The sequence below is a fragment of the Ranitomeya variabilis genome, chromosome 2, assembly GCF_051348905.1.
Source record: "Ranitomeya variabilis isolate aRanVar5 chromosome 2, aRanVar5.hap1, whole genome shotgun sequence".
Classification (NCBI taxonomy): Eukaryota; Metazoa; Chordata; class Amphibia; order Anura; family Dendrobatidae; genus Ranitomeya; species Ranitomeya variabilis.
The window spans coordinates 877,193,404-877,481,761 of NC_135233.1; the positions used below are offsets into that span (position 1 = coordinate 877,193,404).

General features: G+C 43.7%; 1 protein-coding gene and 1 long non-coding RNA gene across 2 annotated transcripts; both read right to left on the bottom strand.

Annotated features, from left to right (window-relative positions):
* Positions 1–523: 523 nt before the first annotated feature.
* On the bottom strand, positions 524–2,921 carry LOC143809995 (uncharacterized). Its single transcript, XR_013222581.1, has 2 exons — positions 1,618–2,921; positions 524–1,557 (listed from the first exon to the last, which is right to left on the bottom strand). It is a non-coding gene; the product is annotated as an uncharacterized LOC143809995 (long non-coding RNA).
* A 1,999-nt stretch (positions 2,922–4,920) lies between these two features.
* LOC143803988 (putative cation-transporting ATPase 13A4) lies at positions 4,921–224,299 on the bottom strand. The gene is made up of 29 exons (XM_077281738.1): positions 223,982–224,299; positions 214,589–214,723; positions 200,602–200,672; positions 200,317–200,397; positions 199,383–199,452; positions 192,532–192,666; positions 187,739–187,811; positions 149,798–149,929; positions 145,093–145,263; positions 132,501–132,658; positions 130,838–131,026; positions 117,073–117,134; positions 116,253–116,403; positions 113,062–113,148; positions 110,000–110,156; positions 105,043–105,160; positions 104,791–104,915; positions 104,316–104,479; positions 50,293–50,397; positions 43,972–44,051; positions 35,907–35,949; positions 33,803–33,912; positions 27,490–27,586; positions 26,567–26,639; positions 25,512–25,686; positions 12,374–12,546; positions 9,924–10,012; positions 8,884–8,964; positions 4,921–5,702 (listed from the first exon to the last, which is right to left on the bottom strand). Exons 1-29 carry the CDS (start codon positions 224,297–224,299, stop codon positions 5,454–5,456), a joined length of 3,672 nt encoding a protein of 1,223 aa, XP_077137853.1. The 3' UTR covers positions 4,921–5,453.
* Between the last annotated feature and the right edge of the window lie 64,059 nt (positions 224,300–288,358).

Consider the following 288,358-nt stretch of genomic DNA (forward strand, 5'->3'; position numbering starts at 1 on the left):
TGGTGGGCGTGTCATTTCCATGTAGCTGAAGAGTGGGCCTTTACAACCTACTTTACTTGTGGACCCCCCTTGGCAACACAGTCCGACACTGCATATTAGATCACATGCAAATGAGACTCTAAGTTCCAAACTGCATTTCCTTTCTATAGGATTTCAGTGGCTTTTATAGATCTTTGGGGCAAGGTCAGGCAGACCGCTCCAGAAGGAGGTAGAAAGATGCACTTGCGGATCTGCGCTCTTACTGTCCTCTTTACTGTCTCTCATTTGCTGTAGAAGAAACCACAAAAGACACTGCGTTTTCCAGTAGTAAATAACCTCTCCCACACAGGTCTTTGGCACATAGTGTATGAGAGGAAGAAACACTAACAGTGAACTATTAGTTATATTTTTATTTATGGGACCATTTTTTCAGCCTAAAGCCTTAAAGATATTGTTCCCTTTCACAGGCATAGTATGCTGATACATACAGATATACAGTATCTTTATATACCAGTACATTAGATCTAGAAAAAAAACTGAAATATAAAATGTAGATTTTATTCAGTTATTAAGCATAACAGTTTAAAAGTACCTAGTATAAACATATTTTCAATATTTTTATTAAATAAATATCACAACAGTAAATGAAATATTAAATAATACAGTAAACAGGTTGCGCTAACACCCCACCTCCTAATCTTATCATTTTTTTCTGAAAAACAGTTCAAATCAGTTATCAGCAAATCAAGATGGACTGACAGCTGAATGAAAATTGTCTATCCGGTTACAGTTTCTAATAGAACCTTTGGAGAGGGGATGAGGAGGAAGAGATACTGACACAGGTGAAGAAACAGATCACTGTTGCAGCTTCCAGCAATTGATTTATCTCACTCTAGTGCTGGATTCACAACTACACTGCTCAGTACTGTTATATAATATCTTCCATGCTGCTGCATCTGTAGTAACCCAGTAGAGTGTGTCCTTCCCTTTAAGTAATCATGTATTGTGAGTAGCTTCTGTACACTACAGCTAACTCTCAAACTGCCCCTCTACATTATCCCCTGCATTTGTTAGCTGTCATTTTCCATTTCTAGTCACATCCATTTTAGATGCAATGCATTTCTCATTTGCTGTGTTCTGGTGTCATCTATGGTGAAAGTGTACAATGACTCATGGCCAGCTCCTAGTCACATGGTCAATAGGAGGAGCTGTTTTCCAGGCAAGTAAATGTTCTTTAGTCTGAGGGATGCTGTCAGGCAGAGCAGAATACACGTGGAGGCTGTTTTCACTACAAGATCTCCTGCAGGCCTAAGAGCCTGGGTTCCCTCTCTAAAACCTCTATAGACATCATTCTAAGGTCTTTCTGACTAGATTCACCTCAGTTTTTTACATTCACCTATAAGTGACATCATTCTAAAGTCTTTCTGACTGGAATCACCTCAGTTTTTTACATTCACCTATAAGTGACATCTTTCTAAAGTCTTTCTGACTGGAATTACCTCAGTATTTACATTCACCTATTAGTGACATCATTCTAAAGTCTTTCTGACTGGAATCACCTCAGTTTTTTACATTCACCTATAAGTGACATCTTTCTAAAGTCTTTCTGACTGGAATTACCTCAGTATTTACATTCACCTATAAGTGACATCATTCTAAAGGCTTTCTGACTGGAATCACCTCAGTTTTTTACATTCACCTATAAGTGACATCTTTCTAAAGTCTTTCTGACTGGAATTACCTCAGTATTTACATTCACCTATAAGTACTTGTGCACGTGCCATGACACACTGTGGAGTTAACCCCAAGTACAGGTCTGTAACCTCTAATTGTTGTGTCTACCTCCTTCTGTAAGCTACTAAAATACACTGTTGAGTGCTCTTAAAGCTCCAGACCCAAATCACATCTCAGCATCTAAATGTGAACTGTAATTGCCATGGACTTTCCATGAGAGACTGTTCCTTATTTGTTCCAAGTTATAATTCCGGTTCCTGCTGAAGTAAAAGCAACAGTTATACCTAAGACCGGTGTGTGTCATAATTCCTTCGGCTGCGGACACCGTGTGGGGGTGGACAGCAGGGAACGTTCAGCCTGGTTATTACATATCTGCCTGTGTGCTACACAAAGAAAAGAGCAGAAATATCTATCTCGGTGCGTACAGTGTATGTGAGACATCACAGTGTCTAGTTTCAACCCACTAGCTCATAGACAACTGAAAATTACAGATGGAGCATGAACATGAAGAGGGGAAGACTGATGAAAAATACTGGATATTAGTCATATCATGGCCCAAAATAAATCTGTCAGTAAATAACCTTTGGTCAAACTTGTGCAGAACCTGTGTTCATGTTTTACTATTAAAATCAGTTGGTTCAATTTTAAGAAACACTTCTTGCATGCAAAGGAGGTAAATAGTTTCCCCCCATTCATGTATCTCTGCCTCTGGCTTCCTTAATTTAAACCACTGTCTTTACATAAGCCTGCACTGTCTCCATTGAAAAATCCCACAAGCCCAAATAGTCTGGCACAAAAACACCTGTATGCTGCTTACAGTTCCTTCTGCGCATGCGCCATTTGATCCACAGCTTCTCCTGAATGTGTAGCAGAGTGTCCTTGGATCTAAGGAGCTGGGGAGCGCTCGGGCTATCAACAAATATGCAAGGTCTTAATGGAGGCAGGACTGGCTGTTGTCAAGGCAGTACTGTCAATCAAGGAATACGGGCAGTAAACAATTTCTTGAACATGAACCAGTAGATTTTAATAGATTTTAATGATGACACAATATAAGCTTAGCTTCACAAGCGAGAGGAACTCAATGACTTTACAAAATTACATCGATAATTTCAGTGACATTACAAAAGTTGAAAAATGAGGTATAAAAATACAAAACAGGGAAAATAATAAATTGTGTAACATGTAATCCCATAAAACTATAAATTTTAATGCAGAACTATTTTTAAAAGAACACCAGATCCCAGTGCAACAAAATAGTAATAGATCTACTCTGTACCAATAACCTGACAATTTCCCTATGCTTAGCTGCTATCCCTACCTATCAGTGGGGGTTGGCACCCTAATAGAAACGATTTTTTGGCGCCCCCACTCAGCGGCGGCTATCCCCAACTCGCCCTGTTAAATACCTATAAAACTATAGGTGGGAAAACGATAAGCAGCAAAAAGAGATGAAAAGAAAGTACTTAATAAAAAGGCTATAGTACAGAAAATAATTCCCCCATCATAAAGTGCTAGTATATATAGCTTATAATACAATAATGTATATCAAGCAGAGATCCTATATTATTATGGTGGCTATAATGGCCACTACATATATAGACAACACCTGTATTAAATAGGACTCAAAAATAACAGGATACGAGGGGGAATAGTAAAGCCATACGATAGCAGGATAAATGGCCAAATTAATCAAATTAATGATGATATACCCATCATGAACCACATATTGACTCAAAGCGATGTCTCCTACAAATTGACAGCTGTTCTGTACATATGTCGGAGTGAAAAAGGTTTGCAGATAAAGGAGCCATGGGCAGATGAAGACAGCAGAGGGCTCAAAGGCAAGAACAGTACATCACTGTATATATGCCCCTTATTCTCTTACAGCTTATGACATAGTGCCGCTTTAAATTTTTCTAAACCTTCAGTAATGTAGGCTATAAGATTAATTGGTTGAGTCCCTTCAGAAAAAATTGAGCAAACAGTACAAAGCTACAGTACTATCAATGAGACAGTTAATCCCTCTATCTAATGGAATCCTGGGCAGCTGTACAGCTCTCACATATGATTTGTCTGCTCCTTACATAATCACATTATTTCATCTGAGTTTGCTAACAATTGTCAAAGACACATAACACTATATCATACCATAATCAGGCCCTCATTCATTTTTGTGCGTTTTTTAGTACCACTTTACAGTATCTGCTCTTTTCTTCCAACCTTCACATTTGTGTTTATTTGTGTTTATTCCTTAATAGTTAAATACTATAAAATGTTGTTTATTTAATGTCATAAGAAAAATGTGCAAACTTGTCTGCTGGTAAGAGGAACCCTCATCTTTGTCAGTCCTACTAAACATTTATAAAGAAATTGACAGCTAAGTGTTAGGCCGGTTTCACACGTCAGTGGCTCCGGTACATGTGGTGTCAGTTTCTTCACGTACCGGAGACACTGACTCACGTAGATACATTAAAATCAATGTGCCTCTGCACATGTCAGCGTGTTTTCACGGACCGTGTGTCTGTTTGAAAAACACGGAGACATGTCAGTGTTTGTGGGAGCGCACGGATCACACGGACCCATTAAAGTCAATGGGTCCGTGTAAAACACGTACCGCACATGGATGCTGTCCGTGTGCCATCTGTGTGCCGTGCTGGAGACAGCGCTACAGTAAGCACTGTCCCCCCAGCTTGTGGTGCTGAAGCCGCCATTCATCCCTTCTCTCCAGCAGCGTAAGCTGGGGAGAAGGAATGAAAAATCATTGGGTTTTTTTTTTGTAGTTAAAATAAACTTCTCGGCAACCTCCCCCCTCCCACCCCCTGTGGCCCAGCCGCTGTTATTAAAATACTCACCCGGCTCCCTCGACGCTTCCTCTCCACGCCGCAGTTTGTCCTGTATGAGCGGTCACGTGGTGCCGCTCATTACAGTGATGAATATGCGGCTCCACCTACCATAGGGGTGGAGCCGCATATTCATCACTGTAATGAGCGGCACCACGTGACCGCTCATACAGGACAAGCTGCGGCGCTGAGAGGAAGCAGCGAGGGAGCCGGGTGAGTATTTTAATAACAGCGGCCGGGGGCACAGGGGGTGGGGTTGGGGGAGGTTGCTGGGAAGTTTATTTTAACTACAAAAAAAAACAAAACAATGATTTTTCATTCCTTCTCCCCAGCGAACGCTGCTTGAGAGAAGAAATGAATTCCGGCTTCATCACCAGATGCAGGGGACAGCGCTTATCTCTAGTGCTGTCTCCTACACGGTCCGTGTGGTACCCAGTCAGCACACGGGCGGCACACGGCTGCCGCACATGTGCCACACTGATGTGCCACATGAGCTCACGGACACACGGACACTGATAACTCCGGTACCGATTTTTCCGGTACCAGAATTATCTGGACGTGTGGGACAGGCCTTACCAATTGCCGATGTGTTCTTTTATTGTCTTACACTGTCCAATCAGAGCTAACAATATCAAACTTTGTGGAGACACGCCCTTTTGACAAGGGGAAAGGTAAATCCTAGTTGTCAATGAATCCATTAATTTCTAAAAGGAAATATATAAGAAGAATGGCACAAACCAGTGTTCGAAAAAAAAGATGCTTCAAACTGGTATTTGGTAAAACAGTCATATCGGGAGAGCCGACAAGTCTTTTTTTTAACCCTCTTTGTATATGTGCAAACAGTTCCAATTGCAGACAGATTTTTGGCATTGCTTCCACTCTGTGCAGTGTAGGCATTGATTATGGTCGGCGCTCAGTTCCATTGTAAAGAGTTTTCTCCGTTTCGCCAACAAACATTGGGTTATCATATACACATTTCTTTACGTCATTTCCAAGTTCTGATTGGTTAGAGTAGTAAGTTTGGCTTATTGGGGGCCACTTTGGGTCATCACACAGAGCTCTTTCTAATACTCTATATTGACTCCTTGATTGGTAGTTAAAACATGATTTTATCATTAGCCACAGTCTTCGGTTTTCAATCAATCCTTCCTGTAAGATAGTGGGATATATTATTGTTACCACTTGACTTGCATCCATAGATTGTCTCTATATGTGCACAGATATGTAAAAATACATTTATCCCTGTGTATGTTTGACAAGGCTACAACTATCTGAATACAGATTTATCCAATTTCTAGTCCCCTTTTAAGGAAGTAGCAATCCAACTTCAGTTTGCTTCCCCTAGTGGTAACATTGTGGTGCATATACTTTACAACTGTGTGCGCTGTATAAAGGGAACAATCTTTGTATCATAGATAGATGAGAACCATGTCACAAATAGTATTACATTTTTCTATTTGGCTCAGGTTATACATTTTAAAAAAATATAATGAAAATGACAATTTCCCTATTGCCTGCTATCAATTTAAGGTGCAATTTCCATTATTTTATGTTTTCTATGGACATTGTTCATTTTAATGGAATTTTAATAAATATTTTATTTATTGGATGAAAGTGCTACTCTCCCTCTCCTTCTCCCATGTGTTACTTCACCGGCTGGATCTTGCACCCACTTGTCACAAGGTTCCCAGCTGTCCGCACAACCAGAAAATGTAGTGAGCTCCCTCTTGCTCCTACAATTTTATTTTGCTTAAATGCATATATTTGACCCAAAAAATATTTTTTCAAAACGATTTTTGACTTCTATGGCTTCTAATTATCACAACAACATACATAGTAAACTGTGGGATGTAATGACACTATTTATATCAGAGTTCTGACAAAGGGTCTGTAACCCTTACATTCCTTCTCCTAAACTACCTTGGAAGATAATATGTCCACATCAAATCTCCATTTTGATGCGGTTATACATCATTTTAAAATATAGTTCCAGAGAAGAAAGATAAAGACTACAAATGTTTGCATCAAATTGAGCTCATTTTTGGATTTAATTATAAACTCATTCTGCAATATGCTATGCACTGAGGTACGCAGAGGCTGCAGAAGCCAAATGGTCCAAAACTTTTAATGAACCCCAATTGCCAAAAATATGAATATTTAAGTAAAATAAATGTCCCACAAGGAATCCATATCATTTATGCACAGGTTTCTGTATTCATTATAGCAATAAAATAAACCAATCTCAAATGTGGACATGTATCCTTTAGGAACTATTATTTATTTTTAATAACAGGTTATGCTATGATAGCATATGAAGATTTATTTTGTATTTTTATTTTGTTTTATCTTTATTTTTTTCTCCAAGGGTGCACACAAGTATTTTGTGAACAGTTTATTCATCTAAATATTCTATCTGGCATATTAATTGTGTGTCACAGGAACATGTAAACTGTGCTTTTTCATTCCACTATAATTATTGAATTGCTTTCATACAGCAAAAGAACAGTGGATGCTAAAGGAAGACAATAAAATAGCCCATTGCTCACATTTGAGCAGTAGAAAGTATAAAGAAGCTTTGTTGAAATGCAGTAAAGGAATATAAACCTAAGCAAGGACTTACCATTGCTACTAATTAGTGATGAGCGAGTATAGTCGGCACTCGACATTTCCCGAGCATGCTCGGGTGTCCTCCGAGTATTTGTAAGTACTCGGAGATTTAGTTTTCAGCGCCGCAGCTGAATGATTAAGGCTACGTTCACATTTGCGTTGTGTGCCGCAGTGTCGGCGCCTCAATGCACAACACAAACAAAAACGCAGCAAAACGCATGCACAACGCTGCGTTTTGCGCCGCATGCATCCTTTTTTTCATTGATTTTGGACGCAGCAAAAATGCAACTTGCTGCGTCCTCTGCGCCATGACGTGTGCGCCGCAGAGACGCATGCGTCGCAAAACGCAAGTGCGACGCATGTCCATGCGCCCCCATGTTAAATATAGGGGCGCATGACGCATGCGGCGACGCTGCAGCGCCCAACGCTGCGGCGCCGACCGCAAATGTGAACGTAGCCTTACATCTGTTAGCCAGCTTGATTACATGTGGTGATTCCCTATTAACCAGGCAACCCCCACATGTACTTATGCTGGCTAACAGATGTAAATCAATCAGCTGCGGTGCTGAAAACTAAATCTTCGAGTACGTACAAATACTTGAAGGACACCCGAGAGTGCTCGGGAAATGTCGAGTGCCGAGTATATTCGCTCATCACTACTACTAATCAAAAACATCTCATCTCCAGAATACTGGAAAACTAATGTCAGCACAAATTACTACAAAATACAGTGGTGTACCCAGGCTCGGACTGGCCCTCAGGAGAACAGGATAATCCTTCAGTGGGCCCCTGTGCAGGAATGGACCGCCATCCTCTTATATGAGCAGTACTTGGTACTATATTCTTGAATCACTATGTACAGACATAGGCGGCATCGTATTCATTTAACAATCTACCCAGTTTATTGTTAGATACATTTGTGATTGAGGATAATGTCACATTTGCATGTAGCTGAAAAATGGGGCCCTGGAGTTGGTTACTGGTGGGCCCTTGGCATCCCAGTCCGACACTGGACATACCACGAATAGCAGCTGACCACGCTGCTGCTATTGGGCCTGTGAGCCTGGGGTGCCCGGTGCCAGCATCCTGAATACAGATACAGCTGAAAACAATAATGGAGGAGGGACTACAGAGACCAGTGCAAAGGGGGAATGAGAAGAAGTGATTATTTATTTATTTTTTAAATCAATGAGCACTATGTGGGGCCATCATACTATGTGAATGATTATTTATCGGGTCATCATACTATGTTAAGGACTATTTATGAGGCCATCATACTATGGGGAGGGCTATTCATGTGGAGGACAATTTATGGGGACATCATACTATGATGAGGGCTATTTATGGGGCCATCACACTATGTGAAGGGCTACTTGAGGGCCATCATACTATGTGGAGGAGTATCTGTGGGGTCATCAGACTATGTGGAGAGCAGTTGAGTTATGGGGCCATCATAATATGTAGAGGACTCTTTATGGGGCCATTATACTATGTGAATGGCTATGGGGGCAAGTATACTGTGTGGGGATTGTTGGTATGTGGGAACACTAAGTGGGCTTCAATAGGGGGTCCAATTAAGACTTTTGCTATAGGGCCCCATGATTTCTATGTACGTCCCTGCTAAAACATGTCCATTTAAAACCCACAGTAATAATAGCAATAAAATAACATATATAATTACATAGTTGCACTGTGTTAAAATAAATAAAATAAGAAATATTACCTCAACTAGATATGAAACCACAAAAAGAGCAGCCACCATTATTATTGTATTCCACCTCCAGTAATATGGTGTGCAGACAAGCTGAGTAGGAAAATAAACAAAATGAACAAGACTGATATTATATGTTTTATTTTTCTAGCAACTAACGCAATTGTCACTTATGTCATTTACCGGCCTAATTAGGGTCCAACAATAGGATTATAGAGCAGTAAAGAACAAAATAATATTTAGTTAGTAGAAGTTGGATAGACAACACAAAGCAGAATAGCATCTGTACAGTAACATAAGTTGTTCTGAACTTATTGATATATATATATATATATATATATATATATATATATATATATCATACATAAGCATATGTATACAGTATATGTATATACTTGAAAATATGCCAGAGATAGCTACAGATCTATGGAACATAATTCATTTATCAAAAAATGGATACCATGGGCAGGTTAAGCCACTCTATTTACCAGATCCCAGAGCTTGCCCTGGCCTTCACACTTAAGCCCCTGTCTAAGGAGCTAGACTTACACAGGGGCCCCAGGGTTGAGGTCACAGAGCCAGCTGCTGGTTGATGATGCACGCTGGCAGAAAGAACAGTCTGGTAGCCAAGTAAGCACCAGGACATACATGTAGGGACAAAATCATAAGGCAGGAGAAAAGTCAGTAAACAATGCAAGCTCAGAATCAGGAATATCCATTGGAAATACAAGTAAAGCACACAGGCATTCTTCAAATTAAAATTGTCAATGGAGAGCAAAATTTCAGGAGCTCAAATCAGCCTATTCAACATAGCAGAGAACAAATACAGGCTGGGAGTTCAAGAGTTAGCTTCTGTCAGAGTGGAACTACAATTCCTAGAAGACACAGAACTAAAGTTGTTGCCTCATGTTGCCCACAATGTGAGCACAGTGCCGCCCGGTGACAGAAGAAGAGACAGGAAGTGCAGGCACCCAATACCAATGTCACACCAGTGTTTAAAATTCCCAACATTTAGAAGGTAGTGCACAGTCAAATTTAAAAGTGGTTCTCACCTGCATATTATGATACACGGATTCAATATTTGCAAAATAGACAAATAAATAGGCAGTGACTTGTGCAAACATTATTATGGCAAACACATCTACAAATAAAAAATGGAAACATAAGACGTTGAAATAATAGAATGGAGATTAGCAGTTTAGATTTCACTCTAGAATTACTGTGGTATTGTTGATCTGTAAAATAAAAAGATATAATGTACCTCCTGCTTAGAATATTGTAACCAAAAATCAATAGATATAAAAAGAATTACATGGGAGCCGTTACTCAATATGTAAAAATAGCAAATAAAATAAAAAACCTACAATACAGTACTATACTGTAAATACCATTATGGATCAACTAAATAACTCCTAATAGCTCCAATCATAAAGTAATATGTTATCAGCCATTTCTAAATTTAAATAAACCTACTACTATAACATTAATTTTGAAGGTAATACATCTTGGATGCCAGGTGAACATAAATTTCTCTTTCAGTTGGAGAGGTTGATGGGCTCTTGTACACATGCATGTGTTTCCCCAAAAGTAAGACCTACATCGAAAATAGGCCTTACTGTGATTTTATAGGATATTTGGAGTATGTTTGAAATATAAGCCCTGTTCAAAAAATAACCAAAGAAGAAGGAAAAATAACCCCTAGCTACAGTCATGGCAGGCATAAGAGGGGTACAAACAGGAAAATTACCAAAGGTCCTCACTCTCTTAGGAGGGCCCAGCATTTCTATTCCGAGGTTAAAACTACTTAACTGCAGGAGTCTAGAGGAATTGTAGTGGAGACAGGCTGGCAATAGGGGCCAGTGTTAGGTGGGGAATTTGGAAATTGCCCAAGGTCTTCACTCTTTTAATGGCCCTCAGGTTAAGACTACTTAAAGATCTTTGGTGACATCATGGTCATATGTCTAGAGTCTAGAGGATCTCAACAGGAGACAGGCTGGTATGTATATGCAGTGTGTGTATAAACATTCGTATGTGCAGTGTGTGTGTGAGTATATGTAACACTCCAGGAAGCCGGTTGTTACAGTGGTATTGCCTTCCTTATGGGGAGGGTGATGCCATGCTTGGAAGTGACAAGGATCCCTTTTACATACAACACTGTTCTGATTCTAGTCCATAAGGGGGAGCTCTAGAACCGGATTCAGGGGAGCTTCCCTACATATATTCTGGCTGGGGGAGGAGTTAGTTAGTCTTTGAGAGGAGTCTGTGAGAGGAGTCTGTTAGAGGAGTCTGTCATAGAGGAGTGAGGAGTGGAGAGTCTGTGAGGAGAGCTGGAGCTGTGCAGACACGAGGTTCTGCAGCTCCTGGCAAGAGAGAGAGAGACAGAGCAGTCTGTAGCAGACTGTGAGGGGAGAAGGAGCAAATGAAAAGAGAGAGAGAAACTGGAGTGGAGCTGTGAGTGGCTCACTCCAGGATAAAGCACAGAAACCAGAGGCTGGAATTCCGAGGTTGTGGGGGTAACTGTATTCCCCACAGCAGGAACCAGTGGGCAGGAGATTTCAGGTCGCCTGTCCACCATTACATCCGAAGGTACAGCAACAAATAGAGCCCGGAGTCGCCGCAACCAGGGACACCTGTAAAAAGGCTTGAGTTGCCTGCCATATTGATATTGTCCTATTAATAGGACAGAGAGAAAGTGAGGACCTTGTGTGAAGCCTTAGGCAGCAAGAGACTACAACGCAGCGCAGTAAGGAAGGCCTCCAACCCCACCTGGCGTGAGGGATTCCGAATCGCTTCCAGACTGGCTGGACCTCACCATCACCTGTGATCCATACCCTAGACTGTGGCTACATACAACTAGTAAAAGATAAAGAGACTGCAACCTTGTGTCCTCCAATTCTTTCCGGCATTACACCGTCTGTGATCTTTACCCACTACACCGGGAGCCCTGGGGATCAAGCTTCACCTGTGGGAAGCCATACCATCCCTGCTGCAGTACCATCATCCCTAGTGGACCCCTTTAAGCAGCGTCGATCATCCCTGACCGAATACCACAGGTGGCGTCAAGAACATTCAGACTGGGTCTTTGCCACCGTGACCACCCCTTTAATGACCAACGGACTAGGCCTGAGTACCCCAGGGTCCATGCGGGCACTCCATATATACATGTGTATGTGCAGTGTTTGTGTGTATTTACATGTGTATGTGCTGTGTGGGTATATAAATGTGTATGTGTAGTGTTTTTTTGTATATATACATGTGTACGTACAGTGTGTGTGATGACTTGATTATACTGTTTGGAATAAATATAGATTTTTTTGGTTCAAGAATAAATGTGTATGTTGATCATGGAAAAAAATAAGATTCCCTGAAAATAAACCCTAACCCATCTTTCAGAGCAAAAGTAATTTAAGACCCTCTCAATTATGGGAAAACGCAGTATGACAATGAATTATCCAGTGCACAAATATTACACAATAATTGCTTTGTCACATTTTATACTTACAGTTAGTGTAGATTGGCTTTCTGAAAGGTTTTCCTTTACAAAATACGAATTCTACAATAATGAGATTCATCCCACTTATGAACCACATAGTGGTGGTTAAAAAATTTTGATTAACCAAGATAGCCTCATCTACAGTATTGTTCAGTGCACTGTGATTCGAACTAAGACATCCACTGCAAAAGAGAATGGATCTCAAAATAGGTAAAACAAACTATAAAAATACTACAGTGCAAATGTTTTAGGCAACATTTGCGTTGCGTCGGGCGCAGCCGCGGCGACGCATGCGTCATGCGCCCTTATATTTAACATGGGGGCGCATGGACATGCGTTGTCTCGTGTTTTGTGACGCATGCATCATTTTTGGCGCAACGGTCAGGGCGCAGAGAACGCTGCCTGTAGCTATTTTTTTGCATTAAAAAAATGAACGCATGCATCACAAAACGCTGCATTATGCATGCGTTATGCATGCGTTGTGCGTGCGTTGTGCGTTGCTTCGCCGACGCAGCACACAACAACGCAAATGTGAACATAGCCTTAGACAGGTGTGAAAGAAATGCTACATAGTAAAAACTCTTAAAAAATAAAAGTTTGAATACTATGTTTTCATTAACTAACAAAATGCAAAGTGAATTAACAAAACAGAAATCTAAATCAAATCAATATCTGGTGCAACCGCCCTTTCCCTTCAAAACAGCATCAAAGCATAAATTCTTCTAGGTTTACTTTCACTAAATTGTTGAAGAAACTCAGCAGAGAGGTTGTTCTAGATATCTTGGCGAACTAACCACAGATCTTTTGTCAACTGAGGCTTGAAATAAAACATAACCTTTAATTGACTAGTCTTTAAATGATTTCTCCAGACACAACATAGAAAAAAGTGACACAAATTACAATAAACATATACAAAAAGTGCTAGTCAACCAGTGCTCATTAAAAAATGGTTTGCTCTCACCCAAATGAAGAATGTTGTTCATAGCAGGTTCACATGAAACAGAAGCAATGAATGTATGTATATGGGTGATTTTTTTTCCTCTTTTATGCCCCTGCATTGCTCCTGTCCTCACAAGGACAGTCCCCAAGTGTCAGCTGCTACAGGTTACCCACCATCGATGTAAACAGATTAATCTCCCTACGCGTTTCCTCCCCAATGAAGGGGATTCATCAGGGAAGCAGAAATAGAAAATTACTAGTGGAAAGAGTGTGTACATGGACCCAGAAGTGGCAGGAGACCAGTGTCTCAGGTATGACCGTTTATGTCACAACCCATTGGAGGTAAATGGTAAAAGTCAGCCCTATAACTGAGCTCCTTTAAATAGACAAAGAGGCTGCCGCTATACATCCCACAATGAGTTGGTGGTGACCCTCCTCAACTTTGCTTTGAAAAATAACTTTATTTCTATTGATGGTAAAATCCTCCAGGGCTTCATTTCAACCCTGAACATCAACAATACAGGGTTAAAATTGACCTTTGAAATTGAGGAAAACAGACTCCAATTTTTGGACGTTATGATCACAAAGTCGAGGAGGGGGGATAGTTTGGAAACTACCATCTATCATAAACCAACTTCCACCAACTCGTTAAGATGGGAGAGTCATCACCCTTATTCACAGAAAAAAGGCATACCAAAAGGACAGTACCTAAGGTTAAGATGCAACTGTTCGAATGGGAGGGACTTCAAGGACAAAGCAGATGACCTGAGACAGATTCCTCTCAAGAGATTACCCTGAGAGGTTGCTGAGGGAGGCTTTTCATCATGCGAGTAGACAGGTGAGGGGAACGTTACTTACAGCACGTGAAAACACCCCAGCGACGGACAAACGGATAAGACTAATTTGCGCTTTTGATAAGGAGGCAACTTTTGTGAAACAAATCCTCAAGAAACATTGGGATATTTTGAGGATGGGTAATGACATCAGGGATCTTGCGGGTGATGTATCGCAAATTACCTACAGGAGATGCAAAACATTGGAAGACCGGATGGTACATAGCCATTTCAGTTCTCCCCAAAAGGAATCCTGGTTGCCCAAAAAACCTGGGGGATGTTTTAAATGTGGTGCCTGTGTGGCATGTGACTCCATTTGGGTGGCAAAAGAATTTCACAATGAAAACACAGGTGAAGCTTTCAAAATTAAGGACTTTAGTAGCTGTAAGACCAAGGGAGTCATATACATAGACATGTGAGTGTGGTATGAATTAAAAAGGGAAAACTATCAGAAGGAGGGTGGGGGAGCATTTGGGGATATTCGGAACAAGAGGGACACACCACTCGCCAAACATATTAATGGATCCCATGGGGGTGATGTGAGGTTGTTACGGATTATGGGTATCGACAAAGTTAAACCACCGATTAAGGGAGGGGATTTTGATATAATGATTTTGCAGAAGGATGCAAGGTGGATATTTCAGCTGGACACCTGCTACCCTCGGGGTCTGAATGAACAGTTAAACTACAGATGCTTCTTGTGAGATTAAACGTTTTACACTTGTATCAGAGTTACAATTGGACACGCTCCTCCCCCATCTTGATTAATATGCTCCACCCCTCTGTTCTTTTTCCCAGTTATACTCTTTTTCGGTCCAGACCAAGTCTATTTTTTCATCATTATGTAATGTAGAATGTCATGAGTAATTTCCCACTTGGGCCCTTTTAGCCACAATGTAAATGTAGACAATCGTGATAGGTTCCTATTTCCCACTTGATTAACCTTATTCGTGTCCATAATAATTTTGTTACTAAATATGGACAATCGTGTCAAGATCAACCTCTAATTTTATTCTTCTTATTTTTGCTACCATGCAAATAATTATGTGTGAAATGTCTCTTTAGGCCCCGTCTCACTAAGCGATTTACCAACGATCACGACCAGCGATACGACCTGGCCGTGATCGTTGGTAAGTCGCTGTGTGGTCGCTGGGGAGCTGTCACACAGACCGCTCTCCCCAGCGACCAACGATCAGGGGAACGACTTCGGCATCGTTGAAACTGTCTTCAACGATGCCGAAGTCCCCCTGCAGCACCCGGGTAACCAGGGTAAACATCGGGTTACTAAGCGCAGGGCCGCGCTTAGTAACCCGATGTTTACCCTGGTTACCAAAAAAAACAAACACTACATACTCGCCTTTCGGTGTCCAGGTCCCTTGCCATCTGCTTCCTGCTCTGACTGAGCCGCCGTACAGTGAGAGCAGGGCGCAGCGGTGACGTCACTGCTGTGCTCTCACTTCTCACTGTACGGCCGGGAGTCAGTGAGAGCAGGAAGCAGACGCCAAGGGACCTGGACACCGAAAGGCGAGTATGTACTGTTTGTTTTTTTTGGTAACCAGGGTAAACATCGGGTTACTAAGCGCGGCCCTGCGCTTAGTAACCCGATGTTTACCCTGGTTACCAGTGAAGACATCGCTGGATCGGTGTCACACACACCGATTCAGCGATGTCAGCGGGGCCTCAACGACCAAAAAAAGGTCCAGGCCATTCTGACACGACCAGCGATCTCGCAGCAGGGGCCTGAGCGCTGGTACGTGTCACACATAGCGAGATCGCTATGGAGGTCGCTGTTGCGTCACAAAACTTGTGACTCAGCAGCGATCTCGCTAGCGATCTCGCTATGTGAGACGGGGCCTTTAATGGTTCTGTTTCTGATACTTGCCTCAGGGGGTCTCCTGTGAAAACAGATTAATTATGGGTCTATAATGACTTAATGTACATCATGGAGAATATGGCTACTAACCACTCTCCTTTATTTAATCCTGTGTATTTTAGACTCCAAATCCCCATTATGGGATAGCCACTTCAGTTAGTTCACAGGGAATTTAAATAATTGAACTCTGGACCTTTTATACCCAGCTATTGATATTGGAAGACTTTGCTGCAGTTAGATAGGCGTGCTACTTCTCCATTTATTATCTTCCTCTTTAAATGGGAAGAGAAGAGAGGAAAAGGAATGGAAAATGAAAAAAAAAACTATTATATGCACTTGGTAACCTTACGTAGCATAAATATATATGGATCCACTGACCCTGGGTGACATGTGGGAGTCTCTCCAGAATTGACTGCAGCATTGTCGACTAAGATGAATAAGGGAACCACCATATTGATGGATGGGAACACCCCTGATGCAGAGCTGCATATACGTCACCGAAGCAGTCCAATGACTGCGAATAAGTGGACAAACTTACATTACTATGGCGATGTGAGCATCACGTGGAGACCACAACTGGATGTGATGTAGTCTAGATGGTGCGGACGCTTCCAGGTGGCCTGCGCTCCACACGGTGAACCGCATGATGCCACACTTCGTATCCATCGGACAAGCTTGTGACACCGCATCCAGAGCTCCTAGCAATCATGGAGTCATCCGGTGTCTCCACAGGAGACTGGAGAATGAGAGGTGACGTCACACGCCGAGGAGAAGCGAGGCTTTGCGTGCCTCTATTTAAAGGAGCTCAGTTATAGGGCTCACTTGTACCATTTACCTCCAATGGGTTGTGATCACACGAACGGTCATACCTGAGACACTGGTCTCCTGCCACTGCAGGATCCATGTACGCACTCTTTTCCCACTACTACTGTTATATTTCTGCTCCCCTAATGAATTCCCCCTATATATACACTCATTGCTCCTGTTTCATGTGAACCTGCTACAAACAAAATTCATCTGGGTGAGACCAAACCATTTTTTAATGAGCACTGGTTGAGCACTAGCACTTTATGTATGTTTACTGTAATTTGTGTCACTTTTTTCTATGTTGTGTCTGGAGTAATCATTTTAAGACTAATCAATTAAAGGTTATGTTTTATTTCTAAGGGAGACGCTCCTAGCTGTACTCCTTCTAGTCCTGAGGGTACTTTAATAGTGAAGTATAAAATAAGCACACTATAGCTTTTTTGATTTTTCAATTGAGGCTTGAGAAAATCCTTCTGTAATAAATACAGACTTTATGATTTTGAGATCAGAGCTCTGTGAGGGTCATATCATCACTTTCAGAATTCCTTGTTCTTATTTACGCTAAAGATTGTTCTTAATGACACCTGCCTAAAATTTTTCCCCCTTAAAGTTTAGAAATATATTATCTTATTGTAATGTGCATGCTGTAGATTCAGACTGAAAGCAGTAAAACCACAAAGAAGACCAATAATTACCTTTGTTATGGCAGATCAGTTCATCAGGGTTTCCAGCTTCAGAAAATGCAAATTAACTGCACTACAGATTGAAGCCATCATAAATGATGCACAGACATCAAGTAGCAAACACTTATCAACATCAACTGTCCAGAGGAGACTGCGAGAAGAAGGCTTTTATCAGTAGCGTAGCTACTGGGGGGCAGAGGGGGCCGTCGCCCCGGGCCCTGTCACATGAAGGGGCCCACTGGGAGCCTGGGCGAGGCCACTTCTGTGACGAGGCAGAACACAGCATAGGAGCAAAGCAGTATATCTGCTCCCGTCTGACGGAGACTCTGCAAGCTGGCTAGCACAGTGGCCGGCTGCAGAGTCTCCCTCCTGCAGTGAATGGTATTGCCTGTCTGACCTGATGATGAAGCTTAAGCTTTTCCCGGGCTGCAGTTCTGAATCTTGACACTGTGCAGTGTGCACGCTGGGTCCTAGTGCCATTTCGCTGACACTTAGACACTTCCTGGTCCTGCCTGCAAACTTCATCAGTAAGTGGGGATGAAACTTATTACGCTTACTGAATTCAGGTATGTCTCTGTCAGGTGAATGTGAGACCATTGGGGTATTGTGGGGGCTGAAAGTGGGTGAGGGGGGACAGGGTACTGGGGGGTGAATGTGGACCATGGGGGTATTGTGGGGGAGGGGAGACAGGGCACTGGGGGGTGAATGTGAAGCCATGGGTGTATTGTGGGGGAGGGGAGACAGGGCACTGGGGGTGAATGTGAGACCATGGAGCTATTGTGGGGGAGGGGAGACAGGGCACTGGGGGTGAATGTGAGTCCATGGAGGTATTGTGGGGAGGGAGGGGAGACAGGGCACTGGGGGGGTGAATGTGAGACCATGGGGGTATTGTGGGGGAGGGGAGACAGGGCACTAGGGGTGAATGTGAGGCCATGGGGATATTGTGGTGGAGGGGAGACAGGGCACTGGGGGTGAATGTGAGGCCATGGGGGTATTGTGGGGGAGGGGAGACAGGGCACGGGGGGGTGAATGTGAGGCCATGGGGGTATTGTGGGGGAGGGGAGACAGGGCACTGGGGGTGAATGTGAGGCCATGGGGGTATTGTGGGGGAGGGGAGACAGGGCACGGGGGGGGTGAATGTGAGGCCATGGGGGTATCGTGGGGGAGGGGAGACAGGGCACTGGGGGGTGAATGTGAGACCATGGGGGTGTTGTGGGTGAGGTGTGGACAGGGCACTGAGGGGGTGGATGTGAGATGATGGGGGTGTTTTGGGGCCTAAAATGGGGGAGGGGACAGGGCTCTGGGGGCTGAATATTATGTTTTGTTATGTTATTTTATTATATGTACTCCATCACATGTAATATTTGCTGTCTGGGGAGGCTGGAGGGGGGGGGGGGCAGGGGGCTTTTGATACTTACCACCTTGGTCTTTTATGAGTATTAGTATAAAAATCCCCATACAGTAACCAAGAGCTGCATCCTATTTAGGCTGTGTGCACACGTAGCAGATTTTTCGTGTTTTTTCGCTATAAAAACGCTATAAAACCGCGAAAAAAACGATCACATTGAGCATCCTATTTAATAGAATGTAATCCACATTTTTTGTGCACATGATGTGTTGTTTTCCTGAGCGGAATTGCATTCCAGAAAAAAACGCAGCATGTTCATTAAATTTGCGGAATCGCGGGGATTCTGCACACCTAGGAATGCATTGATCTGCTTACGTCCCGCATGGGGCTATGCCCACCATGCGGGAAGTAAGCAGATCATGTGTGTTTGGTACCCAGGGTGGAGGAGAGGAGACTCTCCTCCATGGACTGGGCACCATATAATTGTTAGAAAAAAAATTAAAATAAAAAATAGTGATATACTCACCTTCTGATGGCCTCGGAGTCTTCCGGCCTCTCAGCGGTGCACGGGGCCTCTTCCGTTCCTATAGATGCTATGTGTGAATGACCTGTAATGACGTCGCGGTCACGTGACCACGATGACGTCGCGGTCAGGTTACCGCGACTTCATCGAAGGTCCTGCACACAAAGCATCTATAGGAACGGAAGCCACTGAGGAGATCGGGGGCCATCAGAAGGTGAGAATAACCATTTTTTAAATTTTTTTTAATTATTTTTAACATTATATCTTTTTACTATGGATGCTGCATAGGCACCATCAATAGTAAAAAGTTGGTCACACTTTGTCAAACACTATGTTTGACAAGTGTGACCAACCTGTCAATTAGTTTTCCAAGCGATGCTACAGATCGCTTGGAAAGCGCTAGCATTCTGCAAGTTAATTATGCTTGCAAAACGCTAGTGTTTAGCATGAATATGCATGCCAATTCCGCATGCGATATACCTGCGGCAAAAGTTGCAGAATTTCCGCAGAAATTTCCGTGGCAATTCTGCAACGTGTGCACTTAGCCTTACAGCACCACTCCAGTATTTTTTTTTTATTTCACTGCTGGAGCGGAGCTGAAAATCCAGGTCCCTTGCCCCCTGTCTAATACTCACCTTCCGGTGTTTTCATCGGTTTTCACCTCGGCTCCGTTTCCTGCGGTTTGTGACCTGTCCGCGGCTCCAGTGTTTCATGGAGCGGTGCAGAGGTCACTAATCATGTAAGTCTATGGGAGCCTCGTTCTGGCCTGTTCCTCGCTCTCATAGTCTTATATTGAGCACTTGTAACATAGCTTCTAACTTCTGGCCAGTCAGAAGCTGCGCTCACAAGTTTGAGCCGTGGCACTGCAGCAGTGCCACAAAATAGTGAATACGCCGGAGGATGAGTAAATGACCGGGGGCTGGGGACTTGCGCTTAAAGCACCATTCCAGCGGTAGAAAAAAAATCTCTGCTAGAGACGTGCTTTAATAATTTAATAATAAGCTATTTTTCACTATAAAGTTGATAAAGGCTTGGAATAAATTTCTGCAGTCACTTTATATGACTTCAGACTGCCAAATCATGATCGGGAGCTGCGGGCCCATCGTATTGTATAGAGGAGCTGCGGGCCAATCATACTGTGTATAAGGGAGCTGCAGGCCAATCATACTGTGTATAAGGGAGCTGCAGGCCAATCATACTGTGTATAAGGGAGCTACAGGCCAATCATACTGTGTAAAAGGGAGCTGTGGGCCAATCATACTGTGTATAAGGGAGCTGCGGGCCAATCATACTGTGTATAAGGGAGCTGTGGGCCCATCATACTGTGTATAAGGGAGCTGTGGGCCCATCATATTGTGTATAAGGGAGCTGTGGGCCCATCATACTGTGTATAAGAGAGCTGTGGGCCCATCATACTGTGTATAAGAGAGCTGCGGGCCAATCATACTGTGTATAAGGGAGCTGTGGGCCAATCATACTGTGTATATGGGAGCTGCGGGCCAACTATACTGTGTATAAGGGAGCTGTGGGCCCATCATAATGTGTGTAAGGGAGCTGCGGGCCCATCATACTGTGTATAAGAGAGCTGTGGGCCCATCATACTGTGTATAAGGGAGCTGTGGGCCCATCGATTTGTGTATAAGGGAGCTGTGGGCCAATCATACTGTGTATAAGAGAGCTGCGGGCCAATCATACTGTGTATAAGAGAGCAGCAGGCCAATCATACTGTGTATAAGGGAGCTGCGGGCCCATCATATTGTGTATAAGGGAGCTGTGGACCCATCATACTGTGTATAAGGGAGCTGTGGGCCAATCATATTGTGTATAAGGGAGCTGTGGGCCCATCATACTGTGTATAAGGGAGCTGCGGGCCAATCATACTGTGTATAAGGGAGGTGCAGGACAATCATACTGTGTATATGGGAGCTGCTGGCCAATCATATTGTGTATAAGGGAGCTGTGGGTCCAACATACTTTGTATAGGGAACTGTGAAGGCTATAATTTGTGCATATGGGAGCTATTGGCCCATTACACTGTATATGGGGGGGCTCTGGGGGTCATTATACTTTCTATAGTGGAGATCCGTCAGCATTATACTGTGTAAAGGGGAGCATTGGGCTTATACTTTCAATAGGGGAGCAGTGGGAACATCATACTATGTAAAGGGGAGCAGTAGGAACGTACGGTATATAGGGGAGTTGTAGAATCATCATAATGTGTATAGGGGAGCTGTGGGGGCCTTATACTGTGTATATGGAAGCTTTGAGCTCACCATACTGTGTATAATGGAGCAGTACATGGGGGAACTTAGGGGACATTATTAAATGTTAAGTGGGCACTTAAGCATTATTGTTATAGGGGCACTCAGAGTATTGTGACCATCAAAGTTGCATATGGGGTATTATTACTTTCTAGGTCAGTGATGGCGAACCTATGACACGCGTGTCAGTGCTGACACACGTAGTCATTTTCAGTGACACGCCGGCCGCCGGCCGCCGGCCGCGGCCCCATAGAAATTGCATCTTTACATTGCATGGCATCCGATCCGATTTTTTATCGGATCGGATGCCATGCAGGAGGTCTGTGGGTCCAAACAACAGAGCTCCGGCACAGAGCGTCTAGGCCTGGGACTTCCGGTAGGCCCGGCGCAGCTCCCGGAAGTCCCAGGCCTCCGCGCAGGTCGGATGCCATGCAGGAGGTCTGTGGGCCCAAACAACAGAGCTCCGGTGCAGAGCGTCTAGGCCTGGGACTTCCGGTAGGCCAGGCGCAGCTCCCGGAAGTCCCAGGCCTCTGCGTCGGAGCTGTGTTGTTTGGGCGGCATTGCGCTGCTCCCTGCTCCCTGCTTCGCCGGCCGGAAAGATCGGACCTACCGGTCCCATGCCTAGAGTCCGCTCTGCGCCCTAGCTCTGTTGGGTGGCATTGCGCTGCTCCCTGCTTCGCCGGCCGGAAAGATCGGACCTACCAGTCCCATGCCTAGAGTCCGCTCTGCGCCCTAGCTCTGTTGGGTGGCATTGCGCTGCTCCCTGCTGAAGTCCCAGGCTGCACTTCTGAGGCCTGAGGAGATCGCTGTCTGGAGGCCCTGTGATTGCTGTCTGCAGGCCCTGTGATTGCTGTCTGGAGGCCCTGTGATTGCTGTCTGCAGGCCCTGTGATTGCTGTCTGGAGGCCCTGTGATCGCTGTCTGGAGGCCCTGTGATTGCTGTCTGCAGGCCCTGTGATTGCTGTCTGGAGGCCCTGTGATTGCTGTCTGCAGGCCCTGTGATTGCTGTCTGGAGGCCCTGTGATCGCTGTCTGGAGGCCCTGTGATTGCTGTCTGCAGGCCCTGTGATTGCTGTCTGGAGGCCCTTTGATTGCTGTCTGGAGGCCCTGTGATTGCTGTCTGCAGGCCCTGTGATTGCTGTCTGCAGGCCCTGTGACAACTACAGCAACCATCATCCAGTGAACTGTGGGGTGTCATTGGCCATTACTAAGAAAAGTGAGGGGGAGGCTGGAAGAGGCCTGTGCTATGGGTGCCATTTCCCGCCATTAGGAACGCCATCTTGCAGCATAGTACCACCACCACCATTACTGTTTGTGGTGCATCCTTATTAACCCCTATTTCTGCTAATTGCCTGCAGGGCTAACTATAAATCTTCTCTCATGGAGAAGCCACAAAATAAAAAACCAAAGTTAAGTAAAGCGAGTGGTAGTAGTAGCAGTAGCCGACCCTTTCAAGAGACATGGACTGAGATGTATGGCATTATAGAAAAAAATGGCAGATCATTTTGCGTTCTATGTAGTGAAACGGTAGTAAGCAGAACGTGGAATGTAAATAGACATTTTGAAACTAATCATTCCCAGCTCTTGAAAAAAAGTGAGGATGAAAGGAAGGAATACATTTCCAGGCAGCTACACCTTCATAAGAGCCAATCTAATTCCATCCTTAAATTTGTAAAAAGCTCTACAAATGTAACATCTGCAAGTCTGAGCATTGCTCACTCCATAGCTCAGCATGGAAAAGCACTCAGTGAGGGAGAATTTATTAAAGATACTCTCTTAAGATGTGCACCAGTTCTATTTCATGATATGCAGAATAAAGATGCAATTATTAAGAGAATATCTGAGTTACCACCGCAACAGCTGGAGTGCCACAGGTTCGCCATCGCAAGAATTCCCCCTCCCCCTCTCTTATCTTAGTTCACGGCACCCCACACAAGTTAAATAATAGCAAGACCAACAAAAGAAACCAACTGACAGATGAACAAAGAAGTCACTAAGCAGGTAAGTTAAATAATTATAATTATACATATTTGTTATTTAAACTATACATGTCGCAAAATTATGGTTTTTTATCAAGGTGACACACCACCCAAGTTATGCTCGGTTTTTTGGCGAATTTTGACACACCAAGCTCAAAAGGTTGCCCATCACTGTTCTAGGTCAATAATGTGGAGGGCACTTGCAAAGGGCATTAATATTTTGTAAGAGGCAATTTTACTCTCTAGAGAGCACAAAGGAGTCATTATTACTATGTAAGGGGCACACAGTGGTGTCATTAATATGTGGGGCAGTAAGAGGAGCAGTTATTGTACCACACAGCAGGTGCAGTAATAGGGACACATACGGCAGCAGCGGCTCAGTATTGGGATATCAGCAGGATGAGGAGTTTGTGCAGATTGGGGAAAGATGGGGACAGGGCTGGAAATGTGAGGAGTCAGATGTGTTGTTGTTGTTGTATTCTCTGTAGCCGAGTCCTGGCTGGAGAAGTCGTCATGTCATTGTGGGCCAGATGGAAAAGATGGGAAAGTGAATGACTCCACCAGAGAAAACGTCAGCTGTAAGTCACCATCTATGACTGTAGTGTAATCTCTTATATGGTCTGCAGAACTGGTATCTACCACTATATTGTCACAATATGGCAGTAAAATCAATGTTCGTTTTTGTACATAGATTTATTTTCAATAACAGTGCAGTCATATTCTGAGGTTCCACTATATTCACAATTAGAGTGTGCAACCGTAGTTGTAATCGGGGTTAGCTGGTTAGGGGCCCACTCAGGTGTTTCGCCCCCCTAAGTTGAAACCCTAGCTACGCCTCTGGATTTTATGGTCAAATTGCTGCAAAGAAACCACTAGCGAGGACCACAAAAAAGAAGAGACAGGCCACACCAAGACTAGACATTAGATAACTGGAAATTTGTACTGTGGTCTGATGAGTCAAAATTTGAGATTTTTGATACCAACTGCTTTGTCTTTGTGAGATGTAGAAAAGGTGAGCAGATGGTTTCTACATCTATGGGGCCCACTGTGAAGCCTTCAGTCTGTATCTACAATGTGCACATTTCAATTAAGAACACAAAAAACCACTGGATGAGCAGGTGTGTCCAAACTTTTGACAAGTGAAGTAAATAATTTTATTAACAATGTATGCTATGTAGCTTCACTGCACACTCCAAAATGATGCAACTAAAAGAATCTTTATTTTATAATTCCAAAGGGTTTTTGAAAATTAATTCAGTACTGTTCGATGTTTCGACTCTCCTGAATCTTTGTCACGGTGTTGCATTTTTGGAATTGAAGAAACTTGGGGTTGAATGTGGCTGCTCTGATGTGAAGAGAGAGACGCTGTGCAGTGTTCGGAGACTCAAAACATCTTATCTAGTCACCTACGTAACTGAATTATTTTTCATTCACCCTGTGGTATTACGAAATAAAGATCCTTTTATTTGCACAATTTTGGGAGTGTGCAGTGAAGTTACTTATATGTGTCATGGGACCCATTCTGATCAGCTTGCACCCCCATCCCATTGACACAGAATGCACCCCAAATTATTCTTACTTGCTAGCAATATAATTATAGACTGTGTATAGTAGTCTAAATCTTGTTTCATATTTTTTTGTCTTTTTTAAAAGGTATTAGACAATCTCAGCTTACAGGGGTTATGTTTCATGTTCCATTGATTTACAGGGTAGCCACCTACCCGCAACTAAATTCCTACTGGAGAACATTACAATTGCATAATTGTTAGTGAAAGATTAAATTTTTCTACAAATTTAATGTTCAGCTTGTTCTGGTGTCATTTTAATTTAGCATATAATAAATGTTAACACAACCAGTGTCATCCTATATCTCCATGTATAGATAGAGGTAATATAAATTTACCTGAAAACATCATAATCATCATAAAACGGCTGCGTCTGAACCACTGTGAAAGCAATTGTTTGCACAATCAAACTAAAGATGGTGTGCAGAACAATTGACAATAGCAAAGGTGGAGAAATGAGCTGTCCAGAAGGCCGATAAGGAGCCAATTTCAGAGCTGGGCCAGTAAAACTCACTGAAAAAGAATATTATCCAATAAGTAAATGACAGCACAATTTAATTAGTAACACACAAATTTCAATCAACATTCTACTGTGATGTGGCGTAGAAGTAATCGACCTACTTTTGAGGCATACAGAAAATTCAAAATATTACAAATAAAGATGAAATAATTGATTAAAAAAACGGAATTAGCATCAGTTTCAAAAGCATTTCTTAATTTTTTTGAATCCAGTGGCAGATAGTCGCCCTTTTGTTAGATTAGTTGTAGGGTTAGGAATGTTTAAAAATATATATATACCTCTTTCTGGCCTTCACCTGTCCTACTGTGCAGCTCCCTCTGGTTCTAGTCACTCTTCGGGACGCTTCTGCAGCTACGGCCCTGATTAGGCCTCAGCTCTTTGACTTGGCATCATGCAACATCAAATTGTCACGAAGCCTGGTTAGTGCCAGAGCCCATAAAGCCCTAATGAGTGACTGGATCAAAATGCTGTGCATAGCGTCAAGTGAAGTCCAAGAAGAGGTATTGTGCTAATATTGTTTTAACCCTATGTCTATTATGCTTCATGGTCTGAGTGACCTCAGATCATAATAAATGTTTGTTTTCACATCCAATCTAATTTAGGCAGATTTGCTCATTACTAATATCAGAAATTATTATTAAAAAAGCTCACTTTTATCCACAGAAATTAAGATACCTAGATATACAATCAAGATATAAAATTTATGTAAAAAAGATGACTGTAGAACATATGTTTATAGCTACTATACATTATTTTATTAAAGTGGATAAGAAACGTTTGAACACAGCTTTAGCATAAAGTATAATGAAAATTAAATTATAATAATTCATGGACATACACTCATTTTTCATACATTTCCTTAAGCCTACTTACTTGTTAAAGTGACGGCAATGGTTATAGCCAGATCTTGCATGAGATAATGACGGACTCCAAGAACCTTTTGTTTCTACATAAAAAGAAAAAGTAAAAGGTATAAACTTTTCATGCAAAACTAGAACAAAAAAAAAAATCCAAAATGTGGAGGCAATATTATTATGCAACCTGTTATATCATTATGCAGAACTCTGCAATGTAAGTTACACATCTACAATATTAGTTTTTAGGTGTAATATACCCAGTGTGTATGCCCTATTGTTGAAGCTCTCATATAAGGGCCTAGGGTTGCTTTCTGATACTTTTCTAGTTAGAAAAGTAGCAGAAATGTTAAAGACTTATTCACTATATTGAAAATGAAAACTTGTCCACTGTATATGCTCCGATCATTCTTTTTTATTAATAGGACTGTTGGGAAAGGCCAAACTCTAGTTAGCTCTCCAACAATCCCACAGAGAATAAATGTAGCATTGACATGGTAGGCTTATAAAAAGAAGAAAGAAAAAAAACCTCCTACTTATATTTCCTCATTTCTCTACCTCCTGTCTCCTCACTTCCTCTTCCAATTAGTGATGTTTTACGACCACTGCAGCCAATCAGCTGTCACTGATTGGCTGCAGGTATGACATTTTGTTCGAAGTGGTAAAATTGTGCCAAGCATAATTGTCTTTTATAAAACAATTTTTTGTAGCTTCTACTAAATTCCATAACAAAGATGCAACACATGCTTGTAAATACCAGAAAAGTAGAAACCGTAATAGTAAAGTAGTAGTAATGATGATATCACCACTACTAACAATATGAAATCACTAGCAGATGTTACAATAACACTAGGCATTTAAAGGCAAACTTGAAAAGGCTTATATTAAGCTACAACCAATAAAGATGGCATCAATTTAACATATTATAATATATGATCGTACCCAAAACAGAATCAGCAAACATATGAATTCAATGATAGCATACATCGCTATATACTTGAACACGCAGAATGATGTTACAAGGCAGTTTCTTCCTTCTCTGAAAAGGAAAATAAATAAATACCTAATTAAATAGAAATAAGTGACATCATTTATTAATTTTTATTTACCAATTAATAAATTGCTATACTTTTATCTTGAAGGTAATAAACATGTTTATCTTGAAGATAACTAGTGGTGTTTTACCAGAATGAAAAGCGTATTGTAGATAATAGTTGCTAATTTGTATATTACTAGAAATAGGCCCGATGCTATTGCATCGGGAGTGCGGTGAAATGAACATCCCCCTGGTGCTCAGCCAATGAGCGGTGTGGGATTCAACTCCCCCACCCCGCCGGCTGAGCCTATGAGCGGTGCCAAGCGGCTTTGGCGGGGGATTTGGATCCCGCACGGCTCATTGGCTCAGCCGGCGGCAGCTCAGCCAATGAGCTTTGCCGCGTGGCTTTGAGTGGCGCGGGATTCAAATCCCCTGCCAAAGCCGCGCGGAACCGCCTATTGACTGAGCTGCCACAGGCCGAGCTAATGAGCGGTGCGGGATTCAAATCCCCTGCCAGCTGAGCCAATGAGCGGCGCCGCATGGGATTTAAATCTCCTGTCAATGCCGCGCGGCCAGGGGCGGCTCAGCCAATGAGCGGTGCTGCATGGCTTTGGCGGGGGATTTGAATCCAACACCAAAGCCACGTGGCACCACTCATTTGCCGAGCCGCCCGCCAGTATTTTAATATTCTTAATTTCACCATACTTACGAACACGCCTAATTCCTGCGACGCCCTCGATCGCCTGCAAAATATTAAAAATAAACCAACCATATACTCCCTTTCCACCATAATCCAATTAATAACAAATGTCCCAAGATGATATTCCCTATAGAACAGTGACATCTGGTGATGTCACCGCTCTGTAGGGCCTCCCAGAGATGAACAGACAGGAGACGATGGCTCCTGCAGTGCATCACTGCAGAGGTTACCTGAGTTCAGGCTCTCACTTTATGGCAAAGCTTTGTAGGTATTTTCCCACACAGCAGTGCCTCAAGTGAGAGTATGAACTATACTCACAGCAGCGGAGGAATACAGTGCGGAAGGATACCTTCCGTCATTATATCGCCGGAGCCCCTGGAGAGTGGTTGCATCATCTGATGCAGCTGCTCTCCATGGGAGATCGTCGTGAAACACACTCGTATTAATTGGATTTCTGCAGATCAGGGAGTATATTGTTTGTTTATTATTTTAATATTTTTTACAGATGATCAATGGCTTTGGGATCAAGGTTATTGGTGAGTATGTACTGTATGTTGTATGTACTGTATGTGTTGTGTATATTTACTGTATGTTGTATGTACTGTATGTTGCTGGACTGTATGTACTGTATGTTGTATGTACTGTATGTTGTATGTACTGTATGCTGTATGTACTGTATGTACTGTATGTTGTATGTACTGTATGTACTGTATGTTGTATGTACTGTGTGTTATATGTACCATATGTACTGTATGTTATATGTACCATACATTCCCTGACAGAAGTTATGTCGCTTATCCATGTTATGTAAATAAAAGCTTATAACCTGATGTTAAATTCATCCATTGGTTGTATAAATTATTCTTTTGAAGGCAGAAACCCTCCGAAATGTGGTTTAGGTTAAGAAAATAAATTGGCATGAATGCAGAAATATTGATAAGTTAATGGACACAGAATGGTCAGATTTTTGCAAGACAAAAGTTTTGTCGCCCACAGAAAGTAATGTGATATTCAAACAAATAATTAACTTAAAGTACAAATATGTGTTGCATAACATTCGGGAATGAAGTTGTGGTGCTGTTAGAGTCATATTTAATATTTTGCGTGACTTCCATGACCTTGAAGGTCTACATCCATGCGGTTCAACAATGATTCATAAAATGTATTAATGAAGTCATCAGAAATAGCAAAGAATGCAGTCTTACATTCCTCCCAGAGTTCATCCAGATTCTTTGATTTTGTCTTCCAAGCTTCCTCTTTCATCCTACTCCAAACATGCTCAATGATGTTCATGTCTGGTGACTGGACTGGCCAGTCCTTGAGCACCTTGATCGTTTTTTCCCTGGATGAACTTTGTTGTAGAGATGGATGTATGAGATGGAGCACCATCTTGCTGCAGAATTTGACCCCTTTTATGATTTGGAATATAAGAGGTAGCTAATATTTCTTGATATTTTAGGCTATTGATATTGCCTTCCACTTTGCAAATGTTTTGCACCCCTATACTGAATGTAACGCCAGACCATGATCTTTCCACCACCAAATGTAACAATTTTCTGGGTGTATTTTGGATCCATACGGGCTCCAGTAGGTCTCCTGTAGTATTTGGGCGGCTGTGGTGTAATTCTACTGAAGAATCATCAGAGAAATCCTCCTTCTGCCACCTTTCCAGCGTCCATCTGTTTAGCAGACTGTGATACTTTGCAAATGCCTCACGGTTTTTTATTTGCCTTTTGTTTAGTGCTGGCTTCTCGGCATTGATTCGACTATGGAGGCCATTTCGAGACAGAATTCTACAAACTGTTCTAGTTGACACAGGGACTTGAGGTCACCAGGCTTGTTGGAGCTCTGCTGCAGTGGAAGAGGGGCTTGCTTTGGATTTTCTTACCAACAAATGTTCCTCTTGAGCAGTTGTCTTGCGGGGTCTGCTGGATCTGGTTTGTCAAACACATCTCTGGTCTCTTCAAATATTTTTTTAATTCTTTGTACTTGACGCTGAGACACATTAAAGGTGCCAGCCACCTCTGCAGTGGATCTGGTTTTCAGCCTCTTGATAATCCAGGCTTTGGTTGCAGGATGGATTCTTGGCATGTTGTCAGAGCTCAAGTTGCAGTTGAACTGAAGGTATGGTGTCCTGGGGTTTGTTTTATACACACACACTAATTAACCGATCATTTACTGAGCACAGGTAAGGATGTAAACTAGGATTGGGTGCATTATATGACCAGGCGACAAAAGTTTTGTCTTGCCAAAATCTGACCATTCTGTGTCAATTAGCTGATCAATATTTCTGCATTGATGCCAATTTGTTTTCTTAACCCAAACCACATTTCAGAGGGTTTCAGCTTTCAAAAGAATTATTTATACAACCAATGGATGAATTTAACGTCAGGTTATAAGCTTTTTTTTACATATCATGGATAAGGAACATAACTTCTGTCAGGGAGTGTATGTACTGTATGTTATATGTACTGTATGTTGTAGGTAATGTCTGTTGTATGTACTGTATGTTGTATGTACTGTATGTTTTATCGCAGAAATACAATCTGTACTAAGATGGATGCTATATGTTGATGACGTGTGGTTTGTGTGGGAGGGCTCAGTGGATAGTCTCCAAGCGTTGATGACTAAATTAAACAAGAATAATTTGAATATCTTCTTAACATACAAATCTGGGATGGAACTGGAATTCCTAGATCTCAAAATCAGTGTGTCTACCAATGGTATAATCAGCACCAATCTATACAGAAAACCTACAGCTACTAATTCTTTATTACATGCTACCTCTTCTCACCCTCCAGCAACCATTAAAGGAATACTGATAGGCCAATTCCTAAGAGCCAGGTGAATCTGACTTTGAAGAACAGACAGCCGACCTCACAAAAAGACCGTGGATACAGCAAGTGTAGCATAAAAAATGGATATAGGAGGGTCAAAAAAACTTCTAGGGAGCATCTCCTCTACCATATACAGCTACCAATAAAAGTAGAGAAAATGAACAGATTAGATATATTTCCACCTATAACAATCAATGGGATGAAATAAAACTAATCTTTAAAAAGCATTGGAATATCCTCCTGACTGATCCTACATTACAGAAAATTCTTCCTTCTTTTCCCTCCATGGTGGCAAGAAGGAACCGTAATCTACGCAATTTATTAGTACACAGCCACTATGATCCAATTCCAAAACTGGGACATAAAACTCTACAACATGGCTTTTTCCCATGTGGGATCTGCAAAGTGTGCATAAATATGAGAAAAACATATTATTTTAACAATTTTGATGGATCAAGAAATTTTAATATCAGAAAACATCTCACTTGTTCCTCACAGGGTGTCATGTACCATGCCACATGTCCTAGTAATTTAATATACAATGGTCTAACTACTCAGGAAGTTAAAATCCATGTAAGTGAACACTTTCGTGACATTGAAAAAGCCAAAACCATCAATGATCATTCACTTCTGAAAACTCTACCACACCATTTCAAAGTCCACCATGATTGTAATCCTAAAGGCCTTCTTTTTAAAGCAATTGACCAAATTGATCTTGGCATGCGTGGAGGAGACCTGGGTAAATCATTAGCGCAACTTGAAAGCAAATGGATATACCATCTTAACACAATTAATCCACGTGGCCTCAATGAAAGTTTTGGCTTCAATTCCTTTTTGTAACTGCATTTCCTTTTGGACCAGGTTTTTTTTAGATGTTTTTAACTTGTTTTTTGTGTGTTTTTATGTATCTTTTATCCTTCATCCCTCTTCTTTACCTCCTTCAAAGTATACACACTTTTACCATCATATATTTTGCTCTTAGGTTAAATGCAGTCTCTGGTGCCACACGCAAGTTATGATTGATGTTCCATTTATGACATCCCCTCTGATTTCCTGGAACCTTTGGACCTTATTGATGATTGATTCACTGAATACCGGAAAAAACTCTAGCACCTAACCGGGTGCTACCTTCAAGCCACAACTGATGTCCCAAGGACAATGTTCCTGTTCTGCCTTCTGGACCTTCTTGACTTCATGGATGAGTGACATACTAAACATTGTTAAGTGTGTTTCCCAGAGACCCTGTTTCCTTCCTCTGGATTTCAAGAAATTTCCCCTTCCCCTTTAATTAATCATGTTGTTCACCCTTATAACAGCTATGCCCAGATCACGTTATGTCAATTGTCTAATGAATCTGGATTTTAGATCCTCCCTTGGGCACTGTTGTCCTCTGCTCACCGTTCCCTCATCTCCCCTTCCCCCTGCCTCACAAATAATCACCTTACACATTCACTCCTTATTTTCCTCCACCCTATCCATTCCATCCATTTATTCCCTGCATTACCACTTTGTCTTTACTTACATTCCCGCACCCTCGAATCCACTCCTTTTTGTCCTATTCTTGCCCTCAATTTCATCCCTGATGTATCTTATCCAGGGTCTCATACATTTCTTCGTATATATATTTTTTAAATTTATATTATTAATTCATATTTCACCTTATATTATTTATTCATTTATGGATTTTTGTCTCTTCCCCATCACTTCCTCCTTTCCATTCATCTTGCACGAAATCCCCCGCCCCACCGGCTGAGCCAATGAGTGGTGCCATGCGGGATTTGAATCCCTGCCAAGCCTCAGCCAATGAGCAGAGCTGCGTGGCTTTGGCGGGGGATTTGAATCCTGCGCCGCTCATTGGCTTAGGCCAGGGGCGTTCAGCCAATGAGCTGTGCCGCACGGCTTGGCAGGGGATTCAAATTCCACGCGGCATTGCTCATTGACTTGGGGGATTTGAATCACGCACCGCTCATTGGCTGAGTGCCAGGGGTGCTCAGCCAATGAGCGGTGCTGCACAGCTTGGTGGGGGGATATGAATCCCGGCCGCCATATCGGAATACCCATAACTTGGGTGTTCCAATATGGCGGTTAGTGTAGTTCCGATGTGAGCAGCCGGGAGATGAGCAGCTGGCGGCTGAGTCGCCACTGACCTCCTTGCGCCAGAAGATGAGCCGCGGTTACCGTCACTGATAGATGTGCGGTTTTTGTCACAGGATGGTGTTAGTGACACAATCGCCGGAAGCTGTGACAGAGCCGATTGGTAATTATATATTAGATATATGATCTACTAGTACTTTTGTTCTGTGATACCCCTCTGTCAATCTTGCAACTCAGAATAACATGAATGCTATGAGTATGCTCTTTAAAAAAAAAAAAGGGAAAAAACCCGTCATGGTGAGAAAAAAAAATAATTGCATTGTGGTTCAATTAAAATGAGTAAAGTTTGCACACAGTAAAGGTAAGGTAAAAAAAATAATATCTAATATCTATAAGACTAGAAAACATATGAACTGGCTAACCTAAAACTGTATTTTGTGTTTAGTTTGTTAAAGTGAATGCCTATTGTTTAAATTTTATTAATAGCTCAAAACAGTGGCTGCAAAAATAATACAGAAAATGTGGGACAATCCTTCTTAAATGGTACTTTCTATAGTTATTAGAGGCCTTCACTTTAGTAAAACTCACTTGATCAGTTTTGGCACACATTCAATATTGGGGATTTTCGAAGTAAATGGCGAGGCTACAGAGGCCTCAAGTTCTGATAAAGAGATTCCAGCATGAGCCACCTTTAAGGCCTGAAAAAATACAACAATGTTTAACTGAGAAAGTTGAATATTACAGAATATTTAGGCAGCGCCATATTCCTCTCTCATGCTGTTTGTGTCAGTTGGTATTGAGGGCATCTTAATTATTCTTAATCAGAAATTGTTCTACTGATACACCTAATTCTTTGTTGTAATCAATAAATGGCTCTATATTTATTACACCTCAATAAACAACCACACAATGTTCTGACAGCAAGAAATATCAGTTAATAATTCATTTACTTGAAAGAGTTGTCCAGACTTTCATGAAAGTGTTCAGTTACGCTATGTCCTCCAAGCGTGTGCTGGTGGTGAGACTGAGGAGTCACGTGATTGTAGGTATGAGATATGCCACATTCCAACTAGACTTGTACGGTAACACTCAATACAAATTAATTGAGCAAGGCTGTGCACGTCTAGTCTGAATGTGGCAGGGAGTACACATATGCCACACTTTCATGATAAATCTGTGCAACTCCTTTAAAGAATAACTATACTTTCAAGTAACTTTTCAAAATAAGCTGTCCCACATGTGTACATATAGAATAACACTATCTTTCGCAGTTATATAACTTGAATTTACCATTTTCCCTTCTGCAGGCTTTATTGCTAATATGCAATTGACTCTGAGCTGGTGGGAGGATACAAGCTGCTATGATGTCTCCCATACACAGAACAGCACAGAACAGCACAGAGGCAGTTCTGCATTCCTTACCTAGCACACAGACAGAACCAACAGCAGCATCATAACATCATTATAATACAGTCCTAAGTAATGTAGATGGTCAAGTAAAATACATGTAAGAAAGCTCTACATGACATTTCTTTGTCCTCCTGTCATAAATGTGCCACACCCTGCTGGGACCTGTGGTGCTTCTGGGATTAAAAGATCATGGCGATTAAATGCTCACAGGTCCCCTTTGGTACCTGAGCTGACATTCATGAGTTAAGTAGGTTTATGGTTTTTTGTGATATGGAAGGGGCTAAGAATTCCTTGTTTAACTCTGCTGGGTTTTCATTGGCTTCTGTGTCAGCAGCAGCTTATTAGGACTACTCCGCTTTCATTATTTAAAACCTCTCCTAGCTCCCTTCCATTTCCATTCCAGCTATAGCGTTTCTATCCCGTGCCTTACTTCTCTGGAATACGTGATCAAGGAAAAGCCGTTGTGTTCCTTTTGAAACTTGTGGAGTTCTATTTGTTTGGTTGTTTGTCTCTTTCCCGGTGTTGTCTTATAATAGTAGTAAGACTACTGTCTTGCTGTCCTTCACACTATCTGGGGCTAAGCCCAGTGTCAGCCAGGGCTTAGGCATGTGATGGTACACGGGGAGAAGAACCCATTTAGGGCGATTAGGTGAGTCTCTCACTATCGTCAGTGCTCGTCTTTTGCTGTTTCCCCACCTCTTTGCATCGCACAACGGGCATCTCTCAGTACCATTTATTATTTTATTTTTTGGGGAAAGAGGAGTTTAGAACTTTGCTGTGATACTGTTAGAGCAATGAGGCTAGAAGAAATTATCATGGTGAATTAGTCAAAAGAATTAAAAAATGGAATGAATGCCTTTTGTGAATAATAATAATAATAATAATAATGCAAATGCACTAAATTGCAGAGATGGGTTGATGATGGACAGATTTATTGTGTGATATTTGGAGTCTGGAAGGAATTTTTCCCTAAAATATGTCTTCAATCTTATTGAAGAAAGGAGGGGTTATCTTCCACTGAATCAACATTGCAATAGAATAGGTTGAATTATATGGACTTTTTTTCAGGTTTACAGACTATATTACTATGTTTGTTATTGTTAATGGTGATTTTATTCATTGCATAGGTGACTCACTGGTAATATGACCCATATTTATTGATCAATATTAGGACATTATCCATATTATTTATGAATCATTCGATTTAGAATTAAAAGTAAATGGAAGAACTTAAAGAAAATCTAAGCATAAGTTATAAGAAAGAATTCTAAACGTTACTCACCCCGCAGTCATTTGCTCCATCACCACACATTCCAGCATAATAACTAAGGAAAATACATTGGATATGAATTTATTTCATATTTGTGTAATGTACTGTAATTTTTTGCTAAGTTTCTTCCTTAAAATCTTAAACATATGAAGTAGGGGTCCCCAACTTAAAGCTTGGAACCACATGTGACAGGCAGGCTTATATTGTATGGCTTGTGGCTATGCGCCAGCTTGGTGCATTAGTACCAGGATTAGCAAAAAATTATGAGGAGCAGATCTACAGATGGTGACTTTTGTGAGTAGCTCTGCACAGAAAGGCAGTGTTATGACACAGCTGTCAGGTGTCCCGGGACCAGGGGCTCCTTCCCTTTCCCTAACACTGGGGGGCGCCTGTTATGGACCTGGTGGTTAGGTGCACCTGATGGTTAAACTAAAAGACAGGACAAGCTCTGGGAAGTGGGAACTCTGCTGACCGCAAATCCTAATCCTAACACACACTAGAAATAGCTGTGGAGCGTACCTAACTCTCCCTAGACACCTCTTCACAGCCTAAGAGCTAACTACCCCTAATGATAGGAAATTAAGCCTTACCTTGCCTCAGAGAAATTCCCCAAAGGTAAAGGCAGCCCCCCACATATATTAACTGTGAGTTAAGAGGAAAGTCACAAACACAGGGATGAAACAGGTTTCAGCAAAGGAGGCCAGACTTACTAGATAGACTGAGGATAGGAAAGGGATCTATGCAGTCAGCACAAAAAAACTACAAAAAGCCACGCAGAGTGTGCAAAAAGACCCCCGCACCGACTCACGGTGCGGAGGTGCCACTCTACAACCCAGAGCTTCCAGCTAGCAAGGCAATATCATGTTAGCAAGCTGGACTAGAACTTAGCAAGCACTAAGAAACATATTCAGTACACAAATGAACAACAAATGAACCAGCAGGGACTTAGCTTATGCTGGAGTAGACAGGTCATCAGAAAGATCCGAGAGAGATCTGAACCAGTACCGATACATTGACAGCTGGCATGGAGTAACGATCTGAGTGGAGTTAAATAGAGAAGCCAGCCTAGCCGCAAACGAGGGCAGCTGAGGACACAACCTCAGAACCAGCAGTTCCACTCACAGTCACCAGAGGGAGTCCACTAACAGAACTCGCCGAAGTACCATTCATGACCACAGGAGGGAGTTCGAGAACGGAATTCACAACAGGCGCCCTAGCTCACCCTATTCCCCAGGATACTTCTGAAGGTGCAGGTGCCAGAGCCTCCACCCTTGCATTATCTCCTGAGCCAGCCCTTCTTCTGTTCTCTCTCCCCACCCAGGGAAGAGGGGCACTACTGTGTACCATAGTACACCAGCTGTTATGACCCCAATGGCAGAGGGTCTCAGAAATAATTTCTAAGTCTGCAAACACAAAAAAACCAGCTCATAGGGCAGTGGTAACTGGGCTGACCATATATCTAATCCTAGCACCACAAATAACAGCAGCCGGGGAACGTTCCTACGTTGGTTCTAGACGTCTCGCGCCAGCCGGAGAACTAGCTAACCCTAGAAGGGAAAAGAAAGACCTTTCTTGCCTCCAGAGAATAGACCCCAAAAGTTGGATACAAGCCCCCAACAAATAATAATGGTGAGGTAAGAGGAAAAGACAAACATAAGAATGAGCTAGGTATTTAGCAAAGAGAGGCCCACTTGCTAATAGCAGAATATAGAAAGATAACTTATATGGTCAGCAAAAACTCTATCAAAAATATCCACACTGGAAATTCAAGAACCCCCGAACCGTCTAACGGCCCGGGAGGAGAACACCAGCCCCCTAGGGCTTCCAGCAAGATCAGGAATCACATTTAGTACAAGCTGGACAAAAATGAGAGCAAGCAAATAACCCAAAAAACAAGAAGCAGGACTTAGCTTAATTTTGCACGAACCAGGACCAGCAGATAGGAGCAAACAGAATGTGTCTGATTACAACGATGCCAGGCACTGGACTAAGGTTCCAGGAGGTTTATATAGCAACACCCCTGAACTAACGACCCAGCTGGGTGCAAACTGAGGGAAGAAAATCCCAGAGTCATATCACTAGTAACCACAAGAGGGAGCCAAAAAGTCTAATTCACAACAGTACCCCCCCTTAAGGAGGGGTCACCGAACCCTCACCAAGACCACCAGGGCGATCAGGATGAGCAGCGTGAAAGGCACGAACTAAATCGGCCACATGCACATCAGAGGCAACCACCCAGGAATTATCCTCCTGACCATAGCCCTTCCACTTGACCAAATACTGAAGCCTCCGTCTGGAGAGACGAGAATCCAAGATCTTCTCAACCACGTACTCCAACTCGCCCTCAACCAACACCGGAGCAGGAGGCTCAGCAGAAGGAACCACAGGCACAACGTAGCGTCGCAACAAAGACCTATGGAACACGTTGTGAATGGCAAACGAAACCGGAAGATCCAAGCGAAAGACACTGGATTAAGGATTTCCAATATCTTGTAAGGACCGATGAAGCGATGCATAAATTTAGGAGAGGAGACCTTCATAGGAACAAATCGAGAAGACAGCCACACCAAATCCCCAACACGAAGTCGGGGTCCCACACCGCGGCGGCGGTTGGCAAAACGCTGAGCCTTCTCCTGTGACAATTTTAAGTTGTCCACCACATGATTCCAGATCTGCTGCAACCTATCCACCACAGAATCCACCCCAGGACAGTCAGAAGGCTCCACATGTCCCGAGGAAAAACGAGGATGGAAACCAGAGTTGCAGAAAAATGGCGAAACCAAAGTAGCGGAACTAGCCCGATTATTAAGGGCAAACTCAGCCAACGGCAAGAAGGTCACCCAATCATCCTGATCTGCCGAAACAAAACACCTCAAGTAAGCCTCCAGAGTCTGATTAGTTCGCTCAGTTTGTCCATTAGTCTGAGGATGAAAGGCAGACGAGAACGACAAATCAATGCCCATCCTAGCACAAAAGGATCGCCAGAACCTGGAAACAAACTGGGATCCTCTGTCAGACACAATATTCTCAGGAATGCCGTGTAAACGAACCACATTCTGAAGGAACACAGGAACCAGATTGGAAGAGGAAGGCAGCTTAGGCAAAGGCACCAAATGGACCATTTTCGAAAAGCGATCACATACCACCCAGATGACAGACATACCCTGAGACACCGGGAGATCAGAAATGAAATCCATGGAAATGTGTGTCCAAGGCCTCTTCGGGACAGGCAAGGGCAAGAGCAACCCGCTGGCACGAGAACAGCAAGGCTTAGCTCGAGCACAAGTCCCACAGGACTGCACAAATGACCGCACATCCCGTGACAAGGAAGGCCACCAAAAGGACCTAGCCACCAGATCTCTGGTGCCAAAAATTCCCGGATGACCTGCCAACACCGAGGAATGAACCTCGGAAATGACTCTATTGGTCCACTTATCAGGAACAAACAGTCTGTCAGGTGGACAAGAGTCAGGTCTACCAGCCTGAAATCTCTGCAACACACGTCGCAAATCAGGAGAAATGGCTGACAAGATAACTCCCTCTTTAAGAATACCAACAGGTTCTGTGACTCCAGGAGAGTCAGGCACAAAGCTCCTTGAAAGAGCATCAGCCTTCACATTCTTTGAACCTGGTAAATACGAGACCACAAAGTCAAAACGGGAGAAAAACAATGACCAGCGGGCCTGTCTAGGATTCAGGCGTTTAGCAGACTCGAGATACATCAAATTTTTGTGATCAGTCAAGACCACCACACGATGCTTAGCAACCTCGAGCCAATGACGCCACTCCTCAAATGCCCACTTCATGGCCAGTAACTCCCGATTGCCAACATCATAATTCCGCTCAGCAGGCGAAAACTTCCTAGAGAAGAAAGCACATGGTCTCATTACCGAGCAACCAGGACCTCTCTGTGACAAAACAGCCCCTGCCCCAATCTCAGAAGCATCCACTTCGACCTGAAAGGGAAGTGAGACATCAGGCTGGCACAAAACAGGTGCCGAAGTAAACCGGCGCTTCAACTCCTGGAACGCCTCCACGGCTGCAGGAGCCCAGTTAGCAACATCAGAACCTTTCTTGGTCATATCCGTCAAAGGTTTAACAACGCTAGAAAAATTAGCGATAAAACGACGGTAGAAGTTAGCAAAACCCAAGAACTTCTGAAGACTCTTAACTGACGTGGGTTGAGTCCACTCATGAATAGCTCGGACCTTGACTGGGTCCATCTCCACAGCAGAAGGGGAAAAAATAAACCCCAAAAAGGGAACCTTCTGTACTCCAAAGAGACACTTTGAGCCTTTAACAAACAAAGCATTCTCACGCAAAACCTGAAACACCATCCTGACCTGCTCCACATGTGAGTCCCAATCTTCAGAGAAAACCAGAATATCATCCAGATAAACAATCATAAATTTATCCAGATACTTCCGGAAAATATCATGCATAAAGGACTGAAACACTGAGGGAGCATTAGAGAGCCCAAAAGGCATCACCAAGTACTCAAAATGACCTTCCGGCGTATTAAATGCAGTCTTCCATTCATCTCCTTGCTTAATGCGCACAAGGTTGTACGCACCACGAAGATCTATCTTGGTGAACCACTTGGCACCTTTAATCCGGGCAAACAAGTCCGACAACAGAGGCAAAGGATACTGAAATTTTACAGTGATTTTATTCAGAAGCCGATAGTCAATACAAGGTCTCAAAGATCCGTCCTTCTTGGCCACAAAAAAGAATCCTGCACCAAGAGGGGAAGAGGATGGACGGATATGCCCCTTTTCCAGAGACTCCTTGATATACGAACGCATTGCGGCATGCTCAGGTACAGACAGATTAAATAATCTACCCTTAGGAAATTTACTACCTGGGATCAAATCTATGGCGCAGTCACAGTCCCTATGAGGAGGCAGAGCACTGGATCTGGACTCGCTGAATACATCCTGATAATCAGACAAATACTCAGGAACTTCCGAAGGAGTAGAGGAAGCAATAGACACCGGCGGGGAATCAGCATGAATTCCCTGACAGCCCCAACTTGACACAGACATTGCCTTCCAATCCAAGACTGGATTGTGGATCTGTAACCATGGCAGACCCAAAACAACCAAATCATGCATTTTATGCAGAACAAGAAAACGAATCACCTCCCGATGTTCAGGAGTCATGCACATGGTCACCTGCGTCCAAAACTGCCGTTTATTTTCCGCCAATGGCGTAGCATCAATACCTCTAAGAGGAATAGGATTTACTAACGGTTCAAGAACAAAACCACAGCGCTTGGCAAATGACAGATCCATAAGACTCAGGGCAGCACCTGAATCCACAAACGCCATAACAGGGTAAGAAGACAAAGAGCAAATTAAAGTCACAGACAAAATAAATTTAGGTTGCAAATTACCAATGGCGACAGGACTAACAACCCTTGTTAGGCGTTTAGAGCATGCTGATATAACATGTGTAGAATCACCACAGTAAAAACACAACCCATTCTGACGTCTATGATTTTTCCGCTCATTTCTAGTCTGAATTCTATCACATTGCATTAAATCAGGTGTTTGTTCAGACAACACCACCAGAGGATTAGCGGTTTTGCGCTCCCGCAAACGCCGATCAATTTGAATAGCCAGCGCCAAAGAATCATTCAGACTTGTAGGAATGGGGAAACCCACCATCACATTCTTAATGGCTTCAGAAAGGCCATTTCTGAAATTTGCGGCCAGAGCACACTCATTCCACTGAGTAAGCACGGACCATTTCCGAAATTTTTGGCAATACACTTCAGCTTCATCCTGACCCTGAGAAATAGCCAGCAAGGCTTTTTCTGCCTGAATTTCAAGATTGGGTTCCTCGTAAAGCAATCCGAGCGCCAGAAAAAACGCATCAATATTTGCCAATGCCGGATCTCCTGGCGCTAGCAAGAAAGCCCAATCCTGAGGGTCGCCCCGTAAAAAAGAAATAACAATTTTAACTTGCTGAGCTGAATCTCCAGATGAACGGGGTCTCAGAGAAAGAAACAATTTACAATTATTCTTGAAATTCCTAAACCTAAATCGGTCTCCAGAAAACAATTCCGGAATAGGTATTTTAGGTTCAGACATAGGACTACTGGTAACAAAATCTTGTATGCCCTGCACACGAGCTGCAAGCTGGTCTACACTTGTAATCAAGGTCTGGACATTCATGTCTGCAGCAAGCACAAGCCACTCAAATGTAAAGGGGAGGAAGAGAGGAAAGAAAAAAAAAAAAACTCAGAATTTCCTTTCTTATTATCCCACTTCTGCAATGCATTAAACATTCAATGTTGGCCTGGCATACTGTTATGACCCCAATGGCAGAGGGTCTCAGAAATAATTTCTAAGTCTGCAAACACAAAAAACCAGCTCATAGGGCAGTGGTAACTGGGCTGACCATATATCTAATCCTAGCACCACAAATAACAGCAGCCGGGGAACGTTGGTTCTAGACGTCTCGCGCCAGCCGGAGAACTAGCTAACCCTAGAAGGGAAAAGAAAGACCTTTCTTGCCTCCAGAGAATAGACCCCAAAAGTTGGATACAAGCCCCCAACAAATAATAACGGTGAGGTAAGAGGAAAAGACAAACATAAGAATGAGCTAGGTATTTAGCAAAGAGAGGCCCACTTGCTAATAGCAGAATATAGAAAGATAACTTATATGGTCAGCAAAAACTCTATCAAAAATATCCACACTGGAAATTCAAGAACCCCCGAACCGTCTAACAGCCCGGGGGGAGAACACCAGCCCCCTAGAGCTTCCAGCAAGATCAGGAATCACATTTAGTACAAGCTGGACAAAAATGAGAGCAAGCAAATAACCCAAAAAACAAGAAGCAGGACTTAGCTTAATTTTGCACGAACCAGGACCAGCAGATAGGAGCAAACAGAATGTGTCTGATTACAACGATGCCAGGCACTGGACTAAGGTTCCAGGAGGTTTATATAGCAACACCCCTGAACTAAAGACCCAGCTGGGTGCAAACTGAGGGAAGAAAATCCCAGAGTCATATCACTAGTAACCACAAGAGGGAGCCAAAAAGTCTAATTCACAACACCAGCCCGACAAACAAGGCAACACAAACAAATGTTAATAGAAAACTCCAGGCGTAGAAAATATTCACTCGCATATAAAAGAGGAATGCATCGGTAAATGGAGGAAGGGGAATAAACCAAAATAGAAGGATAGGGAATTACCACAATTACAAGATAAGCAACAGTCACAGATAACTTCTCCAACACTCCTTCTCATATAAACACCTCTCCCTCCTGAAGCCATGCAGCAAATGCTACCACTGACAATGATTTGTATCAGAGCCCAGATTATAAAGGGGAAAGAAGTAGCTAACTGAGCTCAGCTGCAAGCTCAGAGATTTCCAACATGGCCGATTAACCCCTGTTCTGTCAGAAGGAGTAAAAGCCATTAAAATGAAGGAGAAGTGCATCTTCTCTGCGCAGGAGTAGGATTAATCAGTCGCTGCCGTCTTCTGGCTCCACACTGTTGCGGTAACCCCATGACAGACAGGACTGGATGCACATACAGTATAGTGAAGAGAGATCGATACTGCCAGTTGGCGGGCTAATTAAAGCTAGACGTAATGGTGTGTGGAATGTGCTTAATGCAAGAATGCCAAAAGGGAGCACAGTGCAAACCCCTGGTTGTAAGTATACTGCATACAAGTGAAGAGTAGAGACAAGGTTTTGGTGTGTTTCCTGTGGCGATTTTTTTGCTGTCATTATATTGAGACTGTAGGGCTCTTGGTCTCACAATGGCATAAGTGGGAGAAGGGGTCCTGCTTAATGTGACTTGCACTAACTAACTAACTGAATGTGGCTCGAGGTAAGAAATGCTGGGGACCACTGATATACACATGTTCATTTACGGTATTATGGTATATTGATGTCTTTCAGTAAAGACGTCTCAACCATGTAGTAATTGTTTCGCCATTTGAATGTGCAGCATTCATGTTCCCAGCAAAGTCATGCCTTTTCTGAATATGTTTTAAAAGGTAAATTGCTTAAACATACAACCTCACATTTATTTTGTTAATATTACTAAATAAGCTTACTCTATTTTTTGTAATTCTTCAATAAGACTGGATTTTTGTCCTGGACTCATTCTAGCAAAAATTGTGCCTTTGAGAAGGATCTGCAAAATAAATATATGTTATACATAATAAGTAAATCATTGATGTAGCGCAAAAAAGTTAGGCACATTTTATATTTAAGCATTGCAATCATCGGGAGGACATTTCTTGTGGATAGGCAAGAAATGCTATTTTCGGGACAACAGAATTAAACAGGTTGTCCACTACTATAACATTGATGACCTATCCTTGGGTTCCTTGGGTTTGGTCATCAATAGCTGACCCGGTTCCCCCTCCCCCCGGATCAAGTGCTCTAGGCACCGGTGCTTGCCAGAAGTGCTCTGTTACGGAGCAGCTTTGTCTACTGACATTGACCTTAGCTGGGTACTGCACATCTGCCCCCTGTTCAAATCAGACACAGACAGTTCTCTCTTTTTATTTTCCATGCTTAGTCTGGTACACACAGACACACAATGCAAAAATTGAGTCATCTTCTCCCCTTTTTATCCAGTTTCAGGTGTGATTTTCATATTCCCCACACCTGTTACTCTCCAAAGGTGAGTTTGAACGAGCATCACATGCTTGAAACAAAGTTGGTTACCTACAGTTCTGTAAAGATGCCAATAATTTTATCCAGCCAGTTTTGGGGATTTTGTATGAAATGATGTCCAATATGCCTTTTCTTCTCTGTTTTTGTGTTTTTCCAATACACACAAAGAAAATAAACATGTGTCCATCAAAACATTTGTAATTGCAATAGTTTTCTGGGAGAAATACTTTCATTTTTAGAACAATTTCAAGGGTACCAACACTTTTGGCAATAACTGCAGCTGTGTAGTTGATATCCCCCTTTTTCTCAATGATATCTATCATGATTCTGGTGTAATGTGATTTGATACGTGTCTTCTTTTTTTTCTTTTTGATAACTGTGACTCATCTATTTTAATTGATTTAATTAAAGGTTGCATTTTAACTTATCATATTTTGCTGGATATATAAGGATAGAAAAACATAAACCACAGTATAATGTTTTACTGCAGCACTTACGAACATAGAAAATGAGAGTGGTAGTCTCAATCTGTGAATAATAATACACAGATTCAAGTACAAGGGAGGTGCAGGACCCGTAGAGTCTGTATGACTGTGTTAATTGATTTATCTGTGAAATACTGCTTTTCAGCACCTTCATTCTTGATGAACTACAAAAATAGAGAAAAGTTAAAGAACTCTCAGGCCTAATATTCCTACTGAAGAAAAATGCTGAAAACAAGTATTGACTGGCACAGAAAGTATTATTCCTGACTTGTGAGGAAGACAAGACATAAGCTATATCATTTTTTGCATTTCTTTTGCACCTTTTTATTTGTAAAGTTTTTAAAGTTGGTTTTTTGTTTAATTTAGTTTTCTACTTATTAATTTTAAAGACAAGTTAAAAATCTTAACATTTCATAAATTTAAAAGTAAATGTCTAAGTCACAAAATGTGATCGTATAAAAGTCCAAAAGTCCAATATTTCACTCATAAACGCCTCCAAAATACAGTAGCATGCTGCAAACGCTTGCTTTTGGGACGTGAGTATGCCTGCCTAGCTTTCCTTGTCATATCCTTTTTGGTAAAGGACTGAGGGTATTCTTTTTTAAAATTGTAATCTTTAAAAAAAGGAACCATCTTAATTTTTACATATACACTGCTCAAAAAAATAAGGGTACACTTAAACAACAAAATATAACTTCAAGTACATCAAATTTCTGTGAAATCAAACTGCCCACTTAGGAAGCAACACTGTTTGACAATCAATTTCACATGCTGTTGTGCAAATGCAATAGACAACAGATGGAAATTATTGGCAATTATCAAGACACACTCAATAAAGGAGTGGTTCTGCAGGTGGGGACCACAGACCACATGTCAGTACCAATGCTTTCTGGCTGATGTTTTGGTCACTTTTGAATGTTGGTTGTGCTTTCACACTCGTGGTAGCATGAGACGGACTCTACAACCCACACAAGTGGCTCAGGTAGTGCAGCTCATCCAGGATGGCACATCATTGCGAGGAGAGGCAAGAAGGTTTGCTGTGTCTGTCAGCATAATGTCCAGAGGCTGGAGGCACTATCAGGAGACAGGCCAGTACACCAGGAGACGTGGAGGCAGCTGTAGGAGGGCAGCAAGCCAGCAGCAGGACCGCTACCTCAGCCTTTGTTCAAGGAGGAACAGGAGGAGCACTGCCAGAGCCCTGCAAAATGACCTACAACAGGCTACAAATGTGCATGTGTCTGCACAAACAGATAGAAACTGACTCCATGAGGATGGCCTGAGTGCCCGACATCCACAGATGGGGTTTGTGCTCACAGCCCAACATCATGCAGGATGCTTGGCATTTGCCACAGAACACCAGGATTGGCAAATTCACCACTGGCGCCCTGTGTTCTTCACAGACGAAAGCAGGTTCACACTGAGCACATGTAACAAATGTGACTGTTAGGATTCAAGTTCCCACCATTGCACGGGGGAATCTCGAACCATGTACGCTGCGGTCTCCCATTCTCCAGCCGCAGTGGAGCCTGCTCAGCGGAGACATCGGTCCCAGCATCTGGCTCAAGCTGATACTGTGTGCTTGGTTACTGCTGCCTTTCCAGGCTCTGCCTTTGTAGCCATTTCTGATCAGCAGCGAGCAGGCGTTTCAGGGTCTAAGTCCTGCTTTTCCCATACTGAGCCTGCCCACGGGACGACCTCCCATTGGAAATCGGGGGTCACACGCTCAGGTCCTGCAGCATTTCCTATTGGACCATTAGGAAGGTCCTTGAGAGCTACAGCTATAAAAGGTTTGCATGGCCGCACCGCTATGCGCTAGTATAAACTTGATAACGTGTGTGTAGATGAATGTCTGTCGATGGATGAAAGCTCCTTAATCATTCCCATTCCTAGTGATGATGACTGCTCGCGAATGATGGAAGCTACCTAGCGCCCGACAGTGCTACCTGCACACTTAGCACACGTTTCTGTGTCTATTCACAGTGCCCGCCTGTACAGCACCATGCGCAATCAGTGCGCTTTCCTGACAGATGGTCAGTGTAGGGTGGGAACTCCCGCTTGGACTCAGCATCTGACTCAGGGCATCTTCAGGCGTGGGCTCAAAAGCCATCGAGGGTCAGAGCGAGTCCAATCACCAGTTCAGTGGGCGTGATTCATACGGATCCCACTAGAGCCTTTCAGCTTCACCCTGTGACTGCTAACAGGGCGCAGCGTATTTACGGCAACTCTGTGAAGCAACAAAGTTCTCTTACTTTCACACCAGGTGAGGTCTAACCCACATGTGAGCAAGCATCCATCCACCATTACTCAGCTGCAGGTGTCATCTCTGCACGGTGGACCCCAGACTGCGAACGCACCTCATATTCTCTAATATTATTATTTGGTGCGTTCCACCAGTCCTAACAGTGGCAGAGTCTGGAGACGCCATGGAGAGCGATCTGCAACATCCTTCCGCAAGACCGGTTTGGCAGTGGGTCAGTAATGGTGTGGGATGGCATTTTGTTGAAGGGCCACACCCCTCCATATGCTCACGAGAGGTAGCCTGAATTCCATTAGGTACCGAGATGAGATTCTCAGACCACATGTGAGACCATATACTGGTGCGGTTGGCCCTGGGTTCATCCTAATGCAGGACAATGCCATACCTCATGTGGCTGGAGTGTATCAGCAGTTCCTGCAAGATGAAGGCATTGAAGCTATGGACTGGCCCTCCCATTCCCCAGACCTGAATCTGATTGAACACATCTGGGACATCATGTCTCGCACCATCCATTAATGTCACATTGCACCACAGACTGTCAAGGAGTTGGCGGTTGCTTTAGTCCAGGTCTGGGAGGAGATCCCTCAGGAGACCATCTGCCGCCACATCAGGAGCATGCCCAAGCATTGCAGAAAGGTCGTACAGGCACATGGAGGCAACACACACACAACTGAACATCATTTCCTTGTCTTGAAGCATTTCCATTGAAGTTGGATCAACCTATAATTTGATTTTCCACTTTGATTTTGAGTATCATTCCAAATCCAAACCTCCATGGGATATTCGTTTTGATTTACATTGATCATTTTTATGTTTTATTGTTCTCAACACATTCCACTATGTAATGAATAAAGACTGGCAAATGAAATATTTCATTCAGTGATATCTAGGATGTGGATTTTAGTGTTCCCTTTATTTTTTGAGCAGTGTATATTCTACTAGTCCAATTTTGCAAGTATATGCAGTTCAACAGTACTGGTTGACTTTTGCCGCATATTACGTACTGTTTTTGTATGTAACAATGTAGGATTTCTGGGTTAATTTTTTTCAAGAGAGATGAAAATCTAATATTAAACAACAATATATACAGGTCCTTCTCAAAAAATTAGCATATAGTGTTAAATTTCATTATTTACCATAATGTAATGATTACAATTAAACTTTCATATATTATAGATTCATTATCCACCAACTGAAATTTGTCAGGTCTTTTATTGTTTTAATACTGATGATTTTGGCATACAACTCCTGAAAACCCAAAAAACCTGTCTCAATAAATTAGCATATTTCACCCATCCAATCAAATAAAAGTGTTTTTTAATAACAAACAAAAAAACCATCAAATAATAATGTTCAGTTATGCACTCAATACTTGGTCGGGAATCCTTTGGCAGAAATGACTGCTTCAATGCGGCGTGGCATGGAGGCAATCAGCCTGTGACACTGCTGAGATGTTATGGAGGCCCAGGATGCTTCAATAGCGGCCTTAAGCTCATCCAGAGTGTTGGGTCTTGCGTCTCTCAACGTTCTCTTCACAATATCCCACAGATTCTCTATGGGGTTCAGGTCAGGAGAGTTGGCAGGCCAATTGAGTACAGTAATACCATGGTCAGTAAACCATTTACCAGTGGTTTTGGCACTGTGAGCAGGTGCCAGGTCGTGCTGGAAAATGAAATCTTCATCTCCATAAAGCATTTCAGCCGATGGAAGCATGAAGTGCTCCAAAATCTCCTGATAGCTAGCTGCATTGACCCTGCCCTTGATGAAACACAGTGGACCAACACCAGCAGCTGACATGGCACCCCACACCATCACTGACTGTGGGTACTTGACACTGGACTTCAGGAATTTTGGCATTTCCTTCTCCCCAGTCTTCCTCCAGACTCTGGCACCTTGATTTCCGAATGACATGCAAAATTTCCAGTGCTGCTTCTCTGTAGCCCAGGTCAGGCGCTTCTGCCGCTGTTTATGGTTCAAAAGTGGCTTTACCTGGGGAATGCGGCACCTGTAGCCCATTTCCTGCACACGCCTGTGCACGGTGGCTCTGGATGTTTCCACACCAGACTCAGTCCACTACTTCCTCAGGTTCCCCAAGGTCTGGAATCGGTCCTTCTCCACAATCTTCCTCAGGGTCCGGTCACCTCTTCTCGTTGTACAGCGTTTTCTGCCACATTGTTTCCTTCCAACAGACTTACCATTGAGGTGCCTTGATACAGCACTCTGGGAACAGCCTATTTGTTGAGAAATTTCTTTCTGGGTCTTACCCTCTTGCTTGAGGGTGTCAATGATGGCCTTCTTGACATCTGTCAGGTCGCTAGTCTTACCCATGATGGGGGTTTTGAGTAATGAACCAGGCAGGGAGTTTTTAAAAGCCTCAGGTATCTTTTGCATGTGTTTAGAGTTAATTAGTTGATTCAGTAGATTAGGGTAATAGGTCATTTAGAGAACCTTTTCTTGATATGCTAATTTATTGAGACAGGTTTTTTGGGTTATCAGGAGTTGTATGCCAAAATCATCAGTATTAAAACAATAAAAGACCTGACAAATTTCAGTTGGTGGATAATGAATCTATAATATATGAAAGTTTAATTGTAATCATTACATTATGGTAAATAATGAAATTTAACACTATATGCTAATTTTTTGAGAAGGACCTGTATATATATATATATATATATATATATATATATTGCTGGTGTTGTGAGTTGTGTCTGTAGGGGCAATGAAGGGCTAATCTCTTGATGGGAATCAGACAGCGGGGCGAGCAGCTCTGGCTATTTTCTATGAAGAGGCAACTTACAGCCAAATCAGGGATGATTCTGTGATGGACAAGACCTGGACACAAGATAAGGGAACTACCATTATACAGCTGTGAGTTATGTCCTCCTCTTGAATACATTTGTGGCTTTTACCTTAAAAAATGCATTAAAAAGCTGAATGTGTGAATACAACCTAAGCTATTATTTCTATATTGAGAACTGTGCAAGTGATGCAAATGTTGTTATACTCACTTTAGGAAGTAATTCATAGAAATGATTTACAATAACTTGATATGATTTTCCAGTCATAGCTAAATTAGAACTTGTTTTTGAGTCACAGATGCTGATACACGAGTCCTGGATATTGAAATAAAAAACAAATATTAATTATCAACTTGACAGGAAAATCTTTAAATTTTAATTTACTGACTTTGCTGAAGTCTTCCCCAAAAATTTGATTTGCAGCAGAGCAATTCACCTAGAATTGCAAGTATTCAATCACCTGGGGAAGATACGAATAACACTTAGGTCCTTTAGCCCCTGTGTCCAATCCCTTAGTAATGTCAAAGTGACTGCAACATACTTGTGTGCTTCACACAAAATTAGAATATCATCAAAAAGCTCATATTTCAGTTCCACAAATAGGGTGATCTATTTCAAGAGTTTATTTATGTTAATGTTGATTAATATGGCTTACATATTGAAAACACAAAAGTCATTATTTCAGTACATTAGAATACTTTATAACACCAGCTTGAAAAATTATTTTAAAATCTGAAATGTTGGCCTACTGAAATGTATGATCAGTATATGCACTCAATACTTGGTCGAGGCTTCTTTTACATCAAATACTGCATCAACCCAAATTGTTTAATGATCTTTTCTTAACAATCCTTTCAAGGGTGCAGATATCCTGGTTGCTTGTGCATCTTTTTCTACCACACTTTTTCCTTCTACACAACTTTCCATTAACCCCTTCATGACCCAGCCGATTTTGACCTTAATGACTTGGCAATTTTTTGCAATTCTGACCAGTGTCCCTTTATGAGGCAACTCAAGAACGCTTCAACGGATCGTAGTGATTCTGAGACTGACTGTTTTTTCGAGACATATTGAGCTTCATGATAGTGGTAAATATAGGTCGATAATTATTGCATTTATTTGTGAAAAAAAACAGAAATTGAGTGGAAATTTTGAAAATTTAGCAATGTTCACATTTTTAATTTTTATTCTGATAAACCAGAGAGTTATGTGACACAAAATAGTTAATAAATAACATTTCCCACATGTCTACTTTACATCAGCATAATTTTGGAAACAAATTTTTTTTTTGCCAGGAAGTTATAAGGGTTAAAAATTGACCAGCGATGTCTCATTTGAAGTCACATTTGAAGTCAGTTTGGGGGGTCTATGGGGATGAAAATACCCAAAAGTGACACCATTCTATAAACTGCACCCCTCAATGTGCTCAAAACCACATTACAGAAGTTTATTAACACTTCAGGTGATTCACAGCAGCAGAAGCAACATGGAAGGAAAAAATGAACCTTTAACTTTTTAGTCACAAAAATGAACTTTTAGCAACAATTTTTTTTATTTTCCCAAGTGTAAAAGGAGAAACTGGACCCCGAAAGTCGTTGTACAATTTGTCCTGAGTACCCTGATAACCCATATGTGGGGGGAAATCACTGTTTGGGTGGACGACAGGGCTCGGAAGGGAAGAAGCGCCATTTTACTTTTTGAATTTTGAAAAATTAGCTCCAATCCTTATCGGACACCATGTCGCGTTTGGAGAGCCCCTGTGTGCCTAAACATTGGAGCTCCCCCACAAGTGAACCCGTTTTGGAAACTAGACCCCCCCCAAAGAACTTGTCTAGATGCATAGTGAGCACTTTCAACCCCCAGGTTCTTCACAAATTGATCCGTAAAAATGAAAAAGTACTTTTTTTTTCACAAAAAAATTCTTTTAGCCTCAATTTTTTTATTTTCACATGGGCTACAGGATAAAATGGATCTTAAAATGTGTTGGGAAATTTCTCCTGAGTACACCGATACCTGACATGTGGGGTAAACCACTGTTTGGACACACGGCAAGGCTCGGAAGGGAAGGAGCGCCATTTGACTTTTTGAATGAGATATTAGCTCCAATCATTAGCGGACACCATGTCGGAGAGCCCCTGTGTGCCTAAACATTTGAACTCCCCCAAAATTTACACCATTTTTGAAACTAGAGCCCCCAAGAAACTTATCTGGATGTGTGGTAAGTAGGGTTGAGCGAAACGGGTCGATCATTTTCAAAAGTCGCCGACTTTTGGCTAAGTCGGCGTCTCATGAAACCCGATCCGACCCCTGTGCTTGTCGGCCATGCGGTACGCGACTTTCGCGCCAAAGTCGCGTTTCAATGACGCGAAAAGCGCCATTTCTCAGCCAATGAAGGTGAACGCAGAGTGTGGGCAGCGTGATGACATAGATCCTGGTCCCCACCATCTTAGAGAAGGGCATTGCAGTGATTGGCTTGCTGTCTGCGGCGTCACAGGGGCTATAAAGGGGCGTTCCCGCCGACCGCCATCTTACTGCTGCTGATCTGAGCTTAGGGAGAGGTTGCTGCTGCTTCGTCAGAAGCAGGGAGAGCGTTAGGCAGGGTCCACTAACCACCAAACCGCTTGTGCTGCAGCGATTTCCACTGTCCAACACCACCTTCGGTGTGCAGGGACTGTGGAAGCTATTTTTTTTTTTTTTTCCCCTCAGCGCTGTAGCTCATTGGGCTGCCCTAGAAGGCTCCGTGATAGCTGTATTGCTGTGTGTACGCCACTGTGGAAACCAACTGCTTTTTTCAAAGCACATATCCTCTTGTTCCTTCCTTTCTGCACAGCTATCTTTTTTGTTTGTCCACACTTTTTATTTAATTTGTGCATCAGTCCACTCCTATTGCTGCCTGCCATACCTGGCTTAGATTACTGCAGGGAGATAGTAATTGTAGGACAGTCCCTGTTTTTTTTTGTTTTTTTTGTGGGAGATTAAGATTGGCATTTCTGCTACAGTGCCATCCCTGTGTGTGCCATCTCTCACTGAGTGGGCCATAGAAAGCCTATTTATTTTTTCCGTGATTTGTGTTCTAAATTCTACCTCAACACAAAAACACTACATCAATCAGTGGGAGAAAAATATTGGCCTCAGTCAGGGCTTGTGTGCCACTGCTGTGTGTGCTATCTCTCATTCAGTGGGCTATAGAAAGCCTATTTTTTTTTTTTTTTTATATTATTTGGTTTCTAAAGTCTCCCTGAAAAAAAAAAAAAAACCTAAAAAAACAGTGGGAGAGTAATATTGCCCTTTCAGCTTGTGTGCCAGTCTTGACTCCTGGGTGTGCCACCTCTCTCTCTCATTCAGTGGGCCATAGAAAGGCTATTTTTTTTTTTTGTTTTTTTTTAATATTATTTGGTTTCTAAAGTCTCCCTGAAAAAAAAAAAAAAAACATAAAAAAACAGTGGGAGAGTAATATTGCCCTTTCAGCTTGTGTGCCAGTCTTGACTCCTGGGTGTGCCACCTCTCTCCCTCTCATTCAGTGGGCCATAGAAAGCCTATTTATTTTTTAAAAAAAATATTATTGGGTTTCTAAAGTCTCCCTTAAAAAACAAAAAATACATAAAAAAACAGTGGGAGAGTAATATTGCCCTTTCAGCTTGTGTGCCAGTCTTGACTCCTGGGTGTGCCACCTCTCTCCCTCTCATTCAGTGGGCCATAGAAAGCCTATTTATTTTTTTTTAAAAATATTATTGGGTTTCTAAAGTCTCCCTTAAAAAACAAAAAATACATAAAAAAACAGTGGGAGAGTAATATTGCCCTTTCAGCTTGTGTGCCAGTCTTGACTCCTGGGTGTGCCACCTCTCTCCCTCTCATTCAGTGGGCCATAGAAAGCCTATTTATTTATTTTTTTAAATATTATTGGGTTTCTAAAGTCTCCCTTAAAAAACAAAAAATACATAAAAAAACAGTGGGAGAGTAATATTGCCCTTTCAGCTTGTGTGCCAGTCTTGACTCCTGGGTGTGCCACCTCTCTCCCTCTCATTCAGTGGGCCATAGAAAGCCTATTTATTTTTTTTTTTAAATATTATTGGGTTTCTAAAGTCTCCCTTAAAAAACAAAAAATACATAAAAAAACAGTGGGAGAGTAATATTGCCCTTTCAGCTTGTGTGCCAGTCTTGACTCCTGGGTGTGCCACCTCTCTCTCTCATTCAGTGGGCCATAGAAAGGCTATTTTTTTTTTTGTTTTTTTTAATATTATTTGGTTTCTAAAGTCTCCCTGAAAAAAAAAAAAACATAAAAAAACAGTGGGAGAGTAATATTGCCCTTTCAGCTTGTGTGCCAGTCTTGACTCCTGGGTGTGCCACCTCTCTCCCTCTCATTCAGTGGGCCATAGAAAGCCTATTTTTTTTTTTTAAATATTATTGGGTTTCTAAAGTCTCCCTTAAAAAACAAAAAATACATAAAAAAACAGTGGGAGAGTAATATTGCCCTTTCAGCTTGTGTGCCAGTCTTGACTCCTGGGTGTGCCACCTCTCTCTCTCATTCAGTGGGCCATAGAAAGGCTATTTTTTTTTTGGTTTTTTTAATATTATTTGGTTTCTAAAGTCTCCCTGAAAAAAAAAAAAAAAACATAAAAAAACAGTGGGAGAGTAATATTGCCCTTTCAGCTTGTGTGCCAGTCTTGACTCCTGGGTGTGCCACCTCTCTCTCATTCAGTGGGCCATAGAAAGCATTTTTTTTTTTCCTTGATTTGTGTTCTAAAATCTACCTCAACACAAAAACACTACATCAATCAGTGGGAGAAAAATATTGGCCTCAGTCAGGGCTTGTGTGCCACTGCTGTGTGTGCTATCTCTCATTCAGTGGGCTATAGAAAGCCTATTTATTTATTTATTTTTTTTCTTATTATTTGGTTTCTAAAGTCTCCCTGAAAAAAAAAAAAAAAAGAAAACAGTGGGAGAGTAATATTGCCCTTTCAGCTTGTGTGCCAGTCTTGACTCCTGGGTGTGCCACCTCTCTCCCTCTCATTCAGTGGGCCATAGAAAGCCTATTTATTTTTTTTTAAAAATATTATTGGGTTTCTAAAGTCTCCCTTAAAAAACAAAAAATACATAAAAAAACAGTGGGAGAGTAATATTGCCCTTTCAGCTTGTGTGCCAGTCTTGACTCCTGGGTGTGCCACCTCTCTCCCTCTCATTCAGTGGGCCATAGAAAGCCTATTTATTTTTTTTTAAAAATATTATTGGGTTTCTAAAGTCTCCCTTAAAAAACAAAAAATACATAAAAAAACAGTGGGAGAGTAATATTGCCCTTTCAGCTTGTGTGCCAGTCTTGACTCCTGGGTGTGCCACCTCTCTCCCTCTCATTCAGTGGGCCATAGAAAGCCTATTTATTTTTTTTAAAAAATATTATTGGGTTTCTAAAGTCTCCCTTAAAAAACAAAAAATACATAAAAAAACAGTGGGAGAGTAATATTGCCCTTTCAGCTTGTGTGCCAGTCTTGACTCCTGGGTGTGCCACCTCTCTCTCTCATTCAGTGGGCCATAGAAAGGCTATTTTTTTTTTGGTTTTTTTAATATTATTTGGTTTCTAAAGTCTTCCTGAAATAAAAAAAAAACTTAAAAAAACAGTGGGAGAGTAATATTGCCCTTTCAGCTTGTGCGCCAGTCTTGACTCCTGGGTGTGCCACCTCTCTCTCTCTAATTGTGGGCCATAGAAAGCCTTTTTTTTTTTTTTTTTTTTATATTATTTGGTTTCTAAAGTCTCCCTGAGAAAAAAAAATAAATAAATTAGGTGGGAGATTAATATTGACATTAGTGCTTGAGTGACAGTCCTGCGTGTGTGTCATCTCTGTGATTTTGTGCCACAGAAAACAGAGTGTGTAACATTGTGCCTGATTTTCCTTGTGGTCTCACCAACCTGTTAAGGGATATTGAAATCATACTGAAGTTATAGCTCACCGTGTAAGTTGTTTGACAGCAACAAATAAAGTTACTTTGGTTAAGATTTTAAAACAATGAGGAAGTCTGGTGCAAGAGGTCGTCGTGGGCGTTCATTGTCAGCTGGTAATGATGGTAGTGGTAGTGGAGCATCAGGTGGTCGTGGGGATAAAAATATTCCACCTAAGTCTGGAGCTGTGGAGCCAGTTTCGTCGTCAGGCTACACAAGGCCTCGAACGCTCTCTTTTCTGGGAGTAGGAAAACCGCTTTTAAAGGCGGAGCAGCAACAGCAAGTTTTGGCTTACATTGCAGACTCAGCCTCTAGCTCTTTTGCCTCCTCTTCCGAAACTGGTAAATGTAAAAGCAGCGCGTCGCTTGTGGATGTTCACGGTCAGGGACAAGTCGCTTCCTTGTCCTCCTCAGCAAAAACTACAACAAGAGAGAAGGATGCAACAGGCGACACAACGGGTCACTCCATGGAGCTCTTTACACATACCGTCCCTGGCTTAGAAAGTGAAACATTTAACAGGCCATGCCCATTACAAGTATATTCTGACATGGAGTGCACTGATGCACAGCCACAGCCAGAGTACTATGCTGCTCCTTTGACTCAGACCACCACATTGCCCTCTCAGGGTACAGATCCACAATCAGACCCTGATGAGACTATGTTGCCCCGCCACGAACGCTATACCACCGACCGACACAGTGACACAGATGAAGTTGCACACGAGCTCGAAGAGGAGGTAATAGATGACCCAGTTATTGACCCCGATTGGCAGCCATTGGGGGAACAGGGTGCAGGCGGCAGTAGTTCAGAAGCGGAGGTGGAGGAGGGGCCGCAGCAGGCATCAACATCGCAACAGGTTCCATCTGCCGGGCCCGTATCTGGCCCAAAACGCGTGTCAAAGCCAAAACCTGTTGGAGGACAGCGTGGCCATCCGGTTAAAGCTCAGTCTGCAATCCCTGAAAAGGGATCCGAGTCTAGGAAGAGTGCAGTCTGGCATTTTTTTAAACAACATCCAACTGATCAGCGCAAAGTCATCTGTCAAAAATGTTCAACTAGCTTAAGCAGAGGTCAGAATCTGAAAAGTCTAAATACTAGTTGCATGCATAGACACTTAACCACCATGCATTTTCAAGCCTGGACTAACTACCAAACGTCCCTTAAGGTTGTAGCACCCTCGGCCAATGAAGCTAGTCAGCAACGCAACATCCCTTCCGTCACTGTAAGGCCACCATTTTCCGCACCACCGGCAGTATCTGTGCAGGTTTCTTTGCCAGCCAAAAGCAGTCAGGGTCAGGGAACCACCAGTTTTGTAGGAGGAAATATTGCATCTAGGGCACCGGCGGAAACAATACCGTCTCCAACCGTCTCTCAGTCTGCCATGTACACCGGCACACCCGAAAGTTCCACGATCTCCAGCTCTCCAGTCCAGCTCACCCTACATGAGACTCTGGTTAGAAAAAGGAAGTACTTATCCTCGCATCCGCGTACACAGGGTTTTAACGCCCACATAGCTAGACTAATCTCATTAGAGATGATGCCCTACCGGTTAGTTGAAAGCGAAGCTTTCAAAGCCCTGATGGAGTACGCTGAACCACGATACGAGCTACCCAGTCGACACTTTTTTTCCAGAAAAGCCATCCCAGCCCTGCACCAGCATGTTAAACAGCGCATCGTCCATGCACTCAGGCAATCTGTGAGTACAAAGGTGCACCTGACTACAGATGCATGGACCAGTAGGCATGGCCAGGGACGTTATGTGTCCATCACGGCACACTGGGTGAATGTGGTGGATGCAGGGTCCACAGGCGACATCAATTTAGGGACAGTTGTGCCTAGCCCACGGTCTAGGAAACAGTTGGCTGTAGGCGTTCGCACCCCCTCCTCCTCCTCCTCCTCGTCCTCCTGCAGAAGCTACAGCTCTTCCACAGAACGCAGTCTGCCAACCACTCCATCGGCAGATGACACTGTTGCACACCAGTTGTCCCATTATGGGCCAGCTACTGCCAAGCGTCAGCAGGCTGTATTGGCTATGAAGTGTTTGGGCGACAACAGACACACCGCGGAAGTTTTATCCGAGTTCTTGCAACAAGAAACGCAGTCGTGGCTGGGCACAGTAGATCTTGAGGCAGGCAAGGTAGTGAGTGATAACGGAAGGAATTTCATGGCTGCCATCTCCCTTTCCCAACTGAAACACATTCCTTGCCTGGCTCACACCTTAAACCTGGTGGTGCAGTGCTTATTGAAAACTTATCCTGGGTTCTCCGACCTGCTCCTCAAAGTGCGTGCACTTTGCTCACATATCCGACGTTCGCCTGTACACGCCAGCCGTATGCAGACCTATCAGCGGTCTTTGAACCTTCCCCAGCATCGCCTAATCATAGACGTTGCAACAAGGTGGAACTCAACACTGCACATGCTTCAGAGACTGTGCGAACAGAGGCGTGCTGTTATTTATTTGTGGGAGGATACACGGGCAGGCAGTAGGATGGCAGACATGGAGTTGTCAGGTGTGCAGTGGTCTAAGATACAAGACATGTGTCAAGTCCTTCAGTGTTTTGAGGAATGCACACGGCTGGTTAGTGCAGACAACGCCGTAATAAGCATGAGCATCCCCCTAATGCGTCTGCTGATGCAATGTTTGACGCACATAAAGGAGCAGGCGTCTGCACCAGAGGAAGAGGAAAGCCTTGATGACAGTCAGCCATTGTCTGGTCAGGGCAGTGTACAGGACGAGGTAGCGGGCGAAGAGGAGGTGGAGGACGAGGAGGATGATGGGGATGAGTATATTTTTAATGCCGAACCTTTCCCGGGGGCACAGGAAATTGGTTGCGTGTCACGGCCGGGTTCTGGTTTTTTGAGGGACACAAGTGACGTAGATTTGCCTGCAACTGCCCCTCAACCAATCACAACCGGAGATTTGACAACTGGAACTTTGGCCCACATGGCGGATTATGCCTTACGTATCCTAAAAAGGGACACACGCATTACGAAAATGATGAACGATGACGATTACTGGTTGGCCTGCCTCCTTGATCCACGCTATAAAGGCAAATTGCAAAATATTATGCCACATGAGAACTTGGAACTAATATTAGCAACCAAACAATCAACTCTTGTTGACCGTTTGCTTCAGGCATTCCCAGCACACAGCGCACGTGATTGTTCTCACACGAGCTCCAGGGGGCAGCAGACTAGGAGTGTTAGGGGTGCACACATCAGAAGTGGCGTTGGACAGAGGGGTTTTCTGACCAGGTTGTGGAGTGATTTTGCTATGACCGCAGACAGGACAGGTACTGCTGCATCAATTGAAAGTGACAGGAGACAACATTTGTCCAGTATGGTTACTAACTATTTTTCATCCCTTATCGATGTTCTCCCTCAACCGTCATTCCCATTTGATTACTGGGCCTCCAAATTAGACACCTGGCCAGAATTGGCAGAATATGCATTGCAGGAGCTTGCTTGCCCGGCAGCAAGTGTCCTATCAGAAAGAGTATTCAGTGCTGCAGGTTCAATATTAACCGAAAAAAGGACTCGTCTGGCTACCCAAAATGTTGACGATCTAACATTCATTAAAATGAACCACAACTGGATTTCGAAATCTTTTGCCCCACCTTGCCCGGCCGACACCTAGCTTTCCTATGAAAAGCTCTTGCCTGTGAATTACTTTTCTAATGTCTAATTTGCTGCAGCTGATTGTACAGCATACGACATGTTTACACCTCCCTAAATGGCCAAACTCCCCACACGGGGCCGTGGTATCGCGACTTGGCGCAAGCACCCGTGAGACTGCTGTTTGTCTGAAGAGGTGGGTGTGCTCGCTTTTGGTTGACGGCATTGCTACTGGGTCCCTCATAGTACAATGTAGTGTCTCTGGCGGTGGTGGTGCGCACCCAACGTCAGACACACCGTTGTAACATGAGGGGCCCTGGGGCGGTCCCGCCGGCCTCAAGAGAGTTCCCCCCTACCCCAGCTCAAAATGTGCTCTACCACGTGCAAAATTATGTCGCACAGCTCCACCAATCTTTAGTCTATTCGCTGACATCATTCAATGTCTGGCACTGACAATACAAATTTGTAGACATCTATGATGCAACTTAAAGTAGTCAGTGTCTGTGTCCTATATTGGCACCATTAAATAGTTACTGCCAAATTACTATGTCAGAAACTCAGTAGATGAGCCCACCCCTGTACCTAAGTATGCCACCTTTTTTTTTGTTTTGGTTGTTTTGCGAGACATTAATATCTATTTATATTTTGGGAGTACTGGGACAGACACTCCTTGCACTACTCCTCCACTCACCACCAAGCTGCCTGTGTATCCATGTAACCGCTGTAAAGCTGCCATGAGCCTATTGTTTGTTATTTTAGGCCTTTGATAGCCTGTCTACGGTCCCTACTTTAAATACTCCTCCACTCACCACCAAGCTGCCTGTGTTTCCAAGTAACCGCTGTAAAACTGCCATGAGCCTATTGTTTGTTATTTTAGGCCTTTGATAGCCTGTCTGCGGTCCCTACTTTAAATACTCCTCCACTCATCACCAGCTGCCTGCCCGTGTATCCATGTAACCGCTGTAAAACTGCCATGAGCCTATTGTTTGTTATTTTAGGCCTTTGATAGCCTGTCTGCGGTCCCTACTTTAAATACTCCTCCACTCACCACCAAGCTGCCTGCCCGTGTATCCATGTAACCGCTGTAAAACTGCCATAAGCCTATTGTTTGTTATTTTAGGCCTTTGATAGCCTGTCTGCGGTCCCTACTTTAAATACTCCTCCACTCATCACCAGCTGCCTGCCCGTGTATCCATGTAACCGCTGTAAAACTGCCATGAGCCTATTGTTTGTTATTTTAGGCATTTGATAGCCTGTCTGCGGTCCCTACTTTAAATACTCCTCCACTCACCACCAAGCTGCCTGTGTATCCATGTAACCGCTGTAAAACTGCCATGAGCCTATTGTTTGTTATTTTAGGCCTTTGATAGCCTGTCTGCGGTCCCTACTTTAAATACTCCTCCACTCACCACCAAGCTGCCTGCCCGTGTATCCATGTCCCCGCTGTAAAACTGCCATGAGCCTATTGTTTGTTATTTTAGGCCTTTGATAGCCTGTCTGCGGCCCCTACTTTAAATACTCCTCCACTCATCACCAGCTGGCTGCCCGTGTATCCATGTAACCGCTGTAAAACTGTTATGAGCCTATTGTTTGTTATTTTAGGCCTTTGATAGCCTGTCTGCGGTCCCTACTTTAAATACTCCTCCACTCACCACCAAGCTGCCTGTGTATCCATGTAACCGCTGTAAAGCTGCCATGAGCCTATTGTTTGTTATTTTAGGCCTTTGATAGCCTGTCTGCGGTCCCTACTTTAAATACTCCTCCACTCATCACCAGCTGCCTGCCCGTGTATCCATGTAACCGCTGTAAAACTGCCATGAGCCTATTGTTTGTTATTTTAGGCCTTTGATAGCCTGTCTGCGGTCCCTACTTTAAATACTCCTCCACTCATCACCAGCTGCCTGCCCGTGTATCCATGTAACCGCTGTAAAACTGCCATGAGCCTATTGTTTGTTATTTTAGGCCTTTGATAGCCTGTCTGCGGTCCCTACTTTAAATACTCCTCCACTCACCACCAAGCTGCCTGCCCGTGTATCCATGTAACCGCTGTAAAACTGCCATGAGCCTATTGTTTGTTATTTTAGGCCTTCGAAGCCTGTCTGCGGTCCCTCCTTACACTAGGCCTCCACTGACCAGACCACTGCTGCCCGTGTACCCCTGGAACCAATTATAAAGTGCCTACAGCCAGCCCATTTTTTTATGTTAGGCCTTTGAAGCCTGTCTGCGGTCCCTCCTTCCACTAGTCCTCCACTGACCAGACCACTGCTGCCCGTGTACCCCTGGAACCAATTATAAAGTGCCTACAGCCAGCCCATTTTTTTATGTTAGGCCTTTGAAGCCTGTCTGCGGTCCCTCCTTCCACTAGTCCTCCACTGACCAGACCACTGCTGCCCGTGTACCCCTGGAACCAATTATAAAGTGCCTACAGCCAGCCCATTTTTTTATGTTAGGCCTTTGAAGCCTGTCTGCGGTCCCTCCTTCCACTAGTCCTCCACTGACCAGACCACTGCTGCCCGTGTACCCCTGGAACCAATTATAAAGTGCCTACAGCCAGCCCATTTTTTTATGTTAGGCCTTTGAAGCCTGTCTGCGGTCCCTCCTTCCACTAGTCCTCCACTGACCAGACCACTGCTGCCCGTGTACCCCTGGAACCAATTATAAAGTGCCTACAGCCAGCCCATTTTTTTATGTTAGGCCTTTGAAGCCTGTCTACAGTCCCTCCTTCCACTAGTCCTCCACTGACCAGACCACTGCTGCCCGTGTACCCCTGGAACCAATTATAAAGTGCCTACAGCCAGCCCATTTTTTTATGTTAGGCCTTTGAAGCCTGTCTGCGGTCCCTCCTTCCACTAGTCCTCCACTGGCCAGACCACTGCTGCCCGTGTACCCCTGGAACCAATTATAAAGTGCCTACAGCCAGCCCATTTTCTTATGTTAGGCCTTTGAAGCCTGTCTGCGGTCCCTACTTTAAATACTCCTCCACTCACCACCAAGCTGCCTGCCCGTCTATCCATGTAACCGCTGTAAAACTGCCATGAGCCTATTGTTTGTTATGTTAGGCCTTTGATAGCCTGTCTGCGGTCCTTACTTTAAATACTCCTCCACTCACCACCTAGCTGCCTGTGTATCCATGTAACCGCTGTAAAACTGCAATGAGCCTATTGTTTGTTATTTTAGGCCTTTGATAGCCTGTCTGCGGCCCCTACTTGCAATACTCCTCCACTGACCACAATGCTGCCTGGAGTGCCTGCCTGTGTATCCATGTAACCGATGTAAAACTGCCATGACTGCCTACTGTTTGTTATTTTAGGCCTTTGATAGCCTGTCTGCGGCCCCTACTTGCAATACTCCTCCACTGACCACAATGCTGCCTGGAGTGCCTGCCTGTGTATCCATGTAACCGATGTAAAACTGCCATGACTGCCTACTGTTTGTTATTTTAGGCCTTTGATAGCCTGTCTGCGGCCCCTACTTGCAATACTCCTCCAATGACCACAATGCTGCCTGGAGTGCCTGCCTGTGTATCCATGTAACCGATGTAAAACTGCCATGACTGCCTACTGTTTGTTATTTTAGGCCTTTGATAGCCTGTCTGCGGCCCCTACTTGCAATACTCCTCCACTGACCACACCAATGCTGCCCGTGTACCCCTGGAACCTATTTAAAAGTTCATAGAGCCTAGTTATATATTTTATTTACTATTAATAAGGCCATGATGGACTACGCTGTACCACGCTACAAGCTAACCAGTCGACACTTCTTTTGCGAGAAAAGCCATCCTGTTGTGAATTTGGATTCGGGGCTCCCCCGGTGGCTACTGGTGGAATTGAACTGGTGTCTTCATCTTCTCTGTTCACCTGTTCCTATCAAGATGTGGGAGTCGCTATATAACCTTGCTTCTCTGTTAGTTGCTTGCCGGTCAACAATGTTATCAGAAGCCTCTCTGTGCTTGTTCCTGCTCCTAGACAACTACTAGATAAGTTGGACTCTTGTCCATGTTTGTTTTTGCATTTTGTTCCAGTTCACAGCTGTAGTTTCGTTACTGTGTCTGGAAAGCTCTTGTGAACAGGAATTGCCACTCTGGTGTTATGAGTTAATGCCAGAGTCTTAAAGTAATTCCTGGATGGTGTTTTGATAGGGTTTTCAGCTGACCATGAAAGTGTCCTTTCTGTCTTCTGCTATGTAGTAAGTGGACCTCAAATTTGCTAAACCTATTTTCATACTACGTTTGTTATTTCATCTTGATTCACCGCCAATACATGTGGGGGGCCTCTGTCTCCTTTCGGGGTATTTCTCTAGAGGTGAGCTAGGACTAATATTTTCCTCTGCTAGCTTTATTTAGTCCTCCGGCTGGTGCTGGGCATCTAGAATCAACGTAGGCATGCTACCCGGCCACTGCTAGTTGTGCGTTAGGTTTAGTTCATGGTCAGCTCAGTTCCCATCTTCCAAGAGCTAGTTCCTATATATGCTGATGCTATGTTCTCTTGCCATTGAGATCATGACAGTTTGACCGGCCCACTAAAGGGTTAAAATCCTTGGCTGAGAAAGGAGAGTAATAAGAAGTCTGCTGAGTTTTTTTTTTTTTTTTTTCTTTGAATGGCTCTGTGTCCACCTGTTTGTAATGGATCTTCAGAGTGTAACTGCAGGTTTGAATAATCTCGCCACGAAGGTACAAAATTTGCAAGACTTTGTTTGTCATGCACCTGTATCTGAGCCGAGAATTCCTTTACCGGAATTTTTCTCGGGGAATAGATCTGGGTTTCAGAATTTTCGAAATAATTGCAAATTATTTTTGTCCCTGAAATTTCGCTCTGCCGGAGACCCTGCACAGCAGGTCAGGATTGTGATTTCCTTGCTCCGGGGCGACCCTCAAGACTGGGCTTTTTCATTGACACCAGGGGATCCTGCGTTGCTCAATGTGGATGCGTTTTTTCTGGCCTTGGGGTTGCTTTATGACGAACCTCATTTGGAGCTTCAGGCAGAAAAAACTTTGATGTCCCTATCTCAGGGGCAAGATGAAGCGGAAATTTACTGCCAAAGATTCCGTAAATGGTCTGTGCTTACTCAGTGGAATGAGTGCGCCCTGGCGGCGACTTTCAGAGAGGGTCTCTCTGATGCCATTAAGGATGTTATGGTGGGGTTCCCTGTGCCTGCGGGTCTGAATGAGTCCATGACAATGGCTATTCAGATCGATAGGCGTTTGCGGGAGCGCAAACCAGTGCACCATCTGGCGGTGTCCACTGAGAAGTCGCCAGAGAGTATGCAGTGTGATAGAATTCTGTCCCGAAGCGAGCGGCAGAATTTTAGACGGAAAAATGGGTTGTGTTTCTATTGTGGTGATTCTACTCATGTTATATCAGCATGCTCTAAGCGCACTAAAAAGCTTGATAAATCTGTTTCCATTTGCACCTTACCGTCTAAGTTTATTCTATCTGTGACCCTGATTTGCTCTTTGTCATCTATTACCACGGACGCCTATGTCGACTCTGGCGCCGCTTTGAGTCTTATGGATTGGTCCTTTGCCAAACGCTGTGGGTATGATTTAGAGCCTTTGGAGACTCCTATTCCTCTGAAGGGGATTGACTCCACCCCATTGGCTAATAATAAACCACAATACTGGACACAAGTAACTATGCGTGTTAATCCGGATCACCAGGAGGTTATTCGCTTTCTGGTGCTGTATAGTCTACATGATGATTTGGTGCTAGGATTGCCTTGGCTGCAATCTCACAACCCAGTCCTCGACTGGAGAGCTATGTCTGTGTTGAGCTGGGGATGTAAGGGGGCTCATGGGGATGTACCTGTGGTTTCCATTTCATCATCTATTCCCTCTGAAATTCCTGAGTTCCTGTCTGACTATCGTGACGTCTTTGAAGAATCCAAGCTTGGTTCGTTACCTCCGCACCGAGAGTGCGATTGTGCCATAGATTTAATCCCGGGTAGTAAATACCCAAAGGGTCGTTTATTTAATCTGTCTGTGCCTGAACATGCTGCTATGCGAGAATATATAAAAGAGTCCTTGGAAAAGGGACATATTCGTCCATCGTCATCTCCCTTAGGAGCCGGTTTTTTCTTTGTGTCAAAAAAAGACGGCTCTTTGAGACCATGTATCGATTATCGGCTTTTGAATAAAATCACTGTTAAATATCAATACCCATTGCCGTTGCTGACTGATTTGTTTGCTCGCATAAAGGGGGCCAAGTGGTTCTCTAAGATTGACCTTCGTGGGGCGTATAATTTGGTGCGAATCAGGCAGGGGGATGAGTGGAAAACCGCATTTAATACGCCCGAGGGCCACTTTGAGTATTTAGTGATGCCTTTTGGTCTTTCAAATGCTCCGTCAGTTTTCCAGTCCTTTATGCATGATATTTTTCGCGATTATTTGGATAAATTTATGATTGTGTATCTGGATGATATTCTGATTTTTTCGGATGACTGGGACTCTCATGTCCAGCAAGTCAGGAGGGTTTTTCAGGTTTTGCGGTCTAATTCTTTGTGTGTGAAGGGTTCTAAGTGTGTTTTTGGGGTACAGAGGATTTCCTTTTTGGGATATATTTTTTCTCCCTCTTCCATTGAAATGGATCCTGTCAAGGTTCAAGCTATTTGTGATTGGACGCAGCCCTCTTCTCTTAAGAGTCTTCAGAAATTTTTGGGCTTTGCTAACTTTTATCGTCGATTTATTGCTGGTTTTTCGGATATTGCTAAACCATTGACCGATTTGACTAAGAAGGGTGCTGATGTTGCTGATTGGTCCCCTGATGCTGTGGAGGCCTTTCGGGAGCTTAAGCGCTGTTTTTCCTCTGCCCCTGTGTTGCGTCAGCCTGATGTTGCTCTACCTTTTCAGGTTGAGGTCGACGCTTCTGAGATCGGAGCTGGGGCAGTGTTGTCGCAGAAAAGTTCTGACTGCTCCGTGATGAGGCCTTGTGCCTTCTTTTCCCGTAAATTTTCGCCCGCTGAGCGGAATTATGATGTTGGGAATCGGGAGCTTTTGGCCATGAAGTGGGCTTTTGAGGAGTGGCGCCATTGGCTTGAGGGGGCCAGACATCAGGTGGTGGTATTGACTGACCACAAAAATTTGATTTATCTTGAGACCGCCAGGCGCCTGAATCCTAGACAGGCGCGCTGGTCATTATTTTTCTCTCGGTTTAATTTTGTGGTGTCATACCTACCGGGTTCTAAGAATGTTAAGGCGGATGCCCTTTCTAGGAGTTTTGAGCCTGACTCGCCTGGTAACTCTGAGCCCACAGGTATCCTTAAGGATGGAGTGGTATTGTCAGCCGTTTCTCCAGACCTGCGGCGGGCCTTGCAGGAGTTTCAGGCGGATAGACCGGATCGTTGCCCACCTGATAAACTGTTTGTTCCTGATGATTGGACCAGTAGAGTCATCTCTGAGGTTCATTCTTCTGCGTTGGCAGGTCATCCTGGCATTTTTGGTACCAGGGATTTGGTGGCAAGGTCCTTCTGGTGGCCTTCCCTGTCACGAGATGTGCGAGGCTTTGTGCAGTCTTGTGACGTTTGTGCTCGGGCCAAGCCTTGTTGTTCTCGGGCTAGTGGATTATTGTTGCCCTTGCCTATTCCTAAGAGGCCTTGGACGCACATCTCGATGGATTTTATTTCAGATCTGCCTGTTTCTCAGAAGATGTCTGTCATCTGGGTGGTGTGTGACCGTTTCTCTAAGATGGTCCATTTGGTTCCTCTGCCCAAGTTGCCTACTTCTTCCGAGTTGGTTCCTCTGTTTTTTCAAAATGTTGTTCGTTTGCATGGTATTCCTGAGAATATCATTTCTGACAGAGGGACCCAATTCGTGTCTAGATTTTGGCGGGCATTCTGTGCTAGGATGGGCATAGATTTATCTTTTTCGTCCGCTTTCCATCCTCAGACGAATGGCCAGACCGAGCGGACTAATCAGACCCTGGAGACATATCTGAGGTGTTTTGTGTCTGCTGACCAGGATGATTGGGTTGCTTTTTTGCCATTGGCGGAGTTCGCTCTCAATAATCGGGCCAGCTCTGCCACTTTGGTGTCCCCGTTTTTCTGTAATTCGGGGTTTCATCCTCGATTTTCCTCTGGTCAGGTGGAATCTTCGGATTGTCCTGGAGTGGATGCTGTGGTGGAGAGATTGCATCAGATCTGGGGGAAGGTGGTGGACAATTTGAGGTTGTCCCAGGAGAAGACTCAGCTTTTTGCCAACCGCCACCGTCGTGTTGGTCCTCGGCTTTGTGTTGGGGATTTGGTGTGGTTGTCTTCTCGTTTTGTCCCTATGAGGGTCTCTTCTCCTAAGTTTAAGCCTCGGTTCATCGGCCCGTATAAGATATTGGAGATTCTTAACCCTGTTTCCTTCCGTTTGGACCTCCCTGCATCCTTTTCTATTCATAACGTTTTTCATCGGTCATTATTGCGCAGGTATGAGGTACCGGTTGTGCCTTCCGTTGAGCCTCCTGCTCCGGTGTTGGTTGAGGGTGAGTTGGAGTACGTTGTGGAGAAAATCTTAGACTCCCGTGTTTCCAGACGGAGACTCCAGTATCTGGTCAAGTGGAAGGGATATGGCCAGGAGGATAATTCTTGGGTGAATGCATCTGATGTTCATGCCTCTGATCTGGTTTGTGCCTTTCATAGGGCCCATCCTGATCGCCCTGGTGGTTCTGGTGAGGGTTCGGTGCCCCCTCCTTGAGGGGGGGGGTACTGTTGTGAATTTGGATTCGGGGCTCCCCCGGTGGCTACTGGTGGAATTGAACTGGTGTCTTCATCTTCTCTGTTCACCTGTTCCTATCAAGATGTGGGAGTCGCTATATAACCTTGCTTCTCTGTTAGTTGCTTGCCGGTCAACAATGTTATCAGAAGCCTCTCTGTGCTTGTTCCTGCTCCTAGACAACTACTAGATAAGTTGGACTCTTGTCCATGTTTGTTTTTGCATTTTGTTCCAGTTCACAGCTGTAGTTTCGTTACTGTGTCTGGAAAGCTCTTGTGAACAGGAATTGCCACTCTGGTGTTATGAGTTAATGCCAGAGTCTTAAAGTAATTCCTGGATGGTGTTTTGATAGGGTTTTCAGCTGACCATGAAAGTGTCCTTTCTGTCTTCTGCTATGTAGTAAGTGGACCTCAAATTTGCTAAACCTATTTTCATACTACGTTTGTTATTTCATCTTGATTCACCGCCAATACATGTGGGGGGCCTCTGTCTCCTTTCGGGGTATTTCTCTAGAGGTGAGCTAGGACTAATATTTTCCTCTGCTAGCTTTATTTAGTCCTCCGGCTGGTGCTGGGCATCTAGAATCAACGTAGGCATGCTACCCGGCCACTGCTAGTTGTGCGTTAGGTTTAGTTCATGGTCAGCTCAGTTCCCATCTTCCAAGAGCTAGTTCCTATATATGCTGATGCTATGTTCTCTTGCCATTGAGATCATGACACCATCCCAACCCTCCACCAGCATGTAGAAGACCGCATTGTCCATGCACTCTGGCAATCTGTGAGTACAAAGGTGCACCTGACAACAGACGCATGGACCTGTAGGCATGGCCACGGAAGATTACGTGTCCATTACGGCGCAATGGGTTAATGTGGTGGATGCATGGTCCACAGGGGACAGCCTACTAAGTCTGTCTGCAGTCCCTAATTCAAATTGTCCTCCACTGTCTAAATCGGAGCTTCCACCTTCTGGCTTTCGGCCTATAGTATCAGAAATTAAACTGCATTTGGCCTTCAACTTTGGTTAGGGCCTACTAACGGCTTCTGCCCCTCCCTGGTGTTGCCCTCAACTAAATAAAGCTGAGCTTCAACCTTCTGCTCCAAATTACCATTTTAAAAAATGCAATAGGCTTTTCCGGCCTACTAAAGGTGTCTGTCTGTGTGCCCCTGCCTGGTGTTGTCCTCAACTAAATAAAGCTGAGCTTCAACCTTCTGCTCCAAATTACCATTTTAAAAAATGCAATAGGCTTTTCCGGCCTACTAAAGGTGTCTGTCTGTGTGCCCCTGCCTGGTGTTGTCCTCAACTAAATAAAGCTGAGCTTCAACCTTCCGGCTCTCATTAAGTGGTTTTTTTAAAAAAAAATGGTGGTTAGGGCCTACTAACGGCTTCTGCCCCTCCCTGGTGTTGCCCTCAACTAAATAAAGCTGAGCTTCAACCTTCTGCTCCAAATTACCATTTTAAAAAATGCAATCGGCTTTTCCGGCCTACTAAAGGTGTCTGTCTGTGTGCCCCTGCCTGGTGTTGTCCTCAACTAAATAAAGCTGAGCTTCAACCTTCCGGCTCTCATTAAGTGGTTTTAAAAAAAAAAAATGGTGGTTAGGGCCTACTAACGGCTTCTGCCCCTCCCTGGTGTTGCCCTCAACTAAATAAAGCTGAGCTTCAACCTTCTGCTCCAAATTACCATTTTAAAAAATGCAATAGGCTTTTCCGGCCTACTAAAGGTGTCTGTCTGTGTGCCCCTGCCTGGTGTTGTCCTCAACTAAATAAAGCTGAGCTTCAACCTTCCGGCTCTCATTAAGTGGTTTTTAAAAAAAAAAATGGTGGTTAGGGCCTACTAACGGCTTCTGCCCCTCCCTGGTGTTGCCCTCAACTAAATAAAGCTGAGCTTCAACCTTCTGCTCCAAATTACCATTTAAAAAAATGCAATAGGCTTTTCCGGCCTACTAAAGGTGTCTGTCTGTGTGCCCCTGCCTGGTGTTGTCCTCAACTAAATAAAGCTGAGCTTCAACCTTCCGGCTCTCATTAAGTGGTTTTTAAAAAAAAAATGGTGGTTAGGGCCTACTAACGGCTTCTGCCCCTCCCTGGTGTTGCCGTCAACTAAATAAAGCTGAGCTTCAACCTTCTGCTCCAAATTACCATTTTAAAAAATGCAATAGGCTTTTCCGGCCTACTAAAGGTGTCTGTCTGTGTGCCCCTGCCTGGTGTTGCCCTCAACTAAATAAAGCTGAGCTTCAACCTTCTGCTCCAAATTACCATTTTAAAAAATGCAATAGGCTTTTCCGGCCTACTAAAGGTGTCTGTCTGTGTGCCCCTGCCTGGTGTTGTCCTCAACTAAATAAAGCTGAGCTTCAACCTTCCGGCTCTCATTAAGTGGTTTTTTAAAAAAAAAATGGTGGTTAGGGCCTACTAACGGCTTCTGCCCCTCCCTGGTGTTGCCCTCAACTAAATAAAGCTGAGCTTCAACCTTCTGCTCCAAATTACCATTTTAAAAAATGCAATAGGCTTTTCCGGCCTACTAAAGGTGTCTGTCTGTGTGCCCCTGCCTGGTGTTGTCCTCAACTAAATAAAGCTGAGCTTCAACCTTCCGGCTCTCATTAAGTGGTTTTTTAAAAAAAAAATGGTGGTTAGGGCCTACTAATGGCTTCTGCCCCTCCCTGGTGTTGCCCTCAACTAAATAAAGCTGAGCTTCAACCTTCTGCTCCAAATTACCATTTTAAAAAATGCAATAGGCTTTTCCGGCCTACTAAAGGTGTCTGTCTGTGTGCCCCTGCCTGGTGTTGCCCTCAACTAAATAAAGCTGAGCTTCAACCTTCCGGCTCTCATTAAGTGGTTTTTTAAAAAAAAAATGGTGGTTAGGGCCTACTAACGGCTTCTGCCCCTCCCTGGTGTTGCCCTCAACTAAATAAAGCTGAGCTTCAACCTTCTGCTCCAAATTACCATTTTAAAAAATGCAATAGGCTTTTCCGGCCTACTAAAGGTGTCTGTCTGTGTGCCCCTGCCTGGTGTTGTCCTCAACTAAATAAAGCTGAGCTTCAACCTTCCGGCTCTCATTAAGTGGTTTTTTTAAAAAAAAATGGTGGTTAGGGCCTACTAACGGCTTCTGCCCCTCCCTGGTGTTGCCCTCAACTAAATAAAGCTGAGCTTCAACCTTCTGCTCCAAATTACCATTTTAAAAAATGCAATAGGCTTTTCCGGCCTACTAAAGGTGTCTGTCTGTGTGCCCCTGCCTGGTGTTGTCCTCAACTAAATAAAGCTGAGCTTCAACCTTCCGGCTCTCATTAAGTGGTTTTTTTAAAAAAAAATGGTGGTTAGGGCCTACTAACGGCTTCTGCCCCTCCCTGGTGTTGCCCTCAACTAAATAAAGCTGAGCTTCAACCTTCTGCTCCAAATTACCATTTTAAAAAATGCAATAGGCTTTTCCGGCCTACTAAAGGTGTCTGTCTGTGTGCCCCTGCCTGGTGTTGTCCTCAACTAAATAAAGCTGAGCTTCAACCTTCCGGCTCTCATTAAGTGGTTTTTAAAAAAAAAAATGGTGGTTAGGGCCTACTAACGGCTTCTGCCCCTCCCTGGTGTTGCCCTCAACTAAATAAAGCTGAGCTTCAACCTTCTGCTCCAAATTACCATTTTAAAAAATGCAATAGGCTTTTCCGGCCTACTAAAGGTGTCTGTCTGTGTGCCCCTGCCTGGTGTTGCCCTCAACTAAATAAAGCTGAGCTTCAACCTTCCGGCTCTCATTAAGTGGTTTTTACAAAAAAAAATGGTGGTTAGGGCCTACTAACGGCTTCTGCCCCTCCCTGGTGTTGCCCTCAACTAAATAAAGCTGAGCTTCAACCTTCTGCTCCAAATTACCATTTTAAAAAATGCAATAGGCTTTTCCGGCCTACTAAAGGTGTCTGTCTGTGTGCCCCTGCCTGGTGTTGTCCTCAACTAAATAAAGCTGAGCTTCAACCTTCCGGCTCTCATTAAGTGGTTTTTTTTAAAAAAAATGGTGGTTAGGGCCTACTAACGGCTTCTGCCCCTCCCTGGTGTTGCCCTCAACTAAATAAAGCTGAGCTTCAACCTTCTGCTCCAAATTACCATTTTAAAAAATGCAATAGGCTTTTCCGGCCTACTAAAGGTGTCTGTCTGTGTGCCCCTGCCTGGTGTTGTCCTCAACTAAATAAAGCTGAGCTTCAACCTTCCGGCTCTCATTAAGTGGTTTTTTTTAAAAAAAATGGTGGTTAGGGCCTACTAACGGCTTCTGCCCCTCCCTGGTGTTGCCCTCAACTAAATAAAGCTGAGCTTCAACCTTCTGCTCCAAATTACCATTTTAAAAAATGCAATAGGCTTTTCCGGCCTACTAAAGGTGTCTGTCTGTGTGCCCCTGCCTGGTGTTGCCCTCAACTAAATAAAGCTGAGCTTCAACCTTCTGCTCCAAATTACCATTTTAAAAAATGCAATAGGCTTTTCCGGCCTACTAAAGGTGTCTGTCTGTGTGCCCCTGCCTGGTGTTGTCCTCAACTAAATAAAGCTGAGCTTCAACCTTCCGGCTCTCATTAAGTGGTTTTTTTTAAAAAAAATGGTGGTTAGGGCCTACTAACGGCTTCTGCCCCTCCCTGGTGTTGCCCTCAACTAAATAAAGCTGAGCTTCAACCTTCTGCTCCAAATTACCATTTTAAAAAATGCAATAGGCTTTTCCGGCCTACTAAAGGTGTCTGTCTGTGTGCCCCTGCCTGGTGTTGTCCTCAACTAAATAAAGCTGAGCTTCAACCTTCCGGCTCTCATTAAGTGGTTTTTTAAAAAAAAAATGGTGGTTAGGGCCTACTAAGGGCTTCTGCCCCTCCCTGGTGTTGCCCTCAACTAAATAAAGCTGAGCTTCAACCTTCTGCTCCAAATTACCATTTTAAAAAATGCAATAGGCTTTTCCGGCCTACTAAAGGTGTCTGTCTGTGTGCCCCTGCCTGGTGTTGTCCTCAACTAAATAAAGCTGAGCTTCAACCTTCCGGCTCTCATTAAGTGTTTTTTTAAAAAAAAAATGGTGGTTAGGGCCTACTAACGGCTTCTGCCCCTCCCTGGTGTTGCCCTCAACTAAATAAAGCTGAGCTTCAACCTTCTGCTCCAAATTACCATTTTAAAAAATGCAATAGGCTTTTCCGGCCTACTAAAGGTGTCTGTCTGTGTGCCCCTGCCTGGTGTTGTCCTCAACTAAATAAAGCTGAGCTTCAACCTTCCGGCTCTCATTAAGTGGTTTTTAAAAAAAAAAAATGGTGGTTAGGGCCTACTAACGGCTTCTGCCTCTCCCTGGTGTTGCCCTCAACTAAATAAAGCTGAGCTTCAACCTTCTGCTCCAAATTACCATTTTAAAAAATGCAATAGGCTTTTCCGGCCTACTAAAGGTGTCTGTCTGTGTGCCCCTGCCTGGTGTTGCCCTCAACTAAATAAAGCTGAGCTTCAACCTTCCGGCTCTCATTAAGTGGTTTTTAAAAAAAAAAATGGTGGTTAGGGCCTACTAACGGCTTCTGCCCCTCCCTGGTGTTGCCCTCAACTAAATAAAGCTGAGCTTCAACCTTCTGCTCCAAATTACCATTTTAAAAAATGCAATAGGCTTTTCCGGCCTACTAAAGGTGTCTGTCTGTGTGCCCCTGCCTGGTGTTGTCCTCAACTAAATAAAGCTGAGCTTCAACCTTCCGGCTCTCATTAAGTGGTTTTTTAAAAAAAAAATGGTGGTTAGGGCCTACTAACGGCTTCTGCCCCTCCCTGGTGTTGCCCTCAACTAAATAAAGCTGAGCCTCAACCTTCTGCTCCAAATTACCATTTTAAAAAATGCAATAGGCTTTTCCGGCCTACTAAAGGTGTCTGTCTGTGTGCCCCTGCCTGGTGTTGCCCTCAACTAAATAAAGCTGAGCTTCAACCTTCTGCTCCAAATTACCATTTTAAAAAATGCAATAGGCTTTTCCGGCCTACTAAAGGTGTCTGTCTGTGTGCCCCTGCCTGGTGTTGTCCTCAACTAAATAAAGCTGAGCTTCAACCTTCCGGCTCTCATTAAGTGGTTTTTTAAAAAAAAAATGGTGGCTAGGGCCTACTAACGGCTTCTGCCCCTCCCTGGTGTTGCCCTCAACTAAATAAAGCTGAGCTTCAACCTTCTGCTCCAAATTACCATTTTAAAAAATGCAATAGGCTTTTCCGGCCTACTAAAGGTGTCTGTCTGTGTGCCCCTGCCTGGTGTTGCCCTCAACTAAATAAAGCTGAGCTTCAACCTTCCGGCTCTCATTAAGTGGTTTTTTAAAAAAAAAATGGTGGTTAGGGCCTACTAACGGCTTCTGCCCCTCCCTGGTGTTGCCCTCAACTAAATAAAGCTGAGCTTCAACCTTCTGCTCCAAATTACCATTTTAAAAAATGCAATAGGCTTTTCCGGCCTACTAAAGGTGTCTGTCTGTGTGCCCCTGCCTGGTGTTGTCCTCAACTAAATAAAGCTGAGCTTCAACCTTCCGGCTCTCATTAAGTGGTTTTTAAAAAAAAAAATGGTGGTTAGGGCCTACTAACGGCTTCTGCCCCTCCCTGGTGTTGCCCTCAACTAAATAAAGCTGAGCTTCAACCTTCTGCTCCAAATTACCATTTTAAAAAATGCAATAGGCTTTTCCGGCCTACTAAAGGTGTCTGTCTGTGTGCCCCTGCCTGGTGTTGCCCTCAACTAAATAAAGCTGAGCTTCAACCTTCCGGCTCTCATTAAGTGGTTTTTTAAAAAAAAAATGGTGGTTAGGGCCTACTAACGGCTTCTGCCCCTCCCTGGTGTTGCCCTCAACTAAATAAAGCTGAGCTTCAACCTTCTGCTCCAAATTACCATTTTAAAAAATGCAATAGGCTTTTCCGGCCTACTAAAGGTGTCTGTCTGTGTGCCCCTGCCTGGTGTTGTCCTCAACTAAATAAAGCTGAGCTTCAACCTTCCGGCTCTCATTAAGTGGTTTTTAAAAAAAAAAATGGTGGTTAGGGCCTACTAACGGCTTCTGCCCCTCCCTGGTGTTGCCCTCAACTAAATAAAGCTGAGCTTCAACCTTCTGCTCCAAATTACCATTTTAAAAAATGCAATAGGCTTTTCCGGCCTACTAAAGGTGTCTGTCTGTGTGCCCCTGCCTGGTGTTGTCCTCAACTAAATAAAGCTGAGCTTCAACCTTCCGGCTCTCATTAAGTGGTTTTTTTAAAAAAAAATGGTGGTTAGGGCCTACTAACGGCTTCTGCCCCTCCCTGGTGTTGCCCTCAACTAAATAAAGCTGAGCTTCAACCTTCTGCTCCAAATTACCATTTTAAAAAATGCAATAGGCTTTTCCGGCCTACTAAAGGTGTCTGTCTGTGTGCCCCTGCCTGGTGTTGTCCTCAACTAAATAAAGCTGAGCTTCAACCTTCCGGCTCTCATTAAGTGGTTTTTAAAAAAAAAAATGGTGGTTAGGGCCTACTAACGGCTTCTGCCCCTCCCTGGTGTTGCCCTCAACTAAATAAAGCTGAGCTTCAACCTTCTGCTCCAAATTACCATTTTAAAAAATGCAATAGGCTTTTCCGGCCTACTAAAGGTGTCTGTCTGTGTGCCCCTGCCTGGTGTTGCCCTCAACTAAATAAAGCTGAGCTTCAACCTTCCGGCTCTCATTAAGTGGTTTTTACAAAAAAAAATGGTGGTTAGGGCCTACTAACGGCTTCTGCCCCTCCCTGGTGTTGCCCTCAACTAAATAAAGCTGAGCTTCAACCTTCTGCTCCAAATTACCATTTTAAAAAATGCAATAGGCTTTTCCGGCCTACTAAAGGTGTCTGTCTGTGTGCCCCTGCCTGGTGTTGTCCTCAACTAAATAAAGCTGAGCTTCAACCTTCCGGCTCTCATTAAGTGGTTTTTAAAAAAAAAAATAGTGGTTAGGGCCTACTAACGGCTTCTGCCCCTCCCTGGTGTTGCCCTCAACTAAATAAAGCTGAGCTTCAACCTTCTGCTCCAAATTACCATTTTAAAAAATGCAATAGGCTTTTCCGGCCTACTAAAGGTGTCTGTCTGTGTGCCCCTGCCTGGTGTTGCCCTCAACTAAATAAAGCTGAGCTTCAACCTTCTGCTCCAAATTACCATTTTAAAAAATGCAATAGGCTTTTCCGGCCTACTAAAGGTGTCTGTCTGTGTGCCCCTGCCTGGTGTTGTCCTCAACTAAATAAAGCTGAGCTTCAACCTTCCGGCTCTCATTAAGTGGTTTTTTTTAAAAAAAATGGTGGTTAGGGCCTACTAACGGCTTCTGCCCCTCCCTGGTGTTGCCCTCAACTAAATAAAGCTGAGCTTCAACCTTCTGCTCCAAATTACCATTTTAAAAAATGCAATAGGCTTTTCCGGCCTACTAAAGGTGTCTGTCTGTGTGCCCCTGCCTGGTGTTGTCCTCAACTAAATAAAGCTGAGCTTCAACCTTCCGGCTCTCATTAAGTGGTTTTTAAAAAAAAAAATGGTGGTTAGGGCCTACTAAGGGCTTCTGCCCCTCCCTGGTGTTGCCCTCAACTAAATAAAGCTGAGCTTCAACCTTCTGCTCCAAATTACCATTTTAAAAAATGCAATAGGCTTTTACGGCCTACTAAAGGTGTCTGTCTGTGTGCCCCTGCCTGGTGTTGTCCTCAACTAAATAAAGCTGAGCTTCAACCTTCCGGCTCTCATTAAGTGGTTTTTTAAAAAAAAAATGGTGGTTAGGGCCTACTAACGGCTTCTGCCCCTCCCTGGTGTTGCCCTCAACTAAATAAAGCTGAGCTTCAACCTTCTGCTCCAAATTACCATTTTAAAAAATGCAATAGGCTTTTCCGGCCTACTAAAGGTGTCTGTCTGTGTGCCCCTGCCTGGTGTTGTCCTCAACTAAATAAAGCTGAGCTTCAACCTTCCAGCTCTCATTAAGTGGTTTTTAAAAAAAAAAATGGTGGTTAGGGCCTACTAACGGCTTCTGCCCCTCCCTGGTGTTGCCCTCAACTAAATAAAGCTGAGCTTCAACCTTCTGCTCCAAATTACCATTTTAAAAAATGCAATAGGCTTTTCCGGCCTACTAAAGGTGTCTGTCTGTGTGCCCCTGCCTGGTGTTGCCCTCAACTAAATAAAGCTGAGCTTCAACCTTCCGGCTCTCATTAAGTGGTTTTTAAAAAAAAAAATGGTGGTTAGGGCCTACTAACGGCTTCTGCCCCTCCCTGGTGTTGCCCTCAACTAAATAAAGCTGAGCTTCAACCTTCTGCTCCAAATTACCATTTTAAAAAATGCAATAGGCTTTTCCGGCCTACTAAAGGTGTCTGTCTGTGTGCCCCTGCCTGGTGTTGTCCTCAACTAAATAAAGCTGAGCTTCAACCTTCCGGCTCTCATTAAGTGGTTTTTTAAAAAAAAATGGTGGTTAGGGCCTACTAACGGCTTCTGCCCCTCCCTGGTGTTGCCCTCAACTAAATAAAGCTGAGCCTCAACCTTCTGCTCCAAATTACCATTTTAAAAAATGCAATAGGCTTTTCCGGCCTACTAAAGGTGTCTGTCTGTGTGCCCCTGCCTGGTGTTGCCCTCAACTAAATAAAGCTGAGCTTCAACCTTCTGCTCCAAATTACCATTTTAAAAAATGCAATAGGCTTTTCCGGCCTACTAAAGGTGTCTGTCTGTGTGCCCCTGCCTGGTGTTGTCCTCAACTAAATAAAGCTGAGCTTCAACCTTCCGGCTCTCATTAAGTGGTTTTTTAAAAAAAAAATGGTGGTTAGGGCCTACTAACGGCTTCTGCCCCTCCCTGGTGTTGCCCTCAACTAAATAAAGCTGAGCTTCAACCTTCTGCTCCAAATTACCATTTTAAAAAATGCAATAGGCTTTTCCGGCCTACTAAAGGTGTCTGTCTGTGTGCCCCTGCCTGGTGTTGTCCTCAACTAAATAAAGCTGAGCTTCAACCTTCCGGCTCTCATTAAGTGGTTTTTAAAAAGAAAAATGGTGGTTAGGGCCTACTAACGGCTTCTGCCCCTCCCTGGTGTTGCCCTCAACTAAATAAAGCTGAGCTTCAACCTTCTGCTCCAAATTACCATTTTAAAAAATGCAATAGGCTTTTCCGGCCTACTAAAGGTGTCTGTCTGTGTGCCCCTGCCTGGTGTTGTCCTCAACTAAATAAAGCTGAGCTTCAACCTTCCGGCTCTCATTAAGTGGTTTTAAAAAAAAAAATGGTGGTTAGGGCCTACTAACGGCTTCTGCCCCTCCCTGGTGTTGCCCTCAACTAAATAAAGCTGAGCTTCAACCTTCTGCTCCAAATTACCATTTTAAAAAATGCAATAGGCTTTTCCGGCCTACTAAAGGTGTCTGTCTGTGTGCCCCTGCCTGGTGTTGCCCTCAACTAAATAAAGCTGAGCTTCAACCTTCCGGCTCTCATTAAGTGGTTTTTAAAAAAAAAAATGGTGGTTAGGGCCTACTAACGGCTTCTGCCCCTCCCTGGTGTTGCCCTCAACTAAATAAAGCTGAGCTTCAACCTTCTGCTCCAAATTACCATTTTAAAAAATGCAATAGGCTTTTCCGGCCTACTAAAGGTGTCTGTCTGTGTGCCCCTGCCTGGTGTTGTCCTCAACTAAATAAAGCTGAGCTTCAACCTTCCGGCTCTCATTAAGTGGTTTTTAAAAAAAAAAATGGTGGTTAGGGCCTACTAACGGCTTCTGCCCCTCCCTGGTGTTGCCCTCAACTAAATAAAGCTGAGCTTCAACCTTCTGCTCCAAATTACCATTTTAAAAAATGCAATAGGCTTTTACGGCCTACTAAAGGTGTCTGTCTGTGTGCCCCTGCCTGGTGTTGTCCTCAACTAAATAAAGCTGAGCTTCAACCTTCCGGCTCTCATTAAGTGGTTTTTTAAAAAAAAAATGGTGGTTAGGGCCTACTAACGGCTTCTGCCCCTCCCTGGTGTTGCCCTCAACTAAATAAAGCTGAGCTTCAACCTTCTGCTCCAAATTACCATTTTAAAAAATGCAATAGGCTTTTCCGGCCTACTAAAGGTGTCTGTCTGTGTGCCCCTGCCTGGTGTTGTCCTCAACTAAATAAAGCTGAGCTTCAACCTTCCGGCTCTCATTAAGTGGTTTTTAAAAAAAAAAATGGTGGTTAGGGCCTACTAACGGCTTCTGCCCCTCCCTGGTGTTGCCCTCAACTAAATAAAGCTGAGCTTCAACCTTCTGCTCCAAATTACCATTTTAAAAAATGCAATAGGCTTTTCCGGCCTACTAAAGGTGTCTGTCTGTGTGCCCCTGCCTGGTGTTGTCCTCAACTAAATAAAGCTGAGCTTCAACCTTCCGGCTCTCATTAAGTGGTTTTTAAAAAAAAAAATGGTGGTTAGGGCCTACTAACGGCTTCTGCCCCTCCCTGGTGTTGCCCTCAACTAAATAAAGCTGAGCTTCAACCTTCTGCTCCAAATTACCATTTTAAAAAATGCAATAGGCTTTTCCGGCCTACTAAAGGTGTCTGTCTGTGTGCCCCTGCCTGGTGTTGTCCTCAACTAAATAAAGCTGAGCTTCAACCTTCCGGCTCTCATTAAGTGGTTTTTTTTAAAAAAAAATGGTGGTTAGGGCCTACTAACGGCTTCTGCCCCTCCCTGGTGTTGCCCTCAACTAAATAAAGCTGAGCTTCAACCTTCTGCTCCAAATTACCATTTTAAAAAATGCAATAGGCTTTTCCGGCCTACTAAAGGTGTCTGTCTGTGTGCCCCTGCCTGGTGTTGTCCTCAACTAAATAAAGCTGAGCTTCAACCTTCCGGCTCTCATTAAGTGGTTTTTTAAAAAAAAAATGGTGGTTAGGGCCTACTAACGGCTTCTGCCCCTCCCTGGTGTTGCCCTCAACTAAATAAAGCTGAGCTTCAACCTTCTGCTCCAAATTACCATTTTAAAAAATGCAATAGGCTTTTCCGGCCTACTAAAGGTGTCTGTCTGTGTGCCCCTGCCTGGTGTTGTCCTCAACTAAATAAAGCTGAGCTTCAACCTTCTGCTCCAAATTACCATTTTAAAAAATGCAATAGGCTTTTCCGGCCTACTAAAGGTGTCTGTCTGTGTGCCCCTGCCTGGTGTTGTCCTCAACTAAATAAAGCTGAGCTTCAACCTTCTGCTCCAAATTACCATTTTAAAAAATGCAATAGGCTTTTCCGGCCTACTAAAGGTGTCTGCCCCTCCCTGGTGTTGTCCTCAACTGAACAAAGCTGAGCTTCCACATTCTGGCTTTCGCCCTATACTATCAGATATTAAACTGCATTTGGCCTACTAGTGTGGTTAGGCCCTTGAAACAGTGTCTGCTGCTCTTGGGTTTGCTACTCCACTGAACAAAGCAATGCCGCCTGTTTAGTCCTGTTACCAATTTTGAACTGCATTTAGCCTACTTTATTCTTTGGCCCTATATCTGTTTCCTCCTCATCCTGCCCATTGCCCAGCCACTGCTAAATGAGTCTGCTGGTACATTGACCTAGACCACTACATTCCCCTTGTACTCTACACAGCCAGAATCTGACCCTGCTGAAAGTAAGGTTCCCCTTCCCGCATGTTATACCACCTTACACAAGGACAAAGAGGAAGGTGCAGATGAAAGTGCAGGTTCCTTCATCAGGTGGGGGGGCATACTCGTTGGCGACGTCACTGGCACAGGGCCCCTCAGAGTACGCAAAAGTGTCGCTGCTGGTGGGAGGCGCCCCCGCCATGCAAACACACCGCCGTACTTTGAGGGGCCCTGTGCCAGTGCCAATGCGAACGAGTGGGCCCCCCCCTGCTTGCTCAGGATCACAGCACTTGCAACGTTTCAATACTTACCTTTCCCTGCAACACCGCCGTGACGTAGTCCGCATTTCCTGGGCCCACGAAAAACTTGAGCCAGCCCTACTCCCCCCACAACTTTCCCCCAATTCCCTATGCCCAACTATTTTTATACAGTTAATTAAGATTGGCAAGCTTCAGAAACAAGAATGGATGTTTTTGGCATTAAAATGGGCACTGTAGGTGTTTTCCTGGCCTCCACTCACTGCCGACTATGCTTCCCCATTGACTTGCATTGGGTTTCGTGTTTCGGTCGATCCCCGACTTTTAGCGATAATCGGCCGACTGCACTCGACTCGACTCTGGACAAAATCGGGTTTCCCAAAACCCTACTCGATCTTAAAAAAATGAAAGTCGCTCAACCCTAGTGGTAAGCTGATATGACCTGGTGGTTAAGGAGCAACACTGATATGATCTGGTGGTTAAAAAGCAACATGGGACAAGCTCTGAGGAGGTGGTATCTTTACTGACCGCAGTCCCTAATCCTAACACCAACACTAGTAATAGCCGTGGGTTGTTCCTGTCACTCCCTAGACACCTCGTCACAGCCTGAGAACTAACTACTCCTAAAGATGGAAACAGAAAGCTATCTTGCCTCAGAGAAATTCCCAAAAGGAAAGATAGCCCCCCACAAATATTGACTGTGAGTGGAGAGGGAAATGACATACACAGAAATGAAAACAGATTTTAGCAAAGGAGGCCAACACTAATCTAGATAGACAGAATAGGAAAGGATACTGTGCGGTCAGTATAAAAAACTAAAAATCCACGCAGAGTTTACAAAAATAATCTCCACACCGACTCACGATGTGGAGGGATAAATCTGCTTCCCCAGAGCTTCCAGCTAGCCTGAATATATCATAATGACAAGAAGGACAAAAGAAACATAACATGAGCTGAGCAATAAAGTCCAAAGCAAATGGACAACCAAAAGAACTAGCAAGAACTTATCTTTTGCTGAAATGGACAGGCCATCAGAGAAATCCAAGGAGAGATCTGAATCCAACCCAGAACATTGACAGCTGGCATGAACTGAAGACCAGAGCCAGGTTAAATAGCAAGGCCAGGAGAGACGATCAGTGAAAGCAGCTGCTACAGCTAAACTCAAGGAGCAGCAGTTCCACTCGAAACCACCAGAGGGAGCCCAAGGGTAGAACTCACAAAAGTACCATTCACAACCACAGGAGGGATCCCAAAAACGGAATTCACAACAGTACCCCCCCTTGAGGAGGGGTCACCGAACCCTCACCAGAGCCCCCAGGCCGATCAGGACGAGCCAAGTGAAAAGCACGAACCAAATCGGCGGCATGGACATCGGAGGCAACAACCCAAGAATTATCCTCCTGGCCATAACCCTTCCACTTGACCAGATACTGAAGCTTCCGCCTCGAAAGACGAGAATCCAAAATCTTCTCCACCACATATTCCAACTCCCCCTCAACCAACACCGGAGCAGGAGGATCAACAGAGGGAACCATGGGCACCACATATCTCCGCACCAATGATCTATGGAAAACATTATGGATGGAAAAAGAAGCTGGAAGGGCCAAACGAAAAGACACCGGATTGATAATTTCAGAAATCTTATAAGGACCAATAAAGCAAGGCTTGAACTTAGGGGAAGAAACATTCATAGGAACATGACGAGAAGACAACCAGACCAAATCCCCCACACGAAGCCGGGGACCAACACACCGACGACGGTTAGCAAAACGTTGAGCCTTTTCCTGAGACAACGTTAAATTGTCCACCACTTGAGTCCAAATCTGCTGTAACCTGTCCACCACAGAATCCACACAAGGACAGTCAGAAGGCTCAACCTGCCCTGAAGAAAAACGAGGATGAAAACCAAAGTTACAAAAGAAAGGCGAAACCAAGGTAGCCGAACTAGCCCGATTATTAAGGGCAAACTCGGCCAACGGCAAGAAGGTCACCCAATCATCCTGATCAGCAGACACAAAGCATCTCAAATAGGTTTCCAAAGTCTGATTGGTTCGCTCCGTTTGGCCATTTGTCTGAGGATGAAATGCTGAAGAAAAAGACAAATCAATGCCAATTCTAGCACAAAAGGACCGCCAAAACCTAGAAACAAACTGGGAACCTCTGTCAGACACAATATTCTCCGGAATGCCATGCAAACGAACCACATGCTGAAAAAATAGTGGAACCAAATCAGAGGAGGAAGGCAACTTAGGCAAAGGTACCAAATGGACCATCTTAGAAAACCGGTCACAAACCACCCAGATGACAGACATCTTCTGAGAAACAGGAAGATCAGACATAAAATCCATGGAAATATGCGTCCAGGGCCTCTCAGGGACCGGCAAAGGCAAAAGCAACCCACTAGCACGGGAACAGCAAGGCTTAGCCCGGGCACAAGTCCCACAGGACTGCACAAAAGAATGCACATCGCGCGACAAGGAAGGCCACCAAAAGGACCTAGCAACCAACTCTCTGGTACCAAAAATCCCAGGATGACCAGCCAATACTGAACAATGAACCTCAGAAATTACCTTACTAGTCCATCTATCAGGAACAAACAGTTTCCCCACTGGACAGCAGTCAGGTTTATAAACCTGAAACTCCCGAAGCACCCGCCGTAAATCAAGAGAGATGGCAGAAAGAATCACCCCCTCCTTGAGAATACCAGCTGGCTCAAGGACTCCCGGAGAATCAGGCAAAAAACTCCTAGAAAGGGCATCAGCCTTCACATTCTTAGATCCCAGAAGATACAAGACCACAAAATCGAAACGGGAGATAAACAGAGACCATCGAGCTTGTCTAGGATTCAACCGCTTGGCAGACTCAAGGTAAATCAGATTCTTATGATCGGTCAAGACCACAATGCGATGCTTGGCTCCTTCAAGCCAATGTCACCACTCCTCGAATGCCCACTTCATAGCCAACAACTCCCGATTGCCGACATCATAATTACGCTCAGCAGGCGAAAACTTTCTGGAGAAGAAAGCACACGTCTTCATCAAAGAGCCATCAGAACTTCTCTGAGACAAAACGGCCCCTGCCCCAATCTCAGAAGCGTCAACCTCAACCTGAAAAGGGAGAGAAACATCTGGCTGACGCAACACAGGGGCAGAAGTAAAACGACGTTTAAGCTCCTGAAAGGCCTCAACAGCCGCAGAGGACCAATTCATCACATCAGCGCCTTTCTTCGTCAAATCGGTCAGAGGCTTTACCACACTGGAAAAATTAGCAATGAAGCGGCGATAAAAATTAGCAAAGCCCAAAAATTTCTGAAGGCTCTTCACAGATGTGGGTTGAGTCCAATCATGAATGGCCTGGACCTTAACAGGGTCCATTTCAATAGCCGAGGGAGAAAAAATGAACCCCAAAAAAGAAACCTTCTGAACTCCAAAGAGGCACTTAGACCCCTTCACAAACAACGCATTAGAACGAAGGATCTGAAATACCATCCTGACCTGCTTCACATGAGACTCCCAATCATCGGAAAAAAACAAAATATCATTCAAATATACAATCATGAATTTATCCAGATAATTCCGGAAGATATCATGCATAAAGGACTGAAACACAGATGGAGCATTAGAGAGCCCGAATGGCATCACAAGGTATTCAAAATGGCCTTCGGGCGTATTAAATGCTGTTTTCCATTCATCACCTGGTTTATTATGAACCAGATTATACGCCCCTCAAAGGTCGATCTTAGTAAACCAACTAGCCCCCTTAATCCGAGCAAACAAATCAGAAAGCAAAGGTAAAGGGTACTGGAATTTGACCGTGATCTTATTGAGAAGGCGATAATCTATACAGGGCCTCAAGGAGCCATCCTTCTTGGGAACAAAAAAGAACCCCGCTCCCAACGGTGACGAAGACGGGCGAATATGCCCCTTCTCCAAAGACTCCTTTACATAACTCCGCATAGCGGCATGCTCTGGCACAGATAGATTGAAAAGTCTGCCCTTAGGGAACTTACAGCCAGGAATCAAGTTAATAGCACAATCACAGTCCCTATGAGGAGGTAGGGAACTGGACTTGGGCTCATCAAATATATCCTGGAAATCCGACAAAAACTCAGGAACTTCAGGAGAGGAGGAAGAGGAAATTGACATCAAAGGAATATCACTATGTATCCCTTGACAACCCCAACTAGTCACAGACATAGATTTCCAATCCAGCACTGGATTATGTACCTGTAACCATGGAAAACCCAGCACAACAACATCATGCAAATTATGTAACACCAAAAAGCGAATATCTTCCTGATGTGCTGGAGCCATGTACATGGTCAACTGTGTCCAGTACTGAGGTTTATTCTTGGCCAATGGCGTAGCATCAATCCCCCTTAAGGGAATAGGGCTCTGCAAAGGCTCCAAGGAAAAACCACAGCGTTTGGCAAATTCTAAGTCCATTAAGTTCAGGGCAGCGCCTGAATCCACAAATGCCATAACAGAAAAGGACGACAATGAGCAAATCAGGGTAACAGACAAGAGAAATTTAGGCTGTACAGTACTAATGGTAACAGACCTAGCGACCCTCTTAGTACGCTTTGGGCAATCAGAAATAGCATGAGTAGAGTCACCACAGTAAAAACACAGCCCATTCTGACATCTGAATTCCTGCCGTTCTGCTCTAGTCAAAATCCTATCACATTGCATAGGCTCAGGACTCAGCCCAGAGGACACCGCCATATGGTGCACCACCTTGCGCTCGCGCAGGCGCCGATCAATCTGAATAGCCAAAGACATTGATTCATTCAGACCAGCAGGCGTGGGGAACCCCACCATAACATCTTTTAGGGCTTCAGAAAGACCCTTTCTGAAAATTGCTGCCAGGGCATACTCATTCCATTTTGTGAGCACAGACCACTTTCTAAATTTCTGGCAGTATACTTCTGCCGCTTCCTGACCCTGACACAGAGCCAGCAAGGTTTTTTCTGCCTGATCCACAGAATTAGGTTTGTCATACAGCAATCCGAGCGCTTGAAAAAATGCGTCTACATTGAGCAATACAGGATTCCCTGGCTCAAGGGAGAATGCCCAGTCCTGCAGGTCTCCACGTAGCAGAGAAATGACAATCTTCACCTGCTGAATGGGGTCACCAGAGGAACGGGGTCTCAGAGCAAAAAACAATCTGCAGTTATTTTTAAAGTTCAAAAATTTAGATCTATCCCCAGAAAACAAATCAGGAATAGGAATTCTAGGCTCTAGAACCGGAGTCTGAACAACATAATCTTGGATACTCTGTACCCTTGCAGCAAGTTGATCCACACGCGAGGACAGACCCTGAACCTCCATGTCAGCACCAGAATCCTGAACCACCCAGAGATTAAGGGGAAAAAAAAGACAAAACAGGCTGCAAAGAAAAAGAAAAAAATAGCTCAGAACTTTTTTTCCCTCTTTTGAGATGCATTCAACACATTGCGGGCCAGCTGTACTGTTATGACCTGGTGGTTAAGGAGCAACACTGATATGACCTGGTGGTTAAAAAGCAACATGGGACAAGCTCTGAGGAGATGGTATCTTTACTGACCGCAGTCCCTAATCCTAACACCAACACTAGTAATAGCCGTGGGATGTTCCTGTCACTCCCTAGACACCTCGTCACAGCCTGAGAACTAACTACCCCTAAAGATGGAAACAGAAAGCTATCTTGCCTCAGAGAAATTCCCAAAAGGAAAGATAGCCCCCCACAAATATTGACTGTAAGTGGAGAGGGAAATAACATACACAGAAATGAAAACAGATTTTAGCAAAGGAGGCCAACACTAATCTAGATAGACAGAATAGGAAAGGGTACTGTGCGGTCAGTATAAAAAACTAAAAATCCACGCAGAGTTTACAAAAATAATCTCCACACTGACTCACGATGAGGAGGGATAAATCTGCTTCCCCAGAGCTTCCAGCTAGCCTGAATATATCATAATGACAAGCTGGACAAAATAAACATAACATGAGCTGAGCAATAAAGTCCAAAGCAAATGGACAACCAAAAGAACTAGCAAGAACTTATCTTTTGCTGAAATGGACAGGCCATCAGAGAAATCCAAGGAGAGATCTGAATCCAACCCAGAACATTGACAGCTGGCATGAACTGAAGACCAGAGCCAGGTTAAATAGCAAGGCCAGGAGAGACGATCAGTGAAAGCAGCTGCTACAGCTAAACTCAAGGAGCAGCAGTTCCACTCGAAACCACCAGAGGGAGCCCAATGGTAGAACTCACAAAAGTACCATTCACAACCACAGGAGGGAGCCCAAAAACAGAATTCACAACAGTAAGCACTTTGAACCCCCAAGTGCTTCACAGAAGTTTATAACGCAGAGCCGTGAAAATAAAAAATCATTTTTCTTTCCTCAAAAATTATTTTTTAGCCCGCAATATTTTATTTTTACAAGGGTAACAGGACAAATTGGACCCCAAAAGTTGTTGTCCAGTTTGTCCTGAGTACGCTGATACTCAAAATGTGGGGGTAAACCACTGTTTGGGTACATGGCAGAGCTCGGAAGGGAAGTAGTGACGTTTTGAAGTGCAGACTTTGATGGAATGGTCTGCGGGTGTCATGTTACGTTTGCAGAGCACCTGATGTGCCTAAACAGTAGAAGCCCCCCACAAGTGACCCCATTTTGGAAACTAGACCCCCCAAGGAGCTTATCTAGATGTGAGTCGAGCACTTTGAACCCCCAAGTGCTTTACAGTAGTTTATAACGCAGAGCCGTGAAAATAAAAAATCATTTTTTTCCCACAAAAATAATTTTTTAGCCCCTCTTTAGCCAAATTAAAGATAACTGTAATCACAAACCTAACCCCAACACACCCCCTAACCACAACCCTAACACACACCTAACCCTAATCCTATCCCTAACCACAACCCTAACCCCAACACGCAACCAACCCTAATCCCAACCATAACCCTAACCACAAGCCTAACCCTAACCTCAACACACCCCTAACCCTAATCTTAACCCTAATTCCAACCCTAACTCTAATTCCAACCCTAACTCTAGTTCCAGCACTAACCCTAAGGCTATGTGCCCACATTGCGGATTCGTGTGCGGATTTTTCGGCACAATTTTTGAAAAATCAGCAGGTAAAATGCACTTTACTTGTGGATTTCCAGTGTTTTTTGTGCGATTTCACCTGCTGATTCCTATTGAGGAACAAGTGTAAAACGCTGCGGATTCCACACAAAGAATTGACATGCTGTGGAAAATACAATGCAGCGTTTCTGCACAGTATTTTCCACACCATGGGCACAGCGGATTTTGTTTCCATAGGTTTACATGGTACTGTAAACATGATGGAAAACTGCCACAAATTTGCAGCGGCCAATCCGCACCGTGTGCACATAGCCTAATTCTAACCCTAACCCTAATTGCAACCCTAAACCTAGCTCTAACCCTAACCCTAGCCTTAACCCTAAGCCTAGTTCTAACCCTAACCCTAGTGGAAAAATACAAAATATATTTTATTTATTTCATTATTTTCCCTACCTATGGGGGTGATAAGGGGGGGGCTTTATTTACTATTTTTTTATTTTGATCACTGTGATAGAACCTATCACAGTGATCAAAATGTACCTGGAATAAATATGCCGGCTGGCAGATTCGGCGGGCTCACTGTGCATGTGCCCACCATTTTGGAAGATGGCATCGCCCATCGCTGAAGATGGACGGACACCGGGAGGGACAGCGGGACTTGGAAAGTATGGGGGGTGGGATTGAACAGCAGGGGGGGGTGAAGGGGAGGCCAGGAGCAGGTGGAGGGGAGAGGATAGCAGCGGAGCACAGAACAGAGGGGAGGAAAGACTGACAGTGGCGGCAGATCACCTCTGTCAGTTGTTAGAGGGGGCAGATCGCGGTCTCCAGCCATGGCCTATGATATTACAGCATCGGCCATGGCTGGATTGTAATATTTCACCAAGTTTCATAGGTGAAATATTACAAATTGCTCTGATTGGCTGTTTCACCTTCAACAGCCAATCAGAGCGATCGTAGCCAAGTGGGGGCAAAGCCACCTGTTGTGAATTCTGTTTTTGGCTCCCTCTGGTGGCTACTGGTGGTACTGGCTTACTTTTGTCTTTTGTTTCCAGTGCACCTGTTCCCATCAGGGTTTGGGAGTTTCCTATTTAGTTTGGCTTCTCAGTCATTCTAGTGCCGGCAATCAATGTTATCAGAGCACCTCTGTTGCTTGCTACCTGCTCCAAGTCTGCAATTCAGCTAAGTTGGATCTTTTGTATTTTTGTGTTTGTTTTGTCCAGCACGCATTTATACTCTCTTGCTGCTGGAAACTCTAGTGATCTGAAATTACTACTCCGGTGTCATGAGTTGATATCGGAGTTAAAGTAATTTCAGGATGGCTGATTAGGGTTTTGAGGTGACCGCGAAGTCCTCTTTTGTATTTTCTGCTATCTAGTCAGAGGGCCTCTCTTTGCTGAACCTATATTCATACTGCGTACGTGTTTTCCTCTTACCTAACCGTTATTATATGTGGGGGGCTACTATCACTTTTGGGGTTTCCCTGGAGGCAAGTCAGGTCTGTGTATTCCTCTACTAGGGGTAGCTAGATCTCCGGCTGGTGCGAGACGTCTAGGGAAAAAAAACGTAGGTACGCCCCCCGGCTACTGTTATTTGTGTGTTAGGTTCAGCATCGCGGTCATCTGAGTTACCATCTTCCTAGAGCTAGTCCGTTTTTGCCTAAGTCCCTGCCATTGGGAATCATGACAGCCACCCCCCTGGGCTGAAGTACCACTCCCCCTGTCCCTGCAGGTTGGGTGAAATTTTAGTTAACCCTTTCACCCGATCTGCAGGAATGTTATCCTGCCATGACGCCACATAGGCATCACAGATCGGATTGGCACCGACTTTCATGATGCCTACGTGGCATCACAAGTCGTGAAGGGGTTTTAATTTGCTTGGATACACAATTCTGAACAGCCAGCTTCTTTTGCAATGACATTTTGGGACTTACTCTTCTTGTGAAGTGTGTCAATGACTGCCTTCTGGACATCTGTCAAGTCAGTAGACTTCCCCATGTTTGTGGAGCTTACTGAAACAGACTAAGGGACCTTTTTAAATGCTTAGAAAGCTTTTGCAGGTGTTTTTTGGTAATTATTCTTATTTACTGAGATAATGACTTTTGGGTTTTCATTGCCTGTAAGCCATAATCATCAACATTAACATAAATAAACACTTTCTGGTAAAAGGGGAAAAAAGGAAAAAAGCACACCGATCTAAATGTAAATGTATAATAAGGTTGTAGGTGAATATAGGTGGCACTCACCTTTTATAAATTTTGATATCTTGCATATAGGTCACTTAGGACCATTAGGTGTTCAAAGGTGGATTTTGTCTGTGGTCGGTATGCTGCAAATCCCTGGTAGCTAGTATGTCACTCAGACCAAGTAACCATAGGAGTGTTATCCAATAAACTTTATACCAGGCTATTTGAGCTCCCGTGGGTGTAGGATTGTCAATATACCTGAGGAAGACATTTATACAGTCGATACGCATTGTATGTACTTGTTCTTGAGAAATAATAAAACCCTTTTTTGGATAATAAGCCTTGGATCCTACACCCACGGGAGCGCAAATAGCCTGGTATAAAGTTTATTGGATCCTGCAGATTGTGAGCCCTCGCGGGCAGGGTCCTCCCTCCTTATGTACCCGTGTGCCTTGTTTTTTTTTGGTCATGTCTAATGTATTTGTCTATATTTGCCCCGTATTTCACATGTAAAGCGCCATGGAATAAATGGCGCTATAAAAATGAATAATAATAATAATAATAATAATAATAATAATAAATAAACACTTGAAATAGATAACTCTGTAATGACTCTATATAATATATGAAATTCACTTTTTGTATTGAAGAACTGACATAAATTAACTTTTTGATGATATTCTAATTTTGTGAGAAGCACCTGTATTTGCCTATGGGTAAACGGAGAGTAAGCATTCTTCACTGCTCTGCTATCACTAACACAACCTGCACAGCTCCACCTAAGGGTATGTGTCCATGTTCAGGTTTGCTTCAGGCTTTGGTCAGGATTTTATGCAGGTAAAATCCTGACCAAAAATGCACCTGAGGTCACTGGCAGGTCACCTGCGGTGTTCCTGCATGTTTTGCTCATTGTAGCAACATGCTGCATTCTGGAAAAATGCACCGCATGTGCGTTTTCGTGGGAAAAACGCATGCGTTTTTTAATGCATAGTGGAGTTGGGATTTCATTAAATCCCCTCAACTATGCTGTAACATCTGGACGCTGCGTTTTTGACGCTGCGGCTCAACGCTGCGTCAAAAACGCAGCGTTTCCTGAACGTGGACACATACCCTAAGTTGATGGCATAAGCCGCTCATAGCCGCTGAGCTCACCTATTAGCTGCAGCACTGTCAGCCTGATGTCAGTAGTGCAGATAATAACAGTCACGTTTAGATCACCCCAATTCAAAATAAAACAATTAAATTAAAAAAGCACATATATCAATATATAAAAATAATTATTCCATTCAGTAAATGGTGTAATGCAAACAAAAAATAAAAACGCCAGAGTTCAGTTTTTTTTGTCTCCACAATATTGTATTAAAATGCAATAATGGGCGATCAATACATCATATCTACACCAAAATGATATCAAAAACATCAGCTCAGCACGCAAAATGTATGCCCACACTCAGCCACAGATCCCAAAAAATGGATACACTACGGGTCTCAGAAAATGCTGCTTATTATTGCTCCACTTAAATTAAAAAAAAATTATATATATATATATATATATATATATATATATATATATACACATGTTTGCGATCTACAAACTCATAATGACCTGGAGAATCATAATGGCAAGTCTGTTTTAGAATTTGGTGAACATGGAGAAAAAAAAAACAGTTGTGGAATTGCACTTATTTAGCAATTTCACTTCAAAATTTGGATTTTTCTTCCCATGTTCCAATACATACAGTAAAATCAATGGTGCTGCTCAAAAGTACAATTCGTCCCGCAAAAATTACGGCCATATTAAAGGAAAGGTTATGGCTCTGGGAAGACGGAGAACAAAAACCAGAAATGGAAAAAAGGAAAACGGTTCGGGGGTGACATACCATAAAGTAGTGTGACCATAATGATTTTCCAATGAATTGAAAAATGCAGTGATTCAGCGGTTGATGAAATCTCTATGTAGAGCCTACTCAGGGATGGACCAACTAAGGCCGGAGTCACACTAGACCGTAATACGGCCGAGTGCAATGCGATAAAAAAATTGCATAGCACTCGGCTCAATGTTAATCTATGGGGCATCTCCTATTATCTGTTGTTTTCTCGGCCGTATTCAGGATCTGAGTGAAATCGCAGCATGCTGCGATTGTCAGCGTATCTCGACCGAGAATCGCCAATAAAAGTCTATGGGGATGAGAAAAAATTGGATTACAGACGGACCATCAGTGTGACTTGTGAGAAATACGCACCGCTGTTCTATAGAAAAGCCGGCAATTCAGCGCAGTGTACAGTAATATCACACTGACATGTTTGAATAGAACAAATCAAATTAACCCCTTAGTGACAGAGCCAATTTGGTACTTAATGACCGAGCCAATTTTTACAATTCTGACCACTGTCACTTTATGAGGTTATAACTCTGGAATGCTTTAACAGATCCTGCTGATTCTGGGAATGTTTTTTCGTGACATATTGTACTTCATGTTAGGCCGGCGTCACACTAGGCGTAAGACAATACGGTCCGTTTTTTACGGCCGTAATATGCAGAAAAGTCCCCAAAATAGTGGTCCGTATGTCATCCGTAGGCAGGGTGTGTCAGCGCATTTTGCGCATGGCATCCTCCGTATGTAATCCGTATGGCATCCGTACTGCGATATTTTCTCGCAGGCTGGCAAAACCGACATCTAATGGATTTATGTGCTCAAATGTTCGTTAAAAAATATATACAGTATATATATATATATATATATATATGTGTCATTGAGACACATATATATATATTCTGTATTTATATTTAATTCAGCGCGATATATGTGAAAAGTCGGTAATTCAATTGCCGGCTTTTCATTTCTCCTTCCCAAACCCGACAGGATATGAGACATGGTTTACATACAGTAAGCCATCTCATATCCCTTTTTTTTTGCATATTCCACACTACTAATGTTAGTATTGTGTATGTGCAAAATTTGGGTGCTGTAGCTGCTAAAATAAAGGGTTAAATGGTGGAAAAAATTGGCGTGGGCTCCCGCGCAATTTTCTCCGCCAGAGTGGTAAAGCCAGTGACTGAGGGCAGATATTAATAGCCTAGAGAGGGTCCATGGTTATTGGCCCCACCTGGCTACAAACATCTCCCCCCAGCCACCCCAGAAAAGGCACATCTGGAAAGATGCGCCTATTCTGGCACTTGGCCACTCTCTTCCCACTCCCGTGGGGATATGGGGTAATGAAGGGTTAATGTCACCTTGCTATTGTAAGGTGACATTAAGCCAGATTAATAATGGAGAGGCGTCATTTATGACACCTATCCATTATTAATCCAATTGTATGAAAGGGTTAAAAAAACACACACGTTATTCAAAAGTATTTTAATGAAATAAACACACAGGTTGTTTTAATATTTTATTGCTCTCTCAATCCACCTAAAGACCCTCGCTTGGCAAAATAAACCAACAATATACATACCTTCTGATGAACTGTCACGTCCCACGAAGTAAATCCATCTGAAGGGGTTAAATCAATTTACAGGCAGGAGCTGTGCTAAAGCACTCGCTCGTACCTGTAAACCCTGGGTGCTGAAAGGAAAGCTGGGTGATCTGTACTTACATTGAGTCACGGTGAGGCGCCCTCTGCTGGATGTTCTCATGAACTGCAGCCTTGGAAAAGTTCCCACGCTCGAGTTCATGTGAGTTCATCCTGCAGAGGGCGCATCACCGCAACTCAATGTAAGTACAGATCACCCAGCTTTCCTTTCAGCACCCGGGGTTTACAGGTACGAGGGAGTGCTTTAGCACAGCTCCTGCCTGTAAATTGATTTAACCCCTTCAGATGGATTTACTTCGTGGGACGTGACAGTTCATCAGAAGGTATGTATATTGTTGGTTTATTATTTTGCCAAGCGAGGGTCTTCAGGTGGATTGAGAGAGCAATAAAATATTAAAACAACCTGTGTGTTTATTTCATTAAAATAATTTTTAATAATGTGTGTGTGTTTTTTAACCCTTTCATACAATTGGATTAATAATGGATAGGTGGCATAATTGACGCGTCTCCATTATTAATGTGGCTTAATGTCACCTTACAATAGCAAGGTGACATTAACCCTTCATTACCCCATATCCCACCACTACACAGGAGTGGGAAGAGAGTGGCCAAGTGCCAGAATAGGCGCATCTTCCAGATGTGCCTTTTCTGGGGTGGCTGGAGGCAGATGTTTGTAGCCAGGGGGGGGAACAATAACCATGGACCCTCTCTAGGCTATTAATATCTGCCCTCAGTCACTGGCTTTACCACTCTGGCGGAGAAAATTGCACGGGAGCCCACTCCAATTTTTTCCGCCATTTAACCCTTTATTTTAGCAGCTACAGCACCCAAATTTTGCACATACACACTACTAACATTACTAGTGTGGAATATGCAAAAAAAAAAGGGGATATGAGATGGTTTACTTTATGTAAACCATGTCTCATATCATGTCGGGTTTGGGAAGGAGAAATGAAAAGCTGGCAATTGAATTACCGGCTTTTCACCAACACCGCTGCGTATTTCTCGCAAGTCACACTGCTGGTCCATGTGGAATCCGTATTTTTCTCGCCCCATAGACTTTCATTGGCTTTTTTTGCGCAATACGGTGACAAACGCAGCATGCTGCGATTTTCTACGGCCGTACAAGACCGTATATTACGGATGCGTAATATACGGCAGATAGAAGCTGGGCCATAGAGATTCATTGGGCCGTGTGTAATGCGAATTTTACGGACGTAGTTTATGCGCTCATACGTCCGTAAAACTCGCTAGTTTGACGGCGGCCTAAGTGGTAACATTTCTTCGATATTACTTGCGATTATTTATGAAAAAAACGGAAATATGGCAAAAAAAATTAAAATTTTGCAATTTTCAAATTTTGTATTTTTATGCCCTTAAATCAGAGAGATATGTCACAAAAAATAGTTAATAAATAACATTTTCCACATGTATACTTTACATCAGCACAATTTTGGAAACAATTTTTTTTTTGTTAGGGAGTTATAAGAGTTAAAAGTTGACCAGCAATTTCTCATTTTTACAACACCATTTTTTTTAGGGACCACATCACATTTGAAGTCATTTTGAGGCGTCTATATGATAGAAATTAACCAAGTTTGACACCATTCTAATAACTGCACCCTAAAGGTGCTCAAAACCACATTCAAGAAGTTTATTAACCCTTTACGTGCTTCACAGGAACTGAAACAATGTGGAAGGAAAAAATGAACATTTAACTTTTTTTGCAAACATTTTACTTCAGAACCATTTTTTTATTTTTACAAGTGTAAAAAGAGAAATTTAACCATAAGGGTAAGTTCACACAGGACTTTTTTGCTGCCTATTTTTGCTGCGCTTTTTTATGCTAATTTTCAGCTGCTTTTTACAGTACCAGCAAAGCCTATGAGATTTCAGAAATCTCATGCACACACGTTGGGCTTTTGTTTGATCAGTATTTTCCGCTTTGCTGCGTTTTTTGGACATAGGGCATGTCACTTCTTTCAGTGTTTTTGCTGCGTTTTTGCAGCATTTTTCACCCATTGACTTGAATGGGTGATAGAAAAAACGCTGCAAAAACGCAGCAAAAACGCATGTAGCATTATTTGCTGCGTTTTTTGTGCAGAAAAATCATGGCCAGCAGGAACTGATCTCACAGCCAAGAGCTTAGGGGTGTGGTTAGTGAGGTGTCCATAGTGACAGTGAGCTATTGTGTGAGGTGTCCTGATAGTGATGTATTGTGAGGGAGTTTCTGGTAGTGAGGTGTGAAGAGCCATTGTGAGCCATTGTGAGGTGTCCTGATTGTGATCTATTGTGAGGGAGTTTCTGGTAGTGAGGTGTGAAGAGCCATTGTGAGTCATTGTGATTTGTCCTGATTGTGATCTATTATGAGGGAGTTTCTGGTAGTGAGGTGTTAGCCATGTCTTGGTATAGAAGGATGAGCATTAATGTTTCCCAAAAATATTTTCCCCAAAAAAACCGCATGAAAAAACAAGCAGCTGAAAATTAGCCTAAAAAAACGCAGCAAAAAAGTCCTGTGTGAAGTTACCCTAAATTTTATTGTACAATTTCTCCTGAATACGCCGATACCCCATATGTGTGGGTATACCACTGTTTGGGCGCACTGCAGAGCTTGGAAGAGAAGGAGCGCCATTTGACTTTTTTAATGCAGAATTGGCTGGAATTGAGATCGGACGCCATGTCGCCTTTGGAGAGCCCCTGATATGCCTAAACAGTGGAAACCCCCCACAAGTGACACCATTTTGGAAACTAGACCCCTTAAGGAACTTAACTAGATGTGTGGTGTGCACTTTAAACCCCCAGGTGCTTCACAGAAGTTTATAACGTAGAGCCATGAAAATAAAAGAATCACATTTTTTCTACAAAAATGATCTTTTTGCCCGCAAGTTTTTATTTTCACAAGGGTAACAGGAGAAATTAGACCACAAAAGTTGTTTTGCAATTTCTCCTGAGTACGTCGATACCCCATATGTGGGGGTAAACCACTGTTTGGGCGCACTGCAGAGCTTGGAAGAGAAGGAGTGCTATTTGACTTTTTTAATGCAGAATTGGCTGGAATTGAGATCGGACGCCATGTCGCCTTTGGAGAGCCTCTGATATGCCTAAACAATGGAAACCCCCCACAAGTGACACCATTTTGGAAACTAGACCCCTTAAGGAACTTAACTAGATGTGTGGTGTGCACTTTAAACCCCCAGGTGCTTCACAGAAGTTTATAACGTAGAGAGCCATGAAAATAAAAGAATCACATTTTTTCTACAAAAATGATCTTTTTGCCCGCAAGTTTTTATTTTCACAAGGGTAACAGGAGAAGTTAGACCACAAAAGTTGTTTTGCAATTTCTCCTGAGTACGTCGATACCCCATATGTGGGGGTAAACCACTGTTTGGGCGCACTGCAGAGCTTGGAAGAGAAGGAGTGCCGTTTTACTTTTTCAATGTAGAATTGGCTGGAATTGAGATCGGATGCCATGTCGCGTTTGGAGAGCCCCTGATGTGCCTAAACAGTAGAAACCCCCCACAAGTGACACCATTTTGGAAACTAGACCCCTTAAGGAACTTATCTAGATGTAAAGCCCCAAGTGCTTCACAGAAATTTATAACGTAGAGCCGTGAAAATAAAAAATCCTTTTTTTTTTCCTCAAAAATGATTATTTAGCCTGCATTTTTTTATTTTCTCAAGGGTATCAGGAGACATTGGACCCCAAAATCTGTTGACCAGTTTGTCCTGAGTATGCTGATACCCCATATGTGGGGGGGCACTGTTTGGGCACCCATCGGGGCACAGAAGGGAAGGAGCGCTGCTTGGAATGCAGACTTTGATGGGATAGTCTGCGGGCGTCATGTTGTATTTGCAGAGCTCCTGATGTACCTAAACAGTAGAAACCCCCCACAAGTGACCCCATTTTGGAAACTAGACCCCCCAAAGAGCTTATCAAAATGTGTGGTGAGCACTAGGGTTGAGCGAAACCCTGTGTGGGGTCGGCCATGAGGTCGGCGATCTTCTGAATCTGGTATCGGAATTCCGATACCGAGTTCTGATATGTTTGCGATATCGGGAATCGGTATCGGAATCCATATTTAAGTGTAAAATAAAGAATCAAAATAAAAAATATTGATATACTCACCCTCGGACGCGCCCTGGTACTAACTGGCAGCCTTCCTTTCTAAGAATGAGCGCGTGAATCACCTGCGGTGACGTCGCGGCTTGTGATTGGTCGCGTGAGTGGTCACATGGGCGGTCGCGACCAATCACAAGCCGCGATGTCATCTAAGGTCCTTCACGCGCTCATTCTTAGGAAGGAAGGCTGCCGGAAAGAAGCAGGGCACGTCCGAGGGTGAGTATATACCTAATATATACCTCGGACCGCCTATGTGACCGCTCACGCGACCAATCACAAGCCGCGACGTCACCGCAGGTCATTCACGCGCTCATTCTTAGGAAGGAAGGCTGCCAGTTAGTACCAGGGCGCGTCCGAGGGTGAGTATATCAATATTTTTTATTTTGATTCTTTATTTTACACATTAATATGGATCCCAGGGCCTGAAGGAGAGTTTCCTCTCCTTCAGACCCTGGGAACCATAGTATCCCATTGCACTGCATTGGGTTTCGTGTTTCGGCAGACCCCGACCGCGACTTTTTTATAGGATCGGCCGATTTCACTCGACCCGACTTTTGAGAAAGTCGGGTTTCGTGAAACCCGACCCAATCCTATAAAAATAAAAGTCGCTCAACCCTAGTGAGCACTATGAACCCCCAACTGCTTCACAGAAGTTTATAATGTAGAGCCATGAAAATAAAAAAAAATCCTATTTTTTCCACAAAAATGATCTTTTCACCCCCAAATTTTTACTTTCACAAGGGTAACAGGAGAAATTAGACCACAAAAGTTGTTGCGCAATTCATGCGGAGTAGGCCAATACCCCATATGTGGGAGTAAACCATTGTTTGGGCGCATGGCAGAGCTCGGAAGGGAAGGAGCGCCGTTTTGGAATGCAGACTTTGATAGAATGGTCTGCGGGCGTTATGTTGCGTTTGCAGAGCCTCTGATGTACCTAAACAGTAGAAACCCCCACAAGTGACCCCATTTTGGAAACTAGACCCCCCCAAGGAACTTATCTAGATGTGTGGCAAGAACTTTGAATGCCCAAGTGCTTCACAGAAGTTTATAATGCCGAGTCGTGAAAATAAAAAATATTTTTTTTTCCACAAAAAAGATTTTTCAGCCCCCAAGTTTTTATTTTCACAAGAGTAACAAAAGAAATTGGACCCCAAAAGTTGTTGTCCAATTTGTCCTGAGTACACTGATACCACATGTGTGGGGGGAACCACTGTTTGGGTGCACGGCAGAGCTCGGATGGGAAGGAGCGCCGTTTTGGAATGCAGACTTTGATAGAATGATCTGCAGGCGTTATGTTGCGTTTGCAGAGCCCCCGATGTACCTAAACAGTAGAATCCCACCACAAGTGACCCCATTTTGGAAACTATACCCCCCAAGGAACTTATCTAGATGTGTTGTGAGAACTTTGAATGCCCAAGTGCTTCACAGAAGTTTATAATGCAGAGTCGTGAAAATAAAAAAAATGTTTCCATAAAAAAGATTTTTAGCCCCCGAATTTTTATTTTCACAAGGGTAACAAGAAAAATTGGACACCAAAAGTTGTTGTTCAATTTGTCCTGAGTACACTGATACCCCATGTGTGGGGGGGGACCACTGTTTGGGCACATGGCAGAGCTTGGAACGGAAGTAGCGCCATTTTGGAATGCAGACTTTGATAGAATGGTCTGGGGGCGTTATGTTGCGTTTACAGAGCCCCTGATGTACCAAAACAGTAGAAACTCCCCACAAGTGACCCAATTTTGGAAACTAGACCCCCCAAGGAACTTATCTAGATGCGTGGTGACACTGGTGAGAACTTTGCATTATAAACTTCTGTGAAGCACTTGGGCATTCAGAGTCAAAAAAATATTTTTTTTTCCACAAAAAAAGATTATTTAGCCCCAAAGTTTTTATTTTTACAAAGGTCACAGGAGAAATTGGACCCCAAAAGTTATTGTCCAATTTATCCCGAGTACGCCGATGCCCCATCATCATCACAACCCTAACCCCAAAACAGCTATAAACCTAATCAGAACCCTAAATCCAACACACCTCTAATCCTAATCTCAACACTAACCTCAAACCTAACCCTAATCCAAATACACCCCTAACCCTAATCCCAACTCTAACCTTAAGCCTAATCCCAAACCTAACCCTAATCCCAAATGTAATCCTAATGCCCACCCTAATCCAAACCCTAACCCTAATCCCAACTCTAACCCTAACTTTAGCTGCAACTCTAGTCCTAACTTTAGCCCCAACCCTAGCCCTAACTTTATCCCCAACCCTAACCCTAACTTTAGCCCCAACCCAAACCCTAGCCCTAACTTTAGCCCCAACCCTAACCCTAGCCCTAATTTTAGCCCCAACCCTAACCCTAGCCCTAACTTTAGCCCCAACCTTAACCCTAAATTTAGCCCCAACCCTAACCCTAAATTTAGCCCCAACCCTAACCCGAAATTTAGCCCCCAACCCTAACCATAACTTTAGCCCCAACCCTAACCCTAAATTTAGCCCCAACTCCTCTAGCTGCCGGCAGATCATGGCGGGCGCACTGCGCATGTGCCCGCCATTTTCTTACCGGAGGAAGAAGCCGGCGGTCAGGAGGGGACACAGGAGGACCCAGGGACACTGGTATGTATAACAGGGTCCCCGAATCCCCCTATTTCTCTGTCCTCTGATGTGCGATCACATCAGAGGACAGAGAATTACACATCGCTTTTTTTTTGCGGTCGCCGGTAAACAGTTAATTACCGGCGATCGCAAAACAGGAGTCGGTAAAAACCGACCCTGATCATGTTCTTTGGGGTCTCGGCTACCCCCGGCATCTGAGACCCCAAAGATCTCCCGGGTGCCGGCCGGCGGGCGCACTGCGCATGCGCCCGCAATTTTTTGGCCGGAACAAGATGGCGGCGCCCATTGGGAGCCACGAGGAGCACCGGGGGAGAAAGGTGAGTATCGGGGGCGATTGGGGACCCCATTTCTCTGTCCTCTGATGTGCAATCACATCGGAGGACAGAGAAATTAAATGGGAAATTGCATTTTGGTTTTTTTTGCGACCGCCGGTAAACGGTTAATTACCGGCGACCGCAACCCTGGGGTCGGTAAAAAAAACTCAATTCATGTTCTCTGGGGTCTCGGCTACCCCCGGTAACCGAGACCCCAGAGAAAATCTGACTCTAGGGGGGCGCTATTCACTGTTTCTACAGCTGTGGCTTAACTACCCTTAACTGCCTCCATTAAAAGGCATATCGTATACTATGCCCATAGTATATTTTTTAAAAATGTATCCGCCTTGGGGAAATGATTGTCAGCCCATACACTAAGTGTATGGGCATTACAAGTCTAGGAGACACACTCCTTTACATTGAGCCTAGTTTTTAATGAGGCCTTCAGCAATGTCTCCTCATTCTCCACAACTAGATCACCACGCTTAACGTGTTCTGTCCTGCCATAGGCAGTCCAGTTTTTGGCAAGGGTGTCTATGATGCCCATAGTATATTTTTTAAAAATGTATCCCCCTTGAGGAAATGTTTGTCAGCCCATGCACTGCATGTATGGGCATTACAAGTCTAGGAGACACACTCCTTTACATTGAGCCTAGTTTTTAATGAGGCCTTCCTCCACCTCTCATCATTTTCCACCACTAGATCACCAGGGTTCACGTGTTCCGTGCTGCTACAGACAGTAAATTTTTTGGCAAGGGTGTCTATGATCCCCATTAACCCCTTCATGACCTGGGGATTTTCCATTTTTCTGTGTTTGTTTTTCGCTCACCTCCTTCCCAGAGCCATAACTTTTTTATTTTTCTGTCAATTTGGCCATGTGAGGGCTTATTTTTTGTGGGACGAGTTGTACTTTTGAACGACATCATTGGTTTTACCATGTCATGTACTAGAAAAAAATTCCAAGTGCGGTGAAATTGCAAACAAAGTGCAGTCCCACACTGTTTTGTTGTTTGGCTTTTTTGCTAGGTTGACTAAATGCTAAAACTGACCTGCCATTATGATTCTCCAGGTCACTTCAAGTTCATAGACACCTAACATGACTAGGTTATTTTTTATCGAAGTGGTGAAAAGAAAATTCAAACTTTGCTAAAAAAAATAAAAAAAAAATAAAAAATTGCGCCATTTTCCGATACTCGTAGCGTGTCCATTTTTCATGATCTGGGGTCGGTTGAGGGCTTATTTTTTGCATGCTGAGCTGGCGTTTTTAACAATAGCATTTGGGTGCAGATACGTTCTTTTGATCGCCCGTTATTGCATTTTAATGCAATGTTGCGGTGACCAAAAAAACGTAATTCTGGTGTTTCGATTTTTTTCTCGCTACGCCATTTAGCGATCAGGTTAATGCTTTTTTTTATTGATAGATCGGGCGATTCTGAACCCGGCGATACCAAATATGTGTAGGTTTGATTACTTTTTATTGATTTATTTTTAATGGGGCGAAAGGGGGTTGATTTAAACTTTTATATTTTTTTAATTTTCTCACATTTTTTACTTTTTTTTTGTTACTTTTGCCATGCTTCAATAGCCTCTATGGGAGGCTAGAAGCTGGCACAACACGATCGGCTCTGCTACATAGCAGCGATCTGATGTTCGCTGCTATGTAGCAAAAATGCAGGTGTACTATGAGTGCCGACCACAGGGTGGCGCTCACAGCAGGCCTGCATCAGTAAACATAGAGGTCTCAAGGACCTCTATGGTTACTATTCAGAAGCATCGCCGACCTCCGATCATGTGACGGGGGTCAGCGATGCGCTCATTTCTGGCTGCCCGGCTGGAAGCACCGGTTAAATGCCGCTGTCTGCATTTGACAGCGGCATTTAACTAGTTAATAGCGGGGGGTGAATCATGATTTCACCCGCCGCTATTGCGGGCACATGTCAGCTGTTCAAAACAGCTGACATGTCCCGGCTTTGATGCGGGCTCACCGCGGTGCCCTGCATCAAAGCAGGGGATCTGACCTCGGACATACTATCCCTTCTGAGGTCAGAAAGGGGTTACATATTTTTTTAAAATGTACCCCCCATGGGGCAATATTTGTCAGCCTCTACACTTAGTATATGGGCATTACAAGTCTAGCAGACCCATTCCTTTAAATTGGATGCATATGACTTGGTAGCAGGGCAGACCTTGCAGTCAATACGTAAGAAAACAGTATGGCAGGACCAACTGAAGAATGTGAAGTGGCTTAAAAGGCTTATTAGGGTGCATATGACTTGATAGCAGGGCAGGCCTTGCATTCAATGCAACATTTTTTCAGGAAGCTCTCCTGTACCTCTCGTGAAAGGGGTATTGGGGTGCGTCGTAATTCTTGGCAGCCCAGCCATTCACTGCATAGGCAATAACAGCATAGGAGACCCACTGTTTAATAATGGCCCTTTGAGAATATTAATGCTGCCTCTAAAAGTAGGCTTTGTGACTTTAAGAGTCCCTTCTTCATAAATGAAACAAGATGTGTCTGCTTATGTGTCACACACCACATGGCCAGCTAGGGTTGTTACATGTTACAACATTTCCCAGTGAATGCATTTGTATTGGTTGAAAGCAATGTTAAAGTTGAAAAAAGCATCAAAAACGTTGCGTGTGAACATAGCCCAAGTGGTGGAGGAACGTTTTGGTCTGAGGTAAATTGTTTTGCCTTATATACAAGTCATTAGCCTGGAAAGGATGTACCTTAACATATTTCCCAGAAAAATCCATTTTGATTACGTTATTGTATGTTTGTTGGTGCACTTGTAAAAATGTTGTGAAACTCTGACAACATTGCTTACAGCTGTGACCAAGGAGTAACAAATGCTTCCGGGGGCGATCCCCATGATGTTCCTGTGTCATTTCAGCAGGGTTTGCATCATTTTCTGATGTTTTTAGACCTTAAACGGACCCCAGGAGTGAATCGGGGTAAAAAAATCTCGGGTTTCCCATAGACTTATATTGGGCTTGTTGCTCAGGTGAGTACCCGAGTATTCCAATTTGCTCGACCCGAACAACAAGCACCCGATCATTTTAGTGCTCGTTCATCACTAATAATTAACATAAAGATTAAAAGGAAATTTCTCAACATCTACACCACAGCTATGAGGCATACTGGTAAGACTGGTTTAGCCATTCTATTACCTGTATGCCCATAGTAATAGCTTAAAAGCATCCAGGGGGTGACAGATTCCCTTTAAGGCTATGTCATAAATGACTTATATACAAGTTGACCTTTAAATACTTAAAATCTTCAGATTAAGATGCTTTGGTAAACCCAAGGTCTCTATCCAAATTTGACAGACATTAGATTTTAAAGAAAACATCTTAGTATCTTTCAGAAGTAATGACTCCCAATTATAAATGTTGTCAGTTCTGTGAGAAGACTTTTGGACTTCATTGGTACACGAATAAGCGATAATGTAAAATACTGGACTATACCTGTGGAGCATTACTCTTGTCTTGGATCTTCTCACTGCTTCCCCAAGTAATTGATGCAGGATAACTTCCTTCTTGAGCATTGGCGTCTATGACAATCAACTCATTCCCTGGAGGAATCATGCCTGAAGCTTTCCCAATAGTACAAGCAGTCTGGAGGTTGTCACCTAAGAAAAACAACTGCAAGTAAATAGAATGTCCTGCCTGCTCCTTTCTCCATCTCTGCTGATGTGCTGTAATCATTTAGCCAAAAGAACATGGTTTGAATGCAATCCAGAGGACATAAACTGATCTTATTTTTTAATTCTATATTATTTGCTTCAGTAGATAACACATTGGACAAATGACAAATATTACATAATGAAATATTCAATGGCACCACACTGACACCTTCAAGCCAATCACATCAAATAATGATAATAATATTCTTATAATATATCTTATAACATAGATTTGTAGTAGTAAAATACAAATGTACCAGTTATCATGACAGTCCTTATTTTTGCTTCCGTAAGTTCCTGAAGCACCGGTTTTGTCTCAGGTTTTAATTTATTCTCCATTATAAGAAATCCAAGAAACACTAAATCAGACTCTACTTCTTCCCTAAGAATACAGAATAAGAATGAATGAGTAAATAAAATGGTATGGAATGTACTGATAATATGATAAGACGATGATCATTTGTGACAAACATAAAAAGCTTATAATTACTCGCATTGTATTACTTTACCTTTCTAAGCTTTCTATGATCTGGGCATTATTTGTAGCTAACGTCTTGTATGCCAGCGCAATCACTCGGAAACCTTGTGAAGTATAATGTTCAAGTTCTCTGTGGTAATTTAGTGGCACTGCACAACAAAAAATATACTTTTGGAGTTATTAACATAAAAAATGTTATGTCTGATTGATTTTCAAATATACTAATTTGCACTGTCACAGGCCCCATGTTATTTCTACACAATGATATCTGATCTTGATTGGCCTGCACAGTTCATGTTGAAGACAAATAAATAATGTATGCAATAATTTAATATTGTATTTATCTATACAGAATTGACAAAAGTAAGAATTTAGATTTTTTGAATTTACTAAACTTAAAGCTATCTACTATATAATTGTCTAAGGGTCACTTCCGTCTGTCTGTAACGGTTATTCGTTCGCTGATTGGTCTCGGCAGCTGCCTGTCATGGCTGCCGCGACCAATCAGCGACGCGCACAGTCCGGAAGAAAATGGCCGCTCCTTCCTCCCCGCAGTCAGTGCCCGCTCTGTACTCCCCTCCAGTCTGCCCTCACACAGGGTTAATGGCAGCGGTAACGGACCGCGTTATGCCGCGGTGTAATGCACTCCGTTGCCGCTGCTATTAACCCTGTGTGACCAACTTTTTACTATTCATGCTGCCTATGCGGCATGAATAGTAAAACGATCTAATGTTAAAAATAATTAAAAAAAATAAAAAATCGTTAGATACTCACAGTCCGTCGGCCCCCTGAACGACAACAGGAATTTCCCGCTCCTCCTAACGCTCCATGCTGCGATCTCGCGAGATGATGACGTAGCGGTCTCGCGAGACCGCTACGTCATCATCTCGCCAGACCGCAATGCACTCTTGGGACCGTAGCGCGCGAGGAGCATCGCTTGGATCCGGAGGCTCCGGAAGGTGAGTATATAACTATTTTTTATTTTATTTTTTATTTTTTTACAGGGATATGATGCCCGAATTGCTATATACTGCGTGGGCTGGGCAATATACTACATGGGCTGTGCTATATACGTGGCTGGGCAATATACTACATGGGCTGTGCTATATACGTGGCTGGGCAATATACTACATGGGCTGTGCTATATACGTGGCTGGGCAATATACTACATGGGCTGTGCTATATATGTGGCTGGGCAATATACTACATGGGCTGTGCTATATACGTGGCTAGGCAATATACTACATGGGCTGTGCTATATACTACATGGCTGGGCAATATACAACGTGGCCTGCGCAGTATACTACGTGGGCTGCGCAATGTACTACGTGGGCTGCGCAATGTACTACGTGCGCTGCGCAATGTACTACGTGGGTTGCACAATGTACTGCGTGGGCTGCGCAATGTACTACGTGGACTGCGCAATATACTGTGTGGGCTGCGCAATGTACTGCTTGGGCTGCGCAATGTACTGCGTGGGCTGCGCAATGTACTGCGTGGCCGGCGCAATATACTACGCATATATATTCTAGAATACCCGATACGTTAGAATCGGGCCACCATCTAGTATATGTAATAAAACTGGAAGAAAACAGGATTTATATTATATCTGGAACTTCTGGTGAGTTTACAAAGTGAGGTGTCGTGTGTTAACATAAGGAATATATTTATTTATTATGCTTACAGAGCACAATTGTATTACACAGGGCACAGTCATCACTGTGTCCATTTTGACTCACAATCTAAATTCTCTATTGGGTATGTCTTTGGAGTGTGCAAAGTAACCAAGAGGAAACCTATGCAAACATGGAGAGAACATGCTGATGTTAGCCATGGCAGACCCCAACAACACAAAGCCACAGTGCTCACTGAGCCACCATGTTGCCATATGTCTTATAATCTGCATTCTACACCAGTTTTAGCCTCTGCAGGCTTTGTCCTTAATTTTCAGTTCTCTCTAAGAGTGGGTGGAGACTAGCTAATATTTTGTATCCCATGTACAGTAAAACCAGTCATGAGAGATGGCAGCTCTCCTGTCTTTGTGTAGAACATGTTCAGGATTAGGAGAATGATAATTGTGTAGTTGTACTAAGCAGTGTAGCTATGAATTCAGCATTGAGGTGAGATAAAACAAAGCTGAAGCACTGTATCTTTGCCACTTTCTCACTCTGCTCCTGATTTTTTGACAACTTTATTTGAAGCCCTACTAATCTGCCCTAATCTAAGCTGAAATCTACAACAAAATATATTACATGTAAATCAGTTTGGGTTAGAGCTTAGATTCCAGGAGAGGTGAGAGGATAAAGAGCCATAACAGATCTATGCAACAGATAGGGCACAATATGGGATTGAGCAGCATGCTCTGTAGTGTATGTGCTTAACCTCTTAAAGACCAAAGGTATTTCCATTTTTGTGTTTCCTTTTGTCATTCCCAGAGCCATAGCTTTTTTACTTTTCCGTCAAAATGGCCATGTGATTGCTTGTTTTTTTGATGGACGAGTTTTACTTTTGAACGACATTATTTGTTTTACCATATCGTATACTGGAAAACGGGAAAACAATTTTTTACCATGTTCTCTAAATTCTACAACTGACCTGTCATTTTGATTCCCCAGGTCATTACTAGTTTGCAGATTCCAAACATGTATAAGTTATTTAAGTGGTGAAAAAAATCCATAGTTTGTAAAAATAAAAAACATAAAAATTTTCCAAAACCCGTAGCATCTCCAAACTTTGGCGTCTGGACCAGGGTGGGACTTATTTTTGGAGCGCCAAGTTGACATTTTTATGGATACCATTTTTGGATAGATATGATGTTTTGATCACCTGTTATTGCATGTTGCAAATGTTGCAGTCACTAAAAAATTTACCGTATTTTCCGGCGTATAAGACGACTTTTTAACCCCTGAAAATCTTCTTAAAAGTCGGGGGTCGTCTTATACGCCGGGTATCGTCTTGTACACCGGGTGTATATGGTGGGTGGGGGGGGGAGTGGTCCTGATGATGACGAGGGGGCGTCTCACAGGAGAGTGCGTGGAGTATCCCCCATTACCTCATCGTAGCGCTGCAGCGTGGGGTCTCTGTGCTGGGAGCGGCGGCTGCTGCTCCTCTTTGTGCCGCGTGGGTGCTGTGCTGTGGGGCGGCGGCTCCTCTTCTGCAGTGTGGGGCCTCTGTGCTGTGGGGCGGCGGCGGCGTATTTTCATGCAGTCAGTCGGGGCTCCTCCGGCATCTCCTTAAAGCCCGGAGGCCCCGCTGGCAGCTCCATTGCTATGATGCGGTGGCCTCCGGGAAAATGGCCGCTGCTCAGATTCAGATCTCGTCTCCCGAGATCTCGGGATGAGATCTGAATCTGAGCATGCGCCGCCCCTAGTGGCCATTTTCCCGGAGGCCACCGCATCGTAGCAATGGAGCTGCCGGCGGGGCCTCCGGGCTTTAAGAAGATGCCGGAGGAGCCCCGACTGACTGCATGAAAATACGCCACCGCCGCCCCACAGCACAGAGGCCCCACACTGCAGAAGAGGAGCCGCCGCCCCACAGCACCCACGCGGCACAAAGAGGAGCCGCCGCTCCCAGCAGAGACCCCACGCTTCAGTGCTACGATGAGGTAATGGGGGATAGTCCACTCACACTTTCCTGTGAGACGCCCCTCGTCGTCATCAGGACCACTCCCCTCCAAAAGGCACATTAGTCACCGGCCCTATAAGACGACATACGGTGTATAAGAAGACCCCTGACTTTTAAGAAGATTTTATATTTTAACTAGAAAAGTTGGGGGGTCGTCTTATACACCCAGTCGTCTTATACGCCGGAAAATACGGTAATTCTTTTTATATATTGATAGATTCGGTGATTCTGATTGCGGCGATACTAAATACATGTTTTTCTTATTGTTTTATTTAGAATGGGGCTAATGGGAGGTGATTTGAACTTTTAGATTTTTTTAGATTTTTTATATTTTTTTAAATTTTTTTACTGTTTACTTACTTCAATAGTCTCCATGGGGACTAGAAGCTGTGATCTTCTGATCACTTGTGCTACACATAGCAGGGCTGCAACTCATAGCAGTTCAGCATAGCATAGCAGTCCTGTAGACCCCTGGTTGAATTCCGATACCGAGTTCCGATATTTTTGCGATATCGGAAATCAGAATCGGAAGTGTGCGGTGCGTATGGTTCCCAGGGTCTGGAGGAGAGGAGACTCTCCTTCAGGCCCTGGGATCCATATTCATGTAAAAAATAAAGAATACAAATAAAAAATATGGATATACTCACCCCTCCGACGGCCCCTGGCTCTCAGCGGTGCAACTGGCAGCCTCCGTTCCTAAGAATGCAGTGAGTATAGGACCTGTGATGATGTCGCGGTCTTGTGACTGGTCGCGTGACCGCGACGTCATCGCAGGTCCTTCACTCACTGCATTCTTAGGAACGGAGGCAGACGCTTGCACCGCTGAGGTCCAGGGTCCGTCGGAGGGGTGAGTATATCCATATTTTTTTTTTATTCTTTATTTTTTACATGAATATGGATCCCAGGGCCTGAAGGAGAGTTTCCTCTCCTTCAGACCCTGGGAACCATCCAGGATCGCTTCCGATATTTGTGTCCCATTGACTTGTATTGGTATCGGGTATCGGTATCAGCGATATCCGATATTTTTTGGATATCGGCCGATCCAATCCGATACCGATACTTTTGAATATCGGAAGGTATAGCTCAACACTAGTAATCAGTAAAAAGCCTGCACCTTTTGCACCTTTAGATTTTAAAAATGTGTTATTAATAAAACAGGCTTTTTATTCTTCCCAATGCTGGAATCAACTTTCTACTTTTAAGAATAGTATATATACTTCCCTTCCACACAAGCCAAATGGTAAAAAATGTATAGAAAAAAAACTATTGGAAGCTAAATTCCTTTAATTTGTAAAAGTACATTCACTGCAAAATAAAAAATATGTTTAAAGATGTCAACGGCTATTTTCTTCTTGCAACAATACCTGTGTCTGGTGTGCAAAAGTGCTCTACCATTTCCGGAGCTCCTTTCATAAAAACGAGAAATTCATCTTCTCCCATAATCTCAACAATGACTGACATGCGCTGTAGGCTGGATGAGAAAGGAAACTGGTGCAAGATGGCAATACCTTCCGCTGGAACCTGATCGATGATAATCAGTTTTGTCACTAAATATGTTATTCTTATATTCGCTAAGGTTTTCACAGGTTTGTTCTTTTGGTTCATGTCTGTGTAGATATGTAGAAAAATATTGTCCACTGTGCTAATCTAACCCATCTGTTAATGCAACAAATGCATTCAGACATAATAATCTTTATTTTTATATAGCGCTAACATATTCGGCAGTGCTTTATACACTGCTGAAAAAAATAAAGGGAACACACAAACAGAATATAACTCCAAGTAAATCAAACTTCTGCAAAATCAAACTGTCCACTTAGGAAGTAACACTGTTTGACAATCAATTTCACATGCTGTTGTGCAAATGGAGTAGACAACAGATGGAAATTATTGGCAATCATCAAGACACCCTCAATAAAGGAGAGGTTCTGCAGGTGGGGACCACAGACCACATCTCAGTACCAATGCTTTCTGGCTGATTTTTTGGTCACTTTTGAATGTTGGTTGTGCTTTCACACTCGTGGTAGCATGAGACGGACTCTACAACCCACACAAGTGGCTCAGGTAGCGCCGCTAATCCAGGATGGCACATCAATGCGAGCTGTGGCAAAAGGTTTGCTGTGTCTGTCAGCGTAGTGTCCAGAGGCTGGAGGCGCTACCAGGAGACAGGCTAGTATACCAGGAGATGTGAAGGGGGCCGTAGGAGGGCAACAACCCAGCAGCAGGACCGCTACCTCAGCCTTTGAGCAAGGAGGAACAGGAAGAGCACTGCCAGAGCCCTGAAAAATGACCTCCAGCAGGCCACAAATGTGCATGTGTCTGCAAAAACGGTTAGAAACCAACTCCATGAGGATGGTCCGAGTGCCTGATGTCCACAGATGGGGGTTGTACTCACAGCCCAACACCGTGCAGGATGCTTGGCATTTGTCACCGAACACCAGGATTGGCAAATTCGCCACTTGGCCCTGTGCTCTTCACAGCTGAAAGCAGGTTCACACTGAGCACATATGACAGACGTGACAGAGTCTGGAGACGCCGTAGAGAGCTATCTGCTGCCTACAACATCCTTCAGCATGACCGGTTTGGCAGTGGGTCAGTAATGGTGTGGGGTGGTATTTCTTTGGAGGGCAACACAGCCCTCTATGTGCTCGCCAGAGGTAGCCTGACTGCCATTAGGTACCGAAATGAGATCCTCAGACCCCTTGTGAGATGATATGCTGGCGCAGTTGGCCCTGGGTTCCTCCTAATGCAGGACAATGCCAGTCCTCATGTGGCTGGAGTGTGTCAGCAGTTCCTGCAAGATGAAGGCATTGAAGCTATGGACTGGCCCGCCCGTTCCCCAGACCTGAATCCGATTGAACACATCTGGGACATCATGTCTCGCACTATCCACCAACGTTACGTTGCACCACAGACTGTCCAGGAGTTGGCGGATGCTTTAGTCCAAGTCTGGAATGAGATGCCTCAGTAGACCATCTGCCGCCTCATTAGGAGCATGCCCAGGCATTGTAGGGAGGTCATAAAAGCACTTGGAGGCCACACACACACAACAGAACATCATTTCCTTGTCTTAAGGCATTTCCATTGAAGTTGGATCAGCCTGTAATTTGATTTTCCACTTTGATTTTGAGCATCATTCCAAATCCAGGCCTCCATGGGATATTAATTTTGATTTACATTGATAATTTTTATGTTTTATTGTTCTCAACACATTCCACTATGTAATGAATAAAGATTTGCAACCAAAATATTTCATTCAGTGATATCTAGGATGTGGGATTTTAGTGTTCCTTTATTTTTTTGAGCAGTGTAGTTTTGCACATATTATCATCGCTGTCCCTGATGGGGCTCACAATCTAAATTCCCTATCACTATGTCTTTGGAATGTGGAAGGAAACTGGAGTACCCAAATGAAACCCATAAAAACACGGGGAGAACATACAAACTCCTTGCAGATATTGTCCTTGGTGGGATTTGAACCCAGGACCCCAGTGCTTCAAGGCTGCAGTGCTACCCACAGAGCCACCATGCCGCTTATGACACCAGCCAGACAATTTATATATTCCAGAAACAGATTACAGATTTTCTGATTCTGGTAGAAAAAGCTTTAGACCTATTTATTATATTTAGAATATATTATATATTATTATATATACAAAAGAGTGATTGCTGTCAGTTTTTAATTTTTAATCACCCAGAGAGCACGAATTGGTTGGCTAAGAAAGGACATTTATTAAAATGTGTCAAATATTAGGATGCAAAAAAGATCACCAACAGGTTGTGTAAATTTAAATGCAAGTGTCTAAACATGCTCCAAGTATATCATCCAGTATGAGCCGCTACAATGAATTTAAATTTTAAAAGGAACATTTGTTGTAAAAAAAAATACTAGTAACCTGCAGATATGGGGTTAATCTACAGGTTTATAGTGTTCTGAAGCTTTGCGGCCGCCGTACTGAAAGCCCAGCTAGCGAGAGGAAATTTCCTTTATTCCTCCCCCACAATCTCGGGCTTTCAGTCATATAGAGGTGCAGCAAGTGCGGCTCCAGTCACCGCTCAATCCATAGTGACAGGCCACTGAAACTGCACCCCGGCAATTACTGACAGCCAGCTCTTCAGTGCATCAGTACAGAGCCAACTGTCAGTCAGTGCCGGAGAGTGGTTTCAGCCACCGTCTTTCATGATGACTGAAGCCACGTGTCTGACTGAAAGCCCAGGGATCCCAGTAGGAATAATACTGATTACCTATTGCAGTTATTAATCGGCACCATTGTTTAAAATATCTAAATAATAATTACATTTTATATAAAATCATCAACATAGTATAGAGCTACAAATAAGAAACAATTATATATCATACTGTAATATGTACATTTGCTAAACTATATGCAGTAGAAGAACATGTTTGAACAAGGTGCGATTTTACCTCTTCAGAATCTAATCCAGGTTTAACAATTTTATATGACTGAGAGTCCTCATCTTCTTTGGTTTTCATGTCAGTATCTTGTAAAACCTAAACAAATAAATTAGCCACAATGATCATATATTATTAATGTGTGCATATTATAAACTGTGCACATATCATTTGTAATCTAATTGTTTTATGAACGTAAAAAAAGCATGCAGAAATGTAAAAGCAGTAATTATGAAAGAAGATAGCATGTTTTTACATAGCAAGGCTACTGAATGCTTGCACTCAGGCATTACTTTGCACTGTATGTTCTACTTTTAGGGGCAGGCGAATAAAATACATTTTCAAAATTCTTACTTGATGCAACTGATCCAGGGAGACCCCATTCATTGTCTGTTCAGTGTGTTCCTCCCTGTCTCACAAACCTAAACAGCTTTTCAACACTTTCAATTCTCTACCCCGTCCCCCAGCACCTCCTCCCTCTCCTCTCATTTCTGCTGAAGACTTTGCCTCTTTCTTTAAACAGAAGATCAATACGATCAGAGAAAGTTTTGGCCCACAGCGCCCAATGCCCCTCTTAGCTGCTCAACACTGCTCCTCCAAAACCAGCTTCTCCACCATGACAGAAGATCAGCTCTTCACCCTCCTGTCAAGATAACACCTTACCACCTACACGCTTGCCCCGCTCCTATCCCACCTCATCCCTAACCTTTCCACGGTCTTCATCCCAACCCTAACGCACCTCTTCAACCTCTCACTTACAATAGGTGTCTTCCCCTCATACTCTAAGCATGCAAAGATCACACCCATCCTCAAAAAGCCCTCCCTCAACCCATCCTCTGTGTCTAGCTATCGCCTGATGTCTCTTTTCCCGTATGCCTCCAAATTACTGAAGCAACACATCCATCTTGAACTGTCCTCCCACATCTCCTTCTGCTCCCTCTTTGATCGGTTACAGTCTGGCTTCCGACCCCATCACTCAACTGAAACTGCCCTAACTAAAGTCACCAATGACCTACTAACTGCCAGGAGCAAGTGACATTATGCTGTCCTCCTTCTCCTAGACCTGTCTTCTGCCTTTGACACTGTGAACCACTCACTTCTGCTACAGATCCTCTCATCTCTTGGCATCACAGACTTGGCCCTATCCTGGATCTCGTCATATCTAACAGACCGAACATTCAGTGTCTCCCTCCCTCACACCACCTCCTCACTTCGCCCCTTGTCAGTCGGTGTTCTTCAAGGCTCTGTTCTAGGACCCCTACTCTTCTCCATCTACACCTTCGGCCTTGGACAGCTCATAGAATCCCACTGTATGCAGTACCATCTCTACGCCGATGACATGCAGATCTACCTATCCGGACCTGACCTCACCTCCTTACTTACCAAAGTCCCACACTGTCTGTCTGCTATTTCAGCCTTCTTTTCTGCTCACTTTCTAAAACTGAACATGGACAAAACAGAATTCATCATCTTTTTCTCTTCTCACTCTACCCCTCCACCAGACCTACCAATCAATGTCAATGGCTGCTCACTTTCCCCGGTCCCACACGCCCGGTGCCTCGGGGTGATCCTCTACTCCACCCTCTCTTTCAAGCCACATATCCAAGCCCTTGCCTCCTCCTGCCTTCTCAAACTCAAAAATATTTTCCGAATCTGCGCATTCCGCTAGAAAACAAAAACACTAGTGCATGCCCTTATCATCTCTTGCCTTGACTACTGCAACCTCCTACTCTTTGGACTCCCCTCTAGCACTCTGGCACCACTCCAATCCATCCTACACTCTGCTGCCTGACTAATCTACCTGTCTTCCCGCTATTCCCAGCCTCTCCCCTATGCCAAGCCCTTCACTGGCTTCCTATCGGCCAGAGACTCTAGTTCAAAACCCTCACAATGACATACAAAGCCATCCACAACCTATCTCCTCCATACACCTGTTACATGGTCTCCCGGTACCTACCTAAACCCAATCTCCGATCCTCTCAAGCCCTCCTTCTCTACTCTCCTCTCATCTCTTCTTCCCACAACCGCATCCAAGACTTCTCCCGTGCTTCCCCCATACTCTGGAACTCTCTACCCCAACACATCAGACTCTTGCCTACCATAGAAACCTTCAAAAAGAACCTGAAGACTCACCTCTTCTACAGCCTGCAGTGATCCTTAACCTACTGAACCGCCGCACGACCAGCTCTACTCTCTCCTAATGTATCCCCACCCATCCCTTGCAGACTGTGAGCCCTCGCGGGAAGGGTCCTCCCTCCTTATGTACCTGTGTGCTTTGTTTTTTGCTCATGTTTAATGTATTTGTCTATATTTGCCCCGTATTCACATGTAAAGCAACATGGAATAAATGGCGCTATAAAAATGTATAATAATAATAATAATAATAATAAATAACAGCCACAAAACATCCTGCACACTGATGACACATGGATGATATCCATCTGTTATTAGTGTGATACACACCGGCACCTGGGAAGCAGCGGTACAGTTAACGCTGTTATCCGGCACCAGGTGCTGAAGATGACTCTTATAATTCTCCCCTGTTCTGCCGGCAATCAGAGTGAGCAAGAGAGAATGATGAGAGTTAGATTCAAGTGATAACAGTGATTGCAGGCGGCAGCTGAAGGGACTATTACTCCTATCAGCCTACAACTGCAGCTGCTAAAAACAGCGAGAGCAGGCGGCGGCTGATGGGAGTATTCATTAGCCGTCAACTGCGCTATAAATAAATATATAATTAAAAAAGGGAGTGTGTTCCCCTGTATTTTTGACAGCCAGCCAGGCAAAACTGACAGCTGCGAGCTGAAATCCTCAGCTGTCAGCGTCAGCGTGGTTATCAAGAATATAGGGGTCCCCACGCTGTTTTTTTTACATTAGTAAATTTAAATATTTTACAACCAGCCTTGCTAAGGAAGACAGCTTGGGGCTGGTATTCTCAGGCTGGCTAGGGGACATGGATATTGACCCCCTGCCTAAAACTAGCAGCCTGCATCTGCCCAGAAAAGGTGCATCTATTAAATGCGCCAATTCTGGCGCTTTGCCCTGCTCTTCCCGCTTGCCCTGTAGGGGTGGCAAGTGGGGTAATATTTGTGGGGTTGATGCCACCTTTGCATTGTCTGGTGACATCAAGCCCATGGGTTAGTAATGGAGAGACATCTATAAGTACATTTTCAGAAACTGAATTTTTGTTATAGAGAACATACCCAGCCTGTACCCTCGAACATTTTCAGGTCCAGTGGGTCTCCCTGTATTTTGCCATCCAGGAAAATCAATGAATGACAACTGACCATTCCTACTAGAACCGGACTCCATGGCAAGCTACTCCCTGGTGTAAATAAATAAACTTCTTGGAAGCTACAAGACAATTCAAATGTTATCATGAAAATATTTTAGACATAAAGTAAAATGTTGCATTAAATCACTCAAAAACGATGATTGATTATTAATCTAAAATAACTTCTGCGTTTTGAACATCAAAATACAGGAAAAATGTATTTATTTCAGTCCAGGCTAGTCAACTCCATTTTTTTCCAAAGAAATTTTAATGATGCAAATACTTCCCAATACTGACCCAATATTGCTGTTTCTGATTTCTGAGCTGTTCCACATTCACATTCTGTTAGTATATTATTTCTATTAGTTTTATTAGGCTCAGACCACAAAGCTCACTGGTTGGGAAAATACAGATGATGAGAGAATGGGACTCATGATGTTAAGTGTTAAGCGTTAGGCAGTGGACATTCACCCTCATAGCTAAAGAAGTGATATTGAGTGGCCTGATATACTATTAATGTGTTTAATAGATGAAAATTTAGCAAAACTGATCAAGGTCAATCAGTATTTATCTTTAATGTAGGTACTGAGAAAGTATTTCCACCAAATGAATGTTGTCGATTGTGTATTGTCATACCCTAATTCTATAGATGGACTTTTTCTCTATTTTGCCCTATTTCTTGTTTCTTCTCCCACTTACTCAAAAACATATATTGTTAATTTGTGTCCTATTATGCAGTGTAAACTTACCTTCTATTATCAGAAGGAACAATACCCCATAATTCCATTCCATCTTCTGTTAAAGTGCCTGTCTGTATAAAAAATCATTATGAATTATAAAAATGTTCATGGATATCTGATAAAGGGTAGTCGCAAAAGTTTTTGAAAAAAGCAGGTTGACAATCAAAACCATAGCTCAAAAACATTTAATTGGTATGAAAATTAGCATTTTTAACATTTATTGAAATTAAAAAATTGCCACTATTCTCCACCTAACTTTTGGCTGTCAGTACTAGTTCTAATTCTGATGATACTCCATTTGTAATCTCAAGCTTCCTAGAGTAGTCTCAAATAGAATGCCATTACTGCTGTCAGATTTTTAAGGCTGGTCTATTGCATTTAATAGTGAGCATTCGCCAGTCAGGTATTATGACATGTGCTCAGTGTAGTCTACTTCCAGAGTCACTCTCCATCTTAGTAAGAAACACTCTTCATTGCCAGTGCCTGGTCTACCGCCACGGAGTTATTATCTTTACTGATGAGCCGATGGCCTTCAGCGGTAGATTCTTCAAGACGTTCGTATGGCAGGCAGACAGGTCAAAGGAGAAGAGTGATAGAAAGTAAGAAAAATAGGCTTGACCAGATTGATGAATACACTGTCTATAAATAGGCACTCAGCTTTATAAGAAATGTTTTCCTATTGGGTTGTCAAATGCCAGAGTGGCAAGAAGGCCTGTATGTAGACAAGCTGAACTATGCCACTGATATGAGGGAGAAGGGTGAGTACAGAAAAAAAAAAACTTTGTGGAAAATTATTAAGTATCTAAGAAATTAAAGTGTGCTTTTGAAAAATTACTGAAATGACTTACTGTTATTGGATAATTGTTTAGTGCCCATTGATTCGAGGTGGCTGCACTGTCACGTTAACGTATGAAATAGTGTATAAATTTCACTTAATTTTCCTTGTTATCACACACACTGCGGGCTAGTCTGACCCATCTCTCTTCGGTTCTGCTGCTGTGTGTGTGTGAATCATAAACCACTCATTCCCACCCCCCCACAAGAATGTTTATGACCCTCTGTTGCTGCAATAGACAATTCTCTTATCTAGTACCAGCTGAAACTGGTATTGTCTCTCTCAAAAGACATGAGTTTCTTTGTTCTACTATAGTAAGATATTGGGCCACCAATTTGGGCTAGAAAAATAAGGAGTACAGGAGTACATATTATGAGAATTTCCATCGGTAGATCTGTCAATCACTGTAAGCGCTAGCAGCTAAACGCAACGAGTACAAAGTGCGGATTTCTCCTAAACCGTGTGGAACAACTAGTACAAATTTGGTATCATTGAATAACTAATTCTAAAATATGAGGAATGATGTGTGTGTTGTGACTCTGCTGGATTATCGAGCCAAGTTATGAGAATTCTAAGTATTGCGCTGGTAAAATCTGTATCTTTGAGGAGAGGGGAAGGTGCAGGTAAACCAGCCCCTTTAGTGATGTCACAAGCCTGCAAGTATAAGGCACGGCACTCAACCCAACCTTCATTCTTGCCTGGGACTGCACACCAAGAAGGCCCTCTGATGAAATGGGACATTTGGCTCCACCCACCAGCATGGTTAGCTGAAATGATCTGAGCACACGTGAGTGTTACTTTCTGTTTTAATCCCTGTTTTTATAATTGCTGTACATACTTTAAATTGTCTCATATTGTAAAATCTTATATACCTTTTATAAACACTGCTAAATCTTTTATGGAGTAAAATATAATAACTACTAGCTTTGTTTTTCTTGCTCTAAAACGTACCCTAAGTCTTCTGAAGTTAATTACGCTACTAATTTGGGTTGGCTCTGAACCCCTCTGTGGAGAAATCTGAGCTGGTGGCAGCGAAGTGTGTTCTGGGCTAGGTGGGTACAACTGGCAGCGACGGAACGGGTTTTATAAGCTATTGTCTGGCTGCGGCCTGAGCATTTATAATTCCCTCGCTGCAGCGTGCCTGCTAGCCAGTCCACAGTGAAGCGGCCCATCCAGCGACTAATTATCCTAGGTGCAGTTCCCTGACTGGTCAAGTTCCAAAGCGGAGCTGGAAAACAGGATATACATAAATCCCTGCAGTTTGTGATATATTGTAGCTGCAGTGGGATAACTAAAATAACCTCCTGCGGTAAATTGATAGGTTAATAGCCTTGTTTGTGTTCTCATCACATGTTAGCAGTGGCGGGATAACTAAGATAAGCCCCCCTGCACATGTGATAGCCATGTGCTGGCCAAAGGTCACCCCCGATTCGTGATATATTGGTGGCAGCACGGTGGGATTCGTGACATATTGGTGGCAGAGTGGTGGGATCATAGAGCATTAGTGATCTGGTTTGAGCAACCATTCCTCTCACTAAATCTGGCACGGTTCTTTCCAAAGGACCCTGCAGCAATAGTTTGGAGAACAAACTCAGTGTTTATTAGTCCTGAGACAATTGTGTGTACTTGTGGTTATCCCCTCCCTTTCTTTTCATTTTTCTTTCCTATCTTTTATTTGGCAACCATGGCTGCAATGGGAGAAGAGTGATAAAAGAAGCATGACAAGGACACTCTTAATGCCCTTTGTGGGATGTGGCAGATCGACGACGGTGCAACAAACAATACCAAAGATCAACTGGTCGTGGCTCTGGTGCAACGGGAAAACAGCCAGAGCCCAGCAGGCGCAGAACCTGGCCCAAGCAGAGGTGGTGCTGCAGCAGAGCCCAACAGCGCTCAGATACCGAAGCCTTTCCTGTGATGGAAAAGGACAGGGACTTGGACACTTTTCTGCAGGCCTTTGAGAAAGCCTGCAGACAGTACGGGCTGCCTGGGGACCAATGGACATGATACCGGGCCCCAGGGCTAAAAGGCAAAGCTTTGTAGGCATTTGCTGCCCTCCCTCAAGAACAAGATGGTGACTATGAGGGCATCAAGCAGGCCCTGATAACAAAGTACCAGCTTACGCCTGAGGTTTACCGTAGAAAGTTCCAGAACCTCCAACGTGGCCCACACTACAGTTACAGCAATGTGGCACATGGACTTGGGACCCACTTGACCAGCGAACCCAAGGACTGTCAGTGACCACCTTTGCACAGCTGTGAGAGCTGATTATCAAAGACCAGTTCTTACATCTTTACCCATCTGAGGAGCTGCAGTTCATGATGGACCGAGAACCAAAAGACGAAAAGACGAAAGCAGCGCAGATTGCCGATGCCTACGAGGCCAATTGTAAATTGGAAGTGCGAAAGCCAGTCACCACCAGCTGGAGATGGGGTAAGCATGCAACCAATGCCAGTGCCCCTGCCAGCCAACACAACAGAGGCCCTGTCCCTGTTGCCAACAGCACCAGACCTACCACCGACTGCCAGTGTTTTTCCTGCAAACAGTCTGGTCATATCAGTGCCTACTGTCCAGCTCAACAGAAGAACCCCCCAGCCAAGGCCCCAGGGCCTAATGCAGTTCTTTTGGTGGGTGGGGTGGTTGGGAGGGTGTGTGACAATGTACAGCATGTCACGGTGGGGGGCCATGTCGCTACAGACCTCAAGGACACTGGGGCTGAACGGACCCTCATCCGACCCGAACTGGCGGCCCCTGAAGAGATCATTCCGGGGAAAACCCTGTCTGTCACCGTGACTCCGGGCATCAGCTGTCCCTTGCCAATGGCCCTGGTTTATATAGATTGGAATGCCAGGAGAGGGAGAAATGAAGTGGGGCTGTCCGCAAACCTGCCCACTGATGTTTTGCTGGGGACTGATCTGGGGATGATGGTTGCATAATATGTCCCTGACACCCCTCCCCAATCTGATAATAAGGGTAATGCTAACCCTGATGATGATGATGATGGGAAACTGAATGTGTTACCTGACAATGCTTTATCGAGTAATGATGAATCTGATAACCATTTTTTCCCTAGGAATGATGCTGAAAATTATGTAAATGTGCCAACTGAACCTGATAACCATTTTTCTGCAAAGGTTGATGTGTCCATAGGTGAAGGAGTGCTCAGCTGCATCGCTCTGCGGAGTGAGATGGCTGAGGAACCCCTAGCATGGGTAAGTATCGGTGCTACAGGAAATGGGGAGATGCATGGGAACCGTGAAGAAGGTGATGCCATGCAACTGACCAGTGCCACCGAGGAAGGTAACTGGCCCATAAGTAGCACTGCCCCTGAAGTGGTGGGGGTGGATGGGGAGGTAGAGCCCATAGCAGCACCAGCTGATGGGTCTGTAGTAATCCCCGGGGAGACAGCCTACGTAGCTGCTGTCACCCGTAGTCAGAGTGCCCGGAAAGCAGATAACAGTCTGCCTTCTGGACCCTCCTCAGTCACAGGCGTGACTGAACCAGAGATGGACCCAGAGCAGGTCCCAGAGGGTTCCCGTGGGGAAGGGACCCTGACATCGCTTCTGGCTTTCCCTAGCCAGGAGTTTCAGGCCACTCTGCGTGCAGATGCGAGTCTAGAGAATTTGAAACAACTTGCCGAGATGCCTACCTCCGTGACTGATAAGGAGAGGGTGTTCTGGGAACCAGGGAGGTTGTACCAGGAGACAGTACCAAGAAAATCACAAAACGAGTGTTTGAGGGAAAGAGAGCTGGTCATCCTGCAGCAATTCCGGAGTGAGTTGTTGCAGATTGCCCATGAGATCCCGCTATCTGGACACTTGGGGATCAGCAAAACTAAGGCTCGGCTGTCTCAACAATTCTATTGGCCTAAGATGGGGACAGATGTGTCAAACTACTGCCGCTCCTGTGTCACCTGTCAAAGAGTGGGGAAGGCGGGGCCTGCTCCTAAGACTCCTTTGATCCCTTTGCAAGTGATAGAGGAACCTTTCCAGAGGATCGCGGTGGACATTGTTGGCCCACTGGCCATCCCCAGCAGCCCTGGAAAGAAATTCATCCTTACTGTGGTAGACTACGCCACCAGGTACCCAGAGGCAGTGGCTCTGTCCTCAACTAGGGCAGATAAGGTGGCGGATGCATTGTTGGCTATCTTTTCATGTGTAGGATTTCCCAGGGAGATGCTTACCGATCAAGGGACCCAATTCATGTCACGCCTAATGGAGGCTCTCTGTAAGAGAATGCAGGTGAAGTGTCTGGTATCGAGTGCATATCACCCACAGACCAATGGCTTGTGTGAGTGCTTCAATGGTACCCTCAAACAGATGCTGCGCATGCTGGTTGAGACCCAAGGGCGCGACTGGGAGTGGTACCTCCCACACCTGCTGTTGACTTACCGAGAGGTTCCTCAGGCCTCAACGGGGTTCTCCCCCTTCGAGCTCTTGTACTGCAGGTGAGTCCGGGGACTCCTTAGGTTGGTAAGAGAGTCCTGGTAAGAGGAGCCAAACCCTTCTGAAGTGTCTATAGTGGAGTATGTCATGCGCTTCTGTGACCAGATGCAGACCTTGACGCAGTTGGTGCATGACAACATGATGCAGGCTCAGGCTGACCAGAAGCACTGGTTTGACCAGAATGCCCGGGAGCGGACCAACCACGTGGGTCAAAAGATATGGGTGCTGGTCCCTGTACAAACAGATAAGCTTCAGGCAGCCTGGGAAGGCCCATACGTCGTCCACCAACAGCTCAATCCGGTCACCTATGTGGTCACGCTTGATCACGCTTGGGGTAGGCGAAAGGCCTTTCACGTCAACATGATGAAGGCTCATCACAAACGTGAACCTTTTGTCCTACCGGTCTGCAGCCTGCCCAAAGACAGGAAGGAAGACCCCCTCCGGGACATGCTGGCCCAAACCAAGGCCGGTGGGTCCATTGAGGACGTTGAGGTAAGCGCCTCGCTAACTGAACCCCAGCGGTTATAGTTGCGGACCAAGCTGGAACCCTTCAGGGCCATGTTCTCCAACCGACCTGGAAGGACTGAGTTAGCAGTCCACAAAGTGGACACCGGGAATCATGCCCCACTACGGCGAACACCCTATCGAATCTTCGACGAGATGCAGCAGGTTCTGCACCAGGAGATCGATGAAATGTTACAGATGGCAATGATTCGATGGTCAAAAAGCATGTGGACCTCACCTGTAGTTCTCGTGCCCAAGAAGGATCAGACCACCCAGTTCTGCATGGACTACAGGGGGCTCAAAGCCATCACAGCCTCTGACGCGCACCCAATGCCATGCATTGAGGAGCTGCTTGAGAGTTTAGCTGGCGCAGAATACCTGACCATAATGGATCTGAGTCGAGAATACTGGCAGATTCCCCTGAGCCCTGAGGCACAGGAGAAGTCCGCCTTTATCACACCCATTGGACTGTATGAGTCCACGGTCATGCCCTTCGGCATGAAAAATGCACCTGCCACTTTCCAGCTGATGGTCAACCACCTACTTCAGGGACTGGAGAAGTACGTGGTAGCATACTTGGATGACATTGCCATCTTCAGTTCCACCTTGGATGAACACCTGCAGCATCTCGAGGAGGTGCTCAGGAAAATTCACTGAGCCGGACTATCAAGCCGGGAAAGTGCCAGATGGGCATGAGTGAGTTCCACTACTTGGGACACCGGGTAGGCAGGGGCACCCTAAAGGCAGAGCCTTAGAAAGTGGGAGCGGTCGTGAACTGGCCCACCCCCAGGACCAAGAAACAGGTGATGTCCTTCCTGGGCACTGCAGGTTACTATAGGTCGCTTCGTACAGCACTATAGTAGCTTGGCAAAATCCTTCACGGTCCTCACCAGGAATAAGTTACCTCACATCGTAAACTGGACCGACAGCTGTGAGGGGGGCTTCCTGGTGTTGAAAACAGCACTGTGAAATGCCACTGTGTTGAAAGCAGTTGACCGTTCTTGGTGCAGACCGATGCCTGCGAGTTTGGGCTTGGTGCTGTGCTCAGTCAGGTTGACTCAGAGGGCCAAAAGCACCCTGGGTTATACCTGAGCCGGAAACTTCTGCCGAGGGAAGTGGCCTACTCCACCATCGAGAAGGAGTGTCTGGCCATAGTCTGGGCCCGGCAATGCTTGCAGCCCTACTTGTATGGTCACACTTTTACTGTGTTGACTGACCACAAGAATGTTTATGGCCCCCTTTAGCTGCTGTAGACAATTCTCCCATCTAGTACCAGCTGAAACTGGTATAGTCTCTCTCAAAAGACATGAGGCTCTTTGTTCTATTATAGTGAGATATTGGGTAACTGATTTGGGCTAGAAAAATAAGGAGTACATATTATGAGAATTTCCATCGGTAGATCTGTCAATCACTGTAAACGCTAGCAGCTAAACACAACAAGTACAAAGTGCGGATTTCTCCTGAACCATGTGGAACAACTAGTACGAATTTTGTATCATTGACTAGCTAATTCCAAAATAAGAGGAATGATGTGTGTGTTGTGACTCTGCTAGATGCTCGAGCCAAGTTATGAGAATTATAAGTATTGCTGGTAAAATCTGTAACTTTGAGGATAGGGGAGGGTGCAGGTAAACCAGCCCCTTTAGTGATGTCACAAGCCTGCAAGTATAAGGCATGGCACTCAAACCAACCTTCATTCTTGCCTGGGACTGCACACAAAGAAGGCCCGATGATGAAATGGGACATTTGGCTCCGCCCACCAGCATGGATAGCTGAAATGATCTGAGCACATGTGAGTGTTACTTTTTGTTTTAATCCCTGTTTTTTTTATAATTGCTGTACATACGTTAAATTGTCTCATATTGTAAAATCTTATATGCATTTTATAAACACTGCCAAATCTTTTATGGAGTAAAATATAATAATCATTAGCTTTGTTTTTCTTGCTCTAAAACGTACCCTAAAGTCTTCTGAAGTTAAATACGCTACTTATTTGGGTAGGTTCTGAACCCCTCTGTGAAGAAATCTGAGCTGGTGGCAGCGAAATGTGTTCTGGGCTACGTGGGTACAGCTGGCAGCGACGGTTCAGGGTTTTATAAGCTATTGTCTGTTTGTGGCCTGAGCATTTACAGTCATATGAAAAAGTTTGGGCACCCCTATTAATCTTAAGCTTAATGTTTTATAAAAATTGTTTTTTTTGCAACAGCTATTTCAGTTTCATATATCTAATAACTGTTGGACACAGTAATGTGTCTGCCTTGAAATGAGGTTTATTGTACTAACAGAAAATGTGCAATCTGCATTCAAACAAAATTTGACAGGTGCATAAGTATGGGCACCCTTATCATTTTCTTGTTTTAAATACTCCTACCTACTTTTCACTGACTTACTAAAGCACTTTTTTGGTTTTGTAACCTCATTGAGCTTTGAACTTCATAGCTAGGTGTATGCAATCATGAGAAAAGCTACTTAAAGTGGCCACTTGCAAGTTGTTCTCCTGTTTGAATCTCCTCCGAAGAGTGGCATCATGGGCTCCTCAAAACAACTGTCAAATGATCTGAAAACAAAGATTATTCAACATAGTTGTTCAGGGGAAGGATACAAAAAGCTGTCTCAGAGGTTTAACCTGTCAATTTCCACTGTGAAGAACATAGTAAGGAAATGGAAGAACACAGGTACAGTTCTTGTTAAGGCCAGAAGTGGCAGGCCAAGAAAAACATCAGAAAGGCAGAGAAGAAGAATGGTGAGATCAGTCAAGGACAATCCTCAGGCCACCTCCAGAGATCTGCAGCATCAACTTGCTGCAGATGGTGTCACTGTGCATCGGTCAACTATACAACGCACTTTGCACAAGGAGAAGCTGTATGGGAGAGTGATGCGAAAGAAGCCGTTTCTGCAAGCATGCCACAAACAGAGTCGGCTGAGGTATGCAAAAGCACATTTGGAGAAGCCAATTTCTTTTTGGAAGAAGGTCCTGTGGACTCATGAAACCAAGATTGAGTTGTTTGGTAATAGAAAAAGGCGTTATGCATGGCGGCAAAAAAACACAGTGCGTTGCATAGTTGACCGATGCACAGTGACACCATCTGCAGCAAGTTGATGCTGCAGCTCTCTGGAGATGGTCTGCGGATTGTCCTTGACTGATCTCACCATTCTTCTTCTCCTGCGGTAAATTGATAGGTCAACAGCCCTGTTTGTGTTTTCATCACATTGTAGCAGTGGTGGGATAACTAAGATAAGCCCCCTGCACATGTGATAATCGTGTGCTGGCCAAAGGTCACCCTGATTCGTGACATGCACCAACATGGTTATTTGTCCATCATCAATGTCTGAACTGTAAGCTCTAAAGAGCTAAAAAGGATCAACTAAACTCACCATAATTGCTGATTTAAGACAGCATATGTAGAATTTGTATGTCTAGTTGTATAGGCCTAGCTCATAGCTTGTTACTTTATTTTTTAGAACACATTAAAAAGACCACAAAAAACCCTGTAAATGGCAAATATAACATCATATCTGGTCATTACTTATAAAATTTCACTTAATTCTCTAACATATGTCTAAGTCAAATCAGACTTATTTTAATATCAGTACAGTTTAACTCTTGGGCTATAAAAATTGTGTTTGCAAAATAACCATTGTTCAAGTAACTGATCAATAAACATACATGTTTGGCATAATATACAGTACATAGAGGTAACATGATGATCAGTCCACTTTGCAGTCCTATATATTGGTATCATAATGAATAAATGATATTTAAATATACATAATGATTGATAATGGCACTACTATCTCTGTTGAGCTATTTTATAAGTGTTTGTGCATAAGTGCGCTCCATGTACGTATGTGTATGTATAAGTGTGTGCCATGTATGTGTGTGTATAAGTGTGTGCCATGTATGTGTGTGTATAAGTGTGTGCCATGTACGTGTGTGTATGTATCATTGCGTGCCATGTATGTGTGTGTATAAGTGCGTGCCATGTATGTGTGTGTGTATAAGTGCGTGCCATGTATGTGTGTGTATAAGTGCGTGCCATATATGTGTGTGTATAAGTGTGTGCCATGTATATGTGTGTATAAGTGTGTGCTATTTATTATTATTATTATTATTATTATACATTCTTATAGCGCTATTTATTCCATGGCGCTTTACATGTGAATACGGGGCAAATATAGACAAATACATTAAACATGGGCAAAAAACAAGGCACACAGGTACATAAGGAGGGAGGACCCTGCCCGCGAGGGCTCACAGTCTGCAGGGGATGGGTGAGGATACACTAGGAGAGGGTAGAGCTGGTTGTGTAAGTGTGAACAATGTACGTGTGTATAAGTGTGTGCCATGCATGTATGTGTACGTATAAGTGCACACCATGTATGTGTATATATAAGTGTGTACTATGTATGTGTGTGTATAAGTGTGTGCCATGTACATGTGTGTGTATAAGCATGCGTTATGTATTAATGTGTGCTATATATGTATATAACAGATCCCAGGAGCAACATCTGAGCTCTCTGTTCAGAAAAGCGCAATGCTGTGAACAGCTAAGATCCTGCACAGAACTCTCAAACTCCCAGGTCTCTGGTAGAGGACCGGAAATTGAGAAAGGACAACAAAGACCACTGCCATTGGGGTGAGAAGGAAATTTTTTTGTTTATATAAAACATTTTTTACATTATTCTAGCTTGAATATACAGGTGCATCTCACAAAATTAGAATATCATCAAAAAGTTAAATTATTTCAGTTCTTCAATACAAAAAGTGAAACTCACATATTATATAGAGTCATTACAAACAGAGTGATCTATTTCAAGTGTTTATTTCTGTTAATATTGATGATTATGGCTTACAGCCAATGAAAACCCAAAAGTCATTATCTCAGTAAATTAGAATACTTCATAACACCAGCTTGAAAAAATGATTTTAAAATCCAAAATGTTAGCCTACTGAAATGTGCATTCAGTAAATGTACTCAATACTTGGTCGGGGCTCCTTTGGCATAAATTACTGCATCAATGTGGCGTGGCATGTGTTATGACCTGGTGGTTAAGAAGCAACATGGGACAAGCTCTGAGGAGGTGGTATCTGTACTGACCGCAGTTCCTAATCCTAACACCAACACTAGAAGTAGCCATGGGATGTTCCTGTCACTCCCTAGACACCTCGTCACAGCCTGAGAACTAACTACCCCTAAAGATGGAAACAGAAAGCTATCTTGCCTCAGAGAAAACCCCCAAAGGAAAGATAGCCCCCCCACAAATATTGACTGTGAGTGGAGAGGGAAATGACATACACAGAATGAAAACAGGATTTAGCAAAGGAGGCCAAAACTACCTAAATAGACAGAACAGAAAAAGGATACTGTGCGGTCAGTATTAAAAGCTAAAAAATTCCAGGCAGAGTTTACAAAAATAATCTCCACACTGAATCACGGTGTGGAGGGCAAATCTGCTTCCTCAGAGCTTCCAGCTAACTTGAATATATCATACTGAAAAGCTGGACAAGAAAAAACATAACATGAGCTGAGCGATTAAGTCCACAGCAGGTGGACAACAAAAGAACAAGCAAGGACTTAGCTTTGCTGAAATGGACAGGCAATCAGAGAAATCCAAGGAGAGATCTGAATCCAACCAAGAAACATTGACAGCTGGCACTGGCTGAAGCCCAGAGCCAGGTTAAATAGCAGAGCCAGGAGAGACGATCAGTGGAAGCAGCTGCTAATGCTAAACCCAAGGAGCAGCAGTTCCACTCAAAACCACCAGAGGGAGCCCAAGGGCAGAACTCACAAAAGTGCCATTAACAACCACCGGAGGGAGCCCAAGAACGGAATTCACAACAGGCATGGAGGCGATCAGCCTGTGGTACTGCTGAGGTGTTATGGAAACCCAGGTTGCTTTGAAAGCAGCCTTCCACACTACTGCATTGTGGGATCTGGTGACTCTCATCTTCCTCTTTACTACACCCCATAGATAATCTATGGGGTTAAGTTCAGATGAGTTTGCTAGCCAATCAAGCACAGAGATACTGTTGTTTTTAAACCAGGTGTTGGTACTTTTGGCAGTGTGGACATGTGCCAAGTCCTGCTAGAGAATGAAATGTCCATCTCCAAAAAGCTTGTCTGCAGAGGGAAGAATGAAGTGCACTAAAATTTTCTGGCAGACATCTGTGTTGACTTTGGTCTTGATAAAACACATTGTACCTATACCAGCAGATGACATGGCTCCCGAAACCATCACGGATTGTGGAAACTTCACACTAGACCTCAAGCAGCTTGGATTGTGTGCCTCTCCACTCTTCTAGACTCTGGAATCTTGATTTCCAAGGTCTAGTGTGAAGTATCCACAATCAATGATGGTTTCGGGAGCCATGTCATCTACTGTTGTAGATCCACTGTGTTTTATCAAGACCAAAGTCAGCACAGCTGTCTACCAAGAAATTTTAGAGCATGTCATGCTTCCCTCTGCCGACAAGTTTTATGGAGATGGAAATTTCATTCTCCAGCAGGACTTGGCACCTGTCCACACTGCCAAAAGTACCAATTCTTAGTTTAAGATCGACAGTATCACTGTGCTTGATTGGCCAGCAAACTCATCTGACCTTAACCCCATAGAGAATCTAAGGGGTATTGTCAAGAGGAAGATGAGACACCAGACCCAACAATAAAGACGAGCTGAATGCTGCTATCAAAGCAACCTGGGCTTCCATAACACCTCAGCAGTGCCACAGACTGATCGCACCCATGCCGCAAAAGGAGCCCTGATCAAGTGTTGAGTGCATTTACTGAACATACATTTCAGTAGGCCAACATTTAGGATTTTAAAATCATTTTTTCAAGCTGGTGTTATAAAGTATTCTAATTTACTGAGATAATGATTTTTGGATTTTCATTGGCTGTAAGCCATAATCATCAACATTAACAGAAATAATATGATATGAGTTTCACTTTTTGTATTGAAGAACTGAAATAAATTAACTTTTTGATGATATTCTAATTTTGTGAGATGCACCTATATGTAGATGGCTAGGTATAGACACACAGTGATAATGTGTGTGTGTGTGTGTGTGTGTTGCACATTTTTAAATACTGGCTGCACAGACGAGAGTTCATATATATAAACATGTTGGCAATCGTCCAGGGAACGAGCAAAGTGCTGCTCATTCATTGGGTGATTGGATTATTTATTCAGAACATAAATCATTGTTCTCGGCAGCACATCGCTGGTGTAAACTGCAGATGTGCTGCTGATCAGGGCTGTACAGTCGGTAAGCCAAACCTCCAACTCCGACTCCTCAAATTCCCTGACTTCCGACTCCACAGCACTGCCCCCTACTGAGCATGTACATAAATTGCAGAACAGATTCATCTCAGCTAAAACCGAGATCCTTAGATCAGGAACAAAACAGACATTTATAGGACATTTCACAACTTTCCCAAATTACTATGAAAAACTTACATCACATCCTGCACCCAATGTATTGCTGTATGTAAGGAGTCAGAGCCGACTCCGACTCAACAGCCTGCTGCTTATAACATGATACTGTATGGGGATAGATTGATCTACTAGTATTCTGTCCCCATCATTCTTCCTTAGCCATTGTAAAGAGGCCAAGAATCAAGAGCCAAACTACTTCAATATTGTCGATCACACTCACTGAACGGCCTGAACTCAGGGCATGTAAATACAGTACAGCCAAAATGTTTGAGTGTCATGGGGCAATATGTGAGCATTGGGGACCTCATTTTAAACTTTTGCCTAGGGCCCCACTTTGTCTAAAACAGGCCCTGGCTGCCGCTCATTATAAATTTGACAAGCGTGGTCACCGCCACCCCAAATTTAAAACATCCTTGGGTTGAGCAAGCATTTTAAGATTTTTCAAAGTTTTTTATGCTAGAATTCTGGCAAAAAAGCATTGATGAACAGATGCCATTATATTTTTAATCATAAAATAATTAGACAGCAAATAACATAATGATAATTTATTTACCTTATCAAAACAAATAATATTTAGTTGTCCGCACATATTAATCCTCTGTGCACTTAGACAAAATATGCCATTCCTCTGAAGCCTAGTTTGGGAATAAAGTATACAGACTTGGACAGCTGCTGGCAGAGCTGCAGGAATGCTGACAGTAATGATAAGGAATGACCAGAGGACAGTGTCTGACACGGAAGCCTAAATCATAAACATGAGATTGAATATATTAAAATATTTTTAAAAATATCTTATACTTACAGTACATCATAATTCACATAATAAGTGTATAAGACTTTATAGCTACAAAAACACTAATGGATGATAAGATACTAAATATCATGGCTCTACCATGTATCATGATAATACTGATAACCAATATAGAAATTCTTTTATTAGTAACCCCAGAACCGATATTAAGAGAAAATCCTATGTAAAATCCATAGAATGTCCTGACAACAATGACATTTATTTTGTTATGTCATGCACAAACGTCTTCATCTACAACCAAGTAGAGAGCAACATAGGATCTCGAAAAATGCGCCATGAAGGTAAGTAAAAATAGTGTAAAACTCCATATGTCTGGTCACAAACTAAAATTGTACTGTTGCATAACTAAAATGGGAAATTCTTTTTCAGATGGAGTTTCTGCTTAAAGGAGCATTCTCAAGTTGTCTCTTGAACAGCAGAGAACTTTCCAGTTTTTTTTCACTTCCTACATCCCGACAGGGTGGTCACTCCTTCTTGAGTGACAGTTCTGGTGAGTAACTTAGCTGTAGTATTAGTATAAGGGCGCCGACAGATGACCATAAAACTCATGCCATGATCGCATCAAAGTGCATGGACTAGTCCAGCATCTCTCCTAACCTGAACATGACAGAATTATATATTTCGATGCAGCTGTCAAGCTCAGGTCAGGAGAGCAGGCAGCCAGTATGAGGATGTGATACTATACTCAAAAGAGTTATACGGCGTCTGTCTGTGCATGAAGAATTAAGCTCAGCACAAGCTCTGCTGTTCAGCCCTCAGTGGCTTTTTATGTTTCCATAATGTTATAATCGTATTTGATGTAGACATAACAGGGCATTTGAACAAGCACATAGCTCAGTGAGATCTGTGATTATGAGATCTGTTCTGAATCCTACTTATGGTGGGGACTGTTCATTTTGCAAGGTTTAAAACCATAACTTATAGACAATTTTAAGTGTATGAAATTTTTGTAAAACATCTCCAAATCTAATGGAATAAATTTTTTTATTTTTTCATCTCTGACAGATAGCTCTAATCTCCTGGTCTGTAAGGTTATGTAATATGAAGCAGATAAACTCAGCTTCACTATCCTATACCCCCACACTGACTAATGCAGGAGGGTAGACCAGGAGATAAATTCTGCCTGTCATATCTCACACACTGCTTATGATTGGTCAGCAATGAATGATGCAGAGAGACAAAAGAATAAAATATGTGATTCCATCATGCAGCCACTACGACACTGTGTGCCCAGTTCAACATGAACAATTTGGTGAAATGTTATCTTTAATTTTAATTTTAAGGAAGGTTCTTTTGAGAATGCACATACAGTAGTGCTTTGAGAATACCTGTTTTAGTCTGAAAAAAACTTTTAGTTGTTACCTGCTAGAACAATTTATTATCACAAAACTGAAAAACAACTTACTCCATTTTTTGTATAGACAATAGGTGTGTAAATCACTCCAATCACTGTAACTGCCACAAGCCCCAGTAAAAATCTGATTGCATCTCTGTGAAGTTTAAAGTTTACTGGTTTGGGATAGAGGATAGACCTAACAAGATCACCTTTTGCTGTATTGAATCCTAAAATATGAAAAGAATGTTAATTAAAAATAGAGAATTACTTGAAGAGTCTATACATAAATCCTCCTCATACAACTGGATACCTATAATACAATTTGTTGCTGTTTATTTGATGTCATTGACAAGTCTACTTAAATAGTAGTTTTCTTAAGTCTTAACCCAATGATTAGCACATAACATAAATTTATGGCATGTGGTCGCATTGGTCATTTTGAGTGGTTCAAGAATTGAGCGTGCACCTTGTGGGGGGGGGGGGGAGGAGGCTAGTTCATGACCCATAATCCATGCCCATGTCCCTGCAAAGCTGGTATATCTGATATGGGATACTGTGGAATGCCAAGAATGTTTGATGTGTTTTATAATGCTACCATACTGAGTAATGCAACGTACAGATGTTATTGTGTCAAGTAGATATAGGGAAAGTATAGGATTTAGCCACTGGGGGGACAATAGAGTAAGATAAAAATAAGTTAGATCAATAAGATTTAGCTAGATAGGAGGGGCCAACTGGGAGTAGTTGGGGAGCTTCCTGGAGCTAGTCAAAGAAGGCTGGGAGCCAGGACAGGACAGTTGTGTTCCATAACGTTCAAGCTGGGGAGCCCAGCCATCCAGGGCCTATGGGCTGACATTCGCATCGTGGTGGAGGAATACAGGGCAGCATCAATATGGTAGCAGCTAACTTCGTGGGAACAACCCTAAATGTCCAATGCGAAGCAGACAGGGAACTCCTGAAGCGGGTTAGTCTGACCAGTGAAGGAGGCTGCGGTACTGAAGGCGATGGTATGACCCTGCGATATTCCTGGAGAAGTGAGGGACAGTACAGGGAACAGAATGGTGATATTTTGTGAAGAACCTTGTGCTGTTTCCGTGACTAAACTGGACGAGCTGAGTAAACTTTTTTTGCTGAAGCTGGATTTCTACTCTACCTGTCATTACTTGGTGCTTTACCCCTTAAGCCCCGAGGGTGGTTTGCACGTTAATGACCGAGCCAATTTTTACAATTCTGACCACTGTCCCTTTATGAGGTTATAACTCTGGAACGCTTCAACGGATCTTGGCGATTCTGACATTGTTTTCTCGTGACATATTGTACTTCATGATAGTGGTAAAATTTCTTTGATATTAGCTGCGTTTATTTGCAAAAAAAATGGAAATTTGGCAAAAATTTTGAAAATTTTGCAATTTTCCAACTTTGAATTTTTATTCCCTTAAATCACAGAGATATGTCACATAAAATACTTAATAAGTAACATTTCCCACATGTCTACTTTACATCAGCACAATTTTGGAACCAAAATTTTTTTTTGTTAGGGAGTTATAAGGGTTAAAATTTGACCAGCAATTTCTCATTTTTACAACACCATTTTTTTTTAGGGACCACATCTCATTTGAAGTCATTTTGAGGGGTCTATATGATAGAAAATACCCAAGTGTGACACCATTCTAAAAACTGCACCCCTCAAGGTGCTCAAAACCATATTCAAGAAGTTTATTAACCCTTCTGGTGCTTCACAGGAATTTTTGGAATGTTTAAATAAAAATGAACATCTAACTTTTTTTCACAAAAAATTTACTTCAGCTCCAATTTGTTTTATTTTACCAAGGGTAACAGGAGAAAATGGACCCCAAAAGTTGTTGTACAATTTGTCCTGAGTACGCCGATACCCCATATGTGGGGGTAAACCACTGTTTGGGCGCATGACAGAGCTCGGAAGCGAAGGAGCGCCATTTGACTTTTCAATGCAAAATTGACTGGAATTGAGATGCGACGCCATGTTGCGTTTGGGGAGCCCCTGATGTGCCTAAACATTGAAACCCCCCACAAGTGACACCATTTTGGAAAGTAGACCCCCTAAGGAACTTATCTAGAGGTGTGGTGAGCACTTTGACCCACCAAGTGCTTCACAGAAGTTTATAATGCAGAACCGTAAAAATAAAAAATCATATTTTTTCACAAAAATTATTTTTTGCCCCCAATTTTTTATTTTCCCAAGGGTAAGAGAAGAAATTGGACCCCAAAAGTTGTTGTACAATTTGTCCTGAGTACGCTGATACCCCATATGTGGGAGTAAACCACTGTTTAAGCGCATGGGAGAGCTCGGAAGGGAAGTAGCACCGTTTGACTTTTCAATGCAAAATTGACAGGAATTGAGATGGGACGCCATGTTGCGTTTGGAGAGCCACTGATGTGCCTAAACATTGAAACCCCCCCACAAGTGACACCATTTTGGAAAGTAGACCCCCTAAGGAACTTATCTAGACCAAAATTATCTTATCTTACCCCAAAATTTGTTGTCCAATTTGTTCTGAGTGCGCTGATACCCCATATGTGGGGAGGAACCACCGTTTGGACGCATGGAAGGGCTCGGAAGTGAAGGAGCGCCATTTGGAATGCAGACTTAGATGGAATGGTCTGCAGGCGTCACATTGCGTTTGCAGAGCCCCTAAACAGTAGAAACCCCCCACAAGTGACACCATGTTGGAAAGTAGACCCCCTAAGGAACTTATCTAGATGTGTTGTGAGCGCTTTGACCCACCAAGGGCTTCACAGAAGTTTATAATGCAGAGCCATAAAAATAAAACAAAAATTTTTTCCCACAAAAATTATTTTTTAGCCCCCAGTTTTGTATTTTCCCGAGGGTAACAGGAGAAATTGGACCCCAAAAGTTGTTGTCCAATTTGTCCTGAGTGCGCTGATACCCCATATGTGGGGGCGAACCACCGTTTGGACGCATGGAAGGGCTCGGAAGTGAAGGAGCGCCATTTGGAATGCAGACTTAGATGGAATGGTCTGCAGGCGTCACATTGCGTTTGCAGAGCCCCTAAACAGTAGAAATCCCCCACAAGTGACACCATGTTGGAAAGTAGACCCCCTAAGGAACTTATCTAGATGTGTTGTGAGCGCTTTGACCCACCAAGGGCTTCACAGAAGTTTATAATGCAGAGCCATAAAAATAAAACAAAAATTTTTTCCCACAAAAATTATTTTTTAGCCCCCAGTTTTGTATTTTCCCGAGGGTAACAGGAGAAATTGGACCCCAAAAGTTGTTGTCCAATTTGTCCTGAGTGCGCTGATACCCCATATGTGGGGGGAACCACCGTTTGGATGCATGGGAGGGCTCGGAAGGGAAGGAGCGCCATTTGGAATGCAGACTTAGATGGAATGGTCTGCAGGCGTCACATTGCGTTTGCAGAGCCCCTAATGTACCTAACCAGTAGAAGCCCCGCACAAGTGACCCCATTTTGGAAACTAGACCCCCCAAGGAACTTATCTAGATGTGTTGTAAGAACTTTGAACCCCCAAGTGTTTCACTACAGTTTACAACGCAGAGCCGTGAAAATAAAAAATCTTTTTTTCCCCACAAAAATTATTTTTTAGCCCCCAGTTTTGTATTTTCCCAGGGGTAACAGGAGAAATTGGACCCCAAAGGTTGTTTTCCTATTTGTCCTGAGTACGCTGATACCCCATATGTTGGGGTAAACCCCTGTTTGGGCACACGGGAGAGCTCGGAAGGGAAGGAGCACTGTTTTACTTTTTGAACGCAGAATTGGCTGGAATTGAGATCGGATGCCATGTCGCGTTTGGAGAGCCCCTGATGTGCCGAAACAGTGGAAACCCCCCAATTATAACTGAAACCCTAATCCAAACACACCCCTAACCCTAATCCCAACAGTAACCCTAACCACACCTCTAACCCTGACACACCCCTAACCCTAATCCCAACCCTATTCCCAACCGTAAATGTAATCTAAACCCTAACTGTAACTTTAGCCCCAACCCTAACCCTAACTTTAGCCCCAACCCTAACTGTAGCCTTAACCCTAGCCCCAACCCTAGCCCTAACCCTAGCCCTAACCCTAACCCTAGCCCTAATGGGAAAATGGAAATAAATACATTTTTTTTATTTTTCCCTAACTAAGGGGGTGATGAAGGGGGGTTTGATTTACTTTTATAGCGAGTTTTTTAGCGGATTTTTATGATTGGCAGCCGTCACACACTGAAAGACGCTTTTTATTGCAAAAAATATTTTTTGCGTTACCACATTTTGAGAGCTATAAATTTTCCATATTTTGGTCCACAGAGTCATGTGAGGTCTTGTTTTTTGCGGGACGAGTTGACGTTTTTATTGGTAACATTTTGGGGCACGTCACATTTTTTGATCGCTTTTTATTCCGATTTTTGTGAGGCAGAATGACCAAAAACCAGCTATTCATGAATTTCTTTTGGGGGAGGCGTTTATACCGTTCCGCGTTTGGTAAAATTGATAAAGCAGTTTTATTCTTCGGGTCAGTACGATTACAGCGATACCTCATTTATATTATTTTTTTATGTTTTGGCGCTTTTATACGATAATTATTTTTTCCATAAAATAGTTTTTATTTTTGCATCGCTTTATTCTCAGGACTATAACTTTTTTATTTTTTTGCTGATCATGCTGTATGGCGACTCGTTATTTGCGGGACAAGATGACGTTTTCAGCGGTACCATGGTTATTTATATCTGTCTTTTTGATCGCGTGTTATTCCACTTTTTGTTCGGCGGTATGATAATAAAGTGTTGTTTTTTGCCTCGTTTTTATTTTTTTTTCCTTACGGTGTTCACTGAAGGGGTTAACTAGTGGGCCAGTTTTATAGGTCGGGTCGTTACGGACGTGGCAATACTAAATATGTGTACTTTTATTGTTTTTTTATTTTATTTAGATAAAGAAATGTATTTATGGGAATAATATATATATATTTTTTCATTATTTTGGAATATTTTTTTTTTTTTTTTTTTTTTACACATGTGGAAATTTTTTTTTTTACTTTTTTACTTTGCCCCAGGGGGGGACAATACAGATCGGTGATCTGCCAGTTTGCATAGCATTCTGACAGATCACCGATCTGAGAGAAGTGCAGGCTGCTTCACAGTGCCTGCTCTGAGCAGGCTTCTGTGAAGCCACCTCCCTCCCTGCAGGACCCGGATCCGCGGCCATCTTGGATCCGGGTCTGGAGCAGGCAGGGAGGGAGGTAAGACCCTCGCAGCAACGCGATCACATCGCGTTGCTGCGGGGGGCTCAGGGAAGCCCGCAGGGAGCCCCCTCCCTGCGCGATGCTTCCCTGCACCGCCGGCACATCGCGATCATGTTTGATCGCGGTGTGCCGGGGGTTAATGTGCCGGGAGCGGTCCGTGACCGCTCCTGGCACATAGTGCCGGATGTCAGCTGCGATAGGCAGCTGACACCCGACCGCGATCAGCCGCGCTCCCCCCGAGAGCGCGGCCGATCGCGTATGACGTACTATCCCGTCACCGGGAATTAAGTCCCGGGTCACCTTGACGGGATAGTACGTCATACGGGATTAAGGGGTTAAAGGAAAGAAGCCCCAGCAGATCAAGGTGGACCCTGATGTACAAGTAAGTGGACCACCAAGTTCACCAGAGAAGGGACAATGTGTTTATGTGACGGAGGGCCAGGGTGTGACAAAGCAGCCACCGTTAGCCATGACTACCTACCTAGACTCCGTTTCACACCTTACCAGACAAATGCTCACTGTGTTATATATAGCGGCATCTGCCTATAGCAGCCTGAGTTAGTGCCGCCTGGGGCTATTTAACAATTTAAAAGCCACTGTCAATCTTTGATAGCAGCATTTAACTAATGCAACCGCTGGTGCACACCTGCACTGGTTCTGATCAAGAGATTGAAACCACAAAAATGGGTAAAAATAATAAAAGTAATAATAATAATAGTAATATTTTATAATAACCCCAGTGATAACAATAAACGTGAGTGGAAACCACTCTTACCATGAAAGGAACCAAACACCTAGAGCAGGGACAACAGTCCCAGAAAAAGGAAAACAGAGCAGGATATATGTATTAATATATATAAATCTTTATTAGTGGTAATGATACATAAAGTTAAAAAGTGCACATGTTGGATAAAATGATTAAAATAATATTTCCAGACAAATATACATAAGCCAATAGGCCTACGGTGTGCCAAAAGAGATTGAGCAATAGAATAGTAATTATATGTATATGTCTCCCCAATATGTAAAAAAATGAAAACGTGAAACTTTTATAATTAAAAGAAGTAACCCAAAAAACAGGGTTAGAAGGGAAAGTGCCAATTGTGCAAAGGTGCAATCGTGCAATATAAATTAGTGTAAATCACTCAAAAAAGCTATAAAGTGCCTTGCACACAAAAAACAATAAAGAAAGCTGTATGAAAATAAGGAGGACATATACCTTGTGGCGACACCGTATCCAACAAAACGCACCCCGATCCCCTGACGAAGGATCGTGTATCCGAAACGCGCGTCGGGGTGCGTTTTGTTGGATACGGTGTCGCCACAAGGTATATGTCCTCCTTATTTTCATACAGCTTTCTTTATTGTTTTTTGTGTGCAAGGCACTTTATAGCTTTTTTGAGTGATTTACACTAATTTATATTGCACGATTGCACCTTTGCACAATTGGCACTTTCCCTTCTAACCCTGTTTTTTGGGTTACTTCTTTTAATTATAAAAGTTTCACGTTTTCATTTTTTTACATATTGGGGAGACATATACATATAATTACTATTCTATTGCTCAATCTCTTTTGGCACACCGTAGGCCTATTGGCTTATGTATATTTGTCTGGAAATATTATTTTAATCATTTTATCCAACATGTGCACTTTTTAACTTTATGTATCATTACCACTAATAAAGATTTATATATATTAATACATATATCCTGCTCTGTTTTCCTTTTTCTGGGACTGTTGTCCCTGCTCTAGGTGTTTGGTTACTGGTTCTGATCAGCCCGCCATGACAATTGCCAGAAACCAATGGGTTGCTTGGCAATCAGGGTTCTGCTGAAGGCCTCTGTAAATGCCATCCTCATTATTTTCACACTGAACTCCAATACTGTGATATTCTAGTTCAAGTGCCCAAAAAGAACTTAAAAATACAGGTAAACATAAGAAAGTGTTAAAAGCACAGATAAAATAATAAAAACGCAAAAAAGTTTAAAAGGAAAAGATAAATGTAACATGTTTTATATCACCACATCGATAACATTCCAATCTTTCAGGATACAATTTTTTTTTTCACCATTTGTCAAACACCCCAAAAAAAGATTAAAAAAGCTAGGATAACTGTTTTCTGTCCCTGCACTACCAGACCAATTTTACCAAATAATGAATGCACAAATACAAAACAAAAAAGCAAAAAAATTGAGAAATTGTGTTCTTTTGACCACAATTTTTTTTCCTGTTTTTCATTACATGATAAAGTGAAAGGAATCATTCAAAACTAGAACTCATCCTGCAAAAATCAAGCTCTTATACCACTATATGGATGGAGAAATAAAAAGTTATGGAAGAACAGATATAAAAACTGAAAGCTCCCAAACTAAAAATTTACCAATTTTGAACAAAGGACTGCTTGATTACAATGATCATGCAGTTTAATCGGGCTGTCAATCATCCTCTGAATGAGAAAAATGATCATCATTCATTCATTGGTTTACACAAAAGATCATCATTCTCAGCAGCACATGGACCTGAGCTGCAAAGAACAATGGCAGCCTACATGCACTGAAAGTTCCATTATTGATCATTCAGGGTGAACCTGAAGTGGAAACAGCCAATGTAAAAAGGCCATTAACCCCTTAATGACCGCCGATACGCCTTTTAATGGTGGCAGTTAAGGGGCGGCATTCAAAGTGCTTAACACACATCTAGATAAGCTCCTTGGGAAGATCTAGTTTCCAAAATGGGGTCACTTGTGGGGGGTTTCTACTGTTTAGGCACATCAGGGGCTCTCTAACATCAGGGGCTCTGCAAACGCAACATGATGATCGCAGACCATTCAATCAAAGTCTGCATTTCAAAACATCACTACTTCCCTTTTGAGCCCCGACGTGTGCCCAAACAGTAGTTTACTCCCATATATGGGGCATCAGCATACTCAGGACAAATTGGACATCATGGCTCTACGTTATAAACTTCTGTAAAGCACTTGGAGGTTCAAAATGCTCACCACACATCTAAATAAGTTCCTTTAGGGGTCTAGTTTCCAAAATGGTGTCACTAGAGGGGGGTTCCCACTGTTTAGGCACATCAGGGGCTCTCCAAAAGTGACATGGCGTCCAATCTCAATTCCAGCCAATTCAGCATTGTAAAAGTCAAACGGCACTCCTTCCCTTCACAGCTCTGCCGTGCGCCCAAACAGTGGTTTACCCCCACATATGGGGTATCAGCGTACTCAGGACAAATTGCATAACAACTTTTTTCTCCTGATACCCTTGTAAAAATAAACATTTTTGGGCGAAAAGAACATTTTTGTGGAAAAAAAATACTATTTTTTATTTTCATGGCTCTACGTTATAAACTTCTGTGAAGCAGTTGGGGGTTCAAAGTGCTCACCACATATCTAGCTAAGTTCCTTAAGAGGTCTGGTTTCCAAAATGATGACACTTGTGGGGGGTTTCCACTGTTTAGGCACATCAGGGGCTCTCCAAACCTGACATGGCGACCGATCTCAATTCCAGCCAATTCTGCATTGAAAAAGTCAAACGGCGCTTCTTCCCTTCCAAGCTCTGCCATGCGCCCAAATTGTGGCTTACCCCCACATATGGGGTATCAACATATTCAGGAGAAATTGCACAACAACTGTTGCGGTCCAATTTCTCCTGTTACCCTTGGGAAAATAAAAATTTATGGGAAAAAATCATTTTTGTGAAAAAAAATATGATTTTTTATTTTTATGGCTCTACATTATAAACTTTTGCGAATCACTTGGGGGTTCAAAGTGCACACTACACATCTGGATAAGTTGCTTAGGGGACTAATTTCCAAAATAGTGTCAAATGGGGGGAATTTCCACTGTTTAGGCACATCAGGGGCTCTACAAACATGACATGGTGTCCAATCTCAATTCCAGCCAATTCTGCATTGAAAAAGTCAAATGGCGCTCCTTCTCTACCAAGCTCTGCCGTGCGCCCAAACAATGGTTTACCCCCTCATATGGGGTATCGGCATATTCAAGAGCAATTGCACAACACATTTTGTCATTTTTTTCTTTTTAGACTTGTGAAAATAAAACAAAATTAGTTCTCAAGTAAAAGATTTGTAAAAAAAAAGTCACATGTTAATTTTTTCCTGCCACTTTGCTTCAGTTCCTGTGAAGCACGTAAAGCGTTAATAAACTTCTTGAATATGGTTTTGAGCACCTTGAGGGGTGTAGTTTTTAGAATGGTGTCAAGTTTGGGTATTTTCTGTCATGTACACCCCTCAAAGTGACTTTAAATGTGAGATGGTCCCTAAAAAAATGGTTTTGTAAATTTCGTTGTAAAAATGAGAAATCACTGGTCACCTTTTAACCCTTATAACTTCCTAACAACATTTTTTTTTCCATTATTGTGCTGATGTAAAGTAGACATTTGGGAGATGTTATTTATTAACTATTTTGGGTGACATATCTCTCTGATTTAAGGGCACAAAATTTCAAAGTTTGAAAATTGCAAAATTTAAATTTTTTTTAACTATATTTCCATTTTTTTTATAAATAAACACAAGTAATGTAGAAGAAATTTTACCACTACCATGAAGTACAATATGTCATTAAAAAACATTCTCAGAATCAATGGGATCCATTAAAGTATTCCAGAGTTATAACCTCATAAATTGACAGTGGTCAGAATTGTAAAAATTGGCCATGTCATTAAGCTGCAAATTGGCTCCATCACCAAGGGGTTAAATGACCATGAATTGGCAAATATTTACTGATCAGACATTGGATTGAAAATACTAAATTGGTTAATGCAAACCTATGTTTGGTGTTAAGCCTTAGGTCTTTGCCCAGGCTTTTGCCTTTCACTAGTTTTAGCATTTCAAATTGCCCACATCATAAAAAATAAAGGCTGGAGAGCTGAATAAATCATCTTTTTAGTTTTTAATTTTTCATCTCCGTTACCCTAGTTATTATGGTAAGAATGATCACCACAATCACTTTTATCTATGTTCTCCCCTTCTGAGCCAGGTATTTTCAAAATCTACACGCCACTATTGTTCTGGTTTTTCTACATGCTTATCAAGCATCCCCTTTTCTCCACTGACTCTTGGCTGCCTGTTATTAGTGCTATGGTAGGTGAAAATCCGAATTTATTTATATACAGCAGGAACCTGTCACATTGCAAAATGCTATTAATCTGCTGATATAGGGCTAATTAGTAGGTTAGTCTAGCTAGAAAAGTTCTTGTACACCATACAGAAAGTATGGCACCCTGGAGAAAGTGAACTTTTCTCCTCTTGTGAGCCATTAGCTTTCAGTTACATAGCTTTGCTGGTGCAGCTACAGTCACCGCTCACAGAACCGTGATCTGACACTAAAACACACCTTGGCACTTTGACTTGACTGACAGATGGTTCTGCACTAATACATTACTGACCCGGCTGGCAGTCATAGCACTGGGGCATGTTTAAAGGTGTGATTGGTAACTGTAGCAGTATTAGCCTTCCTGTATGACTGAATGCTGGTGGCTCCCAAGTGGAATACAATTAATTTTCTCCTGACAGTCTCTTTCACTCCAGTAACTGGGTACCCTCCTAATATTATAAACCTGCAAACTAACCCGATATCTGCAGGTTAATAGTGTTACCTGATGTGACAGGTTCCCTTTAAAGGGAATCTGTCAGCATAAAAAACACCGCACTTTTAGAGAACAAAGACCTAAAAATATTGTACCTTTAGCGTTTTAATTTCTGTTTTGCCCCAAATTCTTCTTTATTCAAATATGCTGACAAGGTACTTGATATACCCTTTTGATTGGCAGAAAAGTTCAGTGCACATTCCCACTTACTTATACTTTTGTACATCTATCTCTGCCCCGTGCTCACTGATTGACAGCACAATCTCAAGCACAAGCAAATACCAAATGTGTACACATCATTGCTGGAAACCGGCACAGATTGGCTGCAGGGATCACGTGACATTGTTATTCCTGGGAGAGACAGTCACAACACCATGGGAAAGGCATCAAACATGAGGATAAGTGTTTTTATTCTACTATGGAGAAAAATAGGGATTGAGAAGGGGTTGTCTGAGTAGTAGACAACCCCTTTAAGACCTACCCCAAAGACCAAATGTTGAATGGTCAGTCAACCATGATATACTGCACACTCAATTGCCTTATATGCTTATATTACTTTTTGCATTTATAGTATTTTATATTATATTGCATCTTATCATTTAAAATTGAATCTGTTCTAAATACATAAGCAGATATCAATAAAATTTTCAGTTTATCTTTGTTTGCATATGTATCCTACCAGGGCCATGGGAATACTCGATACCAGGCCGGTTCTTAAAGGGATGCATCACGGCAGCGGTGACCCGGTCTGTGGCCTTGGGCATCCAATAAGAGTGATGATGAAAAGGGAATTGTTGGTGATGCCATCTGTGATATTCGGCAAATAGGAGATATTAGCTGACGCTGCTTGAAGAGACTGCAGGGGCTGATGGTGATGCAGCAGTGTTGTTACAGCTCTCCACAGGTAGCGATGGCATTAAAGGGTGATGATGGTAGTTGTAGTGCAGGGCAGGTGACGCAGTAATAATTCAAAGGACACAGCAGGGTACAGTTTCCACATGTTTACTCACAGTTCTTAATTGTAGTCCCCAGCCTGGGTGCTGTGTCTTCCGTGTCTCAAGTAAATTGGGTGCATCTTCCAGAATCCCCTGTCTTGCTGTGCTGGCTCTCACCCTTCTACCCTGCACCTTCATACACAGTGTCCCAATCCATTAGCCTCAGATCTTGTCGGGATACACTCTCTGCTGGTCCCCTGGACCCTATGTGGCTGCCTTTTCAGCTAATGTGTTGGATGTGACTGTAGCACAAGCAGATGCTGCAGCCTCCGGCTGGCTGGCTGAGTCTTGTAGTTCTCCACTAGTCTTGTGGGCCGGTTCCCCACTGTGACCTGGTCCCTCCACCTGGCAATGGTCAGTGTAGAGGTGGGCCCCACAGGTGGATTGCTCACTACCTGTGCCCCTAGGACTCCTTCTTTCCTTCTGGAGCTTCTCTCTCTTCAACCTTTTCTCTCTCTAGCTCCCTCTGACAGGGAGCCTCTTTCTGCACTTCTTACTCCATTTAGCTCCTCTCACAATCTCCTAACTTTCCCTCCTAATTAGCTCCTCCCCTAACTACTCACTCCACCCACGTCCTCTACCTAGTAACCCTCTCCAGACTGGGATGAGGCCATCCTCCCTTAGGGTTCACCCAGATGCCTTGACTGGAGTGTTGTGGTGTTGGATGCAGGTGTGGAGTCCTGGTTAGTGCCCCCCTCCTTACCCAAGTGCGGAGTCCTACACCTCTGGATGAGGTGCAGTACCTCTGTGGCGACCAGACCTCAGGGGCACCACATATCCTCCTTATTATAGCATAGTTAACTTATATTCTTATACCTGTTCTTAATACGACAGCTTTCACCAGACTTTTATTAGGAGCTTGAGTTTGGATGACCTCTGTGCCACAGAAGAGGACATGTCTCTTGTAATCTTCACCACTGTGTATTTTCCAAGGAATGGAATTATCAACATTTGGCAATGGTGTCTTAGTCACAGGAACACTTTCCCCTAAAATACAACTCAATATTTATATACAAACATACAAATATTGCTTCCGGAACAAATTACATTTTCTGATGCCAAATAACTGACTGTAAACTATCATTTTACATCTTATGCAGATACAAACTAGCATCTCATATATTGTCATATTTTCCATGTTGTCATAAAATATCCAACTGTAATACAATGCATTAATTCTACAAAGTGGACTGACTACATGTTGTTGGTACTGTAAATCCTTGGAGCTTTCTATAGATAATAACCTCTTTAGATTAAAAACCTTACTATAGATAATAATTTCTCTATAGATAATAACCTATATATTTTCACCTTTTAAAGAGGACCTTTCACTACTTTTAGCATGTCAAACTGACCACATCATAAAAAATAATCGCTGGAGAGCTGAATAAATCTACTTTTTATTTTTTAATTTCTCATCTCTATTGCTGAGCTATTAGCTTACAAAATTTTAATTCTAATGTATGCTAAGTCTAAGTAGGTGTTATCATAGAATTGTCTCTGTGAGCATGTACTTTTTCCACCTCAATGACATGGAACAATTATAAGCAGAAGGTATCATGTAGAAGAAAAAAGAATATGCCTTCAGAGAAGTTCAGACCGGTCTTTCCTGTGAGACATGTAAGGACACAGACATAATCTCATTTGATCTCTTACTCCCAGCAACTACTGCATAGTGTAGAATAGAGCAGAGCTGAGTGTCAATGCAAACACCTCTTGTGATTATCCAATCACCTGTGCTATACATAGCACTGCTTCAGCCCTGCTATGAATAGCAAAATCTATGACCTCCTATGAATGCCAGACACAAGCCAGTGTTCACAAGAGATTCACAATGACAGGCATGGGGGTCTTCAGCAGACCCATGACTACTTTGGCAGGATTTATAATGCGCTGCCGGCTGACGCATGTGAAATCCCATTTTCAGTGATTGACAGCGCGATTTAACTGCTTAACAGCCACAGGTGGAGCCATGCACCATCATTAGATTAGCCATCAAGTGTGTGGAAAGATTTGGAACCAGCGTCAAAGCGCACATGAAACTCAGGGGCACTACCTTTAACTTGAATATACATGAACAGTCGTAAAGGGGTTAATTACAATATTTAGGAACACCCTCACTTCAACAATGAAGGACATTCATGTATTTTGCCAGCTATTGACAGTTGTGCTCAAAAGTTAACATACCTCGACAGAATATTTGCTTTCTTGGCCTTTTTTTTCAGAAAAAAATATGAATGATAACACCAAAACTTTTTCTCCACTCATGGTTAGTGGTTGGGTGAAGCCATTTAATGTAAAACTACTGTGTTTTCTCTTTTTAAATCAAAATGAGAACCTAAAACATCCAAATGACCCTGATCCAATTTTCACACACCCCATTTCTTAATACCGTGTATTCCCTCTAACATCAATAACAGCTTGAAGTCTTTTGTGGTAGTTGAGGTTTTTTATTTTCTCAGATGGTAAAAGTTGCCCACTCTTCTTGGCAAAAAGCCTCCAGTTGCTGTAAATTCCTGGGGTGTCTAGCACGAACTGCACGCTTGAGATCTCTCAGAGTGGCTCAATGATATTGAAATCAGGGGACTAAGATAGCCACTCCAGAACCTGCACTTTGTTCTGCTGTAGCCAATGACAGGTCGACTTGGCCTTGTGTTTTGGATCATGTTGGAACGTCCAAGTACGTCCCATGCGCAGCTTCTGGGCTGATGAGTGCAAATTTGCCTCCAGTATTTGCTGATAACATGCTGCATTCATCTTTCCTTCAACTTTGACCAAGTTTCCTGAGTCTTTTTAGCTCACACATCCCCAAAACATCAGCGATCCACCTTCGTGCTTTACAGTAGGAATAGTGTTCCCTTTCATCAAAGGCCTTGTTAACGCCTCTCCAAATGTACCGTTTATGGTTGTGGCCAAAAAGTTTTGCGGCTTGTCTCTGAGCTGTTTTGCATATTGTAGGTGAGATACTTGCTGGCATTTGCACAGTAATGGCTTTCTTCTTGGGACTCGACCATGCAGACCAATTTTCTTCAAGTACCTCCATATTGTGCATCTTGAAACAGCCACATAGCTAGTTTTCAGGGACTCCTGCATTTCAGCTGATGCTATTTGTGGGTTTTTCTTCGACTCCTGAACAATTTTACTGGCAGTTGTGGATTATATTTTTGTTGGTTTACATGACTGCCGTTTTGTTTTTAGAAAGCCCCTCATTTCTCATTTGTTATCACAGTTTGAATGTTGCTGACTGGCATTATCAATTACTTGGATATCTTTTTGCATCCGTTTCCTGTTTTATACAGTTCAACTACCTTTTCCTGTAGATCCATTGACAATTCTTTTGCTTTCCTCTTGACTCACAATCCAGAAATGTCAGTGGCTGGATGGAAGATGCAAGAATCTGTCTGAATCCCAGAAACTCGCTCAGTTTTTATGCACACACTGATTACAAGCAAACAGGTCACAGGTGGGGATGTTACCTTCAGTAGCCATTCAAACCCATTTGTGTCAACGTCTGTGCATGTTATCAGGCCAAAATTACCAATGTATGTGAACGTTTGATCAGGGTCATTTGGATGTTTTGGGTTTTCATTATGATGATTTAAAAGAGAAAACACAGTAGTTGGACATTAAATGGCTATACCCAACCACTAAAAATGAGTGGAGAAAATGTTTTGGTGTTATCATTCACATTCTCTGAAAAAAGGCCAATAAAGCAAAAATTCGGCTGGGGTATGCAATCTTTTGAGCAGAGCTGTAATTATTACATTGAAATAAACCCTTCACCATAGTTTAGATAATAGAACAGACCTCCATACACAGTGGCTAATAAATGGTCTAATAAATTCATGCCTAAAAAACTTATTAAGAAAAAGCTTTGAAAGTGGTGCAATATTTTGGGTCAATTCACCAAATTGTCTCCAACTAGAGAGGAGTGGATTACACTAATTCTAGTTCACCTGTTCGCGTTTTTTTTCCCAGGGTGCTCGATTCTCAGAGAAGTTATACTCTGTGAATTTAATGTCCTTTATTATGTTCTGAATTATGCTCTACATTTTGCTTATGCTCCCTTACACTCACTTCAATGCTCACCTATACAGCCCCCTGTCTCCTCATTATCACCCATCTGATCCTCTCCTTACCTTCATATCATCTCTGTTGACTTAGGGTACCGTCTCACTATACGATTTACCAACGATCACGACCTGCGATACGACCTGGCCGTGATCGTTGGTAAGTCGTTGTGTGGTCGCTGGGGAGCTGTCACACAGACCGCTCTCCAGCGACCAACGATGCCGAGGTTCGCTGGTAACCAGGGTAAACATCGGGTTACTAAGCGCAGGGCCGCGCTTAGTAACCCGATGTTTACCGTGGTTACCAGCGTAAAAGTAAAAAAAAAAAAACAGTACATACTGACCATCTGATGTCCGTCAGGTCCCTTGCCGTCTGATTCCTGCTCTGACTGAGTGCAGCCGTACAGTGAGAGCAGAGCGCAGCAGTGACGTCACCGCTGTGATCTGCTCTCACTTTCCGGCCGGCAGACAGACAGAGCAGGAAGCAGACGGCAAGGGACCTGACGGACATCAGATGGTCAGTATGTACGGTTTATTTTTTTTTACTTTTACGCTGGTAACCAGGGTAAACATCGGGTTACTAAGCGTGGCCCTGTGCTTAGTAACCCGATGTTTACCCTGGTTACCAGCGAACGCATCGCTGGATCGCTGTCACACACAACGATCCAGCGATGACAGCGGGAGATCCAGCGACGAAAGAAAGTTTCAAACGATGTGCTACGACGTACGATTCTCAGCAGGGTGTCTGATCGCAGTAGCGTGTCAGACACTGCGAGATCGTAACGATATCGCTAGAACATCACGAATCGTGCCGTCGTAGCGATAAAAATGCCACTGTGTGACGGTACCCTTAGAAATTCCAGTATCTCGTACTCTGGGACTTCTGGCTTTGATAGGGTCCAGGAAGGTTCTGCGCATGATTGCTCATGACAGAGTGAGCTTTTGCACAGTACTCTCCTGAGCCCTGATCAAAGTCAGAAGTCTCTGCCCAGTATGAGAGACTCCGGGATTACAGCGCAAACATAGATGATCTGACGATATGACAGGGATCAGACTGGTGACATGGAGAGCCCAGAGAGCAGAGTAAAAGATTTTTTAATATTTTTATGCCCTCTAATGGTTCAGAAATGGTCTTTTACAGTCCAATTTGCTGACCATGCATGGGAATGATTTAAAAAAAACCTGTGCTCTGGCAATTGCTAATTTTTGTAAAATTCGAGTAGGATTCAATTCCACTCATATTTATCTGCTCAGCTCAATCTCCAACCTCAACAGTAACTCATTGCTGGAGAGTTTGTTGTGCTTGTTGCTACCTGATACATAACATGCAGAATAGTTAACACGAGGGCTGAGCCATAAGTTTATGTTTAGTTTTTTACTTCCATTGTATTTTTTTTATATGTAGAGTATACAACAAACAAGAAGGCATCTGTCCATGCAGACATTTGTACCTGTTAGCATTCCTTCATTAACAACGCAGCCTCCTGTAATTAATATGGAGTCACAGGGCAAATAGAATTTCCTTCCAGTTAAAACAATAACATCTCCAGGTACCAAATCCTGAGATTCTACTTCTTGTATATCTGAAGAAAAATGTAATTACCATCATTACATCCACTGCATAAATTGTACCTTTGGTACAAAATAATATCTAAATCATACACTTTAGGATACAATATTAAAGCATATTGTTGAGCTAGAAATAACAAACAGATATTCTGGTTATCTATTTATAAAGCTTCACTGTTAAAAGTTTCATCACTTTTATTGGCATTAAAAGTAAACAATATCAAAATGAACTATAATGTCTGCATCGCCAGCACCGCCTCACCACCGCTGCCTTGGTCTTTGCTGACAGCTACAGACTCGTGACACCACATCTGCAGCATGTTACCTCTGTACCCAAACACTCAACTCAGGTTTCATGCTGCAAAAAGACAATTGAGCTCAGTGATTAGCAGATGCGGTCACTTTTTGTTGGAATAGCAGTGAAGAGGCAGCGCTAGAGCAGCAGAGGATAAGTAAGGCTCATTTTCTATATTGTAATGCAATTATGGTATAAAAAATAAATAAAAGTGGAAAATTCCATTAACTCACTACAAACTACTATCCCGAGCCACTGAAACATAAAGTGTTTTAAAAAGTTTAATAACTTCATTTTTATACATTTTAAGCCTTATTATCCTTAATTCGGGAAGTCACATTAAGGCTATGTTCACACATTGCGTTTTTGCTGCGTTTTTCAGACAAAACTTGCTCTCTTGGTAGCAAACAAACTGCTTAAATAAAGGAAGCATGCTGCATTTTTTTCTGCGTTTTTCAAGCTGATACAGTATAGTGCCTGTTGTTCCTTAATTTTCTGCACCAAAAACGCAATAAACTCTCATACCTGCATTTTTTGCCATGTCTTTGCACTTACTCAATGCTTTCTATGGGTGAAAAAACATTACAAAAAATGTTGCAAAAAAGCTGAAAGAAGTGACATGCTGCAGTTTTCCAATTCAGTCAGGAAAAAGAAACAATGTGTGTGCATGAGATTTCTGATATCTCATAGCTTTTGCTGGTACTGTTAAACACAGCATATAATTTGCATTAAAAAAATTGGCATATAATTTGCATTAAAAAAAACCCTGGAAAATACGCACCATGTGAACATAGCCTTAAAGGGAACCTGTCACCTGAATTTGGCAGGACCAGTTTTGGGTCATATGGGCGGGGTTTTCGGGTGTTTGATTCACCCTTTCCTTACCCGCTGGCTGCATGCTGGCCGCAATATTGGATTGAAGTTCATTCTCTGTCCTCCGGAGTACATGCCTGCGCAAGGCAAGATTGCCTTGCGCTGGCGTGTACTCCGGAGGACAGAGAATGAACTTCAATCCAATATTGCGGCCAGCATGCAGCCAGCGGGTAAGGAAAGGGTGAATCAAACACCCGAAAACCCCGCCCATATGACCCAAAACTAGTCCCGCCAAATTCAGGTGACAGGTTCCCTTTAAGTTTATCAAGTTCGTTTTGAAAGCAGGAAAATCTTTTCTTGTGCAACTATTACATGTGGAGTAACAGATCTCAAACATCCATTCATGTAGTAATAAATACAGGGGATACAAAGAATAAGAGGATAAGATATCCATTCCTAAGCAAAAGTGCCTATTCTGCACACAAAATAAATCCTAGACTCATTCCAAGCCTGATGCAAAATGGTCAGACTTTACTTAATTTCACAGTATTTAGGTGTACAGTGAATTATTTTCAGCATCATGTTGCCCTCTTTAAATGGGAAGTCTCAGCAGCTTAACAATGAATTACATGTTAGCAAACTTTTCTTTACCTCTTATTGGCTAAGCTTTTGAGTCTGAATTGCTCTCACTATGGACATTCCTTCAGCTGGCAAACATTTTTTGTTTATGTTCAGAAGTAAAGATGTAGATATTTGGTACCAGTTACAGTCAAGGCCAAAAGTGTTGGCACCCTTGTTCTAGAAAATAAAGTATTTCTCCCAGAAAATTATTGCAATGACATGTTTTGTTATGATCATGTTTTCCTTTGTATATATTGAAACAGCACAAAAAAATTAGAAAAAAAGACAAATTGAGCATAATTGCACACAAAACTCCAAAAATGGGCTGTGCAAAATTGTTGGCACCCTCGCCTTAATATTTGGTTGCGCACCCTTTAGAATAAATAATTTCAATTAATCACTTCCTACAACCATCAACAAGCTTCTTACAACTCTCAACTGCAATTTTAGGTCACTCTTCTTTTGTGAACTACTCCACATCTCTCACATTTGAAGGATGCCTGTTCCCAATAGGACTATTAAGTTCTGTCTACGAGGTGTTCAATGGAATTTAGATTTGGACTCATTGCTGTCCACTTCAGAATTCTCCAGCACTTTGTTTACATCCATTTCTGAGTGCTTCTTGAAGTACAGTACAGACCAAAAGTTTGGACACATCTTCTCATTTAAAGATTTTTCTGTATTTTCATGACTATGAAAATTGTAAATTCACACTGAAGGCATCAAAACTATGAATTCACACATGTGGAATTATATACTTAACAAAAAAGTTTGAAACAACTGAAAATGTCTTATATTCTAGGTTCTTCAAAGTAGCCACCTTTTGCTTTGATGACTGCTTTGCACACTCTTGGCATTCTCTTGATGAGCTTCAAGAGGTAGTCACCGGAAATGGTTTTCACTTCACAGGTGTGCCCTGTCAGGTTTAATTAGTGGGATTTCTTGCCTTATAAATGGGGCTGGGACCATCAGTTGTGTTGAGCAGAAGTCTGGTGGATACACAGCTGATAGTCCTACTGAATAGACTGCTAGAATTTCTATTATTGCAAGAAAAAAGCAGCTAAGTAAAGAAAAATAAGTGGCCATCATTACTTTAAGAAATGAAGGTCAGTCAGTCTGAAAAATTGGGAAAACGTTGAAAGTGTCCCCAAGTGCAGTTGCAAAAACCATCAAGCGCTACAAAGAAACTGGCTCACATGAGGACCACCCCAGGAAATGAAGACCAAGAGTCACCTCTGCTTCTGAGGATAAGTATATCCGAGTCACCAGCCTCAGAAATCGCAGGTTAACAGCAGCTCAGATTAGAGACCAGATCAATGCCACACAGAGGTCTAGCATCAGACACATCTCTACAACAACTGTTAAGAGGAGACTTTGTGCAGCATGTCTTCATGGTAATATAGCTGCTAGGAAACCACTGCTAAGGACAAGCAACAAGCAGAAGAGACTTGTTTGGGCTAAAGAACACAAGGAATGGACATTAGACCAGTGGAAATCTGTGCTTTGGTCTGATGAGTCCAAATTTGAGATCTTTGGTTCCAACCACCACGTCTTTGTGTGACGCAGAAAAGGTGAACAGATGGACTCTACATGCCTGGTTCCCACCGTGAAGCATGAAGGAGGAGGTGTGATGGTGTGGGGGTGCTTTGCTGGTGACATTATTGGGGATTTATTCAAAATTGAAGGCATACTGAACCAGCATGGCTACCACAGCATCTTGCAGCGACATGCTATTCCATCCGGTTTGCGTTTAGTTGCACCATCATTTATTTTTCAACAGGACAATGACCCCAAACACACCTCCATGCTGTGAAAGGGCTATTTGACCAAGAAGGAAAGTTATGGGGTGCTACGCCAGATGACCTGTCCTCCACAGTCACCAGACCTGAACCCAATAGAGATGGTTTGGGGTGAGCTGGACCGCAGAGTCAAGGCAAAAGGGCCAACAAGTGCTAAGCATCTCTGGGAACTCCTTCAAGATTGTGGGAACACCATTCCCAATGACTACCTCTTGAAGCTCATCAAGAGAATTCCAAGAGTGTGCAAAGCAGTCATCAAAGCAAAACGTGGCTACTTTGAAGAACCTAGAATATAAGACATATTTTCAGATGTTTCACACTTTTTAGTTAAGTATATAATTCCACATGTGTTAATTCATAGTTTTGATGCCTTCAGTGTGAATTTACAATTTTAAGAAAGAATAGAGGTACAGAGAGGAACATCAAGTGCATGTATACTAATGCCAGAAGCCTCGCCAACAAAATGGACGAATTAGAACTAATGTTGTTGGAACATAATTATGACATGGTGGGGATATCTGAAACATGGCTGGATGAGAGCCATGAATGGGCTGTTAACTTGCAGGGCTATAGCCTTTTCAGAAATGACTGTACAGATAAGCGAGGGGGTGGGGTATGTCTGTATGTAAAATCGACCTTAAAACCCATCCTGCGTGATAATATAGGTGAATCTAATGAAAATGTAGAGTCCCTGTGGGTGGAGATAAGGGGAGGGGGAAAAAATAATAAATTACTGATAGGGGTTTGTTATAAATCTCCAAAAATAATGGAAGCAATGGAGAATATCCTCGTAAAGCAAATAGATGAAGCTGCGACTCAAGGAGAAGTCATTATTATGGGGGACTTCAACTACCCTGAAATAGATTGGGGAACAGAAACCTGCAGTTCCAGTAAAGGTAATTGTTTTTTGACAACTATGAGAGACAATTACCTTTCACAACTGGTTCAGGACCCAACAAGGAGGGGGGCACTGCTAGACCTAATATTAACCAACAGGCCAGACCGCATATCAAATATAAGGGTTGGGGGTCACTTGGGGAATAGTGATCACAAAATAATAAGTTTTCAGGTCTCCTTTAATAAGATGTGTAGTAGAGGGGTGACAAGGACACTAAACTTCAGGAGGGCAAATTTCCAACGGATGAGAGAGGATCTTGGTGCAATTAACTGGGACGATATCCTGAGACATAAAAGTACACAAAGAAAATGGGAGAAGTTTATTAGCATCCTGGATAGGACCTGTGCACAGTATATACCGTATGGGAATAAACATACTAGAAATAGGAGGAAACCAATATGGCTAAATAGAGCTGTAAGGGGCGCAATAAGTGACAAAAAGAAAGCATTTAGAGAATTAAAGGAAGTAGGTAGTGAGGAGGCATTAAATAAATATAGAAAATTAAATAAATTCTGTAAAAAGCAATTCAAGGAAGCAAAGATTGAGACAGAGAGACTCATTGCCAGAGAGAGCAAAAATAACCCCAAAATATTCTTTAACTACATAAATAGTAAGAAACTAAAAAATTATAGTGTTGGCCCCCTTAAAAATAGTCTGGGTGAAATGGTGGATGAGGATGAGGAAAAAGCCAATATGCTAAATGACTTTTTTTCATCAGTATTTACAAAAGAAAATCCCATGGCAGCCAATATGACTAGTGATAAAAATTCCCAATTAAATGTTACCTGCTTAACCCAGCAGGAAGTACGGCGGCGTCTAAAAATCACAAAAATTGACAAATCTCCGGGCCCGGATGGGTTACACCCCCGAGTACTGGAGGAACTAAGTACAGTCATTGATAAACCGTTATTTTTAATCTTTAAAGAGTCCATAATAACAGGGTCTGTACCACAGGACTGGCGTATAGCAAATGTGGTGCCAATATTTAAAAAGGGGACAAAAACTGAACTCGGAAATTATAGGCCAGTAAGCTTGACCTCTACTGTGGGTAAAATCCTGGAGGGCATTCTAAGGGATGCTATACTGGAGTATCTGAAGAGGAATAACCTCATGACCCAGTATCATCACGGGTTTACTAGGGACCGTTCATGTCAGACTAATTTGATCAGCTTCTATGAAGAGGTAAGTTCCGGACTGGACCAAGGGAGCCCAGTGGATGTAGTGTATATGGACTTTTCAAAAGCTTTTGATACGGTGCCACACAAAAGGTTGATACATAAAATGAGAATAATGGGGATAGGGGAAAATATGTGCAAGTGGGTTGAGAGCTGGCTCAGGGATAGGAAACAAAGGGTGGTTATTAATGGAGCACACTCGGACTGGGTCGCGGTTAGTAGTGGGGGTACCACAGGGGTCAGTATTGGGCCCTCTTCTTTTTAACATATTTATTAATGACCTTGTAGGGGGCATTCAGAGTAGAATTTCAATATTTGCAGATGACACTAAACTCTGCAGGGTAATTAATACAGAGGAGGACAATTTTATATTACAGGATGATTTATGTAAACTAGAAGCTTGGGCTGATAAATGGCAAATGAGCTTTAATGGGGATAAATGTAAGGTCATGCATTTGGGTAAAAGTAATAAGATGTATAACTATGTGCTTAATTCTAAAACTCTGGGTAAAACTGTCAATGAAAAGGACATGGGTGTATGGGTGGATGACAAACTCATATTCAGTGGCCAGTGTCAGGCAGCTGCTTCAAAGGCAAATAAAATAATGGGATGCATTAAAAGAGGCATAGATGCTCATGAGGAGAACATAATTTTACCTCTATACAAGTCACTAGTGCGACCACACTTAGACATAGCTGAACTAGAGCGGGTGCAGAGAAGAGCGACCAAGGTTATTAGAGGACTGGGGGGTCTGCAATACCAAGATAGGTTATTACACTTGGGGCTATTTAGTTTGGAAAAACGAAGGCTAAGGGGTGATCTTATGTTAATGTATAAATATATGAGGGGACAGTACAAAGACCTTTCTGATGATCTTTTTAATCATAGACCGGTGACAGGGACAAAGGGGCATCCTCTACGTCTGGAGGAAAGAAGGTTTATGCATAATAACAGACGCAGATTCTTTACTGTAAGAGCAGTGAGACTATGGAACTCTCTGCCGTATGATGTTGTAGGTAATGAGTGATTCATTACTTAAATTTAAGAGGGGACTGGATACCTTTCTGGAAAAGTATAATGTTACAGGGTATATACACTAGATTCCTTGATAAGGCGTTGATCCAGGGAACTAGTCAGATTGCCGTATGTGGGGTCAGGAAGGAATTTTTTTCCCCATGGTGGAGCTTACTCTTACCACATGGGTTTTTTTTGCCTTCCCCTGGATCAACATGTTAGGGCATGTTAGGTTAGGCTATGGGTTGAACTAGATGGACTTAAAGTCTTCCTTCAACCTTAATACAATGTAACTATGTAACTATATAGAAAAATATTTAGAATTGAGAGTCCTCAGTGGTTGATACCTTTTAATGGCTAACTGAAAAGATGTTTAACAATAGAAAACCCCCATAAAACTACAATACTTTATTAAATGCAAAAATACAGACACAAAATATAGCCCTACCTACAAGGTCAGTTAAATAAGAAGGGGAGGGGAAAAGATGCCCCGATAACCCCCTTGACAGTAGATGATACTACAATATATAAGGTTTGAAAATATTATACCAAATGTGATACACACTCATAAGCTATAAGGGTGTGCAGATATATGCAAAATATCCCTATCAGCTAAAGATTTGCCCTAGGGATGAATCTACCTAGATGCGGAGGTAGGCACCCTTAAGGAAATCGAGAATGGCGCCCCCGCTCGTGCGACGACTTTCCCTAGTCTCCTGGCTTATCCCTATAAGGGAGAGAGTAAGAAACAGAACGCCAGGCGGCTGTAAATAACTTGTAGAGATATACACATATGTGTGGTGCCTCTTACATGTCGTCTCAAGCCCTCCCCCACAATGTGCTGTAAGACCGAAGGATAGAGAAAAATATATTCACACACAACACATCCAAGGAAGGGCATTGATATCGGAGGAGCTTGTAGGACAGAGGACACCGCCGGAGAACGTTGTAGCACTGAGGAGGACACCAAATAAAAGATCAAACCTAACTAGAACTGACCGAAAATTCAACCCTGCAAAAATGCATAAACCACATAGGTGATAGATTAACACCACATGTCATCTGGAACAAATTATCTGCAGATACTCATAGGTCATGATAGCATAAATATATTAGTCCAGGATGATATTATACTCATCTGTTGTAGACTGCAGCTAGTCCAGATGTAGTGGCTCACATTGATAACTACCAGGCGAGAAATACCTCACCACTACTCTCGACGCGTTTCCCCCACATGATTGGGTTCATCAGGAGAGATTCAATGACCATATGGCAGTGTAGATAGATGAAAACAAATAGGGCTGCCAAACTAACTGAAAAGATGGTAACAAATTGCAAGCTTTCGAGACTACATACGTCTCTTCATCAGGCAAAGACTAAAACAAATTCTGAAGAATCACATATTTATGCACAACATAGTATAGAGAAAAAAAAAAAAAAAAGAGGGGAAAAAAAACCATGGATAAGCTAGGTGACATGAAGCAGAATTACCATGGGTGATAAACAGTTACGTCCATAAATATTGGGCCAATTCTTAGATAAGGATTGTTTTATTGTCCTGTGATTAGGGTCTCGTTCTGTTGTGATGACCCCACATGGTCTGAGGGGCAAGTTCATTAGTTGATGTAAAAAGACATAAATCCGTGTGACACATTCATTCCTGCATTTAGAGTGTCAAAGGTCGTCATCAGTTTATACTCCCAGACTCTTCTGAAAGATATATTTCTTTCCTGTATGTAACTATATAGTCATGAAAATACAGGAATATCTTTAAATGAGAAGGTGTGTCCAAACTTTTGGTTTGTACTATATGTTTGGGGTCATTGTCTTGCTGGAACACCCATGAGCTAGGACGCAAACCCAGATTTCTGACACTGGGCACTACATTGCGACCCAAATTCCTTTGGTAATCTTCAGATTTCATGATGCCTTTTACAGTCATGCCACCCAGTGGTAGAGGCATAAAGACAACCCCTGGTGGGTTGTAAACTTCTTGATTATGTGGCCCATCATGGACAAATTAACATCAAGATCTCTGGAGATGAACTTCTAACCTTGAGGTTATGTGCACACTTTCAGGTTTTTTTGCGATAAAAACGCTATAAAAACTCATTAAAAATCCATACATTATGCATCCTATCATTTAGAATGCATTCTGCATGTTTTGCGTACATTGTGCATTGCGGTAAAAAAAGCAGCATGTTCATTAATTTTACGGATTTTCCACGTTTTTCCCGCAATTCTATGCATTTGGAAAAAAACGCACAAAAAACGCACAAAAAATGGGTCAAAAACGCTTCAAAAACGCATGAAAAAACGCGAAAAAAACGCATGCAGTTTTCTGGCAGAAATGTCCGGTTTTTGTCAGGAAAATTTCTGCAAGAAATCCTGATGTGTGCACATACCCTTGGATTGTTGATATTATTCAACAATTTTGGTTCTCAAGTCCTGACAGAGAGTTTTCTTCTCCTCTTTCTCCATGCTTAGTGTGGCACACACAGAGACACAATGCAAATATTCAGTCAACACCTGTTATTTGCCACAGATGAGTTTGAACGAGCATCACATGCTTGAAACAAAGTTGTATATCCACAGTTTTAGAAAGGCACCAACAATTTTGGAAAGCCCATTTTGGGGGGTTTCGTGCAAAATGATGTTCAATTTGCCTTTTCTCTCTGTCTTTTTGTGGTGTTCCAACACACACAAAGAAAATAAACGTGTATATCAAAACATGTGTAATTGCAATAGTTTTCTGAGAGAAATACTTCATTTTCTGGAGCAATTTCATTGGTGCCAACACTTTTGGTCATAACTGTATAAGGAGATCCAGTGGCTATTTATCATGTCTATTTTGCTTGGGAATAGACACTGGTAAGTGTGGCCCTAGCCTTCTTAAAGTACTGCACATTTGAAGAGAACCTGTCTTCAGGATTTTATACTCCAAACTAATGGTCTATAGTTGCAATTGTATGCTAATGAGTTACAAGTGCAGTTGGGTGGGCATTACACTTATAGCTCTCCAGCTTCTTTGCCAACTCCCTATCTTCTGCCTACCTCCTATCTCTGACTCACATGTCACATGAGTCACCTGTAAGAGCTGTAAGCAGGGTCGGACTGGCCCATTGGGACAATGGAAAATTATCCGGAGGGCCCCAGTGCTTTGGCAGGCCCCCTAGCAGGACAGAGAAGGGTCCCGCTTGTGTTAACTGAAAGTGCATCCTTGGATGCACATTTAGTTGAAATTCATTGCTCCTTCACAATAGGCCGCTGACTGAGCAAAGGCAGACAGCTGACTTGTGTGTGCTTCCCTGTGGCAGGCGGTGTATGACAGTGATGTCGCTGGCATGTGATGTTGCTGTCATGCGCCACCTGCAACAGGTGCACTCTGATAGGTCGGCGGCCATTTGAACATTGATGCACTGGATCTGTAGAGGAGGAGGACCCCATGTGGTGCTGGGAGCATAGGCAGGTAAGTGGAATCTTATTTTTTATCCTTTTGCGGATGCGGCATGGAGCGGCGGCCAAGGTGATTATATGAGGTGCCAGAATGGACATATAGGAAGGCCAGGATGGCTCTATTTGGGGGAGTCAAGATGCATATATGGGGGGTTAGGATGGATATATGGGGGGCCAGGACAAGGGACTGGTATGGATATATGGAGGGACGAGGATGGAGTGGCCAGGTTGGATATGTGGGGGGGGGGGTTAAAATGCATATATGGAGGGGCCATGATGGATTTAAATGGCATTTAAAATGAAGGATACAAAGAAACTGAAATTGATACAAAGTGATTTAAAGGGGAAAATTAAGAATGCACGTGAGGTGTTCCGAATTAAATTAGAAAATAAATTGTAACACAACAATTCCATGGAGGTTTGATCTGGCACGAAACAGCTAACTAGGTTTAAGGCAAAGCCGGAGCGTGAGGAAGTGGATCTGCCCTTGGCTAATGAAATTAACTAGTTTTTCAACAGATTCACAACACAAGCACAGCGTCATCAGGAATGGGGGATGGAGCTGGGACAGGATCGTGTCATGATTCCCAATGGCAGGGACATGGGCAAAAATGGACTAGCTCTAGGAAGATGGTATCTCAGGTAACCGCGATGCTGAACCTAACACGCAAATAAAAGTAGCCAGGGGGTGTGCCTACGTTGTATCCCTAGACACCTCACGCCAGCCGGAGAGCTAACTACCCCTATAAGAGGAATACACAGACCTGGCTTGCCTCCAGGGAAACCCCAAAAGTCATAGTAGCCCCCCACATGTAATAACGGTTAGGTAAGAGGAAAACACAAACACAGTATGAATATAGATTCAGCAAAGTGAGGCCCTCTGACTAGATAGATGAAAATACAAAAGAGGACTTCGCGGTTACCTCAAAACCCTAAGCAGCCATCCTGAAACTACCTTAACTCCGTTATCAACTCATGACAACGGAGTAGTAATTTCAGATCACTAGAGCTTCCAGCAGCACGAGAAATATAAATGCATGCTGGACAAAACAAACACAAAAAGCCAAAGATTTCAACTTAGCTGAATTGCAGACTTGGAGCAGGTAGCAAGCAACAGAGATGCTCTGGTAACATTGATTGCCGGCACTAGAGTGACTGAGAAGCCAGACTAAATAGGAAACTCCCAATTTCCTGATGAAAACAGGTGCACTGGAAACACAAGACCAAAGTCAACCAGTACCACCAGTAGCCACCAGAGGGAGCCAAAAACAGAATTCACAACAGGATCGGCAGCATTGACATTGGGGATAAACTGCCTGCTTTTACCGTCTCCCAAAGCGATGTGAGAAAACAGTTTAGTAGACTTGTTAATAGCAAAGCAGCTGGGCCATATGGCCAGTCATGTCCTCAGAGCGTGTGCAAACCAACTGTGTACTGTCTTCCAGGACCTGTTTAACTGGAGCCTTCAATCACAGGGTGTACCAGAACTGTGGAAGACCACCTACCTGGCGCTGGTTCCTGAGACCACTTTTCCAACTTCCCTACAAGGCTTTCGTCCAGTGGCCTTAACATCACATGTTATGAAGTCCTTGGAGAGAATAATACTCGCCTACTTGTGTCCGATGGTAAGGGCTTTTACTGACCCCCTACAGTTTGCGTACCAGCAGGGATTGGGGGTGGATGATGCTGTATTTTCTCTGCTACATACAGTACATTCATTCTTGGACAATGATGGATCTGTAGTTCGCGCCATGTTCTTTGACTTCTCAAGTACTTTCAATAATTTACAGCCGCCCTTTCTACGTAAGAAGTTGACTGATATGGCGGTAGATGGGGATGGTGAACTGGATAATCGACTACCTGACAGACAGGCCACAGTTTTTAAGAATGGGGGGTGGTATCTGGCAGTGTACGGAGCAGTGTTGGAGCCCCTCAGGGTACAGTGCTGTCGCCCTTCCTCTTCACATTGTATACAGCTGACTTTCACTATAAATCAGATTTTTGTCACCTCCAAAAATTCTCAGATGACTCAGTGATTGTAGGTGGCATTGTGGGGGGCCAGGGGGAGGAGGAATATAGAAGGGTGGTTTCTGACTTTGTGGATTGGTGCTGGACTAACTGTCTAGAATTTAATGTAAAGAAAACCAAGGAGTTGGTGGTACATTATAGAAAGAAAAAGGAAGATTACTTACCGATCACTATTGCTGGCCAGGAGGTTGAGATTGTTGAGAGCTACAAATATTTGGGGGTTTGCCTTTACAGTAAACTCAATTGGAGGTGTCATACAGAAAAGGTTTACAAGAAAGGAATGAGCAGACTACTTTCTTCAGAAGCTTAGGTCATTCAATGTGTGCAGTAAAATGCTGGAAATGTTCTACCAGTCTGTTGTGGAAAGCGCCATTTTTTTTGCTATCATATGCTGGGGCAGTAGTATGCGAGTATCTGACGCTAATAAGCTCAACAAACTTATCAAGAAGGCAAGCGCGGTTATTGGCTTCCATCTGGACTCTGTTGAGGAGTTATTGGAGGATAGAATTCAGAAGAAGTGTAGGGCTACAATGAACAATAATACACACCCAATATAAGAGCTGTTCTTGAAGCAGAACAGCACATTCAGCAGCCGTCTAATCCTACTAAGGTGTAAGAAGGAGAAATTCAGGAAATCGTTTGTACCTACTGCTATGGGGATGTATAATAATTTCCTAAGGGTTGTAGACAACAATGACTGATTACTGGTGTACTAATGTCAGTTAACAGTGACATATACCTGAACTACCCACATTTATTTGTTATGTAATGTTGGTATACTTGTGCAAGATTTGTGTCCTAATATTTTATGTACTGCTGTTTGTATTGCTGCTGTAATACCGTAATTTCCCCCAGGATCAATAAAGTGTATCATATCGTATATTGTTAACCAGGATGTATATATTGCGGGTTAGAATGGATAAATGCGGGGCCAGGATGGATATATGGAGGGGCCAGCATGGATATATGGAGGAGCCAGGATGGATATATGGGGGAAACAGGATGGATATATGGAGGTGCCAGAATGGATATATGGAGGGGCCAGGATGGATATATAGAGGGGCCAGGTGTTGTGAATTCCGTTCTCGGACTCCCTCCTGTGGTCATGAATGGTACTTTGGTTAGTTCTGCTCTTGGACTCCCTCTGGTGGCTTTGAGCGGAACTGCTGGTCACTGAGGTTGGCTTTCTCAGCTGCCCTTGTTTATTGCTATGCTGGCTTCCCTATTTAATTCCACTCAGATCGTTACTTCATGCCAGCTGTCAATGTCTCAGTATTGGTTCAGATCTCTCTTGGACTTCTCTGAGGACCTGTCTACTCCAGCAGAAGCAAAGTCATTGCTAGTTCATTTGTTGTTACTGCTTCCTGAATATATTTCTTAGTACTGCTAAATTCTAGTCCAGCTTGGTATCATGATATTCCCTTGCTAGCTGGAAGCTCTGGGGGTGCAGAGTTGCACCTCCACACCACTTTTTGCATACTCTGCGTGGTTTTTGTAGATTTTTGTGCTGACCGCATAGTTCCCTTTTCTATCCTCTGACTATTTAGTGAAGTCTGGCCTCCTTTGCTAAAACCTGTTTAATTCCTGTGTTTGTGACTTTCCTCTTGACTCACAGTCAATATATGTGGGGGGCTGCCTTTTCCTTTGGGGAATTTCTCTGAGGCAAGGTTAGGCTTCTATTTCTATCTTTAGGGGTAGTTAGCTCTTAGGCTGTGAAGAGGCATCTAGGGAGAGTTAGGTACGCTCCACGGCTATTTCTATTGTGTGTGATAGGAGTAGGGTTTGCGGTCAGCAGAGTTCCCACTCCCCAGAGCTTGTCCCGATTTCTAGTTTACTCATCAGGTCATTCTGGGTGCTCCTAACCACCAGGTCCATAACAGTACAGCTGGCCCACAAAGTGTTAATGCATCTCAAAAGAGGGATAAGAGAAGTTCTGAACCCATTTTTTTTTCTCTGCAGTGTGTTTTGTCTCTCTTTTCCCCTTAACCTCTGGGTGGTTCAGGACTCAGGTGTAGATATGGATATTCAAGGTCTGTCCTCTTTTGTGGATTAACTCGCTGCAAGGGTACAAAACATTCAAGATTATGTAGTTCAGAATCCGATGTTAGGATTCCAATTCCTGATTTGTTTTCTGGGGATAGATCTAAGTTTCTGAATTTCAAAAATAATTGTAGACTGTTTCTTGCTTTGAAACCCCGCTCCTCTGGTGATCCCATTCAGCAAGTAAAAATTGTTATTTCTTTGTTGCGTGGTGACCCTCAAGACTGGGCATTCTCCCTTGCGCCAGGAGATCCTGCATTGCTTAATGTAGATGCGTTTTTTCTGGCGTTTGGATTGCTTTATGACGAACCGAATTCAGTGGATCAGGCAGAGAAAATCTTGCTGGCTTTGTGTCAGGGTCAGGATGAAGCGGAGGTATATTGTCAGAAGTTTAGAAAATGGTCTGTGCTTACTCAATGGAATGAGAGTGCCCTGGCAGCAATTTTTAGAAAGGGTCTTTCTGAAGCCCTTAAGGATGTTATGGTGTCGTTCCCCACGCCTGCTGGTCTGAATGAATCAATGTCCTTGGCCATTCAAATTGATCGGCGTTTGCGCGAGCGCAAAGTTGTGCACCATTTGGCGGTGTCCTCTGAGCAGAGGCCTGAGCTTATGCAATGTGATAGAACTTTGACCAGAACTGAACGGCAAGAACACAGACGTCAGAATGGGCTGTGTTTTTACTGTGGTGACTAGGGTTGAGCGAAACGGGTCGTTCATTTTCAAAAGTCGCCGACTTTTGGCTAAGTCGGCGTCTCATGAAACCCGATCCGACCCCTGTGCTTGTCGGCCATGCGGTACGCGACTTTCGCGCCAAAGTCGCGTTTCAATGACGCTAAAAGCGCCATTTCTCAGCCAATGAAGGTGAACGCAGAGTGTGGGCAGTGTGATGACATAGGTCCTGGTCCCCACCATCTTAGAGAAGGGCATTGCAGTGATTGGCTTGCTGTCTGCGGCGTCACAGGGGCTATAAAGGGGCGTTCCCCCCGACCGCCATCTCACTGCTGCTGATCTGAGCTTAGGGAGAGGTTGCTGCCGCTTCGTCAGAAGCAGGGAGAGCGTTAGGCAGGGTCCACTAACCACCAAACCGCTTGTGCTGTAGCGATTTCCACTGTCCAACACCACCTTCGGTGTGCAGGGACAGTGGAAGCTACATTTTTTTTTTTTCTCTCAGCGCTGTAGCTCATTGGGCTGCCCTAGAAGGCTCTGTGATAGCTGTATTGCTGTGTGTACGCCACTGTGCAAACCAACTGCTTTTTTCAAAGCACATATCCTCTTGTTCCTTCCTTTCTGCACAGCTATCTTTTTTGTTTGTCCACACTTTTTATTTAATTTGTGCATCAGTCCACTCCTATTGCTGCCTGCCATACCTGGCTGAGATTACTGCAGGGAGATAGTAATTGTAGGACAGTCCCTGTTTTTTTTTTTTGTTTGGTTTTTTTTTGTGGGAGATTAAGATTTGCATTTCTGCTACAGTGCCATCCGTGTGTGTGCCATCCCTGTGTGCGCCATCTCTCACTCAGTGGGCCATAGAAAGCCTATTTATTTTTTTGCTTGATTTGGGTTCTAAAATCTACCTGAAAAAAAAAACACTACATCCATCAGTGGGAGATTAATACTGTCCTCAGGGCTTGTGTGCCACTCCTGATCCTGACTCCTGTGAGCGCCATCTCTCACTCAGTGGGCCATAGAAAGCCTATTTATTTTTTTGCTTGATTTGGGTTCTAAAATCTACCTGAAAAAAAAATCACTACATCCATCAGTGGGAAATTAATACTGTCCTCAGGGCTTGTGTGCCACTCCTGATCCTGACTCCTGTGCGCGCCATCTCTCACTCAGTGGGCCATAGAAAGCCTATTTATTTTTTTGCTTGATTTGGGTTCTAAAATCTACCTGAAAAAAAAACACTACATCAATCAGTGGGAGATTAATATTGTCCTCAGGGCTTGTGTGCCACTCCTGATCCTGACTCCTGTGAGCGCCATCTCTCACTCAGTGGGCCATAGAAAGCCTATTTATTTTTTTGCTTGATTTGGGTTCTAAAATCTACCTGAAAAAAAAACACTACATCAATCAGTGGGAGATTAATATTGTCCTCAGGGCTTGTGTGCCACTCCTGATCCTGACTCCTGTGAGCGCCATCTCTCACTCAGTGGGCCATAGAAAGCCTATTTATTTTTTTGCTTGATTTGGGTTCTAAAATCTACCTGAAAAAAAAAACACTACATCCATCAGTGGGAGATTAATGCTGTCCTCAGGGCTTGTGTGCCACTCCTGATCCTGACTCCTGTGAGCGCCATCTCTCACTCAGTGGGCCATAGAAAGCCTATTTATTTTTTTGCTTGATTTGGGTTCTAAAATCTACCTGAAAAAAAAACACTACATCCATCAGTGGGAGATTAATATTGTCCTCAGGGCTTGTGTGCCACTCCTGATCCTGACTCCTGTGCGCGCCATCTCTCACTCAGTGGGCCATAGAAAGCCTATTTATTTTTTTGCTTGATTTGGGTTCTAAAATCTACCTGAAAAAAAAAACACTACATCCATCAGTGGGAGATTAATGCTGTCCTCAGGGCTTGTGTGCCACTCCTGATCCTGACTCCTGTGCGCGCCATCTCTCACTCAGTGGGCCATAGAAAGCCTATTTATTTTTTTGCTTGATTTGGGTTCTAAAATCTACCTGAAAAAAAAACACTACATCCATCAGTGGGAGATTAATATTGTCCTCAGGGCTTGTGTGCCACTCCTGATCCTGACTCCTGTGAGCGCCATCTCTCACTCAGTGGGCCATAGAAAGCCTATTTATTTTTTTGCTTGATTTGGGTTCTAAAATCTACCTGAAAAAAAAACACTACATCCATCAGTGGGAGATTAATATTGTCCTCAGGGCTTGTGTGCCACTCCTGATCCTGACTCCTGTGAGCGCCATCTCTCACTCAGTGGGCCATAGAAAGCCTATTTATTTTTTTGCTTGATTTGGGTTCTAAAATCTACCTGAAAAAAAAAAACACTACATCCATCAGTGGGAGATTAATGCTGTCCTCAGGGCTTGTGTGCCACTCCTGATCCTGACTCCTGTGAGCGCCATCTCTCACTCAGTGGGCCATAGAAAGCCTATTTATTTTTTTGCTTGATTTGGGTTCTAAAATCTACCTGAAAAAAAAACACCTCATCCATCAGTGGGAGATTAATATTGTCCTCAGGGCTTGTGTGCCACTCCTGATCCTGACTCCTGTGAGCGCCATCTCTCACTCAGTGGGCCATAGAAAGCCTATTTATTTTTTTGCTTGATTTGGGTTCTAAAATCTACCTGAAAAAAAAAAACACTACATCCATCAGTGGGAGATTAATGCTGTCCTCAGGGCTTGTGTGCCACTCCTGATCCTGACTCCTGTGCGCGCCATCTCTCACTCAGTGGGCCATAGAAAGCCTATTTATTTTTTTGCTTGATTTGGGTTCTAAAATCTACCTGAAAAAAAAACACTACATCCATCAGTGGGAGATTAATATTGTCCTCAGGGCTTGTGTGCCACTCCTGATCCTGACTCCTGTGAGCGCCATCTCTCACTCAGTGGGCCATAGAAAGCCTATTTATTTTTTTGCTTGATTTGGGTTCTAAAATCTACCTGAAAAAAAAACACTACATCCATCAGTGGGAGATCAATGCTGTCCTCAGGGCTTGTGTGCCACTCCTGATCCTGACTCCTGTGCGCGCCATCTCTCACTCAGTGGGCCATAGAAAGCCTATTTATTTTTTTGCTTGATTTGGGTTCTAAAATCTACCTGAAAAAAAAACACTACATCCATCAGTGGGAGATTAATATTGTCCTCAGGGCTTGTGTGCCACTCCTGATCCTGACTCCTGTGAGCGCCATCTCTCACTCAGTGGGCCATAGAAATCCTATTTATTTTTTTGCTTGATTTGGGTTCTAAAATCTACCTGAAAAAAAAACACTACATCAATCAGTGGGAGATTAATATTGTCCTCAGGGCTTGTGTGCCACTCCTGATCCTGACTCCTGTGAGCGCCATCTCTCACTCAGTGGGCCATAGAAAGCCTATTTATTTTTTTGCTTGATTTGGGTTCTAAAATCTACCTGAAAAAAAAAACACTACATCCATCAGTGGGAGATTAATGCTGTCCTCAGGGCTTGTGTGCCACTCCTGATCCTGACTCCTGTGAGCGCCATCTCTCACTCAGTGGGCCATAGAAAGCCTATTTATTTTTTTGCTTGATTTGGGTTCTAAAATCTACCTGAAAAAAAAACACTACATCCATCAGTGGGAGATTAATATTGTCCTCAGGGCTTGTGTGCCACTCCTGATCCTGACTCCTGTGAGCGCCATCTCTCACTCAGTGGGCCATAGAAAGCCTATTTATTTTTTTGCTTGATTTGGGTTCTAAAATCTACCTGAAAAAAAAAACACTACATCCATCAGTGGGAGATTAATGCTGTCCTCAGGGCTTGTGTGCCACTCCTGATCCTGACTCCTGTGCGCGCCATCTCTCACTCAGTGGGCCATAGAAAGCCTATTTATTTTTTTGCTTGATTTGGGTTCTAAAATCTACCTGAAAAAAAACACTACATCCATCAGTGGGAGATTAATATTGTCCTCAGGGCTTGTGTGCCACTCCTGATCCTGACTCCTGTGAGCGCCATCTCTCACTCAGTGGGCCATAGAAAGCCTATTTATTTTTTTGCTTGATTTGGGTTCTAAAATCTACCTGAAAAAAAAACACTACATCCATCAGTGGGAGATTAATATTGTCCTCAGGGCTTGTGTGCCACTCCTGATCCTGACTCCGGTGAGCGCCATCTCTCACTCAGTGGGCCATAGAAAGCCTATTTATTTTTTTGCTTGATTTGGGTTCTAAAATCTACGTGAAAAAAAAACACTACATCCATCAGTGGGAGATTAATGCTGTCCTCAGGGCTTGTGTGCCACTCCTGATCCTGACTCCTGTGCGCGCCATCTCTCACTCAGTGGGCCATAGAAAGCCTATTTATTTTTTTGCTTGATTTGGGTTCTAAAATCTACCTAAAAAAAAAACACTACATCCATCAGTGGGAGATTAATATTGTCCTCAGGGCTTGTGTGCCACTCCTGATCCTGACTCCTGTGCGCGCCATCTCTCACTCAGTGGGCCATAGAAAGCCCATTTATTTTTTTGCTTGATTTGGGTTCTAAAATCTACCTGAAAAAAAAACACTACATCCATCAGTGGGAGATTAATATTGTCCTCAGGGCTTGTGTGCCACTCCTGATCCTGACTCCTGTGAGCGCCATCTCTCACTCAGTGGGCCATAGAAAGCCTATTTATTTTTTTGCTTGATTTGGGTTCTAAAATCTACCTGAAAAAAAAACACTACATCCATCAGTGGGAGATTAATATTGTCCTCAGGGCTTGTGTGCCACTCCTGATCCTGACTCCTGTGAGCGCCATCTCTAACTCAGTGGGCCATAGAAAGCCTATTTATTTTTTTGCTTGATTTGGGTTCTAAAATCTACGTGAAAAAAAAAACACTACATCCATCAGTGGGAGATTAATGCTGTCCTCAGGGCTTGTGTGCCACTCCTGATCCTGACTCCTGTGCGCGCCATCTCTCACTCAGTGGGCCATAGAAAGCCTATTTATTTTTTTGCTTGATTTGGGTTCTAAAATCTACCTAAAAAAAAAACACTACATCCATCAGTGGGAGATTAATATTGTCCTCAGGGCTTGTGTGCCACTCCTGATCCTGACTCCTGTGCGCGCCATCTCTCACTCAGTGGGCCATAGAAAGCCCATTTATTTTTTTGCTTGATTTGGGTTCTAAAATCTACCTGAAAAAAAAAACACTACATCCATCAGTGGGAGATTAATATTGTCCTCAGGGCTTGTGTGCCACTCCTGATCCTGACTCCTGTGAGCGCCATCTCTCACTCAGTGGGCCATAGAAAGCCTATTTATTTTTTTGCTTGATTTGGGTTCTAAAATCTACCTAAAAAAAAAACACTACATCCATCAGTGGGAGATTAATATTGTCCTCAGGGCTTGTGTGCCACTCCTGATCCTGACTCCTGTGCGCGCCATCTCTCACTCAGTGGGCCATAGAAAGCCCATTTATTTTTTTGCTTGATTTGGGTTCTAAAATCTACCTGAGAAAAAAACACTACATCAATCAGTGGGAGATTAATATTGTCCTCAGGGCTTGTGTGCCACTCCTGATCCTGACTCCTGTGAGCGCCATCTCTCACTCAGTGGGCCATAGAAAGCCTATTTATTTTTTTGCTTGATTTGGGTTCTAAAATCTACCTGAAAAAAAAAACACTACATCCATCAGTGGGAGATTAATGCTGTCCTCAGGGCTTGTGTGCCACTCCTGATCCTGACTCCTGTGAGCGCCATCTCTCACTCAGTGGGCCATAGAAAGCCTATTTATTTTTTTGCTTGATTTGGGTTCTAAAATCTACCTGAAAAAAAAAACACTACATCCATCAGTGGGAGATTAATATTGTCCTCAGGGCTTGTGTGCCACTCCTGATCCTGACTCCTGTGAGCGCCATCTCTCACTCAGTGGGCCATAGAAAGCCTATTTATTTTTTTGCTTGATTTGGGTTCTAAAATCTACCTGAAAAAAAAAACACTACATCAATCAGTGGGAGATTAATATTGTCCTCAGGGCTTGTGTGCCACTCCTGATCCTGACTCCTGTGAGCGCCATCTCTCACTCAGTGGGCCATAGAAAGCCTATTTATTTTTTTGCTTGATTTGGGTTCTAAAATCTACCTGAAAAAAAAACACTACATCCATCAGTGGGAGATTAATATTGTCCTCAGGGCTTGTGTGCCACTCCTGATCCTGACTCCTGTGAGCGCCATCTCTCACTCAGTGGGCCATAGAAAGCCTATTTATTTTTTTGCTTGATTTGGGTTCTAAAATCTACCTGAAAAAAAAAACACTACATCCATCAGTGGGAGATTAATGCTGTCCTCAGGGCTTGTGTGCCACTCCTGATCCTGACTCCTGTGCACGCCATCTCTCACTCAGTGGGCCATAGAAAGCCTATTTATTTTTTTGCTTGATTTGGGTTCTAAAATCTACCTGAAAAAAAAACACTACATCAATCAGTGGGAGATTAATATTGTCCTCAGGGCTTGTGTGCCACTCCTGATCCTGACTCCTGTGAGCGCCATCTCTCACTCAGTGGGCCATAGAAAGCCTACTTATTTTTTTGCTTGATTTGGGTTCTAAAATCTACCTGAAAAAAAAACACTACATCAATCAGTGGGAGATTAATTTTGTCCTCAGGGCTTGTGTGCCACTCCTGATCCTGACTCCTGTGAGCGCCATCTCTCACTCAGTGGGCCATAGAAAGCCTATTTATTTTTTTGCTTGATTTGGGTTCTAAAATCTACCTGAAAAAAAACACTACATCAATCAGTGGGAGATTAATACTGTCCTCAGGGCTTGTGTGCCACTCCTTATCCTGACTCCTGTGTGTGCCATCTCTAACTCAGTGGGCCATAGAAAGCTAAAAAAACAATGAAAAAAACAATTTATCTTATTTGGTTTCTAAAGTCTCCCTGAGGAAAAAAAAAAAAAAAAAAAAAAAGGTGGGAGATTAATATTGACATTTGTGCTTGAGTGACAGTCCTGCGTGTGTGGCATCTCTGTGATTTTGTGCCACAGAAAACAGAGTGTGTAACATTGTGCCTGATTTTCCTTGTGGTCTCACCAACCTGTTAAGGGATATTGAAATCATACTGAAGTTATAGCTTACCGTGTAAGTTGTTTGACAGCAACAAATAAAGTTACTTTGGTTAAGTTTTTAAAACAATGAGGAAGTCTGGTGCAAGAGGTCGTGGCCGTGGGCGTTCATTGTCAGCTGGTAATGATGGTAGTGGTAGTGGAGCATCAGGTGGTCGTGGGGATAAAAATATTCCACGTAAGTCTGGAGCTGTGGAGCCAGTTTCGTCGTCTGGCTACACAAGGCCTCGAACGCTCTCTTTTCTGGGAGTAGGAAAACCGCTTTTAAAGGCGGAGCAGCAAAAGCAAGTTTTGGCTTACATTGCAGACTCAGCCTCTAGCTCTTTTGCCTCCTCTTCTGAAACTGGTAAATGTAAAAGCAGCGCGTCGCTTGTGGATGTCCACGGTCAGGGACAAGTCGCTTCCTTGTCCTCTTCAGCAAAAACTACAACAAGAGAGAAGGATGCAGCAGGCGACACAACGGGTTACTCCATGGAGCTCTTTACACATACCGTCCCTGGCTTACAAAGTGAAACACTTAACAGGCCATGCCCATTACAAGTTGATTCTGACATGGAGTGCACTGATGCACAGCCACAGCCAGAGTACTATGCTGCTCCTTTGACTCAGATCACCACATTGCCCTCTCAGGGTACTGATCCACAATCAGACCCTGATGAGACTATGTTGCCCCGCCACGAACGCTATACCACCGACCGACACAGTGACACAGACGAAGTTGCACACGAGCTCGAAGAGGAGTTAATAGATGACCCAGTTATTGACCCCGATTGGCAGCCATTTGGGGAACAGGGTGCAGGCGGCAGTAGTTCAGAAGCGGAGGTGGAGGAGGGGCCACAGCAGGCATCAACATCGCAACAGGTTCCATCTGCCGGGCCCGTATCTGGCCCAAAACGCGTGTCAAAGCCAAAACCTGTTGGAGGACAGCGTCCGGTTAAAGCTCAGTCTGCAATCCCTGAAAAGGGATCCGATGCTAGGAAGAGTGCAGTCTGGCATTTTTTTAAACAACATCCAATTGATCAGCGCAAAGTCATCTGTCAAAAATGTTCAACTAGCTTAAGCAGAGGTCAGAATCTGAAATGTCTCAATACTAGTTGCATGCATAGACACTTAACCACCATGCATTTTCAAGCCTGGACTAACTACCAAACGTCCCTTAAGGTTGTAGCACCCTCGGCCAATGAAGCTAGTCAGCAACGCAACATCCCTTCCGTCACTGTAAGGCCACCATTTTCCGCACCACCGGCAGTATCTGTGCAGGTTTCTTTGCCAGCCAAAAGCACTCAGGGTCAGGGAATCACCAGTTTTGTAGGAGGAAATATTGCATCTAGGTCACCGGCGGAAACAATACCATCTCCAACCGTCTCGCAGTCTGCCATGTCCACCGGCACACCCGCAAGTTCCACGATCTCCATCTCTCCAGTTCAGCTCACACTACATGAGACTCTGGTTAGAAAAAGGAAGTACTTATCCTCGCATCCGCGTACACAGGGTTTTAACGCCCACATAGCTAGACTAATCTCGTTAGAGATGATGCCCTACCGGTTAGTTGAAAGCGAAGCTTTCAAAGCCCTGATGGAGTACGCTGAACCACGATACGAGCTACCCAGTCGACACTTTTTTTTCCAGAAAAGCCATCCCGGCCCTGCACCAGCATGTTAAACAGCGCATCGTCCATGCACTCAGGCAATCTGTGAGTACAAAGGTGCACCTGACTACAGATGCATGGACCAGTAGGCATGGCCAGGGACGTTATGTGTCCATCACGGCACACTGGGTGAATGTGGCCTGCCTTCCACTAGGCCTCCACTGACCAGACCACTGCTGCCCGTGTACCCCTGGAACCAATTATAAAGTGCCTACAGCCAGCCCATTTTATTATGTTAGGCCTTCGAAGCCTGTCTGCGGTTCCTCCTTCCACTAGGCCTCCACTGACCAGACCACTGCTGCCCGTGTACCCCTGGAACCTATTTTACAGTGCCTACAGCCAGCCCATTTTATCATGTTAGGCCTTCAATGCCTGTCTGCGGTCCTTCCTTCCACTAGGCCTCCACTGACCAGACCACTGCTGCCCGTGTACCCCTGGAACCAATTATCAAGTTTATAAGCGTGTCCCGAGGAACACTCCGGTATAAAACATCAGAAAATATAAAAATAAGTATTTTGCTTATAATAAAGAAAATACTGGAGAGATATCAAATGCATACATTTTAACATTAAAAACAAAAACACATACAACCAAAAACTGGTACAGTACCAAAATTGGCCACCAGCTACAAAAACTTTCTCCTGCAAGTAGTTAACTGAAAGGTTTTTTTCCATTGAAAACACAGATATGGCATCCACCGAGTGTTGTCCTGTCGCGTCTTCTTTATATTATTGCAAAGAAGCTGCAACTGAATAAAGCTGTGCTTCAACCTTGTGGCTTTCGGCCTATAGTATCAGATATTAAACTGCATTTGGCCTTCAACTTTGGTTACGGCCTACTAACGGTGTCTGCCCCTCCCTGGTGTTGTCCTCAACTGAATACAGCTGAGCTTCAACCTTCTGGCTCTCATTAAGTGTTTTTTAAAAAACAAAATGGTGGTTAGGGCCTACTAACGGTGTCTGCCCCTCCCTGGTGTTGCCCTCAACTGAATAAAGCTGAGCTTCAACCTTCTGGCTCTCATTAAGTGTTTTTTAAAAAACAAAATGGTGGTTAGGGCCTACTAACGGTGTCTGCCCCTCCCTGGTCTTGCCCTCAACTGAATAAAGCTGAGCTTCAACCTTCTGGCTCTCATTAAGTGCTGTGTTTTTAAAAATTGGTGGTTAGGGCCTACTAACGGTGTCTGCCCCTGCCTGGTGTTGTCCTCCACTGAACAAAGCTGAGTTTCCACCTTCTGGCTCTTTTTTTTTTTTTTTAAATTGCTGGATGGGGCCTAATAGCTCTGTTTGCTCCTCCCTGGTGTTTGTCCTCAACTAAAAAAAGCTGAGCTTCAACCTTATGGCTTTCGGCCTATAGTATCAGATATTAAACTGCATTTGGCCTATTAGTGTGTTTGGGCCCTTAAAACAGTGTCTGCTGCTCCTGGGTTTGCTACTCCACTCAACAAAGCAATGCCGCCTGTTTAGTCCTGTTACCAATTTTGAACTGCATTTAGCCTACTTTATTCTTTGGCCCTATATCTGTTTCCTCCTCATCCTGCCCACTGCCCAGCCACTGCTACATGAGTCTGCTGGTACATTGACCTAGACCACTACATTCCCCTTGCACTCTACACAGCCAGAATCTGACCCTGCTGAAAGTCAGGTTCCCCTTCCCGCATGTTATACCACCTTACACAGGGACAAAGAGGAAGGTGCAGATGAAAGTGCAGGTTCCTTCATCAGGTGGGGGGGGCATACTCGTTGGCGACGTCACTGGCACATGGCCCCTCAGAGTACGCAAAAGTGTCGCTGCTGGTGGGAGGCGCCCCCGCCGTGCAAACACACCGCTGTACTTTGAGGGGCCCTGTGCCAGTGCCAATGCCAAAGAGTGGGCCCCCCTGCTTGCTTAGGATCACAGCACTTGCAAACTTGACATACTTACCTCTCACTGCTCCACCGCCGTGACGTAGTCCATGTTTCCTGTGCCCACTAAAACCTTGAACCAGCCCTACCCCCCACAACTTTTGCCAAATCACCCCCAATTTCCAGTGCCCAACTATTATTATAAAGTTAATTTAGATTGACAAGCTTCAGAAAACAAGAATGGATGTTTTTGGCATTAAAATGGGCACTGTAGGTGTTTTCCTGGCCTCCACTCACTGCCGGCTATGCTTCCCCATTGACTTGCATTGGGTTTCGTGTTTCGGTCGATCCCCGACTTTTAGCGATAATCGGCCGACTTCACTCGACTCGACTCTGGACTAAGTCGGGTTTCACAAAACCTGACTCGATCTTAAAAAAATGAAAGTCGCTCAACCCTAGTGGTGACCCCACTCATGCTATCTCTGATTGTCCTAGGCACGCTAAGCGGTTCGCTAGGTCTGTCACCATTGGTACTGTACAACCTAAATTTCTTTTGTCTGTTACTCTGATTAGCTCTTTGTCGTCCTACTCGGTTATGGCATTTGTGGATTCGGGCGCTGCCCTGAATTTGATGGACTTGGAGTTTGCCAGGCGCTGTGTTTTTTTCTTGGAGCCTTTACAGTATCCTATTCCATTAAGGGAAATTGATGCTACGCCTTTGGCCAAGAATAAACCTCAGTACTGGACTCAGTTGACCATGTGCATGGCTCCTGCACATCAGGAAGATATTCGCTTTTTGGTGTTGCATAATTTGCATGATGTGGTCGTGTTGGGTTTGCCATGGCTACAGGTTCATAATCCAGTATTGGATTGGAAATCAATGTCTGTGTCTAGTTGGGGTTGTCAAGGGGTACATGGCGATGTTCCGTTGGTGTCAATTTCTTCTTCCACTCCTTCTGAAGTCCCTGAGTTTCTGTCGGATTACCAGGATGTATTTGATGAGCCCAAATCCAGTGTCCTACCCCCTCATAGGGATTGTGATTGTGCTATAAATTTGATTCCTGGTAGCAAGTTTCCTAAGGGCCGACTTTTCAATTTATCTGTGCCAGAACACGCCGCTATGCGGAGTTATATAAAGGAGTCCTTGGAGAAAGGGCATATTCGCCCGTCTTCATCACCGTTGGGAGCAGGGTTCTTTTTTGTGGCCAAGAAGGATGGTTCTCTGAGATCCTGTATAGATTACTGCCTTCTCAATAAAATCACGGTCAAATTTCAGTACCCTTTGCCTCTGCTGTCTGATTTGTTTGCTCGGATTAAGGGGGCTAGTTGGTTCACCAAGATAGCTCTTCGAGGGGCGTATGTCATGATCTCAATGGCAAGAGAACATAGCATAAGCATATATAGGAACTAGCTCTTGGAAGATGGGAACTGAGCTGACCATGAACTAAACCTAACGCACAACTAGCAGTGGCCGGGTAGCATGCCTACGTTGATTCTAGATGCCCAGCACCAGCCGGAGGACTAAATAAAGCTAGCAGAGGAAAATATTAGTCCTAGCTCACCTCTAGAGAAATACCCCGAAAGGAAACAGAGGCCCCCCACATGTATTGGCGGTGAGTTGAGATGAAATAACAAACGTAGTATGAAAATAGGTTTAGCAAATTTGAGGTCCACTTACTACATAGCAGAAGACAGAAAGGACACTTTCATGGTCAGCTGAAAACCCTATCAAAAACACCATCCAGAAATTACTTTAAAACTCTGGCATTAACTCATAACACCAGAGTGGCAATTCCTGTTCACAAGAGCTTTCCAGACACAGTAACGAAACTACAGCTGTGAACTGGAACAAAAATGCAAAAACAAACATGGACAAGAGTCCAACTTATCTAGTAGTTGTCTAGGAGCAGGAACAAGCACAGAGAGGCTTCTGATAACATTGTTGACCGGCAAGCAACTAACAGAGCAGCAAGGTTATATAGCGACTCCCACATCTTGATGGGAACAGGTGAACAGAGAAGATGAAGACACCAGTTCAATTCCACCAGTAGCCACCGGGGGAGCCCAGAATCCAAATTCACAACAGTACCCCCCCCTCAAGGAGGGGGCACCGAACCCTCACCAGAACCACCAGGGCGATCAGGATGGGCCCTATGAAAGGCACGAACCAGATCAGAGGCATGAACATCAGATGCATTCACCCAAGAATTATCCTCCTGGCCGTATCCCTTCCACTTGACCAGATACTGGAGTCTCCGTCTGGAAACACGAGAGTCTAAGATTTTCTCCACAACGTACTCCAACTCACCCTCAACCAACACCGGAGCAGGAGGCTCAACGGAAGGCACAACCGGTACCTCATACCTGCGCAATAATGACCGATGAAAAACGTTATGAATAGAAAAGGATGCAGGGAGGTCCAAACGGAAGGAAACAGGGTTAAGAATCTCCAATATCTTATACGGGCCGATAAACCGAGGCTTAAACTTAGGAGAAGAGACCCTCATAGGGACAAAACGAGAAGACAACCACACCAAATCCCCAACAGAAAGCCGAGGACCAACACGACGGTGGCGGTTGGCAAAAAGCTGAGTCTTCTCCTGGGACAACCTCAAATTGTCCACCACCTGCCCCCAGATCTGATGCAATCTCTCCACCACAGCATCCACTCCAGGACAATCCGAAGATTCCACCTGACCAGAGGAAAATCGAGGATGAAACCCCGAATTACAGAAAAACGGGGACACCAAAGTGGCAGAGCTGGCCCGATTATTGAGAGCGAACTCCGCCAATGGCAAAAAAGCAACCCAATCATCCTGGTCAGCAGACACAAAACACCTCAGATATGTCTCCAGGGTCTGATTAATCCGCTCGGTCTGGCCATTCGTCTGAGGATGGAAAGCGGACGAAAAAGATAAATCTATGCCCATCCTAGCACAGAATGCCCGCCAAAATCTAGACACGAATTGGGTCCCTCTGTCAGAAACGATATTCTCAGGAATACCATGCAAACGAACAACATTTTGAAAAAACAGAGGAACCAACTCGGAAGAAGAAGGTAACTTGGGCAGAGGAACCAAATGGACCATCTTAGAAAAACGGTCACACACCACCCAGATGACAGACATCTTCTGAGAAACAGGCAGATCTGAAATAAAATCCATCGAGATGTGCGTCCAAGGCCTCTTAGGAATAGGCAAGGGCAACAATAATCCACTAGCCCGAGAACAACAAGGCTTGGCCCGAGCACAAACGTCACAAGACTGCACAAAGCCTCGCACATCTCGTGACAGGGAAGGCCACCAGAAGGACCTTGCCACCAAATCCCTGGTACCAAAAATGCCAGGATGACCTGCCAACGCAGAAGAATGAACCTCAGAGATGACTCTACTGGTCCAATCATCAGGAACAAACAGTTTATCAGGTGGGCAACGATCCGGTCTATCCGCCTGAAACTCCTGCAAGGCCCGCTGCAGGTCTGGAGAAACGGCTGACAATACCACTCCATCCTTAAGGATACCTGTGGGCTCAGAGTTACCAGGCGAGTCAGGCTCAAAACTCCTAGAAAGGGCATCCGCCTTAACATTCTTAGAACCCGGTAGGTATGACACCACAAAATTAAACCGAGAGAAAAATAATGACCAGCGCGCCTGTCTAGGATTCAGGCGCCTGGCGGTCTCAAGATAAATCAAATTTTTGTGGTCAGTCAATACCACCACCTGATGTCTGGCCCCCTCAAGCCAATGGCGCCACTCCTCAAAAGCCCACTTCATGGCCAAAAGCTCCCGATTCCCAACATCATAATTCCGCTCAGCGGGTGAAAATTTACGGGAAAAGAAGGCACAAGGCCTCATCACGGAGCAGTCAGAACTTTTCTGCGACAACACTGCCCCAGCTCCGATCTCAGAAGCGTCGACCTCAACCTGAAAAGGTAGAGCAACATCAGGCTGACGCAACACAGGGGCAGAGGAAAAACGGCGCTTAAGCTCCCGAAAGGCCTCCACAGCATCAGGGGACCAATCAGCAACATCAGCACCCTTCTTAGTCAAATCGGTCAATGGCTTAGCAATATCCGAAAAACCAGCAATAAATCGACGATAAAAGTTAGCAAAGCCCAAAAATTTCTGAAGACTCTTAAGAGAAGAGGGCTGCGTCCAATCACAAATAGCTTGAACCTTGACAGGATCCATTTCAATGGAAGAGGGGGAAAAAATATATCCCAAAAAGGAAATCCTCTGTACCCCAAAAACACACTTAGAACCCTTCACACACAAAGAATTAGACCGCAAAACCTGAAAAACCCTCCTGACTTGCTGGACATGAGAGTCCCAGTCATCCGAAAAAATCAGAATATCATCCAGATACACAATCATAAATTTATCCAAATAATCGCGAAAAATATCATGCATAAAGGACTGGAAAACTGACGGAGCATTAGAAAGACCAAAAGGCATCACTAAATACTCAAAGTGGCCCTCGGGCGTATTAAATGCGGTTTTCCACTCATCCCCCTGCCTGATTCGCACCAAATTATACGCCCCACGAAGGTCAATCTTAGAGAACCACTTGGCCCCCTCTATGCGAGCAAACAAATCAGTCAGCAACGGCAATGGGTATTGATATTTAACAGTGATTTTATTCAAAAGCCGATAATCAATACATGGTCTCAAAGAGCCGTCTTTTTTTGACACAAAGAAAAAACCGGCTCCTAAGGGAGATGACGATGGACGAATATGTCCCTTTTCCAAGGACTCCTTTATATATTCTCGCATAGCAGCATGTTCAGGCACAGACAGATTAAATAAACGACCCTTTGGGTATTTACTACCCGGGATTAAATCTATGGCACAATCGCACTCTCGGTGCGGAGGTAACGAACCAAGCTTGGATTCTTCAAAGACGTCACGATAGACAGGAACTCAGGAATTTCAGAGGGAATGGATGATGAAATGGAAACCACAGGTACATCCCCATGAGCCCCCTTACATCCCCAGCTCAACACAGACATAGCTCTCCAGTCGAGGACTGGGTTGTGAGATTGCAGCCAAGGCAATCCTAGCACCAAATCATCATGTAGATTATACAGCACCAGAAAGCGAATAATCTCCTGGTGATCCGGATTAATACGCATAGTTACTTGTGTCCAGTATTGTGGTTTATTATTAGCCAATGGGGTGGAGTCAATCCCCTTCAGAGGAATAGGAGTCTCCAAAGGCTCTAAATCATACCCACAGCGTTTGGCAAAGGACCAATCCATAAGACTCAAAGCGGCGCCAGAGTCGACATAGGCGTCCGTGGTAATAGATGACAAAGAGCAAATCAGGGTCACAGATAGAATAAATTTAGACGGTAAGGTGCAAATGGAAACAGATTTACCAAGCTTTTTAGTGCGCTTAGAGCATGCTGATATAACATGAGTAGAATCACCACAATAGAAACACAACCCATTTTTCCGTCTAAAATTCTGCCGCTCGCTTCGGGACAGAATTCTATCACACTGCATACTCTCTGGCGACTTCTCAGTGGACACCGCCAGATGGTGCACTGGTTTGCGCTCCCGCAAACGCCTATCGATCTGAATAGCCATTGTCATGGACTCATTCAGACCCGCAGGCACAGGGAACCCCACCATAACATCCTTAATGGCATCAGAGAGACCCTCTCTGAAAGTCGCCGCCAGGGCGCACTCATTCCACTGAGTAAGCACAGACCATTTACGGAATCTTTGGCAGTAAATTTCCGCTTCATCTTGCCCCTGAGATAGGGACATCAAAGTTTTTTCTGCCTGAAGCTCCAAATGAGGTTCGTCATAAAGCAACCCCAAGGCCAGAAAAAACGCATCCACATTGAGCAACGCAGGATCCCCTGGTGTCAATGAAAAAGCCCAGTCTTGAGGTTCGCCCCGGAGCAAGGAAATCACAATCCTGACCTGCTGTGCAGGGTCTCCGGCAGAGCGAGATTTCAGGGACAAAAATAATTTGCAATTATTTCGAAAATTCTGAAACCCGGATCTATTCCCCGAGAAAAATTCCGGCAAAGGAATTCTCGGCTCAGATACAGGTGCATGACAAACAAAATCTTGCAAATTTTGTACCTTCGTGGCGAGATTATTCAAACCTGCAGTTACACTCTGAAGATCCATTCAAACAGGTGGACACAGAGCCATTCAAGGGTTAAGAGGAGGTAAGAAGCAGCTAGACAGCAATTAAGGGCTAGGCAGCAAAACTCTGAGGGGAAAAAAAAAAAAAAAATTTCCCTTCAACACTTCTTTTTCTCCTGCTTCAGCCCAAACAATTAACACTTTGTTGGCCGGTCACACTGTCATGATCTCAATGGCAAGAGAACATAGCATAAGCATATATAGGAACTAGCTCTTGGAAGATGGGAACTGAGCTGACCATGAACTAAACCTAACGCACAACTAGCAGTGGCCGGGTAGCATGCCTACGTTGATTCTAGATGCCCAGCACCAGCCGGAGGACTAAATAAAGCTAGCAGAGGAAAATATTAGTCCTAGCTCACCTCTAGAGAAATACCCCGAAAGGAGACAGAGGCCCCCCACATGTATTGGCGGTGAGTTGAGATGAAATAACAAACGTAGTATGAAAATAGGTTTAGCAAATTTGAGGTCCACTTACTACATAGCAGAAGACAGAAAGGACACTTTCATGGTCAGCTGAAAACCCTATCAAAAACACCATCCAGAAATTACTTTAAAACTCTGGCATTAACTCATAACACCAGAGTGGCAATTCCTGTTCACAAGAGCTTTCCAGACACAGTAACGAAACTACAGCTGTGAACTGGAACAAAAATGCAAAAACAAACATGGACAAGAGTCCAACTTATCTAGTAGTTGTCTAGGAGCAGGAACAAGCACAGAGAGGCTTCTGATAACATTGTTGACCGGCAAGCAACTAACAGAGCAGCAAGGTTATATAGCGACTCCCACATCTTGATGGGAACAGGTGAACAGAGAAGATGAAGACACCAGTTCAATTCCACCAGTAGCCACCGGGGGAGCCCAGAATCCAAATTCACAACAGGCGTATAACCTTGTGCGTATTAAACAGGGAGATGAATGGAAAACAGCATTTAATACGCCCGAAGGCCATTTTGAGTACCTGGTGATGCCATTCGGGCTTTCTAATGTTCCATCTGTGTTTCAGTTCTTTATGCATGACATCTTCCGAAAGTATCTGGATAGATTCATGATTGTATATTTGGATGATATTTTGGTCTTTTCGGATGATTGGGAGTCTCATGTGAAGCAGGTCAGAATGGTATTCCAGGTCCTTCGTGCTAATTCCTTGTTTGTGAAGGGGTCTAAATGTCTCTTCGGAGTTCAGAAGGTTTCCTTTTTGGGCTTCATTTTTTCCCCTTCTACTATCGAGATGGACCCTGTTAAAGTTCAGGCCATTTATGATTGGACTCAACCTACATCTGTGAAGAGTCTTCAGAAATTCCTGGGCTTTGCTAATTTTTACCGTCGCTTCATCGCTAATTTTTCTAGTGTGGTTAAACCTTTGACTGATCTGACAAAGAAAGGGGCTGATGTGGTGAATTGGTCCTCTGTGGCCGTTGAGGCTTTTCAGGAGCTGAAACATCGTTTTTCTTCGGCCCCTGTGTTGCGTCAGCCAGATGTTTCGCCCCCTTTTCAGGTCGAGGTTGATGCTTCTGAGATTGGAGCAGGGGCTGTTTTGTCTCAAAGAAGTTCTGATGGCTCTGTGATGAAGCCATGTGCCTTCCTTTCTAGAAAGTTTTCGCCTGCTGAGCGTAATTATGATGTTGGCAACCGGGAGCTGCTGGCTATGAAGTGGGCATTCGAGGAGTGGCGACATTGGCTTGAGGGAGCCAAGCACCGCATGGTGGTCTTGACGGATCACAAGAATCTGACTTATCTCGAGTCGGCCAAGCGGTTGAATCCTAGACAGGCTCGATGGTCGCTATTTTTCTCCCGTTTCGATTTTGTGGTCTCATACCTTCCAGGTTCTAAGAATGTGAAGGCGGATGCCCTTTCTAGGAGTTTTGTGCCTGATTCTCCGGGAGTCCCTGAGCCGGCTGGTATTCTCAAAGAGGGGGTAATTCTGTCTGCCATCTCCCCTGATTTGCGGCGGGTGCTGCAGGAGTTTCAGGCTGATAGACCTGACCGTTGTCCTGCGGATAAACTGTTTGTCCTTGATAGATGGACTAACAGAGTTATTTCTGAGGTTCATTGCTCGGTGTTGGCTGGTCATCCTGGGATTTTTGGTACCAGAGATTTGGTGGCTAGGTCCTTTTGGTGGCCTTCCTTGTCACGGGAGGTGCGTTCTTTTGTGCAGTCCTGTGGGACTTGTGCTCGGGCTAAGCCCTGCTGTTCTCCTGCCAGTGGGTTGCTTTTGCCCTTGCCGGTCCCGAAAAGGCCTTGGATGCATGTTTCCATGGATTTTATTTCAGATCTTCCTGTCTCTCAAAGGATGTCTGTCATCTGGGTGGTTTGTGATCGCTTTTCTAAGATGGTCCATTTGGTACCCTTGCCTAAATTGCCTTCCTCCTCTGATTTGGTGCCATTATTTTTTCAGCATGTGGTTCGTTTGCATGGCATTCTGGAGAACATTGTGTCGGACAGAGGTTCCCAGTTTGTCTCTAGGTTTTGGCGGTCCTTTTGTGCTAAGATGGGCATTGATTTGTCTTTTTCTTCGGCTTTCCATCCTCAGACAAATGGCCAAACCGAATGAACCAACCAGACTTTGGAAACCTATCTGAGATGCTTTGTTTCTGCTGATCAGGATGATTAGGTGACCTTCTTACCATTGGCTGAGTTCGCCCTTAATAATCGGGCTAGTTCGGCTACTTTGGTTTCACCTTTTTTTTGCAATTCTGGTTTTCATCCTCGTTTTTCTTCAGGGCAGGTTGAGCCATCTGACTGTCCTGGTGTGGATTCTGTGGTGGACAGGTTGCAGCAAATTTGGACTCACGTAGTGGACAATCTGACGTTGTCCCAGGAGAAGGCTCAACGTTTCGCTAACCGCCGTCGTTGTGTTGGTCCCTGACTTCGTGTTGGGGATCTGGTTTGGTTGTCCTCTCGTTTTGTTCCTATGAAGGTTTCTTCTCCTAAGTTTAAGCCTCGTTTCATTGGTCCTTATAAGATTTCTGAAATTCTCAACCCTGTGTCATTTCGTTTGGTCCTTCCAGCTTCTTTTGCCATCCATAATGTGTTCCATAGGTCGTTGTTGCGGAGGTATGTGGTGCCTATGGTTCCCTCCGTTGATCCTCCTGCTCCGGTGTTGGTTGAGGGGGAGTTGGAGTATGTGGTGGAAAAAATTTTGGATTCTCGTATTTCGAGATGGAGGCTTCAGTACCTGGTTAAGTGGAAGGGCTATGGTCAGGAGGATAATTCCTGGGTTGTTGCCTCCGATGTCCATGCTGCCGATTTAGTTCGTGCCTTTCATTTGGCTCGTCCTGATCAGCCTGGGGGCCCTGGTGAGGGTTCGGTGACCCCTCCTCAAGGGGGGGGTACTGTTGTGAATTCCGTTCTCGGACTCCCTCCTGTGGTCATGAATGGTACTTTGGTTAGTTCTGCTCTTGGACTCCCTCTGGTGGCTTTGAGCGGAACTGCTGGTCACTGAGGTTGGCTTTCTCAGCTGCCCTCGTTTATTGCTATGCTGGCTTCCCTATTTAATTCCACTCAGATCGTTACTTCATGCCAGCTGTCAATGTCTCAGTATTGGTTCAGATCTCTCTTGGACTTCTCTGAGGACCTGTCTACTCCAGCAGAAGCTAAGTCCTTGCTAGTTCATTTGTTGTTACTGCTTCCTGAATATATTTCTTAGTACTGCTAAATTCTAGTCCAGCTTGCTATCATGATATTCCCTTGCTAGCTGGAAGCTCTGGGGGTGCAGAGTTGCACCTCCACACCGTGAGTCGGTGTGGGGGCCTTTTTGCATACTCTGCGTGGTTTTTGTAGTTTTTTGTGCTGACTGCATAGTTCCCTTTTCTATCCTCTGACTATTTAGTGAAGTCTGGCCTCCTTTGCTAAAACCTGTTTCATTCCTGTGTTTGTGACTTTCCTCTTGACTCACAGTCAATATATGTGGGGGGCTGCCTTTTCCTTTGGGGAATTTCTCTGAGGCAAGGTTAGGCTTCTATTTCTATCTTTAGGGGTAGTTAGCTCTTAGGCTGTGAAGAGGCGTCTAGGGAGAGTTAGGTACGCTCCACGGCTATTTCTATTGTGTGTAATAGGAGGGTTTGCGGTCAGCAGAGTTCCCACTCCCCAGAGCTTGTCCCGATTTCTAGTTTACTCATCAGGTCATTCTGGGTGCTCCTAACCACCAGGTCCATAACAGCCAGGATGGATATATGGAGGAGCCAGGATGGATATATGGAGGGGCCCCATACTGGTGATCACTGTATTACCAGTACACTATACACTATGTACAGAGCACCTGTGTATAATGTCACCGGTGTTCACTGTATTACCTGTACATCGACACTATATACAGATCTCCTGTGTATAATGTAACTAGTGATCACTGTATTACCTGTACACTATACACTATATACTGAGCTTGTGTGTATAATGTTCCTTGTGATCACTGTATTACTTGTACACTGACACTATATACAGAGCTCCTGTGTATAATGTCACTAGTGATGGTAGTGTGTGGTCTGCTCATGGAGTAGTGGTATTTGTTCCTTGTATGTGGTATTATTCTGTTACTATGTGGAGAAATAGGAAGTCCAGTCATGGTGTGGTGGTCTTTGTCTCTTGAATGTGGTATTATTTAGGCACTATGTGGTGGTAATGTGTGGTCTGGTCATGGTGAGGTGGTATTTGTCCCTTGTATGCGGTATTATTTGGTCACTATGTGGTTTGGTCATGGTGTGATGGTATTTATTCTTTATATGTGGTAATATTTGGTCACTATGTTGTCTGATCAATGTGTGGCTGTATTTGTCTCTTGTATGTGGTATTTTCCGGTCACTATGTGGTCTGGTCATGGTGTGGTAGTATTTGTCTCTTGTACGTGGTATTATTCAGTCACTATGTGGTCTGGTCATTGTGTGATGTTATTTGTCTCTTGTATGTGGTATTAATCAATCACTATGTGGTCTGGTCATGATGATGTGGTATTTGTCCCTTTTATGTGGTATTATTTGGTCACTATGTGGCCTGGTCTTGGTATGATGGTATTTGTTCCTTATATGTGGTAATATTAAGTCACTCTGTGGTCCGGTCATAGTGTGGCGGTATTTGTCTCTTGTATGTGGTATTATTCGGTCACTATGTTGTCTGTTCATGGTGTGGTTGTATTTGTTCCTTGTATGTAGTATTATTCGGTCACTATGTGTTCTTGTGTTGGTGTGACTGCATTTGCCCCTTGCATGTGATATTATTTGGTCTTTATTTGTTGATAATATGTGGTCTGGTCATGGTGTGGTGGTATGGTATTTCTTCCCTGTATGTGGTAGTATTGGTCTTGGTATAGGGGATTGCACTGTATATGGCAGTCATTTGTTCTTCTCTATTAATTAGAAGATTCTTTATGTCCACTAGAGATTAAATACATGGAACATGATGCACTTATAGTGTTTCTCCTGTGAAAAATGTAATCACCTCTCCCTAGAATTAGTGATAACACATTGATTGGTGGGGGTCTGGCTGCTTGGACTCAATTAATAGAATGTGGAACTTTTATCCCCATTAGAATGGAGCGTCATGTGCAACTTGACCACTGATCCATTCATTCCCTCAGTGACTGCGAGTGCTGTGCTTTTTTTTTCTGGAAGCCCCAAAGAGGATGAATGGAGCTGGGGTCAGACATCTCACCTGCCGCTGCACTATAAAATGTGGACAAGTGTCCTATCAGGGATAAAACTTCCCTGTTCTTCTGATTGGCGCAGTTTTTAATGGTCAAACCTAAATGATCACTTATACTGTAGAGTCCATGGACTGGTGATAACTTGTTTTAACCAAAGATCCCCTTTAATGCAAACTACCGTAATTGTACATCACATTTATGGTGGTGCACAGTAGATGTGCAGTTGTCACGTGTTTTACAGTCGATGCTTCACTGTAACAGGGATAATAGCTTACAGGTATTTGCATATAGCTGTAGGGTGGGCCCCTAGGGACAATTCCTCCTGTGGGCCAGGATCGGACTATGGCCCCAGACACCTCAGTCCGATCCTGGCTGTAAGTACAGTGCCTTCCACTGCACTTGTAACTCATTAGCATACAATTCCAAGAATGGATTTCTCTAAAACAGCAAAACAGATTTCCATAAGAAAGGTAAAGATTTACCCAGCATTAAATCGCCTACATACATGCAATTAGTTTGGGGTATAAGATCCTGATGAAACGTGCTCTTTAAAGCTTATACAAAAAAATATACATTTGACATGAATAAAGAGTTTCCTTTTATTTTTTAGCTAAATGTTGAAAATCAGGTGTATGTCACTCACCTCCATTTTTGTTAAGTATAGTAACCTTCATACTGTTATGAGATGAAACCATCTTGTGCAATTTGACAGATTGCTAATAAAAAGTATATTGACAAAATTAATAACAACATACACACACAGATTATACACATACACCTCTCAATAGAGATGAGCGAATTGAGCCGCGGAGGATTGAGTTTGAGTTGAATATCCCGAAATTTGTGTTTTCACAAGAATTCAAACTTGAGACTTGTTTTGCGGTTCGCCAAAAAAACTTTGCCTGGAACCATTTTCCAAATTGCTGCAGCCTCAGAGTGTGAGCTAACATCGTTTGTGTTATCGCATGGGTCTCCCCATAATGCTCTGCAGCTGTTACATTTTACCGATTATAATAACTTGCACAGTGATGATTAATACCTGAGCCATCGCAGATCAGCAGTTCCCAGAGGACAACAACTTGTACAGAAGAGTCGCTTTTCATCTAAAGAATTACTGGGTAAATCTCTTTGTCCTTTAGAGTTTAAGAACATATGGTGAGCAGGATTCTCTTTCTCTCTCCTATAAAGTGTAAGATCTTTTGATCAGCAGGGTCCTCTATCTTGGAGAGTGTAAGCTCTTAAGGTACCTTCACACTAAGCGACGCTGCAGCGATACAGACAACGATGCCGATCGCTGCAGCGTCGCTGTTTGGTCGCTGGAGAGCTGTCACACAGACCGCTCTCCAGCGACCAACGATGCCGAGGTCCCCGGGTAACCAGGGTAAACATCGGGTTGCTAAGCGCAGGGCCGCGCTTAGTAACCCGATGTTTACCCTGGTTACCAGTGTAAAATGTAAAAAAACAAACACTACATACTCACCTTTGCGTCCCCCGGCGTCCGCTTCCCTGCACTGACTGAGTGCCGCCCCTAACAGCAGAGCGGTGACGTCACCGCTGTGCTGTGCTTTCACTTTACGGCTGGCGCTCAGTCAGTGCAGGAAGCGGACGGCGGGGGACGCGAAGGTGAGTATGTACTGTTTGTTTTTTTACATTTTACACTGGTAACCAGGGTAAACATTGGGTTACTAAGCGCGGCCCTGCGCTTAGTAACCCGATATTTACCCTGGTTACCACTGTAAAACATCGCTGGCATCGTTGCTTTTGCTGTCAAACACAGCGATACACGGCGATCTGACGACAAAATAAAGTTCTGAACTTTAACCAACGACCAGCGATATCACAGCAGGATCCTGATCGCTGCTGCCTGTCACACTCAATGATATCGCTAGCCAGGACGCTGCAACGTCACGGATCGCTAGCGATATCGTTTAGTGTGAAGGTACCTTTATGGTTATGGGAGTCCTCTCTCTCCTCTGGAGTGTAAGCTCTTGAAGTATGGTCAGTGGGATTTTCTTTCTCTGTATCTCTCTCCTCTCCCTTATATATATTTTCTGAGCAATTACAAGCATTCCAGTATTGTGATTTGTGCAAATTATTTGCCGCAAATAAAATTTTGTGGGAAAATTCAGCAAAGTCTGTGTTTTGAATTTCAAAAGATCCATTCATGTCTGCTCCTCCACATTAAAATTGCAGCATCAAGGAGGAAAAATTGGGGATTTATAGAAATCAGAGGATCGATAGACATGGTAAAGATATGTAAATGATGAAAAATGTAAACAAACTTTTAAAGATATCTTCATTTATTCAGCATCGAGTATCAGCATCAAAGACAGAAACACACGCACTTGTATGCCTTGGCATGTTGTCAATGTGGTTAGACAATTGTCTGAGGAATCTTCTGCTACGCTAAATGTAAGAGAGAACTCAAATCATCAAGATCTGGTGCTGGCAGCTCTATTTGCAATTTCTGCCCAATGACGTCCCAAATGTGCAGGATGGCATTCAGGCCATGCATGCTGCTCACGGCAGCACAAGTACAAAGCGACCTGGCAACGTGTTGGAAAATGGCTCCTTAAACAATTTGATGAAATGGATGTACCACATGTTCCACAACGAAATCGAAGTAATGCCGAGCTGATAGTCTATGAGGTCTATGGAACATCTGTAGCTGGACATCTGGCTCATAGTTCAAGGTTGTGCAAATGTCTTCTGATGGTTTGTGCAGATACTGACACATTAGGCATGGTATGTGAAATCTGATTGCACTTACAGTATAGAATTAATTAACCATTGAACCAGCGGTACGGCCATTTCTCCAACCTGTTCTAGAAGCTTTTTCAATATGTCAATGCAAGTATGCATGTTACTCATGCTACTGTGAGTGGCATGCATGACCTAAACTTGCTCCGATGGCCTGCATTGTATCGAAACTTGTCTTTCATTAAGCACATTTGGAACAACATTATTTTGAAATCGCAAAGGGATCTGCCAGCAGTGGACCTTGGTGATTTGTTTGCTCAAGTGCATTCAGGGTTTAGAGATCCTCCAAAAATACTAGCACAAGGCAGAGATGTTTACCTGCCCAGGCCTCCAAACAAACGCCTGATCAAATAGAATGGGCGTCACTAATAGGCTGTTAACCTGTATGCTGTGCATTTCCATTGTGTGAACAGCACTACATACAAGTCTTCTTTGTGCAATAATATACCAAGCAATCACCCCCTTCATTGGGATTGGTAGGCTGTGAGTGGTTGCCTCATCGGTATTTTTGCACATGTGTTGCCGCCATATTAACTACATGGGCCCACTGCATCCTGATTGGAGGACTGGGCAGGTAAGCATCTCTGCCTTTTGCTAGTATTTTTGAATTTTTGGAGGATCTCTAAATCCTCTTATTGTGCTATATATGTTTAGTGTTAGGACTCGCAAGTGTGGTGACACTTGACGGGGGTTCCGAGCTTGCGTATTTTGGCCAAAATATTAACAAATACCTCACATGTTTTTATATGTGTTTTTTGCAGTTTATTATTCAAAGTGCAGTTGGGCTCATTTGATCTTGTAAACTATGGTGCTTGTTCACATGCGATGCATCTGGATAGCGCTGGGCAGCCCGCCTGATCTAATAGTATGGGTATCACTAATAGGCTGTTAACCTGGATGCTGTGCATTTCCATTGTGTGAAGAGCACCAAATACAAGTCTTCTTTCCGCAATAATATACCAAGCAACCACCCCCTCCTTTGGGATTGGTAGGCTGTGATTGGCTGCCTCATCAGTATTTTTGCACCTGTTTTGCACCTGTTGCCACCATATTAACTACATGGGCCCACTGCATCCTGATAGTGCATTTGTTTGGAGGCCTGGGCAAATAAGCCTCTCTGCCTTTTGCTAATATTTTTCAAGTGCATTCAGCGTAGCAGAACATTCCCCAATCATTAGTAACTTCATTGACAGCATACCAAGGCATGTAAATGCTTGTTATTCTGAATGCGGTCCTCATACTTGATAATTGAATAAATTGAGACGTTTAAAAAAATGTGTTTCCATTTTTTAATCATTTATATATCAATTAAAATGTTTATCAATCTTATAATTTCAGTAATTCAATAACTTTTCCTGAAAGAAAGAGAAAAAGAGACTGGTGTACAGTTGCGAGATATGTTGGGGAAGACCATGCTGCAGTCTGTGAAGGTATAATCTACTACAATGTTTAAAATGGTAACCTTTTGTTTGAGAATTTTCCTCAAATCCAAATACACCAAGTTCAATTTTGATGGGACCTGCAGATGTCAGGAAGTTTGACTGAAGCTTGATTTCTTTTGACTTGATTTGATTTTCTCTAATTAATCTAATTCATATATTCTGCATATACCATACCTTGGTGCATACAGAGTGCTACTGTACTCTTTGGTCTGTATATTAAAATCAGTTCACATTTGCTTAACTCATTTTAGGTGGTGCTGCTCAATAAATATAAATATATATATATATATATATATATATATATATATATATATATATAGCTGGAGGCCTGATGATATCGCATGGGGAGGGCGGTAATGTCATGATGGGGGCAAGCATTTTTAGCGCTGTTGTTGCCTAATGGCATCCTGTGATAATCTAATGACTTTTGCATCAGGGGACTCATGTGCTTGACGCCTACGCTTATATGCATTGTTTTTGTCCCAGCGATGCTGTTGCTCTTCAAGAGTCTCATTTGCCTTTTGTTGTCTTCGATGTTGTGCCTTTGCTGCTTTCCTTTCATTGTAATTGGCAAACTTTTTAGGAGGAGCCATGTTGGCATTGATATTTGCTTTTTAAAGGGGTTTTCCCACAAACAAAAGTTCATTTAAAAAATTGTCTGTGTCTGAAAGTTTACCGAACATACCACAGCTCCTGAGCAGGGGAGGAAACAAAAGACAATACTGACATTACAGCAGGAGATCGCAGAGGATACATTTTGTGAGGTAAAATATTTTTAAAAAACAGTCAGTGAAATATCTTACCTCACAAAATGAATCCATTGTGATCCCCTGCTATAATGTTAGTAGTCTTTTGCTTCTTCCCCTGCCCAGGAGATGTGGTATGCTCCGTACATGGTCAGACACACACTCACCCCTCATAGGCAGCATCAATAGTAAAAAAGTTGGGGACACACAGGGTTAATAGCAGCGGTAACGGAGTGCGTTACCCGCGGCATAACGCGTTCTGTTACCGCTGCCATTAACACTGAGTGAGCGCTGACTGGAGGGGACTCGGGAGTATGGAGCGGGCGCTGATTGGTCGTGGCCGTTTTGCCGCGACCAATCAGCGACTTGGATTTCCATGACAAACAGAGGCCGCGACCAATGAATATCCGTGACAGACAGGAGGACATATATATATATATATATATATATATAAAATGCCTAGACATTATAGCTCTAAGATCACTTACCATTCTCATATTGTATACTGTGGCAGCAATGGAAAGCAAGGTTATCACAACAAGAATTGCAGCATACTCAATGTAGCCAGTAGCAAACCATATACTCAAAGAGAAAGCCTGAAAAATGTAATATGGATTCAAAACCTATACAAAATAAAATAAAGGGAGTAAGAATTATTGGAAAATAGTTACATTGTAACAATGCATAGTTTTACTGCATACTGTTAATAGGGGAAATCTGCAATAACCCATACAGTATCGAACAACACTGTCCTGCGGTGAAACGTGCTTCATGGTCACCAACAAATCTAACTTCTTAAAACGTATTTTTAACAAAAGCAGAGAATGAAAGAATGACATCAATATTATTAACTTGAGAGACTGTAAGACTGTACGTGAGTGAGTATACTGTAAATCCGCACTGCCAATAGTCCAGAATGAATTTGAGACTGGAAAGGTTTAACCCCTTAACGACCGCTGATACGCCTTTTAACGGCGGCAGTTAAGGGTACTTAAACCACAGCGCCGTTGATTAACGGCACTGTGGAAAAAGTGAATAGCGCCCCCCAGAGTCGGATTTTCCCTGGGGTCTCGGTTACCAGGGGTAGCCGAGACCCCAGAGAACATGATTCGGGGGTTTTTTTTACCGACCACCGGGTTGAGATCGCCGGTAATTAACCGTTTACCGGCGGTCGCAAAACAAACCAAAACCGCGATTTCCCATTTAATTTCTCTGTCCTCCGATGTGATCGCACATCAGAGGACAGAGAAATGGACAAACAAAGAACTAGCAAAAACTTATCTTTTGATGAAAAGGACAGGCCATTTGAGAAATCCAAGGAGAGAACCAAATCCAACCAAGAACATTGACAGCTGGCATGAACTAAAGCCCAGAGCCAGTTTAAATAACAAATCCAGGCAAGACGATTATTGAGGGTAGCTGCTACAGCTAACCTCAAGGAGCAGCAGTTCCACTCGAAACCACCAGAGGGAGCCCAAGGGCAAAACTCACAAAAGTACCATTAACAACCACAGGAGGGAGCTCCAGAACGGAATTCACAACAGTGTAATTCTCTGTCCACATCAGAGGACAGAGAAATAGGGGGATTCGGGGACCCTGCTATACTTACCGGTGTCCCTTGGTCCTCCTGGGTCCTCTCCTGGATGCCGGCTTCTTCCACTGGTAAGAAAATGGTGGGCGCATGCGCAGTGCGCCCACCATGATCTGCCGGCCGGCAGCTAGAGGAGTTGGGGCTAAAATTAGGGTTAGGGTTAGGGTGGGGGCTAAAGTTAGGGTTAGGGTTGGGGCTAAATTTAGGGTTAGTGTTAGAGTTGGGGCTAAAGTTAGGGCTAGGGTTAGGGTTGGTGCTAAATTTACAGTTAGGGTTAGGGTTGAGGCTAAAGTTAGGGTTAGGGTTGGGGCTAAAGTTAGGGCTGGGTTTGGGGCTAAATTTAGGACTAGGGTTGCGGCTAAAGTTAGGGTTGGAGTTCGGATTAGGGTTAGGGTTTGGATTAGGGTTGGCATTAGGGTTACGTTTGGGATTAGGGTTAGGTTTGGGATTAGGGTTAAGGTTAGGGTTGGGATTAGGGTTAGGTTTGAGGTTAGGGTTGAGATTAGGATTAGGGTGTGTTGGATTTAGGGTTCTGATTAGGGTTATGGCTGTTTTGGGGTTAGGGTTGTGACTATCGTTAGGGTTGTAATTAGGATTATGGATCGGGTTGGGATTAGGGTTAGGGGTGTGTTGGCATTAGGGTTGGAGTTAGAATTGGGGGGTTCCCACTGTTTAGGTACATCAGGGGGTCTCTAAACCCCACAGACAATTTTGCACTCAAAAAGTCAAATGGTGCTCCCTCCCTTCTGAGCTCTGCCGTGTGCCCAAACAGTGGTTTATCCCCACATATCAGGCATCAGCGTACTCGGGATAAATTGGACAACAACTTTTCGGGTCCAATTTCTCCTGTTACCCTTGTGAAAATAAAAACTTGGGGGCTAAAAAATCTTTTTTGTGGGAAAAAAATATTTTTTATTTTCACGACTCTGCATTATAAACTTCTGTGAAGCACTTGGGCCTTCAAAGTTCTCACCACTAGTGTTGAGCATTCCGATACCGCAAGTATCGGGTATCGGCCGATATTTGCGGTATCGGAATTCCGATACCGAGATCCGATACTTTTGTTGTATCGGGAATCGGTATCGGGATCGATATAATGTGTAAAATAAAGAATTAAAATAAAAAATATTAATATACTCACCTCTCCGACACAGCCTGCACTTTACCGAGGGAACCGGCAACCTTCTTTGCTTAAAATGCGCGCGTTTACTGCCTTCCGTGACGTCACGGCTTCTGATTGGTCGCGTGCCGCCCATGTGACCGCGACGCGACCAATCACACAAGCCGTGACGTAATTTTCAGGTCCTGAATGCCTAATTCTAGGCATTCAGGACCTGAAAATTACGTGACGGCTTCTGATTGGTCGCGTGCCGCCCATGTGACTGCGACGCGACCAATCACACAAGCCGTGACGTAATTTTCAGGTCCTGAATGCCTAATTCTAGGCATGCAGGACCTGAAAATTACGTCACGGCTTCTGATTGGTCGCGTGCCGCCCATGTGACCGCGACGCGACCAATCACACAAGCCGTGACGTACTTTTCAGGTCCTGAATGCCTAATTCTAGGCATTCAGGACCTGAAAATAACGTCACGGCTTGTGTGATTGGTCGCGTCACGGTCACATGGGCGGCACGCGACCAATCAGAAGCCGTGACGTCATGGAAGACAGTAAACGCGCGCATTTTAAGCAAAGAAGGCTGCCGGTTCCCTCGGTAAAGTGCAGGCTGCGTCGGAGAGGTGAGTATATCAATATTTTTTATTTTAATTCTTTATTTTACACATTAATATGGATCCCAGGGCCTGAAGGAGAGTTTCCTCTCCTTCAGACCCTGGGAACCATCAGGGATACCGTCCGATACTTGAGTCCCATTGACTTGTATTGGTATCGGGTATCGGTATCGGATTAGATCCGATACTTTGCCGGTATCGGCCGATACTTTCCGATACCGATACTTTCAAGTATCGGACGGTATCGCTCAACACTACTCACCACACATCTAATAAAGTTCCTTGGGGGGTCTAGTTTCCAAAATGGGGTCATTTGTGGGGGGTTTCTACTGGTTAGGTACATCAGGGACTCTGCAAACACAACATAACGCCCGCAGACTATTCTATCAAAATCTGTATTCCAAAACGGCGCTCCTTCCCTTCTGAGCTCTGCCATGCGCCCAAACAGTGGTTTACTCCCACATATGTGGTATAAGTGTACTCAGGACAAATTGGACAACAACTTTTCGGGTCCAATTTCTCTTGTTACCCTTGTGAAAATAAAAATTTGGAGGCTAAAATATCTTTTTTGTGGAAAAATGTTTTTCCTTTTATTTTCACGACTCTGCATTATAAACTTCTGTGAAGCACTTGGGCATTCAAAGTTCTCACAACACATCTAGATAAGTTCCTTGGGGGGGTCTAGTTTCCAAAATGGGGTCACTTGTGGGGTTTTCTACCGTTTAGGTACATCAGGGGCTCTGCAAACGCAACATAACGCCCGCAGAACATTCTATCAAAGTCTGCATTCCAAAACGGCGCTCCTTCCCTTCCGAGCTCTGCCATGCGCCTAAACAGTGGTTTACCCCCACATATGGGGAATCAGCCTACTCAGCATAAATTGCACAATAAATTTTGGGGTCCAACTTCTCCTGTTCCCCTTGTGAAAGTAAAAATTTGGGGGTGAAAAGATCATTTTTGTGGAAAAAATATGATTTTTTTTATTTCATGGCTCTACATTATAAACTTCTGTGAAGCAGTTGGGGGTTCACAGTGCTCACCACACATCTAGATAAGCTCTTTGGGGGGTCTAGTTTCCAAAATGGGGTCACTTGTGGGGGTTTCTACTGTTTAGGTACATCAGGGGCTCTGCAAACGCAACATAACGCCCGCAGACCATTCCATCAAAGTCTGCATTCCAAGCGGCGCTCCTTCCCTTCCATGCCCCGAAGGGTGCCCAAACAGTGCCCCCCCACATATGGGGTATCAGAGTACTCAGGACAAACTGGTCAACAAATTTTGGGGTCCAATGTCTCCTGTTACCCTTGAGAAAATAAAAAATTGCAGGCTAAAAAATCATTTTTGAGGAAAAAAAAGGATTTTTTATTTTCACGGCTCTACATTATAAATTTCTGTGAAGCACTTTGGGGTTTAAAGTGCTCACCACACATCTAGATAAGTTCCTTAAGGGGTCTAGTTTCCAAAATGGGGTCACTTGTGGGGGGTTTCAACTGTTTAGGCACATCAGGGCCTCTCCAAACGCGACATGGTGTCCGATCTCAATTCCAGCCAATTCTACATTGAAAAACGTAAAATGACACTCCTTCTCTTCCAAGCTCTGCGGTGTGCCCAAACAGTGGTTTACCCCCATATATCTGGTATCGACGTACTCAGGAGAAATTGCACAACAACTGTTGGGGTTTAGTTTCTCCTCTTACCCTTGTGAAAATAACAATTTGGGGGCAAAAAGATCATTTTTGTAGAAAAAATGTGATTTTTTATTTTCACGGCTCTACGTTATAAACTTCTGTGAAGCACCTGGGGGATTAAAGTGCTCACCACACATCTAGTTAAGTTCCTTAAGGGGTCTAGTTTCCAAAATGGTGTCACTTGTGGGGGGTTTCCACTGTTTAGGCACATCAGGAGCTCTCCAAAAGCGACATGGCGTCCGATCTCAATTCCAGCCAATTCTGCATTGAAAAAGTCAAACGGCGCTCCTTCTGTTCCAAGCTCTGCGGTGCGCCCAAACAGTGGTTCACCCCCACATATGGGGTATCTCCGTATTCAGGAGAAATTGCACAACAAAATTTCTGCTTATATTTCTGTTTTTACACTTATAAAAATAAAAAAATGGTTCTGAAGTAAAATGCTTGCAAAATAAAGTTAAATGTTCATTTTTTCCTTCCACATTGTTTCAGTTCCTGTGAAGCACGTAAAGGGTTAATAAACTTCTTGAATGTGGTTTTGAGCACCTTGAGGGGTGCAGTTTTTAGAATGGTGTCACACTTGGTTATTTTCAATCATATAGACCCCTCAAAATGACTTCAAATGTGATGTGGTCCCTAAAAAAAAATGGTGTTGTAAAAATGAGAAATTGCTGGTCAACTTTTAGCCCTTTTAACTCCCTAACAAAAAAAAAATTGTTTCCAAAATTGTGCTGATGTAAAGTAGACATGTGGGAAATGTTATTTATTAACTATTTTTTGTGACATATCTCTCTGATTTAAGGGAATAAAAATACAAAGTTTGAAAATTGCTAAATTTTAAAAATTTGTCATATTTCCGTTTTTTTCATAAATAATCGCAAGTAATATCGAAGATATGTTACCACTAACACGAAGAACAGTATGTCTCGAAAAAAACATTCTCAGAATCAGCAGGATCTGTTAAAGCGTTCCAGAGTTATAACCTCATAAAGTGACAGTGGTCAGAATTGTAAAAATTGGCTCGTTCATTAAGTACCAAATTGGCTCTGTCACTAAGGGGTTAAATGTGATTTTTATTTGTCAATGCAGTTTGTCCTGATGAAGAAGCATGTTTACTTCAAAATGTGTTGACAAATAAAAATCGCATTTAAATCTTTCCGTTCTCCTACTCCATTCTGGACCATTTGTACCGCAAATTTCTACCCACTCACTTCCTATCTCACAAGTTTCTCCATATTGTGATCTACAGCAGCCAACTTTCTAAGCTACTATAGGATGACTCTCACAACCCCATAAGGTGAGCACGATTCACTTTTTAGCTTCCCTTTTAGCCCAGATAAGACCGTAATGTGCTTACTGTCACTCCAGTTTTGTATCTACTCATCAATATGATTAAAATATTATGTCTAGGCTATGAACAACTAGCAATTATCTGCTATTCCTATTAATTGAAGCTCTTCCCTTTGAGGTGTCAATCTGGTCTGTCTTGAATTGGGCAATGTACTGTAACACACAAAAGGTGATGAACTGCATTTTTAACAAGCAAATGAATTACGAAATAGGCTTTAGGGTTACAAAAATGACAAACAGAAGCCAACAAACACCCACCAAGCCTTAGGTTTTACTTAGTGAGTGCAACTTCCCTATTGCAAAATTTCTGATTACATTAAGTGCAGTCTGCATTTTTCAATACAAATCTTATATATACTATTAAGTTCTATGTTTGGGTATTGCTTTAACCTGGCTTATATAAAGGGTGGTGATAATAATTACAGGGCAACAAATGGAAATTTCAAAGCCAAACATATTTCAAGGGATCATGTAATAAAAAAAAAACACTTCAAACTACTTTTGGGCTATAAAATATCAAAAGAAGTTATACTCCCCTGAATGAACACTGCAGCCAATCAGCAGTCATATGGAACAAGATGTCATCATTATAGGAAACTGAGTTTTACAGAGAAGAGCAGAGGACTAAGCAAGCAAACTACTGATGCATCAGTGGTGAAGGGTGTAATGATTGATTGTATTTAAAAGTTTTGTAAGCGGTGTTTTTTGGGGGGGAAGGGTTTGCAGGGTTGTAAGAAATTCACGACAAATCAGCAAATTGATCTAAAACATAAATGAACATGCTGCTAATTTAAAATCTGCTTTACAAGTAAATTTTCATGATTTTTTCTGCAGCAAGTAGATGAAATTCAGGAAAACCTCATCCTTTTTTCTTGTGCTCAAAAATTTGAATGACACAATCCACAGCATTTCTGTCCCATTTCTGTCCCTTAATTTACAAAGTGAAGAACAGTAATAGGAAAAAGGAAACATAAATCCCTCACCTCTTTGAAAAGCAGCTTCCAGATTGGAGTAACTTCTACCTCAAGTTTGTTCAATCCGCATATTAGTTTTCTATATTTTAAAATTAATTATAGTGAAACATTGACATATTAGTAAACTTTGAATTACAAAATAGCAACCATCTAGCACAAAATATTGTAAGCAATAAAATCTATAGATTTACATTTGCATGAGATGTCTACTGTTATGATTTTCCCAATGGCAGGGAAATCAAAATAACAACGGACTAGCTCTCGGGTGATGGGAACTAAAGTGACCGTGACCTGAACCTGACACGACACTGGAAGTAGCCGGGGAGTGTTTCCTACGATGCCCTAGACACCACGCGCCAGCCGGAGATCTAACTACCCCTATCAGAGGAATATACAGGCCTGCCTTACCTCCAGAGATGAACCCCAAAAGGAGATAGCAGCCCCCCACAGATATTGACGGTGAGTCAAGAGGAAAAGACATACGTAGGATGAACAGCAGATTTAGCACAGTGAGGTCCGCTTACTAGATAGCAGAAGTACAGGAAAGAGTCACTTCACGGTCAACTTCAAAACACTACTCAAAAACACCATCCTGAAATTACTTTAAGACTCCAGTGACAACTCATGCCACTGGAGTGGCAATTTCAGTCCACGAGAGCTTCCAGCTACAAAGAGTCACATTGCAAATAGCTGGACAAAAATAGCATTAACTAGAAACAAAATTCAACTTAGCTGAACAGGATCTTGAGGCAGGAGAATGCAACAGAATGCTACTGATACATTGTTGGCCGGCATCGGACCAGCAGCCAAGCAGCCTTAAATAGGAAACTCCCCTAATGGGTGTCAACAGGTGATCAAGGATAGAAGAAGGCTAATAAGTGGCACTACCATAAAACACCACCGGGGGAGCCCACAAACAGAATTCACAACAGTCTACACATACCGCATTTCCTGCTCTTCTTGAGTTAAACCAGAGCCAAACTTTGCATGTATATCTGAACAAGAGTATTCATCTTCTAAAACCCTAAATCAAAAAGCAAAATTGTTCTCAAATTTAATAAAAAAAATAAATCAAATAAAATCAGGACAACAATAAATGACAAAATGTCTATTTTTTAAAATATTATTCTTTTTTAATAACTTTTTTGCTGTGTTTGACCAAATACAACTTTTGGTAAATCTGTTTGTCATTGGCCCTTCTTAAATATTATATATTTCTTAGACTTACCCAATTTTTTGAAAATTTCCTTCTAATGTGTTCCAAACATATCTAATTTTCTGTACTCTTAAACAGCGCACCTAAAAAAATTAAAGAATTGATGTAAAATATAAACTGTGCACTGCTAATTAGACACACCCCCAGTGAACCCTCAGTGCACCTCCCGGCTGATTTACAAATGATTTCTACACTAGATTGTTCAAGACTATAATATCAGATCTCTATAAAAAAAAGTCATAATTTTATTGGGGTGCAAGCCTTGATACAGCAATACCTCTACTTCTATATGTAAAAAATTTTCTGACAGGTTGACTTCAACATCATGGCAGGCTACATTATTTTAATATACAAAGGACCGGGCCCTTGGAGGATGTAGGCACACCGATACCAGCTCTATTTCCAGCTGGATGTGTGTTCTCCATGTTTGGAGGAGGAATAGGATGCAGCTTTTTGTGGGAGCAGAGATAGGTGAGAAAAAGCTTTTTTTATGCCTATACAAAGAGTGCCAGGAAGGAGGGCATTAATACTATACTAGAGCAAGAATGGAGGAGGGGGGGGGCATTATTATAGTATTGGGGCCAACATTAGGGACATTGCTCATATATCGGACCAAATGGCAGGTAATATTACTGTATGGGGGGACATTATTACTATATGAGGCCAATTGCAGGAACATTAGTAATATACAGTACTAATTTGGCATATTATTAATATATGGGCCAATTGAAAGGCATTATTACTGTATGGGCCAATAGGGGAGCATTGATGATGTATGGGGCCAATTGGGGGACATTATTATTGTATAGGGTCAATTGGGGGACATTATTACTTTATGGGGCCCATTGAGGAACAATATATTAGCATAGGGGCCAGAATAGGTGAACCCATTAATTAACAAAAAATTATGTTTTTTTCCGATAAAATTTTCCGATAAAAACTCCAAAGTTTTTTAATTTTGATAATGGATAATAGGAGCAAACAGACTCCATATTTTGTTGTGCAATTTCTCCTGAGCATAATACTAACTCATATATTGTTAAAAATTGCTGTTTGGACAAAACAGCAAATACTCCCCAAAAGTTGCACCATTTCGTAAACTAGACCCCTCCAGGAATTTTGTGTTGGATAAGTTACTTTTTTATTGGTAATATTTTGGGGTACATAATAATGTTTGATTGCTATCAGTACGAGGTTTGGATCAAATTTTTGTGTTGTGTTCTATGCTGAGCACTTACATCAAGGTTTCCGTGTAAATCACACAACGAGTGTTGTGAATTCCGTTCTGGAGCTCCCTCCTGTGGTTGCTAATGGTATTTTTGTGAGTTCTGCCCTTGGGCTCCCTCTGGTGGTTTCTAGTGGAACTGCTGCTCCTTTAGGTAGCTGTAGCAGCTGCCTTCACTAATCGCCTTGCCTGGGTTTGTTATTTAAACCTGCTCTGGGCTTTAGTTCATGCCTGCTGTCAATGTTCTTGGTTGGATTTGGTTCTCTCCTTGGATTTCTCATATGGCCTGTCCTTGTCAGCAAAAGATAAGTTTTTGCTAGTTTTTGTTTGTCCATTTGCTTGGACTCTATTGCTCTGCAAATATGTCTCTTTTTGTCCAGCTTGTCACTATGTCTTATTCAGGCTAGCTGGAAGCTCTGGGAAAGCAGATTTGCCCCTCCACACCGTGAGTCGGTGTGGAGTTCACTTTTGTAAACTCTGCGTGGATTTTGTAGTTTTTAATACTGACCGCACAGTATCCTTTTCTCTCTATCAAGTTTAGTATTGGCCTCCTTTGCTGAATTCTGATTTCATTTCTGTGTACGTCATTTCCCTCTCCATTCACAGTCAATATTTGTGGGGGGCTGTCTTTCCTTTTGGGGGTTTCTCTGAGGCAAGATAGCTTTCTATTTCCTTCTTTAGGGGTAGGTAGTTCTTAGGCTGTGAAGAGGTGTCTAGGGAGAGTCAGGAACATCCCACGGCTATTACTAGTGTTGTTGTTAGGATTAGGGACTGCGGTCAGTAGAGATACCACCTTCTCAGAGCTCGTCCCATGTTGCGTTTTAGCCACCAGGTCATATCAGTGTGGCCTCTTAACCACCAGGTCATAACAGTACAGCAGGCCCACAATGTGTTAAATGCATCTCAAAAGAGGGAAAAGAAAGTTCTGAGTCATTTTTTTTTCCTTTGTAACTTGTTTTGTCTTTTTTTCCCCTTAATCTCTGGGTGGTTCAGGATTTTGATGCTGATATGGAGGTTCAGGGTCTGTCCTTGCGCGTGGATCAACTCGCTGCTAGGGTACAGAGTATTCAAGATTATGTTGTCCAGACTCCGGTATTAGAGCCTAGAATTCCTATTCCTGATTTATTTTCTGGGGATAGATCTAAATTTTTGAACTTTAAAAATAATTGCAGATTGTTTTTTGCTCTGAGACCCCGTTCCTCTGGTGACCCCATTCAGCAGGTGAAGATTATTATTTCTTTGCTGCGTGGCGACCCGCAAGACTGGGCATTCTCCCTTGAGCCAGGAAATCCTGCATTGCTCAATATTGATGCATTTTTTCAAGCGCTCGGATTGCTGTATGACGAGCCTAATTCTGTGGATCAGGCAGAAAAAACTTTGCCATATGGTGCACCACCTTGCGCTCACGCAAGCGCCGATCAATCTGAATGGCCAAAGACATTGACTCATTCAGACCAGCAGGCGTAGGAAACTCCACTATAACATCTTTAAGGGCTTCAGAAAGACCCTTTCTGAAAATCGCTGCCAGGGCATTCTCATTCCATTTTGTGAGCACAGACCACTTTCTAAATTTCTGGCAGTATACTTCTGCTGCTTCCTGACCCTGACACAGAGCCAGCAGTGTCCTCTGAGAAGAGTCCTGAGCCTATGCAATGTGATAGGATTTTGACTAGAGCAGAAAGGCAGAAATTCAGATGTCAGAATGGCCTGTGTTTTTACTGTGGTGATTCTGCTCATGCTATTTCTGATTGCCCTAAGCATACTAGGAGGGTCCCTGGGTCTGTTACCATTAGTACTGTACAGCCTAAATTTCTCTTGTCTGTTACCCTGATTTGCTCATTGTCGTCCTTTTCTGTTATGGCATTTGTGGATTCTGGCGCTGCCCTGAACTTAATGGATTTAGAATTTGCCAAGCACTGTGGTTTTTCCTTGGAGCCTTTGCAGAGTCCTATTCCCTTAAGGGGGATTGATGCTACGCCATTGGCCAAGAATAAACCTCAGTACTGGACACAGTTAACCATGTACATGGCTCCAGCACATCAGGAAAATATTCGCTTTTTGGTGTTGCATAATTTGCATGATGTTGTTGTGCTGGGTTTTCCATGGTTACAGGTACATAATCCAGTGCTGGATTGGAGATCTATGTCTGTAACTGGTTGGGGTTGTCAGGGGATACATAGTGATATTCCTTTGATGTCCATTTCCTCGTCCCCTTCTTCTGAAGTTCCTGAGTTTTTGTCGGATTTCCAGGATGTATTTGATGAGTCCAAGTCCAGTTCCCTGCCTCCTCATAGGGACTGCGATTGTGCCATTAATTTGATTCCTGGCTGTAAGTTCCCTAAGGGCCGACTTTTCAATCTGTCTGTGCCAGAGCATGCCGCTATGCGGAGTTATGTAAAGGAGTCCTTGGAGAAGGGGCATATTCGCCCATCTTCGTCACCGTTGGGAGCGGGATTTTTTTTTGTTGCCAAGAAGGATGGCTCCTTGAGACCCTGTATAGATTATCACCTTCTCAATAAGATCACTGTCAAATTCCAGTACCCTTTACCTTTACTTTTTGATTTGTTTGCTCGGATTAAGGGTGCCAGTTGGTTTACTAAAATCGACCTTCGAGGGGCGTATAATCTCGTGCGTATTAAACAAGGTGATGAATGGAAAACAGCATTTATTATGCCCGAAGGCCATTTTGAATATCTTGTGATGCCATTCGGGCTCTCTAATGCTCCATCGGTATTTCAGTCCTTTATGCATGATATCTTTCGGAATTATCTGGATAAATTCGTGATTGTGTATTTGGATGATATTTTGGTTTTCTCCGATGATTGGGAGTCTCATGTGAAGCAGGTTAGGATGGTATTTCAGGTCCTTCGTGCTAATGCGTTGTTTGTGAAGGGGTCTAAGTGCCTCTTTGGAGTTCAGAAGGTTTCTTTTTTGGGTTTCATTTTTTCTCCCTCGGCTATTGAAATGGACCCTGTTAAAGTCCAGGCCATTCATGATTGGACTCAACCTACATCTGTAAAGAGCCTTCAGAAATTTTTGGGCTTGGCCAATTTTATCGCCGCTTTATTGCTAATTTTTCTAGTGTGGTGAAGCCTCTGACCGATTTGACGAGGAAGGGCGCTGATGTGGTGAATTGGTCCTCTGCGGCTGTTGAGGCCTTTCAGGAGCTTAAACGTCGTTTTACTTCTGCCCCTGTGTTGCGTCAGCCAGATGTTTCTCTCCCTTTTCAGGTTGAGGTTGATGCTTCTGAGATTGGGGCAGGGGCCATTTTTTCTAAGAGAAATTCTGATGGCTCTTTGATGAAACCATGTGCTTTCTTCTCCAGAAAGTTTTCGCCTGCTGAGCGTAATTATGATGTCGGCAATCGGGAGTTGTTGGCTATGAAGTGGGCATTTGAGGAGTGGCGACATTGGCTTGAGGGAGCCAAGCATCGCGTGGTGATCTTGACTGATCACAAGAATCTGATTTACCTTGAGTCTGCTAAGCGGTTGAATCCTAGACAGGCTCGGTGGTCTCTGTTTTTCTCACGTTTTGATTTTGTGGTCTCGTATATTCCGGGATCTAAGAATGTGAAGGCTGATGCCCTTTCTAGGAGTTTTTTGCCTGATTCTCCGAGAGTTTTTGAGCCGGCTGGGATCCTCAAGGAGGGGGTGATTCTTTCTGCCATCTCCCCTGATTTGTGGCGGGTACTTCAGGAGTTTCAGGCTGATAAACCTGACCGCTGTCCTGTGGGGAAACTGTTCCTGATAGATGGACTAGTAGGGTAATTTCTGAGGTTCATTGTTCGGTGTTGGCTGGTCACCCTGGGATTTTCGGTACCAGAGATTTGGTGGCTAGGTCCTTTTGGTGGCCTTCCTTGTCGCGGGATGTGCGTTCGTTTGTGCAGTCCTGTGGGATCTGTGCTCGGGCTAAGCCTTGCTGTTCCCGTGCCAGCGGGTTGCTTTTGCCTTTGCCTATTCCTGAGAGGCCCTGGACGCATATTTCCATGGATTTTATTTCTGATCTTCCTGTTTCTCAGAAGATGTCTGTCATCTGGGTGGTTTGTGACCGGTTTTCTAAGATGGTCCATTTGGTACCGTTGCCTAAGTTGCCTTCCTCCTCTGATTTGGTTCCATTATTTTTTCAGCATGTGGTTCTTTTGCATGGTATTCCGGAGAATATTGTGTCTGACAGAGGTTCCCAGTTCGTTTCTAGGTTTTGGCGGTCCTTTTGTGCTAGAATGGGCATTGATTTGTCTTTTTCTTCAGCATTCCATCCTCAGACAAATGGCCGAACGGAGCGAACCAATCAGACCCTGGAAACCTATTTGAGATGCTTCGTGTCTGCTGATCAGGATGATTGGGTGACCTTTTTGCCATTGGCCGAGTTTGCCCTTAATAATCGGGCTAGTTCAGCTACCTTGGTTTCGCCTTTCTTTTGTAACTTTGGTTTTCATCCTCGTTTTTCTTCAGGGCAGCTTGAGCCTTCTGACTGTCCTGGTGTGGATTCCGTGGTGGACAGGTTGCAGCAAATTTGGACTCATGTGGTGGACAATTTGACGTTGTCTCAGGAAAAGGCTCAACGTTTTGCTAACCGTCGTCGGTGTGTTGGTCCCCGGCTTCGTGTTGGGGATTTGGTCTGGTTGTCTTCTCATCATGTTCCTATGAAGGTTTCTTCCCCTAAGTTCAAGCCTCGCTTTATTGGGCCTTATAAGATTTCTGAAATTATCAATCCGGTGTCTTTTCGTTTGGCCCTTCCAGCTTCCTTTTCCATTCATAATGTGTTCCATAGATCCTTGTTGGGGAGATATGTAGTACCTATGGTTCCCTCCGTTGACCCTCCTGCTCCGGTGTTGGTTGAGGGGGAATTGGAATATGTGGTGGGGAAGATTTTGGATTCTCGTTTTTCGAGGCGGAAGCTTCAGTATCTGGTCAAGTGGAAGGGTTATGGCCAGGAGGATAATTCTTGGGTTGTTGCCTCCGATGTTCATGCTGCCGATTTGGTACGTGCTTTCCATTTGGCTCGTCCTGATCGGCCTGGGAGCTCTGGTGAGGGTTCGGTGACCCCTCCTCAAGGGGGGGGTACTGTTGTGAATTCCGTTCTGGAGCTCCCTCCTGTGGTTGCTAATGGTATTTTTGTGAGTTTTGCCCTTGGGCTCCCTCTGGTGGTTTCGAGTGGAACTGCTGCTCCTTTAGGTAGCTGTAGCAGCTGCCTTCACTAATCGCCTTGCCTGGGTTTGTTATTTAAACCTGCTCTGGGCTGTAGTTCATGCCTGCTGTCAATGTTCTTGGTTGGATGTGGTTCTCTCCTTGGATTTCTCATATGGTCTGTCCTTGTCAGCAAAAGATAAGTTTTTGCTAGTTTTTGTTTGTCCATTTGCTTGGACTCTATTGCTCTGCAAATATGTCTCTTTTTGTCCAGCTTGTCACTATGTCTTATTCAGGCTAGCTGGAAGCTCTGGGAAAGCAGATTTGCCCCTCCACACCGTGATTCGGTATGGAGTTCATTTTTGTAAACTCTGCGTGGATTTTGTAGTTTTTAATACTGACCGCACAGTATCCTTTTCTCTCTGTCTATCAAGTTTAGTATTGGCCTCCTTTGCTGAATTCTGATTTCATTTCTGTGTACGTCATTTCCCTCTCCATTCACAGTCAATATTTGTGGGGGGCTGTCTTTCCTTTTGGGGGTTTCTCTGAGGCAATATAGCTTTCTATTTCCTTCTTTAGGGGTAGTTAGTTCTTAGGCTGTGAAGAGGTGTCTAGGGAGAGTCAGGAACATCCCACGGCTATTACTAGTGTTGTTGTTAGGATTAGGGATTGCGGTCAGTAGAGATACCACCTTCTCAGAGCTCGTCCCATGTTGCGTTTTAGCCACCAGGTCATATCAGTGTGGCCTCTTAACCACCAGGTCATAACAAACGAGGCAATTCATATAAAACCATTGATGGAACCACTTACTATAATAAGGCTGATAGAGTCACTTTAGAGACCGTTTCGTGTCTGTTCCGATGATATCCATCTTTTTAGGCATGCAAAAAACTGTGGTCGGCCACACTTGTGGTATAAAAAGCCGTTTAAAATAATGGTACACCACTGGATCAGAGACCATACAGAATCCAAAGTGGCGCCATTTGCCTTATAAGTGAGTGGTTCCATTGAATACATTGTCTTAATCTCATCTTTTGGGATTCACACCGAAACCCCAAAGTAAGCACTCAGAGGAGAGCACAGGATAAATATGAGCCGAGCCTAATTTTGATTTTTGGGAGACAGAATGAACAAATAGACAGCAACACAAGAATAGGTACTATTTTTATTTTTGCTCCGTTTTCCGTGAGTACTAGGGAATTGATGGATATATTCTTCCTGTCAGTATGATTACAACGATACCAGAATAATATAAATATATATATATATTTTTTATTTTTTTTTGCACAATAAGAATGCATTTTTTATTAAAAAAAATTGTTAACTTATCGTCATATTCTGAGAGCTGTAACTTTTTTATTTTTTGGTGGCATACAGAACTGTGCGAGGAATTATGTTTTGCTCAACGAGTTGGAGATTATTTTGTTCCGATTTTGGGACACAACTTTTTTTTATCACTTTTTATTCAGATTTTTTTAGACACTGAATGAACAAAATCCAGCAATTCACTTTTTGTTTTTATATATTACTAGCTGAAGAGCACGGCGTTGCCTGGGCAGAGTAAATATCTGTGGTTAGTTATAGCACCTCACTTCTCTTTTTTTCCCATCAGGCCTCTCATTTAGCACCTCACTTCTCTAATTTTCTCCCTCACACCTCTCATTTTCCCCCCTCACTCCTCTCATTCCCCCTAACACTTGTCATTTCGACCTCACATCTGTCATTTTCCTATCACTCCACTATTTTCCCTCACTCTTCTCATTTTGCACTCACACCTTTTCATTTTCACCTCACACCTCTCATTTTCACCTCACACCTCTCATTTTCACCTCACACCTCTCATTTTCTCCTCACACCTCTCATTTTCTCCTCCCACCTCTCATTTTCACCTCACACCTCTCATTTTCTCCTCAGTATACACATGTTTGTCATCTCCCTTATATATAGTATACACCTGTATGTCATCTCCTGTATATAGTATTTACCTGTATGTCATCTCCCCTGTATATAGTATATACCTGTATGTCATCTCTTCTGTATATAGTATATACCTGTATGTCATCTCCTGTATATAGTATATGCCTGTATGTCATCTCCCCTGTATATAGTAAACACCTGCTGTATGTCATCTCCTCCTGTATATACGTATGTGTCATCTCCTCTTTTATATAGTATATACCTGTGTCATCTCCTCTTGTATATAGTATATACCTGTGTCATCTCCTCCTGTATGTAGTATATACCTGTATGCCATCTCCTCCTGTATATAGTATATACCTGTGTCATCTCCTCCTGTATGCTTTCTGAGAAAGCAAAGGCTCATAGCGGCGAAACGCGCGTCAGGGGTGCGTGCTGAGACCCACCTGGCATTTGGTGAGACATGTTACCCTAGGGGGGCTACCGGAGGTTGTATGTATCCACTGTGAGTAAGACATGATCAATCCTGGGCACCTATAGCTATTAATGGGACGGCTCAAACTAGCTTACAATAACAATTAATATTACAGAGCAGGTGTTCATAATACAGGAAATTGGTTCCTCCTTTGGTGGACTAGCTTGGGGGTATCAAGTCGATACCAGATATATAATGGCATTATGCTGATATGGGATAGGAGCATTGTATGCAGGTGGTCTCACTACATTGTTTCTGGTGTCTTTGTTACACTTTTGTGTTTTTGCACATTTACATTACCGTATTATGTGCTGGCATTTTTAAATATTGTCTTAAATGTTGTAATTGTCATAATAAAGATTTTTTAATTTTATATGAACAAAAGCTTCCTTTGGTTCTCCGGTTTGTTGATATGACTTATCTAAGAAGGTAGACACAAGTATTGTGTGACGAATGGTAGTCACAGCAATGAATTTGGAAATTGTGTTATTTATATACAGGAGGAGATGGCATACAGGTATATACTATATACAGGAGGAGATGGCATACAGATATATATTACATACAGGAGAAAGCAAAGGCTCATAGCGGCAAAACGCACGTCAGGGGTGCGTGCTGAGACCCACCTGGCATTTGGTGAGACATGTTACCCTAGGGGGGCTACCGGAGGTTGTATGTATCCACTGTGAATAAGACATGATCAATTCTGGGCACCTATAGCTATTAATGGGACGGTTCAAACTAGCTTACAATAACAATTAATATTACAGAGCAGGTGTTCCCAATACAGGAAATTGGTTCCTCCTTTGGTGGACTAGCTTGGGGGTAACAAGTCGATACCAGATATATAATGGCATTATGCTGATATGGGATATGAGCATTGTATGCAGGTGGTCTCCCTACATTGTTTCTGGTGTCTTTGTTACACTTTTGTGTTTTTGCACATTTACATTACCGTGTTATGTGCTGGCATTTTTAAATATTGTCTTAAATGTTGTAATTGTCATAATAAAGATTTTTTAATTTTATATGAACAAAAGCTTCCTTTGGTTCTCTTCCTGTATATAGTATATACCTGTATGTCATCTCCTCCTGTTATAGTATATACCTGTGTCATCTCCTCCTGTATGAAATATATACCTGTATGCCATCTCCTCCTGTATATAGTATATACCTGTATGTCATGTCCTCCTGTATATAGTATATACCTGTAAGTCATCTCCTCCTGTATATAGCATATACTTGTGGGTCATCTGCTCCTGTATATAGTATATACCTGTGTGTCATCTCCCTTGTATATAGTATGTACCTGGATGTCATCTCCGCCTGTATTAGACCTCGTTCACACGTTATTTGGTCAGTATTTTTACCTCAGTATTTGTAAGCTAAATTGGCAGCCTGATAAATCCTCAGCCAACAGGAAGCCCTCCCCCCTGGCAGTATATATTAGCTAACGCATACACATAATAGACAGGTCATGTGACTGACAGCTGCCATATTTCCTATATGGTACATTTGTTGCTCTTGTAGTTTGTCTGCTTATTAATCAGATTTTTAGTTTTGAAGGCTAATACCAGACTTGTGTGTGTTTTAGGGCGAGTTTCATGTGTCAAGTTGTGTGTGTTGAGTTGCGTGAGGCGACATGCATGTAGCGACTTTTTGTGTGTCGAGTTGCATGTGACATGTTAGTGTAGCAAGTTGTGTGCAGCAAGTTTTGCGCATGGCGAGTTTTGCGCGTGGTGAGTTTATTGTGTGTTGTGTGTTTTGAGTATGTGCAAGTTTTGTGTGAGGCAACTTTTGCATGTGTTGCAACTTTTGTGTATGTGGCAATTTTTCTGCGTGTGCAAGTTTTGCACGTGGTGAGTTTTCCTTGAGGTGAGTTTTGCACGTGTGGCTAGTTTTGCATGAGCCTAGTTTTGCATGTGGCGAATTTTGCGCGTGGTGAGTTTTGAGTGGCGACTTTTGTGTTTTGACTTTTATGTGGCGAGGTTGGTGTATGTGTGGTGAAATGTGTGCTGAGGGTGATATATGTGTTCAAGCACGTGGTAGTGTCTGGCGCATTTTGTGTGTGTGTTCATATCCCCGTGTGTGGTGAGTATCCCATGTCGGGGCCCCACCTTAGCAACTGTAAGGTATATACTCTTTGGCGCCATCGCTCTCATTCTTTAAGTCCCCCTTCTTCTCATCTGGCAGCTGTCAATTCGCCTCCTTTCACTTTTTCCCCATTATGTAGATAGGGGCAAAATTGTTTGGTGAATTGGAACGCGTGGGGTTAAAATTTCGCCTCACAACATAGCCTATGACGCTCTCGGGGTCCAGACGTGTGACTGTGCAAAATTTTGTGGCTGTAGCTGCGACGGTGCAGATGCCAATCCAGGACATACAAACATACATATACACGCACGCACACACACATTCAGCTTTATATATTAGATGTGCCAGGGTTAGACACTGACAGCTCAGGTCCCTGTGCAAGAAACTGTGTTTGGGGCCCCCCTCCTTTTATGACAACCAAGATACATATATGTGTGTATGTATACAGTATGTATATACAGTACAGACCAAAAGTTTGGACACACCTTCTCATTTAAAGATTTTTCTATATTCTATGGAATTATATACTTAACAAAAAAGTGTGAAACAAGTAATCAAAGCAAAAGGTGGCTACTTTGAAGAACCTAGAATATAATATTTTCAGTTGTTTCACACTTTTTTGTTAAGTATATAATTCCACATGTGTTAATTCATAGTTTTGATGCCTTCAGTGTGAATGTACAATTTTCATAGTCATGAAAATACAGAAAAAAATCTTTAAATGAGAAGGTATGTCCAAACTTTTGATGTACTATGTGTATATATATATACACTCACTGGCCACTTTATTAGGTACACCTGTCCAACTTCTTGTTAACACTTAATTTCTAATCAGCCAATCACATGGCGGCAACTCAGTGCATTTAGGCATGTAGACATGGTCAAGACAATCTCCTGCAGTTCAAACCGAGCATCAGTATGGGGAAGAAAGGTGATTTGAGTGCCTTTGAACGTGGCATGGTTGTTGGTGCCAGAAGGGCTGGTCTGAGTATTTCAGAAACTGCTGATCTACTGGGATTTTCACGCACAACCATCTCTAGGGTTTACAGAGAATGGTCCGAAAAAGAAAAAAAATCCAGTGAGCGGCAGTTCTGTGGGCGGAAATGCCTTGTTGATGCCAGAGGTCAGAGGAGAATGGGCAGACTGGTTCGAGCTGATAGAAAGGCAACAGTGACTCAAATCGCCACCCGTTACAACCAAGGTAGGCCTAAGAGCATCTCTGAACGCACAGTGCGTCGAACTTTGAGGCAGATGGGCTACAGCAGCAGAAGACCACACTGGGTACCACTCCTTTCAGCTAAGAACAGGAAACTGAGGCTACAATTTGTACAAGCTCATCGAAATTGGACAGTAGAAGATTGGAAAAACGTTGCTTGGTCTGATGAGTCTCGATTTCTGCTGCGACATTCGGATGGTAGGGTCAGAATTTGGCGTAAACAACATGAAAGCATGGATCCATCCTGCCTTGTATGGAGCATCTTTGGGATGTGCAGCCGACAAATCTGCGGCAACTGTGTGATGCCATCATGTCAATATGGACCAAAATCTCTGAGGAATGCTTCCAGCACCTTGTTGAATCTATGCCACGAAGAATTGAGGCAGTTCTGAAGGCAAAAGGGGGTCCAACTCGTTACTAGCATGGTGTACCTAATAAAGTGGCCGGTGAGTGTATATATATATATATATATATATATATATATATATATATATATATATATATATATATATATATATTTCTGATTGACCTAGCGGCGTGTTTTGCAGCTGAAATAGTTGCTAATGCCAGCATGACCCCTCCAGCTCCAATCCAGTTACACCGGCTGCACTGACGATATGTCTGCCCTTGTTTTGCGCTGTTCACTGTGTGGTAAAAGTGATAAGACGGAATGATTCTTCAGGTCATTACGATTACAGCTATACCAGATTCAAGCTTTTTTATGCTTTGCTACTTTTACAGTCTAAAAACATTAATTAACAAAAATGTATTTGTTTTTGCATCACCATATTCTGAGAGCGGTCACTTTTTCATTTTTTTTGCCGAAAGAGCTATATTAGGTCTTGTTTTTTGTGGAACAGTTTGGTGTTTTCATTTGTACCATTCTCTTTTACACATGGTTTTTTGATCTTATTTTATGTCATGATGAAAAATCAACATTTTTGGCATGTATTTTATAATTTGTTTAAGGTGTTCGCTGTGCGGAATAAATAACGCAACAGCTAAATTAATCGGATCATTTCAGAAGTGGTGATACCAATTATGTGTACTTTTTTGTTTTAACACAAAGGCTGAATTTTTATTGGCAATTCTGCTTTTTGTGCACTTTTCTTTGTGTTTTTTTTTACATATTAACTTTTTTTTACTTTTTCACTAAGTACCACTTTGGGACAGAAATATTTTTTACTTTGCTCTCTGGTCTTATGCTTTCTTTTCATCGTGTCCTGCAGTGCTGGAGACCTGTCATGTCTCACTGACCCAACCTGTTAGACTCTGGGTCAATGAGATCTAACAGGCCACCAGATCTTGGGGGTCATCAGATTATCTCAGGGTACCATGGCAATGATCAGCACCCGCGATTACAAACATGTGTGGTCGATCCTGTCAAAGGTAGTCTTTTAACCCCCTTTTAACCACTTAGATAGCACTGTCAATCATGACAGGAGTATTTAAAGAGTTAATCAGCCCCAACTGGTTCCAAAACTGTCTGGGGCTGATACTAAAGGGTATAAGCTGTCATGTACATCTGTTACAATTGGGAATTTCACCTGGGGGGCAACGCTATTCACTTATTCCCGAACATTGTTTTAAAACGGCGATGAGGGACGGGACAAGGTCTGTTAACGACCGTCATTTTAATGTGCAACGGCAGTCGATAAGGGTTTAAACAAATATGTTTTTATAAAATTTAGAGTGCTACAGAGGCCTATGCATCTGGCCAACATGTTGGTGGGGAAGAAGCAGGTCTAAATTTTCCAATGGGGTCAATAGAATTCTACAGTAGTTAAGCTTTTGTGTGTGAATGGCATATTCATAATTTGTAACAATATACTTACTGCCCAATCTGTCTAACAAATGTCAGATTGTTGACGGTAAACATCTAGTGTGAATAATCTATAGTGTGTTAATTTTGTACATATAATGGTATGATGAATTGAAGAACAAACCTTGCATTCTGGCATGATCAAAGCCTTGTTGATTAGAGATTTCTCATCAGAGATCAGCTCTTCTGATCCTTTATTTGTTGTTTTTAAAGGTTTTACCCAAAACACTTTTTTCTTGACTTGTTTTTTAAAATCATCCTAAAAGGAAATTTGGTTGAAGTCAGAAAATATAGGTTAAAGAGTATTCAGATATAATTAAAATGTATATATGTGATAAATATATTTCCATTCCTCCTGCCTTACAAGAGCTCAGACTTTGTGTTATTCAATAGATTTCATTGTTCACTCTCAGAGAATAAAAATTTGTCCTGGCAATGTGAGGACACAGATGTGAATAGGGCATTAAAGTATACAGGTGCATCTCACAAAATTAGAATATCATCAAAAAGTTATTTCAGTTCTTCAATACAAAAAGTGAAACTCCTATATTAGTTAGTCATTGCACACAGCGTGATTAATTTCAAATGTTTATTTCTGTTAATGTTGATGATTATGGCTTACAGCCAATGAAAATCCAAAAGTCATTATCACAGTAAATTAGAATATATACAGTTAGGTCCATATATATTTGGACAGAGACAACATTTTTCTCATTTTGGTTATAGACATTACCACAATTTAATTTTAAACAAAACAATTCAGATGCAGTTGAAGTTCAGACTTTTAGCTTTCATTTGAGGGTATCCATATTAAAATTGGATGAAGAGTTTAGGAGTTTCAGCTCCTTAACCTGTGCCACCCTGTTTTTTAAAGGGACCAAAAGTAATTGGACAATTGACTCCAAGGCTATTTCATGGACAGGTGTGGGCAATCCCTTCATTATGTCATTCTCAACTAAGCAGATAAAAGGCCTGGAGTTGATTTGAGGTGTGGTGCTTGCATTTGGAAGGTTTTCCTATGAAGTAAACATGCGGTCAAAAGTGCTTTCCATGAAGGTGAAACAAGCCATTCTTAAGCTGTGAAAACAGAGAAAAAACCCATCCGAGAAATTGCTACAATATTAGGAGTGGCAAAATGTACAGTTTGGTACATCCTGAGAAGGAAAGAAAGCACTGGTGATCTCATCAATGCAAAAAGACCTGGGCGCCCATGGAAGACAACAGTGGTGGGTGATCGCAGAATAATCTCCATGGTGAAGAGAAACCCCTTCACAACAGCCAACCAAGTGACCAACACTCTCCCGGAGCTCGGCGTATCAATATCCAAATCTATCATAAAGAGAAGACTGCATGAAAGTAAATACAGAGGGTTCACTGCACGGTGCAAGCCACTCATAAGTGTCAAGAATAAAAAGGCTAGACTGGACTTTGCTAAAAAACATCTAAAAAAGCCAGCACAGTTCAGGAAGAACATTCTTTGGACAGATGAAACCAAGATCAACCTCTACCAGAATGATGGAAAGAGAAAAGTATGTTGAAGGCGTGGTACAGCTCATGATCCAAAGCATACCACATCATCTGTAAAACACGGCGGAGGCATGGTGTGATGGCTTGGGCATGCATGGCTGCCAGTGGCACTGGGTCACTAGTGTTTATTGATGATGTGACACAGGACAGAAGCAGCCAAATGAATTCTGAGGTATTCAGAGCCATACTGTGTGCTCAGATCCAGCCAAATGCAGCAAAACTGATTGGTCCTCGTTTCATACTACAGATGGACAATGGCCCAAAACATGAAGCCAAAGCAACCCAGGAGTCTATTAAAGCAAAGAAGTGGAATATTCTTGAATGGCCAAGTCAGTCACCTGATCTCAACCCAATTGAGCATGCATTTCACTTGTTAAAGACTAAACTTCAGACAGAAAGGCCCACAAACAAACAGCAACTGAAAACCACCGCAGTGAAGGCCTGGCAGAGCATCAAAAAGGAGGAAACACAGCGTCTGGTGATGTCCATGAGTTCAAGACTTCATGCAGTCATTGCCAACAAAGTGTTTTCAACCAAGTACTAGAAATGAACATTTTATTTAAAATTATTGAATCTGTCCAATTACTTTTGGTCCCTTTAAAAACAGGGTGGCACATGTTAAGGAGCTGAAACTCCTAAACCCTTCATCCAATTTTAATATGGATACCCTCAAATGAAAGCTAAAAGTCTGAACTTCAACTGCATCTGAATTGTTTTGTTTAAAATTAAATTGTGGTAATGTCTATAACCAAAATGAGAAAAATGTTGTCTCTGTCCAAATATATATGGACCTAACTGTATATACTAGCTATTGAACCCCTTCTACGCCCGGGTGGCGAGCATTTATATTGGTATATGGTCTCCATCCTGGTATGTGCTGCTCCCATCCTGTCATGTGCTGCTCCATCCTGCGCCCCCATCCTGTCATGTGCTGCTCCACCGTGTCATGTGCTGCTCCATCCTGCATCCCCATCCTGTCATGTGCTGCTCCACCGTGTCATGTGTTGCTGCATCCTGCGCCCCCATCCTGTCATGTGCTGCTCCACCGTGTCATGTGCTGCTCCATCCTGCGCCCCCATCCTGTCATGTGCTGCTCCACCGTGTCATGTGCTGCTCCATCCTGCATCCCCATCCTGTCATGTGCTGCTCCACCGTGTCATGTGCTGCTCCATCCTGCGCCCCCATCCTGTCATGTGCTGCTCCACCGTGTCATGTGCTGCTCCATCCTGCGCCCCCATCCTGTCATGTGCTGCTCCACCGTGTCATGTGCTGCTCCATCCTGCATCCCCATCTTGTCATGTGCTCCCATCCTGCGCCCCCATCCTATCACGTGCTGCTCCATCCTGCGCCCCCATCAGTGCGGGCGGCTGTGCTGAGTGCGGGCGGCTGTGCTGAGTGCGGGCGGCTGTGCTGAGTGCGGGCGGCTGTGCTGAGTGCGGGCGGCTGCATGTGACGCGGCTGTGCTGGGTGCGGGCGGCTGTATGTGACGCGGCTGTGCTGGGTGCGGGCGGCTGTGCTGGGTGCGGCGGCTGTGGACGGCTGTGCTGGGTGCGGTGGCTGTGCTGGGTGCAGCGGCTGTGGGCGGCTGTGCGTGGCTGTGCTGGGTGCGGCGGCTGTGCTGGGTGAGGCGGCTGTGGGTGGCTGTGCTGGGTGCGGCGGCTGTGCTGGGTGCGGCGGCTGTGCTGGGTGCGGCGGCTGTGGACGGCTGTGCTGGGTGCGGTGGCTGTGCTGGGTGCGGCGGCTGTGCGTGGCTGTGGGCGTCTGTGCGTGGCTGTGGGCGGCTGTGCGTGGCTGTGCTGGGTGCGGCGGCTGTGCTGGGTGCAGCGGCTGTGGGTGGCTGTGCTGAGTGCGGCGGCTGTGTGTGTCTGTAGGCGGCTGTGCGTGGCTGTGGGCGGCTGTGCTGGGTGCGGCGGCTGTGCTGGGTGCGGCGGCTGTGCTGGGTGCGGGGGCTGTGCTGGGTGCGGCGGCTGTGCTGGGTGCGGCGGCTGTGTGTGACTGTGGGCGGCTGTGCGTGGATGTGGGCGGCTGTGCTGGGTGCGGCGGCTGTGCTGGGTGCGACGGCTGTGCGTGGCTGTGGGCGGCTGTGCTGGGTGTGGCGGCTGTGCTGGGTGCGGCGGCTGTGCGTGGCTGTGCGTGGCTGTGGGCGGCTGTGCTGGGTGCGGCGGCTGTGCTGGGTGCGGCGGCTGTGCTGGGTGCGGCGGCTGTGCGTGGCTGTGCTGGGTGCGGCGGCTGTGCGTAGCTGTGGGCGGCTGTGCTGGGTGCGGCGGCTGTGCTGGGTGCGGCGGCTGTGCTGGGTGCGGCGGCTGTGCGTGGCTGTGGGCGGCTGTGCTGGGTGCAGCGGCTGTGCGTGGCTGTGGGCGGCTGTGCGTGGCTGTGGGCGGCTGTGCGTGGCTATGGGCGGCTGTGCGTGGCTGTGGGCGGCTGTGCTGGGTGCAGCGGCTGTGCTGGGTGCGGCAGCTGTGGGCGGCTGTGCGTGGCTGTGGGCGGCTGTGCGTGGCTGTGGGCGGCTGTGCTGGGTGCGGCGGCTGTGCGTGGCTGTGGGCGGCTGTGCTGGGTGTGGCGGCTGTGCGTGGCTGTGGGCGGCTGTGCGTGCCTATGGGCGGCTGTGCGTGGCTGTGGGCGGCTGTGGTCGGCTGTGCTGGGTGCGGCGGCTGTGCGTGGCTATGGGCGGCTGTGCGTGGCTGTGGGCGGCTGTGTGTGGCTGTGGGCGGCTGTGCTGGGTGCGGCGGCTGTGCGTGGCTGTGGGCGGCTGTGCGTGGCTGTGCTGGGTGCGGCGCCTGTGCTGGGTGCGGCGCCTGTGCTGGGTGCGGCGGCTGTGCTGGGTGCGGCCATTCTCTTGGTCCTGCTCCCGGAGTCGGCGCCTGCGCAGTCCGCGCTATCCGGCGCCATTTTCTTGAAGACACTGCAATGTGTCTTCAAGAAAATGGCGCCGGAAAGCGCGGACTGCGCAGGCGCCGATTCCGGGAGCAGGGGGACAGTCACGGCCCGGAAGCGCGTCGGTGGAACGGGACAGGTAAGTATACTCACCCTCCGCCTCCTGGCTCGTCCCTGCTTCGTCCGTTGGAGATCGCGGTGTGCGTTCAGCGCTTACGCATACCGCAATCTCCTGGGAGCGTCGCTCTGTTGGGGTCCAGACTGCGCCGGCGCTTGCGCTTGCGCAGTCTATAAAGGCTTCGGACAGAGTGACGCTCCCAGCGTTATATTATAGATATATATATATATATATATATATATATATATATTAGAATATATATATATATATATATATATATATATATATATATATATATATGACCCAATTCGGCTAAATCCCACCATGTACAATAGTACGAAAGTAACCAATATTGTCAGGTTTGGTCTACTGTCTAATGTGTATGGGGGCCTCATAGCTTTCGCCTAGAAAGTGATGTTGGAGGAAAGAAGGAAACAGCCGGTTGAATTTTCAAAAACTGATCCTTTTGTTCACCTCAGAGATAAACATCTGCCAGAGGAGTTTGGCAGCAATTGTCTCAAAGAGAATACAGGAACACAAACACTGTGTATGGGAGAGTCAGGAAAGATCATTGATTAGCCAACAATTATCCATCATGTGATAATGCTCCCTAGAGAAGCACTCCTCCTCCCCTCAAAATTTTGCATCTTCTTAATATCTTGCAGTCATCATATTATATAGCACTGTGTACTTGCAATTCTTAATTTTTCCCTTCTACCCAGCTAATTCTTTGCCTGTTATGTTTGTAACATTACATGACTAAAGACTGACTAGCTGAATCCTTCTAAACTCTATGTAGAAACAGGAAGTCAATTTTCCCTGTATGACTCATGAGTCACTGCAAAAGTCCTTGGAAGGAGAAAGGTGGGAGCAACTGGTTCAGGAGCTGAAAAGTGGAATGATAAATGCAGGAACAAGAGACATTCTGTTTCTGCAATGAGCAGAGAAAAGAGAAGAATTAGCTGGGCAGAAAGGCAAAATGAGAAATTGTACATGCACAGTGCTATGTGATATGGTTATTGCAATATATTAAAAGAATAAAAACTTTGAGTGGGGTGTTTCTTTAGAGAGTTTGATATTGACTCACAGGTAAGCTACCTCCAGTGGGTGGCACTAGAGAGCTTTGTTTCTCTTGTAAGAAAACAAACTTGCATACCTTTCTCCCAGAAAATATTGTGTGCTTTAAACATAACTCTGTGTAAGCTTTGAGGGCTCCATAAAGACAAACAGCACTTTATGATCTAAACCTCCCAGAAAGGCCTTTTTGTACAGCAAAAGATTACCCTGTTTTGCACTGAAAAGGGGCAAGAACTTTTAACAATGGCTATTAAATGAAAGGCATCAGCACTGGCAATTTGAAAGAGGGGGTGCACACTTTTTAAGGACTTGATCAAACAGTCACCAACTCTCAACAAATATCGAGAGTGGCACAACACATCCAGTAAAATGAAGCTTTTGTTAAAGGCTGCAAATTGCACGTTGCAGGGGTTACTAGAAGGGTAAATTCACTGGATCTACTGAAGCTCTCCAAATACAGTATGTGTATAACAAAGGTCAAGTGCAGTGTTTGATTCTTTCTGTGGATTTGGCCTGGCCTACTGATGCTATGGCACACACAAATGCACACTAGGTGGAAGTTTTAGGATGTACGCTAGGTGACTTATAAACAGTAGCGTAGCTACTGGGGGGAAGAGGGGGCCCACCCAGAGCTACACTACTGTAACTGTATCAGCCTGCACATCGTGCCGATACAGTTACATTCTGCAGCAGAAAAGGGAGAGTCCCTGAACAGGTGGTGGGGGGCCCGGTGCCAGCAGTGTGCCCATCATCGCAGGTTCAATTGTATCGGCTAGATGCCGATACAGCTGACCACATTTATGAAAGGAGTTTTATGATCCCTCTCCCATCATCCCCCTGTCAGCGTCTGACGTCACTGCCGCCAACACTGACAGTGGGCGCAATGATGTCACCACTCAGCGCCCATGGTCCGGAGATGAGCGGGAGCTCAGAGAAGCCCAGCAACCAGGAGAAAGAGAGGTGAGTATTTATTTATTTTTTTAAGGGGGCTGCATTATAAGCTAGAGGCTACCTATGGGGGTGCATTATAATACAGAGGCTGCCTATGGGGGTGCATTTTCATACAGAGGCTGCCTATGGGAGTGCATTATAATATAGAGACTGCCTATGGTGTTGCATTATAATAAAGAGGCTGCCTATGGGGGTGCATTATAATATAGAGGCTGCCGGTGGGGTGTGTTATACTATAGAGGCTGCCTATGGGGCTGCATTATGCTATAGAGGCTGCCTATGTGGGTGCATTATACTATAGAGGCTGCCTATGGGGTTTCATTATATTATAGAGGCTGCCTATAGAGGCTGCCTATGTGGGTGCATTATATTAGGGGCTGCATTATACTATAGAGTCTGTATATGGGAGGTGCATTATATTACAGAGTCTGCCTATGGGGAGTGCATTATACTATAGACTCTGACTATGGGGAGTGCATTATACTATAGAGTCTGCCTATGGGGAGTGCAGTATACTATATGGAGACCTATGGGAAGTGCATTATACTATATGGAGACCTATAGGGAGTGCATTATACTATATGGAGACGTATGGGGAGGGCATTATACTGTATGGAGGCCTATGTGGAGTGCATTATACTATATACCTATGGGGAATGCATTATACAATATAGTGTCTGCCTATGGAGAGTGCATAATACTATATTGAGGACTATGGGGGGTACATTATACTATATTGAGGACTATATGGGAGTGCATTATACTATTAGGACTATCTGGTGTATTATGCAATATGGAGGCTAGGAGGCCATCATACAGTGTGGAGATTACAGTGATAGGGCCATCATACAGTGTTGGAGCCATTAAATAGTTTGGGGGATATTAAGGGATCAGCATATATACAGTGAGGGGGCATTATACTGTGTATAAGAGAGCATCATACTGTGTATAGGGGAACTGTGCAGGGTGGAGACTCGGGACATTATTAAATGTAAAGTGGGCCCTTATTGTTATAGGGGAACTCAGGTTACTGTGACTGTCAAAGGGGCACACATAGGGCAATATTACTTTTTAGAGGACAAAATGTAGGCACTGTTTTCTAGGGCACATTCACCCTGCATTACTGTATTCTAGAAGGTTGCTTTAGAATTTAGAGGGCACAGAGAACCACACAGCAGGTGCAGTAATAGGGACACACATTGCAGCAGCGGCTCAGTATTGGGGTATAGGCAGGATAAGGAGTTTGTGCAAGATGGGAATAGTCCCATTGGGGACAGTGCTGAAAATGTGAGATGTGAAATGTGTCTGTTGTATTCTCTGCTGCAGAGTTTTGGCTGGAAGAAGTTGTCATGTCAGTCTGGGCCCGATGGAAGAGACGTGAAAAGTGAATGACTCCATCAGAAACAACATCAACTGTAAATCATTATCTGTAACTGTGGGATAATCTCTTATAAGGTGGGAAAATAATATTTAGTTAGCCACCAATTGTGCAAGTTCTCCCACTTAACAAGATGAGAGAGGCCTGTAATTGACATTATAGGTAGACCACAACTATAAGAGTCAAAATGAGAAAAAAAATCCAGAAAATCACCTTGTCTGACTTGGCAAGACTTATTCTGCAAATTATGGTGGAAAATAAGTATGTGGTCACGTAAAAACATGCAAGATTTCTAGATCTCACAGACTTGTAACTTCTACTTCTTTAAGAGGCTCCTCTGTCCTCCACTTATTACCTGTAGTAATGGCACCTGTTTGAACTTGTTATCAGTATAAAAGACACCTGTCCACAACCTTTTTTCCCACTGTATGTTCTGCAGGGCTGGTATCTACCACTGACCGTATGGGGGTAATATCCATGTTGGTCTTTATATAGAGATTTTTTCAGCAACAGGGCAGTCATCTGCTGAGGTTCTCCTCCACTATTAGGGTGCGTCACCCAGTTGTAATCAAGGTTACCTGGTTAGGGGCCCACGGAGAAGTTTTGCCCCCCGAACCAAAACCCTAGCTATGCCTCTGCTTATAAAGCTATATGGACAGGTGATTCCCACCTCCAGAATTGAAGCCATGTCCAGAGCAGTTTAAGAGCCCAAGGTACAGACATGCCCCAAGAGTGAGGACCCTGGGGTGCCTTAACTCACTAAGTGTGAGACCCCACTTGACTTATTAGCAGATTTGCATGCACTTCACTTTCATTCTTTGAAGAACACATCCTTTTTTCAAGCCTTTTGTCTAAAATGGGGAATTTTTAAATTTAATTTACCAGTTGATGGTACAGTAAGATATCAACTGTAAAACCTTAACTGTAAAACTGTTTGAAACCTTTTCACAAGGACTTTTCAGGGTACAGTTCCACTATGAGTTCCCTGATTGGCATAAGAGGGAAATGTGTGGCCATCAGGTTCTTCTTCACCCTTGAAACACCTAGCTCTCCTCCTCCTGAAAGAGAGTCAGTTTATATTTAGCTCCTATTTTCACTAGGGAGGTAGGGCAAATGGATGCTGGGAGCACCCTAACTTCTGAAAAGGAAGACCACTGATCCCATATTTTTATGGCATCTTTGGGGGCCTCTCTTTTTAGGCAGTAGACAGATATACTACATCCTTTTTTTTGTGGCCCTAGACAATATTTAAAGCAATGTTGGGTTCTTAAAGAAAAAAAAATAACCTACCTATCTTTTTAAAATATCAGATATTGATGTATGGAGTTGTTCTCCCCAATGGATAGCATTAGTGAGCTAGGTTTATTCCCTTTAGAGGAGAACTAATTTACCAGGAAGTCTTGCCTGGCCTATGACAACTTCTCACAAGAAGAAACTGTATCCAGTAGACCCCAGGTTTTATTATTGAAAAAGGACAAAGAAATTGGAAAAACAGGTTTCATTGTTGGTACACAGTCAACGAACAACAGTATTTAAATAAGTACACAGTGTCATTGTCCAAGAAAACAAAAGAAAAAGCAATAAATACACACCGTGGTTCTCAGTAAAATAACACTAGCTTTCTCAAGGGCACATGGAGCACATTGACACCAGACGTCCCATTCTGGTTTCCAATAAAAAAGGAGTAGAAGAAATCCTAGGGAAAGAATGTACCCAATAATGCAAAGTGCTTGTTTCCACATCATTGTTCTGTATCCAAACAGCTCCTGGAAATTAAAGAAACAATAGGACTGGATGTCAATAGGTTTCACCAAATATCTTCTCTTTTTAGGCAAAGTTCTTAACATAAGGCACTTTTTTAATCTCAAACTTCTTATGGCACAATGTTTTTCTAGTTGATATTTGTACATGTCTATATGGACACTACTAAGAGATGGTTGGTATGATAAATTAAACAATAATTACATGATATATTATATCTTTTTAAAAACTAAACCTGCTATAGAAACCACACTGTATTATACATTGCATACTAACGCTGAATTGTGCATCTCAATTAATGCAGAAATGAGCCCAACAACCCTATTCACACTCTCTTATTCTACTTTTAAGTTAAAGATATTTTGTACAAAATCAAAAAGTTCTAACAATATTAAATGTAAAGAGACTATTATTCTATTCATTATTATTTGTCTTCCATTTTCTTTCCTGTAACAACTTGTCATTGTTTTATAAAAAGAAAAACAAATAACCTTTTTTAAAGAGAATACAAATCTAAGTGTGATCAGCATAACATGTCAGGAAGCCTTGGGGATACCACTGAATTGCCTCATCTTCCCTAAAACAGCATATGGACATGGGGTGACACAGGTGGAATACGCCCTTGTAAAAGCAGCCATTACATTGTATTTGGTGTTGTCATCTATCTAGGCAATTAATTCTCCAATCCCAGTTCCTGTCACCTACTGATCTAATTTTGTGTGAGTCATTAAGTCTCGTTATTTTTATGAGCAATTAGAGTGACTAGTGAAATACTGACACTCACACTGAGTTACAGTGCAGAGACATGACATCAAGTTCATGGCCAAAAGTTTATAATCCCAAATCTTTAGCAAAGACCTCAATAATAAGTGCAAATTATTTCACTTGTGTCTCCTTATGTATCTGATGTGTCTTTGGGCTACCCTAATAGAACCAAAGCCCTTGTGCAACTTCTGCACCCTTTTTAGCAATGAGAAAACACAAAAACGGAGCTTGGTTTATGTTGGTATACAATGCAGCACATAAACACATGTTCACTTTGACCATAAAGCAGACAAAACCAACAAGAAGCAAAATAAACATAAATCCTGCTGTAACTAAATAAGAAAAAAGCAAGAGTGCATTTAAATAGCACAGGGTTCTTAGTAATACCGTCGGGACCCGGCACTTTTGTCTACCCTTATTCACACACTGAAGTCAACTCTGACTTATGGTAAAGTTTTTAATATTAGACAGCATAGGACCATCCCAATAGGGGTCACCATGTCGACGGTAGGATGGCGTTTATGCCATTTTTGATCAAAAATACTTTTGCTTTTTACTTATTTAGTTACAGCAGGGTTTATTTTTATTTTGCTTCTCAAGGTCCTGGAATGGCCTAGCCAGTCTCCAGACTTGAACCCAATAGAAAATCTTTGGAATGAGTTGAAACTCAATGTTTCCCAGCGACGTCCCGAAACCTGAAATATCTGGTGAAGATCCATTCAGCGGAGTAAGCCAAAATCCCTGCTGCAGTGTGTGCAAGAACTGCAGGATACGTCTGACCTCTATAATTGCAAACACAGGTTTCTGTACCAAATATTAAGTTCTGTTTTTCTATCAAATACTTATTTCATGCAATAAAATGCAAATTCATTATTTAAAAATCATACAATGTGGTTTTCTGTTTTTTATTTCTAGATTCTGTCTCTCATAGTTCAAGGGTTCCGACAATAAAAGTTACAGACCTCTCCATTCTTTATAGTTTGCAAAATGGCAGTGTATCAAACACTTATTTTCCCTTCTGTATAAGTATTACAGAATATTTGGGAGTGTTTATATTGTAGCTGAGTCAACCTAATCTTAAAATAATTGGACAAACTCATAACTTAATTATGGTTGTTGTGTTAATACTTAAGAACTCAAAGTAATAAAAATGCAAAATGAAGAAGTAAAAGTACTAGGAGCTATGCTAAGTATTACTTAATCTGAGTTACTCATAGTATGAGATGGCTCGAAACTTTAGTTATGTCAAAAATCTACTAGCTTTATGCAAATTACATGACTGTCCAGGTCAGTGTTTCTCATTCCTGCTTTACAAATAACCCCCAATAACTAAACATATACTGACAATAATAAATGCTATCACGATGAATGTTTGGCTAATGGATAAGCAGGTGTTGTCTAACCAATCAGACATTGTGGTAGTAGACAAGAATCAGAAGACTACAATGATAATAGATGTGGCAGTGCCAAGTGACAGCAACATCAGAAAGAAGGAATATGAGAAGCTGGAGAAATACCAGGACCTCAAAGAAGAACTGGAGAAGATGTGGAAGGTGAAGACAACAGCGATTTCAGTGGTGATCGGAGCACTTGGACCAGTGACCCCTAAGTTGGGAAAATGGCTACAACAGATAACAGGAGCAACATCTGAACTCTTTGTCCAGAAAAGCGCTAGGCTGGGAATAACTAAGATCCTGTGCAGTACCCTCAGACTCCCAGGCCTCTGCTAGAGGACCTAAGAATGAGAAAGGACAACAAAGACCACCTCCATTGGAGGGTGAGAAGGAAGGTTTTTTTATACTGATAATTAGTGTTGAGCGATACCGTCCGATACTTGAAAGTATCGGTATCGGAAAGTATCGGCCGATACCGGCAAAGTATCGGATCTAATCCGATACCGATACCCGATACCAATACAAGTCAATGGGACTCAAGTATCGGACGGTATTCCTGATGGTTCCCAGGGTCTGAAGGAGAGGAAACTCTCCTTCAGGCCCTGGGAACCATATTAATGTGTAAAAGAAAGAATTAAAATAAAAAATATTGCTATACTCACCTCTCCGACGCAGCCTGGTCCTCACCGAGGGAACCGGCAGCGTTCTGTGCTTAAAATGCGCGCGTTTCCTTCCTTCCGTGACGTCACGGCTTGTGATTGGTCGCGTGCCACCCATGTGGCCGCGACGCGACCAATCACAGCAAGCCGTGACGTAATTTTAGGTCCTGAATGCCTATTTCTGCATTCAGGACCTGAAATTACGTCACGGCTTGCTGTGATTGGTCGCGTCGCGGTCACATGGGCGGCACGCAACCAATCACAAGCCGTGACGTAATTTTAAAATGCGCGCGTTTCCTGCCTCCCGTGACGTCACGGCTTGTGATTGGTCGCGTCGCCCATGTGACCGCGACGCGACCAATCACAAGCCGGAACGTAATTTTAAAATCCTGAATGCCTAGAATTAGGCATCCAGGACCTGAAAATTACGTCACGGCTTGCTGTGATTGGTCGCGTCGCGGCCACATGGGCGGCACGCGACCAATCACAAGCCGTGACGTCACGGAAGGAAGTAAGCGCGTGCATTTTAAGCACAGAACGCTGCCGGTTCCCTCGGTGAGGTCCAGGCTGCGTCGGAGAGGTGAGTATAGCAATATTTTTTATTTAAATTCTTTCTTTTACACATTAATGTTGTTTCGATACCGATACCCGATACCACAAAAGTATCGGATGCCGATACCCGAAACTTGCGGTATCGGAATGCTCAACACTACTGATAATAAATCCCATGTGCAATATTATGAAAATCTAAATAATTGACCTTTGGGATTACTGTAATTCAGTTAAAACAGTAACTAAAATTGCAAAATTATGCAGTATACACAATTTCATCAATGTCATCATTCTAACAGATATGGCCCTTGAGTTCTGGCCCATTCTGCCTGGTCAATGGCAGCAATAATCTGGATAGGGTACTAATCCAAAGTTAATGATCATTTAGTGGTGTTTGGATCACTGAGAGTGCTGTTTAAATGCTTCCGGATTGACCATTGACTTTAAACGTCTGGGCAGTTCTGCTCCTACTCTGCAGTAACATAAATTGTTAGTGTATAGGAGCTCAGCTACAGGCGATCATGTAGCTACGGGAGTGGATATTTGGCTGTCAGAGACAACAAGAGTCTCCATAGAAAAGGCACAGATAATTAAATACTGTCTTTACCTTCTCCATCACTGTATATATAGCGCTAATGAAGCCCTGTGTATGCATTTATAGGGAGCACTGACTGTGGAGCGCCCCACTAGGGTCAAGGGGTACTTGATACTGGGTTCGGTTGTCGTTAAAGGGGTGGTCATGGTGGTAGCGACCCAGTCCGTGGCCCCGGGTGTCCAAGTAAAAGGGAAGGTCTTTAAAGGGGCTATTAGAAATATAGTTTGTTCGTGGTGCCATCTGTGGTATTCGGTCAGGGATGTCCGATGCTGCTAAAAGGGGTCCACTGGGGTGATGTTATGGCAGCAGGGATGATAGGGCTTACGACAGGTGAAGCTGGGTCCTCAGGGCTCCCGGAGTAATAGGCAAAGATGGTGTGGTGCCAGAAAGAATCAGAGGACACAAGGTTGCAGTCTCTTTATCTGTTTAGTGATATAGATAGCAACTAAAAAGATGATCAGAAGGCCATATTTAGAATAAAACCACAAAATTTATTTTAAACCCTAATATACAAGCATATTACCATGGTGTATACAATGAGGGACAAAAACCACGGCCCCTTGAAAAAGGAGTCCGAAACGCACGTCGGAGCGTACGCGCTACCGTGGGTATTGGCGACACATCCACCACAACTTTGCATAGGTAATTATCCGGGCACTTGCCATATACTATGGGGCGTATGAGCCGAGTTAGCATTGTTTGTGGGGATGGATGTAATTGTCCGGGTAAATGTCTAGGGTGGTGGCATTATGACATGTGATTGCCAATGTTAAAAATACGTTTGTATCTACCCCCTGGTACTTTCTTAAACAATATCTTTACTCTTGTTGCCATATAAATCCCATGGCTGTGCATGTGTATGGGTGATAGTGTGCAGTGGGTGTGGTTTTTGTCCCTCATTGTATACACCATGGTAATATGCTTGTATATTAAGGTTTAAAATACATTTTGTGGTTTTATTCTAAATATGGCCTTCTGATCATCTTTTTTGTTGCTATCTATGTGGTATTTGGTGATAGGCTTCATAGTCCTATTATTGGTAACATGGTATATTAATGTGGATTTACTGTTTACACTTAAGATTGCTGTATTTACCATGTTTTTGTGTCATATTTATTTCTGTTTAGTGATATGCAGCAGCCACAGTCCAGGCTACTGGTAACAGGTGATGGTAAGGTCCGGTCGGCCTGCAAGCGATTGTGGATCCCCCTTTCAGGTGAGGTTAAAAGCCTTCCTTCTTGCACTGTAAGGCAAGTCCCTTGCTGCCTATGGCTCCACACAAGGTCCTTTCTTTCCCTGTCCTAAGACAGTACCCGCATGGCAGGCAAAGCAAACCTTTGTACAGGTGTCTCTAATTCTGACTCCGGGCTTATGTGTTGCTGTGCCTTCGGGTGTGGGTGCAGACAGACAACCTAGAATCTTCTGCCCTCCGGTTTCTGCTATGGGACATACAGTTCACACAGCCTCGGGCTCCCGGTGCCCGGTTTTTGCACTTCAGCATGGAGGGGCTCAGTCCCAGCTCCCTTCCAGCTCTTTAGTTCTCCTGTGCTTCTCCCCTCTGGCACGTTCTACAGATACAGAGCTGTCCGCTTCTCCTCTCTGGTCTGGAGCTGCAGCACCATGTGGCTGCACGGCCCCAGCTCTCCTGCTCACTTCACTGTTTGTCTTGACCTAATTCACTCCTCCTCAAAGCCAGAATATATATATATATATACATATATATATATGTATATATATATATATATATATATATATATATATATATATATATATATATATGGAAGCTCCTCTGAAACCAGGTTCAGAGCTCCTCCTGGCCTGGAATCAGAACATGTTGCATGTACAGTATGTACCACCTGTTAAAGGGATGCTCCTCGCTTCGAGGCATAGCATCACCCTCCCCAAAAGGAAAGCGACACCACTGTAACAGTTGGCTTCCTGGGGTGTTACACTCCCTTTTTTAATGACCACAAGAGAAAAAACCCTTAAAAAATATATCTTTATTAAATATATTTAATTATTTTTTTTTAAATTACATTTGTTGTTACCAACACCAAAGGATAGGCTGGGTGTTAATAGGCAAGGGTTTTTTTCCTTTCTCTTTAAGGGAAAAAAAAATTGATAGTGTCAAAGTCCTAGTTTGTCCCTAATAGGTTCCTAATAAACTGTTCCCTTCCTAACAGTGGAGGTCGGCACCCTAATATTTGATATAGTGCCCCCACTGTGCCTTGACTGTCCCTTGTGACCCTAAATTGCCCTGTAAACTACCCATGCCCAAACCCAACACCATGCACACAAAAACACACTTGATCTAGCTGAGCAATCTACCTAATAAAGTATTTTTTGGAGAAATTGATTCAGCCAAATTGCTTCACACTAGATTGGAGCTAAATATACTTGGCTAAATTACCTTGAAACAAAACGCCAAAACGCCTATTGGCTATTCCCTGGACTACACTGGTCTGGGTTAGTATATACAATTAGCCAGATTTGTCACAAATTAACATGAAGCACAACACCTTTTGGCTAAACCCTAAGGGTACCGTCACACAGTGCCATTTTCATCGCTACGACGGCACGATTCGTGACGTTCTAGCGATATCGTTACGATATCGTTGTGTCTGACACGCTACTGCGATCAGACATCACGCTGAGAATCGTACGTCGTAGCAGATCGTTTGGAACTTTCTTTCGTCGCTTGATCACCCGCTGACATCGCTGGATCGCTGTGTGTGACAGCGATCCAGCGATGTGTTCGCTTGTAACCAGGGTAAACATCGGGTGACTAAGCGCAGGGCCGCGCTTAGTAACCCGATGTTTACCCTGGTTACCAGCGTAAACGTAAAAAAAACAAACAGTACATACTCACATTCCAGTGTCTGTCCTCCGGCGTCTCAGCTTCTCTGCACTGTGAGCGCCTGCCGGCCGGAAAGCGAGCACAGCGGTGACGTCACCGCTCTGCTTTCCGGCTATGGTGCTTACACAGTGCAGAGAAGCAGAACGCCGGGGGACAGACACCGGAATGTGAGTATGTACTGTTTGTTTTTTTTACGTTTACGCTGGTAACCAGGGTAAACATCAGGTTACTAAGCGCGGCCCTGCGCTTAGTAACCCGATGTTTACCCTGGTTACCCGGGGACTTCGGCATCGCTCCAGCGCCGTGATTGCAAAGTGTGACCGCAGTCTACGACGCTGGAGCGATAATCATACGACGCTGTGACGTCACGGATCGTGCCGTCGTAGCGATGAAAATGGCACTGTGTGACGGTACCCTAAGATTCACTGATCTGGGTTATGATATATGATTAACCAGATTGGTCACAAATGACAGTATTAGATTGTAAACAAGTATTGTATTGCCTCAATTAGTTCCATTATTGATTCTCTGCGATCAGAATATTGCATAGCATGCTAGAGTAAATAAAATTGCTTTCTCACTTTAGTCTATTATGACCACAGCCCAGCACAATGCTGTAATTCAGATGTCATATTGCTTTCCTAGTTTAAGTGGTCTCTCAAGACCACAAAGAGTACACATTGTCATAAGTCAGCAATAACATGCTACATAAACCATAATAGAAGAAAGTTCTCCAGCGTAGATCTTCATTAAAAAATCAATTTATTGAAGACATGTTAAAACCAAAAATTAGGTCATATGCAACATAGAAAAGGGGTCCCTGGTGGTCCACACCGACGCGTTTCAACCATTCAGGTCTTATTCATACCATGAATAAGACCTGAATGGTCAAAATGCGTCGGTGTGGACCACCAGGGACCCCTTTTCTATGTTGCACATGACCTAATTTTTGGTTTTAACATGTCTTCAATAAATTGATTTTTTAATGAAGATCTACACAGGAGAACTTTTGCTTCTATTGCTGGCTTTGGACTGCACCTCTAATCGGGACGGCTCTGTGCGTGGACATATACTGCACTCTGTATGAGACTGGTGAGCTGACTTATTTTTCTCCATCTTTTTCCCTTTTCCTCCATATACATAAACCATAATAGGTCACTTATCTTTACTCAGATAAGTGACCTATTATAGTTTATGTAGCATGCTATTGTTGACTTATGACAATGTGTACTTTTTGTGGTCTTGAGAGACCAGTTAAACTAGGAAAGCAATATGACATCTGAATTACAGCTTTGTGCTGGGCTGTGGTCATAATAGACTAAAGTGAGAAAGCAATATGACTTACTCTAGCATGCTATGCAATATTCTGATTGAAGAGAATCAATAATGGAACTAATTGAGGCAATACAGTACTTGTTTATAATCTAATACTGTCTTTTGTGACCAATCTGGTTAATCATATATCATAACCCAGATCAGTGAATCCTAGGGTTTAGCCAATAGGTGTTGTGCTTCATGTTAAAGGGAACCTGTCACCCCCAAAATCGATGGTGAGGTAAGCTCACCGTCATCAGGGGCTTATCTACAGCATTCTGAAAGAGGAGAAAAAGACATTAGATTATACTCACCCAGGGGCGGTCTCGCTCCGATGGGTGTCTCAGGTCCGGTACAGCACCTCCCATCTTCATTCCATGACGTCCTCTTCTGGTCTTCACGCCACGGCTCCGGCGCAGGTGTACTTTGTCTGCCTTGTTGAGGGCAGAGTAAAGTACTGCAGTGCGCAGGCTCCGGAAAGGTCAGAGAGGCCTGTGCCTGCGCACTGCAGTACTTTGCTCTGCCCTCAACAGGGCAGAAAAAGTACGCCTGCGCCGGACCCGCGCCGTGAAGACCAGAAGAGGACGTCATGGAATGAAGATAGGAGGCGCAGGAGCGGACCTGAGACCCCCATTTGACCGGACCGCAGCGGGACCACCCCTGGGTGAGTATAATCTAACTTCTTTTTCTCCTCTTTCAGGTAACATCGGGGGCTTATCTACAGCATTACAGAATGCTGTAGATAAGCCCCTGATGACGGTGAGCTTACCTCACCATCGATTTTGGGGGTGACAGGTTCCTTTTAATTTGTGACCAATCTGGCTAATTATATATCCTAACCCAGCCCAGTGTAGTCTAGGGTGTAAACAATAGGCGTTTTGTTTCAAGGTAATTTAGCCAAGTATGTTTAGCTCCAATCCAGTTTGAAGCAATTTGGCTGAATCAATTTCTCCAAAAAATACTTTATTAGGTAGATTACTCAGCTAGATCAAGTGTGTTTTTGTGTGCATGGTGTTGGGTTTGGGCATGGGTAGTTGATAGGGCAATTTAGGGTCACAAGGGACAGTCGACGTCGAGTGGGAGCGCCATATCGAATATTAGGGTGCCAACCTCCACTGTTGGGAAAGGAACAGTTCATTAGGGTCAAACTGGGACTTTGACACCATCAATTTTTTTTCTCTTAAAGAGAAAGAAAAAGACCCTTGCCTATCAATACCCAGCCTATCCTTTGGTGTTGGTAACAACAATTGTAATTTAAAAAAAACAACAACTTTTTTAAAAATATATTTAATAGAAATATTTATTAAGGTTTTTTCTCTTGTAGTCATAAAATTAAGTATACCCTATATATAATTTTTCTTGTTTTTTTGCCGGTGTTACACCCCCCTCCCCCATTAAGTCCAGTACTCCCGGACTGGGAAAAAAAAAAACAATGACAGGTTAGATTAATGCAGACATTTTTGGAAATGCATTTCAACAGGTTAGATAAACTTTTTCTTCCTTTTATGGGAGGCTCTTTTGTAAATTATGTGTGCAACGTTCAAAGAAAAGTGCAAACAGGTGAAAGATGCAAACATTTTTACATATCAAGGTGCAAACATTGTAATACCAGGGTGTCCTTATGCAAAAACTGCAATGATGTGGGGGACCCATTCTAAACCCCCAATGTAAGATTTGGGCGGGCTGCAAGGCATAAACATCTAGACCTTGTCTTTGGCCACGCCAAACAGTTTTTCTTTGGTCTTTGGAAACAAACAGGGTTCTACTCACACTGCCGGCATGTCGTAAAACCAATAAGGGGCACCTTAAGAGATGCCAACTATTTACAAAGGAATATATTGATGACTCATTGTTCATGACCATAGTGTCTTTAAGTTAGCACACATAACCAGGTTAACCAACTCTTAACTTTTAGCATTGATTCTTTGTCATGTCACTCACTTTCTTTTCCAGGGCAGTTCCTGGTGTCCACAGCTTCCTGCCTAGGGAAGTTCTTTTCCAGATGTCACAACATGTAACTTCAATGGAACTAGTTCAGCAGCCGGGGTTTGTGTTCATGTGACTTTACTGACTCTATATTCTCCTCAGTGCATCTTTTAACATTAAGGGCATACCATCCCCTCTCTCCTTTGTGCCAAGTAAATGTCACCTAATCTCCAGGGTAAAGGTCACGATACGAGTGTCCCTTTAAGAGGTGTGACTCTACATCACAGCGATTCACAAAAAGCTCTGAAGATTCTCCATGTTCTCTGATTAATCCCCATCCTCAATGTAAGTTAAAGGAGACCACGGTACCTTGTCTGGGGTGACCTCGATCAGCGGGTCTGGCTTTGCGCATTTGTGCCTTAGCCTGTATGTTGCGTTGTTCCATAGTCTCCCCATTGAGCTCTGCGCTCCTGCTCTTCTTCCTTTAATTTTAGTTTCTGTTGCTGACAGAAATCCTCCTTTTCCACAATTTCTACTTGGTTTGCCCCTGCTTGGGCGTCCTCTGGAAACCCCATTAAATCTGTCTCTGGGTGCCTTCAGTGTATTGCCTCCCCTTTTCTGTATGCCCCCAGAGACAAGGTGTCAGCGGGTCGATCAGAGTAATTCCCAGGTCTGCCATGTGGTCCCAGGTTACTTCTGTGACTACCTGGCTGGGTGTTTGGGTCGGTGGGGGTTCTAAAGGTACCACCAGGGTCTCCTCCACTACTGTGGCAGCGTCCATACCTGCTCCTCCAGTGCCAGTCTCCCCCACCTCCACTGGGGCTGTGAGTGCTGGGGGCAGGGTCTGGTGCTGCGCGGTCATCACTCTTTTCAGCAGGGACTCCTTCCATTTGGTCACCGCTGCCAGCTAGGATCACAGAAGTCGTTTGGCCGGCTCCTTCATCTCAGCGCCAAGGAGTTCCGGATCCAATACTCTCATTTGGTCCGAGGTTTCTTCTGGCCTGCCAGGGAAGTCCAGTCCACTCTCAGCAGGTTCCGGCAGCTCTTCACTGCCGTCAACCATCACTTGTACAGGGTAACGTTAAGCCATCTCTGCTGCACACTTTCCCACACATTCCTCTTTCTCTTTTTCATGGGCGGTCCTTTCTCCACTTTCCCACTGGCCATCCGGGGGAGGATCCGTCCTCCTGCGGACATCTTCTTTTTACATTTAAATCTCTACTGTGGGCGGGTCCAGCTTTCGCGACCGTCCTCAGGCTTTACCCGTAACAGCACAGTTTCTGCTTTCCTTACAGCCATGAATTGATAATTATATCTTTAATATATAGCGTCAACATATTCTGCATCCCTTTACAATTAACCCCTTCATGACCCAGCCTATTTTGGCCTTAATGACCTTGCCATTTTTTGCAATTCTGACCAGTGTCCCTTTATGAGGTAATAACTCAGGAACGCTTCAACGGATCCTTGCGGTTCTGAGATTGTTTTTTCGTGACATATTGGGCTTCATGTTAGTGGTAAATTTAGGTCGATAATTTCTGAGTTTATTTGTGAAAAAAACGGAAATTTGGCGAAAAATTTGAAAATTTTGCAATTTTCACATTTTGAATTTTTATTCTGTTAAACCAGAGAGTTATGTGACACAAAATAGTTAATAAATAACATTTCCCACATGTCTACTTTACATCAGCACAATTTTGGAAAGAAATTTTTTTTTTGCTAGGAAGTTATAAGGGTTAAAATTTGACCAGTGATTTCTCATTTTTACAACAAAATTCACAAAACCATTTTTTTTAGGGACCACCTCACATTTGAAGTCAGTTTGAGGGTTCTATATGGCTGAAAATACCCAAAAGTGACACCATTCTAAAAACTGCACCCCTCAAGGTGCTCAAAACCACATTCAAGAAGTTTATTAACCCTTCAGGTGTTTCACAGCAGCAGAAGCAACAAGGCGGGGAAAAATGAACATTTAACTTTTTACTCACAAAAATGATCTTTTCGCAACAATTTTTTTATTTTCCCAAGGGTAAAAGGAGAAACTGGACCACGAATGTTGTTGTCCAATTTGTCCTGAGTACGCTGATACCTCATATGTGGGGGTAAACCACTGTTTGGGCGCACGGCAGGGCTCGGAAGGGAAGGAGCGCCATTTGACTTTTTGAATGAAAAATTGGCTCCAATCTTTAGCGGACACCATGTCGCATTTGGAGAGCCCCCGTGTGCCTAAACATTAGAGCTCCCCCACAAGTGACCCCATTTTGGAAACTAGACCCCCCAAGGAACTTATCTAGAAGCATAGTGAGCACTTTAAACCCCCAGGTGCTTCACAAATTAATCCGTAAAAATGAAAAAGTACTTTTTTTTCCACACAAATTTTCATTTAGCCTCAATTTTTTCATTTTCACATGGGCAACAGAATAAAATGGATCCTAAAATTTGTTGGGCAATTTCTCCTGAGTACGCCAATACATCATATGTGGGGGTAAACTACTGTTTGGGCACATGGTAAGGCTCGGAAGGGAAGGAGCGCCATTTGACTTATTGAATGAAAAATTATTTCCATCATTAGCGGACACCATGTCAAGTTTGGAGAGCCCCTGTGTGCCTAAACATTGGAGCTCCCCCACAAGTGACCCCATTTTGGAAACTAGACCCCCCAAGGAACTTATCTAGAAGCATAGTGAGCACTTTAAACCCCCAGGTGCTTCACAAATTAATCCGTAAAAATGAAAAAGTACTTTTTTTTTCCACACAAATTTTCTTTTAGCCTCAATTTTTTCATTTTCACATGGGCAACAGAATAAAATGGATCCTAAAATTTGTTGGGCAATTTCTCCTGAGTACGCCGATACCTCATATGTGGGGGTAAACCACTGTTTGGGTGCATGGCAAGGCTTGGAAGGGAAGGCGCGCCATTTGACTTTTTGAATGGAAAATTAGCTCCAATCGTTAGTGGACAACATTTTGCGTTCGGAGAGCCCCTGTGTGCCTAAACATTGGAGTTCCCCTACAAGTGACCCCATTTTGGAAACTAGACCCCCCAAGGAACTAATCTAGATGTATAGTGAGCACTTAAAACCCCCAGGTGCTTCACAGAAGTTTATAACGCAGAGCCATGAAAATAAAAAAAATATTTTTCTTTCCTCAAAAATGATTTTTAGCCCGGAGTTTTTTTATTTTCCCAAGGATAATAGGAGAAATTGGACCCCAAATGTTGTTGTCCAGTTTGTCCTGAGTACGATGATACCCCATATGTGGGGGTAAACCACTGTTTGGGCGCACGGCAGGGCTCGGAAGGGAAGGCACGCCATTTGGCTTTTTGAATGGAAAATTAGCTTCAATCATTAGCGGACACCATGTCGCGTTTGGAGAGCCCCTGTGTGCCTAAACATTGGAGCTCCCGCACAAGTGACCCCATTTTGGAACCTAGACCTCCCAAGGAACTAATCTAGATGTGTGGTGAGCACTTTGAACCCTCAAGTGCTTCACAGACGTTTATAACGCAGAGCCATGAAAATAAAAAATTTTTTTTTCATTCCTCAAAAATGATTTTTTAACCCACAATTTTTTATTTTCCCAAGGGTAACAGGAGAAATTGGACCCCAAAAGTTGTTGTGCAGTTTCTCCTGAGTACGCTGATACCCCATATGTGGGGGTAAACCACTGTTTTGGCACACGTCGGGGAGCGGAAGGGAAGTAGTGACGTTTTGAAATGCAGACTTTAATGGAATGCTCTGCGGGTGTCACGTTGCGTTTGCAGAGCCCCTGATGTGCCTAAACAGTAGGAACTCCCCACAATTGACCCCACTTTGGAAACTAGACCCCCAAGGGAACTTATCTAGATGTGTGGTGAGCACTTTGAACCCCAAAGTGCTTCACAGAAGTTTATAACGCAGAGCCGTGAAAATAAAAAATGTGTTTTCTTTCCTTAAAAATATTTTTTTAGCCCAGAATTTTTTAATTTTCCCAAGGGTAACAGGAAAAATTTGACCCCAAAAGTTGTTGTCCAGTTTCTCCTGAGTACGCTGATACCCCATATGTGGGGGTAAACCACTGTTTGGGCACATGGCGGGGCTCGGAAGGGAAGTAGTGACGATTTGGAATGCAGACTTTGATGGAATGGTCTGCGGGAATCATGTTACGTTTGCAGAGCCCCTGATGTGCCTAAACAGTAGAAACCCCCCACAAGTGACCCCATTTTGGAAACTAGACCCCCCAAGGAACTTATCTAGATGTGTGGTGAGCACGTTCAACCCCCAAGTGCTTCACAGAAGTATACAACGCAGAGCCGTGAAAATAAAAAATAATTGTTCTTTCCTCAAAATTATGTTTTAGCAAGTAATTTTTTATTTTTGCAAGGGTAACAGGAGAAATTGGACCCCAATAGTTGTTGCCCAGTTTGTCCTGAGTACGCTGGTACCCCAAATGTGGGGGTAAACCACTGTTTGGGCGCACGTCGGGGCTTGAAAGGGCGGGAGCACCATTTGACTTTTTGAACGCAAGATTGGCTGGAATCAATGGTGGCGCCATGTTGCGTTTGGAGACCCCTGATGTGCCTAAACAGTGGAAACCCCTCAATTCTAACTTCAACACTAACCCCAACACACCCCTAACCCTAATCCCAACTGTAGCCATAACCCTAATCACAACCCTAACCCCAACACACCCGTAACCCTAAATCCAACCCTAATCCTAACCCTAATCCCAACCCTACCCACAACTGTAACCCCAACACAACCCTAACCCTATCCTTAACCCTAACCACAAGCCTAATCTTAACCCTATTTCCAACCCTAGCCCTAATTCCAACCCTAAGGGTACCGTCTCAAAACGATTTACCAACGATCACGACCAGCGATACGACCTGGCCGTGATCGTTGGAAAGTCATTGTGTGGTCGCTGGGGAGCTGTCACACAGACCGCTCTCCAGCGACCAACGATGCCAAGGTCCCGGGTAACCAGGGTAAACATCGGGTTACTAAGCGCGGCCCTGCGCTTAGTAACCCGATGTTTACCCTGGTTACAAGTGAACACATCACTGGATAGCTGTCACACACAACGATCCAGCGATGACAGCGGGAGATCCAGCGACGAAAGAAAGTTCCAAACGATCTGCTACGACGTACGATTCTCAGCAGGGTCCCTGATCGCTGCTGCGTGTCAGACACAGCGATATCGTATGGATATCGCTGGAACGTCACGGATCGTACCGTCGTAGCGATCAAAGTGCCACTGTGAGACGGTACCCTAACTAATTCCAACCCTAAGGCTATGTGCCCACTTTGCGGATTCGTGTGAGATTTTTCCGCACCATTTTTGAAAAATCCGCAGGTAAAAGGCACGGCGTTTTACCTACGGATTTACAGCGGATTTCCAGTGTTTTTTTGTGCGGATTTCACCTGCGGATTCCTATTGAGGAACAGGTGTAAAACGCTGCGGAATCCGCACAAAATTGACATGCTGCGGAAAATACACAGCGTTTCCGCACGGTATTTTCCGCACCATGGGCACAGCGGATTTGGTTTTCCATAGGTGTACATGGTACTGTAAACCTGATGGAAAACTGCTACGAATTCGCAGCGGCCAATCCGCTGCGGATCCGCGGCCAATCCGCTGCGGATCCGCTGCGGATTCGCAGCCAAATCCGCACTGTGTGCACATGCCCTAACCCTACCCCTAACCCTACCCCCTAATTCTAACCCTAATTCTAACCCTAACCCTAGCAGAAAAAAAAAATATATATATTTTATTTATTTTTATTATTGTCCCTATGGGGGTGATAAAGGGGGGTCATTTACTATTTTTTTTATTTTGATCACTGTGATAGGCTATATCGCAGTGATCAAAATACATCTGAAACAAATCTGCCAGCTGGCAGATTCGGCGGGCGCAGTGCGCATGCGCCCGCCATATTGGATGATGGCGGCGCCCATGGAGAAGCCGGACGGACACCGGGAGGCCCGGTAAGTATGAAGGGGGGGTGATCGGATCACGGGGGGGGGACCGGAGCACAGGGAGGGGGCACCGGAGCACGGGGGGAGCGGACAGGAGGACGGAGGAGCGGACAGGACGAATTAGGGGGGCGGCCACGTAACGGAGCACTGGGGGGGCGATCGGTGGGGTGGGGGGGAGGCAGATTAGGTTTTCCAGCCATGGCCGATGATATTGCAGCATCGGCCATGGCTGGATTGTAATATTTCACCGTTTTTTTGGGTGAAATATTACAAATCGCTCTGATTGGCAGTTTCACTTTCAACAGCCAATCAGAGCGATCGTAGCCACGAGGGGGTGAAGCCACCCCCCCTGGGCTGAAGCACCACTCCCCCTGTTCCTGCAGATCGGGTGAAATTGGAGTTAACCCTTTCATCCGATCTGCAGGAGCGCGATCTTTCCATGACGCATACGCTGCGTCACAGGTCGGGAAGGCACCGACTTTCATGACGCAGCGTATGCGTCAAAGGTCGGGAAGGGGTTAAGCGGGGACATGTACAAACAATGAAGACAATACAAAATAACACATAGTTCAACAGATACAGGAGGAGTGAGGGCCCTGCTGTCAACATTTTAGGATTTGTTCACTTGAGATGGATAAACGAGGTACTCCAAGCTTCTGATTGTGATGAATTCTCATTAGGATAAGTCATTATTATTAGACTGGTGGTGGTCCAACACCCTGCAAACCCTCTGCTAGTTGATATCAGCTCTGGAGGCAGCTAGAGATACGCAAGTAATAGAGCGAAACAGCACAGCTCCTTTCACTGTATAGTGGCTGTTCTTGGGTACAGCAACTTAGTGCCAATTCCCTTCAATAGAAGCGGAGCTATGACACCTGAACAATGTATAGAGCTCTGGTGTTCCAGCTCTGTTCAGTGTTTACATCCAGGTATCGCTAGAGCTGATAACAGCTGATTAGTGAGAGTGCAGGGTGTCCGGCCCATGTACGGCATTAGGGGCAAGCAAACTAGGCATTTTCCCAGGACCCCCACACCACAGGGGCCCCCAACCAGTGGCATTCGGCTAGTAATGGCAGATCATGCAGCCGCTACAGGGCCTGTGAGTCAGGGGGACCGCTGCCAGCGCCGGCTTCGCCTCCCCCCTCTCCCCCACGCTCAGCACTGCTCATTCAACTGTATCCGCATCCTAAATGCAGATACAGTTGAGAGCAAAGATGGAGGAGGGAATATCACATGAAGCATCCTCTCCCAACATTCCCCCTCTGCGTCTGACATCTCAGCTGGCTGGCGCAATGACATCAATTAATCATGCCATGCTGTGTCAGGCAGTGGAACTGTTGAGGAGACGTGCTGCAGAGACTGGAGTAGTGGAGGAACGGGGAAAGGTGATTTTTTTTTTTTTATATGGGGGCTGTATATAAACAAAAATTCATAAAGTATGGAAAAATAGTAATGCTGGCTAGAGACATATCCATATTTGTCTCTCCAATAACACATATATTATGTACTTATAGTGGATTAAATAATATATAACCTAAAGATGGACACAAAGGTATCCATAAACCACTAATACTCAAAAATAAAATCAATAAAGTTTATTGAACATGTATTAAAAGACATATCACAAACAGAAAAAGGACATATGCAGAGGTTTCTGTATAAAGAGGAAATACAAAGCAAAAAGAAGAAAAGCAGTGGTGAGAAGTCCAATAACATCATATAGGGTAATAGAATACGCATTGGACCCCAATATAGATAAACCTGTTACCTCATAATTAATGCAGCCATTTCAAGGGCTTCTTCCTTAATATAATGAAGGATCAATCACTCAGGCCAAAAATACAGCGCTAATTCCAGCTCAGTGCTTACCCATGGTGTAATCAGCCAAGTTTCAGACACCACTGCAAAACCCCAATGCTCGTTTTGTCCATGTGCTTTTTCAATGGGAGTGTGACACCACTGCTTTTCTTCTTTTTGCTTGGAATATCCTCTTTATACAAAAACCTCATGCATATGTCCTTTTTCTGTTTGTTATATATGTCTTTTAATACATGTTCAAAAAACTATTGATTTTATTTTTGAGCATTAGTGGTTTATGGATACTTTTGTGTCCATCTTTAGGTTATATATGGGGGCTGCATAATACTATGTGGGGACCAAGGCCGCCATCAGGACATTACTACGCTGACTGGAGTATGGGGCCCGGTGGGCAGAGGGGGCCTGCATCAGGCCCCGTCTCATCTGCCCATTGGGCCCGGGCCCCAGTGGCAGGCTTCTGCTGGTACAGTAACTGAACCTATGTCCAATTTGCAGGTTCAGTTACTCTATTGCCTTGCAGGCCCGCAAGGCAATAGTAAAAGCCGCCAGCGAATCGGAGGCTGGCAGATGACATCAGCGTGCATGTCGCCGGTGTATGACGTCATTGACATTCGCTGGTGAGTCCGCGCTGAACTACCTGGGGTGGACATCGGCGCTGGACCGCAGCCAGGTAAAGATAAAGGTTTTTTTTTATTTTGATTGAATGCGGCAAGCCCGGGGCAGTATATGAGACACAGGGGGCAGTATGTGAGACATGGGGGGCAGGATGTGAGACAAGCGGGCAGAATTTGAGACACAGGAGACGTGATGTGAGACACAGGGGCAGGATATGAGTCACAGGGGCAGAATGGAGACATGGGGCAGAATGGAGACAAGGGGCAGAATGGAGACAAGGGGCAGGATTGGAAACATGGGGCAGGATTGGAAACATGGGGCAGGATTGGAGACACAAGGCAGAATGGAGACACGGGGCAGGATTGGAGACACTGGGGCAGGATGGGAGACACTGGGGCAGGATGGGAGACAAGGGGCAGAATGTAGACATGTGGGCAGGATTTGAGACACGGGGCATAATGGAGACATGGGGGACAGGATGGAGACATGGGGTAGGAATATGGGGCAGGATGGAGACAGATCGTGCAGGATCATGTGGCAGGATGGAGACAGATGTGCAGGATCATGGGGCAGGATGGAGACAGATGCAGGAACATCGGGCAGGATGGGGCAGGATCATGGGGCAGGATGGCAAAACATGGTGCAGGATCATGGGGCAGGATGGATACGATGGAGACAGATGGGGCAGGATCATAGAGCAGATTAGGCAGGATCACCAGATAGATGGGGCATGATCATGGGACAGATGGGGCAAGATAATAGGACAGATGGGGCAGGATGGCACATCACATGGAGCCAGGAATGAGAAACAAGGGGGCCAGGATGGGGGATATTATTACTACAGTGAGTATTTATTTTATTTTTTGAGGATAGTGTTTTAAATGGGGGTGGGGGGACAGTCCTGTTACTGTGCAGAGCAACACTGTCACCTTTTTTTCTTCATTTGGTGTAGTTTAGAATTTGGGGAAAAAAAAGTAATGTGTTCGCCAAGCGGAGCTCTAGATAACTCTTATTTCCTACAGAAGCGAGCTCTGTCTGGAAGAAGTGACGGCGGTCTGTGCTGGATGAATCTGAAAATTAAAGATGAAGGACTTCACCTAGCGACATCACTAGTGAGTCAGTATGTTACCTGTACACTGACACTGTACACTGTATACTATATACAGCAGTCCCGTGTACAATGTCACCAGTGATCCCCTGTATTACCTTTACACTATATACAGAGCTCCTGCGTATAATGTCACCATTGATCACTGTATGCCACAATTGGACTGGCGAGTAAACTGGGACCAGGGGAATCTTTCCTGGCCCTAGCTCTAGGGGGCGCCCTAACTCGCCCTGTTCCCTGGGATACCTCAGATGGCGAGGATGCCGGGGCCTCCGCCCTTGCCCTGTCTCCTGACTGCCGCCCTGTGTCTGTCCCCCTCCCCACCCGGGGAAGTGAGGCGCTACCGTGTACAACAGTACACCAACCCGACAAACAGGGGAACGAAGACAAGGGTAAAAAGCAAACTCCACTCACACAAAATAAGCTCTCACAAATAACAGAGGTATCCACCAGGTTGTGAAGGACGGGGAAAGTAAATAAGGCAGGTAAGGATGAGGAATTTTCCAAGCGTACAAACCATACAACTGTCGCACAATAAATTCCTCCAGCTCTCCAAACACCAGCTCCTCACTACTCCAGGTCTATCAAGCAAATGCTATTTCAGACAAAGATCTGACCAGAAGGCCTAGCTTATATAGGAGAGAGGAGTGGCTAACCGAGCACAGCTGAAAGCAGGAATTTCCACATGGCCTATTAACCCCTGTCCTGCTGAAAGAAAACAAAACACTTTTAATACACAGAAGTGCTTCTTCTCAGAGATGAAGCAGAAGCCATCAGACGCTGTGGTCTTCTGGTACTGCTCTGTCGCGGTAACTCCGTGACACTGTACTACCTTACACAGACACTGCATACTAAGTACAGATCTCCTGCGTGTAATGACACTTATGGTGATATTAGTATTGTGTTTTTTATTACTGATCAGTATTTTAGTGTTCAGTCACTAAGTGGTGGTAATATGTTTACCGGCCATGGTGCGGCAGTATTTCTTCCTTGTATGTGATATTATTTGGTCGCAATGTGGTGGTAATATGTGGTCTGGTCATGGTGTGGCAATATTTGTTCCTTGTATGTGGTATTATAGGTCACCATGTGGTGGTAATATGTGGTCTGGACATGGTGCGGCGGTATTTGTCCCTTGTATGTGATATTATTCTGTCACTGTGGTGGTAATATGTGGTCTGGACATAGTGTGGTGGTATTTGTTCCTTGTATGTGGTATTATAGGTCACTATGTGGTGGTAACATGATGTCTGGTCATGGTGTGGTGGCATTTGTCCCCTGTATGTGATATTATTGGTCATTTTAAAAATTGAAAAATACAAATATACCTAAATTGTATTGGATATTTTAACAAATGATTAATAGGATAGAGTAGAGTAGGGCCCAGCCAAAAGAGTCTACCTTGTGGTGGAGGCTTAAAAATCTTTTGACTGTGGACAGTTCGAGGGGTGGAGCCTGGGCAGAGTCACAAGGGGACGCCCCAAATTTTGCCAGTGTGGGGCCCCAACATTTTTAGTGGCAGCCCTGGTGGGGACTGCAGTATACTATATGGGACTGCATTACACTATATAAGAGCTGCATTATACTATATGGGGGCTGCATTATACTATATGGGGCTGCATTATACTATGTGGGGACTGCAGTATATGATATGGGACTGCCATATGCTATATGTGGGCTGCATTATACTATATGGGGCTGCATAATAACATATGGGGCTGCTTTATAATCTATGGATGCTGCATTATACTATATGGGGACTGCATTATACTATATGAAGCTGCATTATACTATATGGGGGCTGTGTTATACCATATGGGGCTACATGATAATCTATGGGGGCTGAGTTATACTATATGGGGGCTGCATTATACTATATGAGGCTGCATTACACTAGTTGTGGGCTGCATTATACTATATGAGGCTGCATTTTACTATATGGGGCTGCATTATACCATATGGGGGCTGCTTGATAATTTCTGGGGCTTCATTATACTATATGGGGCTGCATATACTATATGGTAAACCTTATCTACAAATATCCTGTTGTAATATCTCTTAAATTTTGTGCTCTTGTCTTATTATGAACTGTTGAACATTAAAGTGCTGCGGAATATGTTGGTGCTATATAAATAAAGATTACTCTTATTAATTCATTTGTAAACCTGCCTGAAGAACAAGCCCCTGTGGTCTGAAAGCTTGCAAATATATTTTTCTGGTTAGCCAATAAAGGTATCACTCTAAGAATACTTTTGTCATTTTTGGGCATAAAAGTATTTACATTGATTTTTCTCGCTAACACTGTAGCACATTATAATTTTTTATTGTACAGCAAGGGAGCTATACTATATGGAGCTGCATTATACTATATGGGGGCTGCATTACACTCTATCAACGACTATGGGGAATGCTTTATACTATTTGTACTCTATGGGGCTGCGTTATACTCTATCAAGGACTATGGGGTGTGCATTTACTGAATGAAGGATTATGGGGAGTGTGTTATACTGTATGGAGGACTATAGGGAATGTGTGGTACTATATGGAGAACTATGAGGAGTGCATTATACTATATGGAGGACTGTGGGGAACATTATACTATATGGAGGACTATGAGGCACGTTATACTACAGTATATGAATGACTATGGGGTGTGCAATATATTATATGGAGGACTATGGGGTGCATCATACTATGTGGAGGACTATTGGGTACATTACACTAAATGAGCAAAGTGCTGCCTATTCATAGAGTGATTGGATTGTTTATGCCGGAACAAAGATCATTGTTCTCAGCAGCACATCGCCGGCTGTGAATTGCAGAAGTGCTGCTGCTGATAACATGATCCTGTATGGACAGATTGATCTACTAATGATCATTCCATCCCCATCATTCTTCTTCAGCTGGTATGAAGAGGCCAGGAAAACAGCGCCGAACGACTTTAATATTGCCGATTGCACTCGTTTAATGGCCTGAACTCAGCGCATATGTGATGGTTCAATATGTTAGCATTTGGGGCTCCACTTTAAACTTTTACCCAGGGCCCCATTTTGTCTAAAACCGGCCCTGGTCAAACCACCAGCCCACGATGAGTGTTTGGTGAGTTTTTGATGTTGTAGATTTCTTGCAGCATTTCTGCATCAATTAGCTAAGCTTGCTTTGAATTTCATTTTTGTATGTTTTTTTTTAAATGCGTTTTTATCATGTCTTTTCAGCTGCAGTTTTTGTCGATTATTAGTATGTCATGTCCTAAATAAAACTGCTTTGTTTTGGCTCTTTCCAGCTACTTCACTTTGATTAAACTAAATTCATAACTCTATATGTAAATTATGCACATTTTCCATACAAATGCACTTTTTAACTGTGGCTTTTCCTAATCTCATTTAAGTCTATTAGGAAAATTTGCAAATATAATGCACATTTACCACAAGAGGAATTGACATGCTGCAGATTTAAAAAGTGCACCTCAGGTCAGTTTACATTAAAAAAAAAACCACAGTGGTCATGGGGTTTCTATAAATCCAATCTACTTTACAGAAACTGTAAGATATTTTTTGCATAATGAAAAAAAGCAGAGGAAAAAATGCACTCATTGTGGGAGATTAGCTTTAGGTTTTCCTTGGAATTACCCACCTCCAGTTTGTGAGGGTATGTGCACACGATGCGGAAAACGCTGCGGATCCTCAGCGTTTCCACAGCTGCGGGTCCGCAGCAGTTTCCCATGAGTTTACATTACAATGTAAACCTATGGGAAACAAAAAACGCTGTGCACATGCTGCGGAAAAAAACGCGCGGAAACGCAGCGGTTTATATTCCGCAGCATGTCACTTCTTTCTGCGGATTCCACAGCGGTTTTACAGCTGCTCCTATAGAATACCACAGTTGTAAAACCGCAGTGAAATCCGCAGAAAAACCATGGTAAATCCGCGGTAAATCCGTAATAAATCTGCAGCAAAAACGCAGCGTTTTTGCCCTGCAGATTTATCAAATCCGCTGCGGAAAAATCCGCAGTGGACCATTATACATGTGCACATAGCCTTTGAGAAGGGAGGCCACTTGGATTTAGTGCTGAATAATTATAAATGGCTTAAACATTTTACATTTCTTTCCATTTAAAGTGTTTATTTTCTCAGGTGACTACTGCTCCATTGTTGCAATGTGTTTGCTGTTAATATCATGATATTATCTTAAGTACATAGCCTGAGATTGTTTTCTGTTTCCTACTACAGTTTTCTCATTTCTACTTTACTGCACTCTTATACATTATCTACTAAACCTATATGGAAAGTATTGTGTGGAAAATCATTTGCTATTGATTACAGCTGTTATTTTGCGGCACGGGATGGATGACATTTGTGACTGCATGTTTCTATATCTAGATAGCTCGGGCACCTCAATATTCCATGAAAATAAATAAGACGTTTGTTGGCAAGTTTCAGACTCCCTGTTTGCAATTGTTAGCTATTTTGGAACTTGTCAGGTAAAGAAACCTTGGGCATTGCTGCAGGTATTGTTCTAAAGGTACCGTCACATTAAGCGATGCTGCAGCGATATAGACAACGAGCCGATCGCTGCAGCGTCGCTGTTTAGGTCGCTAGGAGACGTCAGACACCGGCAACAGCAGAACGATGCAGGAGCGATCCAGTGACGTACTTATCGTTCTTGCTGGTTGTTCGCTCCAGTTCGCTCCATGAAGAAACATTGCTGGCATCTTTGCTTTTGCTGTCAAACACGACGATACACGCCGATCTGATGACCAAATAAAGTTCTGGACTTCTAGCTCTGACCAGCGATATCACAGCGGGATCCAGATCGCTGCTGCGTGTCAAACACAACGAGATCGCTATCCAGGACGCTGCAACGTCACGGATCGTTGTCGTTCTCGTTGGAAAGTTGTTTCGTGTGAAGGTACCTTTAGTGTGTGTGTGGGTTGGAACTTGCAAACCAGAGGTCATATTCACTGGTGATAGCAGCAAAAAAGCAAGATTTTTCATCCCCCTCTTCAAGATCTCCTGCTGTCAAGATCTGTAAATCTGAATATTCCTCCAAAAGTTTGGGATGGAGGCAGGCAGGTATATGAAATTTCACTGATAACTGCACATTTTGTACTATAATTACTGAAGGATAAAAGAAGTCAGAAATTATTAGCATTTCCCTTATACTAAAAATCAGAAAGAGAAAACTAAGAGATGAAAGGCTACGTACACCTTTAAACAATTTTTTGTTTTATTTTATTGTTCATTTGCTTCCTAAATGCAACGTTTAGCATCTTTATAGTGTTAATTAAAAATGTTCTTCCATTTTGCCGAGTCAAGCTCAGTGATCTGCAAAAAAGTTACAAATCCATCAGAGCTCCTGCTCTTGGTTTGAAAGGTATTATTTGCCCCAATCTAAACCCCCACCTGCCCTTCTGTCACACTAGAGAGGAATAAGAAAAAGCAAGACGCGTAAAAACAACGCATTGCACTCAGACCAATGTTTCTCTATGGGGCAGCTTCCATCAGCCGTATATTTCTCAGCCGTATTTTACGGGCTGAGAAAATCGCAGCATGCTTGGTTTGTCAGCGTATTGCTCAAAAAAGTCCGCCAATAAAAGTCTATGGGGGCGAGAAAAATATGGATTGCACACGGACCTTGCGTGTGACTTGCGAGAAATCCGCAATTCTTTTCCAGGTGACAGGAAATGTGCCAAGCTCTCAATAAGGAAGCTTAAACATGCTAATTAGCTTAAAAAGCCAGACAGACATCCCGGAAGTACACCACATGCCTCCACGGAGTCTCCTGCATCATGTCTAACCTAATAAATGTAGAAATGCTGCTGGTCCTGGTGCAAGAGAGGCCAGAAATATGGGATCAGCGAGATGCCCATTATTCCAACTGGGCCAGAAAAGAGGCAACATGGAGGAGCATCTGAGGCCTTCTTTTTCAGGATTTTGAACAGCAGCCACATGAGGGACAGCAGCAAATAAGTCAGTTCAATCATGTTTCTCAAATAATATTGTAAATTGCAGTAAATAACATGTTTACACACTATACTCTTAAATCGTGTGCTGTTTGTAAATGTTATTATTATTACTGAAGATATTTGGTTCTAAATCCAGCTTACTAGGCCACATTACTATGTAAAATCGCTGACACCTTGTTGTATCACTGTGCACAATGCATTATTTTCTTCTCTGTCATTGCAGTGGAAGATGTTATGAGATGATGGCGCAGCATTAAGGACCAGTACCGCCAAGAAAGATAGCAGTGGGCCAGGAGTGGTGCATCTCCTCCTCCCAAGAGAAAGTACATCTATTATGACCGGTTGTCATTTCTGGATCCCAGTATGGATCTGAGACCATATGAACAAACCTCACACCACATTACACATAGGTATTTAAATGCTCATATATTAAATTTTATTTTATTATTGTCATACTTTCATAACAGAACTCAGTCCAACCTCCCTGAGACCGGGTCTGACTCTGAGGCTGTGATTGATCCGGTCGGGGAAGGTGAAGAGGTGGCTGGCCCATCTTCTGATCCTTCCAAGTCCATCCCTCCTGGTCCATTTTCTGCTGCACCACATGCTCCTCCAACAACTGGCCCAGATGCTGCACCACCACCCACAGCTGCACCAGCTCCAGTCAGCCAGGAAGATCCTGAGAACAGCAGCAGCCTGACTGTCCTGCTGGAGGCCTCCCCACAGCCTGCAGTTATTTCTCGCCGTGGCCGCAGAAGGAGAGAGCTTTTGGAAAGCAGGAGGCATCTGGATAGTGGTGTCCTAAATTATCTGGCCAGGGCTGCTCAGGATGAGGGTGGGGAGGCATATTCGTGCAGCCTGGCCCGGTACCTCCCTCCCGTACCCTGTGAGGCTTCGTGTGAGAGGGTGCTTTCAGATCCTTCTTGATGCATGCACCCCCCCAATAGCCCTTATGAGTTATTTGAACACTTGGAGAGGTAGCAGCTGTCACCACGTAACGTCATGCGTATTCAAACCCAACATGTGCATGCTCAAAAGGGATCTGATGCACCTCCTCCACGTGTGCCTACACCTCAACCCTTTCCCCCCAAACCAACCAATACAACCATCTATCCAACTGCCATCCTATCAGCAACCTTCCCAATATGGCCACTTGTACAGAACCAGTGTTGGAGGCTGGTCCCAACCTGGGTTTGGACGACATGGCCATAGTGGGGGGAATGAGTGACGTGGCTACTATCATCCTCTCGGGGAACATAATATAAATCCTTATGTCCAATCGGCAAGTGGCCAATACCAACATGGCCAAGATTTACAGCATGGCCAACAGAGATTACCCACACAGAGTGAAGGACAATTGGGGCAACAGCGGCCGCAAGACCAAGAAACCCGAACTGCCACCATCACCTCCACCAACATATCATATCCTTTAAGTTGTTTTTGTTTCAAAATTTTGTTGGCTTAAACATATTTGTTATTCTGCTGTGATAGCATATGAAGATTTCTGAGTTATGTTCGGCCAAATTTAAATAGCCACAAAAGCCATATGATGTTAATATGGTTTTTGCAAATAAGTATTTGGCTTTTGCATATATAAAAAAAATTTCAAAAGCCAATTTATGTTTGTTGGAACAATCATTAATACACCATACAGAATTACTAGATTCTTAAACATCTCTTAAATAAGTAAATTCAACACAGAGTAACTTAACATAAGATTTTTTTTACTATACAAGCATTCATAACTAGATTGACGTTGGCTTTACTCAACTGAATTGCAGACTGGAGGGCCTGCCATTTGGCACAAAGAATGCCAAAGGCGCACTCCACCAGTCGCCGTGCCCGTGTTAACCGCAAGTTAAATATCCGACGCCGGTGGTCCAGGTTTCGACGGGGATATGGCCTCATGACATGCCTTGTCAACTGGAAGGCCTCATCTGCCACAAGGACATACATCACAGCTTCTACATTGGGGCCTGGAAGTTGACATGGTGGTGGTAGGTCCAACTGGTTATCACGCAGCCGCCGACCAATAATGGAACAATTGAAGACTCTAGAGTCTCCAGTTCTCCCATAGGCACCAATATCTACAATTGTAAACCTATAGTGACTGTCAACTACAGCTAACAGCACTACAGAAAAATACTGTTTATAATTATAGAATTGGGACCCTGAGTTCGGCAGCTTACGCACACGGATGTGTTTCCCATCAAGGGCTCCAATACAATTTGGGAAATCACGATGCTCCTGAAAGCCACACGCAATCTTCATCCAGTCTTCCATCTTGGGCACAGGCATGACCAGTTCATGTAGTCTGGACCAAATTTCCACACACGTAGCCCGCACTATGCCAGAGGTAGTTGACCTCCCAATTAAAAATTCCAGATGTAGGCCAGCATAAGATATTCCAGTTGACAGGAAGTGGAAAGCAGACAAAAATATCCATTATTGCCAATGTTTTAATGCTTAGGAAAAATCATACACAACACAAGTAATGTGTGGAACTAAAAAGGCGGGATACCAGTACCTTCCAAAATTTACACTGGCTATAGAAATGTAACATTAACTACATATTGTAAGTTAGATTTTCATAAAATTTGTACATATAATATTACTAAATTTACTTCAGCTACTAAGCAAAAATAAATAACACATTTATATTATAAAAACATCATCAACATAGAGTATGTGAGGATGGTGAATACATACCATAAAGTAAGGAGAAGACGCTCCTCTGCGGATATACATTTCCGCATTCTGGTGTTCTGATATGTAATTCCAGGTCGTGCTGTCTCCAACAAAATATCAAATCTGGCTATACTCTTGCGACAGTACTGGTGTGTCCGCGGAGATGCATATAGCCGGTAAAAATGGCCTTTAGTGAGGCATTGCCTCAAAAGCGGATGTGCCCACATTCTTCTCCTCCTCCGTGCATCCACTATCACTGGGTATGGCTGGCCAAAGCAACGTGACAACACCCAGTTATATAACACCCGCTCAGTTGGGGTGAAATGCAGAAGATCAGATATGTTGGCAAAGAACCACCAACACACCAACAGAAGCACAGCAACAAAATGGCCAGATTGGAGGGTGCCATCTGTTGTAGAGGCCTTAAATAGGGTTTTTGATGATGATTTAATTTAATTTCAGGCCTGAAAACTGTTAAATGTCCATTTTGGAAGGTTGCGAGAAAAAAATACAGTACGGATGCCACAGGATTACATGCGCAAAATACGCTGCCACACCTTGCCAACGGATTACATATGGAACACTGTTTAGGGAACTTTTCTGCGTATCTCGTCCGTAAAAAACAGCCCGTATTTTACTATGCTAAGTGTGACCCGCCCATACTGTTAAGGTACCGTCACATTTAGCGACGCTGCAGCGATCTAGACAACGATGCCGATCGCTGCAGCGTCGCTGTTTCGTCGTTGTGTGGTCGCTGGAGAGCTGTCACACAGACAGCTCTCCAGCAACCAACGATGCCGGTCCCCGGGTAACCAGGGTAAACATCGGGTTACTAAGCGCAGGGCCGCGCTTAGTAACCCGATGTTTACCCTGGTTACCAGTGCTAATGTAAAAAACAAACAAACACTACATACTTACATTCCGGTGTCTGTCCCCCCGGCGCTGTGCTTTCCTGCACTGGCTGTGAGCGCTGGCCGGAAAGCACAGCGGTGACGTCACCGCTGTAATCTGCTTTACGGCTGGCTGGCGCTGACAGTGCAGGAAAGCGCAGCGCCGGGGGACAGACACCGGAATGTAAGTATGTAGTGTTTGTTTTTTTTTTACATTTACACTGGTAACCAGGGTAAACATCGGGTTACTAAGCGCGGCCCTGCGCTTAGTAACCCAAAGTTTACCCTGGTTACCAGTGAAGACATCGCTGAATCGGCGTCACACACACCGATTCAGCGATGTCTGAGGGAGTCCAGCGACGAAATAAAGTTGTGGACTTTCTGCTCCGACCAACGATGGCACAGCAGGATCCTGATCGCTGCTGTGTGTCAAACTCAACGATATCGCTAGCCAGGACGCTGCAACGTCACAGATCGCTAGCGATATCGTTCAGTGTGAAGGTACCTTTAGACTACATTCACACAACCGGACAGCACATAGACCCATAAAGTTTCATTGGCCCATGCTTATATAATTATTATATTCGGGCATAGAAAAGGACATGATGATTGCATTGGAGAACAAATGCTGAAATTATTGTATAGAGGCATAAAGTGGGGCATTGCAAAGGGGAAGCAACCACCCCTTTTATTATTCGAAGCATAGAGAGGGGACATGTTAAGCATGTCAAGATGAGGAGACTTATTGCCATTTTACATATTTCCCCAGAGGAGCATTGTGGCTCACGTCGACATGCTTAACATGTCACTCTCCGCAAGGAGAAACAATACTTCTTGGATCCCGGTCAGACGCCTGTCCATCAGCCAAACCGGATCTCCACTTTGCACTGACGAGGGGTAGTACCCCGAAACACAGTGTCTGCAAATTGAAATTCTGATTTGGCTTTTATCCTAAGTCATGTGACAAGGCTTGTTAAAGGGTCGACATTGACTGTTAGGATTGCTACTTCCAATAGATGGCACTAGTCCTCTTCCTCTCTGAAGAGACAATTTGCACAATATGATGGGGAAAGAGATAGTTGGTCGGGATGGATGCAGTAGTGCCGGTGGTGTTGAGGAGGCAGCGGGGTCATTGCAGGTTGTAAGCTTTCTCAAAGAGATGGGTTTTCAGGTTCCATCTTAAGGATCCAAATGTGGTCGATAATCGGACGTGTTGGGGTACAGAATTCCAGAGGATGGGAGATATTCAGGATAAATCTTGTAGGCAATTGGGTAAGGAGCGAATAAGTATGGAGAAGAAAAGGAGTTCTTCGGAGGACCGAAGATTATGGGAGGGAAGATACTGGGAGATTAGATCAGAAATATAGGGAGGAAAAAGGCTATGGATAACTTTGTAGGTCAGTGTTAGTAGTTTAAACTGGATACTAGTGTTGAGCGATACCGTCCGATACTTGAAAGTATCGGTATCGGAAAGTATCGGCCGATACCGGCAAAGTATCGGATCTAATCCGATACCGATACCCGATACCAATACAAGTCAATGGGACTCATGTATCGGACGGTATTCCTGATGGTTCCCAGGGTCTGAAGGAGAGGAAACTCTCCTTCAGGCCCTGGGAACCATATTAATGTGTAAAAGAAAGAATTAAAATAAAAAATATTGCTATACTCACCTCTCCGACGCAGCCTGGACTTCAGCGAGGGAACCGGCAGCGTTGTTTGCTTAAAATTCGCGCTTTAACTTCCTTACTTGAAGTCCCGGCTTGTGATTGGTCACACGCCGCCCATGTGACCGCGACGCGACCAATCACAGCAAGCCGTGACGTAATTTTAGGTCCTTCAGGATTTTAAAATTACGTTCCGGCGTTGTGATTGGTTGCGTCGCGGTCACATGGGCGATGCGACCAATCACAAGCCGTGACATCACGGGAGGCAGGAGACGCGCGCATTTTAAAATGCGCGCGTGTCCTGCCTCCCGTGACGTCACGGCTTGTGATTGGTCGCGTCGCCCATGTGACCGCGACGCAACCAATCACAATGCCGGAACGTAATTTTAAAATCCTGAAGGACCTAAAATTACGTCACGGCTTGCTGTGATTGGTCGCGTCGCGGTCACATGGGCGGCGCGCGACCAATCACAAGCCGGGACTTCAAGTAAGGAAGTTAAAGCGCGAATTTTAAGCAAACAACGCTGCCGGTTCCCTCGCTGAAGTCCAGGCTGCGTCGGAGAGGTGAGTATAGCAATATTTTTTATTTTAATTCTTTCTTTTACACATTAATGTTGTTTCGATACAAATACCCGATACCACAAAAGTATCGGATCTCGGTATCGGAATTCCGATACAGCAAATATCGGCCGATACCCGATACTTGCGGTATCGGAATGCTCAACACTACTGGATACGCTGGGAAATTGGGAGCCAGTGAATGGATTTGCAAAGAGGGATAGCAGGAGTGTAGCGAGGAGAGAGATTAATTAGTCTAGCAGCAGATATAAGGATGGACTGGAGAGGTGTGAGAGTGCTTGAAGGTAGGCCACAGAGGGTGATGTTGCAGTAGTCGAGGCGGGAGATGATTAGAGCATGCACATGCAAAATTGAGGAAATGCATTGGGATTGTAACTTTGCTCATGGCACCAGGGCCGGCTCCAGGTTTTCATGGGCCCTGGGCGAAAGAGTTCCGGTGGGCCCCTTTAACACATACCACAATTCATAATGCACGGATACGTCAGAGAAATATAGGTATAGTACAATGCCAAAGATTTCACTTGCTTCTTACATTACATGAGTGATATCTATTGTACATTCTACATTAGCTCAGAAACCAGACAGTATAGTCCTCTATACAGAATAATGAGCCCCATATATTGCTCCAAACAGAATAATGAGCCCCCTATATTGCCCCATACAGTATAATGGCCCCGTGTAGTGCTCCATACAGTATAATTGGCACCACATAGTCCTCTACACAGAATAATGAGCCCCATATATTGCTCCAAACAGAATAATGAGCCCAATATTATGCTCCATACAGAATAATGAGCCTCATATAATGCTCCATACAGTATAATGGGCACCACAGAGTGCTCCATACAGAATGAGCCGCATATATTGCTCCATACGGAATTGACCCCATATAATGCTGCATACAGTATAGTGAGCCACATATAATTCTCCATACAGTATATGATGGGCCCCATCTATTGCTCCATATATAATGGGCCTCATACAATGCTCCATACAGTATATGATCGGCCCCATACAGTATACTGAGTCCCATATATTGCTCCATACAGAATGAGCCCCATATGATGCTCCTTACAGAATGGGTCCCATATAATGCTCCAAAAATAATTGGCCCCATAAGATGCTCCATGTATAATGGGCCCCATATAATGCTCCATATATAATTGGCCATACAAAATGCTCCATATATAATTAGTCCCATAAGATGCTTCTTATATTATTGGCCCCATATACTGCTCCATATTGAATTGGCCCCATATACTGCTCCATATGTAATTGGCCCCATATACTGCTCCATATTGAACTGGCCACATAAGATGCTCCCTATTAAATTGGCCCCATATAATGCTCCCTATAGAATTGGCCCCATAAGTTGCTCCCTATATTATTGGCCCCATAAGATACTCCATATAGAATTAGCCCCATATAATGCTCCATATATGGGCCCCTTCTGATGGTCCCCATATATTGCTCCAAATATTTAAAAAAAAATGAAATACTCACCTCTCATTGCTTGATTCTGCTCTGCTCCGGACTCCTCACCGTCGGTGTCTTCCTGCTCTGTGCTGCGACTGCTCAGGCAGAGGGTGCGCACTGGTGACATCATTGCGCCCTCTAACCTGAGCGTCACAGTCAGGATGGAAGACGCTGCAGCGCTGGAACCAGGAGAGGTAAGTATCGCAAGTGCCGGGGCCCGGAGCAGACGGGGGGTCCACTCGCGGGGGCCTGAACTATAGCGCACCAGTGTCCCCGACGGCGAGTGGGCCCCCTGCCTGCTCAGGGCCCCGGCACTTGCCCGGGTGCGCCGGGTGCTGACGCCGGCCCTGCATGGCACCCTTTATATACTAAGGAAAATTTTTCAGAAAATGACACTAACAAAATTGTTGCATAGTGTGTAGTGTAATACATGAGGGAGTACTCATGGGCACTTTTCTTGTTCATGCCCCAGATTGTGGACAGAGGTTTAGTCTATTCTGTGAAAGAGTTGGTCTGTATTTTGGATCGTCATCACTAAGATACCTTTATGATTTACTAAGATTTACCTCTATTAACATCTGGACTTAGGCTACTTTCACATTTGCGTTAGAATCCGCAGCGTTTAATCCACAAACGCAAGTACAGGAAAAACGCATAAAAGTGCGTACAAACGCAGCGGTTTTTATGCGCATGCGTAAACGCATGCGGCTTTAAAACGCTGCGTTTACATGCTTTTTTATGCGGTTTTTCATGCGTTTGTGTTTTAGTGCGCATGGTGTAAAATTTTACAGGAGAAAAAACTAGATAACCAGACCCCGCCAATGGGACTACAGAGGGCGTGTATTATGGGATCTCTATATATAGACCCTCGGACTGCTGAAATCTTACCAGTGTGCTACTGTATCCTGTGTCATGATGGATATTCACATGGATAGCTTTTACTTCAACCTGGATCTAGGCATCAAGCTTTTTATTGCCTGTGCATTTGCTTGGGAGCAACACCGAAACTGTGAAAGATGGAGAAGGACACGGCGTAGGCATTTTTGGCAACACCCCATTATAGAACTGCGGGAGAGCCGTGGTGCATATCACACCCTGTATGTCGAGCTCAATGTGAACCCGGAAAAATTCCCGGAATATACCAGGATGTCGCAAGACTCTTTTTTGGAGTTGCTTGCTCGTGTTCAAGGAGTCATCAGGAGACAGGACACCCAGCTCCGCAGAGCAATTCCATCAGAGGAACGTCTCCTGGTTACCTTAAGGTACATAATAATTCTAAACAAATGTCAGTCATAATTATTGTTGGTCTGACATGTATTCTTTGCATTTTTGTAAATTATTTTTTCTTTATTTTATTACAGATTTCTTGCAACTGGAGAGAGCTTGTCATCCCTCCACTTCCAGTACCGCCTTGGAATTTCCACCCTGTCCAGAATAGTTTTTGACACCTGCCGGGCTCTGTGGAATGTTCTCCGTGAAGAATTTATACCCATACCCACCGAGGACATGTGGGTGGAAATAGCTGATAAATTCTGGACTGTGTGTGATTTCCCCAACTGTTTGGGTGTGGTGGATGGGATGCACATCCGGATTATCAAACCAGCCAGAATGGGATCACAGTTCTTCAACTACAAAAAATATTTTTCAGTAGTTCTCATGGCAATAGCCGATGCGGACTGTCGCTTCATTGCCGTGGACATTGGTGCTTTTGGCCGTGGCAATGATTCACAGACTTTCAAAAACTTGGATATGGGCCGACGTGTTTATGGCAAAAAATTTTATTTTCCACAGCCATGACCTCTCCCCAACACTCAAGGCCCACCGATGCCATTTGTAATGGTTGGGGATGAGGCATTTTAGATTAGTGAAAATCTATTGAAGCCCTATTCAAGTTGGGACTTGAACCGCACAAAACGGATCTATAACTACAGACTAACCAGGGCCCGCAGAACAGTAGAGTGTGCCTTTGGGATTATGGTGTCCAAATGGCGTGTTCTTGCAACAGCCATAAATCTTAAAAAGGAGACAGTTGATGAGGTGGTAAAAGCCTGTATGGTTCTCCACAATTACATTCTGGCTAAGGAGCAACCCACCATTGAACAAGTTGCAAACCCTTTGCCTGATTACTGGCATCACCCTCTGCGGTCAACTGTTGAAGTTGGCCACATGCGGGACCAATTTGCTGCCTTTTTTGATTCTGACATTGGACGTGTGGCATGGCAGGGCAATATGGTGTAAAATGTCCTGTTGGCTTCGGGTCTGTAACAGTTTTGTTTTAAATGTTAATGTTTCTTGTAATAAAATAATTGTGTTTTATTATCTTCCCAATGTCTCCTATGTATTTCCTTTACAAACCACTGTGGGTTTTTGGACTTAGGTTGTTGACGTCATTGCATCCTGACTCGGTTCACCAGTAGCTATTTGACGCAGACTGTAGAGACGATGGCTGTTTGGTGCCGTCACATTCGCAGTATTTGTTCAGCACTTTACATCAGTATTTGTAAGCCAAAACCAGGAGTGGTTGTTAAATGCAGAAGTTGTGCATATGTTTTTATTATACTTTTCCTCACATTGTTTCACTCCAGGTTTTGGCTTACCAATAGTGATGTAAAATACTGAGCAAATGCTGACAGTGTGATGGCAGCCTACACAACAGATCTATAGTCATCAAGTCAGGTGTCAGAAATAATGAATTCATGATGCACAAATAAATGGCTCATGAATTCATTATTTCTGACACATGTCCCGGTAAGTATAGATATGCCTTGTATCACCTCCATCGTCCCTTCACTTTGTGTGAAATAGATTTGATGTACAAAGAACATAAAATGGAGGTAATACAAGGCATTTCTCAACTCACCAGGTCAGGTGTCATAACTAATGATTTTTTGAAGACACGACCTGTTGAGTATAGTTCTGTGTATTCAGCTGTGTATTACCACCATTTTGTCTTCAGTCTGAAACAAAAAGTCACAGAGTAAACAGAAAGAAGAGGTTTTGGAGAAAACACAATTAGTTTTTTTTGGGCAACCTCATATCTCTATACCAAACACACACAAAGCTTCAGTGTTGTACTAACTAACTACTGGAGCTAGGAGGTGGCCCAAAAAAAAGTGTTTGGTGCATTTTTGGATTTGGCGCACAGTGTGTGTTGCCGGCGGCGAAATACACAACTAACCAAACCTTATTGGGAGCAAAAAAAAGATTATTTATTTTAACAAAACAAACTAAAATAAAAAATTAACTGCGCCTGCTTGGGGTTGATTGACGAAATTGGGGGGTGTGGAGCTGTGAGGGCTGGCTAACTGTGAATGACGCAGGGGTGGCTGGAGAAGGTGCTATAAAATTACTGGGGTCTGGAAATTCGGGGATTGGACTAGTCACATGAGAGGGCTGAGACACACTGGAAGGGTGAGACAAACCAGACATTACAGACACATTGGGAGGTGAGGGGGGAGGTATAGCTATTGTCTTTTGTTGTTTTTTGCCTTTCCCTTTCTTGGATCGGCGCAGCTGTCCTGGGAGCCTCGTTGGGCTCATTGGCATTGGCCTGGCCATGGTGGCCGACCTGTCATTGTCCGTGTGCCTGTGCAGCGGCATTGTTGTGGTGGCGGCGAATGCCAGGGCAGGGTCTAGCAGCGGCATTGCTGTTGTGGTGGTGGCATGGAATGCCAGGCCAGGGTCCGGCAGCGGCATTGCTGTTGTGGTGGCTGGGAACGCCAGGGCAGGGTCCGGCAGCGGCATTGCTGTTGTGGTGGCTGGGAACGCCAGGGCAGGGTCCGGCAGCGGCATTGCTGTTGTGGTGGCAGTAGTGAAGGCCATGCCAGGGTCCTGCGGCTGCCGCATGGTGGTGGCACTGGAGGAGGTCCAAGCAGCAGCAATTGTCATGGTGGTGGCGGTGGGCTGTCCTACAGTACTCGGCATGGTGGTGGTGCTATAGTGGTGTCCGGCAGTGCTTGGAATGGAGGTGGCCGTGCAGTGGTATGCAGCAGAGCTCGGCATTGAGGTAAAGTGTGACAGTGTGGGCACAGGTGGAAATGCCCCAATGTCTGCTGAAAATACCAACTCTGCTTCATAGCCTGCACGTAAGCAGCATTGCAGGCCTGCATAACACTAATCTGGAGATCGGGAGTAAGGTGTTCTGACATGCCCTGTTCAATTTGATTAAAAAAATGATGTGCTGGCCTCTGGAGGTCGGCTTTCACTTGGGCAAGGGCTGTGGTAACCTCATGAATACGTGTACTCATATGGCTAATGGCAGTATCCATTCGGTCACCCATCGCCTTGAGTCCCTCGTGGAAGACCGAGCTCAAGTGCAAAAACTCGGGCATGAGTGACCTGTCCGCGGCCCTCTGCCGCTGCCGGGAGGAGCCCCAAAAAAATGGGCAGAGTCAGAGGACTGGGGAAGGGGATCTCCTGATGGACCAGCTTCCTGGTCTCCAGTTAGTGTGGCAGGCCCACTCGCTGCAGTGCTGGAGGATGGCTGAGATGGGTCCGTGGCTGACTGATGAAGGACCGCTCCAGAACCTGGGCCAACAGAGGAGCTCCATGTGCTGTGAAAAAAGAAGGAAAAAAATGTAAGACTAAACATTTACAAAACGCAAAGTCCGGTGGAATATAAACATAGAGATTAAGGCTGAGGTCACACTAGCAGTATTTGGACAGAGTTTTACATCAGACTTTGCAAGCCAAAATTAGAAGTAATACAGTATGAGGAAAAGTATAATAAAAACATATGCACCACTTCTGCATTTTTCACCCACTCCTGGTTTTGGATTCCAAATAATGATGCAAAATTTGAAGGGACGATGGAGGTGATACAAGGCATATCTATTACTCACCAGGACATGTGTCAGAAATAATGAATTAATGAGCCAATTATTTGTGCATCATGAATTCATTATTTCTGACACCTGACTTGATGACTATAGATCTGTTGTGTAGGCTGCCGTCACACCAACATTATTTGGTCAGTATTTTACATCACTATTGGTAAGCCAAAAACAGGAGTGGAACTATGTGATGAAAAGTATAATAAAAACATATGCTCCACTTCTGCATTTACCAATCACTCCTGATTTTGGATTCCAAATACTGATGCAAAATAGTGACCAAAAAATGCTAGTGTGACGGCAGCCAAATGCATTACAAAACATCTTTTTTTTTCACCAACAATATACTTACGTTCTCTGTGCAAGGACCGGTTTCAAAAATGCAAGGATGCGGTGGTATTTGTATTTTCGGATCCTTGCTCCAGAACCACTGGGAACACGGCTCTCTTGGCGCAGGTCCTTGTTGAAGCGGTCCTGCATCGATCACCAACGTGTTTTGACTTTGGCCACTGTTGAAAAAACAAAACATAATGGTTAGGCAATGCTGTTTTCACCGTGCTCACACGACTGTGTGTGCTGAGGGAAAATTTCATGACTTTCTCTCATCATACACAGTTGTGTGAGCACGGCCAAGGTCTAGGCTGCATCACACTGCATTGCAATACTTACCAAATGCAGTTCGGAACCGAGCCGGGGCATTGTCTCAGCCATCCCACAATGCTGTGGCCACCTCATTCCATAGGCGCCGGATCGTCACGTTGTTGGAGTGCAGTGGATCCCGGGTGTCCCACAACGGGACTCGCTCATGGACCAGGGAGATGAGGTGGTCATTGTCTATGAGGTCCTCACCCCGTTCTGGAACCTAAAAAAAAGGACATTAATGTTGGAGACATTAACATAAGGAAGAAAGAAAACAGAAGCAGAGAAATGGCATGAATATTGAAGCAAAAGGGAAAAAAAGAGAAAAGTAAAGAAATGAAGATTCAAGAATTGTAAAGTGAGGATACAATAAACAGTCAGCCAGGTATACTTACACGCTGCCGACGTGCCACCCGACCATGACCCCGCTCCTCCTGCCCAGTCTCTGCCGTAGTAGAAGAAGAGCTCTAAAAAAAGGAAAAAAAAATTGTCATATGTGTAGATGTGACAGTGAATACTTACCAATCTGAGGAGGTGAATACTCACTTCACTGACATTTTCCGCTTGTGCAGGCCCAGGCATTTGATCCTCATCAGAAGAAGAAGAAGAAGACATTCTGATGCATGCAGAAAGAAAGAAATGGCAGAAATTAGGACATGTAGAGACAGAAAATAGAAAATAAAGGCATTGGCTAGGATATACTCACATTGTTCAGTGTCTTGTTTTCCTCCAAGGATGTAGCCTGCGTCTCGTCTGCTTCAGTGTCTGCTGAGTAGTGACCTGCAAATGTCCACTCCCTCCCTTTATCACCATGTATGTGGGGGGTGACTAATTAGTGTCTAGACATGTTTTTCTGTGGTGTAACGCATGCGTTCACAAACGCAAGCAAACGCATGTGCTTGTGAACGCATGCATTCATATAGACAGCAATGCTTTTTTTTGGCGCATTCTTGCTGCAATCGACCGCATACGTTTCCAGGCGGCAAATTGACGCCTCTAAAATTACTACATGTAGCGTTTACCGCGCCAAACCGTAGATGACGAAACGACGCATGCATCGTCAAACGCGTCAAAACGCGAACGATCGCAGATCGTATGCATGCGGATATTTGCGGAAGAAATGCTGCGGACACAACCGCAAATGTGAAACCGGCCTTAGATTAACTTTAACTTATCTAGTAGCTAAAATGATGTCACTTTTGATTCATTGTACTAAGTATGTGGCAGATACATAGATTTGTTCCTTTTTTCAGCTGCCACTTGTTACTTCTGACATTTCTTTACTTAAAATGAGAGAGCACGCAATGTTCTGAAGAGATGACAAACGTCACCCAAGGACTTTTTCAAAAAGGTGTTGTCTGTCCAGGACTAGAAGGTGTGTGATCTGCTTGTGTCTGCGACTCCTAGACCTCACTGAAAATTAACATCTACATTCACCTTGTCTGTCCGTAACTCAGATATTGACTGTGCTTCTAGTTTTCCAGATTGTCCTCCATCAACTTGAAGCCAAACCCAATAGTAATATAGTAGACCTTTCGTCTTATTACACCAACCTTAAGGCTGTGTTCCCACACAGTATTTGCTGAGTTTTTGACACTGCATATTTTTATGGTTTCAAAAAAACAGCTTCTTACAGTTCCAGTCAAGTTGATGGGATGTTTAGAAATGTTATGGCCACTTTTTTTCTTTTTACACAGCGTAAACTGACCTGCAGTGGTGTTTCAAATCCGCAACATGTTAATTTCTATTGCGGCTATGAATCGCCCTTCCAGGGCAGTGGAGTACTCAGTAGCAGGTTCGGACTCAAAGGGAACGTCATGGTGGCTGCGACCCGGTCTGTGGCCCTAGGACTCAATTAAAGGGAAAGGTCTTTTAAGGGGTATTGTGATAAAGTCTGTCATGACGCCACCTGTGGTTCTCGGTCAGTAGGGATCGACACCGCTTAAAGGGGTCCTCTGGGGTGATGGTATGGCAGCTGGATGGTGACGCTTCCCACAGGTGGAGGGGTCCCCAGGGCTCCCAAGGTGTGTGGCAAGGATGTTGTATGCCGACGAATAAGTGGAGGACACAAGTTATAAAGTCTTTACTGGTTTACTGATGGTCCACAGTCCAGGATACCAGGCACTGATGGTGATGTGGTCTGGCCGGCTTGGAGGCAAAGGTGATCACCCTCCCAGGTGATGTCCATAAGCCTTTCCTACTTGCGCTAAGATGGCGAGGTCCCTCCTGCTTGTAGCTTGCTGGCATAGAATCCTCTCTCTCCTGTCCAGGGACAGTTGCCTGCATGGTAGGCAGTTTGAGCCTTTTTATAGGATCTTTACCATGACCCAGGCTCTTAGAGTACTGCTGTACCTCAGGCTTGGTGTGGGCAGTTAACGTGTAGTCTAGTGCCCTCCAGTTCTGCTAAGTGTCTTAAAGTTCCACTAAAGCCTCAGGCTCCCGGTACCTGGGTTCTGCGCTTTGACTCTGAGGGTGCCTGGTCACAGTTCCCCTCTGAGCCCTGTTCCACCCCTGTGCTCCTTTCCTCAATGCTCCACTGCACGCTACTTAAAGCTGGGGAAGCTCCCCTGAATCTGGGTCCTGAGCTCCCCCTTCTGGCCTGGATTCAGAATCTGTTGCATGTGTATGCTTACCTGGTAAGGCCTGTTTCACATGTCAGTGGCTCCGGTACGTGTGGTGACAGTTTCCTCATGTACCGGAGACACTGACACACGTAGACACATTAAAATCAATGTGTCTCTGCAGATGTCAGTGATTTTTCACAGACCGTGTGTCCATGTGCAAAATACGGAGACATGTCCCTATGGAAGGTGGAGCATATTCATCCCTGTAATGAGCGGTACCACGTGACCGCTCACACAGGACAAGCTGCCGGCGCTGAGAGGAGACATCGCGGGAGCAGGGTGAGAATTTTAATGCAAACGGGCAGGCGCACAAGGGGTGGGAGGCGGGAGGTGACCCCAAACTTTATTCTTAACAAGAAAAAAAACCTTGATTTTTCATTCCTTCTCTCCAGCGAACGCTGCTGGGGAGAAGGAATGAATGCCGGCTTCAGCACCAAAAGCAGGGGACAGTGCTTAACTCCAGCGCTGTCTCCTGCACGGACACGGATAACTCCAGTACCGATTTCTCCGGTACCGGAATTATCTGGACGTGTGAGACTGGCCTAAAGAGAATTCTCCCTGCCTCCAAGCATGATATCGCCCTCCCCGAAAGGAAGGCAACATCACTGTAGCAACCGGTTACCTGGGGTGTTACAGGTACGCTGAGTTTTATGTGCAAATTTTCCCCATAGACTTGGATTAGATGACGAAAATTGGCAGGTAAAAAACACGTGTTTTTAGTGCTTTTCCGCTGTGGTATTGCACTAAAAAAACATGCAATCCACACAGTATTGTATCGAGAAAGTTTTTTTCAAAGTCAAATTCCGGAAAGTATCAAAAATAAAGCAGCTGTATTTAAAGCAAGAGATAACGACAGGAGCCAAAAATCACAAAAATGTGATAAAACACGTAAAAAAACACACTCAAAAAATGCAAGTAACCTAGTTTACCTTATAGGTGCAGAAATGGTGCAGAAAATCTGCAATATCAAAAACTCGCCGAATACTCATTGTGAGAACATAGTCTCAATGACCAAAAGCTGGTAAAGCAAGCAAAGTTAGTTCCCTGTAATTCCTTTGTAACATTTTCACAGATGTCCCCATATCTAGTGGTAATTACGGTTCCTGCCCATGCACTACATAAATATTTGAATTATGGGGGCATATTATCACAGGGAATCATCTCTGATGGACTACAGTATGTGTTTAAATTTTGTCTTGGCATGTTATGCGATACCATGTGAAAGCAGTATTCCACAATCCAACCTGGCCAGACCGGTTGTATTGCTCTACTTATTGTCATTTACAAATATGCAAATAATTCCCTAGGTTCACTGATCAAATTCAAATATAGACAAACTGTTATCGACATTTATTAAATATCTATTATGATATATGCAATTCTGAATGTATTGGAATGCTGTATCTGACTTCTTTATAGAGTTCATGCTCATGACTATAAGATTCATGTGATATGTACGACATTTATGGTGACAATTCTTTCCAGTGTAGACATTCATATAGCTATATTGTAATAGAGCAGAATATAAGTTTTATAAGTCGAGTATTCTCCATCTGATGAACTTCATCAGTCCACTTTTCCCTTTGCAAATACTGCTACAGTTCCTATCTATGGGGGCACAGCACAGTATATAGAGCACAGTACAGTTCTCTACCGTTTCCCATAGTTTGCTCCTGGCCTCACATGTTGTTGTGTTCTATCAGGTTGTGGGCTTCTTCCAATCAGATTTATATCTATGTGCATGTTAATTAGAAATCATGAAAATGTAATATTCCTTCCACAATAGAACTGAGAATTGAACAGTGCCAGTCCATTTTACTTTTCTCTGTGGACTTCTGTTAAAATTCTGGTCTATCATATTCCATGAGTGACAGCCCCTGTCTGCTGCTACTACATGTCTTTGGCTAAGGTCACATGAGCGTATTAATAATCTGTCTGATTTTCATCCATTAAAGTGGGATGATTTTTTCTTTCTCACTTGTTTTTTGTGTGTAATCCATTTTTTTACTCCTCAGCTATTAATCATTTACAGGACCATTTACAGTGTCTCATGTTACAAAAGTCTAAAAAGTATCCATAAAAACTAAATGCTTGACTGTGTTTCCATATTGACATCCGATTTTGCTCTCGCACCCATCAGATTTCTGAGTGAAACCACAACATGCTGAGATTTTCTTCACACACAGGTTCTGTCGGTGAAAAAAAATCAGTCATCAGCACTGCCCCATTGAATAACATTGGTCCGAGTAGTATCTGATAAAAATATAGGAGAGAACTCGTCCGATTTATATGGTGGTATCAGTGAGAGACGGAGCCCTTCCACTAATTCTCATATGACACTTACAGATTTCTGGATATTACAAATATATCGGTAGATTTAGACCAATAGGGTATTTTACTTTCTAAATTGACAAATTTGAGATTTAGGTTATGTTCACACAGTTTTGTGATATTGACTTTGAAGTACTATAGTACCATTTCAAAAGCCATGTAAAAAAAAAACTCCATAAGTTAATCACACTCTGATCAATCTCTGATCAAAGTGTCATCATATTGTGATCTGATTCTCTTGAATGAGGAAAAGATGTCCAAAAATGTTTCCATCTTCTCCATTGTATCAGTTTGTGGAAATCAGACTGCACTCAGATGTCTTCCGAGTGCAGTCCAATGTTTTTCACACACTTATTGACTTGCATGGCCAAGTGCGATATGATAATTGGATCCAACTCGGACATGCTGCGATTTTTTCCTTGGACTGAAAAAAATCAGACATGTACACGTATTCATAGAATAACATTGGTCCGAGCGCGATCCGATGTTTTGTCTGATCACACTTGGACCAATAATATAGTCATGTGCACAACGATCAAATGATTTCAAAATATGACAAACTGCACTATATATAACTGAAACATTGATATTAAAAAGAGTATTATGAGTCAACAGGTGTCTATTAGTCTCACACCTCTAGTCACTAGGGAAAACCACTAATAATCATACATTGAGACTTATGGTTTGTGGTGCAAGCGTGCGCCAAGGATTTTACCATTTAACATTAGGTTGTCATATTGAAATTTGTCATTTTTTTCCCGAAAATGTTGTTTTATCCCCAAATTTGTAATTTTTACAATGAATAATAGGAGAAAATGGACCCCATAATTTGTTACGCAATTGCTCCTGAAAGCGACAATACCCCATATGTGGTCAAAAACGTCTGTTTGGGAACATGGCAGGGCTAGGAAAAGTAAGAGGGCTTTTTGTCTGGGGTAGATTGTGAACGCCATACTGCATTTGGAGAGGCCCTGACATGTGAAAACAACAGAAACGCCACACAAGTGACCACATTTTGGAAACTAGACGCCTCAAGGAATTTTACTGAGCATTACTAACCTTCAGGTACTGTAGGACATGTATATTTTTTACTTTGCTTTTTGGTACTGCAGTGCATGAGAGCAGTCAGTGAGTTAAGGACACAGTCTGTGAGACCCAGCTTATAGCTGGATCTCACAGGCCACCATACCCTGTTGTCATCACATGGCCTCAGGTTACCCTGGTAACCAACGGCACCATCAATTTCTCATTGCGGTGGTCCGATGGTTACTAAGGGGGTCTTGTGTCGCTCTTGTAACTAATTAAGTACCGCTGTCACAATTGACAGTGGTATTTAAGGAGTTAATCAGCCCTGATCAGCTTCAAAACTGGCCAGGACCAGTGTCAGCTGTCATGCTCAGCTGACTCCACAGAAATTGTGACTGCCTGGTGGCTCTATTCTCCTGTTAATGATTTATTTAAGAGAATAAAACCACTGCAGATGAAGCTTGCTGTTAGATTTTACAGCTGATCACGGCTGATAGATGTTGAGCCCAGCAGTAGCCCAGGTAAATTCCAGTAGTAAGCACTGATTCTTTCTTTTTTAGGGCTGTCCCACACGTCCAGATAATTCCGGTACCGGACAAATCGGTACCGGAGTTATCCGTGTCCGTGTGCCTGGGAACTCACGGAGGCCATACCTGCGGCACACGTGTGCCGCCCGTATGGCGAGTGGGTACCACACGGAGCGTGTGGTACCCACTCTGCATGGTGCTGAAGCTGCGCTTCATATCCTCTCTGCAGTAACGTTTGCTGCAGAGAAAATATGAAGAATAGTGTTAAAAATAAAGATTTAGGTGTCCGCCGCCCCCCCACCCCCTGTGCGCCCCCCCGCTGGTCAGAAAATACTTATCCGGGTCCCCCGTCGGCTGTCGCTCCTTCCTGGTCTGGCCGCGCCTCCTACTGTATGCGGTCACGTGGGGCCGATCAATTACAATCATGAATAGTCGGCTCCGCCCCTATGGGAGGTGGAGCCACATATTCATGATGTAAATGATCGGGCCCACGTGACCGCATACAGTAGGAGGCGCGGCCAGACCAGGAAGGAGCGGGTAAGTATTTTCTGACCAGCGGGGGGGGCGCACAGGGGGTGGGGGGGCGGCGGACACCTAAATCTTTATTTTTAACACTATTCTTCATATTTTCTCTATAGCAAACGCTGCTACAGGGAAGATATGAATACCGGCTTCAGCACCATGTGGGGGGGACAGCGCTTACTGTAGCGCTGTCTCCTGCACGCACACGGACCCCAGACGGAGAATGTCCGTGTGAGGTGCGTGTTTTACGCGGACCCATTGACTCTATTGGGTCCGTGTAAAACGTGCGCTCCCACGAACACTGACATGTCTCCGTGTTTGGCACACGGAGACACGTTCCGCACACGGTCCGCAAAAAATCAATGACATCTGAACAGATGCATTGATTTTTATGGGTCTACGTGTGGCAGTGTCTCCGGTACGGGAGGAAACTGTCACCTCACGTACCGGAGCCACTGACGTGTGAAACCGGCCTTAAGGAAACTTTAAGGCCGGTTTCACACGTCAGTGGCTCCGGTACGTGAGGTGACAGTTTCCTCCCGTACCGGAGACACTGACACACGTAGACCCATAAAAATCAATGCATCTGTTCAGATGTCATTGATTTTGTGCGGACCGTGTGCGGACCGTGTCTCCGTGTGCCAAACACGGAGACATGTCAGTGTTCGTGGGAGCGCACGGATTACACGGACCCAATAGAGTCAATGGGTCCGTGTAAAACACGCACCTCACACGGACATTCTCCGTCTGGGGTCCGTGTGGCGTGCCGGAGACAGCGCTACAGTAAGCGCTGTCCCCCCCACATGGTGCTGAAGCCGCCATTCATATGTTCCCTGTAGCACCGTTTGCTACAGAGAAAATATGAATGATAGTGTTTAAACTAAAGATCCATGTGTCCGCCGCCCCCCCACCCCCTGTGCGCCCCCCCCGCTGGTCAGAAAATACTTATCCGGGTCCCCCGTCGGCTGTCGCTCCTTCCTGGTCTGGCCGCGCCTCCTACTGTATGCGGCCGATTACACTCATGAATATGTGGCTCCACCTCCAATAGGGGCGGAGCCGCCTATTCATGAGTGTAAATGAGCGGCCCCACGTGACCGCATACAGTAAGCCGCGGCCAGACCAGGAAGGAGCGACTGCCGACGGGGGATCCGGGTGAGTATTTTCTGACCAGCGGGGGGGGCGCACAGGGGGTGGGGGGGCGGCGGACACATGGATCTTTATTTTAAACACTATTCTTCATATTTTCCCTGCAGCAAACGTTGCTGCAGGGATGATATGAATCGCAGCTTCAGCACCATGCAGAGTGGGTACCACACGCTCCGTGTGGTACCCACTCGCCATACGGGCGGCACACGTGTGCCGCAGGTATGGCCTCCGTGAGTTCCCAGGCACACGGACACGGATAACTCCGGTACCGATTTATTCCGGTACCGGAATTATCTGGACGTGTGGGACAGCCCTAAAGAGTAGTGAAAATACCTATTAAAAAATTGTAAGATTCTTTGGATCTCTCAAAATAGTGTTTCTTTAGCCCTCAGCGCTTAGTCTAAAGGAGGAGCTTACAAAACACATTAATTTTAGAGTTCCAATATATCTTGAAATTTGTAAGTTTGGAAAGTCAACATATATTTGGAATAATGTAGAACAAGCGTCACTCTAAAAAGAGATTATTAGTTTTCACTGGTAAAGTAAATGAAATTAAGATTTGCTATTTTTATTATTATTGTTCAAATATTAAATATTGCCTCTTTCTCTGACATAAGTCTCCATGAATGAAGGTATACAGACAAGAGGTATAATAATGCAGGCACCACAGATTCCGGGACCTCCGTCTTTGTAGGAATTTTATGCAAATCCAATTCAGTCAGAGTAATCTAAGTCTGGGGAAATCTGGTATTGGGCCTGGAACACCACATAAAGTGGGCTATCAACATTAAATCAGTGGGGATCCTACTATCAGAGCATCAAGCAATCAACTTACCGAATGGAAAAATAAAGTGAATGCGAGGGAGCTGCAGTACCATTCAGGGTTACTACACATTGTACGGAGCTGCACCAGTTTGGGTGTACTTCAGACATTGTGGCGGTGCTGGAAGACAGTTCAACTCTCCATGATTTGATATTGATCTCCTATCTAAAGTCATCAATATTATATAGAACCTTACAGCTGATAGCGTGTAACAATGTATCAGAACATGGCTGCATGATTATAATTCTGCACCATTTCTGTAACTGTATTTCTGTCCCCTTTTTTACATGTGTTTTTGGTGTTAAATTAAAAAAAAAAGGTATGTGCCGAAGATCAGGAATAGCAGCGTTTTGGACACGGTACATTTATAGAAATCCCATGCCCACTGTGCTTCTATTTGATGCTGCATAAACTCACCCACGGTGCCGGTTTCCGAGCCGCAGCATGTGAATTTCTGTTACGGAGGCGCTGGTTTCCACAACAGATATTTCCCCAATACAATGTACTGGATTCGGTAAATCCAAATGGTTCAGTGAACACCTCTGGATTTACCTGCGTGATTAGAACGCAGAGTTTTGGAAGCAGCGAAAATACTCTGCATCCCAAGCGTTGTTACTTCCTGATCGAGGGAAAGTAGCCTTATTAGTATGGGAGAAATCTGCAGCAAAAATTGTGAAAGAATTGACAAGCTGCAGATTAGGGCTGTCCCACACTTCCAGATAATTCCGGTACCGGAATAAATCGGTACCGGAGTTATCCGTGTCCGTGTGCCTGGGAACTCACGTAGGCCATACGTGCAGCACACGTGTGCCGCCCGTATGGCGAGTGGGTACCACACGGAGCGTGTGGTACCCACTCTGCATCGTGCTGAAGCCACGATTCATATGTTCCCTGCAGCAGCGTTTGCTGCAGAGAAAATATGAATAATAGTGTTTAAAATAAAGATCTATGTGTCCGCCGCCCTCCCACCCCCTGTGCGCCCCCCCGCTGGTCAGAAAATACTTACCCGGGTCCCCCGTCGGCTGTAGCTCCTTCCTGGTCTGGCCGCGGCTTCTCTACTGTATGCGGTCGATTACACTCATGAATATGTGGCTCCACCTCCAATAGGGGCGGAGCCGACTATTCATGATTGTAAATGAGCGGCCCCACGTGACCGCATACAGTAAGCCGCGGCCAGACCAGGAAGGAGCGACAGCCGACGGGGGACCCGGGTAAGTATTTTCTGACCAGCGGGGGGGCGCACAGGGGGTGGGAGGGCGGCGGACACATAGATCTTTATTTTAAACACTATTATTCATATTTTCTCTGCAGCAAACGCTGCTGCAGGGAACATATGAATGGCGGCTTCAGCACCATGTGGGGGGGACAGCGCTTACTGTAGCGCTGTCTCCTGCACGCACACGGACCCCAGACGGAGAATGTCCGTGTGAGGTCCGTGTTTTACATGGACCCATTGACTCTATTGGGTCCGTGTAATACGTGCGCTCCCACGAACACTGACATGTCTCCGTGTTTGGCACACGGAGACACGGTCCGCAAAAAATCAATGACATCTGAACAGATGCATTGATTTTTATGGGTCTACGTGTGTCAGTGTCTCCGGTACGTGAGGAAACTGTCACCTCACGTACCGGAGCCACTGACGTGTGAAACCGGCCTTAAAATGTGCTGCAAATCTGCAAGTAAAAAAGAAGCAACGTGTGCATGAACCTCATTCACTTTGCTGGGGCTAGTAAACTTCAGGTTTTGTTACAATGCTAGGGAGAAAAAAAAACACGTAGATCGGCTAACATGTATCATCTGTCTGGTTAAAGAATATCTTTGAATCAATGTTAATTGCATTGCATATACATTTGTCTAGTTAATTTTTTGCACTTTGTACAGATGCAACAGAGACTAATTTTACATTTATAAATTTCAATAGCCATTACATTTAATAAGTAACCATCCCACCATCTATTAAGAGAAACAAAGGAAAGGTTCTCTGGGGACAGGTGGTGTGGTCTGGCAGCCTCTTAGGCTGGTTTCACATTTGCGTTTTTTGCCGCTGCGTTTTAGCGCAAAAAAACGCATGCTTTTTCCCCTATATTTAACATTAAAAACGCATGCGGTTTTTTTGTATGCATTTTGCCGCGTTTGACGACGCATGCGTCTTTTCTATGCTTGCGTTTGGTTGCAGAAATGCAACATGTAGTAATTTCTAGAGGCGTTTTTTTGCCGCAAAAAACGTATTGCTGTCTATGTAAACGCATGCGTTTTTAAGCACATGCGTTTGGTTGCGTTTTAAACGCATGCGTTTCAATAGAAAAAAACAAGAATACACACTGATAAGCCCCCCCCAACCATCAAGGTGATAAAGGGATCCAAACCCTAAAGGCCCCGTCTCACATAGCGATTTACCAACGATCACGACCAGCGATACGACCTGGCCGTGATCGTTGGTAAGTCGCTGTGTGGTCGCTGGGGAGCTGTCACACAGACAGCTCTCTCCAGCGACCAACGATCAGGGGAACGACTTCGGCATCGTTGAAACTGTCTTCAGCGATGCCGAAGTCCCCCTGCAGCACCCGGGTAACCAGGGTAAACATTGGGTTACTAAGCGCAGGGCCGCGCTTAGTAACCCGATGTTTACCCTGGTTACCAAAAAAAACAAACACTACATACTCACCATCTGATGTCCGTCAGGTCCCTTGCCGTCTGCTTCCTGCTCTGACAGTGCAGCCGTACAGTGAGAGCAGAGCGCAGCGGTGACGTCACTGCTGTGCTCTCACTTCTCACTGTACGGCCGGCAGACAGTCAGAGCGGGAAGCAGACGGCAAGGGACCTGACGGATATCAGATGGTGAGTATGTACTGTTTGTTTGTTTTTTACATTTACGCTGGTAACCAGGGTAAACATCGGGTTACTAAGCGCGGCCCTGCGCTTAGTAACCCGATGTTTACCCTGGTTACCAGTGAAGACATCGCTGGATCGGTGTCACACACACCGATTCAGCGATGTCAGCGGGACCTCAACGACCAAAAAAAGGTCCAGGCCATTCCGACACGACCAGCGATCTCACAGCAGGGGCCTGATCGCTGGTACGTGTCACACATAGCGAGATCGCTACTGAGGTCGCTGTTGCGTCACAAAACTTGTGACTCAGCAGCGATATCGCTAGCGATCTCGCTATGTGAGACGGGGCCTTAACCCTAACCCTGATAAGCCACCCCCCACCATCAAGGTGATAAAGGGATCCAAACCCTAACCCTAAGGCCATGTGCACACGTTGCGGATTTCTTGCAGAAATTTCCTGAAGAAAACCGGAAATTTTCTGCAAGAAATCCGCATTTTTTTTTTTGCGTTTTTTTTCCGGTTTTTTCGCGTTTTTTTAGCATTCTGCAAGCGTAATTAGCTTGCAGAATGCTAAAGTTTTCCAAGCGATCTGTAGCATCGCTTGGAAAACTGACTGACAAGTTGGTCACACTTGTCAAACATACTGTTTGACAAGTGTGACCAACTTTTTACTATAGATGCAGCTTATGCAGCATCTATAGTAAAAGATAGAATGTTTAAAAATAATAAAAAAAATAAAAAAAATGCTTATACTCACCCAGACATCTCATCAGCGGCATCCGTTCGTCTTCCTATAGCTGGTGTGTGCGCGCAGGACCTTCCGTGACGTCACGGTCACGTGAGCGGTCACATGACCGCTCACGACCAATCACAGGACAGTGACGTCATCGGCGAGGTCCTTCGCCGCACATCAGCTACAGGAACCGAACGGCAGCGTGCAGTGGAGGCGGGAACACTGCGCGGGACATCGAGGGTGAGTATATCGCTATTTTTTATTTTATTTCTTATTTTTTGACCACTTATATGGTGCCCAGTGCGTGGAGGAGAGTCTCCTCTCCTCCACCCTGGGTACCAACCGCACATAATCTGCTTACTTCCCGCATGGTGTGCACAGCCCCGTGCGGGAAGTAAGCAGATCAATGGACCCCTAGGTGTGCGGAATCCCTGCAATTCCGCATTTTTAATGAACATGTTGCTTTTTTTTCCGCTATGCGATTTTTTCGCGGAAAAAATCGCAACATTTGCACAAAAAATGCGGAATACCTTGTAAATAATAGGAGGCATAGGTTAGCGTTTTTTTCGCATTTTTATCACGTTTTTATAGCGAAAAAACGCGAAAAAAACGCTAAAAATCCTGAACGTGTGCACATGGCCTAACCCTAACCCTGATAAGCCACCCCCCACCATCAAGGTGATAAAGGGATCATAACCCTAACCCTAACCCTAACCCTGATAAGCCACCCCCCACCATCAAGGTGATAAAGGGATCCAAACCCTAACCCAAACCCTGATAAGCCACCCCCCACCATCAAGGTGATAAAGGGATCATAACCCTAACCCTAAGGGTACCGTCACACAGTACCATTTTAATCGCTACGACGGCACGATCCGTGACGTCGCAGCGATCGTATGATTATCGCTCCAGCGTCGTAGACTGCGGTCACACGTTGCAATCACGGCGCTGGAGCGATGCCGAAGTCCCCGGTAACCAGGGTAAACATCGGGTAACTAAGCGCAGGGCCGCGCTTAGTAACCCGATGTTTACCCTGGTTACCAGCGTAAACGTAAAAAAAACAAACAGTACATACTTACATTCCGGTGTCTGTCCCCGGCGTCTCAGCTTCTCTGCACTGTGTAAGCACCATAGCCGGAAAGCAGAGCGGTGACGTCACCGCGTCACCGCTGTGCTCGCTTTCCGGCCGGCAGGCGCTCACACAGTGCAGAGAAGCTGAGACGCCGGGGACAGACACCGGAATGTAAGTATGTACTGTTTGTTTTTTTTACGTTTACGCTGGTAACCACGGTAAACATCGGGTTACTAAGCGCGGCCCTGCGCTTAGTTACCCGATGTTTACCCTGGTTACAAGCGAACACATCGCTGGATCGCTGTCACACACAACGATCCAGCGATGTCAGCGGGTGATCAAGCGACGAAAGAAAGTTCCATACGATCTGCTACGACGTACGATTCTCAGCAGGATCCCTGATCGCTGCTGCGTGTCAGACACTGCGATATCGTAACGATATCGCTAGAACGTCACGAATCGTACCGTCGTAGCGATCAAAATGGTACTGTGTGACAGTACCCTATCCCTAACCCTGATAAGCAACCCCCCACCATCAAGGTGATAAAGGGATCCAAACCCTAACCCTAACCCTGATAAGCCACCCCCCACCATCAAGGTGATAAAGGGATCTAAACCCTAACCCTAACCCTAGCTATTTCTATTTATAGTGGGTTTTCTAGATGATTTTAATTATTGGCAGCTGTCACACACTTCTCAGCATGCGTTTCAAAAATGCAAACGCAGGAAAAAATGCATGTAAACGCGGCAAAACGCAGCGTTTTTTTACAGCATGCAAAAACGCATGCATCTAAAAAACGCAGCGTTTGCACGCGTTTACATGTGTTTTTTCACCACCTGCATTTGCGTTTAAAACGCTGCGTTTTTAAACGCAAATGTGAAACTAGCCTTAGGCTTCTTTCACACTTGCGTCATGTGATGTACGTCGCAATCCGTCGTTTTGGGAAAAAAACGGATCCTGCAAATGTGCCCGCAGGATGCTTTTTTTTTCCTATAGACTTGTATTGCCGGCAGATCGCGATGTATGGCCATACGTCGCGTCCGTCGTGCACTGGATGCGTTGTGTTTTGGCGGACCGTCGGCACGAAAAAACGTTCAAGGGAACGTTTTATCGTACACGCATCCGCCATTTCCTACCGCGCATGCACGGCCGGAACTTCACCCCTCCTCCCTGGACTTTTGAATGGGCAGCAGATGCGCTGAAAAACTGCATCCCGCTGCCCACGTTGTGCATAATTTTCACAACGTGCGTCGGTACGTCGCGCCGATGCTTAGCAACGGACCTGTACCGACGCAAGTGTGAAAGAAGCCTTACTTCAGTCTTTTTGAAACAACATCCACATTCATCCACGCAGAATTTCCTGGATTTTGGGGAGTTGAAGAATAAATCTGTCAGTTATCTATCTCATGCTGATGGCCGGCTTACCGTATTTTTCCGACTAGAAGTCACACTTTTTTCCCAAAAAATTTTTTGGGGAAAATGGGGGCGTGTTTTTTAGTCAGAATGTACTTACAAGTAGTGTGGCAGCAGTGGCAATGATCAGACTCCCTTTCCAGGCTGGTGCGGCAGTATTTGGCAGTGCTCGGTGGTGCTGAGGCTCTGCCGATATTTTGTGAGATCTGAATCTGCGCACACGCTGCCTCTGACGGCCATTTTTCCACAGGACACAGCATTGAGGCAATGGAAGTGCGGGGGCTTTGGGCTTTCACAAAATGTCGGCGGAGCACCTGCACCACCGAGCACCAACGAACCTGCCATACCAGCCTGAGATGGGATTTCCTGGAGGCCACATCATCGAAGCAATGGATGTGTGGGGCTCCAGGCTTTCACAAAATGTCGGTGGAGCTCCTGCATGAACGACCGCCAACCCTGCTGCACCAGTCTGGGTCATATCAACACAAGACCACTGAACACCCCCATGACCCTGCTCCACCAGCACTGCCGATCCCTCCCAGGGTAAGCTGTAAGATGGACCCCCATTTGGCGCATTAATTTCCCCCCCCCCCCATTTTCCTTCTAAAAATTTGGGGAGCGTCTTGTTGTCCGGTCTGTCTTATAGACTGAAAAATAAGGTAATTCTTTGCTTAACATGATTTTTATATGGTGATAACTCTTTAGGTAAAATAACCCAGTGGTCAAATACTATAGTGCTACACATAATACATCATAGAGAGATAAAGGTATTCAATGGCAACATTGTCAAATCGCCGTAAATATTAACATTGCCCTACACTGGATTGTTCCCAAACCCAGCCGTATAACTAAACATGAGAAGGAAATGTGGAAAACCACATAAGGAAACGACCAAACTGGGTACTAATACAATACCATCTTTATTGAAAAACAACACAGACAAGTAAAAAACTACTGAGGCTAAGGACAAAGAGACAGAACAAGGTGCAAATGGTGATGGCTAAAAAACCCTTACATGGCCGCCATGTCCAAAAAACGTGCGGTCCGGAATCCAATGGCTACCCTCTCATAATAGACATAGAGTAAATAGCATGTATCTTATTATTAACCCCAAGGCCCTATAGGACCATACACATGACCCTATATATATGCCCGGAGACCCGGGACTAAACACCGCAATTGCGGTCGGGAATTTACCTGTGAGCAGAGGTTGAGAGGGAAGCCCGGACCGGTCACCGCACGAGCACCCGACGCGCGTTTCGGAGCGGAAGCTCCTTCGTCAGGGGGCGCCCCCTGACGAAGGAGCTTCCGCTCCGAAACGCGCGTCGGGTGCTCGTGCGGTGACCGGTCCGGGCTTCCCTCTCAACCTCTGCTCACAGGTAAATTCCCGACCGCAATTGCGGTGTTTAGTCCCGGGTCTCCGGGCATATATATAGGGTCATGTGTATGGTCCTATAGGGCCTTGGGGTTAATAATAAGATACATGCTATTTACTCTATGTCTATTATGAGAGGGTAGCCATTGGATTCCGGACCGCACGTTTTTTGGACATGGCGGCCATGTAAGGGTTTTTTAGCCATCACCATTTGCACCTTGTTCTGTCTCTTTGTCCTTAGCCTCAGTAGTTTTTTACTTGTCTGTGTTGTTTTTCAATAAAGATGGTATTGTATTAGTACCCAGTTTGGTCGTTTCCTTATGTGGTTTTCCACATTTCCTTCACATAATACATCATACATATACTGTACATAATGCATCATACTTATACCAATCTGTACTGTACATAATACATATACCATTTAGTACTGAATAGTAAATCATACATATACTATACAATACTGTACAAAATACATCATACATATAGCATCTAGTGATGAGCGAATATACTCGTTACTTGAGATTTCTTGAGCATGCTCGGGTGTTCTCCGAGTATTTTTTAGTGCTCAGAGTGCCCTAGCAACCAGGCAACCCCCACATGTACTTATGCTGACTAACAGATGTAAATCATTCAACTGCGGCGCTAAAAACTAAAACTCCAAGCACTAATAAATACTCGGACACCCGAGCGTGCTCGGGAAATCTCGAGTAACAAGTATATTCGCTCATCACTAATAGCATTCATTACTGCATCATCATTACATCATACATTTACCATATAGGTCTGCACATATACACTGTGTTCCAATTTATTATGCAAATTGGATTTAAGTTTCATAAAGATTGAATTGTTTTGTTTTTCAAATAAACTTGTGGATGGCATTGTGTCTCAGGGCTCAATGTATCACTGAAATCAATCTTAAACACATGTGATAATTGGTTTTCCAGGTGATTCTAATTAAAGGAAAACTACTTAAAAATGATGTTCCACATTATTAAGCAGGTCACAGTTTTCAAGTAACATGGGAAAGAAAAAGGATCTCTCTGCTGCTGAAAAGCATCAAATAGTGCAATGCCTTGGTGAAGGGATGAAAATATTAGAAATTTTCCAAAAACATAAGCGTGATCATCGTACTGTTAAGAGATTTGTGGCTGTATCTGAGCACAAATGTGCATAATGAGGAAGATTTCTGCCAGGCAAGTTCATCGGATTAAGAGAGCAGCTGCTAAAAAGCCATTACAAAGCAGAAAACAGATATTTGAAGCTGCTGGTGCCTCTGGAGTCCCTCGAACTTCAAGGTGTAGTATCCTTCAAAGGCTTGCTGTGGTGCATAAACCTACTATTCGGCCACCCTTAAACAGTGTACACAAGCAGAAATGGTTGTATTGGGCCCACACATATATGAAGACTAATTTCCAAACAGTCTTGTTTACTGATAAGTAGGGTTGAGCGAAACAGGTCGGCAATTTTCAGAAGTCGCCGACTTTTGGCAAAGTCGGGTTTCATGAAACCCGACCCGACCCCTGTGTGGGGTCGGCCATGAAGTCGGCGATCTTCTGAATCTGGAATCGGAATTCCGATACCGATTCCCGATATGTTTAAGATATCGGGAATTGGTATCGGAATTCAGATTTAAGTGTAAAATAAAGAATTAAAATAAAAAATATCGCTATACTTACCCTCTGATGCGCCCTGGTACTAAGCGGGAACCTTCCTTCCTTAGAATCAGCCTTCCAGGACCTTGCGGTGACGTCGCGGTGACGTCGCAACTTGTGATTGGTCGCGCGGCCGCCCATGTGACCGATCGCGCGACCAATCACAAGCCGCGACGTCACCGAAGGTCCTGGAAGGGCTGATTCTTAGGAAGGAAGGCTTCCGGAAAGAAGCAGGGCATGTCCGAGGGTGAGTATATATCTAATAGGAATATACTCACCCTCGGCTTCTTTCCGGCAGCCTTCCTTCCTAAGAATCAGCCCTTCCAGGACCTTCGGTGACGTCACGGTGACGTCGCGGCTTGTGATTGGTCGCGCGAGCGGTCACATGGGCGGCCGCGCGACCAATCACAAGTCGCGACGTCACCGCGACGTCACCGCAAGGTCCTGGAAGGCTGATTCTAAGGAAGGAAGGTTCCCGCTTAGTACCAGGGCGCATCAGAGGGTAAGTATAGCGATACTTTTTATTTTAATTCTTTATTTTACACTTAAATATGGATCCCAGGGCCTGAAGGAGAGTTTCCGCTCCTTCAGACCCTGGGAACCATTGGAAACCCAATGCACTGCATTGGGTTTCGAGTTTCGGCCGACCCCGACCCCGACTTTTTTATAGGATCGGCCGATTTCACTCGACCCGACTTTTGAAAAAGTCGGGTTTCGTGAAACCCGACCCGATCCTATAAAAGTAAAGGTCGCTCAACCCTACTGATAAGTGTTGAGCAAGCCTGGATGGTCCAGATGGATGGAGTAGTGGATGGTTGGTGGATGGCCACCATGTCCCAACAAGGCTGCAACGTCAGCGAGGAGGTGGAGGAGTCATGTTTTGGGCCAGAATCATGGGAAACAGCTGGTAAGGCCCTTTAAGGTTCCTGAAGGTGTGAAAATGACCTCTGCAAAGTATATAGAGTTTCTGACTGACAACTTTCTTCTATGGTCTAAAAAGCAGAAACGTGCCTTCAGGAGCAAAATCATCTTCATGCTGACAACGCCCCATGTCATGCTGCAAAGAATACCTCTGAGTCATTGGCTGCTATGGGCATAAAAGGAGAAAAACTCATGGTGTGGCCACCATCTTCCCCTGACCTCAACCCTATAGAGAACCTTTAGAGGATCATCAAGCAAAAGATCTATGAGGGTGGGAGGCAGTTCACATCCAAACAGCAGCTCTGGAAGGCTATTCCAACTTCATGCAAAGAAATACAAGCAGAAACTCTCCAAAAACTCACAAGTTCAATGGATGCAAGAATTGTGAAGGTGACATACAAGAAGGGTCCTAAGTTCACATGTAACTTGGCCTGTTGGGATGTTTTGGCGTTTAATAGCTTTTTTGTTCAGTGAATGTGATCTCCTAATGCTGCAAATTCCACAAATGAGCATTTTCAGTTCTTTAAAACATATCAAATGTTTAGAAATTCTACTGTGCCTAATAATTTGGAACAGTGCATTTTGAGTTTTTATTCATTTTGGAGATTATACTGTTATCATTGGGAGGTTTCTTCAATAAAATTCGATGTATAATCTAACGGGTGATGACTTTTATTAGACTGACTGTCATTTGCACCGACCATTTAGGAAAATCTGATAAAAATGTAATTTGCATAATAATTTGGAACATAGTGTAGCTCTGGCAAAAATTAGGAGACCACTGCAAAATGTTCAGTTTGGCTGATTATTTTCTTTATAGGTATATTTTTCAGTAAAATGTAAATTGTTCTTTTATTCTATAAACTTCTGACCGCATGTCCCGGAATTTCCAAGCAATACATTTTGTTGTTTTTTCTGACAAAGAAAAATGGTCAAAATAAAAAAAACAAAACAAAACAGTGTTTTCAGACCTCAAATAATGCAAAGAAAACAAGTTCATAATCATTTAGAAACAGCAATACTAATGTTTTAACTCAGGAAGAGTACAGAAATCAATATTTTGTGGAATAACCATAATTTTTAATCATAGCTTTCATGCGACTTGGCATGCTTTCCATGAGTCTTTCACACTGCTTCTGCTGCAAAAATGTAAGCAGCTCTTCTTTCTTTGATGGTCTGTGACTATGCATCATCCTCTTTATTACATTCCAGAGGTTTTCAATGGGGGTTCAGGTCTGGAGATTGGGCTGCCCATGACAGGGTTTTGATGTGGTGGTCTCTTAATTTTTGCCAAAGCTGTAAATCATACCTATACCATCGAGTATTGTACATACTACACTAGTTAGCACTGCTGCTTTTCACTTCTGGGGCTCGGGGTTCAAATCCCATCAAGGACAATATCTGCAAAAAGTTTATGTATTCTCCCCGTGTTTGCGTTGGTTTCCTACCACACTCCAAAGACATACTGGAATTGGACAGTGATAATGATGTCTGTTAAGCAAATATGATGGTGCTATATAAGCAAATAAAATCAATAATACATACTATATCAGAATATAACTATTCTCTACTAGATAAATGTCTTCAACAGACCACTGACACCTCTATAAAAAACTAATAGAACACCACCCTGACCCTTTTACAGATATATTGGCCCAAATCCCTTTTTAACCTTCCCTGTAAGTCATTTTTTTCACTTATTTCTGGGTTAGTTGCTGCAAAGGGTTATTATCACTATAGATATCACATATCTTTATCCGGGAACAAACACAGACAGAAGAGCGCCTTTGTGCAAGAACAGTATGTTGGCCCTTTGCAGTCCAATAATGTGTCTATGACAGAAGCTGCTTTCTGCTTTGGAAATAGAAATGGGCCCCCCTTACTTATTGGGCCCCTGGGTAAGTCCCCACCTGTTTACAATGCATGACTATGACAATATTCATCTTACTTAACCTTACCCAAGACTCTAGTAATCAATATTAGTAAATTGAAGAGTTATATTATGATACTGTGATCATGTTTTCATATTGAATGTCACCTTACCATTTCATTCTCCTCCCCCGGGTTCAGCAGGGCACGTGTACCTGTCTTCTTGGCATCCATCTCTTGGGTCTTCTGCATAACTAGGACACCAGGAGCTTCAGTATGTGCACAGCTGTCTCTCAGGGCTCAGAGTGGATATCTTCAGTAGCTCCTCTTCTTTTAACATTACTAAGAACACACCCTTCTTTAAATCCTTTCCACTAAATGACCAATAGGCTTCGCACTTCACTGTATTGTATTCATACAGAAGTGTTTCCGTCAGACTGGAGTGTGCTGGACCTATTCACACACACCTGTTCTGTGTAATGTTGATTTCCCTGGTAAATCATGAAAAGTTCTTAGCTTCTTTAGCATTTGCATTTTAATACAACAGTTTACAGAAATAATTGGGTGAGAGAAGAAAACTACAGCACAACTCAGGAATGAAAATGTCTTAGAGGGGCTTTACATTTTCTCCCCAGTTTCACCCCAGTTCAACTTTTTTAATGCTATGTGCACATGTTCAGGATTTTGTGCGCTTTGTTCGTGTTTTTTCTGCAGTTTTCCACTGGAAAAACGCTTAAAAAATTTATACATAAGCATCCCATCACTTTTAATGCACTCTGCAATTTTTGTTCGCAGAAAAAAATGCATTGCGGTAAAAAAACGCAGCATGATTATTAATTGTGTGGATTTTTCACGTTTTTTCCCGCTATTTAATGCATTGGGAAGCTCCGGCAAAAAACGCACAAAAAACGCGCAAAAACGAGTCGAAAACGCAGAAAAAAACTCATGCGGATTTCCTGCAGAAAAAGTCCGGTTTTGTTCAGGAAAATTCTGCAGAAAATCTTGACATGTGCACATAGCCTAAAAATACACTTAATTTACCCTCAGTGGCTCATCTAGAGTCATTTGTGATCCAGAGCTACATTTGGACCTGGTTCCTGGTGAGCTCCAGTAGCATTAGTAGAATCTGTGTTAGCTTCTCATAACAAAATAATACAAGTACCATAATTAAATCTGAAAGAAATCCATGGCAATAAGATCATTTTCTAAGTAATACTTCTAAATAATGCAGTCATAAAGTTACCAAATATCAAATGTTATCCCCATACCATTACTGAACAAAGTCCACTCTATTAAGACCAATAAAACAATAATACCAAATACAAGAGATGAATACCACCACACCATGACCATGTAGTATTACTATTAAGCATCTGAATATAACGACAATTATGTAACAGAGCAAATCTCATTATACAAAGACCAATATCTCTAATATATAAAGCTGAATGTGTGGGTGTGTGTATGTGGAGCGCCCCCGTGGCGCCGTGGGGTACTCGGTACCGGGTCCTTCGGTTCACAGGGGGAGGTCACGGTGGCTGACCCGGTCCGTGGCCCTGGGACGTCCGTGTAAAAGGGAAAGGTCTTTAAAGGGATAAAGTTTGTGTTCGTAACGTCACCTGTGGTATTCGGTCAGGGTGACCGATGCTGCTTTAAGGAGTCTGCGAGGGGTGATGTTATGGCAGCTAGATGGTATACCTTCCCACAGGTGAAGTATGTCCCCAGAGCTTCCTAGTATGTAGATGGTGGATGGTGAGAGGCGCAGACAGCGTCGGACTGGAACACCTTGGGCCCACCAGAGAAAATCATTCTTGGGGCCCACTATGTAGCTAAATAGAAATAGATACAAGACCACCAATTGTGCGGTAAAAAGCGCTAATATCAGGGTATAATATAAGGTAGTTAATTTCTTAATTATGTAGCAAGGGTTGGGGTAGCCCCCTCACAGAATATAATGTAGCCCCCTCAAAAAATATAATGCAGTCCACTATCATAGAATATAATGCAGCACCCCATAAAATATAATGCAACCCCCTCAGGTATAACGCAGTCCCCACCATAGAATATAAGGTAGCACCCTCATAGGGTATAATGCAGCCACCTCATATAGTATAATGCAGCCACCACAGAATATAATGTAGTCAACTGAGAGAATGCAGCCACACCACAGAATATAACGCAGCCCCCCCCCATAGAGTATACTGTAGCCCCCTCACATTGTATGATGTAGCCCCCATAATATAATGTAGTCGCCTGAGAATAATGCAGTGCCCCCACAGAATATAATGTAGCCCCCTCATAAAGTATGATGCAGCCCCTCTCCACCCCCATCATTGTCCTCATCACCACCTCCATCATTGCCTTCTCCCCACCACCCCTATCATTCTCCCCCACCACCTCCATCACTACCCATTCCACCACCTGCATCATTGCCTCCTCCCCCACCATCATTGTCCATTTCATCACCTCCATCATCATTTCCATCATTGCCTCTCCCCCACCACAATCATTGCCCATCACCTCCATCATTGCCTCCCCACCACCATTGCCCATTTCATCACCTCCATCATTGCCTTCCACCACCACCATTGCCCAACACCTCCATCATTGCCTCCCCACCATCATTGCCTATCACCTCCATCATTGCCCATCACCTACATCATTCCCTCCCTCACATAATTGCCCATCACCTCCATCATTGTCTCCCTCAACATCATTGCCCATCACTTCCATCATTGCCTCCCCTCACCTCCATCATTGCTTCCCCACCACTACCATCATTACCCATCACCTCCATCATTGTCTCCCCCACCACCATCATTGCCCATCACCTCCATCATTGTCCCCCCCACCAATATCATTGTCCTTCACCACACACACAGCTCACCGCAGCAGCAGCTCATGACACACACACATATACACACACACACACACACTCTTGCAAACACACTCACACACACACTCTCTCACACACACACTCTCACTCACACACTCACACACACTCTCTCACACACACACACACACACAGCTCACCTCACCTCCCCGCAGCAGCTCATTCCAGCAGCCTCTTCCTCGCTGGATTCCTGAAAGCTTTCTGACTGAGACAGCAGCATGCTGGATGATGATGTCATCCAGCTGGGCTGTCTCAGACAGGAAGCAGGATGCCGGGAGGTGAGCTGCTCTGTGAGTCTGTGTGCCTGCATGTGTATGTGTGTGGTGCGGTGCTGTGTGTGTGGGTGTGGGTGTGCGGTACTTTGTGAGTGTGTGTGTGGTGCGGCTTTACATGCGGGCAATGTTAGCTGCACCCTGCGGCTAACGCTGCCCGCTATTAAAGAGAAATGGTATTCACGCCTCTCCACGCCCATAGGGGCATGGGGAAGGGTGAGTATTCATTTGGCTTTAGCAGCGGGGATATGATCCTGTCTTCAGCTGCTGCTACTGGAACAGGGCAGGCCCCCTTGACTCAGGGGCCCTATAGCCACTGGCAAGGGGCCCCTGGAGCAGTGGGGGCCCTAGGCAGCTGCTGTCCAGTATGCCAACAGGTGTCAGTGCCTGGGCCCACCGGAGAATCATCCGGTTCTCCGGTGGGCCAGTCCGAACCTGGGCGCAGAGTAGAACGAGGACAAAAGGTTGCAGTCTCTTTACCTTTACTGAAGACTTCAGCATCCACAGTCCAGAGCACCAGACCACAGGGCAGGCAGAGTCTGGCCAGTTTGGAGGCAAGTCCAGAGTCCCCTTGTCCAGGTGGAAATCAGTAGCCTTCCTCTAGGTCCAGAGTCTCCTAGTCCAGGTGGAAATCAGTAGCTTTTAGTGCTGCAGTGTTGTAGTCCCTTACTGCTAAGCTTCTCATAAGGTCCTCACTAGGGTTGAGCGAAACGGGTCGATCATTTTCAAAAGTCGCCGACTTTTGGCTAAGTCGGCGTCTCATGAAACCCGATCCGACCCCTGTGCTTGTCGGCCATGCGGTACGCGACTTTCGCGCCAAAGTCGCGTTTCAATGACGCGAAAAGCGCCATTTCTCAGCCAATGAAGGTGAACGCAGAGTGTGGGCAGCGTGATGACATAGATCCTGGTCCCCACCATCTTAGAGAAGGGCATTGCAGTGATTGGCTTGCTGTCTGCGGCGTCACAGGGGCTATAAAGGGGCGTTCCCGCCGACCGCCATCTTACTGCTGCTGATCTGAGCTTAGGGACAGGTTGCTGCCGCTTCATCAGAAGCAGGGAGAGCGTTAGGCAGGGTCCACTAACCACCAAACCGCTTGTGCTGCAGCGATTTCCACTGTCCAACACCACCTTCGGTGTGCAGGAACAGTGGAAGCTATTTTTTTTTTTTTTTCCCCTCAGCGCTGTAGCTCATTGGGCTGCCCTAGAAGGCTCCGTGATAGCTGTATTGCTGTGTGTACGCCACTGTGGAAACCAACTGCTTTTTTCAAAGCACATATCCTCTTGTTCCTTCCTTTCTGCACAGCTATCTTTTTTGTTTGTCCACACTTTTTATTTAATTTGTGCATCAGTCCACTCCTATTGCTGCCTGCCATACCTGGCTTACATTACTGCAGGGAGATAGTAATTGTAGGACAGTTTTTTTTTTTTTTTTGTTTTTTTTTTGTGGGAGATTAAGATTGGCATTTCTGCTACAGTGCCATCCCTGTGTGTGCCATCTCTCACTGAGTGGGCCATAGAAAGCCTATTTATTTTTTCCGTGATTTGTGTTCTAAAATCTACCTCAACACAGAAACACTACATCAATCAGTGGGAGAAAAATATTGGCCTCAGTCAGGGCTTGTGTGCCACTGCTGTGTGTGCGCTATCTCTCATTCAGTGGGCTATAGCAAGCCTATATTTTTTTTTTTTTTTTTTTTTTAATATTATTTGGTTTCAAAAGTCTCCCTGAAAAAAAAAAAAAAACCTAAAAAAACAGTGGGAGAGTAATATTGCCCTTTCAGCTTGTGTGCCAGTCTTGACTCCTGGGTGTGCCACCTCTCTCCCTCTCATTCAGTGGGCCATAGAAAGCCTATTTATTTTTTTTTTTAAATATT

What these genes read in the sequence shown, in the direction of transcription:
- LOC143803988 (XM_077281738.1), bottom strand. Translation starts at nt 224,299, where the DNA reads ATGTACAAATATCAACTAGAAAAACATTGTGCCATAAGAAGTTTGAGA. An exon ending in AGCTGTCGTATTAAGAACAG is followed by an intron (nt 132,659 to 145,092) that starts GTATAAGAATAT and finishes TTCATATTTTAG; the next exon opens with GATTCAATACAGCAAAAGGT. An exon ending in TGTGTGCCAAAACTGATCAA is followed by an intron (nt 27,587 to 33,802) that starts GTGAGTTTTACT and finishes TTTCCTTTTCAG; the next exon opens with AGAAGGAAGAAACTGCCTTG.